The sequence below is a fragment of the Balaenoptera musculus genome, chromosome 7, assembly GCF_009873245.2.
Source record: "Balaenoptera musculus isolate JJ_BM4_2016_0621 chromosome 7, mBalMus1.pri.v3, whole genome shotgun sequence".
NCBI lineage: Eukaryota > Metazoa > Chordata > Mammalia > Artiodactyla > Balaenopteridae > Balaenoptera > Balaenoptera musculus.
This window is the reverse complement of record NC_045791.1, coordinates 52,613,963-52,902,320: the sequence shown is the minus strand read 5'-3', so window position 1 is coordinate 52,902,320 and position 288,358 is coordinate 52,613,963. Positions and strand designations below refer to the sequence as shown.

Here is a 288,358-nt window from a genome sequence, read left to right as displayed (position 1 = left end):
CAAATCCCATAACTGCTGGGTGGGTGATTCACAGACTGCAAAACACTTATACCACAGAAGTCCACCCACTGGAGTGAAGGTTCTGAGCCCCACGTCAGGCTTCCCAACCTGGGGGGCCGGCAATGGGAGGAGGAATTCCTAGAGAATCAGACTTTGAAGGCTAGTGGGATTTGATTGCAGGACTTCGACAGGACTGGGGGAAACAGAGACTCCGCTCTTGGAGGGCACACACAAAGTAGTGTGCGCATCGGGACCCAGGGGAAGGAGCAGTGACCCCAGGGGAGACTGAACCAGACCTACCTGCTAGTGTTGGAGGGTCTCCTGCAGAGGCGGGGGGTGGCTGTGGCTCACAGTGGGGATAAGGACACTGGCAACAGAAGTTCTGGGAAGTACTCCTTGGCGTGAGCCCTCCCAGAGTCTGTCATTAGCCCCACCAAAGAGCCCAGGTAGGCTCCAGTGTTGGGTTGCCTCAGGCCAAACAACTAACAGGGAGGGAACCCAGCCCCACCCATGAGCAGTCAAGCAGATTAAAGTTTTACACAGCTCTGCCCACCAGAGCAACATGCAGCTCTACCCACCACCAGTCCCTCCCATCAGGAAACTTGCAGAAGCCTCTTAGATAGCCTCATCCACCAGAGGGCAGACAGCAGAAGCAAGAAGAACTATAATCCTGCAGCCTGGGGAACAAAAACCACATTCACAGAAAGATAGGCAAGATGAAAAGGCAGAGGGCTATATACCAGATGAAAGAACAAGATAAAACCCCACAAAAACAACTAAATGAAGTGGAGATAGGCAACCTTCCAGAAAAAGAATTCAGAATAATGATAGTGAAGATGATCCAGGACCTCGGAAAAAGAATGGAGGCAAAGATCGAGAAGATGCAAGAAATGTTTAACAAAGACCTAGAAGAATTAAAGAATGAACAACTAGAAGAATTAAAGAACAAACGAACAGATGAACAATACAATAACTGAAATGAAAAATACACTAGAAGGAATCAATAGCAGAATAACTGAGGCAGAAGAACGGATAAGTGACCTGGAAGACAGAATGGTGGAATTCACTGCTGCGGAACAGACTAAAGAAAAAAGAATGAAAAGAAATGAAGACAGCCTAAGAGACCTCTGGGACAACATTAAACGCAACAACATTTGCATTATAGGGGTCCCAGAAGGAGAAGAGAGAGAGAAAGGACCAGAGAAAATATTTCAAGAGATTATAGTCGAAAACTTCCCTAACATGGGAAAGGAAATAGCCACCCAAGTCCAGGAAACGCAGCGAGTCCCATACAGGATAAACCCAAGGAGAAACACGCCAAGACACATATTAATCAAATTGGCAAAATTAAAGACAAAGAAAAATTATTGAAAGCAGCAAGGGAAAAATGACAAATAATATATAAGGGAACTCCCATAAGGTTAACAGCTGATTTCTCAGCAGAAATTCTACAAGCCAGAAGGGAGTGGCATGATATACTTAAAGTGATGAAAGGGAAGAACCTACAACCAAGATTACTCTACCCAGCAAGGATCTCATTCAGATTCAATGGAGAAATCAAAAGCTTTACAGACAAGCAAAAGCTAAGAGAATTCAGCACCACCAAACCAGCTCTACAACAAATGCTAAAGGAAATTCTCTAAGTGGGAAACACAGAGAAGAAAAGGACCTACAAAAACAAACCCAAAACAAGTAAGAAAATGGTCATAGGAACATACATATCGATAATTACCTTAAACGTGAATGGATTAAATGCTCCAACCAAAAGACACAGGCTTGCTGAATGGATACAAAAACAAGACCCATATATATGCTGTCTACAAGAGACCCACTTCAGACCTAGGGACACATACAGACTGAAAGTGAGGGGATGGAAAAGGATATTCCATGCAAATGGAAATCAAAAGAAAGCTGGAGTAGCTATACTCATATCAGATAAAATAGACTTTAAAATAAAAGACTGTTACAAGAGACAAGGAAGGACACTACATAATGATCAAGGGATCAATCCAAAAAGAAGATATAACAATTATAAATATATACGCACCCAACATAGGAGCACCCCAATACATAAGGCAACTGCTAACAGCTATAAAAGAGGAAATTGACAGTAACACAATAACAGTGGGGGACTTTAACACCTCACTTACACCAATGGACAGATCATCAAAAATGAAAATAAATAAGGAAACAGAAGCTTTAAATGACACAACAGACCAGACAGATTTAATTGATATTTATAGGACATTCCATCCAAAAATAGCAGATTACACGTTCTTCTCAAGTGCACATGGAACATTCTCCAGGATAGATCACATCTTGGGTCACAAATCAAGCCTCAGTAAATTCAAGAAAATTGAAATCATATTAAGCATCTTTTCTGACCACAACTCTATGAGATTAGAAATGAATTACAGGGGAAAAAACGTAAAAAACACAAACACATGGAGGCTAAACAATATGTTACTAAATAACCCAGAGATCACTGAAGAAATCAAAGAGGAAATCAAAAAGTACCTAGAGACAAAAGACAATGAAAACATGACAATCCAAAACCTATGAGATGCAGCAAAAGCAGTTCTAAGAGGGAAGTTTATAGCTGTACAAGCCTACCTCAAGAAACAAGAAAAATCTCAAATAAACAATCTAACCTTACACCTAAAGGAACTAGAGAAAGAAGAATAAACAAAACCCAAAGTTAGCAGAAGGAAAGAAATCATAAAGATCAGAGCAGAAATAAATGAAATAGAAACAAAGAAAACAATAGCAAAGATCAATAAAACTAAAAGCTGGTTCTTTGAGAAGGTAAACAAAATTGATAAACTATTAGCCAGACTCATCAAGAAAAAGAGGGAAAGGACGCAAATCAATAAAATTAGAAATGAAAAAGGAGAAGTTACAACAGACACCACAGAAACACAAAGCATCCTAAGAGACTACTACAAGCAAATATATGCCAATAAAATGGACAACCTGGAAGAAATGGACAAATTCTTAGAAAGGTATAACCTTCCAAGACTGAACCAGGAAGAAACAGAAAATATGAACAGACCAATCACAAGCAATGAAATTGAAACTGTGATTAAAAATCTTCCAACAAACAAAAGTCCAGGACCAGATGGCTTCACAGGTGAATTCTATCAAACATTTAGAGAAGAGCTAACACCCATCCTTCTCAAACTCTTCCAAAAAACTGCGGAGGAAGGAACACTCCCAAACTCATTCTATGAGGCCACTATCACCCTGATACCAAAACCAGAAAAAGATACTACAAAAAAAAGAAAATTACAGACCAATACCACTGATGAATATAGATGCAAAAATCCTCAACAAAATACTAGCAAACAGAATCCAACAACACATTAAAAGGATCATACACCATGATCAAGTGGGATTTATCCCAGGGATGCAAGGATTCTTCAATATATGCAAATCACAATCAATGTGATACACCATATTAACAAATTGAAGAAGACAAACCATATGATCATCTCAACAGATGCAGAAAAAGCTTTTGACAAAATTCAACACCCATTTATGATAAAAACTCTCCAGAAAGTGGGCATAGAGGGAACCTACCTCAACATAATAAAGGCCATATATAACAAACCCACAGCAAACATCATTCTCAATGGTGAAAAACTGAAAGCATTTCCTCTAAGATCAGGAACGAGACAAGGATGTCCACTCTCACCACTATTATTCAACATAGTTTTGGAAGTCCTAGCCACAGCAATCAGAGAAGAAAAAGAAATAAAAGGAATACAAATTGGAAAAGAAGAAGTAAAGCTGTCTCTGTTTGCAGATGACATGATACTATACATAGAGAATCCTAAAAATGCCACCAGAAAACTACTAGAGCTAATCAATGAATTTGGTAAAGTTGCAGGATACAAAACTGATGCAGAGAAATCTCTTGCATTCCTATACACTAATGATGAAAAATCTGAAAAAGAAATTAAGGAAACACTCCCGTTTACCATTGCAACAAAAAGAATAAAATACCTAGGAATAAACCTACTTAGGGAGACAAAAGACCTGTATGCAGAAAACTATAAGACACTGATGAAAGAAATTAAAGACGATACCAACAGATGGAGAGATATACCATGTTCTTGGATTGGAAGAATCAATATTGTGAAAATGACTCTACTACCCAAAGCAATCTACAGATTCAATGCAATCCCTATCAAATTACCAATGGCATTTTTTACGGAACTAGAACAAATCATCTCAGAATTTGTATGGAGACACAAAAGACCCCGAATAGCCAAAGCAGTATTGAGGGAAAAAAACGGAGCTGGAGGAATCAGACTCCCTGACTTCAGACTATACTACAAAGCTACAGTCATCAAGACAATATGGTACTGGCACAAAAACAGAAACATAGATCAATGGAACAATTTAGAAAGCCCAGAGATAAACCCACGCACCTATGCTCAACTAATCTATGACAAAGGAGGCAAGGATATACAATGGAGAAAAGACAGTGTCTTCAATACGTGGTGCTGGGAAAACTGGACAGCTACATGTAAAAGAATGAAATTAGAACACTCCCTAACACCATACACAAAAATAAACTCAAAATGGATTAGACCTAAATGCAAGACCGGACACTATAAAACTCTTAGAGGAAAACATAGGAAGAACACTCTTTGACATAAATCACAACAAGATCTTTTTTGATCCACCTCCTAGAGTAATGGAAATAAAAACAAAAATAAACAAATGGGACCTAATGAAACTTCAAAGCTTTTGCACAGCAAAGGAAACCATAAACAAGACGAAAAGACAACCCTCAGAATGGGAGAAAATATTTGCAAACGAATCAATGGACATAGGATTAACCTCCAAAATATATAAACAGCTCATGCAGCTCAATATTAAAGAAACAACCAACTCAATCAACAAAATGGGCAGAAGACCTAAATAGACATTTCTCCAAAGAAGACATACAGATGGCCAAGAAGCACATGAAAAGCTGCTCAACATCACTAATTATTAGAGAAATGCAAATCAAAACTACAATGAGGTATCACCTCACACCATTTAGAATGGGCATCATCAGAAAATCTACAAACAACAAATGCTGGAGAGGGTGTGGAGAAAAGGGAACCCTCTTGCACTGTTGGTGGGAATGTAAATTGATACAGCCACTATGGAGAACAGTATGGAGGTTCCTTAAAAAACTAAAAATAGAATTACCATATGATCCAGCAATCCCACTACTGGGCATATACCCAGAGAAAACCATAATTCAAAAAGACACATGCACCCCAATGTTCACTGCAGCACTATTTACAATAGCCAGGTCATGGAAGCAACTTAAATGCCCATCGACAGATGAATGGATAAAGAAGATGTGATACATATATACAGTGGAATATTACTCAGCCATAAAAAGGAATGAAATTGGGTCATTTGTAGAGACATGGATGGATCTAGAGTCTGTCATACAGAGTGAAGTAAGTCAGAAAGAGAAAAACAAATATCATATATTAACGCATGTATGTGGAACCTAGAAAAATGGTACAGATGAACCTGTTTGCAGGTCAGAAATTGAGACACAGAAGTAGAGAACAAACGTATGGACACCAAGGTGGGAAAGCAGCGGGGGTGGTGGTGGTGGTGTGATGAATTGGGAGATTGGGATTGACATGTATACATTGATGTGTATAAAATTGATGACTAATAAGAACCTGCTGTATAAAAAAAAATAAAATTAAATTTAAAAATTAAAAAAAATTAGAAATCAAAAAATTAAAAAAATAAAATAAAAAATAAAACAAACCTTATTTTAAAAACACAAAAACCCCACAAAAAACTAGATCCAGTAAATTTACGTAACTCTTAAATGCATTTGGTACGAATAAACATCTACCCAAAACCTATGTAGAATTCTGTGAGGTGCTTTTGTTTTGGTAATGTCCCATCCCACCCACTCACCCTGGAGGCAGAAAAAGTCTATTCCATTAGCAAAGGCCTGGGCTGCTCTTGAACATTTGATAAATAATCGCTGGAGTTATGGCAAAGTAAGGGTCAGTGATGTGGCCTCAGTCATGTTAGCCAACATTCTTTTCCTGTGGTCCTCGGCACACTGCAGTGTGGTCTCATCTCACTGCACAACAGCAGGAGTGAGTGGAGGGGAACAATGCACAAGCCCTGAAAAAGGCACAATTCACATACTGCAGCCGGGCCACCCAGAGGCTCTCAAACACGACAGTCCCTAATCCAGGTGAGTGCAACGCTACAATCTGTAATCCAAACACTTAAACGCTACAGTCTGCAATCTATGTGAGTATAACATGAAGGCCCTATAGATCCTGGTGCAAAAGGCCACTCCAGGCAAATACTGTTCAGCAAACCAACAAACAGAACCAGGAGTGAGAGACCACTCAGACCAGTGCGCTGTTTCCCATTTCTGCCCTTAGCACTTTTTCCAGCCTGAGAGACCTCACAGAACTGCCATTCTGCAGGGGAGTGGAGGTTTCTTCTTGGGTTCCCCGGTCTCATTCTGGTATGTCACATAGCACTCACTTTTGGTTCCAGGTCAACATTTTCTAACTTGACCTATACATCCAATCAGTGATTTATCCTGAGTTGCTGACCATTCACAATCACTGTTGTTATCTGCTTTGTATTATAAATCATCACCGTTTCTTCTCTCTTGCAAAGAATGTGGCTACATGTAAGAGAGCAACTATCATTAAAGCAACATATATTTTTAAATAACACTAAACTGGCGTTTAAAAAGAAGCTAAGGCACGTCTTGGCTGAGGCAAGAAGTCAGAATTTATCAGTGTCATTGATAAAGGCTCAGCCTTTGTACACATTCTCCCATCTCTCCCCACCACCCTCACAAAGGTTGTTATAAAAACACCTCTCAGATTGCTGGGGTTGGTTATAGTGCCCTCTTGTGTCTCTGCCTTGCAATGTCATTTTAAACCTTTCAGAGGACGTATTATTTTCATTCATATAAAATATAATTAGTAATGGCATTTTTAAACAGTAGAAGCAAGTCTAAAATTCTCAAAATGTACATACAAGGTTAGACAGCTTTGAAGAGCCATAAATGGCTCAGACTGGTCACCCCTGGTCTCATGGCAAATTTTAAATTTAACGACAGAAAATCAACAAAGATTTGACACCAAGGAATAATATATCTAAGGGGCAGATGATGAAAATATTACATCCTCCTTAAAAATAAACTTAAAGCCCCTTTAAACCTTGAATTTTTATGGTTTTGAAACCGAGTTGCCTTTATCATCTCTGTTCATATTTTGAAGAATTCTAATTGTACATTTTGTGAGAAAATGCACGTTTGATAGTAGCTTACTCTTCCACTCCCCAGCAAAAAGTCAGAACTACTTATTTCAGAAAGGTTAATTTCAAGTCAAGCTTCACTTTTTGTTTTACAATAGGTCTTAAGAGAGAATATTTAAGCATAGCCTCAATTTAATTGGTTTAGCACCCGGAAACTCATGTTAAAAATAAGGACATTTATAACAAAGAGAAACTGCCATGGCAGAGAAATTATTACATTCTCTGCTCCCTTCAGATTTTTAACTTATTGTTTTACAAGCCCACCTCAACTTAATTGCTTTTCTTTTTTTTTTTTCTTTTCTCCCCCATAAGCTTATAGAGTGGTCTCAGCCCAGGAAAACTGCTGCCATTTGCTGAAACTGGCAAGTAGGTCATCCTAGTCAATAATAGCAACCAAGAGCAGGTATCAAAAGACTCAATTTCAAAAACATAGCTTTTAAAAGAACATACATAACATTTTCCTCCTTGCTGAGAGAGCCAGTAAGTGTTAGAAACAACATTTAAGTTGAAATTCTCTGTGGACATCATCCCTGTTCTTCATCCCACAAATTTTGGAAGAGAGAATTAAGTCCCAGGTCATTTGACAGGGATCAATCTTGGGAAAAAGAAAGATTTATCTCTGACCTTACTTTTTAAAGGACAAGTTCTGAACGACATTACTGCTTCTCTAGGAAATCGCCCTTCTGGCTCTTGGTTTCAGGTTTTATTTCATTTCCTATGTTACTCTCCATATGACATGGGGATGAACCAAGATCAAACTCATTCACAGTCTGGAAAAAGGTTTAACCTGTGATCCGAGGAACAGAGACAAGAAGTAGAGACAAGGAGCAGCCTCAAAAGTTCATGAAGAGACTCTGACAGCTTAGCAAGAAGGTAATGAAAGCCGTACTCCAACAAAAGTCTGAAAGAACGCAGTCAGATATCAAGCAACAAATATGTGTTTCCAACCGTAGTGGGAAGCTTACAAAATTTTGCTGAATGGCATTGGACCTGTGAGAACTCCAGAAACTCTTGGCACAGTGACTTCATCCAAACCCTGACACTAAGAGACTTGACCAAACTCTACCACAGCTGCTAGCAGCGTAAGACCCAAGGAGACTTAGTGATAATTCAGAATCCAAAACCAGACAAACCAAAAACCAAAACAAACGAACCCCATAATGTTTAATTTAAACATTCCAGGAACTCACAGCTGAAATAAATTTCAAGGCTTTCCTTTTTGAAAGTCAAAGAAAAGCCTGGTAAATATACAATGAGACATGAGGAAGAGGGATAAATAACTTTTTGGCAAAACCACTGAAGTTCCTCAGACATTGTCGTTGTCAATTATATTCAAATGGTCATAGTGTTGGCTGGAATGAAAGGAATATTTGTTATCATGATGCTAAGAAAATTCAGTTTTAATAATATTGAGGTTCAAAGTTTGGATACAAAACAAGATAAAACCATCTAAAGAATTACAACATTTTTTTCTAATACTTTTTCCAGTGTTAACTTTACTACGAAACTTGTCTCAACACCCAAAACTAAAAGCTAATGTGAAGAAGATTTAGAACTGCCTATTGATGAAATGACCTGGAATTCAGTCTAAAGCATCGAATTCATTTGAGGTAGGGGTTGGTGGGGTGAGAATGTCATGTTTGAACACCACGAGGTTTAGAAGAGTATGCTTGGGTGTATACGTTGGTCTATATCCAATCCAGAAATCGATAGTCACATGAAATGGAATATAAACTGTCTTGGGTCTTGGCTCTCAAATGTCTAAGAAGCTCAGCTATGGAAGGTCTGCTGCTTGAACAAAGACTGCAGAATCTGCAGAAATATGAGTGCCTTGGAGAATTAAGAGAAAGGGAAAGGAAAGAGAAACACCAACTCAGCCCTTCAGATGGCTTTTCAGGCATGGGGCTAAATGTTTACACTTAGGTATGAATAAACAAATATGCTGAAATCACCCCTCTGTAAAGTTGAGGTTTTTGTCCTGAGAGAGAAATTTAATAAATTTTAAGCAAGGGGACTTTAGTTTCAGAAATATATTATCCAGGAATTTATTAGTTATTAGCATTTCTAAAGCTACACCAGAGGTCTACGTCTTAGTGTCTTATTCTGAGAAATTGGGACTAACTGGAGAAGAAAAATGGAAGTAGTTTGAAAAATACAGAATTCTTTAATCTGGCTACTTCTGTGTACAAGCTATCCCCAGAAAGTGGTACAGATATACAATTTGACTCCCGCTTTCCTTACTTTAGGTGTTTACATTTTTAAAATGATATATTTAATTTTTTTGTGCTCAGGCAAAGAAATTCAGATTTTCTTTAAAAAAAAAAAAAACACTGTATGGGTAAGGAAAATGTTTAAATGGTAACATGAAAGTAATAAGCTAAACCAAAGCTATGATTTATTTAATAAATATTTATTGAGCTTCTGCCATGTAAATGGCACTATGATGATTAGCCTAATGACCTGAATAAGAAAATGTGGAAGTGCTTATAATATCAGTGAGGACTCTCAGGGTTAAAAGGGATAGACATACCATTCAAGCCAGCTTTTTTTACCAAAAGTGATTAAGGGAATTTATTGGCCACTGTTACTGAAAGTTCAAGAGCTGCTTCAGGGACTGCTGGATCCCGGGTCTCAGTGTCTTATCTCTCTCTTTATCTCTTGGCTCTGCCCTCCTCTAAAAGGAGTTAGATGTTAAAAAAAGATTAAAATTAAAAAATTAAAAATGAAAAAAAAATACACTGTAAAAAAAAAAGGAGTTAGAAGAGCCAGAAAGGAAACCCACAATCTAAAGACTTTAAGGTCACGTTTACAATCACAATTAAGGAAAATCTCCGTTGAGACTCATATCTCTTGGTCCCACTTTCTTTTCCTTAAAATGAAAGATGTGAACTATCATTTCTAACGTTTCTTCCAGCTTCAACATTTAGATTTAGCAAATAAAAATACGCACATTTTAATTTCAGATCAACAAAGTAATTTTTTAGTCCAAGTATGAACTGAATATTGTGTGGGACATACTAATACTGAAAAGTTTTCTTTGTTTATTTGAAATTTCAAATTTAACTGGATTTTACCTGGCCACCCTAATCTAGACCTAAAGTTCCATCCATTCACCCATTCACTCATTTGTTCATTCATTCATTCATTTCATCCATCCATCCACAGATTTATTCAAATAGCTAGTAACTGAGCACCTGCTATGTGGCCAGATAGGTGCTAGGGATACAGTGAAGAACAAAAACAGACAAGATTTCTGTTCTCATGGAACTTTCAACCTCTCTAGCTGGGAAGAGTGACAATAATCATATAATTGACAAGGTGAATGGATAATTGCTAGCTGAGTTAAGTGTGCTGAAGGAAAGGCACTACAAAGGACCAGAGGTCAGAGAAAGCTTCCCTAAGAAAGTGGTATTTGAAATTAGAGCTGAAGGCTGGGGGAAGAGCATTCAAGACGGAGGAACTAGCCAATATTTCTTGTCTATGTTAGTGACCGCAGAGTTGGATTGAAAGATTGGTTGGCCTGTTATTGGGCAGAGTTGGAGAAAAACATGAGTAGAGGCACCCTCTCACCTCCTCAGTCATTCTGGTTCCTGTTACACCCCCAACCTTGCTTTGTGACCATAATAGGACACTTTCCATGAGTAGTACCACTGTTACCCTAGGTAACCCTTTTTCGGATGTCATTATAAGGAAACGTGGGCATTAGAAGATACAACTTATGATGCCAGTCCTGAGAACACATTACTGGTTCTATTTCACTTCTGCTTATTAATGATGAGTAACAACACACGGAATTGTTTTCTAAGTTAGGAGACCTGGATTCTGGCATTCGCTCTGCTGCTAGCTAGCTAGGTGAGTGTGGGCATGCCATTGAATCTCCCTGTGCCTCAACTTCCTCAGCTATCACATGGGATTCACAACATGAATTCAGCCTTGCTCACTGGATTGTTGTGAGGAGTAAAATAACATGGAACCTTATGTTTGAAAAATGAGTTTTATTGTTCCTATATTATTGGTTATACTGAAATAGTTACTACTATTGTGTCTGGTATGGAATAACTTCCATACGATATTCAACAAAATATGTCTCCAGATGTTATGCCAGGTATATTGAAACTCGGACACATAAATGTGACATGAATAAGTGCCTTTATAGGTTTTTCATCAGTTTAATGAGAATACTAGTATCGTATTTGCTAGGTTTTCACCAATGTGGGGTTGAGAGGGTTAATGTGCTTAGAACTTTTTGAAAGTAGGTTGCTTCCTGAACACAAATATAAATCTCACTTGTTATTATTACTATCATTATAGCTGATGTTTCTTTTTTTATAAATTTATTTATTTTATTTATTCATTTTTGACTGCGTTGGGTCTTCGTAACTGCACGTGGGCTTCCTCTAGTTGTGGCGAGCGGGGGCCACTCTCCGTTGCAGTGCGCAGGCTTCTCATAGTGGTGGCTTCTCTTGTTGCAGAGTACGGGCTCTAGGCGTGTGGGCTTCAGCAGTTGCGGTGCGCAGACTCAGTAGTTGTGGCTCACAGGCTCTAGAGTGCAGGCTCAGTAGTTGTGGCGCATGGGCTTAGTTGCTCTGCGGCATGTGGGATCTTTCCAAACCAGGGCTAGAACCCTTGTCCCCTGAATTGGCAGGCGGATTCTTAACCACTGTGCCACCAGGGAAGCCCTGATGTTTCTTTTTTTTAACACATTAACTTCCCTCCACTGAGCAAACCGCTCAATTGTTGGGAAGACTCATGTCATCATTCATCTCTTCTTGATGTGCCTCACTGCTGTTGAGCTAAACAATTCTTTAGCTCCCAGGGTGCCTATTTAATAAATGATGCTGTGAATTTCCCAAAGAACGACTTTCAATTTTCCTCTTGTGTGATGGCTGTGATCAAGCTCCAACACCCTGTGGTCTGGTTCAATGGGAATGTATACTTGGAACTCATTCACTAACTTGCTTGTTGTATTTAATCTGTTAAGTTCTATAAACTGTAGAAGTACCTAATGCTTTTCTTCTTCTCTTGACAATTTTCTCCTTTACTTTCCCCCAAACTTGGAAAAAAAAGGTTAATTGCTATATAGTTTTGAGCTAATTTTCTCTGACTTTTATAAGACATTGTGAAATAAGAAGGTTATCAGTATTTTATGTATCTCTTAAAATGCACACACACACACACACACACACACACACAATACATCCTGGCTAGAAGCTGAGTAGAAATAATAGCCGATGCACTGAAGTTGCAGAATCATGGAGTTATCAGAGATTTTGAGATCAAGTTCAACTTCTTCATTTCAAAGGTGAAGAAACTGAGGCTCAGAGTTTACATGTTGGTGCCAAGAGCACATGACAAAGGCAGCACTAAAGTGTGACCTGAGGACCAAATCCAGCCTGAGGACCAAATCCAGCCAAATCCAGCCATCATTGTATTGTCTATGGCTGCGTTTGCACTCCAATGAGATGAGTAGTTTCCTTTTCGTTGTTTTGTTTCTAATTTTATTTGATAATTGATTTTTTTTTTTACTGAGGTATAATTGACATACAGCATTATATTAATTTCAGATATACAACATAATGATTTGATATTTGTATATGTTGCAAAGTTGAGTTGAGTACTTTCAACAGAGACTATATGACTCAAAAAACTTAAAATATTTACTGTCTGGCCCTTAAGGTAAAAGATCGCCCACCTCTGTCTAGGCTTTTAGAGTCTTCTGCCTCCAGCTGGCAGGGGGTGGGGGCAAGCATGAAGCATACATGAAGTGGGGACTGGGAAGGCGGTGAGGGCAGCCAGGCCTGGAGGGGTGTACATCGTTTCTGCTCACATTCCACTGGTGAGCATTCGTCATACGGCCCCACTTAGGAGCAAGAAGGGTTGGGAAATGTAGTCCTGAGCAGCTGATTCCCAGTGCAAATTCTACTCTATGGAAGTGGGATCATGACTTTTGATGAATAGCTGGTTGTCCATGCCACAGGTGGTCAGAACCTGTTGGTCCCCCATAGTGTAGTAGATACAGTTTGTGGGTATCTGCTCAACACTTGGCCCCCATCCCTGAGAACTATAGCCTCCCAGAGGGTGGGCCTCTTTGGCCATGTCTTTACTATCTGACCCCATTGTTTGTCATAGCTAATTACTGAATTAAATGATGACACTTGGTCCAAAAGATAATTCCAGAGATTTGGATCAGATACTAAGAGACGATAGTCGGTCTCTGTGGTTTGGTTTTGTTTGTTTTTTTAATGTTCTTCATCTACTAAACTTTTAACTGGAATGATATATACAGACTCTCAGTAGAGGCCATGTTTTGCTTTAAATCTATTCCAAATGTTACATATTGCTGGACCTTTAAAAATAATACACATAGCTTATTCAGCTAAGACGGGAGTACAGCATCATAATTATAATTAGTAATACAAAATCTACAGAGGAAAGGCAAAAGATTAATATCTTTCAGTATTCAAGACAATAAAGCATAATAAATTATAAGTATTTTAATTAGACACAGAAGCTGTGGGGCAGCCACATTTAGCCCCCATAGAAAAGCAGAGAAAGCCACACTGCAGAGCAACTGAAGGATGAAGCAGATACACAGAGAAGAGACAAGAGACCATGTGGCTCCATGAAGAGCATAGATGCTTTAGCTCCTGATGGTTTTTGGATCCCTGGTTCTTGTTTTGCATGAGGCCCATCTGTACTTCCTAACTTTGAGACTTTTCAGATACCCATTGTAGTGGACATATATGGTTTTTGTCTACCCTGCACCTCTTCCTTTATTTAGGGGAACAACTCTTCATCCACCCCATACTTGTGACCCAACATGTGATCATATGACCTTGCTTTTTTATTCATGGTGATTAATACAGGGGAGAGACACATGACCCAAGTCAGGACAATCACAGTCTCCTTCTGGGATGTTTTTGAAATGGAAATGGGAGAAAGAAACACTTTTCTCCAAAGAAGGAGTCAGAAAGCTATGTTCCAGCCAAATTCAGCCTACTACATTCTTTGCTTTTGTTTTTTGAAATAATTATAGATTCACAGGAAATTGCAAAATTAATAGCGAGATTCCAGTAGCCATCACTCAGCTTCCCCCAATGACAACATCTTATATAACTATCATACATTATTAATACCATGAAATTGATGCTAGCCCAATGCAATTAACTAGACTAGAGACCTTACTCAGATTTCACCAGTTTTCACTTTTTAAAAATGTCTTTGTGTATAGTTCTATGGCATTTTATCGTATTTATAGAATCCTATAACCATCATCACTATCAAGGTACAGAACTGCTCCATCACCACAAAGGAGGGCCCTCTTGCTACCCCTTCATAGTCCCATACTCCCCACTTCTTCTCTAATGTCTGACAACTACTAGTCTCTTCTTCATCTCTATAATTTTGTCATTTCAAGAATGTTACATAAATGGGATCAACAGCACATAACCTTTTGAAATTGGCTTTTTTTCACTCAGCATAATACCCTTAGAGCCATTAGAGTTGTGTGTATCAACAGTCCATTCCTTTTCATTGCTGAGTCATATTCCATGGTACAGATGTGCCACAGTTTGTACCATCCACCTTTTGAAAGACATTTAGGTTGTTTCCAATTTGGGGCTATTACAAATAAACATTCATAGACAGGTTTTTTTGTGTGAAAGATTTCATTTTCTAGGGTAAATGCTCAGGAGTGCAATTGCTAGATCATATGTCAGGTGCGTGTTAAACTTTTTAAGAAATTGCCAGACTGATCTCCATTTCACATTCCCACAAGCAATGTGTGAGATCCAGTTTCTTTGCATCCTTGTGGGAGTTTAGTACTGTATTTTTATTTTAGTCATTTTAATAGGTTTATGATAATATCTCATTGTTGTTTTAATTTGCATTTCTCTAATGGCTAGCAATTTTGAACATCTTTTCATGTGCTTAGTTACCATCTGTATATCTTCTTTGGTAAAGTGTCAGTTCAAGTCTTTTGCCCATTTCCTAATTGGATTGTTTGTTTCCTTACAGTTGGGTTTAGAGAACTCTTTATATATTTTGGATATGAGTCCTTTGTAAGATAGGTGTTATGCAAATATTTTATTCCATTCCATCCACCACATGTTTTTGTAAACAGTTTTATTGGAACTCTGTTTCATTTTTGTAAATGAAGTTTTTATTGGAACGTAGATAAACTTACTCATTTATTGAAGTATTGTCTGTGGCTGCTTCTACACCACAACCGCAGAATTGAGTAGTTGCAACAGAGACCATACGAGAGACACCAGAGACCAGCAGAAGCCTGCACAACCCACAATATTTACTATCTGGATCTTCACAGAGTTTGCTGACCCCTTCTCTAAAGTGGGGAAGATGGAAAGATGAAAGCTCAGAACTGCTAGAAGTCACTCCTCACTTAGAGAAAGTCAGTGTAGAGTAAAAGGGAATAAGGTGGACTTGAAGAGAAACTAGAGAAAAGACCAGGACGTGAGAAACCAGGTTCCAGACCCTGGATTCAGTCCATTTACTCGACGCTCCAGCACTTGTACGAGAACTAACAAACTCCCCCTCTTGCGTAAGCTGGCTCAAGTGGTGTGAGGCAGGAAGGGAACTTGCCATATGGCACAGGCAGTATAAAGGAAAGTCAGGATGAAGACCACTGACCAGCCCCAAAGAGCCACTTCAGGATTTAAAAAAAAAATCTGTCCTTAAAACCCATCAAAGCAGATGACAGCTTCTGATTTCCCGTGTCTTCTCATTTAATAGGAGATCTACTTTTTTTTCATTTATCCCTTTATAATGAGTCTTTTTATAAGTGAGTGATAGTTATGTTTCCTCTGTGTTTATAGACCTGATAGTAAGTGTATCTATCAGTCAGCATTCTCCAGAGAAACAGATCCAATAGGAGATACCATATATATCCATATTTATAGATATGAACCTATACATAGGGATATATATATATATATATATATATATATATATATATATATATATATATATATATATGGAGAGATTTATCTTAAGAAATTGGTTCATCCCATTGTGAAGCTTGGCAAATCTGAAATCTAGGGTAGATCAGTAGACTGGAAACTAGGCATAAGTTGATGGTACAGTCTTGAGTCTAAAATGTATAGGGCAGGCCAGCAGCCTGGAAACTCAGGCAGAATTTCTGTTATAGTCTTGAGGCGGAATTGCTTCTTCTTTGGGAAACCCATTTTTGCTCTTAAGATGTTCAGCTAATTGGATGAGGCCCACCCACATTATCCAGGGTAATCTCCTTTTCTTAACATCAACTGATTGTAGATCTACAAAATACCTTTCCAGCAACATCTAGTGTTTGACCAAACAGCTGGGCACCATAGCCTAGCCAAGATGACACGTAAAATTTAACGATCACAGTAAGATATGACAAAATCACTGCTTAATTCATTTTCTTATTGAAAGCCAATATAGGGATTTTCAGTCACATTTATTTACTAAATATTTATTTAACACTAACTATCTTCCCAGCTGCATTAAGGTATCCACATAGCCACTTCCACCTCAAGTGCTGCTTACAAGTAGGTCCCAGGAGTACAACACTCACAGAAACTCCTATAACCCCAATTCCTCTCCTTTTCCAGTGTCAAGAAAGCTAACACTCTCCATTTTGCACCACCTCCTTTTTTTTAATTAATTTATTTATTTTTATTAATTTATTTTTGGCTGCATTGGGTCTTCGTTGCTGTGCGCGGGCTTTCTCTAGTTGTGGCGGTGAGTGAGGGCTCCTCTTTGTTGCAGTGCGTGAGCTTCTTATTGCGGTGGCTTCTCTTGTGGCAGAGCACGGGCTCTAGGCACACGGGCTTCAGTAGTTGTGGCCCGCGAGCTCAGGAGTTGTGCCTTGTGGGTTCTAGAGTGCAGGCTCAGTAGTTGTGGTGCACGGGCTTAGTTGCTCTGCGGCATGTGTGATCTTCCCAGACCAGGGCTCGAACCCGTGTCCCCTGCATTGGCAGGAGGATTCTTAACCACTGTGCCACCAGGGAAGTCCCTGCACCACCTTCTTTAACTCACATGTCAGCTACAACCCCTTGCGGGAAGCAGCTTTAGCTTAGCTCCTTCAAAGGCTAACATTTACAACCCTGAGCAGTCCCTAAAACACAGAGAAGCTCTTAATCACCTTCCCTGAAGTGGGGAGTGATGGAGCATGAGGTTGTGGGGTGTCAGGGCTGGACCAAAAGAGGCTGGACCCAAGAATTAGAGGGCTTGGCTCTTCTTGCAGGAGGCAGGAAGAAAGGAGAATGATCGTTTTATTCTTTTGAATCCACTACAACTCCAAGACAATGTAAAGTTAAATATCTCAATCGATTGCCCTACCCATGATTTTGATTCGTTTCTTGAGAGGAGCAGAGCTGAATCAAATGGTAGAAATAGAACGTGGCAGAGAGTTGGGCATTTGGGTTCTAATCCCAACTTTGCTGTTATCTATAAATATATGTTGAATGAATATTCAAGTCGCTTCAGTGATGTGGGGTTTATCACCACCTCTTACTCCTTCTTGCTTCATTTGTACCTCTCACTTCTCTCAGAGACTCTTTGTGAAGATTTTTAAAAGAAGGGAATGACAAAGGATTTTGAGTGAGAACAGACTGGTTCCTGTGGTGACAGAATAATGGCCTCCTGAAGATGTCCATGTCCTAATACCAGACCTGTGAATATGTTAGGTTACATCGTAAAGGGGAATTCAGATTGCAGATGGAATAAATGTTGCTAATTAGTTAACCTTAATTTAGGATTACCCTGGATTATCTGGATGGGTCCAATATAATCACAAGGGTCCTTGAATATGGAAGAGGGAGACATTAGTGTCAAGGTAATGGGATGTGAGAAAAATTCAACCAGCCAGTGCTGGCTTTAAAGACTGAAGGAGGCCCCAAACCAAGCAATGCGGGTGGCCTCTAGCTGGAAAAGGCAAGGAAATGGATTCTCCCCTAGAGCCTCCAGAAGGAACACAGCCCTGCCAGTGCTTTGATTTTAGCCCAGGGAGACCCATTTTGGATTTCTGACTTCTAGAATTGTAAGATAATAAATTTGTGTTGTTGTAAGTCTCTAAATTTGCAGTAATCTGTTACAGCAGCCATAGAAAACCAATACAGTTACTTATAAACCTTTTAGATGGCATTGGTCCCTAACACCCTAGAATGAAAATGGGTCTCTCTAGATTATTAACCATAGTCAGATGTTTGTCATGCAAACTAAGGTATCCATGGCTAAGGCTCTTGGTTCCCAATTAATCTGAACCATCAAGTACATTATATTGATATGCATTTTACTTGTTTGTGTTTGCAATGGATAGCAGTGTTCCTTAAAGTGAAGTGTGAGGGTTCATTAATCTCCTAGGTCATAACAAACTGGTGTCTTAAAACAACAGAAATTTATTCTCTCACAGTTCTGGAGGCTAGAAGCCTGAAATCAAAGTGTCAGCAGGGATAGACTCCCTTTGAAGACTTTAGGGAAGAATCTTTCCTTGCCTCTCTAGCTTCTGGTGGTTGCTGGCAGTCCTTGGTGTCCCTTGGCTTATGGCAAACTATGCCTCCATCTTCACATGGCCTCCTTCCTGTGTGTCTCTGTCTTCATCTTTTTCTCCTTCTAAGGACACTAGCCATTGGATCTAGAGCCCACTCTAATCCAAATGACCTCAGTTAACTTGATACTTACAAAGACCCTATTTCCAAATAAGGCCACATTCGCAGGTACCGGGGTTAGGACTTCAACATACCTTTTAGGGGGACACGGTTCAACCCACAACAGAGGGCTCCTTCCTCAGAATTCCCTGTTGTGCTCGTTAAAGATGCAAATTCTGGGGGCCCACCCCTGACTACCTGGTTCGGTTTCTCGGGTTCAGGCTTAAGAATCTGCTTATTTACCAAGCTCTTCCCATGGTAAATAAAGTTTAGGGTGACTAAACTTTATTTAGTCACCCTAAACTTTGAGAACCATTGATATGTTTAATGGTTTTATTTTTCATAGTCACCCTAAACTTTGAGAACCACTGATATGTTTAATGGTTTTATTTTTCATAGTTTAAAAATGGTAAGGGAAGACAATTTAGCTTAAAGCCTCTTTTTGTCTTCCAAATATTTATTTTACATATTTATTGAGGTGGAAAAAAATGCAGGGAAGCCCTCCACCTGTGTACAGTGGCATCCACAATTTCCACAAGATACTAAAGGAGCCCAAGAAAAACATCAGGTGTGCAAATGCTTCCATAAACACAAAACTGACCAGTTTTCAAGCTTTCCCCAAATGACCTCCAAAGTGGGCAATTTCTTGGCTTAAGAACATAAGAGGTGCCCAACAAAAACACTGATCTGAAGGAAAAGAGAAGGTGGCTTTCTAGAGCCCCTGAAACACAACATGGTCCCAAGAGAAGCCCTGCCATGCGCTCTGACAGTGAGTTGGGGGCCTATAGAGGAGGTGGCCGGGGAGAGGGGAACAAAGGAACGGGAGAAATTCTGGGGAATCTGGCAGAGGCAGTTCAAGTCCCCAGGGAAGTTCTGTGTTGTGCTGTCTCTCCTCTTAGACTGTTAGCTATAAGCCAACGCAAGTGGATGGATGTGTCCTAAATACGTAGCCACCCCCAACTCCCGCTTCTGTTTTCTCTAGCCAAGATTTATTCTAATGTTAAAGTATAAGAGGTATATATAGAAATATTGGGAAAGATGTTTGCCAAAATAGAAACAGTGGCTATATCTGGACAGTAAGATTTCAGGTGGTTCTTATCTTTATAATTTTTGTATTTGATATTTTTCTTCAATGAGCATGTATTATTCACAAAATCAAAAGCGATTTAAATCACTATAATTTTCAAATAGTGGTGCATATGAGTACTTTGAATGTACATGTGAGACGGTAAATAAAATAATAGCAAATGATTGAGTTGGTGTTGAATAGAAGTCCAGTCCATTAATTAAGATTCCTTTGTTCTTTGTAGCTGACCATTGTATTGTGAAGTCAGGAACAAAGAGAGGGAAAAAGAGGGGCCTGTAGCTCCCTAACAAATGGTTTTCTTTTCCCCCTCTTCCCCTCCTGCTTCTCAAATCTGAGGATGAGGAAGAAGGAAGGGAGAGAGGAGGAGGAAGAGAGGAAGTGCGAGGTAGCCTGCTGGGCCAGGGTGTAGCTGAGATGGAGGGCAGACAGTGGAGGAAGATGGATGGAGGGCCCCAACACTCCTTCGAGTCGCTAAAGGGGCTTGTTGAGGTTTTCATTTACTCATCAAGTGTGAACCAGACAAAGGGTATTATATTGAGAAACAAATGATTGAACTTACTGGTCTAGGTTTGGGGTCACCCTACTCTTTTTCTACACAGAACCCCATGCCTTATCAGATGTCTTTACTTAACATGGCCGTAAAGGTAATTTTTCTCCAGGTATTATCGCAGCTCTAAATCATGGCTTCTAGAACATTTCTAGCTAACGGGGAGTTTAGAGAGTTTAAAGTTTTAAAATATAAGCTTACAAAATTTAACATATTTTTATTTTCTATGTTTCCTTCTGACAGGAAAAAAATAACTTTGAAATCTTCACCACATAGCAATATATACCCATAGTCCACACTTCCAACCACAACATGATTTTCGCTGGGGTAGAGAGATGCCGGGACTGACTAGAGATTTTCTTCAAAACTCCTCTTTATCACAAAGACTCTGTGGAATTTAGAGCATGTGTGGAAGGGAAGGGAAAGAGTTGGGGAGAAGCCAAGATGAAGCGTGATGGAGCAACAGAAAGGAGCAGATTTTACTTAAAGATTTTTAAAAAGAGAAAGAAGCAAGCTGGTTAAAACTGGGGGTAAGGGCCTTCGTTGGTGGCGCAGTGGTTAAGAATCCACCTGCCAATGCAGGGGACACGGGTTCGAGCCCTGGTCCGGGCCTCAGATCCCACATGCCACAGAGCAACGAGGCCCGTGCGCCACAACTACTGAGCCTGCACTCAAGAGCCCGCGAGCCACAACTCCTGAGCCCACGTGCCACAACTACTGAAGCCTGCATGCCTGGAGCCCATGCTCTGCAACAAGAGAAGCCACTGCAATGAGAAGCCCGCACACCGCAAGGAAGAGGAGACCCCACTCGCCCCAACTAGAGAAAGCCCGCATGCAGCAACGAAGACCCAATGCAGCCAAAAATAAAAACAAACAAATAAATAAATAAATTTATTAAAAAAAAAAACTGGGGGTAAGCAAGCAGCAGAGCATTTGGAAGCATAATAGGGGCTGGAGGCAAAGAGGAGCCGTTCCAGAGCAACACGAAAATTCCAGTGAGGTGAGAAGGAGGAAGAGAGGCTTTGCCAACACAGGCCGGGGTCATCCTGGCATGTAGCTCTGAGCCTGAGCCTGGGGCCCATGTTTGGAACCCCGATTAATTTCATCCCTCCATTCCTCAGTGTCAGGAACTAAGAGGGCAGTGGCTGGGCCAGAATACGTCAGGGAAAGGGAGCCTGCAGGAACAGGCAAGAGAAAAATCAACACTTTCCACTCTGCTTATTCTAGCAGAGTGTGTGACTCATCCTAGAGCAAAGTTATTACTTGTCACCTAACAGCCGAATGTGACGCTGCTAAGTCTGATTGAGGGGATATGGGAAGGAAACTAACAGTTGGCAAGTTCCCACCATGTGCCAGGCACTTTGCTAAATGCTTTTCACCTTATTTTATTTAATCTTCAAAACCATACAGGGAGACAGCACTGTTGTGCATATTTTGCAGATGAGGAAACTGAGGCACAGTGAACTTACATAACTTGGCAAAATCACAAAATTAGCAAGTGGCAGAACTTGTAGGATCTATCTGGCTTGAAAAATCATTGCTCTTTTTGCTGAGTAGAAACACTATGGCACACCAGAGAGTTCAAATCTCTACTTCTGTTTTTGCTTCTGGTCGTCACTGCCACCCATTACAGAAGGATTTTTGGCCTTGAATTTTTAAATTCTTTCTTTAGGGTAGGGGCTGCCAGTGCATGGTGTGTTAGTCCAGGTCTTCCAAGAAGCAGACCTCAAGACAGGATTAGATGTGCAAAGGTTTTATTAGGGGAAATGCTGATGTGAGAGAATATGGGGCAAGAATGGGAGAAGGCTGGGAGCTGTCAGACTGCGATGCAAGTCTAATCCCGAAGAAGAAGAAAAGGAAGGAAGATTGGATGGAAGCATATGAGACCACAGAGCAATCTATGGAAGGTTTGGTAAAGCCTTCAGGGATCCTTGAGACAAAACCAGCTATGGGAATAATGACTCTTGAGCCAGAATCACCTTGCGCCAAAGTTGAGAAGTCCCACATCTCCTAGGAATGAGCCTGCCTCAATATCCTTTCCTGATTCAGCCATTGCTGGGAGCAGCTATGGGTATCGTGGTCTCTGTGCAACCATTATGATGGACAAAAAAGTTAAAGACAACCCATAGAATGGGGAAAATATTTGAAAATCATATATCTGATAAGGGACTTGAATCCAGAATATACAAAGAACACAATTCAGTAATAAAAAGATGAATAACCCAATTAAAAATGGACAAAGGATCTGAATAGAAATTTCTCCAGTGAAAATATACAAATAGCCAATAAGCATGAAAAGATGCTCAACATCATTAGTCATTAGGAAAATGTGAAGACCATCATGAGATATACTTCACACCCACTAGGATGGCTATGATTAAAAAGATGAACAATAACAGGTATTGGCTATAATGTGGTGAAACTGGAATTTCATACATTGCTGGTGGGAATTTAAAATGATGGTGTTCCTTTGGAAAACAGTCTGACAGTTCCTCAAAAAGTTAAACATAGTCTTGGCAATTCTACTCCTAGATATTTACTCAAGAAAATTGAAAACATATGTCCACATAAAAACTTATATACTAATGTTCATAGCAGCATTATTCATATTAACCAAAAAGAAGTGCTCATTAACTGGTGAATGGATAAACAAAATGTGGTATATCCACAAAAGTGAATATTATTTGGTCATAAAAAGAAATAAAGTATATGTGTGTATATATATATATATATATATATATATATACACACACACACATACATACATACATACATACATACATATACACATATATAGTTGACCGTTGAACAACACAGGTTTGAAATGTGTGAGACCACTTATATGTAGATTTTTCAATCAATATACAGTTAGTCTTCTGTATCTGTGGATTCAACGAACTTCAGATCATGTACTAAAGGAACTTGAGCATCCGTAGGGGGTGGGAGGGTGTCCTGGAACCAATGCCCCGTGGATATAGAGGGATAACTGTATATATATAATGGAATATTATTCAGCCTTAAAAAGGAAGGAAATTCTGCCATATGCTACAGATCAGGAACCTGGAGGACATTATGCTAAATGAAATAAGCCAGTCACGAAAAGACAAATACTGTCTGATTCTACTTATATGAGGTACCTAGAGTAGTCAAATTCATATAGACAGAAAGTAGAACAGTGGTTACCAGGGGCTGGGGCTGGGGGTGGGAGCTGTTGTTTAGTGGCTATGGAGCTTCAGTTTTACAAGATGAAAAGAGTTCTGGAGATTGGTGCACAACAACCTGAATATACTTTACATTACTGAACTGTATACTTGAAAATGGTTAAAATGGTATTCTATGTTATATGTATTTTAATACAATTTTTAAAAGAGGGGGGAAAACAAGGAATGAAGTAGTGACGCATATCATGACATGGATGAACCCTGAAAACATTATGGGAAGCCAAAGAAGCCAGACACATGTTGTATGATCCCATCTGTATGAAATGCTAAGACCAGGAAAATCCACGGAGACAAAGAGTAAGTTAGTGGTTGCCATAGCTGGAGGGAGTGAGGAATGAGGAGTGACTGCTGATGGGGACAGAACTTCCTTTTGGAGTAATTAAAATGTTATGGAATTAGACTGGGAGGGAGGCGCAAGAGGGAGGGGATATGGGGACATATGTATGCATATGGCTGATTCACTTTGGTGTACAGTAGAAACTAACACAGTATTGTGAAGCAATTATACTCCAATAAAGATCTATTCAAAAAATGTTATGCAAGTAGATAATGGTGATGGTTGTACACCTTTATGCATATAATAAAAACTACTGAATTGTATACTTTAAAAGGATGAGTTTTACAGTATGTAAATTCTATCTGAATGAAGATATTATTTTTTAAACACTGCAATAGATTTCAGAGCACATCAGTTGCTGGGGCCCCCCAGTCAATTACACTCCCTGTAGTTACAGATCTACAAGGTATATTTTCATGGCTACCACACATAAAGCTCTCCCACAAGTACATTTTTGGTGTTGATCATGATAATAGTTACCTAAGATGCGTTAAGTGCAGACCTGAGCAGAGTAATGGACTAAATTATTTCCCCAAAGGATTTCTTTTTCCAGGATTCAGCAAATGCATGGTCCTGAATTTCTCACTTAAGGTATATGAGTTCTGATGCTCCTATTTCACTGTCACAACCATTTTGATTCTCAGAGAACAAAGAGTATATCAGCAGAAAGTATGAAATGGTTTCAGATCTACTTTGTGACCCTAACAAACATAAAAAGAAGTTTGAAACAACTTGGCATTTTCGACTGCTGACCAGACCACGCTTACGCAAACTGTCACTAAGTTGTTACTGCCATCATCCTCACTTTGGGCAAATCAAATGCAAAAAAGGAAGAATGCGACAAGCCCTGCTGAAATAAGATGGGAATGCTCGTGACTCGAGGTACATGGTAATTTTTTTAAGTTCCAGATTTATTAGTTTAAGTGGAAGATAAACCAAAATCTAATTTTAAAAAATTTCCCAGAGAGATGGAAAGGACAAAAGGAGGGAATAGTGATAGGAGTCAGACATTTCTGAAATTACTTTACTTAGATATTTGACTTTGGAATTATGTAAATGTTTTACATGATTAAAATAAAATAACTATGAAAATCAAATATGAAATTAATAAATCCAATTGTGGATTGAGTGGGTGGCTTAACTACACAGAGAACTATTTCAAGGTATTTTAAAAATAATAATTTGACTGAGATGTATCCTAAGATAAAAAGAACTGCAAAAATGTACAAACTTGAATTTTTTCCAGTAGTCATATTGCTAATAATAATATTGATATAGTTATTCTAAACTATTACGTATGTAATAGGATAAAGCAAATAAGTAATTATGTTCATTAGATGCCAAGATTTTCAACATAAAAGAATTATAAATATAAAATAAGTATAAAACATGCAATCCTAAATTTGAATTAGAAGTATAAATGCACAATTCATTTTCCATTAAAAAATATTTCCTAGTTCTATCTACTGGAAAGGCCTAGGAACAATGATGAACCCACTCTCATTGATCTATTCTGGCACTCAGACTACAGTCTCTAAATACAACTTCCCACCAAAAGCAACCAAGGCCGCCTGGGGAAATAGCTAATTAACTGGGGCAGGAAATGATTATGACAAGTTTGGAATACCTTGTCATATTAGAAAATCAGGAAGCTATGAAAAACTACTGGAGTCATGACAAAAGGATTCAGAAGCCAATATGAAGAGTCTCCCACGGGCCAAAATTGGGACAATTCAAACATCAAGATGAATAACTGCAATGAAATGAAACACACTAAAACAAATGAGTTTCATCTTTGGAGAATGCTAGCAACCAAATCATTTTTCTGAAAAAAAAAGAAAAGAATCAAGCATTTATTCTGCCTTTCCTGTATAAATTATACCTCAGGACAATCAAATTGTTGATGAGAGGAAGTTTCTCTTGATAAGATTTAGGCTAGTAAATGAAGAAGGAATGATAGAAATAGAGTATGATCGTTTTGCGACCCTCTAATGAATTAGTGGATACAGGCAACGATCTCATTGTGCTGCTAACATTACAGAGACAACCAGACATTTTTCGCCCCCTAGTGGAAGCTCACCATTATGAAGTATTCTTGATAAACAGGCAAACCTGAATCCAATAAAGTAGCAATTAACAATTTCAATTAACCTAATTCAAACGTCAATTAACCTCTTTGTGCTATCTGATATGGTAGGCACTAGTTATTTGTGTCTAAGTAAATTTAAATTAATTAAAACAAAATAAAATAATTCAGTCCCTCAGTCACATCAGTGCAATAGCCACATGTGCAGATATAGAACATTTCCATCATCACAGAAAATTCTGTTGGGCAGGGCTGAAAATGTAACTACTAGTTTACAGGAAGTACAGGAAACAGAAGAACACTATTCACACAGTATGAGGATTCAATCACCAAATCCAGGATGCAGGAAACTCTATTGGACGAATGACCCAGGTCTTTCACCCAATAAATTACAAGGGGAAAAGCGGGGGTGGAGAGGAAGAGCCTATAGTTTAAAACAGACTTAAGAAAAACATCAACCAAATGTAAAGTATGGCCCTCATTTGAACAATGACTGGATATTTGATGATACTATAAAAGTAGTATTACCTTTTAGTGATAGTGATATTTCGGTTATATCTAATACATAATTATCTTTCAGAGATATATCCTGTAATGTTTACATAATTATCTTTCAGAGATATATCCTGTAATAGAAGGAATGATTTGATGTCTAGATTTAGCTCTAAAATCCAGTAGGGAGAGAAAGCAGACCGGGGCATAAATGGCATAAGATTTGCCATACGTTGATAACTCTTGAAGTTAGAGATTCCATTAAACTATTCTATTTTTTTGTATAGGTCTGAAGTCTTCCATAAGAAAAGTTTTAAAAATGACTGGTTTATCTTTTAGATTCATAAAGCAGGTCTGAAACCATTTGGTACTATCTGCTGTTGTATGTATTTTATTCTCCATGTCAGAATGCTTGCAGCACAGAAATGGTGGCATCACATCGTGCCACTTTGTTCTCTGATGAGCTCTCTCACCCTTTGACAAGTTACATGCTTTCCCATTATATTAGCTCTAAGACCACTTGGGTAGGTGTCCAGCAGCCATTTGACATTCAATGTACACTACGAAGTGATCATTGCATCCAAAGAAACATGTAAGCTGCTGGAATTACAAAGATGAATAAAATATAGTTCTTGACTTCAGGGAAATTACACTCTCACGAGGAGGTGGTTATATAATTCATAATACATAAATTACTACAATAAAGTAGTCACAAAGTTTAGAGAAGACTGAAGAAGGGATTGGTCTATTATATCTTGGGGTAGTGTTGAAGAAAGGCTGTATAAAGAAGGTGGACTTCGCACAAATTTTTTTTTTTAATAAATTTATTTATTTATTTTTGGCTGCATTGGGTCTTTGTTGCTGCGTGTGGGCTTTCTCTAGTTGCAGCGAGCGGGGGCTACTCTTCGTTGCGGTGCGCTGGCTTCTGATTGTCGTGGCTTCTCTCGTTGCAGAGCACGGGCTCTAGGCGCCGGGCTTCAGTAGTTGTTGCAAGAGGGCTTCAGTGTTTGTGGCTCATGGGCTCTAGAGCGCAGGCTCAGTAGTTGTGGCACACGGGCTTCAGTAGTTGTGGCTCACGGGCTCTAGAGTGCAGGCTCAGTAGTTGTGGCGCATGGGCTTAGTTGCTCCGCGGCATGTGGGATCTTCCCAAACCAGGGCTCGAACCCGTGTCGCCTGCATTGGCAGGTGGATTCTTAACCATTGCGCCACCAGAAAAGCCCTCACACAACATTTTGAAAGAGTGAAAATATACTTTAGAGATTGACAACAGGAGCAAAGAGAGGCATGGAAGGGGCTGGCATGTTTGAGAGACTGCACACAGCGTGCCTCACTGCTCTGGAGGTGTTCATTAGTAAAATTCAAGTAATTACTGTCTTACTAATGGTAAATTTCAATTCAGTTCAATAAATTCAATTCAATAAACTTTCAGTTCAATTTAATTAATACCTAGCAAAGCAAATGAATAACTGAAAATATTCGATCATTTAAGCAGTTTCTATGTACTTAACACTCCCCCAGAGTCTGTGGAGGGTCCAAAAGAAAAATAGGAAAAATTCCTAAAAGATTTTCTGGTCTTGATAGAGAAGTAGGATTTACACGTGTGGAATAATCACAGAGAATGATGAGAGAATTCCTGAGGAAGGCAAAAAAGCAGAGTTTCAAAGAGACAAAAAAAATAGGCCAGGGTTTTGTTCTAATTTGAGCTAATTTTGTTGGTAATGGCAGCCAACAATGAGGACTCCAGGACATGTCAGGTCTTGTGTGAAGCTCTCATACTACCTCATTTAAGCTCAGATTCATGAACAGAAAAATCGAGGTCCCAGTGACTTGTATAATGGATATTTTTATATCCATTATATTCAGAAAAATATAATGGATATTTTTCTCCCATGTTTTAACTGTAGGTTCTGGGAATGTCATCCCCCAAGTTTGCCTCACTCAACTTTAGTTGGTCTTCATGTATACATGGGGCTTGGGGAGTGCGGGGAGGATGGGGCTGTGTAGCATGGGATGAGACTGACACAGGGAAGTCTTTGGCCTGCCTGACTATGGTGAGACTTGCTATGAACAGATGAGCTGGGCCAATGTGATTCCTTCTCCAGGCAAACTGGTCTGCAAACGCAGAAAGAATCTGCTAGTTGGACGAGGAGGGAAGGGAGAAGGGAGCAAATACATGAAGAGCAAGAAGCTCAATCACATTAATGGCCAAACACCAGTGAGAAGCTCCTATAGCCCAACTTAACTGCCCTTCTGATTTTAGTCTAGATATTTGGATTTTTCCAAGGTCTCTTTGCACATTCATCCTTTTATAGGTGGTATGAACTTGAGGTCTTAGGACTCAGATGTGCAAAGATGTTTTTCTAACTCAACTATCGTTTCAACTTTGGTTTCAACTCAGTCTCTTTTGGGTAAATACACATCAAATATGGAATTCTCTCTCCCCCTCTTCTTCCTTTCTCCCTGGAGGGATATAAATTTCCACAATGGAGAGGAATGGGCCCTGGCAGAAAGCGGGAACTCTGGCCTGTGCAATGTTCACCCTCCCCGAGGCCCATGAGGTCCTGGGTGATCTCCTTCCTTTCTACGGCATCCCTGGCTGATGACCTAACCCTGATAGCTCTGAGGCTGGTCCTACACTGTGCCTCTTCCTCCTTCAGTGGTCAAAGTTGTCATCCCCACTTTTTCTTTGAGCATCAGAGACTCTTGGTTGTGTTCCCTGAACCATGCAGGAGTACACTGGACCTGAGAGGATGCCCTAATCTATGAGACTGACATGCTGCCTACTGCACTAAGGAGGCAGGTTGGGGATGCCCTAATCTAGTCCGAGACAATCTAGGATGTGCCTGGACCCCACCCCCAGCATCACAGTCTACTCAGGAACAGTGTTGGATGCAACACTTCTCTGTGAGGCTTGCATTCTCCCCAGCTACAACCCTGGGCCCAGGCACAGCCCCTTCTGTCCTTGGAGCTCCCCAAATGCTAGCTTTCATTTGACAATCTGCACTCTGCCACACATGATTTAGCCAGGCTGAATAAAACCCAAGTCCTGGATGAGTTCTTCTAGAATCTTCTTTCCCATTCCCTGCTCAAAATTCACTTTGGAAAGATAGGTACCCTGCTCTTGTATGTTCATGCATGCTTCTCCTCTCTGGGGGTTGTTGCTTCATGTTCTCAGTACTGAGCCCTTTCAGGGAACACAGACTTGCCTCTCTCAACTGGTCTGGCTCCTACATTAGAAAATTTACTTACAAGATCAGTTTCGTTTCTCTTCTTAGTTTTAAGAATCTAAATTTGAACTCAGAGGTGAACAATGATTTCTTTTTTCTTGCCTTCACACACTCTCTTTCAGTGAGCATGTAAAGTTGCCTGCTGTCTGACAGGGAGAGGGAGTGTAATGGTTACAAGAAAGCTTGAGGAGAAAACCTTAATGGTATTGCAAAGCGTTATCTACTATATAACAATACTTGAGTATCTTGGTGAAGTTTTTTACAACCTGTGCAACACACCACCGGAATCCCCTTTAAAATGCTGATATTTGTGCTCCAGGATAATTTACAGTACAGACTTCCTGAATTACAGTACAAGGTTTGCATGACATAATTCTGTCCACGGGAAAGTGTCCAACCCACAATACAACCAATTCTTTTTTTTTGTTTTTATAAATTTATTTATTTATTTATCTTTGGCTGCATTGGGTCTTTGTTGCTGTGTGCAGACTTTCTCTAGTTGCGGCGAGCGGGGGCTACTCTTTGTTGCGGTGCACAGGCTTCTATTGTGGTGGCTTCTCTTGTTGCAGAGCACAGGCTCTAGGCACGCGGGCTTCAGTAGTTGCAGCACACGGGCTCAGTAGTTGTGGTTCATGGGCTCTAGAGCGCAGGCTCAGTAGTTGTGGTGCACGGGCTTCGTTGCTCTGCGGCATGTGGGATCTTCCTGGACCAGGGCTCAAACCCGTGTCTCCTGCATTGGCAGGTGGATTCTTAACTGCTGCGCCACCAGGGAAGCCCAGATACAACCAATTCTTGAAATAGCTTCATTACTAGATTTTTCTACATAACTAGTTCTTTCAATTTTACATGTAAGATATGTGAAACCCACAGATAATCTACTAAATTCATTTTCACCATTATCTCCAACATCAATCTAAACATACTCTTTTTATGGGCATGAGCAATTACATCTAGTAAAATAATTAAAATACAAGTTTGGAATTTTTCCTTTTCCAATCCTTGAGGAAGATACTAAGGAAGAGGAAACAGAAAAAAAGGCAGGACATGATAAAATGGTAGAGATTTAAAAAACCCACTCCATTTGGAACAATTAATATTATTAAAATGGTCATACTACCCAAAGCAATCTACAGATTTAATGCAGTCCCTATCAAAATACCCAGGACATTTTTTACACAACTAGAACAAATAACCCTAAAATTTATATGGAACCACAGAAGACCCCAAATTGCCAAAGCAATCTTGAGAAAAAAGAACAAAGGTGGAGGTATAAGCCTCCTAGACTTCAGACTATACTACAAAGCTACAGTAATCAAAACAGCATGGTATTGGCATAAATCAGACACATAGATCAATGGGACAGAATAGAGAGTCCAGAAATAAATCCACACAGTTATGGTCAATTAATCTATGACAAAGGAGGCAAGAATATACAATGTATACAAGAATATACAAAGACAGTCTCTTCAACAAGTGGTGCTGGGAAAACTGGTTAGCTATATGTAAATCTATGAAATTAGAACACTCCCTCACACCATATACAAAAACAACTCAAAATGGTTTCAAGACCTAAATATAAGACCTGAAACCATAAAACTCCAAAAAGAGAACATAGGTGAAATACTCTTTGACATAAATTGTAGCACTATTTTCTTGGATCAGTCTCCTAAAGCAAAAGAAATAAGAGCAAAAATAAACAAATAGGACCTAATTAAACCGAAAAGCTTTTGCACAGCAAAGGAAACCATCAACAAAATGAAAAGACAACTTACAGAATAGGAAAAAATATTTGCAAATGATGTGACTGACCAAAGGTTAATATCCAAAATATACAAACAGCTCATATAACTCAATATCAAAAAACAAACAATCCAATCAAAAAATGGGCAGAAGACTTGAATAGACATTTTTCCATAGAAGACATACAGATGGCCAATGGGCACATGAAAAGATGCTCAGCATTGCTAAATATAAGCAAAATGCATATCAAAACTACAATGAGGTATCATCTCACACCAGTCAGAATGGCTATCATCAAAAAGTCTATAAGTAACAAATGTTGTAGAGGATGTGGAGAAAGGGGAACTCTTCTACATCGTTGGTGAGAATGTAAATTGGTGCAGTCACTATGGGAAACAGTACAGAGGTTCCTTTAAAAACTAAAAATAGCAATTCCACTCCTGGGTATATATCCCCAAAAACACTAATTTGAAAAAATGCATGCACCCCAATGTTCATAGCAGCATTATTTACAATTGCCAAGATATGGAAACAACCTAAGTGGCCATCAACAGATGAATGAATAAAGAAGATGTGGTATATATATACAATGGAATACTACTCGGCCATAAAAAAGAATGAAATTCTGCCATTTGCAACAACATAGATGGACTTGGAGGGGATTATGCTAAGTGAAACAAGTCAGACAGAAAGACAAATACTGTATGATATCACTTAACATGTGGAATATAAAAATAATATAAATGAATGTATATGCAAAACAGCAACAGACCCATGGATATAGAAAACAAACTTCTGTTTACCAAAGGTGAGAGGGAAGGGGGAGGGACAAATTAGGGGTATGGGATTAACAGATACAACTACTATGTATAAAAAAGATAAGCAACAATGATATACTATATAGCACAGGGAATTATACCTAGTATTTTATAATAACCTACAATGGAATATAATCTGCAAAAATACTGAATCACTATGCTCTATACCTGAAACTAACACAATTATTGTAAATCAACTATACTTCGATAAGAGAAACAAATTTTTAAAAACCCAATCCATGCTAGGATTATGACTATGTAAAATGAATGCATGCAAATTCAGAGCATAAAGGAAGCCTGGAAAATGGAAACCCAGCTGACTTTTTAGTGAGGTGGGATTGTGATTTTTTAAAGCTTTAAAATTTTTAGCTAACATTATTGTGTTAAATAGAGGAAACATTCTAAAGCACACAATAATTTGGATTTACAACAGAAAGATCATTGTTAAAGATTGAGAGGAAATAGGAGAGAGAGTAGAAAAATAAAGTCTAAATAATCTTAAAATCCTGGTGAATTCTAACTAATCAATTCTCCTCATCTGGGAAGAAATGACAAGAAATCTATGATATTTAGAAATCATGTTAAAACAAAGCTCCACCGTCTCTCACGTGTAGGCGTTGCGTAATTCATTTCATTAAATGGGTGTGCAGAATGGAGATAGTTTCCCTCCAACTGAACAATTTAGATGTCTAATTTGAGGTCGGATCCCTTTTAGCAGAAGATGGTTTTTTTTTGTTTGGCAAACACAGCAAACGCAGAGCCTCTCCTATTTGTCCTCTCTCTGGATTATTTGCTTACTCTGGGAAATGAAAGGATGGCATGGTTTGTGAATCAGGAGTTGTTATTCTTTGCCTGCATATCATGTTGGCTTTTTTTGGTAAGAAAAATCACAAGAGTATATAAAAATTTTTGATGAATAGAACCCTTTATTTTTAGGAGAAAATGGATGGAACGGTTTGGGGCTTTAGGGTCGCCAGTTGCTCTTGGGTGAGCGCCTCCCACCGCCTTGACTTTTTATTCTGCCGCGTACTTGGTGCCAAGATTTACATGGCCGCGGTGGGGAACAACAGGATTTAGCATAAGTAAGAATAATTGCTTTTCCCCTGGGGAGAGACAAAAAGGATAAGTGCACAAGGTGCAAAGACAATATTATCGGGAGTTATATTCCTGTTCGGCTCTTTTATTCACTCTGAATCCTGGATTCTGTTGCAAATAATAAAAGCAAGAAGCCAGTTGGCTTGGAGCCAAGGTCTGGGATTAGCAGAAGAGACTATTTTATTTGGGGCTAAAAATATGTTTGTCGGTGATTCTGTACATTACAAATATGGCCATTTGGATTAAAAATTGTTTCTTTTTTATGCAAATTGAGACATTGCCAGGAAAGCACAAATTAATAACGATTTGAATTAGGCAGGGAAAGACAGGTTTCTATGAGTACCTGGGAACCCACACGCTGTGCAGGCACACCTGTTACTTCTTGCCACACTTTCTCAGTTTGCACCCGTGTTCTCTGAATTTGGGTTGGATTGTCATTAGTCCCTTAATAACCTGCATCTTGTTCTCTCCGTTAATTCAAATTGTGAGATACTTTTTACTCTAGCACTCTGAAATCAAATGATGTCCATAAACAACAAGGTGCTGCTGTAGAGCCCAGGGAACTATAGTCAATATCCTGGGATAAACCAGAATGGAAAAGAATATGAAAAAAGAATGTCTATATGTGTATAACTGAGTCACTTTGCTGCACAGCAGAGACTGGCACAACACTGTAAATCAACTATACATCAATAAAAAAATTGTTTTAATTAAAAAAATAAAATGATGTCATTTTTTCCTTTTTACCCTCCTTTCAAATATCCCCCTGTTTTCCCCCATAAAATACATCGAGTTAATTGCAAGAACTCATTTTGAATTCAGGCCAACCTGGGTTGGAATCCTAGTTTCCCTGCATGCTACCTATCTTTGTGATCCTGGGGAAATTAATTTTTTTTCATTTTAATTTCCTCATTGATAAAATGAGGAATCATAATAATACACATCTCGTTGAGTTTTGTGAAGATCAATGAAATAATACATAAAGAGCGTTTTGCATTGCACCTATGCAATAGTAATGTTGCATAGTAATGGTAAATACTCAACAAGATTTTATCTCGATTGTTATTGTGGGGTAAAGTGGTATTCAGAGGGAAATTTATAGCTTAAAAATATAAAAAATATGAAAGCCTTAAAAATGAGATAAGCATTCAACTTTAAAAGTTAGGAAAAGACAAAGAAAATGCTTGTTACAAATATAATGACTTCCATTTCTGATTATATGGAAGACTAGATGTCCAGAGAAGTCTTCCAGTATGGAACTAAAAATTCTGGATAAAATATACTTTAAAATTTTTTAAAAAATACTTGGCTGGCCTATCAGGAAAAGGAGGAATATCCCTGCTATAGATAGTAAGAAAGTAAAAATTCAGAGAGGTAAGCCTATCCGATGCTGATGTTTGCCATGGAGGTGTCTGGCTATCTTGGGTGGCCACGTGCTGAGGAGGACAGACAAAAGCATGAGGCCTGTAAAAGCTGAGATGGGCTGGAAAACATCCGCATGAAGCCAGGATTCCAGAAAGGTTATACTAGGTACATTCAAGAGCACTGATCTGGGATGTGGTGGTGAGAGTGGGGTGCCCTAGAGAGAGAGAGATAGTGGAGGGAATTAACCTATCGCCCTTGCATCTAAATGAAACGTAAAAATGGGGAAAAATACTTGGAGAATATCTAACCACAAGTTTGTCATCACATGTGTTTGAGGCCAGAATTTATACCATCTGTGTTACCCACACCCCAATCAACCTGAGCCAAATATTTGGTTAAAAGTGCTCCCAAATATTTGGTTAACAGGAACAGAATAAGCCTTAAGAAGGCAGAAGGATGGAAATAATAAGAGAAAAAATTAATGAAATATAAAGTGAAGAAACAGTACAGTCTTTTGAAAATACTAATAGTAGTGATAAACCTTCAGAGAGTTGCCCAAGAGGAGAAAACACTAATAACATTAGCAGTGGAAAGAGGACATAATTTGCCAATAAATTTGAAAACAGGTGAAATGCACCAATTCCCACAACAGTGTTTCTCAGATTGCAGCATGTATGAGAATCACCTGAAAGCCTTTTAAGAACACTGATTGCTGAGACTCCTCCCTAGAGTACCTGATTTAGTAGGTCTGAGATGGAGTCTGAAAATTTGCAGTTTTAGCACGTTCACAGGTGATGAAACATTGAAAACACAGTCCTAGTAAATATAAATTACCAAACACATTCTGAAAGAAATAGAAATTATTTTCTAATCCAGGGCTTTCCTACCTTTTTCACATCATGTCACATACACACAAAACCCAGGAACACTGTATGGCATACTGGGGTAAACAGCTGAGGCTGCCCTTGGCTGGGGATAATATGCTCTTGAACTCGGCTTATCCCGGGCCCGCCTTGACCTACCTGTTCTCGGCAGCCCCAGTGATCGAAGGAGCAATATCTGGGCTTACCTGTAATCCATACTCCATATACCAGTGTGCCTTGCTGCACCTGCTGGGAAGCGCTGTGCTAGGATTTATACTCAGACGTACTAATTATCTATTGCAGCATTAAACATTTCCCCCGATTTAAACAGCTTGAAACAACATACATTTATTATCTCACAGTTGCTATGGGTCAGGAATCCAGACGTAGCTTAGCTGGATCCTCTGGCTCGGGGCTCTAACATGGCTGCTATCAAGACGTGGGCAGGCGCCGCAGTTATCCTCTGGGGAAGAATCCGTTTCCAAACGCACTCACTTCGTTGTTGGAGGGAATCAGTTCCCCCGGGCTGTTGTGCTGAAAGCTGCCTAGCTCCTCTCTGGTTGCTGGCTGCAGCCCTCAGTTCTTTGCCCTGTGGGTGTCTGCGTTGGTGCAGCTTGCTCCAACAACTTCTCGCGAGAAAGCAGGAAGCGCTAGAGAACGAGAGCTACGCAGAAGTCAGTTTTCTGAAACCTAATTTCAGGGTGGAATCCCACCACTTTTGATGTATTCTATTAGAAGCAAGTTACTAGGTGCAGGTAACCCTTCAGGGGAGGGAATTACACGTGGGCATGAAAACCGGGAGGTGGGGAGCCGTCTTAGAAGCCTGCTTACTACACCAGAAGAGAAATCACTGGGTGATAGGGTTAATGCACATGCTCAGCTTTACTGGATAGTTCCAGATTACTATTTAATACTGTGTGATGGTTGCCATTATTACAAATTCTCACCAACACTTGCTATTGTCAGACTTTTTAATTTTTGTCAACCTGGTGGGTATGAAACAAGAACTTGTGTTTCTCTAGTAACTAATGAGGTTGAACATAGTTTCGTATGTTTATTTATCACCCAGATGTGTTCTTCTGTGCAAGGCTATTCATATTTGTCGATTTCTATATTAGATTTTTATCTTTTTCTTATTGATTCAAAGGAGACCATATGTCTGGTTATTAACCCTGAGTGCACTCTATGTGTAATGAGTATCTTCCTCCAGTTTTTGGCTTCTGTTTTCACTCTCTTGATAACTTGATATTCTTTGAGGAACAGCAGTTTTATTATAATGTAATTGAATCTGTGCTTCCGGTTTTATGTTAAGAAATCCTTTGTTACCTCAAAGTGAGAAAGATACTGTTCTATATATTCTTCTGAAGTTTTAAAAATCCTGTCTTTAGGACTTCCCTGATGGTGCAGTGGTTAAGAATCTGCCTGCCAATGCAGGGGACACGGGTTCGAGCCCTGGTCCGGGAAGATCCCACATGCCATGGTGCAATTAAGCCCGTGAGCCACAACTACTGAGCCCATGTGCCACAACTACTGAAGCCCACGTGCCTGCAGCCTGTGCTCCACAACAAGAGAAGCCACAGCAATGAGAAGCCTGTGCACCACAATGAAGAATAGCCCCTGCTCGCCGCAACTAGAGAAAGCCCGCGTGCAGCAACAAAGACCCAACTCAGCCAAAAATAAATAAATAAGTAAATTTATAAAATAAAAAAAAAATCCTGTCTTTAAGGCCTTTGTCTATCAAGAATTGATTTCTGTGTACAGTTGTGAGATAGGAGTTCACTTAACTTTTCCCCTCACATGGTTAATCAATTAACACTTATCGAATAGTCCGTATCTCTCCTCCTAATCTGCAATGCCATAGATAAGTTTTCCTTATATTCATCTGTTCATGGGTATTATTCTGGACTCTGTTTTGGTCCATTGATCTATCTCAGAATTTATAACATGTTCTTAGTTTTTAATGACTTAATAACAAGTCTTAGTATCTGGTAGTAAGACCATTGCTTCTCCTGGTTCTTCTCCAGGATTGTTTTGGCTATTCTTGGCTCTTTGCTCTCCTGTATCTTAGAAGCAGCTTGTCAAGTTCCATGAATAGAATGTCATTAAACCTATAGGTCATTTTAGCAAAATATTGTTTACATCCTCTTTAATGTCCTTTACTGACATTTTATGATTTTTTTTCCATAAAGGACTTGTACATCTCTTGTTAGATCTATTCCAAGTTGCCTTATATAATATATTTTGTTGCCATTATGATTAGCATTTTTCTTTTAATTGTGTCTTCTATATATTTATTGCTAAAGGGTAGATTTGCAATTATATTTTGTCTGTTGATCTTACAGTAGCCTGAAAACCTCTTTTCCCAGTTCTTGTCTGGTTTTAGTGTCAAGGTTGTGCTAGCCTCAGTTAATGAGCTGGATGCTATTCCCTTTTTTTTTTCTGTTCTGCAAGATTTCATGTATGATTGGAACCATCTCCACTACTTGGCTGTTCTTGCCTTTAGAAATAGCTAGGCTTAGCGTTTTCTTTGTTGCAAAACTTGTTACTACTAATTAAATTTCTTTAATGGTAATAGCAGAGTTTTCTATCTGGTGTGCCATGTAAGCAAACTGATGTGTTCTGAATGGGCTTCAGGGTTTTTAAACCCTCAGCCCTGACGAGGCCAAGGCAGATAGGTGAGAAGTGGACATGGGCTGCGGGAGCCCCTGGACCAATTGCCTCTGGTCATGAGCATCCTCATCCCTTTACCCCACTGTACCTTTGATGTGTATCACTGAAGCTTTTTGATTTCTCCATAAAGATCTTGCACATGTTTTGTTGGATTTATTCCAAGGTGCCTTATCATTTGTTGCCATTACCATTAGCATCTTTCTTTTAATTGTGTTTTCTAATTATTTGTTGCTAAAATATAGATGTGCAATTTTATTTTGTCGACTGCTCTTATTTATGGCAACGTTACTAAACTTTCTTATGAATACTCACAATTTTTCTATATAATAGCTTTTGCGTGTATGCCACGATGGGAAAAAGGTTGGTAAGCATTGCCTCAGAGAAAGTTTAGCCTTGGTTTCTTCATCTATAAAATGGGATTGAAAAAGTGTCTGCTTTATAAGATTGTTACGAGGATTAAATGAGTTAATCCAAGTTAGGCAACAGAACAGTACCTGGTAAACAGTAAGTGTTTAATTATTCTTCCTTTACTTAAGACTACATGTTCCCCTCCTGCCAGGTTCATCCTGATACCTTAGGCTTTCAGCAGTAGTTTTGACCTTTTTTGCATCTTATACCCACTTTTAGAACCTGAGAGAAGCTTTGGATCCTTACCCCAGGAAAATGCAAAAATACATAATTTCGCATATAATTTGAGGAAGGTCAAGATCCCCTTATCTTTGTGCTTAGATCTTCCCCTGCCTCCAAAAGATTTAAAGAACCAGGGTGAGAATCCTGCTATAGAACAATCTTCCTGGATTCCTGGAGGAATTTAAACTGTTCTAGTGGGATACCCTGTGGATTTGGGATTAATTTACTTTGCTCCTAGTTCTGGTTGTGACATTGTGCCACCATCTGATAAATGGGATTCAGTCCTGCTCCTCTGACCTGCAGCCTAGCTTTGGTACTCAGGGCCAGGTCTTACTTTCCTTCTCGAGCCTGTGCCTTGGCAGACAGCTCAGAACCCCTGACACTCCTGAGATAGGGGCCATGCCCTGTAAATGTTAGTGTCTAGGGCAGGGTTTCTCCACATTGGTACTGTTGACATTTATGCTGGATGATTTTCTATTGTGTGTGTCTGTGTGTAGGGGCTGCTCTATGCACTGTAGAATGTTTAGCAGCATACCTGGCTTCTGCTCATTAGATGCCATTAGCATCTCCCAATTATAACAATTAAAAATGTCTCCAGACATTGCCACATATCCCTTGGAGAGACAAAACTGCCTCCAGTTGAGAATCACTATTCTAGGGCCTGAAGTCCTGTCCTTAAACTTCTGCCTGTTGCCTGGAGTCCTGCTATCTGCTGACAGACTTCCCAAATACCAACTACAAGCTGAGTTCTCCAAATACAGCTTGCTCCTGGATTTCCCAATGCCATGTTCTGCCTTCCTGTAAAGAGGCCACTGTAATTCTTGCAGCATCTTGCTGGTGCCAACAGCTTGCCTGGACTACCAATTGTTTTGTTTCAAGATACAGTTTTCTCTGGCTTGAGTGAATGGCTCTCCACCCATCACACCTGCTAGCTTTCCCTCAGGGATGCGGTGGGGCTGATTTCAGTCTTTGGATCCAGTTGAGATCCAGTTAGTTCTTCTAAGAGTGGCTGTGTCATGAGATATGGCAGTGAGAATGTGTTTGTTTTCCTTAGAAAAGTCATCTTCGCAGTGGTTTTATGTGAGAGAGCCTGTCCTTTTACTATGTAAGTGGTGGTAGGGTTTTCTGAAGGTGATAAATTGCCCCATTCTACTGTGCAACAAGTCAGCTGGGAATGAGCAGTAGAACAACAGAATTGCAGCCTTAATAGATGCCAGCAGCACAAAGGTGGTGAGCTTAATAACACAGCCTTAGAGTGAGAAAGATTGATTGATTGACTGAAAGCTTAGAGCAGAGAACAGAATGAGAGAAAGAACATTGTGTAATGCTTTTCAAAGAGAACTTATCTAAGAACCACAGGAGAGAGAGAGAGTAGAGAAAGAAAGTACAGAACAAATCATACCTTGCAGCACCCTAATCCTGCCTTAGTTCATTACAGTGGGGCAGGGGCCGCTGGGAGGGCCCAGAGCCTGAAAGGTGTACTCCATGGGCTGACACTGACATTGACATTGGGAGAAAATCTATTCAAGCAGGTAAGAAATGGTATCCAATGGCTTTAACAAGTTAGAAGTTTATTTCTCTCTCATGTGGAAGTATAGTGGCTTTCCTTTGCAAAGTAATCAAGGGCCCAGGTTTTTCCCTCTTGTTGCTCTATCATCTTTCGGATGTTGCCCTCATCTTTGCAACCAAGATGGTTCGTTCCCCCACCCATATTCCTGCTAGCAGAAAGAGGGAAAGAAGGGAAGACACACCCCTTCCTCTTAAAGGCTTAACCCAGAAGTTGCATACATTACTTTGGCTCACATCCCATTGGCCAGAACTTAGTCATATGGCCACACCATATGGCCACACCTAGCTGTGAAGGAAGCTAGAAATTCTGGAAGGCCATGTGTCCAGAATCAGGGCTTCTCCCTGAGAAATTTCTCTACCACCATTAGCCTGAGTGCTTCTTGGCCTCAGTCTTTCCTCCAAATTCAATTTTCCAAATGCCCGAAGAATCTGTCTGGCAGATCCACCCTTGGAAGACAAAAGATGGAAAGGAAAAAGATGGAGTCCTCTTGAACAAAAAGGGGTTGCTAAGCACTTAGATTTTGTTTAACTCCTAAAAGAATGGCGACTATAAGTGTAACGCCATCAGGCAGGTAAAGTGACCTCATCTTGTGCTAGGGCCCCACTTCTATCAGAAGAGTTGCTGGCTAGTAATTGTGGCGAAGTTCCAGAGAAGCCTGAGGCAATGACGTGGGCTCTTGGAAGGCGAGAGGCACCTGCTTGTTGAATTGGGATCTGAAATACACCCAGTGTTCTAAGGCAATCATCCCTAGTAATGCTCATCTTCCAAAGGAGTGAAATTTAATTTGTGGATGCCAGCACATTTCTGAGACTGAAAGAATTAGAAACCTAGAAGGGAAATGTGTCTTTGGCCACACTGGAAAAGACGCTTCATTATACTGGCAGCCTCTGGATTATGCGGAATGTGGTCTCTTGGCTGGAAAATCTCAGCAGTCTAGTCGTCAATGTCAAGAGGGCCAGAGGTCTGTGGTTACAGGACACCACAGGATTGTAAAGCAGTGAAGGCAGAAATGGAGATTAGGAAAGAACTATTTATATAAAAGATATTCTGATATGATGTATGTTATTTTATTAGATTATCTTTTCTTACATTTAAATAAACTTTTTTAGAACAGTTTTAGATTTACAGAAAAACTGAAAAGAGAGTTCCCATACATATCTTACATTTTAATTTTATTTTATTTTCAGAGATAAAGGAATTTATTACAGCACAGCAGGAAGCAAGAACATCTGCATATTTGTCTTGTATTTTTACATGAAGCCTTTTTTATTCTGCAACATTTTAATAAGGAAATTAAGGACAAGAATTGGTCAGTAGCAGAAAGTCAAAAAAGGTAACATTTTCTTTATTCTGCCACTCGCTGAACATGAGATTTTTTAGCAAATCACTTATCATCTTTGAGCCTCAGTTTTGTCACTTATAAAACAGAAATAAAACTAATGTTTCATAGAGTTGCTATGGTGACAACACAATAAAGTACATGTGAAATGTCTGTATATGGACCTATTGTAAACTCTGAAACACTGATCAAATCATAGTTCTAGTAATTATTCTGCAGCACCCTATGATATTTTAAGTTATTGAATACGGTATGTGAGCTGACACGCAGGGGTTAATGTAGTTAATTAGCTTGTCATAGTATGGGCAGCTGACTCAAGGAAGGGTTGCTAAACTGCTGTTGGAAAAAAGCTAAAATCATTAAACAATTGAATTTCCACTTGTAAGAACAAGTGGAAATTTTTCACTATGAAGATATGTATCATAAAATTTTAGATGACCTAATAATCATTTTCCCCAAATAAAACATTTAATATGATTGATGAAGGATGTGAAGAAGAAATAGTTCTTAAGTGTCTCGGATTTACTGTCCCTACCTCCTAGGATAAGGAGCAGAAAAAATGGACAGGATTTGTATCTGGAGGGGTTGTATGAAACCAGAGAGGAAATGAGGGTTTTCCTAACTTGCTGAGGTACTTGAGCATGTTTGTAATATCCATAGATTATTATCAACGGTTATCTCTGAGTGATGGGATTTAGGGGTAATTTTTTTTCTACTTTTTAACTTGTCCAAATTTCCTACAATGAACATGCATTGTTCTTTTGTAATAAAAGCTGTTTAAATGCTAAGTGTTGTCAATGTTCAAAGTAGATGTTGAGGACTTCCCTGGTGGCCCAGTGGTTAAGAATCCACCTGCCAATACAGGGAACACGGGTTCAATCCCTGGTCTGGGAAGATCCCACATGCCGTGGAGCAACTAAGCCTGCGCACTACAACTACTGAGCCTGCGCTCTAGAGCCTGCGAGCCACAACCACTGAGCCCACGCACCACAACTACTGAAGCCCACGCACCTAGAACGCATGCTCCACAACAAGAGAAGCCACCACCATGAGAAGCCTCTACACTGCAGCGAAGAGTAGCCCCCGCTCGCCACAACCAGAGAAAGCCTGCGTGCAGCAACGAAGACCCAACGCAGCCAAAAATAAATAAATAAATAAAAATAAATTAAAAGAAAAAAAAGTAGATGGTAGGTTAGCTCACCTTGTTAAAACAAAAACTGTGAAGCATTTGCTTAGTTTTCTCTGGTTAAAAAAAAAAAGTCATGCTTCCTGGAAAATCCCATCAACTACAAAGCATGTTCTTTACACTTCATGTTTCCAAGATAAGCCACCCATGAAGGTGGATGGATTCCTATAACGAGTGGACAAAAGGGTATGCTGCCTTAGTCACTCTTGGGATCCATTGTATGCCATCAGTCCCAGCTATAAAACCTTGAATTTTCTCTTTCATATAATGACTAACATTGAAAGAAAAGCTGCCTAATAGTCACCTGGAAATTAGAGCACTAAAAATCACAGACAAAAAATTTTTTCTTTCAAAAGCAAGGTCCAAGACCTGGCCTGAATCAACACATTACAGTATTGAAAGTAGATACTCACTTCAACCCTACCCTTTATTTGTGAAGTCATCACGTGTTAGGTAACTGGGAAAGAGGAGACACAGGGGTCCTCAGTAGTGGGGGATGTAACCTTGGTCTTTGCTCTTCACGTGTGGTCCACTGACCAGCCACAGCATCACCTGGGAGCCTGTTTGACACTCAGAATCTCGGCCTCCACTCCAGATCTGCATACTGACAGGCTCTGCATTTGCCAGGTGATTCGTAGGCACATTAAACCTTGAGAACCACTGATGTGTTGAATGTCAGGCTAATTTTGAGCTGCCCTGACAGTATTGGCTAAGAGATCCAGCTGTTCTGGAGGCACTTGTAGAATGTGGAGGTAGGTCACTGGTGTCAGCACTTCCAAGAAGCTCATCTTCGCTGATTCATCGAAAAGCCTGCCCAAACTGGTCAGGAGTAAAGATGAAAGGTGGGGTAATTATTCAAAGAAATTATCAGGGCACTGTGCAAAAAAAAATGTTACAGGAATTCGTTGCAATATTTTTTAATACAATAGAATAATTGAAAAGAATCTAAGGTTAAACAACAAGAGATTAAAGAAATTATGGCTGCAAAGTAGCCATTAAAAACCATGTCACAGAAGAAAGTTTACTGGCATGGGAAAATGTCCGTATTGTATTCCTGAGTGAACAGAGCTGGCTACAAAACATGGCCTGATTCCATTGTTATGTTTTAAATACACATATACACACAAGGAAAAAAAACTGCAAGGGCATGCTCCAATGTGTTAACAGTGGTTACAGATTTAGAGTGATTTTTTTTGTTTTATTTTCACTGTACTTTTCACATTTTCTGCATCAAAGCAATTTTTATTTTGTACAAAGAGCAAGAGTGTTATAACCAAAAAAAGTGATCAAGACACAACCCTGTATTTCTGGCCGTAAGTGGTAGAAATTTTTATCAAATAGAAACTAATTTCTACTATGAATCAATTATAGCCAATATTCAAAATGACACTGACTTTTGCACTAGAGCCATAGGTCTCAATCCTGGCTACATGTTATTATCACCTAGGGAGCTTCAACCAACCAGCCAACCAAACAACAATACAAAAACAAGGTCTGGTTCCCCCCCCCACCCCACCCCCCACAAAAAACCCTGGGCACTGGGAATTTTAAAAAGCTTCTCAGAGTTGAGAACCACTGCTAAGTACGGATGGAAGGATATTCATAGTCAGTTCATTCCTGAAAACGATTCCTACATTATCTGTTTCAGTTATAAAACCCTATGGTTATATATTTTGGGTTGTTTATGAAAGTAAAGTTTTTTTGTTTTTTGTTTTTATCAAACCCGTGTTCCCTGCGTTGGCAGGCAGATTCTTTTTTATTTATTTGTTTGTTTATTTATTTATTTATGGCTGTGTTAGGTCTTCGTTTCTGTGCGAGGGCTTTCTCTAGTTGCGGCAAGTGGGGGCCACTCTTCATCACAGTGCACGGGCCTCTCACTATCGCGGCCTCTCTTGTTGCGGAGCACAGGCTCCAGATGCGCAGGCTCAGTAATTGTGGCTCACGGGCCTAGTTGCTCCGCGGCGTGTGGGATCTTCCCAGACCAGGGCTCGAACCCGTGTCCCCTGCATTGGCAGGCAGATTCTCAACCACTGCGCCACGAGGGAAGCCCAAAAGTACAGTTCTTAAAGTCCTCCCACCATCATTTAGTTTTATTTATTTATTTGTTTGGCCATGCCACACGACTTGCAGGATCTTATTTCCCTGACCAGGGTTTGAACCCGGGCCCCGGCAGTGAGAGTGCTGAGTCCTAACCACTGGACTGCCGGGAATTTCCTCCACCATCATTTTATTTAACAATATTTAACAAACATTTATTGAGCATCTAGACTATTTGTTCCCTGTGAGTCTCACAATAACCCAGGAGGTCAGTAGGAGAGGTATTAAGATAATGGTATCCCCATTACACAGAGGGGATAGCTCAGATTCCACAGTTCCTTAGGGAAAGGGCTCAAATCTGTGTTCCCAGAAGCAAAGCCAGTGTTCTTCCTGTCACCACATTGCTCCTAGTGCTCCACATTTATGTTCAGTTTAGAGAAGGCACTTTTCTAGTTCATTCGTTCTTTTTCTTTATACATCTCAAGCATACTTAGAATGTTTACATCTGAGGGATGTGCAAGAGTCTTCCTTTACACTACTTTGAAAATTAGGCAGTGCCAGCTCAGAAATTGCTAAGGACCACTCTTATAATCATCATTTTGTTGACAGAGCTGGCACAGATCCTTGCTCAAAACTCACCAATCCCCACCTTTAACAGAAGTTAATATAAATCTTTAAATCACAGAGTCTGAAGATAAGAAAGGAAGCTATAGGAAGAGAAAAACAAAAACCAGATGGAACCAGCTGGAACCAAGATGGCAATGAATCTGACCTCCAACAGACCCTGAGTCTCATTATATGCCGATTTTACTACATTAGCATATTAAATGACACACTTACTGGTGGCCATAACTGGAAGTCAAGGACCAAAAAAGGATAAAAGGAGGGTGTCACCCCACTCCCTCAGAAAGCCCTGTCCCTTCCCTGGAAAACTAATGCATATGCCTCCCCATCATCAGCCTCACTTCTCCTCCCTCTCTCTTTACTCTTTAAAATCAAATCCCTCTCCCCAGGTGGGTGAGACTACTAAATTCCCACTTCTCCATTCTCTGGCCATTGAATAAAGCTTGTGCTGTTTTAATCTCGGCTTTGGTTTCATTTTTGGCTGCACCAACTCTAACAGAAAAAGAACCTTCCCCACCAAAACAGAGGGCCATGGCTGGACTAGGGTCTGAGCAGGGGTCCATAAGACTTAATTTGTTAACACTTTGGGGCTTAGGTGCTAAGGGGTTCAGAGCTTCCAGATCTGGCAATGTAAGACTGAGTAAGAAAGCTAGAGACTTGATGTGACATTTCCTAGCTGAATCTGGATTTTAGCAATAGTGTCCTACAGGAAGAGGCCACTGGAACCAGCTGTAATTTATCTGCTGTCAAATGATTCTGCCCTTTGTAAAATGCAAATTGTTTGAAAGACTCTTTCTTTGAATATTTTAGCTGTTGACTTCCACTGTACCTTCACAGTATAAATGTATGTCTTATTATGTGAAATTATTCACATGACTGGTACGCTTTGGGAAATAGGCGTGGTTTTAAAATAGTAAAGCATTTCACCAAGTATATTGAAAAAAAGAAAAAAAAGGAAAGAAAACAAGGTGAGGCTGTTTATACTAGATATCAAACTATTGTTTATGCTACTTGTGATTAAACCTGAATAATTTTTAATTGGAAATGGTCACAATGCTTTTCTAAATCCCAGCACTAAAAGAAACAACCAAATCTGACAAACTACAACCGCCCTGTTGGTGGTGAGGAAGTCAATGGCAGCCTTGGTTGCCCTTGGAGGCCGCTGGTTGACAGCTGTGCAGTTGCTGCCACCTCGTGGACAGTCCAGATAGCACAGCCAGGGAGGCGGCCTCAGCCACCCAAGGGAGCAAGGGCTCCACAGCCCAGCTAGTCAGTGACACTTTGATAATGCTTCAGCTGAGCTCACTTATTACCTTGGAAGACGAAGGGCCTGTGTGGTTTATTACGGATTTGTGGTGTTTATTAGTCCACAACACTATTGTTTTTGATAGACAACCTAAGATTAAGACCAATAAAGGACTCGGAATGTGGACTCAATAATTTTGTTGGCTTGAGAACAAAGAAGAAAGTCAGTAAATAGTACCTGGATCCTCCAATAATTACTCCATCTTATAAATTACTGTTTTCTCTTATTCCAGCCCACAGTCTGTCATTCTAGAAAGTATGATATATTAATTTTTAGCTAAACAATATCCACAGGGAGTAATCAGAGTCGACACTGTACAGGTGTTTTTCCAGTGAAAAAGGTTACTATTGGAATTATTTATAAACGACATCAGAACACTGAATATTAACGAAGTGATTTTCATCCATTTATTAAGTATCTGCAGATACATATGTACCAAATCATGTCCTGGCTGACATTTGAAAGGTCATGTGTTATCCAAGAAAGAAGCTCCCGCCTTCAAGGTGCCATCATCGACTTTCCTTCTTGTCGTTTTTCCACTTCCTTTTAAATTTTATTTAAAATTTAATTATTATTAAATAGTTAAGTCCTACACAACAACATAAAAATATGAAATTGATCATGCCTGACCGCAGTACTCAGCTTAAGAAACACAATGTTATCAGTACAGGTGAAGCCCTCTGTGAAACCCCATTGTGTCCCCTTCCTTCCCATCACTTCACACTTTCCACTCCCCTAAATTTGGTGTTTGTCATTCCCATTTGCTTCTTTATGGTTTTGTCAATATATATGTATCTGTAAGTATTATAAAGCATCAGTTTTCATGTTTTAAAAACTTCATTTAAATGGTTTTTTTCCTGTAACTTGAATCTTTTTTCCTTCAGTGTTATGATTTGTGAGATTCATCCATTGCATTACTTTCCTAGGGCTACCATAACAAATTACCACAAACTTGGTGTCTTAAAATAACAGAAATTTATTCTCCCACAGTTCTGAGAGCTACAAGCTGTAATCGAGGTGTCCTCAGGGTTGTCCTCCCTCTGGGGTCTAAGGGAGAATCCATTCCCTGCCTCTTCCAGCGTCTAGTGGCTCCAGACGTTTCTTGGTTTGTGGCTACATAACTCCAGCCTCTGTTTCCACCTTCACATGTCCTTGTGCTCTCTGCCTGTGTCATTGGATTTAGGGTGCACCCTTGTAATTCAGGATGATTTTCTCTCAGAATCATTACTTACATCTGCAAAGACCCCAGGTATTATATGGTGGAGGCAGGCAGACTCCACCATATGCATTTTTTTTTTTTTTACAAGTGTTTCCTACCCAATTAACTCATCTGGTTTTTGTTTTTTGTTTTTTGTTTTAAATTTAATTTATTTATTTTTGGCTGCGTTGGGTTTTCGTTGCGGTGCGCGGGCTTCTCACTGCGGTGGCTTCTCTTGTTGCAGAGCCCGGCCTCTAAGCCCACGGGCTTCAGTAGTTGTGGCTCGCGGGGTCTAGAGCGCAGGCTCAGTAGCTGTGGTACACGGGCTTAGTTGCCCCACGGCATGTGGGATCTTCCCGGACCAGGGATCGAACCCATGTCCCCTGCATTGGCAGGCGGATTCTTAACCACTGCGCCACCGGGGAAGCCCCCGGGAAGCCCCCGGGAAGCCCCCACCATATGCATTTTGACAGGCTCCCCTGATCATTGGATTACATGCCTCTAAGCTCAGATGGCTGGGACTGCCAGTTATTTAAATACAGGGCATCTCATGTGGCATTGGTTCTAATGCTTAGCCCACATAGATGAAAGTAGTACTGAGGTTACAGGTGGAAGAAATGGCACGCTAACTGGGGAGGTAAGAAATCTGGGTTCTGGAGTCAATCCTCTATTGACCCCCAAGCTCTAAGGGACGAGAAGCCATTTTGTCCCTGTTCCTCTTCCTAACCATTTACCTGATTTAACTGGCAGGGAGGTTGAGAAGAAATAACCACTGACTGACTCCCTGGGTTTGGGCTGGGAGTGCACAGTGGGATTTTTGAAAATACTTTTTTTAAAATTATTATTACTGAAGTAAATAATCTTATGGAAATTTGGAAAATGGAAGGAAAAATGACTTTTATGCCTACTAACCTAATCCATCTATTTCTCATCTGCACATTTTTACAGTTGCAATCATTTGAATCTGGTTTTATAACCTATAATAACATATCATCATTTTCTTTGTCGCTATATAATCTTCATAAATGATTTTTTTAAGACAAGTATTTTCATCTCCATTTTACAGTTGCAGAAACTGATGTTCAGGAGACTGACTTACTAAAGGTCTCACAATTAGTAGGTGATAAAGCTGAGGACCATAAAGAAATTGTAGTTTATAATGCCTAAAACCTTGTAACTGTTACAAGGTTGTATTTACATATGTGGATATTTCTAGTAACCATTTACACATCAACATCCCATTATCTCTTGCCACGTGACAAACCACCCCAAAACTTAATGCCTTAAAACAATGATTGCATTTATTTCTCTCACGAATTTGTAATTTGGGCAGGGCTTGGCAGGGACAGTTTGTCTTTGCTTCCCAGGGCATATCTGGGGTGGCTTGAGACTGGTGGCTGGGACCATCTGTAAACTCGCTTACTCACAGGTTGCCAGGTGATGCTGGCTGAGAGCCAGGACGGCAGCTGGGCTGTGGCCAGAACACCTCCACACGGCCCTTCCCTGTGGCTGCTTGGCCGCCTACCACAGTGGTGGCTGGATTCCAAAGGCAAACATGCCAAGAGAAAAGAAACAAATCAAAAGCTGCCTCTTCTTTTGTGATCATCTGAGAAGTCATACAGGATTGCTTCTGCCACATTCTATTTGTTAGAAGCAAGTCACTGAGGCCAGCCACTTCCAAGGGAAGGGGAATTAGGCTGCATCTTTTGTTGGCAAGAATATCAAAGAATTTGTGGACATGTTTTAAGACCTCACAATCTGCCCATTGAACATGAATTATTTACATTTCCTCCTACATGTAAGATATACTTACTCGCCTCTCTCTAGATCCCTAAAACATTGTACCTACAGTAGCATCAGGCTTGAGGTCCATGATCTGGACACGTAAATCAGGGCCAGGGGTGGCTGAGACTCCTTGGGTCCTGTCCCCTGTGTGCAGCTTCTCGCAATCTGAAGACCTGTGAATCAAGAGACAAGCCGTCTGCCCACCACACCCAATACACGATGGCATGTCAAGCTATAGACACTTCTGTTCAAAAAGGAGAAAAATGGGAAGCACACGGCAGTCCCCGTTTCACAGCTATTCTGAAATCCACCTGAGTGTGTGTTGCCAGTTCCCTGATTCGGACCTGGTCTTCCTTCCTGGAAGTTGTTCACCATAGCCGGACTCGATTCCACCCTTTGAGTCATTTTTCCTTTTCCACTAAAAGTAGTCCATCTTTGCAGCCAAGTAGTTCTCTTAGACTGCTTCGTGCCCTTTGGGAATTCAAAGGCCTGAATGTCCCTCTTGGTCTAAGCTGATTATAATTCTTAAAAAAAAAAAAAAATTTTTTTTGTAGGCTTCTTATGAATCAATTTATAACCAACTCTATTTGGCAAAAGCCACACCCACAAATCTCATTTAGCCCTTCTCTACCTCAGTGTCTCCAAAGCTGCTGAGGACATCTTTATGGTTTGCAGGTCTTTTGTATGCTTGAAAGGGTCAATGAAGCAACACCTTAAAACTTCCTGAGGTCTTAACAAAGAGTTTTACAGTCACACCTCTGACTTCACCTTTGGGCCGTGTTTCACGACAGGACTCTGGATTTGATCTTCACTTGGAAGCCATTTATTTTGCCATATGAAGAGATGAGGAAGGAGAAACTGTTACTTCAAACCTAGCAATTCTTGCCTGCTATATATTTAACAGTTCTTTCTTTAGTTTCTCTCTCTTCTTGCATTCTACTGTAGTCAGTAAGAATGACCAAGCAGCACATTCAATGCTCTTCCTGAAAATCTCCTTAGATAGGTCATTTGGGTAATTTGGTATATTTTTTATCTTCCATGTTACCATGGGTGACACTGTTGCTAACTTTCTACCACTATATGACAGCTCCCAATAACATTTCCTCACTTTCCTGTCACCCCTAACCAATAACATCTTCAAGAACCATGAGGTTTTCTTTAACAGTCTCTTGAAGACCCTCCCAAATTCTGCCTGCTGTCCAGTCCTGAAGTCGTTGCTGTATGTTTTCAATTCTCATCGTGATACCAAAATCTGTTCCAGTTATCTGTTGCTGCATAACAAACCACCACAAACCTTCATGGCTTAAAACAGTAATGACATTTATTTGCTCATTAATCTACAATTTTGGAAGAACTTAGAGAAGACAGTTTCTCTCTGCTGTACTCAGTGTCAGCCAGGCTGGCTACAGGACTGGGGGCTAGAATAACCTGAAAACTCACTCACTCATTCACATGTCTGGTGGCTAATGTTTGGCTGTCCGCTGGGAGCTCATCTCTGTTTTTGGAATACGGGCACTTGACCTACATGTGACCTACACGTGAACTTTCCCTGCAACAGCTTGGCTTTGTCACTAAATGGTGAAGTGATTAGGCTCCAAGAGCAAGCATTCCAAGAGAGAGAGCCAGGGGGAAATTTGTCTCCTCAGAAGTCACATAGTATTATTTCTGCCACATTCCATTCTTTAGACATGAGTCACTGAACCTGGCCCATGTATAAGGGGAGGGGAATTGGACTCCACCTTTTGATGGGAAGAGTGTCAAAGAATTTGAGGACTTGTTTTAAAACCACCAATAAAAAGGTATTCTTAGCTCCATTTTACAGATGTAGAAGCTATAATTCAGAGAGACTGACTTGCAGAGGGTCTTACAATTAGTAAGTGATAAAGTTTGGAACCACAGAGTGTACTTTCCATATCTAATTACATAATATGTAATGTACAATCTGTAAATCATTATAATGCTACAACATTTTACTTAGGAAAGCAGAGCTGTAGATGTCTGAAGGAGAGGGAGGCAAGGGTCAGAAGCTTTCTAGTAGGTCTTTGCACACATAAGATACTCCAATAATGTTAGAAAATACACAGAGCACTAGGCCATGCATGTAATATCTGCAAAAATCCTCAAATGGCACATTTCTGGATTCATATGATCTCAATTATTAATTGAGTGAACATTAAGATGATCTCAGTTGAGCTTTTTCTAGCTTCTTAACACAAGGATGAGAACCCATCAGCCATACGGGTTATTAATCAAGGAACTTGATTATTTCTTGTGTGTAATGAAACAGGAATTTATTTTGCTGTTAGTGTTCTTTTAATGAATCAAACTGTCATAATGGCCAGAAACATCTTCAGTCCTGACGTCAGAGCACCTAACTAGGTTCTACATTTCTATCAACCACCATCTAGTTTGACATACAGTACACTGACTCCATATTTAGCTAAGATAACTGAGCACAGGGGAGCCCTTTAACGTAACATGACATTGGGCTTTTGGGATTCTCATAAAGAGGGAATATGCTCACCAACTTTTGCCCAAAGTTATTTTTGGTCTCAAAGTGAAAGTCTGATTAGTGGTCAGTTTTCCTTGCTGAATGCCTCATATTTCTTTTTCTCGGATGGCCTTTATTCATGTCTGTGTGTGTTTGCGTTTGAACGTGAGTGCATGTCCTTATGTGAGTGTATTCCAACTAGTTTGTTTCTCAGTTGTTAATTACTGATAGGCCTTTGAATTTTCTTGGCAAGCACCTTATTGTGCGATGAGGAAAAACAATCAAATGATGATATATTAAAACCAAAATAAAGTGCTGTGTCTAGCAATGTAACTAAATATCTTCTGAGAAGTATAAAAACAACTTTCCATGACCTATTATGTCCTTTATGATCATGGTTAGTCTGTGTAGTTTTTCTGGAACAAAACACCAGTTCCTACTGATTTTGGCACATGTTCCCTATATTGGTCAAAATCTATGATCTTACCAATTAGGTACAGTATTTAATCTCCAAGGACAAAGATGTTTAGCTTAATCTCTCCCTCTCCTGCAGTAATTGCAAACACAATCAACATTGTTTGGTTCAGATTGTGGTTGCCTAAAAAGAATAATGTATTGTACTTCAAGGAAAATAAGGCATTTAGACAATCATGCTTAGGAACTTACCACCATGATCTGCAATTTTCCCCGTTGCTTTGGCTCAGGGTTTCTCCCTTTTGCTCCCTTCCCCCAGGCTGTTCTGAGCCACATGGGTTTGGTTCTGGTCCATCTCCAACTCTTTCCTCCATTTATCCCTTACCACAGTCTCGCCTTTTCATTACAAGGAGCCACTCACTTCCTCTCCTTTCTAGAGTCTTCCATATCTAGATTACAAAGTTCTACTCCACCCTTAAACCTTGAGAATTCTAGATAATTCTGTTGCAGAAAGATGGAAATGGTGGTGTAAATTAAATTGAGTGCAAGTCTGTAAAATAACATAGACTCACAGCATTCCAGCATGAGCCTAGGTCAGTGCCTGTGCACACAGGAGAGCTTCAGTAAATATTTTTTTTTAATAACTGTATTTATTTATTTATTTATTTATTTCTGGCTGCATTGGGTCTTCGTTGCTGTGCACGGGTTTTCTGTAGTTGCGGCGAGCGGGGGCTACTCTTCGTTGGGGTGCGTGGGCTTCTCATTGCGGTGGCTTCTCTTGTTGCAGAGCACGGGCTCTAGGCGTGCAGGCTTCAGTAGCTGTGGCACGCAGGCTCAGTAGTTGTGGCTCACTGGCTCTAGAGCGCAGACTCAGTAGTTGTGGCGCATGGGCTTAGTTGCTCCGCGGCATGTGGGATCTTCCTGGACCAGGGCTCAAACCCGTGTCTCCTGCATTGGCAGGCGGATTCTTAACCACTGTGCCACCAGGGAAGCCCCAATAAATAATGATTGAGTGAATAAGAAGGGCCTGTTTTTGGAGAGGATAGAGATCAAGGAATTTTTTCTTGGCTACACTCCTGGACGATGATAGCATTCTTACCGGAATCCAGATCTTCCTGTTTTGTCCAGTTCTCACGCTTCTACACTGCCCAGATTCCAGTAATTTGCATTACCTTCGGAAACTTTCAACATTTATGCCTCTGGGGATCTGGGGGATCAACAGTGCTGCAAAGCACAGGATCCTTGGGCCAGTCTGGTGTCTGACCAAGTTGGGCTTTTAGCGGATGCTTTGGTTCCTCTTTCCTGATGTTAACAAAGCATTTATTTTGATTTTAAAAATATTGTCTTTGATTTCTTGTTAAATTAGACTAAACCAAGATTTGGATGATGTCAACCAGGCAGATGAATTTCTAATAAAACATAATTTTAAGTACTTGTAAATGTTTATCTTAGTACAAAAGTAATGCATGTTAATTATAAGAAATACAGATAAAACAAAAAGAGGTAAATTTTAAATGCCCATTATCCTACTCTGACCCAAAGAGAACCATTATTAACTAATTAACTCTTTGGTATATTATGCTTTCAGTTATGTATATATGTATATATATACACACACACATATATATGCACATTCACATTTACAAATTGTTTCATATATTATTTTACTTAATAATATTTTTCCATATTATTAAGTATTCACCTACAACACAATTTTTGACATAATTTTTTTATAGCATAACATTGTCTTTGTCCATTCTATTGGACATTGTTTCCAAAGACAAGAAATCTTTAAAGATGATTTGCCATACAGATAGTCATGACAAGAATGATTCTCGGTCTCCACTTGCACCTGCTTCCAATCCAGTGCTCTGGAAATACGAGAGCGCAGCGGCCAAGCACTGGGCTGCCTCTGGGAGCAAGGATCTAGCAGATTGCCAGAGGAAAATGGCTCTCGACCACGGATGCTCTGGGCTCCTCTTCTCGTCCTCCTTGAAGGACCAGAGATTTTTCACAACCTGCAGATCTTGTGGGCTTCCTTCTTGAAATCAGTCAAGTATTTGTACTTGGGAAGGTCATGAACCCAAGAACTGAACAGGGAGTGAGGAGAACAACTTTATACATTTAATATAATTATGGAGGGTGGAAATAGAATTTTTAAAGTCTTTTTAATGAAGTAAAGAAACATATATGCAGGTTTTTGTTGTTGTTGTTGTTGTTTGTTTGTTTTTTATTTTTGGCTGTGTTGGGTCTTCATTGCTGCGTGCGGGCTTTCTCTAGTTGCGGTGAGCAGGGACTACTCTTCGTTGTGGTGCACGGGCTTCTCACTGCGGTGGCTTCTCTTGTTGCAGAGCACGGGCTCTAGGCACGCAGGTTTCAGTAGTTGTAGCACGCGGGCTTCAGTAGTTGTGGCTCACGGGCTCTAGAGCACAGGCTCAGTAGTTGTGGCGCACGGGCTTAGTTGCTCCGCGGCATGTGGGATCCTCCCTGGACCAGGGCTTGAATCCGTGTCCCCTGCATTGGCAGGCAGATTCTCAACCATTGCGCCACCAGGGAAGCCCACATGTATGCAGTTTTGCATGCTGATTTAAACTGACAAACTGCAAGTTAGGGAGACGTGTGTGTGTGTGTGTGTATGAGAGAGAGAGACAGAGAGAGACAGACAGACAGAGAGACAGAAAATGGGAGTGGAAGGCTAGGTAAGGAAGGAATGATTTTCTATCTCGTGGGAACTGAATCTTAATCACCATTCCACACTCTTGCACACACTCGAGGTGTGTTTGTACTTTTGCTCTCTCTGGGATGAATAAAGTCACACTTAAAAGTTGTCACTACTCCCCTTGCCTCAGCCCTCTTTTACTTTCCTTCCTCCGCCCTATCTTGCCACATGTTAGTGTGAATGGCTTTTGATGAGAGAAAAATAGAAGGGTTAGGGCACTGAGAAACTAGGGAGGGAAGACACTAAGAAAAAAGGTCAGTGAGGACTTCTCTGGTGGCACAGTGGTAAGAATCCGCCTGCCAATGCAGGGGACACAGGTTCGATCCCTGGTCCGGGAAGATTCCACATGCCACGGAGCAACTAAGCCCGTGCACCACAACTACTGAACCGGTGCTCTAGAGCCCGTGAGCCACAACTACTGAGCCTGTGTGCCACATCTACTAAAGCCCATGCGCCTAGAGCTCCTGCTCCGAAACAAGAGAAGCCACCGCAATGAGAAGCCCACGTACCGCAACGAAGAGAAGCCCTTGCTCACTGCAACTAGAGAAGGCCCGCGCGCAGCAACGGAGACCCAACAACGAAGACCCAACGCAGCCAAAAAAAAGGCCAGTGAGCCAGGAAAGGAAGTTTAATTCAGCCTAGGACCAGCCCCACAATCCCACTGTCCAGGCACAGAGGGAAGCAGCTCTCAGCAATTCTGCGGCCCCGCCCCAGCTTCTCTTTCCCACCACCAGCCATCTCTCTTGCTATGTGCTTATCTTGGTGATTAACCCTTCATAAACATTCAACATCTATCTATCTATCTGGCCCTACCATAAGCCTGGGGGTGCAAATTCAAACTCTCTACACTTACAGAAATCAGGAAGGGAGAGCCAAAGAGCAACAGGTACAGTCTGATAAGAAGGGCTCGTGGCAGGAGCAGGGTTCTTTGAATGCTCTGAGGAGAAATGCTCCACCCAGACCCAGGGGTGGTGGGAGCAGGCGCACAGGAGAGGAGCAGGAGCCAGAGAGGGGGTTTTCCTAGGTGATGCCTGATTCGAGTTTTAGAGGAGATGCTGAATTTAGCAAGGTGCAGAAGGTGGGGCAATGTTTGGTCTGTTTTACCAGCTCCCGACCATCTTGTAAGCTATTTCAGGGAGGTGCTTGGTCCTAAGCCTCGCAGGCAACCACTACTTAAAGCAGTTAATTTGCCATATCAATGTAGTATTGTAAACCAGAATAGAATTGCAGAGACTATTATGCTATACAATAGGACCTTAGCTACTGTGTGTACTTTACACACTAGTAACCAGTATTAGCTTCACAAGATCTTTTCTACCCTTTTTTCCCTCTGCTTTCCTCTTCTACTTCACAATCTTTTTTCTTCTGAAAAGAGATATGATTTCTATACTAAGGAGGGAAATTAACTTATCCCAAAGACATCACCTGGGACAAGATCTATATGCTTTTCTCAAATGGATATTAGATGATATTATGCAATTAATTTATTTTTAGGAGATGCAAGCTGAAGTATCTATGGGTGAAGTCTTATGTTTGCAACTTACCTTAAAAACTATGGTGGGGAAGGAGACTGGGAGAGACACACAGAGAAAGAGAGAGAAACCAAATGTGGGAAATGCAAAATGTAAATCATTATAGAGGATATATGTGTTTATTATACTATTTTTCAATTATTCTACAGTTTAAAATTAAAAAATAAAAAGTTGGGAAAATACAAATGGGTTGCTCACTTGGAACAAAGTACTGAATTGGTCAGTAGTAGATTCCTTTCAGAGTCCATGTAAAAAAATGCCTTTGCCTTCACATGGTGCATATCACCTCATGTACCTATCTCTGTACATATTTGTTTTGTCTGGATTCCCATCTCTAAGTGTCAAGCTGCCAGAATACAATCTCATATTCAGAATTTTTCTCTTGTCCAGTGGCACAAACCTAGATGCTCAGACATTTTTAAGTGGTGAACACAATCACTTAATATTACCTTACAATTCTTACCTTATAACGAAGGTCAAACTCATCTTAATTGCAAGGTGTTTAAAGCAGGTATGTTTTCTACAGCATTTAATTAAGTGAGCATTAAATCTAAGTGGATGATAAGCAAGGTCTGGATTTGGCAAGAAGTTGTAAGGGCACCTTGAATAAGGCTGTCCTCTGATCAGCTTTTCCCAAAGCACAGCAGTCATTCTGCAGCTGTTCCATTAAAACAAACAAACAAACAAACAAGATCTTTCTGGTCAAAATCAGTTAGTAAAATACTGCACATTATATTGTCTGTCTTGGAGATTCATATTATATATTAGCAATTAAAAGTGTTGCAAAGTTCTAGTTTCTAGTAATGGAGGAGTAGCTTCTATTGGATAAATGTTTCCACAGATAACAACTAAAAGTTCTGGAAAAAATATTTTTTTAAAACTACCTGAAGACACTGGAAAGCAATGAAAACCAGATAGAAATTGGAGTACAGCCTATGTTCGGAAAAAGGGAATGGCACTAGATAAGTTTCCATTTTTAGCTTTTTTGCTGAGGGAAGGCCCTGGTCTCTGTAAAGCAAGGAGGCTGAAACTCAACAGAAAACTCTGTTTTACTTGGTTGAAGAACCAGAGGACAAAATTCAGTGTGACCACAGGAGCTTGAAAGAAGGGGGAGGATCCTGGGAAGAATAGAGCCTATAAGGGAGAGCCTTAAATTCTGCACATAAACTCTACTCAAATCTTTGGCTGCCCTTGAACTATATATGCATGGGTAGATTCCAAGCAACTCATCTAAGCTAAAAGAATTGAGCAGAAACTTCAGCTGCTGCTTGCTGCAAGATAAATAGTGCATAGTATCAGTCTGACCAAGTTAACTGCCTATTAAAACAAAAGGTCAATACTCTTTAGAGGAATATAACAGAACCCAGAGTCTCTTCAACCATTCACAATGTCTAGGATACAATAAAAACTGGTAGACATACAAAGAAATACCTAAACGTGTCCACATTCAAGGGAAAAGGCAATCAATGGGAACTCATTTCAAAATGATCAAGACCTTGGTATTAGTAAACAAAGATTATAAAGTGGCTATTGTAGTTATGCTCAGGGATAGAAATGGAAACATGCTTGTGATAAATGGACAAAGAAATTCATGCCAATACACAACACAATCAAACTTCCAAAAACAAAAGACAAAGGAAAAATCTTGAAAGCAACAAGAGAGAAAACAACCTGACCTATAAGGGAAAAACAATTTAAATGACCACAGATTTCTCATCAGAAACCTTAGAGGCCAGAAAGGAATGGGGTAACATTTTCCAAGTGCTGAAAGAAAAAACTGTCAACCCAGAATTCAATATTCCCTGGGAATATCCTTCAAGAATGAAGAGAAAATAAAGTCATTCTCAGACAAAGGAAAACTAAGAGAATGTGTTGCCAGCAGACGTACCCTAAAAGAATGGTTAAAGAGTGTTTTCTAAAAAGAAAGGAATCTTGGAACATCAGGAAGGAAAGACTAACAATGGAGAGAGTAAATATATAGGGTAAATACAATAGATTTCCTCCTAATCTTGGGTCTTCTAAACTTTGTTTGATGGTTGAATCAAAAATTATAATACTGAGGGCTTCCCTGGTGGCACAGTGGTTAAGAATCCACCTGCGAATGCAGGGGACACGGGTTCGATCCCTGGTCCAGGAAGATCCCACATGCCACGGAGCAACTAAGCCTGTGCACCACAACTACTGAGCCTGCACTCTAGGGCCGGCGAGCCACAACTACTGAGCCTGCATGCCATGACTACTGAAGCCCATGCGCCTAGAGCCCGTGCTCTGCAACAAGAGAAGCCACTGCAATGAGAAGCCTGCGCGCCACAATGAAGAGTAGCCCCCGCTCACCACAACTAGAGAAAGACCGCGCACAGCGACGAAGACCCAATGCAGCTAAAAATAAAATAAATAAATAAATTTATTTATTTAAAAAAAAATTATAATACTGTCTGATGTGATTCTCAATAGGTAGAGGAAATATTTAAAACAACCATAATAAAAATGGGTGGGGAGGGAAGGTAGAGAATATAAATGGTGTGGGGGGAGAGGAAGTGGATGAGAATATAAAAGAGTACCATGAAAGATCTTTGTGGTGTTGTAATAGTTCTGGATCTTGATTGTGGTGGTGATATCATGAATCTACACATGATAAAGTGGCACAGAACTATATACTCACATTGTTCCAACGCCAATTTTATATTATACTATAATTATGTAAGATATAATCATTGGGGCAAACTGGGTCAAATACCTCTGTACTACATTTGAAACTTCCTGTGAGTATATAATTATTTCAAAATTAAAATTTGGGTTTTTTTTTTTTTTAGTAGAAGAGGGTATATAAAATATAGAAATGTAAAATGACTTAAACTCTTATTTACTAAAAATGTACATAATTTTAAAAAATGAACAGAGCCTCAGTGACCTGAGAGCAATATCAAAAGCTCAAACACATTGTAAATGGAGTTCTAGAATGAGAAGAGAGAATGGGGCAGAAAAATATTTTAAGACACAATGGCTAAAAATTTCCCAAATTTGATAAAAGATGTAAATTTATAGATTCAAGAGGCTCAGTAAACGCAAAGCATAATTAAAAAAAAAAAAAAAAAGGGGCTTCCCTGGTGGCGCAGTGGTTGAGAGTCTGCCTGCCAATGCAGGGGACATGGGTTCGAGCCCTGGTCTGGGAGGATCCCACGTGCCGCGGAGCAACTAGGCCCGTGGGCCACAACTGCTGAGCCTGCGCGTCTGGAGCCTGTGCTCCGCAACAAGAGAGGCCGCGATGGTGAGGGGCCCGTGCACCGCGATGAGGAGTGGCCCCCACTTGCCGCAACTAGAGAAAGCCCTCGCACAGAAACGAAGACCCAACACAGCCAAAAATAAATAAATTTATTAAAAAAAAAAAAAAAAGTACACCCAGGTATATCATAATTAAACTGCTGAAAAGCAAAGATAAAAAGAAAATCTTGAAGCACCGAACTGATCTCCCTGTGCTATGCGGCTGCTTCCCACTAGCTATCTATTTTACATTTGGTAGTATACATAAGTCCATGCCACTCTCTCAGTTTGTCCCAGCTTACCCTTCCCCCTCCCCATGTCCTCAAGTCCATTCTCTACATCTGTGTCTTTATTCCTGTCCTGCCCCTAGTTTTGTCAGAACCATTTTTTTTTTTTTTTTTTGATTCCATATATATGTGTTAGCATACAGTATTTGTTTTTCTCTTTCTGACTTACTTCACCCTGTATGACAGACTCTAAGTGGCCAGGAACAAAAGACACATTACCTACAAGAAAACAATAATACAACTGATTATTGTCTTCGTTTGTTTGTTTGTTTTTGGCCATGCCTCCTGGCTTGTGGGATCTTAGTTCCCCGACCAGGGATCAAACCCGGGCCCCAGCAGTGAGAGTGCCGAGTCCTGACCGCCAGGAAATTCCCCTGACTACTGTCTTAACATTATAAATTATTGAGGCCAAAACACAGTAGAATGACATCTTTAGGGTGCCAAAATGAAAAATCTGTCAACCCAAAATTCTATGTCTAGTGAATATATCCTTCAAAAATGAAAATTATATAGACTATTTTTAGAAAAATGAAACCAAAGAAGAATTTATCATCAACAGACCTGCACTAAAGAATTACCAAAGGAAGTTCTTCAGGATTAGGCTAAACGATGCCAGATGGAAACAGACTTCAGGAGGGGGTGAAGAACAGTGGAAAAGAAAATATGTGGGTAAGTTTTAAAAGGTTATTTTTTTACTTCTGCATTTCTTCTTTCTTTCTTTCTTTCTTTTTTATTTGTAAGAAGATTTTTAATTTGAAATATGGTCTGAGCAACATGAGTGTAGTATGTCTTCATTTCTTTAAAATACTTACGATTATATAAAGCAAAACTTTTAACACTATATTGTGGGTTTATAATATATCTAGTTGTAATACAGATGACAAGAGTGCAAAGTTGGTTCAATATTCATAAATTCATCAATGTATTTCACCATGTTAACAGAATTAAGGAGAAAAATAATATGATTATTTCAGTTGATGCAGAAAAATCATTTGACACAATTTAACAATTTCACTCATGACTTTCAAAAAAAATTCAGCAAATTAAAGTTCATCAACTGGATGAAGGTCATACATGATATATTTAATGACAAAATATTGAATACTTTCCCTTTATGATAGTGAACAAACTAAGAATGTCCCCCACACCAATTTACTGATGTTAGCAACATTTTGAAATGTATAAAAATTTAAGATCGAGTATTTGATGAATAAAGGGATGGATACATAGAAATATGATAAAGCTAATATAGCAATTGTTAATTATAGACTCTAGGTGGTAGGTATGTGAATGTTGTTCACTCTGTAATTCTTCAACTTCTCTGTATGTTAGAAAAGGTTGAACAACAAGGTCCTATTTTATAGCACATGGAACTATATTCAACATCCCGTGATATATATATGAATAACTGAATCACTTTGCTGTACACCAGATACTAACACAACATTGTAAATAAACTATACTTCAATTAAAAACAACAACAACAAAAAAACACAATAAATTTTGGCTTGCCTGCCCCCACAAAAAAATGTTCATAATAAATGTTGAGGGAAAGTCTGCAAAGTCTTACATTAGAGAAATATGTTTGTTCGTTTAACTCTGTTTCCCAAACTTCTTTTTTCAACAAAACAAAATAAACAAAACCCCTAAGGAGAATGTAATAAGCCCTGCAGAACATACTCTGGAAAACACTTCCTATTTAAATTTAGTTTACAGCCATTTAGATTTTTAAAATAAGAATGGTGTTTCACATCCACTGATCTGTAACAAACCACCCCAAAACATAGTGGCTTAAAATGAGGACAATTTGTTATTTCTCATGATTTTGTGGGTTGACTGGAGCTCACCTGGGTAGTTCTGTTGATCTCACCTGGAATCTCTCATGCATCTGAGCTCATCTGAAGCTTGAACATCCAAGGTGACTTCTCACCCTCCAAGGTCTCTCTTTGGGTAGCCTTCAGGTGGTCTAGTCTAACCTTCCTCAATAGCATAACGGCTCAACTCCGAGAAAAGAAAACAGAAGTTGTGAGCTCAGTAAGAGTTTGTGGATCTTCACTCTAGTACCTACCATTAATTTGAGTTGGCCACCCCCCTAAGACTCCTCCACTGTCCACTTGTATTTCTTGTCATCTACTATCAATTCTTCCTCTCTACCATCGGCATTGTCTCTTTACCACATTGTTCTTGATTTCTCATCATTTCAGCCTGCCATGAAATATCATGGCCCTACCTCATGATCTAGACCAGGGATTGGCAAACTTTGGGCCTATGGGTCCAATATGACCTGCAATGCTTTTGTAAATAAAGCTTTATTGGAACACAGTCATATTCATTTACTATTGTCTGTGGTCTCTACTGGCTACAATGGCACAGTTGAGTAGTTGCAACAGAAACTGTATTGTCCACAAAATCCATCTGGCTCTTTACACACTTTTTCCTGATCCCTTATGGCTCCTGTCTCTAGGCATTCATTTAGCTTCCATTCTCACTGCCTTATTCTTGAAATATTTCCCAGCTCAAGTTCCTAGAAGAGAGAAAACCAAAATCCTCTGAAATGCTTATTCCTCAATCTAGAATGAAATGAAAGAGAACATTCTCATTTCATGCCAGGCCACCCCATAGTGTGTTGGCCAGCTACGGAGAGGCTGCATGTGGGCAACGTGTTCTGTCCCCGCCTCATCCAATTAGCTGTGACTGAGGAAATGCAGGTAATATGTAGTCAGTAAAATGGAGCTGCCTGGAGGGGTCGGGGCATGGTGGGCACTATTGCATGTCTAGCACAACTGCAAATTGAACTGAATGAGCTGATATATGTAAAATTACGACAATGTGCTTGAGCCATACATTTAAAAAGTGTCAAAAGTACTTGCCAATTAAGATCAATCTGAAATGAAAGAGTACCCCTGAAATTAATAATATAAATCAGTGACAAAATATGATGTAACTTATACAAATTCAACTCACACAATATCATGGCTCTATTGCATAACAGGACATATACTATTATGGTGTGATTATACCTACCCATCATAAAATACCATTAACATTTCCCAGGTGGCAAAAAGTAGGTGAAAAATAGACTAAATGAGGGACATCCCTGGTGGTCCAATAGTTAAGAATCCGCCTTCTAATGCAGGGGATGCAGGTTCCATCCCTGGTCTGGGAACTAAGATCCCACTTGCAACAGGGCAACTAAGCCCACGTGCTGCAACTACTGAGCTCGCACGCTCTATGGCCTGCAAGCCACAACTAGAGAGACACCCGCACTGCAATGAAAGATCCCGCATGCCACAACTAAGACCCGATGCAGCCAAATTAATTAATTAATTAATTTTTTAAAAAAGACTAAATGAATAGTTAAATTAAGATTCGAGGAGTATTGGCACTACTTAGATGTTAATTATCCTTTTTTATTTGGAAAAAAAATCCAACAATTCATCCATTATGAATTATGTATTTTCTCAAGGATACGTTACTATGAACACAGAGTTCTGTAATAACCAGCACTTTTAATAGGTTTTTTCCCAACTTAAACTGCGTCTGCTTTGATTGCCTACATCTTGGCTCCCTTCCACACTACAGAGTATAGTTCCAGCTCAGATCCTATATGGAGAACACCATGACAGTTTTGAAAGAGTCCTCTGATCCTTTTAGCAATGTAAAAGGTATGGTACTCAGAGTACAATTTATAGAGAAATCTGACAGCATTTACAATAAGCAAACTTAAAAAAAATTTTCCCCATTGAAAAACAAACAAAAAAACCTGGGAAAGAGACTTTCAGAGCAACACCTACAGGGACTTCCCTGGCAGTCCAGTGGTTAAGACTCCGTGCTTCCAATGCAGGGGACATGGGTTCGATCCCTGGTCGGGGAACTAAGATCCCACATGCTGTTTGACGTGGACAAAAAAAAAAAAAGAACAATGCCTACAACTTCTTCAACTTCTTGTCTGGACAAATTGTAACATACACAAATAGCTTCCAAAATAACTTTTATTACTATATAAAAACAAGTCAAGAAAAAATAGATGCATTTTTTTCTACAAATTATAAAATATTCAGGCTATTTAATATTTTTCCATAAATGTGTTGAGATAAAAAGGCAAATTTAAACATAGAAATCTTTTCCACTTAAAGTTTTCAGGTACCTTGTAGGGGATAAAGAATAGTTTTTCTTCTATACTTTCCTATGTGTAGCTCTAAGACATAGCAGTTACAGCTTTCTGTCAGAGTTATCTAAAAAAGGACATACAAAGATAAAAATTCCATCATGTTGCAATAAAATTAGCAAAAAACTTTACTTTGGGCTTTCAGATTTGGCAGTTGTAGTCAACCGGTATTGCACTGGAATTTCCAACTCAGCAGGGAAAAGAGCCTAATTAAAAACAAGGCATCCTCTTAATTTTTGTCCTTTAGAAAAGCGGTCCCCAACCTTTTTGGCACCAGGGACCGATTTTGTGGAAGACAATTTTTACATGGAAGTGGGGGGGGGTGATGATTCAGGCGGTAATGCGAGAGATGGGGAGCAACGGGGCGCGGCAGATGACGCTTGCTCGCTCACTCGCCTGCCGCTCACCTCCTGCTGTGCAGCCTGGTTCCTAACAGGCTGTGGACTGGTACTGGCCCTCGGCCCAGGGGTTGGGGACCCCTGCTTTAGAAAACAGAAACCACTTGTCAGTATTCCTTAAAAAGTGCAATTACCTTCTTTGTCATTTGATCGTAAGCTCTGAGATGCTCTTTCCAACCCACACAGCTTAAATGAAACCACGAGAGGAAAGGGAAGAAGGTGCTTTGGAGGGCACCTTTGGATTCAGTTTGACACAAGGAGCACAGGAAGCTGTACACTTTTGATATCATTAATTCAAAAAGTATATTCATCTGAGTTTTTCAATAAACCCTTTGAGACAAAAGGCTTTAGTGTTGATTTAGATGAATGTTAAAATAAAGCGTTTTTTTTCTGAAATTAGATTATGAGGTAAGCCAAGCCATACTATCTCTGCAGGTGATATAAGCTATAATTATTTGGGAAGATTTCAATCACTGTTTTAGAACTGATACCTAAGGCTTCCTTCTCCTGTGTTCTTTTTGTGGGCTTTTTAATGAGATATTCTGGGGGGAGATGCTTTAGGCAGGACATACCAGCTTTTGAAAGATAAAGGTACAATTATCATTAGAATAAAAAGCCCATTAAAAGAAGAGTCTCAAACAGAAAGGTTTTCTAGATATATTTGACTATGCATTGTTTTCATAAAGGTTGAGAAAGAAAGAAAAGAAGTTCCTGTAATATCTGTAAGATTACCCTCACATTAGCCCACAAGAGGGATAAAATAAAGGGCTGAGATGAGGGGTGTTCAGATACTTCTCAATGGAGAATAGTCTAGTGCCAAATCCATAATTAACTTTTAACTAATAACCTCTTTATTGGCCTATATGAAATGGAATGGCAGCTTCAATCCTTGGGGCCGTCACTATTCCCTTCCCCCTAAAAAGCCCTGGAATTTTGTGCACCTCTACGTAATGAAATATCCATTCACCAAAATATGTTTGTGTGTGACAATGCAATTATTCCTTCCACTTAGCACCCTAATTGTAGCATGCTCTACTTATACTGAATTTATGTGTCTACTACGTGCCAGGCATCGGGCTGGGCACTAGGGATTCTTATGACACTATTGCCAATTTTGGAAATAGAATTAAGTAAGAAAACAGTGTTTGGGTGAGGGACTCTTGAATGGATATTGTGAAGCTTCAGGGATGTGACGGAGTACAGCTTGTACTCAGTCTATGGAAGTAATTACCAGTTACCCTAAAAGGAAATTCACTAAGCACCAAAAATGTTAAGTTTATTTGGTGTAAACTGTATGGTTTAAAATTGCAGGGAAACCAAAAATCAACCCCAAACGAAAAGCAACATTTCAGCATAGGCGCCACTCTAGGTTTTAATTTAAGTCAGCCCAGAGCCTAGACAGAGGTCTCATGCATGAAAATTGTCATCTCTGAGTCTTAATTCATTACTGAGAACCAAAGCACAAGATGTCCCCTAAAATTCCACCCAAATCAGGAGGGACCCTAGCTTTTGCCCCGGGGAAGGGCAGACCATGAAGTCCATATCTCCTATCTCCAAACCCAAAGCTGTTCAGCAGCGATGTTCTTGCCTAAACCTTTCTTTGTTACCAAGACAGTTTTAAGATCAAAGGGGCATCAAGGTAAGCCATGGCTTGTTGGCCATGGCAGGGTGCCCATGATGAATTTCCAGGTAAGGGTAGGCCTTTTTCCTTGGTTATTTGGGAAATCTGCCTTGGAAACAGAGCCAGAAGGTAAATTTTAACAACTCTACTGCATTCCACCAAATGAGGTTTATCCAGGGGTGGGTCAAAACAGGTATAAATTAGCATATAACAGAAAAAACAGCATAGTGAGGTGGTTAGGATCATGGACTGACCTGAGGTGCCAAACTGCCAGGTTTTGAATCTCAGTTTCACCACTTATGAGCTGTGTGACCTTGGGCAAGTTACTAACCTCTCCAAGCCTCAGATCTCTCATCTGTAAAATGGAGCTTTTAATGGTGCCTACCGCAAAAGTTTTGTCTGGGGATTGAATTAGCTAAGATTTATAAAGTGCTTAGAATAGTGTCTGACACTTAGTAAGTTCCATGTTTAAAAAAACCAGAAACTTGGGGAAAAGTGCTCTTTAAAGTTTGTGGAGTAGTTTATACTGCTTAAGCATTCAGGCGTATTCTCATCCTAATTAAGTTTAGAATCTGGATCATAAAGTATACCAAACCCAAGGAAGCCTTGGGATTAAGTCAGTTTCGGAAAAACTTCCAGGTCCGACCAGGCAAGATCTTCAGCTACCTACAGCTCCATCACTGCTCCAAAATGCCCTAATATAAACCTTGGTCTCCAGGGCCAATCTAAGGATAAAACAGCTGGGGAGGGAGCAAAGGGTAGGCACAGGGAAAAGGGAACCAGTTACTTTCCTAAATTTTTTTCTGTGCTCTAGTCATGACATCTGTGTAGCATTAACCTTGTCCCACATATTCATGATCTGATTCCAAAACTTTACAACTGGACTCCCAGAATTAACAGAAAATGACTGCATGACAAGAGGCCAGGGAAGCTGCCAGTTTATCAAATTTACCAACCGATAGATACATTTTGATCATTTGTTCTATGCAAGGCACTGTGCTAAATGCTTTGGTCCTCAACAAGAACAAGGTAATATAACCACAATTTACACCTGCTGTTATTTACATTGATCATCTCCCTTCCAATTCAGGTAAGTTCACAGGCCTCAATCAATACAAACGTTTTCAAGAAATCCTACTTTATGATTAGAATAAATATGGACTCTGTGGAGCTCAATCATCTTATGGCTAAATAAGAGAAGTTAAACTATAGAACTAATTGAAGTTATATGGTTACATCTCTACCCCATTTTACATGGTGGATCTCTGTCCAGCCTCATCAAGGGTGATGTTTCTTTTCCTTGCTGCTGCTTCACTGTTTAACTCTGAATCTGATTTGTCCATATTGCCAAAGTTCATTGCCACGGAACCTTCCATTCCCTCTGGAGCGCCTCCGTTTGGCTGAAGAAGGACAGAATTTGGTTCTTTAGGACGTTTCCATTGTGGTCTGGTGACTATCCAAAAAATGAGAGCCCCAAACACCAGAATCAGAAGGCCAAGGGTATTTGTGAAAACACCTTCTGGTGGGAATGTACTGTATGCAGGATTTTTCCTACAAAAAAGGAGAGAGTGTGTCCAATTACAAATAGGGTGATACACCAAGGGGGGAAAGCTGCGGGGGGGCGGGTGGGATGAATTGGGAGATTGGGATTGACATATATACACTAATATGTATAAAATAGGTAACTAATAAGAAACTGCTGTATAAAAAAATAAAGTTAAATTTTAAAAAATTAGGGTGATACAGCAACATGCCAAACAGTCTTGAATTTATCTGCTCAAAATGCACACTGGTACAGCTTCAATGTAAATTCCCTTAAAGCTTGACATTAAGAATAAATTTAAGATATGCTATAATTCACTCAATGGATTAGTATGAAATTGTTAAAAATCATAAGTATGAAAATAATATAGCATCTAAAACACCTGTATAACTTAAAATTTAAAAAGTGATACAAAAATGTAGGTGTATCATAATTACAGTTAATATAAAAACATACACATCAAAACGATTGAAAGGGCATGCATAACTTCAATAGCTGTTTTGTAATAGTACAATTTTTTGGACTGTTTGGTTTTTCTTCCAAGCATTATTAATGTTATATCACATGTATAATACATTTTTTAAAATAAATATTTAAATTTTTTATTTTCAACATTTAAAAAATTTTGTTACATTTATATTATATTTGTCCAATGAACAAGTATTTAACATTTTGTAGCTTAAGAATTGCAATTAGGAAAACTATGCAACTTACAGGGCAAAAATCAGTTTCTCCGTCACTCCCATAAGTACTGTTGCAATCACTGTTCCAAAGATGAGAAGTCCAGAATAAACATGTATGGGCATGAGAAGTGCTCGGAGAGAAAGTGGAGCCCAAGGAAGCAGAAAGACAAAAAAACCTAGGAGAAGCTAAACATCAAAAAGTACAAAAGTTATCAATTAATTGTAAGTTTTAACTAATTTTAAAATTATTATAGAAGCAACATGTACAAAATGAGAAAACATTTCATATAGAACCAAGAGCATAAAATGAAAAGTTTCCCCATTCCAGTTCCACTCACTCTCTCGAGTATCCTTCCAGAAAATTTCTATGACTAAACAAGCGTGTGCGTGTGTGCACATGTGTGTTTAAAGAGAAAGTCAGACGTAGAAAACAAACTTATGGTTACCAAAGGGATGAATTAGGAGGTTGGGATTAAAATATACACACTACTGTATAAACAGCACAGATAAACAACAAGGACCTACTATATAGCACAGGGAACTATACTCAATACCTTGTAATAACCTATAATGGAAAAGAATCTAAAAAAGAATATACATATGTGTGTGTATGTGTATATATATATAGTGTGTGTGTGTATATATACATACATATATATATATATAAAACTGAATCACCTTGCTGTACACCTGAAACTAACACATTGTAAATCAACTATATTTCAAAAAAATTTTTAAAAAAAGAGTGAGAGAGAGGGACAGTTTTTTAAAGTACAAGTGGGATTTTACTATACATATTTGTTCTGCATATTGCTTTTTTCCCTGAATAGTGTATCTTGGAGATCTTTTCATATCAATGCATGTATCTAGTTTATTCTTTTTAATGGCTGACATTCTAAGACTGTAACAAATTATTCAGTTCCCTATTAATGGACATTTCTGTTTCTAGTTTTTTGCTATCATTAACAAGGCTACAGTGAACATTCTGATACTTACTTATTTGTTTTTTTATCAATTTCCTTAAGGTTGCCAAGTAGGAAGGGAAGTAAAAGATTTTTAAGTCACTCAATCCAAATACAATAGAACACATTTATTCAGTTCAACCTAAAAAACTATGTGGAAAAAACCTGGCAATTTTGTTTTATGAGGAAGAAATGAGTTCTGCAGAAAATTCTATTTCCTTGATAATTAAATCCCTAGTGGGATACTTCTCTGCAGAGAAGACAACAAGATTATTACGTAAACTAAAGTCTGTTAATGCTTTCACAGTTTTGTTTTGTTGCCCCAGACCCCTGCCCATTAAGTAATCTCTTCTCCTCCAGAAAATAAAGATGACTCAGTGACCACTGAGTTACTGCGTTTAAAGGGACTTTTTTTTCCGGTGTCTCTTTGGTACCTACCACTCTAACAAAACAACTATGAGAATGAGGAGAAACACTAGCATCACTGTTCATTTTTCCTGATTGATAACAAAGGACTAACGGGGGACAGAGAGGAATGAAGGCAGAAGGGGTGTAATGCCCTAAAACACATTTAGAATCAGATTAAAGGCAACAGTAATGAATGGAAAGTAACTGAAAATGCATGCAATAGGCTGGTTTGCATATTTTATTGTCCATTAATACCACAAATGCCTGAGTATATTAGAAATGGTTCAGAGAGTCCCCCTTGGTGGTTCAGTGTTCCTAATTCTCCTTCAGTGATCTTTAGTGATTCTTTTAGTATCAAAGGGTAAGCATCCTGATGTACAGGTTGTGCTTTCTATACAAAAATGGGGCTCAGGTGAGTGACTGTCAAGGATTTAGCACAAATACATTTCTATGAGTAAGTCACCATATCTTTTCTGTGACTTACCCATGTAAATATATATTTTTTTCCATAGTCCTGTTATCCTGCCTCTTTTATTCCTAAGATTCTTATTGTTTTGAATGATTTTTACTGTTTTCTCTTATTTCTTTCAGGATTTATCATGTGTGTCTCTTGTAATCCCATAAAGCTTAATATCTAAGTAGATGGGACACCAGAAATTTGCGTACAGGACCCCAAGACGATTTAACTCTCCTAAATCTTACTTTCCCCATGAAAACATTTTTTTTTTCAACAACAGAAAATTACTTTTAAAAGGAAAGGAAAAAATTACAGAACACTTAACTTTGATTAAAAGTGTTCCAAATTATGCAAATGTATAATAACGTATAAAAAGTTAAAATTTATATTAATCATTCTTTATTTCCTTTTAACCATCTTAGCCTTACTATCTTACAAGTAATATGGCAACTTAAATCCTAGTGGACTGAATATTACAAAATCCTTAAGTCCCTTTAAGTCAGTGTTTCTTGAAATGTTGTTCATAGAAGACCTGTATCAGAAACTCTTAAGGTGTTTATTTACAGAGATCCCTGTGCCACATCCAAATCTGCTAAATCAGAATTTCTGGAAGTAGGGTTTAGGAATCTGCATTTTGATGGAATGCCAGGGTGATTCTTACTACATGTTGCAGTCTGAAGACCACTGCTTTTGATTCGCTCAAATTATTTCAGAGATATGGGTTAAGTGCCTTCTGGAAAATCCCTAAAAGTGAAGGCAGTAGACTGTTACCTTCAGTCTACAAACACTTACTAAGTGCAAACAAAGTGCTCCAGAGTTTAGGAACCATCACCTACAGAAAACTGTTCTTCACCACTATGGAGTTCTTAGGAGAGCTAAAGAAAAGTAAAATCTCATTTAAAAAGTTATTATTTAGATATGAAAGTGAAGATGTAGTATGATTCTAATTATGCTTAAAATTTTTTCTTAACTATATATTCATGGGCATAATAAGAGCCTAAAGGAAATAAACCAAAATATAATGATAGCTCTAGATTATGGCATTATCAGTGATTTGAGGATTTTTCTTTCCATTTTTCTGATTTTATAAAATTTTAAATAAATGTATATTACTTTTATAATTAGAAATAGACAATGAAAGTTTACTTTTAAAGTTCCTGTGTTAGGTATCTGGGCTTTTCTCAGTTAATTATTATTGTCCTTTAAAGATACAAATGTATTTTACTATGCCAGTTTTATCTCACTTTATGAAACGGATGAGTTTTTAAAAAAAAGATATGTGTAAACTTTTAGACATAATAAAAGCTTTTATTTGCAAAAGTCATTAATGAGACCAGGAAACATCTGCTTAGCTAGCTTTTGTATTAGGTATGATTTGCTTTTTTTTAAGGGTAGAGGTGGATTTAATGAGAATCAAGTGATTTACAGATTATTATATGGAGGCTCCTCCCAGCTCCTCTTCATTTTTCTGCTATTGTATACACAGCCAGCAGGGATTCAACCAACTGCTGATGGAAAATATTTTTTAAAATTTCCAGAGGGCTTCCCTGGTGGCGCAGTGGTTGAGAATCTGCCTGCCAATGCAGGGGACACGGGTTCGAGCCCTGGTCTGGGAAGATCCCACATGCCGCGGAGCAGCTGGGCCCGTGAGCCACAAGTACTGAGCCTGCGCGTCTGGAGCCTGTGCTCCACAACAGGAGAGGCCGCGATAGTGAGAGGCCCGCGCACTGCGATGAAGAGTGGCCCCCACTTGCCACAACTGGAGAAAGCCCTCGCACAGAAACGAAGACCCAACACAGCCATAAATAAATAAATAAATAAAAATTTAAAAGAGATAAGCAAAACATTCTCTCTATAAATTTGATCTTTAAAAAAAAAAAAACTTTCCAGAAAGTTCCAAAAAGCAAAATTTGAATTTGCCAGGCAATTTTTTACATAGCATTTACATTGTATTAGGTATTACAAGTAACCTAGAGATGATTTAAAGTATACAGGAGGATATGCATGGGTTATATGCAAATACTACACCATTTTATATAAGGGACTTGAGCATCCACAGATTTTGGTATCCATGGGGGTCCTGGAACAAATCCCTCGTGGATACTGAAGGATAACTATATTCACTCATTCCTTCATTTAAAGCACATATTTCTGGGCCACATCCCTAGAGTTTCTGACTCAGTAGGTCTGGAGTAGAGCCTAAGAATTTATTTCTAACTCCCCTGGTAATGCTAATGCTGCTGTCCTAGGGACCACTCTTTGAGAAGCTCTGTCTTAGGTTATTTGCAAGCTGTGTTTTTCAAACATAACGGCACGTTTCTTCCAGGGGTAAAAACATCTAATCAGAACCAACTAGAATATGTCCATAGTTTTTTGTAAAAAGAAATGACAGACATTCAAATTGAAGTCTCCTGTCAATATCCTACATTTTCTTGCTGCACTGTCTTTCATCATGTCCACCTGGCAATACCTCAACCTGGCTCAGACATCTTCAGGACTACCCCTGGTGTGCTAGGTCCCACTGGAGTAAATCACGCAGTCAAGGGGACTAGCATCGCTATAAATTCATGGTTATGATGCTCGTGGCTATAAGCACTTCAGTGCTGCTCAACAATCCTTCTACTGTCTGATTTATCAACTGGTCCTCCATGTTTCTCCCATGTGCAAACCTCTGGCTCTCTTGTGTGCCTCCCCACTATTGGCAGCTGATCCTACTACCACCTCATGGGAAAACAGAGGCAACTTCAGAGAAGAGCCTCATTTTTCTGCCACCAAACGAAACAAACCAAAAATCCATCCCAAGCGAACAATTCCTTTCCTTCTTCAATTGCAATGGAGTTGGTGTCCTCCAACTTTCCAGCAGTCTCCACAACCTACTTCTTGAAGACATAGCTACAAATTATTGCATCTCTCCAGTATTCACTACCTTTCCTTCTCTATGGTGCTATCCAGTGAGCATTTTAACATGCCCAAACTTCTCACAACAAAATGAAGTAAAAAAGAAAGCACCCAAGCACCTGATTTGACTCTTGTCTCTGACCAGTTACCACCCTCTCTCTCTTCCCCTTCTTACCCAAATCTCTTTATTGAGTTGTCTCTATTTTCTCACTGTAAACAAAGGAAGAAAAAAGAGAATTTTGCTCAATACCCAATTCTACAAGGATTAACCTGCTGCAGTCACTGACCAACAGACAGAGGAAAGGAAGACATAAACAGGATGCTCTGTTCTTTGGACAAATAGGCCCCTTAGATAGTTAGATGTACATCTCAAGAAGAATTCTAATGAGCTCAGACTCTTGCATCTTCCCATACACTAGAAAAACACTAAAGTCATAAACTTGAGATATCTGTTCTTTGGGACTAGCAGTAATCTTTTACCAAGATGTTACTTTACTGCATGTATTCCCAAGCCCCAAATCACATATATACTTACTGGCTTCTCTCCTACCTCTTTGGAGCAGTTTACTCAGAGCTACTGAGTGATTGTCTCCCACACTATCGTCCTCAGTAAGACCGTGAATAAAACTTAAATTCACAGCTCTTATGTTGTGCATTTTCTTTCAGTCAACATCACCTTCTATTTCCTGTTCAATTTACTGAAATTTGGCTTCTGCCCACCAAGAAAACTGCTCTCCAGGGTCATCAGTGACTTCCAGATCACTAAATCCAATGGATAGTTTTTAGACCTTACTTTCCTTGACTTCTCAGTAGCATTTGGCACTCCTAAAGCCCTCTCCTCCCCCTCTAATGTTCCCTTTCTCATCCCCCCTCACTTTTTCAAGCCTGAAAGTGACTCTCTCTCATCCCCTGTATCACTGACTTTCAAAATCTCATTAATTCTACCTCCTAAATATCTTCAGGAACTATACACTTTGCTAACTGCTATTGCAACTCCTCCAGGCCACCATCATTTCTCATCAGAACCTTTGTAAACATCTTCAACCTAGTCTTTCTAAATATACTCCTGTCCAGCCTCCAATTCATCTTCCATACCCACTCCAGGCAGCTCAAACTCCTTCCTGTTTCTCAAATAAAGCAAATTTTTACCCATATACTATTCCATTCATAGAATACTCTCTCCACTTTGACCACAGACCTCATGACTCCAGTTCTTGATCTGACTTCCTTTATTCTCTATACCATATGAGAGCTCTCCTAGAACACTCCATACCCATCCAATCTACCAAATACTCAATGACCTGTCTTCCCCTGTAAGCTTCATGAGGGCAGAGAGCATGTCTCTTTGGGCCCATGTGTGTCTTGTGGAACAATGTATCCCCCATAACCTAGACAGGTATCTGACGCATAACAGGTATTTAACTCTGTTGAATAAATGGATGGATTTAGGAATAAAATTTCAATGACATAAAATGCATATTCTCAACCATGAAAGTGTCTATGATCTAGAGTTGAAATGAAAAATGCCATCTTCAGGTCATAAAGGAGCCTACCACAAGACTTACACTTCTAATAATAACAGCTTACTTGTGTCATTCCAGTATGCTGAGCCTTTCCATGCATTATTTGTCTTTGGTTCTTATGATGTTGTGAAGGATGTATGAAAATCTTAATTTCTAGGTGAGCAAACTAAGTCCAAAAAAGTTCAATAACATGTCCAAGGTCACAAATTACAAATGAATGAAACTGATTCAAACTGAGGTCTTCCTGGGTCCAAGTCCTGTGTTCTTAAATACTACCAGCTCTCTGGATCTGAGCAAGGAAGAAGCCAGGGACCACATTTTCTCCTGCTAAACAAAAGTCAGAAAGTTGTGACATGACATTTCTGAGAAGCCTAGTTAGCACACAAATAAAACAACTGGAGATAAGAATCTGAATATTTCAGAGGGCAAAAGAGAATCTTGAAACAATCAAAAATGTTTTCAGGGCTTCCCTGGTGGCACAGTGGTTGAGAATCTGCCTGCCAATGCAGGGGACACGGGTTCGAGCCCTGGTCTGGGAAGATCCCACATGCCGCGGAGCAGCTGGGCCCGTGAGCCACAATTACTGAGCCTGTGCGTCTGGAGCCTGTGCTCCGCAACAAGAGAGGCCACGATAGTGAGAGGCCCGCGCACCGCGATGAAGAGTGGCCCCCGCTTGCCACAACTAGAGAAAGCCCTCACACAGAAACGAAGACCCAACACAGCCATAAATAAATAAATTAATTAATTAATTAAAAAAAAATGTTTTCAATTCACCCAAGTTTAATATTAGAAAATCTAATGATGTGATTGACTACATTAACAAATTAGAGAGGAAAAACCATATTCATCTCAACATACACAAAAAATATTCAATAAAATTCTACATCCGTTCATGATTTCGAAAGAAAAACAAAATGGTTTCACAAACTGGAATTAGAGGAAATGTGAAGCATCTGCACTGAATAGTGAAATATTAGAAGTATTCTCTTTAAAATAAGAACAATTCAAAGAGTCTTATCTCTACCTCTATTCTATACCTTGTAAATACTTCTATATACTTCAATACTTCTATACTCTTCAATTCCACTGGCTAGGATGCAGAGGAAAAGACATACGACAAAACTGGCAGTGCAGATAAGTGGCAAAGACAGGGACGATTCAATAAATGGTGCCAGGGAAAAAGTTTATCAATATGGAAAAAAATGAAGTTAGATAACAACATCACATCATGAACTAAGTTAATTCTAAATGAATTAAGTACTTAAATATCAAAGACAAAACTTCAATATTCTTAGAAAACATAAGAGAAATTAAAATTTCCAATAATATTACTGTAATGTAACCTCTGGGCTATTTGTAGGCTTTTCTCTTAGACCAATTGTTCTCAAATATCACTGTGCCTCTGAATCACCTGGAGGGCCTATGAAAGCACATACTGCTGGGCTCGCCCCCCGCCCCCAACCCAGAGTTTCTGATCCAGGAGGTCTGGAGTAGAACCTGAGAATCTCATTTGTTTTGACCTCAGGGTAGGGAAGGATTTCATATACAAGGCATCAAAACAAAAAATAATAACCTTAAAGGAAAAGATGATTAATTCGTTTCATTAAAATTGAGAATTCCTATTTGTCAAAAAGTACTAACAAAAGAGAAAATACAAGTTTCAAAAGCTTGAAGATATATGCAATACATATAAATGAAAAGGACTTTGACACAGAACACCTATAAATCTTTAAGAAAAAGGAAAACAAACTCATTTTTGAAATGGACAAAAGACATGAACAGGTATTTTTTTAGAGGTGAACCATAATTAATCAGTGAAATAAACAATAAAACCACAAGAAGACACCCTTTTATACCCACTAGTTTGGCAATATTTTAAAAGTTTGAAGAGGATGCATGTTGGCAAGGATGTGCCATATGGGAACACTTATTTGCTGCTGGCAGGAACATACTTGGGTCATCCACTTTGGCAAACAAGTTGATGTTACTCTTTTAGACTGAGTATATAACTGCACTCCTAAGTATACCGCCAGAGAAACCTTTGCATATGCGGACCAAGAGATGTGTATATAAATGTTCAGTGCAGCACTGTTTGTAACAGAAAACAATTGAAAATTGCCCAAATGTCTAATAGCAGGAGAATAGATAAGTAAATGTATGGCTTATTTATACAGTGGAATACAAAAGTAAAAATGAAGGGCTTCCCTGGTGGCACAGTGGTTAAGAATCCGCCTGCCAATGCAGGGGACACGGGTTCGAGCCCTGGTCCGGGAAGATCCCACATGCCACAGAGCAACTAAGCCCGTGTGCCACCACTACTGAGCCCAGGTGCCACAACTACTGAAGCCTGCACGCCTAGAGCCCGTGCTCCACAACAAGAGAAGCCACCGCAATGAGAAGCCTGTGCACTGTGACAAAGAGTAGCTCCCGCTCACCGCGCACAGCAACGAAGAACCAAAGCGGCCAACAATTAATTCATTAATTAAAAAAAAAAAATTTCTTTGAGGAAAAAAAAAAAAGTAAAAATGAGTAAACTACACCTAGAGGAATCAATATAGTTGAATCAGTAGAAAGAAAAAAAAAAGCTGTAATTGAATACATTTGATACTGCTTTTTAAAAAGTAAAAAAATAAAAACTAAACATATTGTTTGGGAATTTACAGTATGTGGTAAAATTATAAAGAAAAACAGGAATGAGAAAAAAACTTCTGGAGAATGGTTACCTCCAGGGGTTGGGATGGGTAGAAAGATGTGGGATCAAGTTGGGGGTGAGGAGATGTCCTATGTTTTCTAAATTAAGTTGGATGGTGGAATCATGAGAGTTAACTTTATTATGATTCATAACTTCTACATACACACAATGGTTTTGTTTTTTTTTTTAAATCCCCCAGAGGCTAGATCTCACAAGTAGAAAAAATACCTACAACTTAAAATGCTTTGCAATTCATAGACAAACACGAGGAAGGGTGAAGACTTTTCAGCTTGTATTGGTTGTATTGCTTTGTTGCTAGCCCCCTTTCTTTCCTCCTTTTTTTAAAAAAATTTATTTATCTATTTATTTTTGGCTGCGTTGGGTCTTTGTTGCTGCATGTGGGCTTTCTCTAGTCGTGGTGAGCAGGGGCTACTCTTCGTTGTGGTGAGTGAGCTTCTCATTGCAGTGGCTTCTCTTGTTGCGGAGCACAGGCTCTAGGCGTGTGGGCCTCAGTAATTGTGGCACATGGGCTCAGTAGTGTAGGCTCTAGAGCGCAGGCTCAGTAGTTGTGGCTCACGGGCTCTAGAGCACAGGCTCAGTAGTTGTGGCGCACGGGCTTAGTTGCTCCCCGGCATGTGAGATCTTCCTGGACCAGGGATCGAACCCATGTCCCCTGCATTGGCAGGCAGATTCTTAACCACTGCGCCACCAGGGAAGTCCCTGATTTCACTCTTGATGAGTAGATATAGTTACGTTCTTTGTAACAGCTGTATAATATTCAACATGGATTTACCACAAATTATTTAGCCATTCCCTTATTGATGGACATTTAGGTTGCTTCCCGTTTCCTGCAAACATTGCTGCACTAAAAATCCTTCTTATTCCTTTTGTGACAGTATTTTATTTCCACTCTCCCCAAATGTGGGATCACTAGGTTAAAGAGTAAGTATATATATATATATATATATATATATATATATATATATATATATATATATATATACTTTAAATTTTTACTGGAGTATAGTTGATTTACAATGTTGTGTAAGAGTAAGTATATTTTTTTAAAAAATAATAGATATTAACAAACTACTTCCCTAATTCGGTGGCAATTCACTTTCCCACCAGCAGGGCAGAAGTGCATCCTTACCTCACATCTATGACAGCAATGGATATCATTATTGTTGTTCTGTCAGTCTCATGAGAGAAAATGTTACTTTATTGTTGTTTTAACTTACATTTCCCTAGCTTCTTAGTGAGGTTGGACATTTTATCATATGCTCATTGGTGATTTAATTCTTCTTTGAACTGCCTGTTCAACTCTTTTGTTCATTGTTCTATTAGGTTGACTTTTTATTATTAATTTTTAGGAGTTGTTTTGTATATTAAACACATTAACCCTTAACACATGACATGATTATTCCCCATATCTCCTTGTGCAGTTCCTGCTGACTTGAATATCTTTTGTCACATATACAGTCAGCCCTCCATAGCCACGGGCTCAGCATACATAAATTCCACCAACCACAGATCAAAAATATTTAAAAAAAACAAATTCCAGAAAGTTCCAAAAAGCAAAATTTGAATTGGCCCTGGATCAGCAACTATTTATATAGGATTTACATTGTATTTACAGAACATTTACATTGTATTAGGTATTATAAGTAATCTAGAGATGATTTAAAGTATACGGGAGGATGTGTGCAGGTTACATGCAAATACTACACCATTTTATACAAGAAACTTGAGCATCCTCGGATTTTGGTGTCCAAGGGGGTCCTGGAAACAATCCCCCAAAGATACTGAGAGATGACTATAATTTAAAAAAAATTTTATGTAGTCATAAATGTCTTTCTTTTCCTTTATGGTTTCTAGATTTCTTGTCAACCTTATCGCCTCCCCTATCTCAATATTATACAGATTATATGCTTCTTAATTTTTTCTCTTTTCACTGATTTTGGATTTTTTATACTCATACCTTTAATCTACTGTATCTGGAATTTTTTTTTTCTTTTGTGTGATGTACAGAGTCTTTTTGTTTGTTTGGTTTCTTCCAAATGGATAGCCAATTATGATGGTAACATTGATTAAATAAGCATTCTTTCCCTGGTAAATTGAAACACCATAGTGTCATAGAAAAAGTTCTTATACACACTTGGGCTGTTTCTGTCCTCTCTGTTCTTGCCATGGATATATTTTGTTTATTCCTGTATGAATACCTTGTTTTGAATAAAGCAGGTCTCCCTTCACGTCTTCAAAATTTTCTTGGTTATCCTTGGATATTTGTTCTTCTGCATAAAGTTTAAAACTCCCATTGGGTTTAAAATTAGAATTATATTAACTATAAATATTAGTTGAAGAGGGCAGGATGTTTCTATATTAATTTTTCTCTTTCAGTAACATGGTATCCTTCTATTCATACCATGTTTTCTGTTTTTCAATAAGATTTTATAGTATTCTACTATAAGATTTACAGGATTCTACTTCTTATTCTAAATGGTTATTTCTAGTATGGGCAAAAGTTATTGGATTCTGCATGGCTATCTTATATCCAGATACCTTCCCAAATTCTCTCATTATTTTAGCCATCTCTTAGGTTTCTAGACATGTATTATTATATGATCTGCAAACAGGAAAAAAGTCACAAATTTTCTATTATTTATACAGATTTTTTTCATTATCTTATGCATTAGCTAAAACCTCTAAAACAAAGTTGAATGACGAAGGTACCAAGCATCAGTGTCTTATTTATTTAATGGAAATGTCTTCCGTATTTCACAGTTTAAGCTGATGTTTGCTGTTGGATATTGGTAAAGGTGTTTATCATCAGAACTGCCACCTTAGATGTGAAGTATGTAGTGCACAGTGGGGCAACATCTAAGAGGAGTTTGTTTTCTCTCAGTGTACTGGATCAGTTTAAAGTATCTGTTCCTTGTAGGTCAAAGGTATAAAACAATCTGAACCTGATGTCTTTTTTAGTGATAGATTTCAAATGACCTTACCAGTTGCTTATAATGTTATTGGTCTGTTTAGGTTTTCTAGTTCCTCTTGGGTCAAATTTGGTAGCTTACATTTGGCAAGAAAACAATCCTTTTTTCTCTCTTTAAGATTTTTAAGAATATTGCCATATATTAATAATTTAATAAATTTAATAAACTGTCCTAATTTTAAAATATTATTTATATCTATGACTATATTTCTTTCTTATTCTGAATGTTGCATATTGTGCTTTTTCTCAATCAGATTTGCAGTGGTTTATCTATTTTATTCTACTTGTTTTAAAGAACCAGCTTTTCACTTTATTTGTAATTTCTTCTATTTTTAATTTATGGTTGTGATAGGCTAAATCATGCCACCTCCCAAAGATGTCCACAACTTAATCCCTGCAAGCTATGAATATGTTATGTCACATGGCAAAAGATGCTTTGCTGATGTAATTAAGGTTATGGATTTTCCGATTGGGAGAAAACCCTGGATTATCTGGGTAGCCCAATCTAATTACATGAACCCTTTCAAAAACAGAGAACTTTGACTGGAGGAAGAAGAGATGAAGAGGAGAAAGAAGGAGAAGTCAGAGAGATTCCAAGCCAGTGAGACAGAGGGGGCCATGTGCAAGGAACAGAGAGAGGAGCTAAGGACAACCCTCAGCCGACAGCCAGTGAGAGTATGGGGACCTCAGTCTTACAACCACAAGGAACTAGATTTTGCCAACAACCTAAATTAGCTTGGGAGCTGATTCTACCCCAGAGTCTTTCCATAAGAGCCCAGGCCAGCTAACACCTTGATTTTGACCTTGTGAGACCCTGAGCAGAGAAACCAGCCAAGCCAATCTGGACTTCTGATGTAGAGAAACTGTGAGGTAATATATTTGGGTTGTTTTAAGCCACTACGTTTGTGGTAAATTGTTATGGCAACAATAGAGAACTAATACAACTGTTCATGGATTTTTTTTTCTTTTTTTGGTGTTTACTTTTCCTTGTATGTTTTGCTGTTCTCTTTTAGTTTCTTTTTTTTTCTCCTGCTTTTATCGAGATATAATTGACCTTCAGTTTCTTAAGTGAATACTCCATTTACATATTTTAAGTTTTTCTTTCAATAAATAAAGGCATTTAAGCCTATATTCCTCTGAGAACCATTTTATCTAAGACCCATAGATTTTCCAATAAATATTCTCTTTTTTGCTAATTCCTAGATATTTCTTAATCTTATATATTAAGATATAGAGCACAGTATAAATTGATTTTTAGAAATTCTAGATTAAAAGGTATATCTAGTATAGGAAACTTTTTTTTTTTAGCTTTAAAAGCTTTTATTGTTATACAGAAATGCATGTGTATTTAGAAGATACAAAAAGTGAAAAGAAAAATAATCAACTGGAATCCAGCCACCTAGAGATCATTTCTGTTAACATTCTGATGCACATCTTTCCAGATGTTCAGAGAATGCCTTGGCATATAACTAACGCACTAAAGGCATGTTATCTAATCCATTTTAACTACTGTACTCAGAACCATAGAACCCTCTCACAGGCAAGCTACATAAAGTTTTGGGTGGTCTCCATTCTGTTCCTCAGAAATATGGCCGTCCACTGAGGATGATCAAACACGGGCTGAGTGATGGTGGGGATGTTGTGGAAACAGTAGGACCATGTGGGGAGAGCTCAGGATTGGAAAGACCAGTGCCTGAGTCCCAGCTCTGCCACCTGCTGTGTAATCTGTGCATCCTCAGCATCTGTAAAGACTATCTCACTTGAAGGACTACGTGAGATAAGCAGAATGCTTCACACTTCGCTCTGGCTCTAATATCCTGCATTCTGGTGTGGCACAAAGGAGGTGAGGCAAAGTGAGGGGAACAAACCGCTGAAAGCAGAACAGAAAGCTGGGAAAGTCCCGAAGAGATGCTAGTAGACCAAGGGGGTCCCCAAAGCAACTGGCAGCATCTCAATGGCCCCTGCTCTTGCCATCCTACTCTCTGAAGGGAGAGGGTCCACCAGCTGGCAGCAGAGGAGGACGCTGTCTCCCAGATGAGAACACTGAGGGAAAATCAACTTTGAGGGCAGGAGATCTGGGCTAGGCTCAGCCACCCAATTTGAGATATTTTCCTTGTTCCTTCTTGATCAGTAAGATCATGTTTGATACAGGGTTCTCCCTATGCTCCCCTTCTGTCTGGCACCTTTCAATCCACCATCCCTACCTCCAGGCATGCTAATGCAAACTTAAATTATTAATAGTGTCCATATAGATATCAACTTTTACTTAGTTAAAATTCAAAAAGGCTTAAGGCTTTAAAAACCTTACTTTAAGAAGCAGAAAAATGACAAATAAATGTCTGCTAAGAGATCCTTTTTTAAAGAGGTCATACATTCATATATTCTAAAATATGCCTTGAGGTTTTATGAACTCACTCCAGTTTCTTCTCCTATATCCACAGAAAAGTAAGTTCACAATTATGTCCCAATCAAGAGTTGGATATATGTACTAAGGAAGGGAAGTGAATTGACATAGTTTGTCAAAAAAATTGACAAAGATTTTTCAACAAAATGGTTAACACCAAAAACATTAAAAATTAACCTTTACTTTTGTGATCTAGAACAGCCAAATTCCTATCTCACTCCATTAACTTACATTAAAATATAGTGCTCTTAAGAGTATGTGTTTTTTGGGGACATCTCTGGTGGTCCAGCGGTTAAGACTCGTGCTCCCAATGCAGGGGCCTGGGTTCGATCCCTGGTCAGGGAACTAGATCCCCCATGCCGCAACTAAGAGAACACATGCGGCAACAAAGACCTGGTACAGCCAAATAAATAAATACTTAAAAAAGAGTATGTGGGCGCTTCCCTGGTGGCACAGTGGTTGGGAGTCTGCCTGCCGATGCAGGGGACACGGGTTCGAGCCCTGGTCTGGGAAGATCCCACATGCCGCGGAGCGACTAAGCCCGTGAGCCACAACCACTGAGCCTGCGCGTCTGGAGCCTGTGCTCCGCAACAGGAGAGGCCACGACGGTGAGAGGCCCGCGCACCGCGATGAAGAGTGGCCTCCGCTCGCCGCAACTGGAGAAAGCCCTCGCGCAGAAACGAAGACCCAGCACAGCCAAAAATAAGTATAAATAAATAAATAAATTTATTAAAAAAACCATAAAGATAGCTGTTACATCTTTAAAAAAAAAGAGTATGTGTTTTTAGTAAATGAAGACATTTACTAAATGAAATGAAAATAATCACTGAGCCTTCAAAACCTAACAAAGACGTAAAAATTCACCTCTTTACTCATAAAGTTAAACCTAGAAAATAGAAGTGACAGAGAATGTGAGAAAGAAATCTATAGCTCTTGCCTGTGCTAGTTTATCCAGCACGTGGAATTTAAAGTCCAAACAATGGCAGCCTAGATATTATGAGATGGCAATTTCTCTACATACATATGCCCATATTTAAACCCTTACATTCAAGCTCATAACTGAATTCTGCAGTTCTGATGCCCCCTCAGGGGGAAATACTTATAATGGAAACAAATGGAACAGTGACTAGTGGGAATGAGATGATTTCCAAGAAACTATGAATGAACGGAAAACACCGAAAGTATCTGAATTGTTTTACTTTTTATATCTTGTTTAGAAATACACTGAGATACTGACCTGTAAGATGTAGAGAATGACAGCTGTCAGTCCAACCCAGCTGTGCAGACTATACATATTGGGGATGTTCCTGGCATTGTGGAAATCAAAAACAGCCACCAGAGAAATAATTGCAAGAATGGCAGCAACAGCGTTTAACCCTGCATGGATGGATTTCATCAGGAGCTTGCTGCATTTCCAGGTCCATGGCAGTCTGTATACGATGATGGCTAAAAAGAGACAAAAGGGGACAGAATGTAGTGGTGCTGTTTTTTTAATCAACACAAGATGAACAGTTCGACACAGTGAACGCTCCCTTTTGTGAAACCCTTTTCTCTTGGCTTCTGCTTCCCCCCTCTTCCCTGCCTCTCAGTGGTTCCTCTTGGGCTCTTTGCTGGAATCTTCTTTACTCCCAACTTACGAACGAACCTTGCTGCCTCTCAGGCTCCGTCCTAGGATTTTTTTCCTCTCTCTGCTCTCTCTCTGCGTGATCTCATTCACTCTTTCATTAAAATGCTACCTGCATGGTAGGGACTCCAAAATTCTCATCTCCAGCCCAGAACTTTCTTCTGAACTCCACACCCACATAATCCAATGGCTTCTTGACATCTCCACATAGATGCCTCTCAAATATCTTAAACTCAACATGTCCAAAATGAAATTCTTAATCTTATGATCTGGTTTCTTCATATAAGTGTCTTAATTTGACAAGAAAAAGACAGACTAAACAAGAGAAAAATATGCGCAAAGATTTAAATAGACAAAGTATATCCAAGTATTTCACAAAAGAGTATATCCAAGTGACTAATAAACATAATAAAGATATCAACTTCATTGGTCAACAGAGAAATGAGAATACCTCTACCACATATCTGAATGGCTAAATATGGAAAACACTGAGTATTGGAGAGGTTGTGAAACAATCAGAACGCTCATGTTCTGCTGATAAGAGTTTAAATGAGAACAAACACTTTGGAAAACTAGCAGCGTCTACTTAAGCAAAACATATTCATACCTTATGATCTAGTAATCCTACTCCTGAGTATATGCCCCAAAGAAGTATGTACATAAGTTCACCAAAAGACAAGTACTAGAATATTATTACAGCACTATTCACTGTAGCCAAAACCTGGGAACTTCCCAATGTCCATCATTAAGATATTGAATAAATAAATTGTGATATATTCACATCATGGAATAATATACAGCAAAGAAGATGAATGAACTAAAACTAGAACTTCACCCAATGATATGGACCAACCTATAATGTCAATGCCAAGAAACCAGACATAAACAAGTATATACTGTATGATTCAATTGATATGAAGTATAAAAACAGGCAACACATATCTCTGCAATAAGAAAAGTCAAGATATTGGTTGCCCTTGTGAGGAAGGGTTATAGCAACTGGAGAGGAATGCACGAGGGATTTCTGGGCTCCGGCTAATAATCTGATTTTCAAACTAGGTGTTGGTTATGTAGGTAATCACTGAGGGAAGATTCATTAAGCTATACATTTATATGTATACTTTTCTGCATGTAGATTAAACTTCAACAGAAAGATACTTAAAAAGCTTTTTTTTTTTTTTAGTGTCCTGGCTTAAGCAATAGGTTATATACCCACCTTACCCAGCATGCAATTAATTTTTGTTCTGAAGACAATATCCTGCCCCAACCCACCCTCATTCCACTCCTTCAGTCCATGTCAGGGAAAATTTAGATATCTGGAAATATATGGTGGATTGAAAATGTTTAAAGAATACTTCCTTGGAAAATGGATTCTATTATATCATATATTCTATTATATAGCAGTGAATCATGTATATTTCTTAATTCCAGAAAAGAAGAAGCAGACACTGATGCTGCCTTTTCCCTTCAAAGACATTTATAATTTGAATATATGAAACTTAATTGGATCATAAAAATGTAAGAGATTATCTTGTCCATTTTCAGGTAGAAACACAAAAAACCTACAAAGATAGATGTGAATTCAGCCTCTTTAGAGCTTTCAGCACAAGATGTCAATCTTCCTATTATTTGGTTCCATTCCAACACTTGACAGGCCTCACCATTAGGACAGTATTCCTTTTACGTAATCCAAATTCTGAAGGACTACCACTTACTAATTTTAGTGCATATATGGCTATCTTATAAATGTTGATTGATTATATTTCCTTGAGGATATGGAAACTTTGTAGACAATCATTTCTATATTCAACAAATTTTTTCAAACCATTTAACACAACACCTTAAAAGGTACACTTTGTTTTTTTTGGCCGTGCCGCACATCTTGTGGGACCCTAGTTCCTTGACCAGGGATCGAACCCTGGGCCCTGACAGTGAAAGTGCCTGAGTCCCAACCACTGGACCACCAGGGAAATCCCAAAAGGTACACTTTTAAAAGCTAGTTCAGGGAATTCCCTGGAGGTCCAGTGGTTAGGACTCAGCATTTCCACTGCCATGGCCTGGGTTCAATCACTGGTCCGGGAACTGAGATCCTGTAAGCCCTGCCGCATGGCCAAAATAATTAATTAATTAATTAATTAAAAATAAAAGCTAGTTCAAGGCCCCTTCTCATCCCTACTTCATCCTCTTTGAAGGCAAAAATGTGTCTTGCTGTTTCTCCTTGTATCCCCAGAGCCTAGGACAGCCCTGGGCTCAAAATATATATGCAGCTCCATTAGTATTTTTTTTTAAACTTATTTTGAGATACTGTAGATTTACATACAGTTGTAACAAATAATACAGAGAGATCCCATATACTCGTCACACAGTTTCCCCCAGTGGTAACATCTTACGTAACTACAGTATAGTATTACATCCAGGAAACTGACGTCAATATAATCCACTGACCTTTTTCGGATTTCAGTAGTTTTATTTGTGTGTGTGTGACCCTTAAGTATTTTTTAAATAAATAAATGTAAAGCACTTTCTGAAGACTGATCAAAGTCCAGAAATCAAATTGATGTCAACTCTAACACTACGGTTTCCCCTCCTCATGCTTTTTCTCCTCTGATGACTCAGCGGCACACCCTATATGATCTAGTGGGTTTTTTGGTTTTGGTTTGTTTTTTGCATTTTAACTTATTTTTATACTTAAAATTATATCATGAACATTTCACATCATTAAATTATCCTTGAAAACATGAATTTAAGGACTGTATAATATTCTCATACATATTGGATTTTCTAGATAATAATCAATTGTATGTTGACATACAATTGACATACAGATTATTTCCAATATTTACTAACTTCAACAAAAAGTTGAAGTAAAATAAATTTCATTGTCATAATTATATGACTCTTTAGTTTTTAAGGAAAGCAAATGCCTCTTTACCCAATGACTTAGTAACCTTTTATCTACACAATCGAGTTTTTTGCAATCAATCTGTGATCAGGCAGCAGTAAAATAAAAATCTACAAAATATTAAAACCTAATAACGTGGGGCTTCCCTGGTGGCGCAGTGGTTAAGAATCTGCCTACCAATGCAGGGGACATGGGTTTGAGCCCTGGTCCAGGAAGATCCCACATGCCGCAGAGCAACTAAGCCCGTGCACCACAACTACTGAGCCTGTGCTCTAGAGCCCGCGAGCCACAACTACTGAGCCTGCGTGCCGCAACTACTGAAGCCTGTGCACCTAGAGCCCATGCTCCACAACAATAGAAGCCACCGCAATGAGAAGCCCGCACACCGCAATGAGAAGCCCGCACACCGCAACGAAGAGTAGCCCCCGCTCGCCACAACTAGAGAAAGCCCACACGCAGCAACAAAGACCCAACACAGCGAAAAATAAACAAATAAAGTAAATAAATTTATTTTAAAAACCCAAAAACCTAGTAATGCATTTCCCTTTCTCCTGGTTTAGCCTCATTTATTACACACACACACACACACACACACACACAAACACCTGAGCCCTTGCAAGGTAGTAGGCACCATGCTAAGTGCTTTACATGTTTACATTATAATCCTCAACTCAACTGTGTGAGGAAGGTATGGTTATTATTACCATTACACAGAGCAGGAAGCAGAGGCACAGAGATGTGAAGTAGTTTGCTCAATATCATTTAGTGTTTTTAAATTAATATCACGTTGTTATCATCATCGTGGTCACCACCATTATATCCTCCAGGTACCACCCCAGGGGAAGGAATCTTAGATGAGGGAACTTGAACATCCACACGCAAAAAGGAAATACCCAGGATGTTTGCTCAAATAGCAATAAATCAAAACAGCTTTTCCTCCCCAATCTGGGTCATATTATATCAAAAACTTCCAAAATCAAAACTAACCTCGGATGTTAGAAATCAAGAATAGTTATCATGACTGAGGAGAGTTACAGGGGTTACCAAGGGGATTCTGGGGTGCCTGGAATGTTGTTTCATGATGGGTACATGAGTGTGTTCATGTGATGAAAACACATCACTTATGATTTAGGTACTTTTCTGCATGCATGTGGTTCTTCAATAAAAAGTACCTTAAAAAGGTTGCCCAAAATTCAGAGATAACTATGCTCCCAATGAAGAGTTTTCACTCTTCTCAATACTATGGGCACCACAGAGAAATGTGTCAAATTTTCCAAAAAACTGAAGTCTACCCTCTTTGAGTGTCAAAACTTCATTTTTAAACTTTTCACATTTACATTTCAAATGTTCTTCAAATTGGTTGCACACTAGCTTTCCTTCTCTAGCAGTAGCATGAGTGGAACACAATTTAACCTTTTATTGATGGTTTGGGGGTTATCAACAAAACACAGTCCTATTACTATAAGAGAAAGCCCCTAGGGACTTTTGAAGCAGGAGAGGTACTTGCCTCTGATCCAAACGGGCCCAGACAATTACGTTTCTCTTTTAGTCCCTGGGTCTAGTGTAGAATTTTTCTATCTCCTCTTTTAGTTTCTTGCTCAGGTTAGGGTGCCTGCCTCCAACCTCTCCCCTCCATCAGCCTGCATTATCTGTTATTCCTACCAGTATTAAGTTCTATTTAAGTTTATAAACTTTTATGATGGCAAAAATCTTAACATCTGTTAAATCTGGGCGATGAGTACATGGGGATCTGTTATATTATTTTCTGTATGGTTGAAAGAGTTCATAATAGTTTTAAAGTTAGAACAATATTTCTGTAAGCTTGCAAACCCAGTAGCCAATTAGTCTCAACTGCTAAGTAGGCAGCTTGTGGAAATCTCAGCAGCTCTCATAGGAGTGAGGCATGGAGTTTTCAGCACCTATCCTGGCAACAGAAAAGTTCTGCGGGGTAGCTGACTATGTTTCAAAAATGCTCTCTGGATAGATGGAAGATAACTGCAAAATGCTGCATTTGCATAAGGTGTTTACATGCTTTTTAAAATGCGTAAGTAACCAAAATACGGTGGACTTCAGGAGAAAGGGCAACCGTAGCAAATCAACCACATTTCTTAAACAAGTAGCTCTTCTCAACAGTAGTATAAACTGCCTGGAGAGTGGAATTTAAATATTTCTTGCTTCTTTGGCTTGGCACTTACCTAGACACCATTCCTGAGGTTCAGTGAGAAGGAAGAAAAAGGTCTCATAAGCCCATGAGGAGGGAAAATGCTATCAAACAGCTACTTGTGACTGAAACAAGGGTTTTTCTGTTAGAGGCCCTAGTTGGCAAAAGGGCCAGAAAATGAAGGGAAAACATGAACACATATAATGTGAAAAATACATTTTAAATCTTTCTAAAAGAAAAATTATTGGTGGTGGAACATGCTATTGTGATAAACTTAAAAAGGAAGGAAGGAAGGAAGGAAGGAAGGAAGGAAAGAAGGAAGGGAGGGAGGGAGGAAGGGAGGAAGGAAGGAAAGGGAAAAGAAATCAATACCTGTGTACAATTATTTTTTCAACAATGAAGGGAAAAATGAAGTAACTTGAATTTAATTATTAGAAATTTTCTCAGTTCCTAGCAGCATAATCAACTCAGGAATATGTGAAATATATATTCTTCAAGATGTAATCTCTGGTTTGACACCAGTTTTCCGTCCATATACCATTACAAAACAGCTTTCCATCCATATACCATTACAAAATCCACATATACAAATTTGTCTCACAGCAGGCAATGCAAATTTAGAATTTGTCAAAGTGAATGTGGGGAGAAGGGCACTTGGAAGGAGAGAAATGTCCCCAAACATAGAAAACAATTTGAATTCAGTTCTTCTGTGTTTAAATCTTGTGATTTACGAAGGTAGGAGTACATCAGTCTTGTTCACTGTCAGATCCCAGCATTTAGCACAGAGCCTAGCACATAGTAGGAGTTCAGTAAGTATGTGTTGAATATACAAATCTTGATAAAGTATAGTAATTTATTATTTCCCAGAAAATGAGCAGATCTTCTTTTAAAACGCACAAATCAAAACCTCAACTGCTGACCCAAGTGTTAGTTCATATAAAACCAAATGGTTGGGCTTCCCTGGTGGCGCAGTGGTTAAGATTCCTCCTGCCAATGCAGGGGACACGGGTTCAAGCCCTGGTCCGGGAAGATCCCACATGCCGTGGAGCAACTAAGCCCGCGTGCCACAATTACTGAGCCTGCACTCTAGAGCCTGTGAGCCACAACTACTGAGCCCGCGTGCCACAACTACTGAGCCCATGCACCGCAACAACTGAAGCCCACGCGCCTAGAGCCCGTGCTCCTCAACAAGAGAAGTCACCACAATAGAAGCCCGTGCACCATAACGAAGAGCAGCCCCCGCTCGTGGCAACTAGAGAAAGCCCGCGTGCAGCAACGAAGACCCAATGCAGCCAAAAATAAATAAATAAAAATAAATTTATATAAAAAAAAATGGTCCTTTCAAATAAGTAAAAAGTATTCTGCACTCGGCCCCACTTAATAGCTTTAGGTAAGCTTTAAGTGAACCCCAAAATAAAATAAGAGTAAGTTATTGAGACTGAAGTACACTGGAATTTTAAAACACTTATAAATTCTACTTAAATATGGTGTGCCCATTACACTTTTCTTAACACTTTGAATAATGTATTACTTTGACCTCCTTGGTAGAATGTTCCAAGCACGATTATCAAGATTTACAACTTATTTCCCTGTGCACCTAAGAATTCACCTGACTCAGTCCAAAGGACCTCAAGTTTAAATGTAAAAGCAGAGAACCCTCTTTAAATACACTTCTTGAAAAGATTCCTGCAGTGGCTACCAAAGAGAATCTGAGCTCTGAAGCATGCCTGTGCTCTCAGACTGTCTCACAGCATGAATATCATGAAACTGAAAACCTTTGGAGAATCCAAATGAAAGAAGTGATCTGGATGATTTGGAAGATTTGTTTTAGCAACTTGGCACTAGAAGCATCTCTTTGAAGTGACTAAAACCCTTACAAAGGCACTTACTTGGTATGAAATAGTGTATGAAAAGAGAAAAATTCAATTAATTGGCTAGACGTTTACAAATACCCAGAAACACCAGCTATATTTTCTTATGCCTCATACCAATATTATGACATTAGAACTAGTATTGGCTCTGATATCATTGGTGGTTTAACCCTGGTTAGGTATTTGATCTCTAAAATTAGGAGTTCAACTTCAAGTCCTAGACAGCTCTAAATATTTAGGGCTCGGGCTTCCCTGGTGGTGCAGTGGTTGGGAGTCTGCCTGCTAGTGCAGGGGACACGGGTTCGAGCCCTGGTCTGGGAGGATCCCGCGTGCCGCGGAGCAGCTGGGCCCGTGAGCCACAGTTGCTGAGCCTGCGCGTCTGGAGCCTGCGCTCCGCAACAAGAGAGGCTGCGATGGTGTGGGGCCCGCGCACCGCGATGAAGAGTGGCCCCTGCTTGCCACAACTGGAGAAAGCCCTGGCACAGAGGCGAAGACCCAACACAGACAAAAATAAATAAATAAAATTTTAAAAAAATTAAAAAAAAAAATTTAGGGCTCAGGTTTTCTAAAAGAAAACCATAACTCGCCTCTAACAAACTCAAATGAGAACAACTTGTAGATAGGGCTGCATCTTACTTATTTGTTTTACACTGTCTGGCATACAGTAAGTGCTTAATAAATGCATGCTAATTAAATAAATAGGATAATATATGAAGAAATCGAATGAATGAATTAATGAACAGACTTAGAAAAGTACAACTGGGACTTCCCTGGTGGCGCAGTGGTTAAGAATCCGCCTGCCAATGCAGGGGACATGGGTTCAAGCCCTGGTCCGGGAAGATCCCACATGCTGCAGAGCAACAAAGCCTGTGAGCCACAACTACTGAGCCTGTGCTCTAGAGCCTGTGAGCCACAACTACTGAGCCTGTTAGCCACAACTACTGAGCCTGCGTGCCACAACTACTGAAGCCCACGCACCTAGAGCCCATGCTCCACAACAAGAGAAGCCACCGCAATGAGAAGCCCATGCACCGCAACGAAGAGTAGCCCTTGCTCGCGGCAACTAGAGAAAGCCCGCGCCCAGCAACGAAGACCCAACACAGCCCAAAATAAATAAATAATTAATTAATTAAAAGAAAGAAAAGTACAGCTGAAGTCTGCAGTCATTTCAAAGCCTGTTTTGATCTTTTAAGAAAGTTTCTATAGGAAGAAAAACAGTTATAACAAAGATTTCTGCTTTATCTTTCTTAAAAGGGAAGATTGTTCTACTCTTTAAGGGAAAAGTTTAAAACCCCACCAAGTCAAGATAGAAAACTCTAGAAGTCACTGGAAGATATATACTGGATTTGGTCCACAGATGTGTTTTGTTTGATCAGCACGATTTAGGGGTTATATTTTGGTTTTGTGGCTTGTTTACTTTTAGACTGAACCAGTTTTTTAAAATCTAGATTCTCCTGGATAATGAGAAACTCTGGCCACTGTGGGCATCCCCACATAGCCACAATCTGCTGGAGCTAAGAGGTTCCTATTTTGCCAGGAGTAGGCAATCTCCGATTCCCTACCTATACCCTGCTGCACGAGGATCTGACCTTTGGTCAAATGAGCTAGTAAACAGAGAGGTTTCTCACCAATGTTATTAGGCAACACTGCTTATAATAAAATTGGCCTCTGATTGGTAAACTGTGTCCGGACTGGGAAGAACAACAAAAAGTCTGTAAAAACCTGATGGAAATACCATACTTTGGGCTTCCCAGAGTGCAGTGGTAACTGTTATATCCTGTATTGGTTTCCTAGGGCTACCATAACAAAGTACCCAAAACTGAGTGACTTAAAACAACAGAAATGTATTCTCTCACAGTTCTGGAGGCCAGAAGTCTAAAATCAAGGTATTGGCAAGACTGGTTCCTTCAGGAGGCTCTGAGCGAGAATCCATTCCATACCTCTCTCCTTGCTTCTGGTAGCTGCCGGCAATACTTGGTATTCCTTGACCTGTAGACAGATCACTCCAATCTCTGCCTCCATCTTCACATGGCCTCCCCTCTGTGTGTCTGTGCCTCAAATCTCCTTCTCTTTTCTCTTATAAGGACACCAGTTATTGGACTTAGGGCCCATCCTGAATCCAGGCTGATCTCATCTTGAGATCCTTAATTACATCTGCAAAGACGCTAAGGCCCTATTCACAGGTCATTGAGATTAGGACTTAAACATATCTTTTGGGAGCCACTGTTCAACTCACTATATATCTTTTTCAGGGATAAGAAAACCAGGTCCATAGAGTATTTGCAAGAGATACACAACTAAGCTTGTGCGCTACAACTACTGAGCCTGTGCTCTAGAGCCCGTTAGCCACAACTACTGAGCCCACATGCCACAACTACTGAAGCCCACACACCTAGAGCCCGTGCTCCACAACAAGAGAAGCCACCGCAATGAAAATCCCATGCACCGCAACGAGGAGTGGTCCCTGCTCACCACAACTAGAGAAAGCCCGCGTGCAGCAACGAAGACCCAACGCAGCCAAAAATAAATAAATAAATAAATATTTTTAAAAAGATGACAGAAATTATAACACATTGAAAATAATCCAATGGGGGAGAAACTTGATGCACAAGGAAAAGGGGAGAATTGATGGAGTGAGGAGGCACAGGTGGTAGTTAGGCAGTAACATTCTAATGAGCTTGAGGCCTTTAGAGTAGAGATGTGCTTCCAATATAACATGATGCCCATTCTCCCCTGAGGCTGACTAAAGCAGTGCTTCCAAACCGGCTGTAAACAGCAGAATCACTGAGGGGAAGGGAGGGCACTTTTTCTTTGGACGCTACTATTATCACCACAAATGAGTGGCTGTAAAATTGCATTTTGTTACTAATAATTGACGAAGGTACTGAAATAATCACTCATTTATTCAACAACTATTTATTGGCCTACTTTGTGCCAGTTCCAGGTGTTATTCTAGATGCTGGGGATACAACAGTGAGCAAAATAATCATGTCTAAAACATTTTTATTAGTTGTATTACAAAGAGATCTACATGTACTTATTTATAACAAAAAAAATGTGCTTGGGGTTGTCTTGAATTGTGTCTTTATGCTCTGTAAAAACCCTCATTTCTTTATGAATGATAGGTTTAATTATCTATGGTGTCCCAAAGGCTGGTTTTGGAGTAGGTATTTGGGGCACTTTCTCCATTCTATTCTTTGCCAGGTTTTACCCCAACAGCCTTTACAAGTATATTTAAGTGATCTTGGAATTTGGTCACTTTTAGATACATTAATAGGATATCCCATTTGCTTTTTAAGAACTACTCTTAATTTCTTTTTGTTATTCTTTTAAATGTGACTTAAATGAAGTTATATGCTCTCACAAAACCAACCTGAGATCATTATACTATTGAATTTCTCTTCCTTCAGTTTATACAGTCAAAAGAGTTCTACATGTGGAAAAGTAAGGAGTATAGAATTGCTGAGACTTCTTTTCTCTAAATTTATATACTTGAATTTTCTACCTTTTCCTAAAGAACACATTCCACCTTGCTGAACCTTTTAAAAGATCAACAGCCACTTTGAGAGCATTTATTTGTTTCAGTCTTTTCTGTGGCCTTTTCAAGTTTTGTTTCTCTGATTTCCTGGCGGTATACTTATTTCATGGGAAACAGTCCTTTCAGAGAAGCACAAAGCTCTTCTAAAGTTCTCTTTGAAACTTCCTCATTCATGTTTGCTGGATTTCCTACTAGTTTAAAATTTTATTTCAGTTTTAACTATCCTGTAGTCTCTTATAGTTTATTTTAGAACACAAATATTTTCCAAAAGACACACAGATATTTATTTTGTAACTTCTATGTTACCCTTGCTTTCTTCAGAGCTTACTTCTTAAAGGTGTTTCAAAGGACACATATTTGTTCTCACATAGTTTTAAATATTGTTTACTGTTTGCATTTGTAAAGCATTTTATGCTTAGAGTAATAACGGTACTTTGGCCTTCCCTTCTCATCTCTGAACATTTGTGTATCACAGAACTCAATTACATCACGTTCACTTTTAGAGATCTGAAATAACATAGCCTAAAAATTTGCTCCCTGAAGCAATTATACACAGTAAAAAAAAGCTTTTATAACATGGCTAGTCTGTAACATGTGTGTTTCCCCCGGCTTATAAAGTCAACTATTTACTCCTAGTCCGTCTCCTGGAGGCTTCCTACTGCTGGATGTGAGGACATGCAGGTAGGCCAAGACGTGCAAGAACTCATGAGTGCTATGCATGTGCCTATATGTACGAGAAAGCTTACGTTCATGTCAATTAAATGTGTCACCTACATAGAGAACAGACTTGTGGTTGCCAAGGGGGAGGGGAGGTCGGGGAGGGACGGATTGGGAGTTTGGGGTTAGCAGACGCAAACTATTACACATAGAATGGATAAACAACAAGGTCCTACTGTATATAGCACAGGGAACTATATTCGATATCCTGTGATAAACCATAATGGAAAAGAATATGCAAAAGAATGTATACATGTATTCCTGAATCACTTTGCTGTACAGCAGAAATTAACACAACACTGTAAATCAACTATACTTCCATAAAATAAATTTTAAAAATAAGTGTGTCTTCTGATTAAAGTGCTTTACATATCTGGAATCCAAATAGTAAACAGGATGGGTAATGTTGACAGGACAAACATTCCAAAACTAATACAAATACAGGAGTTAAGCTTAAATAAAAGCAGCAGATGAAAATTTCCAAAATATCCATGCACACATTTTTGCCCCAAAGTGAATATAAACAGATTAAGAAAAGTCCAAAGTTTAAACAAATTATAAATTCTTTTAGGAAAACTGTAATGGACTCTAACATGAACGAAGAGTTTCAAAGTGCATTTTACATGAAGCTTTTTGCTTCTCTAAAAAGAATATCTTACAGAAAATAAGCGTATTGCCATAAAAGCAGAGAAATGAACCTTGAAAATAAAGCCCCGAAACACACTACGTCTGTGTAGTAGTGCTACACAGAAGTAGCACCTGCTCTGTGCCTCAGTTTACTCTTACATATCTGTGAAATAGTGCACTTAGGGGGCACACAGAAGGCACTCAATAAGTGTTAGACCGCCTCCTCTTTAGAAGTCAAGAAACAAGTATTATCACCTGTGTTTCCCTTACCCTCCATGGTGAGGAGAAGATATTCTAGCCCCTCCGGAAAGTTTCTTAGTATTAGAAGCTGCTCTGAGGAGTTGGCTTGAAGAGACTGCTCCTACTGCTGTGAGCAAACAAAAGGTGTTGACAGCTCTGGCCAAACTTAAGGGCTCCACCACAGAGGAAAGAGTGCTTCTGCCAACAGCGACTTCGGAACTTGAGTATGTTTTTCTCATTTTAGTTTAGTGGCAAAACACGCAACGAATAACTTAGCCAGCCAGTGGTACTCACACCCGGGTGCCAATCTCACACCAGGGAAGCCTCGGAACCACAGCTGGGCCTTGGCAACAGCTTCCAGTGCCTCCCAGAGTGGGAGGATGCCAACCACGCCAGCCACACTGGCCAAGGCTGCTGCCCACGTTTTAAATGGAAACAAAAATCTTTTCTTTAGGAACGAGGTCGGCGCTATTTTGTTCTCTTGTTTGTTTGTGGAAAGTTAAATACTGGTGGAGAAAGGGCAGCTTGCTCAGAGGCAAGGCTAGAGGTTTCGGCTGGTGGGCACCTCTTTCCCAAGTCCTTTCCACTCCTCTCTATTACTTTCTACGACATAACTCCAGTCCACTACTTTCTGCCTTGTTCTAAATACTTTCTCTGCCAAGGCCTTGACTTCACTTTTTGGAGAGCGGTTACAAATAAATGGCGCTTGCAGCACTAGCTAGAGGTTCCTCCAGCTCAATAGCAGCTGAAGGAAAGGAAGCTGTCAGGACATTGTGAGCAGCACTAGACAAAGACAACAAAACCGGACACTGACGGAGAGAGGAGGTAAGGGGGGAAATGCGTGAAGGTGGTCAAAAGGTACAACCTTCCAGTTATAAGTCCTGGGGATGTAACGTACAGAATGATGGCGGCAGTTAATAATACTATACTGTAGATTTGAACATTGCTAAAGAGACTAGATCTTAAAAGTTCTCATCCCAAGGGGGGAAAAATTCTAACTATGTGAGGTGATGGATGTTAATTAGACATTTCCACATATAATCATGTCATACACCTGAAACTAATATGTCAATTATATCTCAAAAACAAGAACAAAATCTGCCATCCGCTGAGCGCTCCCTCCGTGCCAGCCTCATCCCAGAGGCTGCAGGCCGAGGCAGCAAACCCCAAAGATATTCCAAGCAGAAGCATCTCTCCCAGCCCAGCAGCCGCGGGCCTCCCTCGGGCATCTCTGGCCCCGCATTCCGGGCTAGCGCCCAACAGGAAGCCCCGCAGGGGAACTTTCTCTGGGCAGCAGCCACAAAAACAAGTCGGGCTCAAGACTGTCCAATAACCAGGCAGGGCAGCGAAACACCCTTCTGAGTCTTGGCAGCTTCTCGGCTCGACTGCGTTTAACGCTCTAGGAGTGAAACCAGAGCTGATGCTTCCTTCACTCACCCCGGCTACCCGCTGACGGGCCCCTTCGCTCAGGGCTGAGGATGAGACAAGAAGAGGCAAATTCTCGCCCCTCCATTCTCACCGCACCAACCCCCGCCCCCGCTGCCTTCCTCTCCTAACCCGCAGCCTTGAAGCAAGTTCAACGAAAGGGGTCGCCTAAAGAGGCCTCCGCGCCTGTGATGGCGCAGGCTCGGTCCACAGGGGGCGATTTTCGGGGTCTCGTGGGCTGCCGGGCCGCACCACGCTCCCGCATCTCTCCTCCGCTCCCGCGTTTGGTGTCGTCTGGTGTCGCATCGCAACCACTCGCAGCAAAGAGTTAATAACCAAGCCGGGCCGGCGCGCCCGGCCAGCCCTCCGCGCCGCGGCAGTGCCCAGCCGACCCCGCCACGCGTCTCACCGCAAACCCCGGCCCCGCGCGCTCCGCCCCAGCGCTGCAGCTCCCGCGCTCGCCCAAGTCGGCCCGGCCCGCGGCCCCCGGGCCTCGGAGCCCGCCCACCTCCCTCCAGCGCCGCGCCCCGCCGACTCCGCTCCCGGGCCGCCGCGCGCTTCTCCCTCACCCCCTCCCTCGCCCAACCCCACTCGGTTGGAACTCGGTCGGGAACTCCCGGCCCCTGCCTCCCCGCCTCCTCCCAGGAGGTGCCAGTACCGATGCCCTGGATGAAGACGAAGCCGGTGACCACGAGCACAGGGTGCCAGTTAAACTCGAGCGCGGTCCCGTCCCAGCCGAGCCCCTCCCGGTAGTGGAGGACCCAAATGAGGGTGAAGATCACAGACAGGAAGCCGACGAGCAGCGCCGACACCAGCAGCCCCAGGAAGCCCCTGTAGCCCTCCATGGCCATCAGCGCCCCATACTCCGCGCGGTGGTAGCCACAGGAACTCCGCGAGGGGTTAGCGGCGGCGGCCTCTGAATACTAGCACAGCAGCGGGACGCGGCGTCGACTTCTAGGAGCTGTCTCCGCCCGGAGGAGGGGCTTTCTCGAGTGCCTGTCTGGGAGGCGGGGCCTCCAGGGGGCGGGCAGCTGGCCCGTGCTCAGAGACTAGCCCCACCCTCGGACTCTAGTGGCAGCCCGGAGCTCTCCCTGCGGGGTGGCCGCCCCTGGCCCGGCGTGCGTGCTTGCAGAGAGCTCGAGTAACCGATCCGGTTACTTGCTGAGAGCGAGAGTCCTGAGGGTTCCATACCCACCACTTTCTTTTAACTCTTCCCGTGTCTCTTTCCTTATATGAGGGGAGGCAGTGGTGCGCACTCTCGGTGAACAGAAGAGAGGGGTCCGTTGGGTGGCTTTGTGTGTGTGATTTTGACTAACGAAGCCTCATGAGCTGCAGTTCTAGAGGACTGGCTGTCTTTGATAGCAAGGAGGAAACTTTGGGACTGTGTGGACCTGGCCTTACCTAGCAAGGAAACTACTGGCAGTGTGCGCTTAAGAGAGAGAAGGCAGGGCTTCCCTGGTGGCGCAGTGGTTGAGAATCTGCCTGCTAGTGCAGGGGACACGGGTTCGAGCCCTGGTCTGGGAAGATCCCACGTGCCACGGAGTGGCTGGGCCCGTGAGCCACAACTACTGAGCCTGCGCGTCTGGAGCCTGTGCCCCGCAACGGGAGGGGCCGCGATAGTGAAAGGCCCGCGCACCGCGATGAAGAGCGGTCCCCGCACCGCGATGAAGAGTGGCCCCCGCTTGCCGCAACTGGAGAAAGCCCTCGCACGAACCGAAGACCCAACACAGCCAAATATAAATAAATAAATAAATAAATAAAGTAGCTATAAAATGCAGCTTTAAAAAAAAAAAAAAAAAAAAAAAAAAAAAAAAGAGAGAGAAGGCAGATACCTCCTGGACCCTGGACTTGTCCATATGTGATAAAAATGGTTCTTCAAAGTGCCACCTGCTCAAACCTATTTGAACTAAAGCCCCACCTTGGTGGAGTGAAGCTCACTCACTCCCTGCCTTCTTTCCAACATTAAGTTCACCCTTCTCCATTGGACAAGAAAAGTGTCAGTGTTATCAACTGCTGTTAAAGAAAATGGGGCTCTGGCTGTTAGGGCTCCTAGAATGCACTTGGGAACGTTCACTTCTAGCTCTCTCCTGTAGCTCACCTCCAAGGACTAGTTTACCAAATTGTCATCTTGCCATTTTGAAAGGCCTTAGAATATGCAGGAGGTGTATGGGAGTGATTTTCAATGGAAAAGACAGGTTTTAGGCAAGGAAGTAGGAGTGTCAAGCACTGGTAGTGGGGCAAGGTTGAGGTCTAAGAGTAAGGGGCTGCAGACTTCACTGATGTCACTATTTTTCCCTTGTTGGTAAAAAGAAAGGGAGAAAAAGAAAGAGTAAACAAGTAGAAAAGAAGGACCCCTACCCACAGTATAAGGCTTTCTATGGTCTGGCCCTGATGTCTATGGCTTCTCTCCCATCTCCTCACCACTCCCTACCCATGTCCTGCCTCTAAAATTGTCCAACCCCATCTCCACCAAGAAACCTTCCCTGAGTCTGCCTATGCCCCTATTTTACACTTCCACCCACCTCCCCATCGAGTGTCTCTCTGCATCACTTATCAAGATGTGATATAACCATCTGTTCCTGTGGCTGTCTCCACTCCCCAGACAGCCTCCTTGAGAGTAGTAACTGTCTAATTTATCATTTTATTCTTCCTTGAAATATAGTAGCTACTCAGTAAATGTTGGGAGAAGAATGGGACTGAGTGTGTCAGTCAGGGTGCTGGCAGGAAACAGATGGCTCATTCCAGTTGGGCAATTTAATGACGAACAGGGCTACTTACAAAGTTGCAGGCAGGATGTGGGAAACCACAAGGGTTTTGCAGTGCCCAGGCCTGAATGGGAGAGGGTTACTGAAATCCAGAGAGAGAAAGAGAGACAGAGAGAGAGAGAGAGAACAGTGTAAAAAGGGCAGGCTGACTGAGGCTATGGCCTTGAGTTGAGGGATGCAGTCAGCCGGCAGGGACCCCACAGGGAGGAAGAACGGGAGGCAGCATGAATAGTCCAGCCTTACTCTCTTCCCCTCCAATCTCCTGCCTGGTCCCAAATGGCTGAAGCTAATCTGAAACCCAGAGGGAAGATGATGTAGCTCATATAGGTCAGCCTCCAGGACACAGCAGAGTGGAGAAGGGTGAGAATAGATCCATAGGAATAAACAGAAACTATCACTGAATCTTCCAGTTTTATTTTTTCAGACCTTTTGGGTTCCTGAGTGCTACAAAGATTCCCTGTTTAATTTTATGCTGTATCTCTTCCTCTTCGACCTTTAACTAGTAATTCTTTAACAACAATATCATTGTGTCCCTATTCTTCTCCCTAAAAGTATCTATTGCTTGTCCCCAGGTAACTTCTTCACCCCCTTAGCCCAACACCTTCACTCCACCCTCGAGTTGATTTTACTCTACAGCAGCAGCAAAGAAGAATCTGTGGGATTCCAGACTCCATTTAACAAAACACCTCAGGAGAATGAAAACATGGCCAAATAGTACAGATGATGTTGAATCATCTTGAAGTTACCAGCTAAACTGAGAAAAATTTCAACTTTTAAGTTGTCCTTTAAGGACCTAACTTTGATAAAACTTGTCACTTGAAAGAGGAAACTTTTTAATAAAGTTTGTTGTGGCTTGGTATTAACAACTTTTAGAAAACAGATTTGTCATATAAGTTTCCCTCAGGGGGTGGTAAACAATTTGCCACCAAAGTACTTACTCAGATACTTTGTGAAGTACTTTGTAAAGTTTACAAAGTTACTTTACTCAAGTACTTTTTACATCAATGCTATCAAAGGGCTGCCTGATGTGTGGGGATAGGGTGGGGCATTGAACAAGATAGCCTTCTGAAAAACCTATGATTCTAGAAACATGTATATATTAGCACAGATTTTTATTGTCCCTGACAGACACAAAATGCAGAGTGAGGAGAGTTGTGAAGGGCCAGGGAGAGAAAATCTAAACCCCACTCATCAAGAGATCAGGAACCAGGGGCCCTGTTTGCCATTTATCTGCTGATCTTCCACGGGGCAGTGTTTCATTTCTTTGGCGCGTACAGAAGTCCAGTATTCTAATGTAAAGTCTAATAAGTTGTACTTAGTGGTTTGCTGTCTGGAGTAAGTGGACCATTTTCTAAACATTCAAATGTTGACTGTGTGTTGGTTACTCTGTTTGCCCCTCCACTCTCCACCCTTCTTGGCCTTGCCCTGTGCCCTGACAGACTCCTAGTCCTCTGGCTTCCAATTGACTTTGGTCAGTGGGTGGTGCTGGAAGATAAGAGGTCAGGAAGAAAGAGGAGTCATCGACCTATTTATCCCACCATGCCCCCTTGCCAGACCATGGTTTTTACAGTGGTTGTGTTCCTCTTTGCATGGGGACTTTTGAGTGTCCCCTCTTCCCCAGCCACAGCTCTCCCTGGGACCAGTAACACCATGCCCCCTCCCTTCTACAGGCCTGCGCGTGGTATCGGCTGCCGGCTCGTGCTTGTCCATGGTCCTCACCATTCCTTGTGGGGTTCGTAACCCAAACAGACAGAAGAGTCTGTTTGCACCCCTGTAAATAGTCCCCTTATTAAACTCTCTTGAATGAAAGACCTTGTGCAAACCAGCTGTTTCCTGCAGGACCGTGACAGAGACAAGTGGAAAAATACCCTTGCCTAATACTACTGTTTCCCCAGCCTTGTCTGTGCCTTCTTAGGACGTACTATGAAAGGAGGAATATATGAAGCAAGAGAAAAATCACAAGCAGGAGAAGTGAGCTCACACATCTTCCTCTCTTCTCTTCTACTAGACCAGAGATTTGGGGATCAGAAAGCTGTCTCAGATGACTAAGATAAAGTGACTCACAGCTCACGTCGTGACTCATGCTGTAATCCAAGCCCAGGCAGTGCTCAAAGGCTCCTTAGGGAAAGAAAACAAGGGTTACAGTTTTGAAAAGAACACAAATCCACGTTAATGGGAGGAATATTCTTTCCTCCTGTGTTGTCTTCAGGGCACAAACCAAATGTCTGCTTTGCTGAGGTGTTTCTCCTCCGAGGGAACTGCTGAGGAGGTTGGCCCCCCGCTCTGACGGTGGAGCCCACCTCTACCACCTCCCTCACCTGAGGCTCCCAGAGTCCAGCCGCCCTAAGAGGGCAGCAAGGAAGGATTTCATCTGTATCTGGCACAGCCTGAGGAGCCCCAGTGTGGGAAGAGGCAGGAAGTAACTCTCTTCCAGACTTTACCAGACTAGGGACACCATCCCCTGCCCCATCACTACAGGGCCAGGTGCCAGCCAACTGAGGACACCCCTACAAGCAGAGCCCGCCGACATTATTCAAACTATCCAATGGTAAGTTTGTTCCACCTGCTTGTCTTGCTTCGCTCATTCTTTCCCTTGAAAACCACAACAAAAACTCCTGCCCGCAATTCCCTTCTCCGCCTGCTCATCTGTGGTGCTTCCCTGTGTGGCCCCGTGTGGCCCTGCATGGCGTGCTGTGCCTCTTGCTCCTAGGGCACTGTGAATACAAGAAAATAACTTCTTCCTTTGTGGCAATCATTTTTGTGTCTGTGTGTCCTACTACACCTGCTCAAAACAAATCCCAGCACATTTTTAGAACACAGACCTTGGAAGAACAGCAACAAATAAGACAAAATCCTCACCCTGAAGGAGTTTATGTTTTAACCTTGGCTTTATAAATTTGCATGGGGAGGAGGGCTCTAGAATAAACAGCACCTAGGTGGGATCAAGCCCCTTTCCTTTCTTCTTCACCTGGTTATTTCCTGCTAACCTATGGAATAAAGGTGGTAGATGAAAATTGGGGAACTGAGGAATTTATCCTATTTCTCTTCTGTCTGGATGAATGCCTCAGCTAAATGCCACTCCTAATGTCTGGGCTGAGGAGATAGGGCCATTGTAATTTTATCTTGCCAGATGATTAGGGAGATGCAAGATGATTAGAAAGAGATACCAATCTCTTTCCTAAGTGATTCCTGTTTCACCAAACTCTGACGGGATGATGATGGAAGCAATTTCAAAAACTAAGTTGGGGGGGCTTCCCTGGTGGTGCAGTGGTTGAGAATCTGCCTGCCAATGCAGGGGACCCGGGGTTCGAGCCCTGGTCTGGGAAGATGCCACATGCCGCGGAGCAACTAGGCCCGTGAGCCACAACTACTGAGCCTGCGCATCTGGAGCCTGTGCTCCTCAACAAGAGAGGCCGCGACAGTGAGAGGCCCACGCACCGTGATGAAGAGTGGCCCCCACTTGCCGCAACTAGAGAAAGCCCTCGCACAGAAACTAAGACTCAACACAGCCATAAATAAATAAATAAAAATTAAAAAAAAAAAATTAAGTGGAGACTTCCCTGGTGGCGCAGTAGTTAAGAATCCGCCTGCCAATGCGGGGGACACGGGTTCGATCCCTGGTCCAGGAAAATCTCACATGCCGCAGAGCAACAAAGCCCACGCGCCACAACTACTGAGCCCATGCGCTCTAGGGCCTGCGGTAACTCAACAACTGAGCCCATGTGCTGCAACTACTGAAGCCTGTGCACCTAGAGCCCAGGCTCCACAACAGGAGAAGCCACCACAATGAGAAGCCCGCTTACCGCAACAAAGAGTAGCCCCCGCTTGCCACAACTAGAGAAAGCCCGCACGCAGCAACAAAGACCCAATGCAGTCAAAAAGTAAATTAAATTAAAAAAATAATAATCAAAGGGTCAGGAAGATGTTACAAAGCAGTGTAGTGTGGAAGGAACAGAAGCAATGCCTTGGTCTAACCTACGCCCCCTCCCCTGACATGGGGAAGAAGCTCTATCAAGCTGGGCCTTTCCTCGGGCACCTCTCAAGGTGCTCTCCACACTCCCTCTGCTCTCCGCACACCTTCCTCTTCTCCTGGGTCTAATAAAAGGAGCCGAGTTGGGGGATAGACTCCAAAGTGGTCAGTCTGCACAAAAAGACGTGCTGGCAGGCAAATTATCTCCAGGAATTACTTAACCCTGGGAGGGGTGGTTTCCAGTCCACAAGGCCCCAAATGCCAGAGCACTAAGAATACAGAAAAGATGCTCAACATTGCTAATTATTAGAGAAATGCAACTCAAAACTACAGTGAGGTACCACCACACACTGATCAGAATGGCCATTATTAAAAACTCTACAAAGAACAAATGCTGGAGAGGGTGTGGAGAAAAGGGAACCCTCCTACACTGTTGGTGGAAATGTAAGTTGGTGCAGCCACTATGGAAAACAGTACGGAGGTTCCTCAGAAAACTAAAAATAGAAGTACCATATGATTCAGCAGTCCCACTCCTGGGCATATATCCAGACAAAACTATAATTCGAAAAGATACATGCATCACTACGTTCATAGAGGCACTATTCACAATAGCCAAGACATGGAAACAACCTAAATGTCCTTCAACAGATGAATGGATAAAGAAGATATGGTACATATATACAATGGAATACTACTCAGCCATAAAAAGGAATGAAATAATGCCATTTGCAGCAACATGGATGCAACTAGAGATTATCATACTAAGTGAAGTAACTCAGAAAGACAAATACCATATCACTTATATGTGAAATCTAAAATATGACACAAATGAACCTATTTATGAAACAGAAACAGATTCACAGACATAGAGAACAGACTTGTGGTTGCCAAGGGGGACGAGGAATGGACTGGGAGTTTAGGGTTAGTAGATGCAAAGTATTACATATAGAATGGATAAACAACAAGGTCCTACTGTATAGCACAGGGAACTATATTCAATATCCTGGGATAAACCATAATGGAAAAGAATATAAAAAAGAATGTATATATATGTATAACTGAGTCACTTTGCTGTACAGTAGAAATTAGCACAACATAGCACTTTGCTGTACAGTAGAAATTAGCACAACTATACTTCAATTAAAAATTTAATTAAATAAAAGAATACAGAAAAGAATACAAACTTCCAGTTACAAGATAAATAAGTACTAGGGCTGTAATGTACAACATGATAAATATAATTAACACCACTGTATGTTATATATGAAAGTTGAGAGCAAATCCTGAGTTCTCATCACAAGAAAAAAAATTTTTTTTCTATTTATTTAATTTTAGATCTATATGAGATGAGGTATGTTCACTAGGCTTGTGTTAATCATTTTATGATGCATGTAAGTCAAATCATTATGCTGTACACCTTAAACTTATACAGTGTTTATGTCAATTACATCTAAATAAAACTGGAAGGAAAAAAAGAATATGGAAAGGAAGAAAATATAGTTAATACAGTTTAGAACAGTCATTGACAGAGAAAAGGCATTTAAAAACACACTCCTGGACTGACTGACAGACTGACAAGGTTAGAATAGAGAGCCTAAAATCAAGTCAGAGAATTAGCAAAGGAAAGAATGCGCTGGAACACTTTTCTTGTGACCAAGCTTTCTTCCACATAAATCAAATTTTACAAGCACATTGGACTATATGGATGGGACTTTATAGTACGTGAAGAACTGGGTTATACTATTATTAACGAGTAGCCAAAAACATTGTTTACGTTTGGAGAACTTTTATGGAATGCTTCCTTGTTTGGCTATGTAATAATAGGAATAAGTGCTCTAATTACAGTCTTCTCTGTCACTGATGCATTTTTTTAAAGGGTGTTCACAGACGGAGTGTCTCAGAAATATATTTCCAGAATTTTGGCTCACAGATGTCAGGATTTTATTCAAGTATGAAGGGATCGTGTCCAAAAAAGAACTCTGAAAGCAGACCAGAGAGGCTTTCTTAATTGGCCAAATATTTCACTAAACAAATTTTATCTGCAAACAGCTTAGACAGACCTCACTGAATCTTGGGAAACCTTGATTATAATTTCTGGTAGCAGGTAAAGCTCTTTTTTAAAGAGAAAACCCAAATGGTATAAGTCCAAATTTTACTTTTGTACCAAAGTAAATTTAGCATGGCTTCTGTCATTTATATGTTGCTCCAAGCCTAGAGCCTTGAGATTCCAGTCAACATGAAGCAGTTTGGAATAAGTGAACATACATTGTTCCAGGATTTCAATCTGCTGTGTAATCAGACAATTTACACGGGCCCAAAACTGGGAGGCAGTTTGCTGATCTGTGACAGGACGGCTTCAGACTAGTCTGGGGTTCTTAACCTGATGTCTATGGATAAAACCTGAATGGGAGAAAAATTGCACCTTTATTTTCATTAACTTGTAACTGAAATTTAGCAATTTCTATAATTATGAATGCAGACAACAAGCTCCACTACTATTCGCAGTGGCTGTGACTTTGTCACCAATAGAAATCACTGATATTCTCATGTCCCATGGAGAGCTGTTGCGGGTATCTCAACTTTCCATCTGTGCTCAGCACCTCTTCAGAGTAACAACAGTTATTAAGCCTGCAGCTAGATCTTGTAATGCAACAAGAATGAAGCACATATACTATTGTATCACAAATTGTTCTTTTTTTAAATTTTGATAACTCCTCTTCAGTGTAGCTGGTTTCCTTTGTAATCCTATGTTTTAAAAAAGATTGAGAAGGCCAGTAGTGACTATGGATACTATAAGGAAGAATCTTCAAATTATTTAGTATAAACCTAATCCTTTTTTATTTGTCAGTACTTCCCCATTATTTTGAACACATAGAACTAGAACTCCTAATAAAGATAAAATGATGTGCAAATGACTTTTTAAAAATTGAAGTATAGTTGATTTACATTGTTGTATTAATTTCTGCTGTACAGCAAAGTGATTCAGTTATAAATACATATACATTCTGTTTCATATTCTTTTCCATTATGGTTTATCCCAGGATATTGAATATAGTTCTCTGTGCTATACAGTAGGACCTTGTTGTTTATCCATTCTATATATAATAGTTTGCATCTGCTAATCCCAAACTCCCAGTCAATCCCTCCCCCACCTCCCCTCCCCCTTGGCAACCACAGGTCTGTTCTCTATGTCTGTGAGTCTGTTTCTGTTTCATAGATAGATTCATTTGTGTCATATTTTAGATTCCACATATGTGATATCATATGGTATTGCAAATGACTTTTTTTTTCAGGTTTGTTATATTTATCCAGAGGGTGAATCAACTACAGAATAAAGCATTTTTAGCATTAAGAAATCCAATGTTTTAAAATCTTTTTTCCTTGTAATTCTGTTTATTACAATTTTGTAATCCTGAAGAGATTCTCTTATCTGAAGTTTTTCAGGAATTCAGGTATTTTGCATGACGTCTGATGTGATTGGTAATAAAGTAGTAGCTATGCAATGAAGCTACTTTGCAATGAAGTAGTAGCTATGATCATAACCCTCTTGCAATCTGAAAACAACAGGGATTTTCTTTTCTGTACCGGCAGCTATGAAGTTAGTTCAGATGGACAGGTAGTAACTGTCCATCTGAAAGGAACTGGTCATCTTTTCCTTGAACAATTAGTATATCCAGCTGATAACGTGGATAGGACTTCACAAGATGGGTAGCATCATTAGCCTTCCAGCAAATGACTTTTGAATCCCATTTTTTAACTTTTCTGTTCTATATTTTATTTATTTATTTATTTGTAATTTATTTTTTATTCATCTACTATTGATATGTAACATTGTATTAGTTTTAAGTGTATAATAGAATGATTTATGTATATAATTTAAAAATGATTACCACAAGTTTAGTTAATATCCATCACCACACATAGTTGCAAATTTCTGTTGTTTTTAGATGTGTCTTTTGTAAGCAGCATATAACTGGATTTTTTTAAAAAGTCAGTTTGTGGAGAGACAAGTGATGAATCAATTACAGAAAATATTAATTGCAGAATCTAGGTGGTGGGTATATGGGTGTATACTGTAAAAGTCTTCCAACTTTTCTGCACGTTTGAAAATTTTCATAATAAAATGTTAGGGAAAAAGTCACTCTGCTAGTCTTTATCTCTTAATAGGTGAGTTAATCTATTTATATTTATTGTGATTATTGATATATTAGACTGATTCCTACAGTTTCCTTTTGTGATTTCTGTTTACCACATAGGGTGGAGAAAAGTACCTTATGTGGATAAGCTATTGAGACATTTGGAAGGCTCATTTCCTCCTGAAGAAAAGGACTTTACCTGTAATATTACTTTTATCAAAAAAGTGATTAAACAGAGGCACAGAATGTTTAAATGGTTTACCACTTTCAAAAATTACTTTTTCTCCACTATCATGGGACAAAAGCACCTCCTGCATGTGGAAAGAAGAGAGGTCAGTGTTCTAGGTCCTTGCTACTCAAAATGTGGTCCTTGGATCAGCTTGTTAGAAATGCAGAACTTCAGGCTCTACTGCAGTCTTCCTGAATCATAATCTGCATATTAATAAGCTTCTCGGGTGGTTAGTAAGAAATTTAAGTTTGAGAAGCGCTATCCTAGGACAAAAGCACTACCTCAACACCTGACAATCACAACCTGACAATCACAACCTAACACCTGACAATCACAACCTAATGACCACAGACTGGCCAGCTGTGACTCTCCCAGATGCTTATCTAGTGCCAGGGACAGGGGTCTGTGTTTCTCCAAGGATCTGTATCTCAAATCAGTGAGATTTTAGGAAGGCTAGCAGCTATCCTGATAGGTTTCCTTTAAGAAGTCTGACTATACTTCTTGTATAAATGCTATGGCTTTTTTTTTTTTTTTTAATGCTATGGCTTTTTTAAAAAAATTGACTCATGTTGGAAAACAGGGTGAGATTTGGGGTTCTTAAATGGTTTTATCATCACTGGAGAACCTGGTAAAACTTTAAGGTTCTTAGTGAAAATGTATGCACAGGACAATGACCAGCACATAGAAGGTAAAATGGCATTTTACAATAAGCTGATTATGACCCAACACCTCAAAGTAGAAATCTGGTATGCTGAGCTAGAATCATGTGAAAGTCTCCTTTTTCCTAAAGTATGCTTTGAGCTCTTTCCACATTCATTCAATCAAAACAACCTCTCTCTATAGAAAGATTTAGAGATTCTCTCTCTGTATATCTGTCTATACCTACCTATCTACATCGATCTGTCTCTATCATCTATTTATTATCTATCTATCTATCTATCTATCTATCTATCTATCTATCTATCTATCTATCTATCTATCTATCTATCTATCTAAGAGAGAGATGCCAGACACTATGGTAGGTGCTGAGAATATAACTGAGCAAAAATTGACAAAGGTCTCTGTCCTCATGGAACTCACAGTCCTCTCCAAATACTAAACTTGAATTCTGGACCTGAAATCAGTTCAGATATGAGGAAAAGTAGATCCAGTGCCTGCTTCTAGCAGCAGGGGAATGGAGCCACAGGGTGAGAGAGAATGTGGAAGGGAGATACTTGGGCAAGGGTCATTCCTCAAGAACTGACCTTTTACTGAGCTTTAAACATATGAAACCTCTACCCCTAGAAAACTCAGCCCAGTCACTGTCCAGGTTTCTGACTAACCAATCAGCAACTTCTCCTAGGGGATGGGATAAAGATGGAGATTGAGGGAGAAAGCATAGGAGACATCCTTGTCTAGAATTTAAAAATAAGAGATTGCTGTGTTGTCTATAAAAGACTAAGCCATTTGCTATACAGAAAAAAATTAGTTCAATGTTCTAAGAGTCTATTATGTGCCAGGACCTTGGGACCACATCTGTGGACCAAAAAAAAAACAAAAACAAAACAAAACAAAAACCAGTCCAGTGCCCTTTTAAAGCTTACATCCTAGCTTACATCCTAGTGACGATGATTGAGGGAGTGCAGGTTTCCCCTAAAGAGTGAAATATGTTATGTTAATCTCCAGGTTCCTGCCAAATACCTGGAGAGAGGTCAGTCTCTCGGATGAAAGCCAGGGTTAGTGCTGTAAGGCATTCCCAAGCAGACAATGTCATATTCAAAGATATGGAGCCTTGAGTTTTATATTGGAGTCCAGCTCCCATCTGGCAGGTCACAAGAGAGCGCCCTCCATGTGGGTACAGAGTAGAGACCAGAGAGTGAGGAATCTGGGCCAGGTCCCTAGTAAGTTATAACCATTCTTTTAGGCTCAGGCCTTCTCACAGAATGTGATAGGGACAAGGCTTGTGAACTCAGAACGTAAGATAGGTAGGATCATTATTGTATAAACTCAGGTGATTTTTTTTTCTTGCTTTCTTTCCACAGTTTTAATTTTTTTAAAATTAATTAATTTATTTATTGGCTGCATAGGGTCTCCATTGCTGCGCACGGGCTTTCTCTAGTTGCGGTGTGCAGGCTTCTCATTGCGGTGGCTTCTCTTGTTGCAGAGCATGGGCTCTAGGTGCGCGGGCTTCAGTAGTTGTGGCACTCAGGCTCAGTAGTTGTGGCTCACAGGCTCTAGAGAGCAGGCTCAGTAGTTGTGGCGCACGGGCTTCGCTGCTCTGCGGCATGAGGGATCTTCCTGGACCAGGGCTCGAACCCGTGTCCCCTGCATTGGCAGGTGGATTCTTAACCACTGTGCCACCAGGGAAGCCCCTACCATAGTGTTTTAATCAAAACTTTGTATTTATATAACTGGTACATGATAATTGTGTTGTGAACATAGGTTTATGGACATAAATATTCTTTTACATCCTTTGTAATATATTCTAATGTGTGGATATACCATAAAATTTTAACCATTTCTGTACTGTTCGACAGGTCATATTCTATTCTTTATCGTTATAAATAACACTGCAGTGAAAATCTATGTAGTTAATTTTTGGCACACATTCTATGGTGATTTTGTACTGTGTCAAGTAATCTGGACTTACATTTCCCAGAACCCCCTGCCCTGCATGGTTCTGAGTTAGTGAGAGCCATAAATTTTTTTTGCATGAGATTTAGACGGTGGAAATGAAGCAGCAGTCATACTTATACCTGGAAGACTGGTGTAGGGTCAGGCACTGTCAGAGCTCATGCACACTGTCATGGGTCATCTTGTTAGAGGGGCCAGCAGCCAGGCCTGTGGCAACTCCAGCTAGTTCTTCATGGGATAGTACCTGCGCCTCACAGATCCAGCTCCCACCAGATCTCCTCTTTCAACTTCTCCAGATCTTGGCCCAGGCACATGTGCAGCCCTGTGGTGAAGTGCACTCGATCTTCTAGAAGTCTTCCACATCACTGAATTTGGATGTTTGGAAGCAGTGAGAGGCAGGTGCAAGTTCTGGTTCCATCCTTTTGGTTTTAGCTCATCCTGTGGGTTCCAGTTTGTCCCCACTCTCTCCTACTTCACATGCATCTTCCTGTCCTAATTGCTGCCCTGCCGACTTCAGGCTTGGCACCAGATGAAGAGCCGCAGTCTTGCACAGACTGCACAACCAGCTTCCACAACTGTATAAGGTCTAATCGCTATACAGATCTCACTATATCACTCATAAGTGGTTCTGCTTCTCTGATCAAACCCTAATTGACACTCATTCATGACTATTTCTTTTGGATAAATTCCTAGAAGTGCAAAAGCTGGGTGGAGATAGTTCTTTCTATGTTCCTTAAATATTTTTTTTGTTCATGTTTTTTATTTAGTGAAATCTTTTTGGAAAAATTCTAGCTTGTTTCTACTTTATTGGGAAGACTCAAAATAAGGTATTTTTGTCCACACTTGCACCAGAACTTTAATGGCAGAGCACTGGACCAGTGGGCTACAGTGCCCATGGCAGTAGCAAGAATCCAGAGGAGGTGAAATTCAAAAGGAGGTGGTCAGACCCACTTGCTGAATCACCTCCTGATGACACCCCAAGGTGACAAAACCTTTAAGATTCTCTTTTTCGTTAAAGACATGACAATTTCCTTTATGGTTTATCTTCTTAGGCTGGAGACCTGTCTCTGAATCCTTAACCATTGGTAGACTTTGCCTGTTCCACTATCTCCATATACCTATTTGGACAACCATTTATTTATTATTCCTGCATTCCCAATATCTATGTTTGGTCCACCTGCTGGGACATACCATCGATGCAAATGGTATCATCTAGGTTTGTGCAGTGCATGATCTGAACAGCTATATTCACGAGTTTTACGTTACCCCAGGTTGCATCTTCCTGTTGCTGACATAATCTTTCTGTAGTTTGTGGCCATAGCTTTTGGATAACATGTTCTGTCTGCTGGCTGGACATCCACCCATAGCCATCATCAGGTCAGTTCCCTCAGTGTTTCCCCCAGTGTTTCCCCAGCTAGGAAGGCAGATTAACTCTAGGAATCAGCAACTATAAAAATCAGTGCAACCCAGACCATCGTGGACCAGGCCACCCAGGTCCAGCTGTGTTCCAAGCTGCAACAAACTTAGCTTCTAGAAGCTCCTCCAAACCCATCTCTTAGGTAATAAATTTGCATTTGAGGTACATCAAGACGATTACTTAAGTCTAAAGTGCTAAAACAAGATTCTAGTAACTTCCTGGCTCCCCTCCTGTGACATCATAAAGGCTTTCCTTGCTTATGTACAGAGTCATAAAAGCCACTGGGTTTGAGGACCTTGATTTGGGCAATCTCCCCTATAACAGCAATTTCTGGCAAAGACAGTACCTGCCAACGATGAAGTGAGTATGGTATTTCTTTTTCATGTTTCTCATGTTTGCTCTGACTCAAATTGTGCCCATATCTGTCTGTGTGGGAACAGTCTTTATTGGGGGGGGGGCAATTAGGTACTAATAATTTTCTTTTAATTTGCATGATTCACCCAGGCTAAACTCATGGGAAGGTGTTTTATGGAAATATATAAGGATCTGGAAGTCCAGCCTTAGCTCTCTAGTTTGACATAGACATTAAAACTGAGAAGAATAACTCCATTTACTCTGTCCCTAAGTAGTTTTCCAAGATTAAACTTAGAACACTATACATTGATTCTAGAGTGGTATGGTTTGGGGGGCAAGGATATTTGGCATCAAACTTAAATTTTTGGTGGGAACCTTTTAAGTGATGCTTCTCTGTAAGCATTAGAATGACTATTTTAGTTATTCAGAATGTCCTCTTTATTACTAAAATTTAGCTCCAAAGAATGAGGGGCTAGTTTCTTTGGATGGTCTCCATCACTTGCATCTTTCATACATCAAAAGTGAAACTTAGAACAGAATGATAATTCTATTAATATCCTGGAAGCAGACTTAACCAGAAAGTTTTGTACATTTGAGCTGCTTTTATCTGTTGGGCAAGCCACAATCTTTCTGTGCCTCACTTTTTATCTAGGATGAAGTAGGGGAATAAACCAGTTATTCTTTGCAATTCCTCCAATCCTAAAATAACTTCATCTTTAAAAAATGGTATTTACCTGTGGCCCAAATGTTTAAAATGTCTGTTAGTGTTTTCCAAGGGCAAGTGCTAAGGAGTACATATATTGCAAAGTCAATAACTTTAGACTAACTGTCAGATTTTTTAAACATAGTGTTAAGGCTATATGCTTAGTTTGGATATATTCTATAGGAGAATTGTTAAATGCTTGTGCAGTTTAATTAAATATAATTTAATCAGTGGCTCAAAAATAGGAAGTATAAGAATATATTCTACTGGTCAAATACACATAAATTATCAAGTCCCCAAAGACACCAAAAGTCTTTGAAGTAATGTGAGAGTGTGAACTTGCTTTACTTTGAAGATATTCTGCATTAGATATGCTAGCGTCCTAAATCAGAAAAACTGGATGACATGAAAATCCTTTTCCCTTGTTTGCTTCCAAAGGAATTTACTACTATTATTCGAAAACAAGAACAGAGTTCAGTTTCAATTAACAGTGTACTAAGTTAATGATTAGTGTTTATATTCTTAAATTTCAGCTATATTAAAGTTTATGAATGCTGAAGAAGCTGGGCTAATAGTCTATCATAAAAACATCATTGAAAGTGCAATTAGCTTTAAGTGCAGAGGAAATAAGATAATGGAATCTGTTGCCCATTTTAGCTGTGGACCTTCAATTCCATGATGTCTAATCTATTAAAGGACTTCAGATTTGCATACTTATTTAAATTAATTTACAAATTCACAAATTAACTGAGTAGATTAAAATTTCAGCAGTAATAAATCTTTGTAAAGCTTGGTTCTTCATAGAGAAAGAAAAACAAGATAATCTTTCATAGGTAAAGAATAACACTTGGGACAGTTCAGACTTGCTTTATGGTACAGCACTGAACAGTTTTGCTTAATATTCCCCGTGTACTTACAAAGTTCTACTTTTTCTCCAAACCCCATAAAATCTTCTTTTTAATGAGTTCAGTAAAATATCTAAATTGCAACACTGCATTTATATACTTTGTCAAAGAACATTGTGGTATATTTCCTTAAAGTCGCATAAAGCAAATATTCTATGCACATTTCAGTACAAGACCTTGCAAACTTTTGGATTCCTAAAAACTACCTGGAAAACCCAACAGAATAAAAAAGGCAAAGACTAGGAACATTATAGTTCCAAGAAAAGGAAACACAAATTTCTCTTAGATGTATAAAAAGGCACTCAATCTCACCCATAGTAAAAGATACAAATTGAAATTATGAGATATTATTTTCAACTATCAGATGGATAAGTATAAAAGTTTTATAATGCATTTGGTGAGAATGTGGAAATACAGGCATGCTCCTACATTTCTGGAGTTTAAATTGATACAAACTCTATGCTGGGGGTTGGGGGAGGGTACAGGATCTAGTAGTTCTATCTCTAGGAATTTATAATACAGATATACTCAGGTGTGAAATGACACTGCAGTATTGTAAAAATAAATAATTGGATAGGATCTAAAGGTCCACCATTGGGGACTGGTTAAATAAATTTCATACAATAGATCATTATGCAGCCTTTTAAAAGAATGAAAATGCTCTATATGTACTGACCTGGAACAATATGCAAAATATATTGTTAAGGATTTCCAAATGGTGTGGTGACTGATTAGGTGCACAGAGGCGCCCTTCTGCTAAGGAACAACTAGACCTTGGATAGGACCTGTCTCTTTGAGGCATTGTTGGTCTCTCAAGAGATAGGGGAGGTCTCTGAAGGCCCTCTCACTCCAAAAATCAAAATAAAACCAGAGTTGTTCTGAGGTAAATGAAGATAGTGGTAATACTGCTATCAGGATACTGAGGCTTTGGCCAACACAAGGTTGGGAAGGATGAACTGAGCCAAGACCCTGAAGTGATCCCAGAATGATGGCTTCTTTGGCTACACAAAAATCAGTTCCAGATAGATTAAAGCCTAGATAAGAAAGGCAAAACTATAATGCTCTTAGAAAAGAATTGAGGAGAGTATCTTCATAGCCCCAGGACAGTAAAGAATTTATAAAAGAAGATGCAAACAGTAACAACTATAAAATAAAGATTGATAAATTTAACCACATTAAAATTAAGAACTTCCGTTCCTCAAAAGACTCCATTATTATTAGGTATTAGAGTAAAAAGAAAAAGAAAAAATAGGAGAAGGTATTTGCAATACATATAATCAGCAAAGCCTAGTAAGCATTACTATTACAAACTGACAGCACAAATCAAACAGAAAAATGGGTAAGACTTTAACAGGTACTATACAAAAGGTGATATCCAAATGATCAATAAACAGACAGCCTCCTTAGTAATTAGGGAAGTATACATTAAAACTACAATGGGATACACACCTATCAGATTGGGAAAAAAGTTAAAAGTCTGACAAATTTAAGTGTTGGAGAGAAAAATGGAACAACAGGAGCATCCAAACAATGCTGGTGAGATTGTAAACTGGTATACTCTTCCTGAAAATATCATGTGGCATCCAATAAAGTTGAACATATATGTACCTCCGACCCAACAATTTAAATCCAAGATCTATGCCTCAGAGAAATACATGCAGATGTGCATCTGGATGTATGTACAAGAATGTTCACAGTAGTATTGTTATTAATTGGCCTAAACTGGAAATCACCCCAAAGCCCATCAACAGTAGAACAGGTAAGTAAATTTTGACACACCTGAATGTTATACAGTAATAAAAATCAACTGAAATGCAACAAAAGGAACAAGCTGGAGATACATAAATGAATCTTATATACCTAATGTTGAGTAAAAAAGCAGAACACAGAAGAGTATATACAATGTGATTATATACTTAAAGTTCAACAAGAGGCAAAAGTAAGCCCTTTTGTTTTGAAATGCACACAGAGGTAGTACATTTATAAAGAAAAGCAAGGAAATTAATCAGGATAATGGTTACATCCTGGGGAGAGATACAATTGTGATCAGAAAGGCACACACATGTGGTTTCTTGAGTGCTAATAATATTCTATATCTTGACCTGGAGGATGGGTTTTGTTGTTTTGTGGTTATTTTTTGAATTATGTTTTTTTCCACGATGCACGTTATACTTCACAGTTTAATTTTTCAAAAAAGGAAGTAAAGGAAACCACTACTAAGATAAACAAGCCACAAGAGAGTGCCAGGAATGAACAGGCAAACTCCAGGGGAAAGTAGAACTTTTCAAGTATACATGGAAAATTAAGCAAAACTGACCAAATGCTGGACCACAAAGCAAGTCTCAACAAATTTCAAAGAACTGAAATGATACTGAGCATATTCTCTGACCACAGTGGAATTAAGCTAGAAATAAATAAAATTTTAAGTAGAAAATTCACACAATTGTAAATTAAGAAATACATTTCTACATAGTCCATTGTTCAAACAAGAAATCATTAAGGGTATTAGAAAATATTTTAAGCGGATTAACACTTGAAAGTACAACCTGTCACAAGTTGGGAGATGCAGTAAAAGCCATGCTGAGAGGGAAATTTACAGCATATAAAATGCACGTATTAGGAAAGAAGGAAGACAGAAAAACTTATGATCTAAAAATCCGTCTCATGAAATTAGAAAAACAGCAGAGCCAGGTGCGGAGCACCTGGTGGCAGGCACGCGGTTCCAGTGGGCCAATGGCGGCCAGGCGAGGCCAGGACGCGCCCGGGGTAGCCTTAGCGTAGGGTTGCACCGTGACAGTCTCGCTGATCGGTTCCTTGAGGAGACTTCGTCTTGTTTGAGACCTGATGGCCAAAAGAGAGAAAGAAAACTTCTCTCCTAAAAATGCCAAAAGACTGAGACAAGAGCTGGAGGATTTTGATAAAGTGAGGAAGATGAATGTACAGTTTCTTTCACTAATGATACTTCTACTTTGCAGGAGAAATTGGGATAATTGAGAGTATTCAGCTAAGAAACTTCATGTGTCATTCCATGCTTACACCCTTTAAATTTGGTTCTAATATCAACTTTGTTGCTGGCAACAATGGAACTCAGCAGCTATCTCAATAACATTAAGGAACAGTGGAGGTGATGCTATAAAACAAATGTGTATGGTCACTCTACAGCTGTGCGACGTCTCATCAGCATGGACGGAAGTTGATCTTATAAACTAAAAAGTGAAACGGAAACGTGGCTTCTACTAGGAAAGAAGAGCTAATTTCAGTTCTTGATCATTTTAACATGCAGGTGGATAATCCAGTTTCTGTTTTAACACAAGAGATGAGCAACCAGTTATAGCTGTCTAAAACTGAGGGAGACAAATACAAATTCTTCATGAAAGCAACCCCACTTGAACAGATGAAGGAAGATTATTTATACATTATGGAAACAAAGAACAAAGGAGTAGATAAATCAAGGAAGAGTAATTTACTGAACTAAAGTGCCAGTGTTTAGAGAAAGAAGACGTTTACAAATTATTGCTAGTTTAAGTACAATGAAGGCTAATTTAACATATTTGAAATGTGAAATGCCTTGGGCAGTGGTCAATTAAACTGAAAAACAACTGAATGCTATCAGAGATAATATAAAAATTGGAGAAGATCGTGCTGCTAGACTTGACAGGAAAATGGAAGAACAGCAGGTCAGACTTAATGAAGCAGAAAAAATACAAGGATATTCAAGATAAAATAGAAAAGATTAGTCAAGAGACAAATGCATGAACACCAAAACGTATGGTATTGAAAGGAGATGTTACTCCTAAGAAAAGGGCCTATAATGTAGCTGAAGTTTTATATAACCATTCCCTAAATGCATATTGAACATTAAAGAAAGATGATGAGTAGCTTTGCAAAAGAATTGAAGAATTAAAAAAAAAAAAATAGTACTAATCAATCTTTGGAACTTGAGCAGCTGAAAAGGCAAAAAAATTATCTTAGTTAAAAGAGAGTGTAACCTAGAGATTGTCATACTGAGTGTAGCAAGTCAGACAAAGACAAATATCATATGCTATCGCTTATATGTGGAATCTAAACAAATGGTACAAGTGAACTTATTTGCAAAACAGAAATAGTCACAGATGTAGAAAACAAACTTATGGTTACTGGGGGGAAGAGGGGGAGGGATAAATTGGGAGATTGGGATTGATATACAAAATAGATAACTAATAAGGACCTACTATATAGCACAGGGAACACTTCTCAATACTCTGTAATGACCTATATGGGAAAAGAATCTAAAAAAGAGTGGATATATGTATATGTATAACTGATTCACTTTGCTGTACAGCAGAAACACATTTTAAATCAACTATAATCAAATAAAAATTATATATATAAAAGGAGAGAGTGTAAAGGCCTTACAGGATCAAGAAAGTTCAATCAAGAGATTGAACAGTTTTAGCCATAGAAAAGAACAAAGAGGAACATACCAGAATTAAGAGAGAAGAATTAGATGTGAAGTATATGCTGAACTATAATCAGCAGCAACTGAAAGAACTGAAAGTAATACCGATCGACTAAAAGGATTTGGCCCTCATGTTCCAACTCTTCTTGAAGCCAGAGATGATGCTTATAGATGTGGACATTTTACCTATAAACCCATAGGCTCTTCAGGAGCTTGCATTCATCTTTGGGACCCTGAGCTTGCTCTGGCTATTGAATCTTGCTTAAAAGGACTTCTGCAAGCCTACTGTTGCCATAATCATGCTGATGAAAGAATGCTTCACGCACTGATGAAAAGGTTTTATTCACCAAGCCACAGATAATATTTTCTGAGTTTTGGAATAAGACGTATGATGTTAGACACAGAGCTGCTTATTATCCAGTTTCCAACAGTTCTGACAGATTTAGAAATAGAAAATGCAGTTGTTGCAAATAGCCTAATTGACATGAGAGGCATAGAGACAGTGCTACTAGTCAAAAATAATTGTGTAGCTTGTGCAGTAATGCAGTCCCAAAGCTAGCCAAGAACTCTAGCTTTTACTGCTGATGGTGATCAGGTTTTTCTGGGACATTATTATTTATCTGAGAATATAAGACCTAAGTTTCTAATCAGAGATGTGGATTTATTTCAAACTGACTTGGAGAAGGAGGATGAAAATAAGTAAGCCCAGATATTAAATCTTCAGCCCATTTGTCTACCCTTGAAAAGGATATTAAACACAATGAAAATTTTCTTAGAAGGTGCCAACTACATTATAAAGAGTTAAGATAAAAATAAGAAAAAGTATTTCTAAAATGTGGGAGCTTGAGATGCAGATGTTGCAGCTTTGGAAGATGAGGCTCAAGAAAAGAAAATAAAAATGAAAATAGTTGAGAAAAATATGGAACAACAAAAAGAAAACATGGAGCATCTTAAAAGTCTGAAAATAGAAGCAGAAAACAAGTAAGATGACGCAATTAAACTGAAAATTAATCAGCTAGCAGATCCACTTAAGGATGAATCAAACCCTGCTGATTCTGAAGTGGATAACCAAAAACAAGAGAAATGGCATTTTGAAGAAAAACAGAAAGAACACTTGGATACTTTAACTAAAAAGAAACAAGAGCTAGATATGAAAGAAAAAGAACTAGAAGAGAAAATGTCACAAAAAAGGAAGATAAATCTGCCCAGAGCAGATAGAAGAAAAAAACAGTGCAACAGACGATACCATTTACCCTTTCTTTACCTCTTACTTGAAAGCAGAATTGTAAAATGTTTAAATGGCTTTTCTCTACTAGTCTAAAGGTGGAGCTCATTTACCACGGAAGCCTTATCAGAAAGTCTATTTTGTCACAACCTCATAGATACTGTACCTAACAAAACATGATTTGTATTAGCTCTGTATGAAAGTATTTGTGGTTTAGGATTTTTTATACATATATCTTTTTATAACTTTCCCAGAACTGAGCACATTATCTGATACTGTTGTAAATTTTTTTTCTGTCAGTGCTTTAGTTCAGGATTGGCAATAAATTATTTCTACAGGAGGTCTGAAAGCGGAAAGAATGGTTTGATTTGATAAAATGAGTTGCTAGTCATCCAGGCTTTTTACTTCTGTACATATTTTGCAAAAATTTTGCCTCTTGCTATTAATATTTGCTTTGTAAAAATTACTGACGTTTAATAAACATTTATAAACTAAAAAAAAATCTGCATCAATTCTAGACAAAGAAATTAATAGATTAAGACAAAAGATATAGGCAGAACATGCTAGTCATGGAGATCAAGAGGAAATAATGAGGCAGTACTAAGAAGCAAGAGAAAGGTATCTTGATCTGGATAATAAAGTAAGGACTTTTGAAAGGTTTATTAAATTACTGGAAGAAATAAGAACCCATAGATACAAAACATATCAACAGTTTAGAAGGTCTTTGACTTTACAATGCAAATTGTACTTTGACAACTTATTATCTCAGCCAGCCTATTTGTGGAAAAATGAATTTTGACCACAAGAATGAACCTGTTACTATATCAGTTCAGCCTGGAGAGGGAAACAAAGCTCCTTTCAACAACATGAGGGCCTTCTCCAGAGGCGAATGTTGTTGTTGGTGGTGGTGTTTTGTTTTTTCCATGGCTTGCTTCATTCTTTCCCTGTGGTCCACTGCTGAATCTCCTTTCAGATGCCTGGATGAGTTTGATGTCTACATGATATGGTTAACCAAAGAAGTGCAATGAACATGAGACTCAAGACAGCAGACTCCCAATGTTTCAGTCAATTTATCTTGCTTAGCCCTCAAAGCACGAGCTCACTTCTGTCAAGTGAACTGATTAGAATTCTTTGAATGTCTGATCCTGAAAGAGGACAAATCACATTGCCTTTTTAACCTGTGACTCAATAGCAAGAAGACCAAAGTTGATTTGTAACTTAAATGCCATGTCCTCATGTTGAAAGATTTGCAAAGGGAAAAAAATTCAGGATTATTTGATGAAATAAAATGAAACCAAAGATATTCTAAAAAAAAAAAAAAAAGCTCCTTTATACATCTGACCACAATAAATTATGTAAATAAGCCTAGAAAACCAACTACAATCAGCAATTTAAAATTATTTTTACTTTACTTTGAGAAAATCAATTTCATAGTACTGGTTTTAAATCTTTTTGGTTTTTTTAACTGTCTACTTTTATAGATTTTTTTTCAGAAGTAAAATTTTGTACATACTTACATATCTGTTTAGTTTGGGTTCATTTCTATAATATTTTGTAAGAATTAAAAATTTGAGCACCTGGGGGGTAAAAAGAAAGAAAAATAGCAGAAATAAAACCCAAAGAAAGTGGAAGAAAGGAAAAAATAAAGATAAAAGTAGAAATTCATGCAATAAAAACATACATACGATGAAGAAAATCAACACAGCTAAAAGATAGTTCTTTGAAAAAAGCTAACGAACATAATAAACTTCTTATGAGACTGATCAGGAAAAAAGAGAAAATATCTTACCTTACCACAGCCTGGATCAGCTGTGAACTGAACTTTCTGGCATTTTACATGTGCTTACCATTATTACAAATCCTTTAGATATTAAAAGATCACAAAAGGATATTATAAACAAACTTTATAATTTTGAAAAATTAGATGAAAAAGATTTCTAGCAAGACCCAATTCTCCAAAATTGACACAAGAAGAAAGAGAATACCAGATAATCCAGTAACTCTTAATTAAATTGAATCTGTAATTTAAAGCCTTTTCAATGAAAGGAAGGGTTTGCTTCTATTATTAGTATTTTGTCTTTGTCATTGGTCACCTTTTTCTTCTTTACAGGTCTAATAATCTTTTATTATATGACAGACATTGTGTGTAAAAGAAGAAGGCTCCAGCTGATATCTTCCATTAGTGAAGGGTCCCCCTTTCCTCAGTTAGACAGATAGATTGAAGGACAGATCACCTCAATCCAATCAGTGATTGAGTTGGGTCAGGGCTTTTAATTGAGAGTTTATAAAGTCTCTGATTCTTCAGCCCTGTAGTTCTGTCCTTCAGAGGTTTGAGCTTAGCTCTTTCCATACAACCCCATTGTTATGGGCTAAATTGTGTCCCCCATCCCCTCTCACCTCCAAATTCACATGTTGAAGTCCTAACCCCCAGTAATCAGCATGTAACTGTATTTGGAGATAGGGTCTTTAAAGAGGTAATTCAGTTAAAATGAGTTCATTAGGGGGGGCCCTAATCCAATATGATGGATGTCCTTATAAGAAGAGGAATTAAGACACAGACACATATATAGAAGGAAGACCATGTGAAGACACAGGGAGACCACCATAACCCAAAAGCCAAGGAAATAGGCCTCAGAAAAAACCAACCCTGCTGACACTTTGATCTTGGACATTTAGCTTCAGGAATTGTGAGTAAATAAACTTTTCTAGGCTACCCAGTCTGTGGTACTCTGTTATGGCAGCCCTAGCAAGCTTATACACCCATGTACGTATACATAAGGGAGAGACTAGTTGTGAATTTGTGAAAGCCTCCTTTCCCTAGTAGGATTTTTTCCCCCAAGCACCGCAAGACAATGGGAGATCACAATCTGCCTTTCTGGCCAGCACCCAGCCTCACATCACCCTCAGGAAATGTCTCATGGGAAAACCAGCCTTGCATTTGGGCTCTTCCAGTTTCTAATAGGTCACACCAGCTCTGTGTGATTGTCAAAAATTCTGCTGGCTTCTTTTTCTTCTAGTACAGTCTCCCTGTTTAAGTCAAGCCCACCAGGGAAGACAACAATCATTAGCTCACCTAGGATGGGTTCTTACTGTTCTGGAATTTTAGTTCACCCATTCCTCTTTGTTCCACGACTCTCTGATATCTTTACAAATATAAATTTGCAATTTATCCATGTTATTTTCTAGTTGTTGCAACAAAAACATTGGAATACTGCAAATTAATATATCCTACCGAGAAGTTAAGGTTTTCATTAAACAAACAAATTGAATCCAGCAAAATATAAAAGGATACATCACAACCAAGTTGAGTTTATTTCAGGAATATGACTGTTTCAACATACAAAAATTAATCAGTGCAATTCACCACATTAACAGAAGAAATGAGGAAAAATCATGATTATCTTAATGATGTAAGCATTGATAAAATTCTACATGTAGTCATGAAAAAAAATCTCTTAGCAAACTATAGATAGAAGGAAACATCTTTAAATTGTTATAGGGTATCTACGGAAAACAAAACTACAGGAAACATAGTACTTAATGGTAAAATGTTAAAATTGTTCACTCTGAAATCAGGAACACACTGGAGATCCTAGCCAATACAATAAGGCAAGAAAAATAGATAACACTGTTAAAGATAGAGGAAATAAAATTGAATTCTTGGGACTTCTCTGGTGGCACAGTGGGTAAGAATCTGCCTGCCAACACAGGGGACACAGGTTCGAGCCCTGGTCCAGGAAGATACCACATGCCATGGAGCAACTAAGCCCGTGCGCCACAACTACTGAGCCTGCCTGCTGCAGACTACAGAGTCCACGTGCCTAGAGCCCGTGCTCTGCAACAAGAGAAGCCACCGTGATGAGAAGCCTGTGCACCGCAACAAAGAGCAGCCCCTGCTCGACACAACTAGAGAAAGCCCGCGTGCAGCAACGAAGACCCAATGTAGCCAAAATATAAATAAATAAATTATTTTAAAAAAGAAAAAAGCAGACAATTATGTTAAAAAAATTAAATTCTTTGCATTCTTAGAAAATAAAATCCACAGATATTAGAATTATTAGATGAGTTTAACAAGTTTACAGGATACAGATTAGTATGCAAAAATCAATGGAACTTCCCTTGTTGAGCATCAAACCATTAAAAAACGAAATTTAAAAAGATACCATTTACAATAGCATCAAAACATACCAAACAGCTAGTAATAAATCTAAAGAAAGATGTGCAATACCTCTATACAGAAAACCTAAAAACATTTCTAGAGAAATTGAAAATGATGTAAATAAATGGAGGGATATACTATGTCAATGTATTAGAGGACTCAAAATAGTAAAGATGTCATTCCTCTCTGGGTTTATCTATAGAGTCAATGTAATCCCAATCAAAATTGCAGTGAGTTAATTTTTGTGGAGGGCTTCCCTGGTGGTGCAGTGGTTGAGAATCCGCCTGCCAATGCAGGGGACATGGGTTCAAGCCCTGGTCTGGGAAGATCCCACATGCCGCGGAGCAACTGGGCCCGTGAGCCACAATTACTGAGCCTGCGCGTCTGGAGCCTGTGCCCCGCAACGGGAGGGGCCGCGATAGTGAGAGGCCCGCGCACCGCGATGAAGAGTGGCCCCCGCTTGCGGCAACTAGAAAAAGCCCTCTCACGAAACGAAGACCCAACACAGCTAAAAATAAATAAATAAAAATAAATAAATTAAAAAAAAAATTTTTGTGGAATTGACAGGTGGATTCTTTTATTTATTTATTTATTTTTGGCTGCGTTGGGTCTTCGTTGCTGTGCACGGGCTTTCTCTAGTTGCGGCAAGCAGGGGCTATTCTTCGTTGCGGTTTGTGGGCTTCTCACTGCAGTGGCTTATCATTGCAAAGCACGGGGCTCTAGGCGCACGGGCTTCAGTAGTTGTGGCACATGGGCTCAGTAGTTGTGGCTCGCCGCCTCTAAAGCGCAGGCTCAGTAGTTGAGGCGCACGGGTTTAGTTGCTCCACGGCATGTGGGATCTTCCCGGACTGGGGATCGAACCCGTGTCCCCTGCATTGGCAGGCAGATTCTTAACCACGGCGCCGCCAGGGAAGTCCCTGACAGATAGATTCTAAAGTGGAAGAGTAAAGAATATGTCAAGGGTCAAGAATAACCATGACACTCCTGAGAAAGAAAAATATGTGAGGACATACTCTACTAAATATTAAGATATAAATCTACAGTAATTAATACAGTATGATATTGGTGAAAATATTGACAAATAGACCAATGAAATGGAGTAGAGTCCTTATATAGACACCTGATCTATGACAAAGGTGTCATTACGAAAGTGGTGCTGGATTAATTAGATTTTTCTATGAAAAGGGAAAGAAAAGCGACACCCTGCCATCTCACCCTATAAGCAAAAATCAATTCCATGTGGATTTTAGCTCCAAACGTAAAAGATAAGGATTAGAGACAGCCCAGACACAGACTCAGAAAGTGCATGAGAGATTGATTTACTTCTCACTTTTGAACATTTTAAAATTCATACCTGCAATGGAACAGTGAGATGCCCTGTTACAAAATATCTGAGTGACACTGAGATATAGAGGCTGACAGTAACTGGTTCTTTGAAGAGATCTAGACCCCTTTCTTGAAATACAGACCCAGATTTAGGAGAGACACCATCAGAAACTACTTCAAACTGAGTTCCTTCCCTTGTGATAAGGACCTTGAGGCCAAGGAGCTTCAGTGAGCTGTGATTCCCAGGTTTCCTGTCCTCAGTCATATACTGACACAGACCAATCCCAAACGGGGCATTTCCAGCTGCTTCCAACACCTTGGATCCTACTTCACTAAGGACATTCCCTACTCCTCATAGTCTTTCGTGAGTCTGTACTATTTCGCTGCTAAAAAAAGAACTCGGCAAATTCCCCTCCCTCCTGATTAATCTGTTGATTTTCCTTGGAACACCAATATATTTTTCAAAACTTCAAAGATGAGTAAATGTTCTAGGTATTAACTCTAGTACTATACCCCAAATGATATTGTTTATTAGAATGACTGTCAGTGACTATGCACTTTTGAACTCACCTAAACATAGAATTTTCCATCATTAGAATTTTAGATTAACATCAGCAGACACAAAGTCTTATTTCATGAATCTGTATGCAATTTTAGTATTCATTGACACGGACATTTTATTATTACCTGCACTTCCTTGCCTAACATACGTTTCTTCTAGCAGGTATCAATAGCTGTTAAAATGCATCTTGTTTTATTCCTATGTCATTAAAAGCACAATTAACAATGCTGTTCTTTGAAGATAGAGCACCTAATGAGTTCAATGATCAAACTCATGAGATAGCCACAGAAACTGCTGTGTCTCAATGTTTTAGTCCTTATTAGCAGTCACGTCCCTGCGATGACTCAAACGCATTCTTAGATACTTCTGTGTAGTCTACTAAGTTTAAAATGGGTAACAGGGGGACTTCCCTGGTAGCACAGTGGTTAAGAATCCGCTTGCCAATGCAGGGGACACGGGTTCGAGCCCTGGCTGGGGAAGATCCCACATGCTGCGGAGCAACTAAGCCCGCATGCCACGACTACTGAGCCTGCGCTCTAGAGCCCGCGAGCCACAACTACTGAAGTCCATGTGCCTAGAGTCCGTGCTCCTCAACAAGAGAAGCCACTGCAATGAAAAGTCCGTGCACCACAGCAAAGAGTAGCCCCTGCTCACCGCCAACTAGAGAAAGCCTGCACACAGCAACAAAGACCCAACACAGCCAAAAATAAATTAATTAAAACAAACAAATAAATAAATAAATAAAATGGGTAACAGATATTTATCATAATACATTATCAAAATTCTAAGATTCTGAGACAGAAAAAGTTAATAATTGCTCAGAAAGTCATACAAGCTTATATCACAGACATGATTTTGTTGTCACCTATTAGAGTCAATATTTATAAAACAACAGATATTAATCTCACTGATCATAGAATGTGTATTCACTCACCGTAGGAGCATGTGAAAACCACAACCACCTCAACTTTGGGGAAGTAAAAATATTTAAGATAACCCACCAGTGGGCCTGAACTGATATGTTGGCAGTACCTCGTTTCCCCCGCACTTCCTTTTAGGAGTGGATGAAATCTTATTCCTCTAGCTCTAAGTGAGGCCAGTGGCTGGGGCCTGTTTCTCTCACCAACTCCTACTGGGAATGGACTCCCAGCAACATCCCTCCTAGCCCTCATGTTCACCCCTCCCAGGGCAGTCCCCCGCCTCGAGTTTGTGAATAAACTTAGAATCAAACTGCCATTTGTTTTCCAGGTAATAGATGGAGGGATAAAAAAGTAAGTAGTGTTGGGGTTTCCCTGGTGGCGTAGTGGTTGAGAATCTGCCTGCCAATGCAGGGGACATGGGTTCGAGCACTGGTCTGGGAAGATCCCACATGCCGCGGAGCAACTGGGCCCGTGAGCCACAACTACTGAGCCTGCGCGTCTGGAGCCTGTGCTCTGCAACAAGAGAGGCCGCGATAGTGAGAGGCCCACGCACCGCAATGAAGAGTGGCCCCTGCTCGCCGCAACTAGAGAAAGCCCTCACACAGAAACGAAGACCCAACACAGCTTAAAAATAAATAAATTAATTAAAAAAAAAATTTTAAAAACCAAAAAAAAAAAAAACTAGAGTATTATTTAAAAAAAAAAAAGTAATATTAAATTCCATTCATCCCAAGATTATAGATTAAACAGTCAATTTAAATGATGAAAAACTCTTGGAAAAAAAATAGGAGTAAATTTTCATGACCTTAGATTAGGCAATTGTTTCTTATGACATCAAGAGCAAAAGCAACAAAAGAAAAAACAGATAAATTGGACTTCTTCAAAATTAAAAACTTTTATGCTTCAAAGGACACCATCAAGAAAGAGCAAAAACCACCTACAGAATGAGAGAAAATATTTGCAAGTCACACATCTGATAAAGGACTTATATCCAGAATATATAAAGAACTCTTACAACTCAACTATAAAAAGATAATCCCATTAAAATGGGTAAAGGATTTGAGTAGATATGTCTCCAAAGAAGATATAAATGGCCAATAAGCACATGAAAATATGCTCAACATCATTAGTCATTAGGGAAATAAAAATCAAAGCCACAATGAAACACCACTTTACACTCACTAGTATTGCTATAATAAAAAATGGAAAATAACAATTGTTGGCAAGGAGGTGGAGGAATTGGACCTTTTGCATACTGCTGTTGAGAATGTAAAATGGTTCAGCTGCTGTGGAAAATAGTTTTGCAGTTCCTCAAAAAGTTAAACATAGAGCTACCATATGACCCAGTAATTCTACTCCTAGGTATGTATCAGGAGAATTGAAAACATGTAGCTGTAAAAAAACGTGTACATAAATGTGTATAGCAGCATTACTGAAAATAGCTAAAAATTGGAATCAACTCATCCATCAACAGATGAAATGATAAACCAAATATATTACATTTATACAGTGAAATGTTATTTGGCCAAAAACAGGGATGGAGTACTGATACATGTTACAACATGGATGAAATTTTGAAAACATTACGCTGAGTGAAAGAAGTCATATACAAAAGGCCACATTTTGCACGATTTCATTTATATAAAATGTCCAGAATAGGCAAATCCATAGCGACAGAAAGTAGAGTAGCAGTTGCCAGGGACTGGGGGAAAGGAAGAATGGGAATCACTGCAAATGTGTACAGGGTTTCTCTTTGGGGTGATGAAAATGTTCTAGAATTACATAGTGATGATGGTTGCACAACTTTGTAAATATACTAAAAATCACTGAATTGTACACTTTCAAAGAGTGAATTTTATGGTATGTGAATTATAGCACAATAAAGCTGTTATTAAAGATCAATATCTTACTGTACAGCACAGGGAACTATATTCAATATCTTGTAATAACTTATAATGGAAAAGGATCTGAAAAATAATATATATATTTGTAACTGAACCACTTTGCTATACACCTGAAACTAACACGTTAATCAACTATACTTCAATTTTTAAAAACTCAGCATTTCCCAACTATTAAAATCAAAGAACTATCCAAAAAATCAATAAGGCTTAATCTTTTAGAAAGAATAAACAAGTTCTATTATCTGACACTATTGAGGAAGTCTGGTCAGTTAACTTAAAAAGTTAATTAAAAAGGAAATCATTGTATAAAGATATATACAACTTGTAAACATTTTATTCCAACTTAAAATATAAAAGGGTACATTCATTTAACTATCTTAGATATAAGGCCAAGAAGTTTTCTTTAGGTTTGATTTTGCTGATTGGTGTTCTCCGCCATCTTTCTGGCATAAACCACACTCACTGGATATCATTTCCAGAACTGGTATTTTTAAAGCAGACCAGAACCCAGAGATACAAGTGAAGAAATCTGAGTCCAGAATCCTTCCATTTTTTTCAGTTCCCCCTTTTATCAGACACCTTGTACAAAATCAAATTCTCTTGGCCTCACCCCTCTCTTTTTTTTTTTCCTTTAATTTTTATTTATTTATTTATTTACTTATGGCTGTGTTGGGTCTTCGTTTCTGTGCGAGGGCTTTCTCCAGTTGCGGCAAGCGGGGGCCATTCTTCATCGCGGTGCGCGGGCCTCTCACTATCGTGGCCTCTCTTGTTGTGGAGCACAGGCTCCAGACGTGCAGGCTCAGTAGTTGTGGCTCACGGGCCTAGTTGCTCCGTGGCATGTGGGATCTTCCCAGACCAGGGCTCGAACCCATGTCCCCTGCATTGGCAGGCAGATTCTTAACCACCGCGCCAACAGGGAAGCCCTACCATGCTGTTTTGATTACTGTAGCTTTGTAGTATAGTCTGAAGTCTGGGAGAGTTATGCCTCCAGCTTTGTTCTTTTTGCTCAGGATTGCTTTGGCAAATCTGGGTCTTCTTTGTTTCCACATAAATTTTAGGATTATTGGTTCTATGTGAAAAATGTCCTGGGTATTTTGATAGGGATTGCATTAAATCTGTAGAGTGCTTTAGGTAGTATGGCCATTTTAACAATATTAATTCTCCCAAAGATCATGGGATATCCTTCCATTTCTTTGAATCATCTTAAATTTCTTTTATCAATGTTTTATAGTTTTCAGTGTATAGGTCTTTCACCTCCTTGGTTAAGTTTATTCCTAAGTATTTTTTTGATGCAATTTTAAACAGGATTTTTTTTTTAAACTTTCTCTGATATTTCATTGTTAGTATAAAGAAATGCAACAGACTTCTGTATATTAATCATGTATCCTGCTACCTTCCTGAATTAATTTATTAGTTCTAATAGTTTTTATGTGGAGTCTAATTTAGGGTTCTCTATATAGAGTATCACATCATGCAGATTAATTTTGTTTGGCCATTTTGGAAAAACAGTTTGGAAGCTTCTTAAAAAGTTAAGCATATACCTAAACATATGACTCAGTCATTCCCTCCTTGGTATTCACCAAACAGAAATAACGTATACGTCTGTCCATAAAAATCTGTACGCAACTGTTCATAGTAGCTTTAGTTGTAGTAGCCAAAAAAGGGAAATAACCCAAATGTACATTAACAGGTAAATGTATTAACAAATTGTGATTATATACATATAATAGAGTGCTACTCAGCAATAAGAAGAAACGAACTATTGATACATGCAACGCAGATGGATCTCAAAGTAACAACACTGAGTGAAGGAAGCCAAAAAAAAAAAGTACTTACTATGTGACTTCATGTATATAAAATTCTAGAACATTCAAACTAATCTAAAGTGACAATAACAGATTAGTGGTTGCCTTGGGAAGGGGGAGGGGAACAGAGAGGCAGGAGGGAGGGATTACAAGGAACAAGAGGAAACTTCTTGGGGTGATGGATGTATTCATTATCTTGATTGTGGCAATGGTTTCATGGATGCATACACATCAAAATTATCAAACTGTATTATTTAAATATGCATAGTTCATTGTATGTACATTATACCTCAATAAATTTGTTAAGAAAACTAAAAATTTACACATGGCAAGCAAACACATAATGTGCTTACTATCATTAGTTAATAAGGAAATATAAATTAAAACCACACAGAGATCTAATATAGTTACTGGGGAAAGGATAAAGGTTGTTTAATATGCTTTCCTATTAGCATCAAAAATTCACCTGATTTAGAAATAACATGAACTCATAATCATTATAGGGAAAGGTCATATTCTGTTTTATTACAATGTTTTGGGGCCATCCTGTCTAGCTCCAGCAGTCATGTGGAAACAGTCTGACATGTCCCTTTAGCAACCCAGGTTTTTCCTCGGATGTTGGTCTCCATTAAAGGCAAAAGGGTTTCTTGGTGAGCAATGTATTCCATGTTTGAGAAAGAATAACTCAACCTGAGTTTTAGGTTACCTTAACTATTATCACAAAGAAAGAATGTTTTCAGCAGTTCCTTGTGGGGGGTGGTGTTTAAAAAGATGAAGGGATATAGATCTGACAAGAGGGCTACTAGGCACAAGTATTATAGAAACAATCTAAGTATCAACTGGAAATGATTACACACCCACCAAAAATACTAAGATAAAAAAGACAAACACAAATGTTGGAGAAAATGTGGAGTAACGGTTAAGTCCCCATTGTTGAAGGCATGTAAAATGGTACAGTCCTTTGGAAAAAAGGTCTGGCAGTTTTTTTATGAAACTAAACATACACCTACCGTAGGACCCAATGATTCCATCCTTAGATGTTTCCTCAAGAGGAATAAAGACATGTGTTCACAAAAAAATTTGTATAAGAATGTTCATAGCAGCTTTATTCATAACAGCAAAAAAAGAAAAAAAAAAAAAAGAGAAAAGTGGAAACAGCCCAGGTGTCCATCAACAGGAAAATGGAAAAAACAAACTGACATATTCATACAAGAGAATACTCAGCAATAAAAAGGAATGAACCACTGATACAGGCAACATGAATTAATCTCAAAAACATGCTGAGTGAAAGAGGCATTATGCTTTGCATTATTTCATTTCTATGAAGTTTTAGAATAGAAAAATTTAATCTGTGAGGCAAAATAATCAGAACAGTAGTTACATCTGGGAGTTGGGGTAGGGAATGACTGGGAAGGGGCATGAGGAAACTTTCTGGCATGATTGCAATGTTCTAAATTTTGAAAAGGGTTTGGGTTACACAGGTGTATGGATTTGGGAAAAATCAGAAAATTTATACTTAACATTTGTGCATTACACTGCATGTGAATGTACCTTAAAAATTAAAAAAATGAAACCACACTAAACCCTACTTAATGATATGCCTTTTGAAGTATTAGGGGGATATATACTGATGTCTGCAATTTATTTTGAAAAGCATCATAAAAATAACATGGATGGATAAGTAATAAAACATGTAGAATAAAATGTAGAATCCATGTGGTTGGTATTTGGGTATTTACTGTAAAATTCTCTCAATTTTGCTGTAAATTTGAAAATTTTTATAATAAAACAATTAGGAAAAGCCAGTTGGTCTTATCTTTCTATTATCTATCCTTGGCCTGAAATAAATTATTCTTTCTATAGGATAGAGACTCTATAGAAACACAGGGACCGGAAATTAGCCCTGCATAATCCCTGGGATTCTAAAAGGTAAGTCATACATGCAAACATTGTAAGAAAGGTAAGAAAATATATTAATATTGAAAAAAAAGCCAAGTTACATTAAGAGTAATTACTAATACTGGTGTTTATTATCACCACAAACAAGAGGAGAGTACCATTTTTTTGTACCTTTTTAAAAACTGACTTTTTTCAGCCATTGCATGAAGAGCCATCTTTTATGTCAAGTTATATACATGAATAGGCCAATTGTGTCTCATCCAAACTTTGTCCAAAATTTGGATACCTAATCATTTTTTAAAAAGACTTTTAAGCATTTTCCTATATACCCAATGTTATCATTGTTAATATGCTACATATGGGATAAAATAACATCCTTTGCCTTTGAGAGCTTTAGAGGAAATTTGGCATAAGTTTGTGTCAAACAAATCTGAATGTGTTTTCCATCTCTGCACTTATTAGTTGTAGGCCCTTGGGCAAATTAACTTCTGTAAGCCTCACCTTCCTCATTTTACAAATGAGGAAGAAAAATGGTAGTTCATACCTCATATGGTTATTTTGAATGTTAAGTGAGACAATTCATTTTACATGTATCACAGTGATTGGCAGATAGAAAGCACTCAATAAATATAAGTTATCATTAAGAAAAAAGTATGTACAAGAAACAAAACATTCAATTGATGGAAAAATGTGGAACAAAACCTTAGTTTTTTAAAATAGAACAGTATCATCTCCTCACATGGTAGTTCAAATAGCAACTACGATAGGGTTTGTTTTGTTTTCTCTCTGAGTTGTGAGAAATGTTTTAGAAAGTCAAAGAACAATAATCTTGCTGCACTGATACTGTGAGAATTCAGACTCTTAGATCAAAGAGAGAAATGCAGAAATATACCTCTCATCAGCTTAATATCTGGACCTGCTAAAAGAAGCTACCCTGTTTCACCCAATCTTGCATTAAACATTCAGAAATGTCACCCATAATGTTTTATGCCTGTCACTAGCACCTGTTAAGTAGGCTGGCACATAGTTAAAGCCTCTAAAACAGTCAGGTAGAGAGGGGGGTTAAGGAGGGGCAGTAGGATATTAACTACCACTTCCATATACCCTCAGGAGAACAGCAGTCTCATGTCTGGCAGGCGGCGGAATGAGCAGCTGCATGTCACTGTGGGGAGCTGGGAAGCCAATAATTTTGGGGGAAGCATGCTCTATTGTTTCCTGCTATGTCTGTTACCTGTGCATTTCCCACATTCTTTGCTATCTTCTTTATCTTTTGGCACCCTTTTTATTAACTTTCCTGTTAACAATCATGCAGTCCACATTCCCACATGGTGTTACAACTGGCTGAAACTAAGCAGTAGCAGCTTAATTCATTAAGCAGTAGCAGCTTGTCCCTTTAGTTGGGGCATAGCTCTATTTGTTACACTGTCCACAACTTCCTATTGTCTTTCACACTAGGTGCATTTCCTGCCTGGCCCATATGGCATGTGGATCCAGGTCTAGTTTGATTTGGGCAGTGAGACAATAGGCGTTTCTTAGTGGTCAGTTCCTGTCTTGACTGGAAGTATTCCACCCAACCCTGCCCCCACCAAAAAAGCAGCCAGGAATCTCAGATAGTTCTCAGATGCCTTTCTGAACAGATGAGTTCCTTCATCAAAAGAAGGCAATGACTTAGAGAAAGGTAAACTCAACAAACCTGCTTTTTTAAAAAATCTGACAGGATTTAGTAAGTCTTAAGACATCCTTTTCTGAAACACTTTTGGAAATGGAGAGCAGGCTTTCTGCCTTTACATAGCACTGCATCTGCTTTGAAACCCACCATACTGGTTTCTTTTCTTTTCTCTGATATTTATCTATTTCCTCTTATCGAACTTGTGTTTCAAGATATAAATTCACTGGGCAGGACTATTTAGATATAGCTCATGTCTAGTTGGAAGTTTGGGGCAATATCTAGCACATCATAACTATTCAGCTATTCATAACTGTGCTTTGTAATCACAATCATGTCTCCAAAATACTCTGACTTCAAATATTATATTAAATAGTACTATTAAATATGCATGAAACGAGAATGGATTTTTCAACTAGTAGATATAAAAGTATTAGAATTTAATATACAAAGACAGTTTTATCATCTTGCTCATGAGGTAATCACTTTTACTTTCCCAAGTGGTTATTATACATAAGTGCAGATTCGGAAAGATTTATTTTTAGCCAACATATAAATATTTTCCCTTATTCTGAAATGTTAGCAATCTTCTTTTCTATTGCACAAAAGACAGTTTTAGGTTTGTTCCCTTTATTTTTTTTTAATTTATGGACTCTGCTACTAATTTCTAGACTTTTGGAATAGCTAACGCCTTTCTCTCACCAGCCCTGTTGATCATAATTAGCTTGAAATTTATCCGCAAACTTTAAGGGCAGAACAGGGCAGAATTCACATTGTTCTTAACATGGGATCAGGCCAAAACTGAAGGAAAAACTGGAGGATTTTGATGTAAATCATCCAAGCTAAAATCCCATATTTTAATTTTAAATTTGAATCAGCAATGATTTTTACTGCTGTCTCCTCCCCTTCTATTTTTACTAGTTATTCTTTTGAGCCTGAATCAGAGAAATGTGCTAAACATGTGTATTGCAAGCAACTGGATTTTTCAAACAGGAACCACAAAGAAACATTTTCCTCCCTTTACTTGGGTTGCTTTTATTTAACATTCTGAAGAATGATTATCTGAGTTCAAGGATCATATTTTGGTCATATCTAATAAAGAAGAAAAAATACTCATCTCACAGCTAAGATAGAGCCAAAACCTTTTCCTAGCTGCCAGTCAGTTTCCAAGCTAGTAAGAACTCCTGGGACTTTATCTACTCTTCTACAGGGAGCAGAGCTGGTACAACCCAGGATACCTTTATCTTATTGCCTACGTATGAAAATATTGCCTAAGCAGGATTGGAAGACTCACCAAATAAATAGAAGAGTGAAATGAACACAACACTCTTAGATGTATTAACAGCTAAACAGCCTACATATGAGAAAAAAAATTTCACTTACAGTTTGCTTGAAATCTTTTACATTAGCCTAACAGAAACACACACAAAAAAAACAATGGGAACATCAAACCAAGAGAATAAAACCATGGAAGAAAAGATAATTGGGGAACTATAGCCAATTCCTGATACTATATACAAATACAAAACATATATACATATATATATTTTTTAAACTGTGATGACACATTTTTGGCTCAAAGTATGCTTTCATATTATAGATCTCATTTTCCATCCTTAAAGTTTGGGTGAGAGGATACAGGATTTCTTGATTTCTTTCTGTATCTTTCTTTTTATCTCTCCCCCTTAGTTTTACCAATCAAAATCCCAGGCCATCCTTTAACAACCACGTTAAACACCTACTCATTAATGACCCTCTCCCAATAATTAGAATTAACCTCCTTCTCTGCTCTTCAATGTTTTATATTTGCATCACCACCCGCCTAAAAACTGCAAAATGCTAGACTTCTTGGGATGTCATTGTAAAAAATCTCTACATAAAATGAAGTCCTCACCACCCTGTATGGCAAGAGTTTAAAAAAGAAGTCACAGTGATCTGAAGTCAACACAAGACCTTTTCTGGAAAATACTGGAGAATATGCTATGCAGATAATAAAAAGGAGGACTGGACATGGCTGCTGGGGTGTTTGGCTAGAAGTCTCAGAAGTTACATCTCAAAATTTAAAACTATTGCAATCTTTTTTACAACTTCTGTTTGTGGTTTCTTCTTCTTCCCCAGGGTCACATACCATCTGGTAAACATAGCAGCTGAAGACCCTGCTGGGTTTTTGTTCTATGTGTAGTACCAAGTCTCTGTCAAAGTAAACTTCGTGGCTATATGTCTGTAACGAAAACACAGGCAAATGGAATATCCTCTTCACATAATCATATTCACTACTGGGTCATTAAAATGTCACAGCGTCTATGCTAGGGATGTTCAAATATACACTTGGAGGCAACATAGCTGCCAGAAATAGTTTATTTTTCATTATTTGTGGATATGCAGACGACTTATGAGAAAAGCATTACACAAAATGTTGAGACTGAAAAGAGCCCTGGACTTAGGAGTCTGAACACCCAGATTCTATTGCCAACATTGCCACTATTTCACTTGTGACCGTGGGCAAGTTGCTAAATCTTTCAGCTTCTCCATTGATAAAACAATGATTGGGTAAAGTAACATCTACTGTTCTTTATAACTTTTATATTCTATAACACTTAGAAGAGCAGACAAACACTTCCAAGAGTGCTTAAAAACCCTACATGCTTAGATTTGTCTCTATTAAATAACTGTGGGGATTCGATACAGTGTATTTTTATTTTTAAAAACATTACCAAACTTATAAAATGGGAGAAAACTAGACTATGGTAAGGAAATAGACAGCATGTCTCATGAAAAAAGCATAAAGCTTTATCTTTAAAGCCATTGGTAAGGAGGCATCCTCTACTCCCTAGAGGAGAAAGTCTAAAGAAGTACTCATTTTGTCCTGCATGTAGGATGATAACCTCTTCCATGTGGTCACTGGTATAGGTGAATCTGGACTGACATGAACACAGTAACATCTGTTCCAATAAATGTCACCTATAAAGGAAAGTCTCACAACTTTGTATTCCATGGACTCTACTCACCACATCCCATGACTCCACGAGTGGAATGCTTTTAAGTAAAGTTCCATATTCATTACAGTGGAAATCCAGGTGAGCTTTTCCTTCAGCATCTATTTGAGTAACAGCTACCACAGAAAGCAAATCCAACTCATCTTCATAGTCCACAATTTTGAAAGTCTTGGGGAATAGATGGTAAGGCAAAAGAAAAGAGGGGCAAAATCCAGTTAGGATTATTTCTACATTTGTGGCTTAACTATTATTTATAAAAATATGTAGAAAGAAAAATGAATGGGTGGGAGCATAGATAGAAATGTGTCTCCACTTATCTGCCTAGTAAAACATCAGTCTCAAGATTTTTAAGACTCAAGAAGTATCCTACAGATTTTGATGAACACAACCAAGTCTATGTAGGTCTCAGCCAAAGTATAACTGAAATTCTCTATTATGACAGCAAGCCAGAGTGTCTCCAAATGTGAAAGAGGTATTCAACTGCTGACACTGATAGGTGTGTTCACTGGTTTCCAGATAGGACTAAATATATGAAACTCAGTTCTGAAACCTCAAGACTGCCCACTGTGCTCAGAAGGTTCTCATACCAGAAAAACACAAGTCATTTCAAGAAGAACTGATAGCCCATCATATACTATTTATGACCCTATTTGCCATCCTTTTTTAAAAAAACCCTTTCTTAGGGAATTCCCTGGTGGTCCAGTGGTTAGGACTCCGTGCTTTCCATCCCTGGTCGGGGAACTAAGATCCTGCAAGCCATGTGGCGCAGGAAAAAAAAAACCTTTTTGGTTCCCTAAAGAAAGCAAAAATGGCTGCTTATACTTGAGGGAGAATATTAGGAACAGAAATCCAACCCACAGAACAGGACTGGGATAAGAGACGTTAGTTAGAAATGATTAAAGATGGTAAAGACATTAAGAGAGAAAAATCTAACCCCAGAACTCTGTCTCAAGGAAGAAAACCTGGGACTCCAACAGCCTCATGGGGAAGCAGATCTATGCTCACCCTTCCAGGGATGGCACATCTTGACAGGCACAGCAAGTTTCTCTTAATCACCAAATACTAACCCTTCACTCACACTTGGTCAAACTGCTTTTTAATCCATTTACATTTTCTGCCTTTACCACCTATGACATAAAAATTTACGTAGATTTATTACCAGTGATTCCTTTTAATTTACTTTTTGCCTTTATCTTACCTTGGTCAAACTTCAAAAGGTGACTTCTTGCCTGAGTGTCAGTAATTTTATAGATTTTAGTCACAACCCCTTTCAACTTTTCCTTTACAGGTGAAAAGTTTTTGTTTCCTAATCTCACAATGTAGAGTATCTTTCTCTTTGCTACTACCTTCTCCCTTCTTAATTATTCTTGCTACCTTTTGGTAATTTTGGTATGTTTTTCTTGAATACAGTTTTACATACAGGGTAGGAAGCCTTCTGCTTTGTTCTCAATGGTTCAAAAGAATAAATATATATTTGGTTCCAAAGAATATGTATTTTTTCTTTTTTGAGAGTAGCCACATACTGTGCCACCTCCAACCTATTTTAAAAGATTTTCAAAAACTATCCTTAGAGGGCTGGCTACTCAATATTTCTACCTAGAAATGGTCATATGAACTATATAGTTATATAGAGTCTAAAGGGATTCAGTATTTACGCAAAGGCTATATACTTGAAGTATGAACACTCTGAGTTGATTTCATAAGTAATTCCAGTGCTTTTTTTTTTAAAGAAAAGGATAAAAATGTATTACCTTAGTGACTGGCAATGTCAAGTTGAGACCAAAGGCTGAACTGATTTACCACACCCTTACACCCTCCTCCTCTGGCTCATGAACATTAACAAATACATCTATGTCTAGTAAGTGAAAAACAAGGCAAAAGCCATAGTTATCAAGATATAACTCAATAATTTTCTATTAAGAGATTGCCTGAGGAAGTGTGCACATCAACAAAACAACAAGCTAATAATAGTGTTTTCAAATTATTTCGGTCCTATGAAATCTTCTGCAAACAAAATCTTAAGAATAATTCCAATATGAAAAGAGAGGAGACAGAGACACATCGGTTCAAATAGCACACACAATCCTACAGACTAAGGTTGCATGGAGCTTCCCAACCTCTACCCCAGGGCAAGTTCATACAAGCTTGGTTTATTATTTCTGGCTAAAGTAATACCTCTTGTTCTGGGTCATCATCCAGAAGGTTAAAGCTTTTTTTTACCACCCGTCCAGAAGCTGTAACAGTGGGTAAGTTTTCATTCTATCATATGGAGAGAAATAAAAATATATGACAAGTCCTATTATGTAGTCAATGGCAAAACTGTATTAACGAATTTGTTAACTAACCAACCCTTCCCTAACATCCACAATTCTTTCCTCAACTGAGAAAATTCTGAACCAGATTTTGGATCCTCCAATTAATAAAAATACTTTATTATGGTAAAGTTTTTAATGGATAAAATACCAAAATAGAAATACAAAGGTTACAGATTTGCTACTTCACCTGCCCTTCTGATTTTTGCCTTAGTATAGTACAGCAAATAAACAGTCGATCTGCTTTTGGAAATTTCCCTCTGCATGATTTTCTTCAGGCTCTTAATTTGTATGCTAAAGGCAAAGAACCATTTGGAGTTAAAGAATGGTGTGTAATTTTTTAAAGTTTATATCTAACCTTTCTTACCCTAAGTTTGCACAATTAATTAAACCCAAAGGTTGATAATTCATCAATAAAAACTTAAAGAGAAATCCAGAAAGGAAACAGAAATAAGCAAAAGATAAAGTCAATATAATCAACTCTCTTCAAATCTCATAGATATTATACATGGGGCTAAGACTAGCTACCCATGTAGACAAAATGAACAGACTTTTATAGGACTGTGCTTTTCTTTTCTGCCACACTAAAAGATAAATACATTTGCATATTATATTCTTATATAGAAAGACAGTGATATACAAAGGATTTTAAAGTACTCCTGACTTACTTTGTTCTTCTCCCTGTTGGCCAAAATGACAAAATCTTCAGAGATCTGATGCTGGGCACTATTATTTTCTACTTCACTTAGCTTTAAAACTCTGAAAAGGTAAAAAGAATTCTAAGAACCTAAGACCTCAACACACCATCAAAGTGTCAAAGTTGAACTACTGAAAAGAAACTTAACAAATGAAAATTATAGTAACAACACCGAGTTAGTTCTCTTCTCCTCCTGATTAGTCCAAAATATTAATGTCTGATAACTTAAGTGTCCATAAATTTCTTCAAATTTAGAGATTATGTTAAACAGAAAAACAGGATATGTGACAACCGGTGCTATTGAAGTAGGTAATGCAGCAGCTTGCTGATAGTCCTTACACTATCTTCCAAACTGGCTTAATAAAAGTTACTCTAAAGAACCTCCTCTCTACCAGCCTGCAGCAGGTCTTCAACATGTCAGCTTTAACAATGGCATTATAGTAGATATTTACATTTTTATTTCTGAAGATAGAATGAGGTATCAATGAACAACACTCAGAGTTAAATATAATATAGACTGGATTAGCAACTAAGTTCTAAACCGAGAGTTTTCATGGTAGAGTAATATTTTAAAACTGCAAATGACTTAATACTTTTCTTTTTAAAGAATTTACATTTTAGGGCTTCCCTGGTGGCGCAGTGGTTGAGAATCTGCCTGCCAATGCAGGGGACACGGGTTCAAGCCCTGGTCTGGGAAGCTCCCACATGCCGCGGAGCAACTAAGCCCGTGAGCCACAACTACTGAGCCTGCGCGTCTGGAGCCTGTGCTCCGCAACAAGAGAGGCCGCGACAGTGAGAGGCCAGTGCACCGTGATGAAGAGTGGCTCCCGCTCGCCGCAACTAGAGAAAGCCTTCACGCAGAAACGAAGACCCAACACAGACAAAAAATAAATAAATAAATAGATAATTAAAAAAAAAAAAGAATTTACATTTTAAATTCCTTAATTAGTTATCTTAATTAGTGCCAATATTTAAGACTGCCTATCTTTTAAAACCTAGCAAAAGGGCACACACTCTTTGTGGACCTTATTTTCTTAAACTCAAACTAATATAAAAGATGTGTGGTAACAAACATTAAGAGTAAGGTTTATTAAAGCTGACCATAGGGGCTTCCCTGGTGGCGCAGGGGTTGAGAATCTGCCTGCCAGTGCAGGGGACACAGGTTCGAGCCCTGGTCTGGGAAGATCCCACATGCCGCGGAGCGACTAGGCCCGTGAGCCACAATTACTGAGCCTGTGCGTCTGGAGCCTGTGCTCCGCAACAAGAGAGGCCGCAATAGTGAGAGGCCCGCACACCGCGATGAAGAGTGGCCCCCACTTGCCACAACTAGAGAAAGCCCTGGCACAGAAACGAAGACCCAACACAGCCATAAATAAATAAATAAATAAATAATTAATTAAAAAAAAAAAAAAAGCTGACCATACTTTTTATGACTTTTTATAAAAGTTCATAATCTTTTTTCATTAAGTCCCTTCATCGTCCTTATAACTGATCCAGAGTAGACTAATTATCATGAAGCATACGAAATAAAGAATGCAGACACTACTCTTCTTATTCAACAAATACTTACTGAGCACCTACTCTGTACTAAGACCTGTGCTCACTGCCAGGGTTACAGGTGTCAACAAGACAGACTCTTTCCCTGTCATGGAGCTCATGATTCCCATCCTAGATATTTAAACAGCTAATCACACAAATAATTTAAATTGCTGTAAGTGCTACAGAAGATTACATAGTGGGTACAGTGAAAATATGATGGGGCAGCTAATCTAATGAAGGGTGCCAGGGAAGCACTCTTTGAAAAAGGGACATTTAAGGGGGCATAAAATATGAATAGAAATTAGGCAAAACAGGTAGGGGAAACAGACTTCAAATAGAGGGAACAGGTCCTCAGCTTTGTGAAAAGACAGCATGCCTAAAGTAAACTGAGTGGGAGGAATCTTTTAGACCAGCTAAGTATGTTGGTCTTTATCTTAAGTGCAATAGGAGGTCATAAAAAGGTTAAAGCAGAATTCACTTGGTTAGGTTTTTGTGTTTGTTAATGTTTCTAAAAATCACTCTAGCTGCTGGGAAGAAAACAGACTTAAAGAGTAAAAAGTAGATTCTTGGAGTCCTGTAAGAAGGCAACTATTATAGTCTAGGCTAGTGATGACAATGGTCTGACCAAGGTGGTGACAGTGGCCAAGGGCAGAAAGAGGCAGATTTAAGAAATGTTTAGTAGCAAAATAAACTGGATTGATGGGATATATGGTACGTGTGAGTGTGTGTGTGTGTGTGTGTGTGTGTGTGTGTGAGAGAGAGAGAAAATGCAAGTGAGTGTTTAAGTACACATATACTGATGAAAGACAAGAAGGTAAGAAAGTGTCAAGAATGATTCCAGACTTATGACATAAGCTTAGATGAGAGATTTGTGCTAAGAAAAATTTTGGAGTTTTGGTGTATACATGATCTTTAAAGCCAAGGGAATAAACAGGAGAATCAAGCAGACAGGGAATGAAGGGTGAGAAAAGAGTGTCAAAGTCCTGAGGACTTAGAGTCTGAGTAGAAGAGGAAGAACGTGAATGGATACTAAGAAAGACAGATCAGAGAGGGAAGAAAATATTCAGGAGCACTGTGGTGTCAGGGAAGCCAAATGAAGAGTGTTTCAAGGAAGGAGAGGTCAACTGTGTGGAAGATGTGGGTAAACCAAATACAACAAGATTTACTTCAAACAACCTGCTGCTTCTCCAGCAGTAAGGCTGTCTTTTAGAACAAAGGTAAATCATCTCTCTCATTAATCTTGGAGAATGAATTAAGACCTGATGAGGATGAACCAATATGTAATCTCCTTTTCCTCACACATCATCAATCATCCAACAAAGAACTTACTCAAATGTAATATTTACAAACAGTAATGATGAGGTTGAAAGAATAAAGTCAGGTTTTCTAGATGCCATTCTCTGAGGAAGCACCCTACAACAAGCTAATTATTTCCACAATTTGCTCAGTAGTTAGCTGGCAAAAATAAAGATGCCAATAAATACTACCAAAGGCTACTTTTATCTTTAAAGTAACTAAGGAAAATACTCACTTGACCTGATTTGGGCCAACATGTATTATTCTACCAGAAGTATCAGGATGGAAATAGATCCAGTCAGATTCTAGAGAACAACACTCCATTTCTTGGACCCCGTTTTTTGCCTGAAGTTGGAACAAAATATTGAAAATAAAAATTAAGGAAAAATAAAATAATTTTTCAAATCCAGCATCAGTGATAGATCAGTAAGTCAAAAGTAAAGGAAGAGAAAACATTAACCAGCTGAACTGGGATGTGTATTAGGGCTGAATTAGGACACTCAAACTTGAGAAATCCAGAACATTTAAATTCAGAAATTTCATAGATGCACCATGCACTATATATTATAGCTCACAAATAAGAAGTTACCATAACTCAAGCACCTAATGTATGTCTGGCACTGCATTAGATGTTTTATACTCAATATTTCTTTTGATCTCAGCAATACTTGAAGCATATATTGCTATCCCCATCTTATGGATGAGGAAACTGATGCACAAAGAGGATAAATCATTTGCTTAGTATTCTGCACCTACTAAACAGCAGATTAGACTCCAAAGTCCACGGATTTTCCATTACTTAACTCTGCCATAATTATGTACATGCAGTCCCCCACAACATCCTTCTCCCTTCCCTATCCTCAACAAACTGTCAATCAGAAGAGTAGATAGCACAAAAATAAACATGCAACCAAACAGGTCATATAATCTCCTTGCAAAAGTCAGATTTTAAACTCTAATGCTGAGGAAACGGTCTAATACTGCTTAGCACTTAAGGTAAGTAGAGAGATTGATTTCATAGTAGTATATTTAGACATTAAAATAAAGAAAAGATACCTCCATATGTGATCACATACGTAATAAATGTTTTACCTTACACACAGGAGCACTGGGGACTAATACCAGCATGGATACATTAACTTCACTGGCTTTATCCAAGTCATTTAAATTAATTTTTCCAATGTAAAATGAAATGATGTCATCTTCCCTATTAGATACTCATAAAAGTTTCTGACATATAAAATTATTAATTCCATTAGCATATACTGACAGGACACTATGTTTAAGGTATCACACTAGGCACTAAACATAATCCTTGTCATCAAGAAGCTCATATTCAAGAAGGGAGATATTGAAACAGAAATAGAATAAGGCAGTGTAGAAAACAAAGTGGTCAAGCTATGCACAGGATATTATCAAGCATCCAACCCAGGTAAGCAGAATTTCAGGAGCCTGAACTCTGCCTTGAAATGAGAATAAAGTGGCTAGAAAGAAGAGACAGCAAAATCAAAAGCACAGAAGTGTTGATCCATTTAGCATGTATATCCACAAACACGAGTAGCAGATAAAATTAAATTGAGAAGTAGAGTGTCCAGCCATGAGACTGGACAGGTAGGCTGGGGTTACATCACAAGTGCTTTGTATGCCATGCTTTTTTAAAAATTGGAATTTAACACATTTTAGGTATCAAATTAGCACATGCATTTTAATTTTTCAAGAATTTTTATAAGTATTCTAACGATTTCTAATAGAAATGGTGGTATTACTGCATTTTACATATAAGAAAATCAATACAATTAAACATCTTGGTTGCAACCACTAAAACTAATGTGTACATTTTGGCATTAGCTCCAAAGGCTCCTTTGTTTAATATAAAACTTTTTTATGCTGTGTGTGTATGTATGTATGTGTGTATATATATATATATATATATATACACACACACAAAAAAAAAACCCCATAGCTTTCTTTCTTTAGGAGACTATTCTCTTCATTATAATATCTAAATACAACATGCAAAAGAAACATTATCTCTCTTTGTGTTAAATACTAGGCAGCATTATTATCAGCTTCTGTAGTTTTTATTATTTGCTCAAATGCTAGTTTAAAGCTCAGTTTAATAGAAAGCTATGAATCATTTTCTGAATTCTTCAGTTTGCCTACATATATGTTTTTGGGTTATCTATTTTTCTGACAGGTGGGGAGGTAATGCACATATGCATCATTAAGGTAATATCACTTCAACAAAGTTGTCCAGCAAAAGGACTGAAAACTCCCCTGGATTTAGCAATTATTTATAAATATGTTGAAATAAGATCTGACTAAATGTTATAATCAGTAATCATACAAGGAGAATACCTGACAGGCATGCTTGATGTAGATGTTGAAGGCCATTTTGTACACACACATAAAGAATATGTATTATCAGTTCTTATATAAGAAGAATATCTACTAAATGTCTAGAATGTGAACTGTGCAGGGTTTGACTAGATAGAAAAGTTCAGCAAAAAAGAGATGTGACAGGTCCTGGTGGCTGAAGGATGTCCACTGCTGGGAGGTGAATAATCAAACCACAGACTTGCGGGAAACAGTCCCCATTTGTAAAAGAGGATGTCACTGGGCTGGGCCAAACAGGAGCTCCCACATGTGATAGGTTAATGAGAAAATGGAAGGGAAGAATGCTCCTGCAAAAAGACAAAAAAAAAAAAAAAACTAGAACACACTATACACCATGTTCCCTGGTGGCCATGACATCAAAGGAAATAGATAAATGGACCCAAGACTGTGTACGTCTTCAGTGTGGTGAAAGGTGACCTGTGACTCTCAAAGCCACTGGGTCCAACAGTGACTGATGGAGAAAGATTCTGGAAGAGAAGGGTATGGAATAAGCTGAGTCTGCCTCATAAAAAGTTCATTTGATGTATCAAGAGGCTCCAGAAATAAACTAAACTAAATCAGCAATATAAAACAAAGATAGAACCCCCCTCCTCTGTGCACTCACTCTTGCACTCATCTCAATCACTGTACTTAACGGACTGCATCTTATTTCCCTACACATTCTTTTGAGAGTGTAAGCAACTTGTGGGAAGGGAATGTGTCCCCAGCCAAGTCTGGCACACAGTAGGCCCTCAATAATGTTTATTAAATGATAAATCAATGCCTAAGTCATTTTAAAAAAGAAAAAAAAGAAAAATTAACTCAAGGGGTAATTTTTTGTCTATTGTCTTGCCATATACCCTTTCTTTCTATTCTGCCATATATAACTTTAAAATATCCTTGAAAACTCAAAGTGTTTCAGTGTTTATACTGTGACCAACAGAGTTCTATCTGGTTCTGCTCTGGAAAGCCAAGAGCAACAAACCATGAAGAAGCAGAACCAACTACACATTCCACCAGTAATTTCAGAGGCAGCCTGAATACATTCCATCAACGATTCCCATTATGCAGCTTCAGAGATGTTTAAATGGGATCAAGGAGATGGTAAGGAGAAAAAACCTAATAAATCTTTGGTGCCCTGAGAATTTTCAAATGTTAATGTTTCAAATTCTGGGTAGCACATACAAGTGTTTGCTATATTCTTTGTACTCTCCTGTACTTTACGTTGTTTACAAATTATTAATACAAACAAATAAAAAAGTAATTCTTAGGAATGTGGACCTATTAGAGAAGTAGAGAATAAAGAATTTCTGATATAAATTTACTACTGAAGTCTGACCACCTTGATTTACCAAGGAATTGTCCTTTAGGGCACAAATATGGAAAACTCCTTTTTGTTTCTTCTTATTAGGTGTGATGATGTAGTGCCAAGGATGGCCTCCAATCTGAAAAGCATTCTCCAGGGAGGACACCTCAAAGAGCAGTGGTGGTGTATCTGCAGAGATGGGCAAAAGGAATGTATTAGCTTCTTTATTCTGGTAGCCTTGGAACATTCATTAACCGAACTCAACCTTTCTTTGCACGCATCATCTATGAACTTCCACTAATGAAAAATTACTATGTTCAAGGCAAGAAAATACAATCAGGAAAGAGGCTTATTGCTTATTTCTATAGCCTTAAGAAAAGAAAAAGCTGGTAGGAAACAACTGTTAGGTTATGAGTCAACTTTCTAGACATCTGTTTTCAGGATATGTGTGACATGCAGCTGAACGGAGATAAAAAATGGGCTGAAGGTGCTTATGATGGCAGAAATGACAAAGTGTATCTAACAAAAGCAGCTGCCATTTAATAAGCACCTGCTATCTACAAGGCTTGGTTAGATACTATTTCCAACTCTCCTAACAATCCAACAAGGTATTAGGTCTAATACTTCCTTCAAATGTGAGGAAGAGAACCTTCATATTCTAGACTAACAGGTTATACTTAGCAAACTTTACAAAAGAAGTGTTGTTTAAGATTTCCACTTCAGAAATAATGAAAAGTAACCACTTAGGATGGGTCCTGTTACAGTGGAAGCTTTATCAAAGGATAGCCACTACTACTAGTATAATCACTAGACAAGTTAATTTTAAGGTAGTTTAGATACATCCAGTCAGTCACTGTCTGTTGGAGACTGACAACACAAAAGAACTATCTGTTAGTGCTTCCAAGTCTTCTTCTTTGATGACAATTAATTTTATATAGAGCATAACAGACTTACTTTTGGAGACATGTATAAACGGAAGGTAGTGCTGCTTATGAAGTCCAGAATTCCTTTGGGGCAGCCCTTCTGAAATACCACATGGTCTGTTTGTGAAGGTGACTAATCAGAGTCCTTTGTTTATGCCTCTAACTTGAGAGTTTAATCTTTGGCTTATGAGGCCACCACTGTCAGTAAACGGACTTGTCTTAGGGAGACCATTCACTCAAAAAATCACATGTTACATATAGAAGTGTGTGCCTTATTAGGTTTCTTCATAAGGGCAATTTACTACTTAAAGCTATAAAAGGAGAACAACAAATAATGAAAAGTGACTACACAAACTGACAATCTTGAGGAGAAAGAAGAGATAGGTATAAACATATCAAGTATATTTAAAGTACCTTTTTTGTAAAACCTTTTAAGAGAAGGGTAATATTCTTTTTTTTTTTTTTAGAGAAATCTTTTTTTTTTTTTTTTTTCAACAGCTAACATTATTTATTTATTTATTTATTTATTTATGGCTGTCTTGGGTCTTCGTTTCTGTGCGAGGGCTTTCTCTAGTTGTGGCAAGCGGGGGCCACTCTTCATTGCGGTGCGCGGGCCTCTCTTGCTGCAGAGCACAGGCTCCAGACGCGCAAGCTCGGCAATTGTGGCTCACGGGCCCAGCCGCTCTGCGGCATGTGGGATCTTCCCAGACCAGGGCTCGAACCCAGACCAGGGCTCGAACCCAGACCAGGGCTCGAACCCAGACCAGGGCTCGAACCCGTGTGCCCTGCATTGGCAGGCAGATTCTCAACCACTGCGCCACCAGGGAAGCCCGGTAATATTCTTAATATATAAAGAAATCTTTTTTAAGTAATAAGAAAATTATGGACACCCCAATAGAAAAATGGGCAAAGGACATCAGTCGGTAAATTGTGAAAGATACATAAACATCATGTGTGATACTATGGTGGCTACCAAATGATGGTGGATGAGGAAAAGAAGAATTATAAAGAGAAAAAAATACAATTAGAGTTTGAATTTGGGGTTAAAAATTTAAGTAGGTATGTTGTAGAGAATATAAAATAGGAATTCAAAATAGAAAAAAAAAATCAATGCAAAAAGATGTATTTAAAAAGAAATACTTTTCCCAGCAGTTGCTAAAAATCGCCCAAAAGCAGCAGCAGGACTCTGCTCACCACAACCCTGGTGGGTCCCCATTAGCCCCAAGAGCCCAAATTTTGATCTCTAATACTATTCTCAATTGAAAGGGCCTAGGAGTTCTCAGAGAATGGCTGATTCCATGTCTTGTGATGAGGAAATTTTAGGATCATTAATAATTACAAGAGCATTCTTATACTATTTATAATCACAGAAAATTAAAAACAACCTAAATGTCCATTGTAAACTGGTTAAATAAATTTACAGTTCATGCATATAATGGTACATAAGTCCAGATCTTAAAACCTTGAGGAGCTTAGCGTGTGCACACATATACACAGGACCACTCTTTGGCAAAGGTAATATAAGTACTGCATTCAAAAAGCATCAGAAGAAATATAATGAAAACTAAGTTTTCCTTCCATCTGTATCCCTCAAAGATAACTACTATTTATCAGTTTTCTGTGTGCCCTTCCAGATATTTCAATCAATCCTAAAGGCATATACTCATATATCTATACTTTTAATATATGCATATGAAAACTTAACACAAATGAGGTTTTTTATATACATGGTTTTGCACTCCTTTTTTTACTTACTAATATATATTGGAAACTTCTCTATACCAGTGCAAAAAGAATTCCTGTTTCTTTTTAACAATTAAGTTTATGACATAGGCAAACAATGAAAGAATACTAATGTCACCTATCAATGTATCAATATACATTGTTTCCAATCTTTTGCTGTTAGAAACAATGTTGTAACTGTACATTTGCCATTTTGTACACATGTGAATGTATCTGGGATAAATTCCTAAAAATGGAATTGCTCAAGGAATATATGCATTTAAAATTTTGAAACATACTGACAAATTGTCCTCCGCAAGGGACTCCAATAATAAATGAAAGTGCCTCTTCTATACTTTCACCAACCCTGTTACCTAACTTTTTGATATTTGAGAATCTGAAAAGAAGTATCTTATGATAGTGTTAACTTGCGCTTCTCTTATCAGTGACGTTGGTCTTTGTCCTCCCCAAATTAAAAGTCATTTATATTTCCTCTTCTTCTGAACAATATCCTTTGCTCATTTTGTTGTTGTTGTTGTTGTAGTCACTTCTTCTTACTGGTCCGTAGAACTCATATATAAGGAGGAAATTACCCCTTTACAGTGTATGTTGCAAATATTTCCCCTGTTTGTTGTTTGATTTTTGAGTTGGTATATGAGTGTGCTTTTGTTTTTTTTTTACGTTGCAGCACTTTATTTTTATGTAGCCAAATTTATCAATCCCTTCTTTAATGGCTCTGCGTTTGTGTCAGAAAGCTCTTCTCAACTCTGAGATAAAAAGATTCTCTAAGTTTTCTTACAGAACTTTAAATCTTTGATCCATCCATTATTTCTTTTGATGTAAAGAGTAAGACAGAACTCCAACTTTGTTTTCATAAGATCATCTATTAAATAATCTAGATGGAAATTAATATTTGTAATACATTAACATTTAAAAGTGGGTTAGGCTACAGATATATGCAATAATATGCAATGAATCTCAAAAATAATATGGTGAGTGAAAGAAGCCAGACAAAAATGTACATATCATATGCTTCCATTTATAAGAAACTCTAGAAAACTAGAGTGAAAGAAAGCAGGTTCATTGGTTGCCTAAGGCTGGGGATGGGGAGGGAATTGACTGGAAAGGGCACAGGGGAACATTTTGGAGTGATGAAAAGATTTTAAATCTTGATTGTAGTAGTGGTTTCATGGATATAAACATTTGGCAAAACTCAAATTGTACAGTTAAAATGAGGGCATTTAAGTGCATGTAAATTATACTTCGAGTTGTTTTTTTAAATTATTTTATTTATTTTTATATTATTTTATTATTTCTTTTCTTTTTTCTGTTTTTGGCTGCACCGTGTGGCTTGCGGGATTTTAGTTCCCTGACCAGGGATCAAACATGGGCCCCCAGCAGTGGAAGCACGGAGTCCTAACCACTGGACCACCAGGGAATTGCCATTATTTTATTTTATTTATTTATTTATTTATTTTTGATTTTTTTAAAAAAGCAAGTTATGAAGGAGTATTCACAGTATGATTCTTTTTTGGTTTCAGACATATATACAAGATTACCAAAAAAACACACTGAGGTGATAACAGTTAATTCCATGCAGGAGGACTATGAGTATTTTAAACTTTCGCTATTTTGTTTATCATTATTTCCTAATTCTTCTGTAATGAAAATGAACTGCTGCTGCATTTAAAAAAAACGTTATTTAAAGTTAAAAGGAATATTATTTTGTACAGACCTTAATGATCCTGAAAAACAAATCTGGAGAAATGAATAGGATTTCAGTCAATATAGTTTGAAAAAATACTCAAAGTTTCCAACATAGTATGCTACTTTTCTAAGCTAAATGTCCAACAATCGCTGTATTGTTTTACAATGGCATGTGATTTCACAGATATTTTCAAATGTTATTATTTTAAAGTTGATAAAAGTGAGGTCCAGAGAGGTTAAGTAATTTGCTATCATAACCACCAGTTAGTAGTGGAATTTCACTCTTACTAGTAGCAGACCAATATTGTGATCTCAAATCTAGTCTTCTCTCTACAAACAGGCACCAAAATCACAGCACAATCAAAGGCTCTATGAGGTTTCTTTATCACCCTGTTCTTTGTTTTACTTGCTTATTATCTGCATTTCAATGAGAACGATGTACCATTTGGGGAAACTCTCTTCAAAATAATACATTGTAGTTACCACTGGAGCCTGTAGTTTTAAAATTCTTAATAGATTTCCTGCTAGCGTATTTGTATCAAATATAGGAGGTATTGCTGAGGCTGAGTTATCACAGAACTGCCTAATTCAGCTTGTCCAAGACATCTAAAACCCCGAGTAATTTTTAGAATATTTATTTTGAGTTTCTTGGATAATGGCTATACTGGACTCTGTTTTTATAGTCTGTCATTTACTAATAAAAAGAACATCTCCTTTCTCACAATTAAATCTTTCATTTGTTTTTTGATTTGTTGATGATGTAATGTTAAATAGTAATAATAGAAAAAAATTACTGTCTTATTTTGACCCATGTTAGAAAAACCTTTGGAGTTTCACCTAAATACGTGATGTTTATTGGTTAGAAGTAAAAGGAAATGTCCTCAATATGATAAAGAATGATTCTTTTTTAAAAAAATATTTATTTATTTACATTTATTTGGCTGCCCCAGGTCTTAATTGTGGCAGGCGGGCTCCTTAGTTGTGGCATGTGGGCTCCTTAGTTGTGGCATGCAAACTCTTAGTTACAGCATGCATGTGGGATCTAGTTCCCTGACCAGGGATTAAACCTGGGCCCCCTGCATTGGGAGCTTGGAGTCTTAACCACTGTGCCACCAGGGAAGTCCCAAGAATGATTCTTAATGAACCAAGACTAAAGATAAACAAATATTAGGATAACAAAATATATTATCTTTTTAAATTTATTCATATGAGTTTTACATCTGTCTGCATTAAATAATTCTTGTATTGCTGAGATGAACTCTGGTCAGTCATGGTTTATCTAACACAGATTGCTCAATTTGAGTAGCAGTTCATTTCCTTTTAATAAACTGCTGAATTTGATAAGCTAATTACATATAGAACATTTTTATTATATTTATAAAATTATATATAATTTTTTTTGTGCTTTGTTGATCTTTAAGTTGGGTAAATTTCACAGAATTGTAAAATTTTAAGCTATAAAGGAACTAAGATGGTATCATTTGCTGCAACTTATTATTCTGCAGATAAGGAAATCAAGACCAGAAAGGTAAAGTAACTTGCCAAAGGTAACAGATCTCTGGCTGAGCAAGGTCCAGCATCCCCAGGCCTTTATCTAACTGAATAACAGATTTTTGTGAACGCCTATTCAAAAGCAAAGAATACTCTGCATAGGAATAAAATGAATTAATTTATAATTAAATTATGCATAAAACATTTGGATGATTACAATTAATAACTATTAATATGACCACTTAATTTTTAAGGTGAAGAAAGTACTATATAGTAGCCATACCTGTGATTTTAATATTACAAGGAATGCCAAAAGGAGCCTCTCCTACAGTTCCAGTAGTCCCACCCCATCTGCATGCACACCCTAAGTCAAGTTTCTGTTGCATGAACTAAAAATAAAACAAAACAAAACAAAAATGGTGGCTTTAGCACCTACTTATTTGCTGTCTGGAGAGAGAAAAAAATCAAATTCACATGTATATGACAGAGGAAATGTCTTTATTTATTCAAGGGCCTTTCTATTTACCTTCCCACCCCTCTTTTAAAGGTTACTTTGTCTTTCTCCATTTGTACAGTTTTGTAGAGTTGAAATCTACACAGTGCCTTACTTTAAAAACATCACATTAAAAAATTCATACCTAGTCCTACCAAGGGGGGGAAAGTGGCGGGGGGGTGGTGGTGTGATGAATTGGGAGATTGGGATTGACATGTATACACTAATATGTATTAAATGGATAACTAATAAGAACCTGCTGTATAAAAAAATAAATAAAATTCAAAAAAAAAAATTCATACCTCAGTCCAAATCTCAAGTTAATTTCAATATGGCAAATTTCAGTTTTCTCTACCTGTTCAGTGATGGCTTGGAAGCTATAAAGTCTGACCAGTCCCGAGCTGTACATCACAATCAGTATTCCATGAGACAAGGTGGCATCTGTTACGCTCCCGAAAATCTGAGGGGAAAGGTAGATATCACCTGAGAAAAGACCAGAAGGCCAATCATCTGAGTTTCACAGTGGTTTGTGCATCTGTTTAATATTCAGGCCACCACTACAACACTGCTGCCTAACATTATAACTTAATTATAATTCAGAAACTGGAAGCTAAGGTGTTATTAGGGGAGAGTGGTAAGCCACTGGGGTCTCAAACTGAAGCACTAATGGGAGTGTAACACATACCCCTCAAAATGATGCAGCAGCATACATTTGCTTCACAGTTTTGTCAATATCTTTTAATAACAAATCCTTTTCCTCATGGACATAGGTGTAAACTGAGTCCATTTAATTCTACCATGCAGGATATACATGGCAGAATAAATACAGGGACCTATTCTTCATAAAACGTTATTTATGAAGGGACATTTTTTAGCTGGAGGTGAAAAGATTGGGTCTAAGAAAGTAATTCTAATAAAAAATAGCCAACTCGAGAATTTTATCATTACCTTTTTCTTTAAATATCTAATACTGTTAAAACCGAACATGTTAAAAACCAAATACATACAGAAACATTTAGCCTAGCTGACCTTGAGAAGCTTTGGCTCATTGTTCCCTTTCTGTCTCTGTCTCTGTTCTATGCACTGGATCCTGTCATGATGCTCCACAGAGCTCTAAAAAGAACTTGATTCTGTGCCTATTTTAATATTTAACAAAAGCCAACTAACATAAACAAATATTCATAGCAATGAAAGAACAAGTACCCCCCGCTTGCAACTAGAGAAAGCCTGCGTGCAGCAACGAAGACCCAACGCAGCCAAAAACAAATAAATAAAAAAGAAAGAACAAGTAGAAATTAAGTGAAAATCTGTTTGTTTCTACTCAAGACAAATCATTTAGTAAAGATTTACTACCCCAACAAATAGCTTAAAGTACATTCTGAGCCTGGCCCCTAGGTAGTCTTATTATGCATGGTAAGTGAAAGATATACTTCAAATAACTGTAATCAAAATCAAATCCCTCAAATGATTATCTCGAACATGTAAGAATAAATAGAAACAATTTATGACTTTGCTAAGTGTTCATTCCTATTGTAGACTGTAATAAGTATACACAATTACTTAATCCACAAGCACAAAGAGAACAATTACATTTATGAGCTGTGTTTTTTGTCATCTCTTAAAAGGATAATCATGGTTTGCTTTGCTCTTGACTAGCCTATGACTTTTTATTCCCTGATCCTCATTCTCCACTTTGAAAGGAGGATTTGTTTAATTCAAATGTATTTTCAAATGATGAGTGCTATAATAAAGTAGCCACTCTTATTTTAAAATTTGGTTTAATCTCTGGAGTCAAATCTAAGTTCAAATTCCAGCTTCTCCATTTACTACCTTTAGGATTTTGGTAGCTGCTTAACCTCCTAGTTAAATACTTTATATATTACACTATTATTATATGTTGTAAAATATTCAAAGTGCCTGATACAAAATGAACAATTAATAAATAATTAATTCTTTAGTCTTTATGCAGTTTAGTATACTATGCTTATATAAAATTTTTAAAATACATTCATCTTGTTTGCTTATAAGTATTAGTGGACCCTCAAGACCTGGGCTCAATAATGCTTCAGGTGCTTAATTAAAGACTAGTAGAATAGACCAATAAATAACTAGTCACCCAAACTAAGTAACAATTTTTTTAAAGGAAACTAGCAAACTATTGATTCTTTTACTCAAAGGAAATATGTCCTTTCTTTCTTCCCAAATAACCACCCCACAAATCAAGAACAATGGCAACAACAATAAAACCCAACACTGAATGAGTTGAAGAACTTACATATTTAATTATAAGACTTGTTTATATACCATAAAACAAGTTTTAGATCTATACTTTGCAATTAAAATGAGGCACTTTGTTGCAGCTTTTTACCTTTCTTTATGATCATTTTTAACAAGCTTTGGAATATTCCCAATGAAAAAAATATTTTACTCATTTCATAATTTTATACAACAGTGGTTTGTTAATGATTGGTACTCAACACTATCCACTTGAGAAGCATAAAAACATGCAGAAAGGGACCTCCTTGGTGGCGCAGTGGTTAAGAATCCTCCTGCCAAGGCGGCGGATACAGGTTCGATCCTTGGTCCGGGAAGATCCCACATGCCATGAAGCAACTAAGCCCATGCACCACAGCTACTGAGTCTGTGCTCTAGAGCCCACACGCCACGACAACTGAGCCCACGTGCCACAACTACTGAAGCCCACGTGCCTAGACCCGTGCTCCACAACGAGAAGCCACCGCAATGAGAAGCCCACGCACTGCAATGAAGAGTAGCCCCCAACACAACTACAGAAAGCCCATGCACAGCAATGAAGACCCAAAGCAGCCAAGAATAACTAACTAACTAAATAAATAAATAAACATGTAGAAAGATGAAGAGACTATTAGACTCTCTTCCCACATCAAATGTTCTCATGTATTTTGATATAAAATAAACTAAATCACCAAGCTTTGTACAGTCAAGGGAACATTTCCAATCCAAACACCTAATAAACAAATAATTAAAAATGATATTACATCTTATTGTCAAAAAATTAACATTACAATTAAATCAGAAATGAGTTCCTACCTTTTTGTTGATCTCCAGAATCCCTATGAGTGAAAAAGGTAGCACATGGAACACTGCAAGGTACAGCAAAACAGGTTGCTGAATACCTGCCTAAAAGGAAAGACTAAAATCATAGGCAGCTCTCAAGAGTATTTTAAAACTGCTGTTTTGTGCTCGCTTCGGCAGCACATATACTAAAACTGCTGTTTTCCTAGTGGTTACCAGTGGGGAAAGGGAAGTGGGGGAGGGGCAATATGGGGTAGGGGATTACGAGGTACAAACTATTATGTATAAGACAAACTACAAGGATATATTGTACAACATGGGGAATAAAGCCAATATTTTATAAGAACTATAAATGGAGTATAACCTTTACAAATCATGAATCACTATATTGTACATCTATAACATATAATATATTTATATAAATGTAATATATACTTATATATATACTTATATATATAACACATAATATACTTATATATTATATTATAATATATAACATATAATATATATAACTATACTTCTATAAAAAGTTTTTTTAATTAAAAAAATAAAAACACTGTTTTCATGAATTAAAAACATTCCTCTATCTATATTGCAAAGTTACTTAAACAGGAAGGCCTGCATGTTCAAAATATGTCCACTAAACCTTTAGCCCTTCAGATACTACAAACCGCATATACACACAAAAATCTATAGAAGTAAGCATTAACAGTAAACGTTTCTTAACAACAAAATATATTTTACAAAAACATACTTTATATACTGTATAACAAAATATATTTATCTACTATATAATGGATTATAATATAAATTAATATATTGTATTGTATTATTATACAACATAATTTATATTGTGAATTGGAATTCTAATAATCAAGGGTCTAATCAAAAGACACAGAGTTATCATGGTCATATCATTCAGCATTACAAAACAGTATTACACTGACATGAGAAAATGGAAATAGAAAAAAGTATCAACAATTAAAACTCGAGTGATTTCTCTGCTTGAAGAAGATAGCTCCTTTACTTTGAAGAATAAGGTTCAGATTTCTTTCCGTTATGGAATATAAAATAATCTGTGGTACTTCCCCAGAGTGGCTTGAAGGGAATTGCCTAAATTTGTGGTAAACAACTTTTATAGCATGCTTCAGAAATCAAAGATCATTAGTTACTTCATAACAAATTTTCAGACAAATTCCTCTGGAAAAAATTCTTTATTTTATTGAACGTTTAAAGATGTCTACCTGCTGGGCCAATGCTGAGCCTTTGTTCTGAGCTGACTTGACTGCAATGACTTCTTGAGGAGTGTCCCAGCTCAAGTATCTTTTAAAAGAATAAAAAGAAATTTATTCATTTGGGTCAATTTCCTTCTACTTAAAATAAAAATATAATAGATATTTTATAAGTGAACAGTTTTTCAGTTACTTAAATTATAAAAGCAAAGCAGTTTATTTTAAAAACAAATAACTAAAAGAATTCCCTTAGATCCTTATAGGCATTTATTCCTATTTTTAAATATATATATAATTTTAATCCTTCTAGAGTCTCAGTGAATAAAAATTATGTTTGATCTGTCAGTATTCAAAACGTAGAAAACAAAAAACCATTCCTGATTTAAAATGGAAGTTACAAAAAGCATTGAAAATGTTACATTCACATTTTGCATGCACATATTCATTCCAAAAATTTATATCTAATTTATAAAATTACTAGTTAAAAATTAACAGTTCTTAGATTATATTACGTAGGTAATTAACTGCAACAGACCAGCCTTCAGAAAAATCTGCCATAAAATACATCCTACATATAAAATACTATTTGTAAAAAGTAAATTTTTTTAACAAAGGGTATCTGCTAACTACTAGAGGTTAGTTACTTATGAGGAATACAATGATAAATGATAAAGGGTCTCTATCCTCAGATCTTCAAAAGTAGTCATGAGGAGAGAAAAATAGAATAGGTTTTTAAACTGAGATCCATGTATACAATGGAAAACTTAAAAAAAAAAAAATCTTGAAATATCCTGGGCCACAAGTCTCAATTTTTCATAATAAAATTTTAAACAACAAAGTCACAGTTAATACCTGAATTTGCAATATGAAGCAAGATATATTTTCTCAAGGACTTTTCCTGTAGTTGCTGATATACGAAGTAGCCAATTATGAGCAGTCAGTGCTATGAGTGAGGATTTATAATCTGATGTATTGGGAAGCATTTCTCCCTTAAAAAAAAATGAGGTATAAAACTGAAACTGCATGGTCATAAACAATCTGCAGTAATCCATATCCAAAGAAAACAGCTAAACACTTAAAGAAATAGTCAAGTAAGTAAATTAAAAAAGAACTATTAATGCACAAATAAAGAATTAAGACAAGGAAAGATTAAAATCATGAATAATTATTTTCATCATTAATTTATTAAGTGAGTTTGGTCACATAGAGTGCTTCAACAGTACCTGAAATAACTGATTACTTATTAAGTATTAATCATTAAGTATTCAACAAATGTTAGCCAATCATTATCATAATAACAACAGTAATAGGAGTACTACTGATGCTGCTGTGATAACAATAGCAACAATAACAGTTCTTAAAACCATGTATAATAGCATAAGTAATTAAGAGTCACCTGCTAGAATAGATGTTTCTTTATTCCAAGACTTGTTTTCCTTTTGATAGAAGTTAAAATGGCAAAAGAGCAAATTATCCCATTAGTCACTGTGGCTCTACTCTAACCTCAAATGAAAAGCTAAAATCCAGAATCAAGGCAGCCAAAGAAGAAAAGAGTCAGACCTAATTTTAAAGAGAACCTATCTCCAATGAATTACCCCCAACAAAGGGAGAGGATAGCTGCTTCGGTGTACCTGCCACGGAGGAGTTGCCATAAGGTAGAAGACTAAAGCAGAAAGAGAAAGAGAAGCCAAGGGTTCTACTTTGATTTATAAAATAAAAAGGATGTTCTAAGAGGAAACTTAAGAATAAGGAAGTTGAAATTACTCTTACATTGCTTGGGCTCAAGAGTGAATAGAAAAGAATGTAAATGTAGTTATTTTATTTATACTCCTAAGATTTGTCTCCCCTTTCAAATGTTAGGGAAAGAAACAAGGTTTTTTTGTTTGTTTCTTGGGGGGGTGTGTGTGTGTGTTTAAGCTTATTAGCTACTGAAGTCTTACACTATAATCACAGGCAATGATGTAAATATTTTTATTCTTTGGTGTCTTACATAAGTATCACCTCATGGAGTTTTAAAAGTTTTTAAAATGTACCATTTATACCTTGCCTACTTAAAAAAAAAAAGGATTAAGTAGCATACTAATAGGTTCAAGCTATTTTCCTAAACTAAAAGTTGTATTTCACACATTATCTCAGAGAAGAAGGGTGCTAGTTTAAATGTAGTTTCACATCAGTATGTTAATACAATATGCTTTTTAGTTTTTCTTAGTGGAAAATCTTGCTCCACTTCAAATAAGAATAAAATGTTTAAAGAGAATTGAGATTAGGAATTCGGTTACTAGAAACTTTATTTTTGCAGGATTGCTCTAAATTTTTGGTGTTCTGCACTGGTGTCTTCAAAATTTTTCTCAGTTAGGAAATCTGTCATCCTCTTCCCCTCACCAATGAGACTGGATTAAAAGGCTTTAGATGTAGGGACACAATAGTTATTTTTAACTTTCAATAGGGAGTTGGGGAAGAGAACGTAGATTTAAAGCTTCCTGATTTTTAAAAAGGAGACTTCTATGAAAAGAAAGCAACTGTCCAGGGAAAAAGAAAGCAGCAGCTCTAGAAAACTACAATTTTATGTAAAAACAAGTGTTTAAAAAAAAAAAAGGAATTTTAATAATAAATGCAAAGCATAGTCTCTTAACCTTTAATCATTATTTTTGGTCACATATTCTATTTTTCCTAAAAAACAGCCAGATTCAGAGACCTGATTAGTTTGTTGTAGTACTTTTTTTCTTTTTTTTTTTGGCCACACCACGCATCATGCGGGATCTTAGTTCCCTGACCAGGGGTCGAACCTGTGCCCCCTGCAGTAGAAGCAAGGAGTCTTAACCACTGGACCACCAGGGAAGCCCCTGTGGCAGTACTTTTTTTTTTTTTTTAACGTCTTTATTGGAGTATAATTGCTGTACAATGGTGTGTTAGTTGCTGCTGTATAACCAAGTGAATCAGCTATACGTATACATATATCCCCATATCTCCTCCCTCTTGCTTCTCCCTCCCACCCTCCCTATCCCACCCCTATAGGTGGACACAAAGCACTGAGCTGATCTCCCTGTGCTATGCGGCTGCTTCCCACTAGCGATCTATTTTACATTTGGTAGTGTATATATGTCCATGCCACTCTCTCACTTCGTCCAGCTTACCCTTCCCCCTCCCCGTGTCCTCAAGTCCATTCTCTCTGTCTGTGTCTTTATTCCTGTCCTGCCCCTAGGTTCATGAGAACCACTTTTTTTTTTTTTTTTTTAAGATTCCATATATATGTGTTAGCATACGGTATTTGTTTTTCTCTTTCTGATTTACTTCACTCTGTATGACAGTCTCTAGGTCCATCTACCTCACTACAAATAACTCAATTTCGTTTCTTTTTATGGCTGAGTAATATTCCATTGTATATATGTGTTGCAGCACTTCTTAAGTGTTTCTTAGAACACTGATCCTATGGAAAATTAATATTTAAAAATATATCTCAATATAGGAAGTTCTATGATCAAGAAAGTTGGGAAAATGGTTTGACAATCACCATGAACAGTAGTATTATTATAAGTATTAATAGTATTAAAGGCTCTGAGAAGTAATTCTATAAATAAATTTGTTTAACCCTTTAAAAAACCTAATTCTCCCAACTCCTCTAGCAATTATAAGATGTTAACATCTTATGAAAATGGTGTTCTGAAAAAATACACACTGGGGCAATGCTGATCTGGTGGAATGAGCTTATCTATTATTTTATTTTTTAATTTTTATCTTATTATTTTCCTAAAAAGATTCATAGAGGAAACCCGTAAGAATCCACTTTCAAAGAGTCACGTAACGTAACTGTTGCCCTAAATAAATATTTTATTGTCTCAATATATTAAGTAGAATAATCTCTTAAACGCTAAGAATAACTATAAACTAGCTTATATTGCTTATAAAACTTTTAATCAGTTCATAACTTTTTCTAGTTTTCAAGATTCACAAGTGGTATTAAAAGTTAAAAATATATTCATAGTATTAATATATAATTTTTTAGGACAAGAATTACTTCGTGAGGAAAAATGATAATCAAAAGATATGCTCTCTTCTCGATTCCTTTCAAGGTTTAAGGATCACTATGATACTTAAGTTTTATTTCTTTATGCAGTATGTTAACAATAATCTGTTCTTCTAGGCTAAAAATGCTTTAGAAATAAGTGCTCTAAAAACAAATCTTACCACTGGGCATTCCCATAATAAAGCATCCTCTATTTTTTCTGATTTGGAACATTTTGGCATTTCATAAAGTTTTCTTGGCTCTGATGCAACACTGGGGAAAAAAAAAAGATTATTCTTCTTCATAAATGAGGTAGTGTTTGCTCAGATTTGAGGGATTTTTTTTTTTTTAATTCAGAGATTTGGAATACCAAAAATACAACTTGCTACTTTGCTTTCCTCTTCTCGATTAAATGTTAACATTTTTTTTTCTGATCACAAAATTCATAATACACATTCATCATAGAAAAAAATCTAAAATATATAATAAACTAAAATAAATTATAATAGTATAAAACTACCCAATATTAACATTTTGGCTCAGTATTAATATCTTGGTTCATTTCCCTCTAGCTTTTCTTTATATACACATACCCACCTGCTGATCACTTTCCAAAATTGGATCATATTGAGTTCTTTCTTTACCCTTTAACATTTATTATGAATATCTCTGTTGAATTCCACATTCATAAACTGTTATTCCAACATCGTAAAATGAAAATTAATTAGATAAAGAGTTCCTTTATTTGCGATGCAAATTAGTAGATAAAAAAGGAAATACCCTTTAAGGCTTTTTTTTTTACTCCCAAGTTGTGTTTCAGAAAGGTTGAATAAGTTTATACTTCTGCCAATACTGAACACTATAATTTTGATATGAAAAATAGTCTCTTACCTTTAATTTATACTTCCCTGATTACTGAGAGGTATACATAGATGTTTTCATTTTTTTAAACTCATGAACTTTAAAATTAAACTACTATTTAGAAACAATTTTTAGGGTGACAATTTTATTCAACTTTGATGTACTCTCACTGACTCAAAGCTTTAAACCAAACAGAATTTCACAGGAATGAAAGCAACCTCATATATGATTCTAACCTATGGGTAAAACACCCCTGAATGGCATATTAAAGAACTCCAGTGGTATTTACCATTGGATCACCAATCAATGCCACTTACTCTGATTTTTTAAAAATTTTCAATTAAAGCAGCTACCTCTAAATTGGAAAAGTTACAATATGGGCATTAAATGATACCAAAGAATTACTGTTAATTTTCCTGGGCATGATAATGACATTATGATGATATAAGAAGATGTCCAGATTTCCACTTCTAGCATGAGAGTATGAGGAGCTCTATGGACATGTTCCCCAGGAAAATGGTGAGAATTATAAAAGGACAACTAATTAAAGTCTCTGGAAGTGGTCCCAGAGGCATATAACAAATGAAAAAACATTTACTCAAAAAAATCTACTAGGGGCTTCCCTGGTGGCGCAGTGGTTGAGAATCTGCCTGCCAATGCAGGAGACACGGGTTCGGGCCCTGGTCTGGGAAGATCCCACATGCCACGGAGCAACTAAGCCCGTGAGCCACTATTACTGATAAATAAATTAAAAAAAAAAAAAAATCTACTAGAACTCAGTAAGAACAGTAAGAGTCTATGGTGTTTGAAATAATATGTGCTCCCTCCCCACCATTCTTAGCTCAGCAAGATGAAAACTCTACTCCAGATTGGTACAGCCAAGAGCACAGGGCTCCCTCAACCCCCGGCTCCCAGAGGGTTACCTTCCCTCAAAGGGTAGAATGACAGCATTTTCCATCCAGCATCCACCTCCTCATTGCTGGGCCTGGGTCCTAGGTTAGTGCAGTCAAGAGGTGGGACTCCCTTCTTCTGCCTAGCCCCTACTCATGGGATGGAGGCTCTACCTTGGGCCTGCCATGCCTAAGAATACTGGAGCTCTCAGTATTACCACCTCATAAAGCAGTGGTTCCACATTCAGAGTGGCAAGAAAATCCGAGGCTAATGTCTGCCCCAACCCCATGTGCTCAGCTAGAGTAGGGGAGTCATTCAGAGGCAAAAGTGCCACTGACCCTCTCCCCCTGCCAGCTTGAGAGCCTTGGCTTGAAGATTTTGCCTGGTGGAGAAGCAGGCCATAAAGCAGATAGCCCCAAGTCTCTTCCCAGAGAAACTGACTTCATTTGTAACAGAGTGAGAAGTTCTAGCCTAAGAGCACTCTCACAACCAGTGGAGGCTGTGGTGAAAGGCAAATGAGTAGAGATCTGTAGATTCACTGGCCATACAGGCTAAACTGTAGGCTGGCTAATTTGCTGGAGAGAATCAGAAAAAGACTGCTGGGAGGGGCCCTCCAGGGTCAGAACAAATCTCAAACACTACCTAAAACACCATTGTCTCTAACTTCTGGTTTCTGGTCCATCAGTCATGTCCTCACAACAAGAAAATAGCTAAGCAAACTGAAAATCAACAACTCTTATTAGTTACATCAGATAATTGAGGTCAGAGGGCAAATTGCTGCCCCCAAAACTGGAGAGAGAGGTGGATACCAAGAATCACAGCTTACTAGAAGCAAAAACCCAGGAGCAAGCCGCTGGAGTCAGTACTGGGGAGACAAAAACAAGAACACCGGAGAAAATTTTAGGTGCTGACACCTACAGCGACAGCAAGCAACAAACACAGCCTAACTCCTAGCCAGAATAACATTAATCTCACTCTAAAGACCTATTTACTGCAATTCCTTTTACCCAATACATCATGTACGACTTTCAACAAAAAATTACAAGGCACGTTAAAATGCAAAATACGAAGTTTAAAGAGACAAAGCAAGTGTGAGGACCAGACTTAAGTTATGGTGGAGATTTTGGAATTATCAGATTGGGAACTTAAAATAAATATGATTAATATGCTAAGGACTCTAATGGAAAAAGTGGACACATGGAGGAACAGATGGGTAATTAAGCAGAGAGACAAAAATCCTAAGAAAAATCAAAAGGAAATGCTAGAAATCAAAAACACCATAATACAAATGAAGAATGTCTTTGATGGGCTTATCAGGAGACCGGACACAGCCGAGGAAAGAATCAGTGATCTTGAACATACGTCAACAGAAACTTCCCAAACTAGAAAGAAAAAAGAATGAATAAAGCAGAACAGAACATCTAAGAACTGTGGGAAATTGGAAAATGTGTAATGAACACATAATGGGAATACCAGAAGGAGAAGAAAGAGAACAAAACAGAAGAAATACTGAAATAATAATGGCTGAAAATTTTCCAAAATTAATGACAGACACCAAACCACATATATAGGAAGCTTACAGAACACCAAGCATGATAAATACCAAAAAATCTATACCTAGGCATACCATATTCCAACTGTAGAAAATCAAAAACAAAGAGAACATCTTGAAAGACGGGAGAGGGAAAAAAATCACCTTACCTACAGATGAACAGGTTAAGAATTACACTGGACTTCTCTTCAGAAACCATGCAAGCAAGTAGAGAGTGGAGTGAAATATTTAAAGTGATGAAACAAAACAAACTCCCACCAACCTAGAATTCTGTATCCTGAGAGGTTATCCTTCAAAAGGTGAGGAGAAATAAGACTTTTTCAGACAAACAAAATTGAGGGAATGTGTTGTCAGTGAACCTGCCTTATAAGAAAGTTCTGCCTTAAGAACTCAAAGAAGTTCTCCAGAGAGAAGAAAAATGATATAGGTCAGAAACTCAGATCTACATAAAGAAAAGAAGAATGTTAAAGAAGGAATAAATAAAGATAAAATAAAATCCATCATTTTTCTTATACTTAATTGATTTAACAGATAAAAATGTGTTTATAATAATGTATTCAGCAACAAGGTATTCAATGATTACAGCTTATGGATAAGTAAAATGAATGACAGCAATATTATAAAACACAGGAGGGAGGAATTAGAAACACTCTGTTATAAGGTAGCTGCACTACTCATGAAGAGAGTAGGAGAGAGTGACTTGAAAGTGACTTAGATTAGTTGTAAATGTATACTGCAAGTTCCAAGGCAACCAATAAAAAGTTTAAAAAAGAAATATAATTGATATGTTAAAGTGGAGAGAAAATGTAATGATATAGGATGCTCAGTTAAAACCAGAGAAGGCAGAAAAAGAATAAAAGACAAAGAAACAAAGAACAAACACAATGAATAGAAAATAGTTACAAATATGGGAGGTATCAAAACAACTACATCAATAATCACTTTAAATGTGAGTGGTCTGAATACACCTATCAAAAGACAGAGTGTCAGAGTAGATTAAAAACAAGACCCAAATATATGTTATAACATGTAAGTATACCATGCAAATATTATCCACAAGAAAGCTGGAGTAGCCATATTAATTTCAGACACAGGAGACTTTGACAAGGAAAATTATCAGGGATAAAGAGTGGCATTACTTAATGTGTATGCATCTAACAACAGAATGTCAAAATATGTGAGACAAAAACTTATAGAACACAAGGAGAAATAGACAAATCCACTAATACAGAGACTTCAAAACAACCTCTATCAGTAACTGACAGATCCAACAAGCAGAGTCCATAAGGATACAGTTGAACTGAACAGTACCATCAATCAGCTGGGTGCAACTGACACCTTTAGAGTACTTCATCCAACAACAAGGGAATACACATTCTTCTCAAGCCCATGTGAAACATTCACCAAGATAGACCACACTCTGGGCCATAAAGTATACTTCAACAAATTTTAAAAACTAGAAATAATACAAAATATGCTCTCAGAACACAGTGGAATTAGATTAGAAATCAATAACAGAAAGATAGCTGGAAAATCTCAAAATATTTGGAGATTAAATGATACATTTCTAATTAACACAAGGGTCAAAGAAACTCTCAAAAGAAATTTTAAAATGAATATACAATGTATCAACATTTGTGGGATGCAGCAAAAACAGTCCTTAGAGGGAAATGTATGGCATTAAATATATATATTAGAAAAGGAGAGGTGTTTCTGGGTTGGTGAACACATGGAGATTCAGGAAGAGTGGCGGGCTCAAAGAGCATAGAAGCTCTGTGCTCCTTCCCATATACATTGCCCTATGCATCTCTTCCATCTGGCTGTTCCTGAGTTATAAACTTTTACAATAAACTGGTAATCTACTAAGAAGCCAGTCACACACAAAAATCACATATTATGTGATTCAATTTTTTGAAATGTCCAAAACAGATGAATCTATAGAGACAGAAAGTAGACTAGCAGTTGCATAGGGCTGAGGGTGATGAAGGTATCCTGGTGATAGCTAAAGGGTACAGTGTTTCTTTTTGAGGTAATGAAAATGTTCTAAAATTAACTCTAGTGATGGCTGCCTATATGAACCATCAGTGGTTCATCAAATTCATTTTCATTGAATTTCAAGGAAGTAAAAATCATTGAATTGTACACTTTAAAAGGGTGAATTACAAAGCCGTTAAAAAAGAAAAAGGAAATAACCATATTTTTTAAGAGCAGCAAACAAGTACGGCAAGATGTTTGGAATATGCTTTAAAATATTTAGCAAAGGAATAAAGGAAAAGGGGGTGGGAAAAGATAAGCAAATGTGGCAAAATCTTGATCCTTTTTGAATCTAGGTAATGAATATATGGGGTTCACTATGCTATTCTCTACTTGAGCAAGTTTGAAAATTTTCTTCTAAAACAAAGGCAAGTAGTTTCAAAACAAAACACAGAAAGTCTTCTCTAAAACAGCATCTAATTAGTAGGTACCTGGATCTCTTGACTCTGGTTTCTTATAAGCAGAATAAAATACTACATTGTACTCAGCAATCTGTCATTTTGCCTGCAATATAAATTTGCTTCAAATTGGTGTTTACAAGGATAAAACCTCAAACTTTAGATTTAACAAGATTTTAAAATTACATGCATTTTACCCCCTACCCTTATTTTGGACCGATTTCTCCATTCTTCTATTTCACTAAGCACTAATGTAGGCAAGCGTTTCTATAAAAATTAGAGTTAAGATCAACAGTCAAATGAATTACAGCAAAAACTTTCACCAAAAAGATACCTGCTGACACAGCACCGATAGTTGTCAAAATATATTCTTCCTCTCTCATAGGCTATTGGTGACTTGGAATGAGTTGTCCAAACATTCTTAAACTTAGTACTTTCCTAAAAGACACAAGGAATTTCGATTTAGCAAATAACTCCTAAGTTTCTACTGTGCACCAATTTTAAGTTGGATAGTTACATTTACAGCTTTCAAAGTAATTTCATGTACGTTCTTAAAAAAACATTATGTTCAATTCTTCCTCACTCCGCCTTCACGTTTTGGCTTAAGTGGGGTGACCAATTTTTAGAAAAAAACTGTCTGCAAGACATAAGAAAGTTAAAACTAAAAGCATGTGGCGGTTCTATTAAAGGCTATTTACTAATCCTCCAGGTTCAAGGCCTGGATCACCCTGCCCATCACGGGTGATCTTCTTAAAACGGGGCTGTATTGAGTGAAAACTGCACCCCGGCCGGAAGCTTGACTCCCACCCCTAGCCCCACCCCCCGCCAGTCGCCCCGCTGCCCCTGGTTCGGCTCCCGGCCGGCGGGCGGTCACCTGGCACACCAGCGCCCGCAGGATACCCAGGTTCGTCCTCTGCACCACGCCCGCATCCCGAGAGAAGAAGCCCAGCGCCCGGCGACTCAGCCTGCGGCACACGTTGGGCTTCTGGCTTGGGCCCATGGAGGTGCGGGCCGGTGGCGGAGTTGGCAGGGCTCAAGAGGGGTGCGCCTCTCACTCCGGCGCCGAGCAACGGCCGCTACCTTCGAACCTCCAGGCCCCAACTCCCCGAGGGGGCCAGGAAAAGCTGACACCCGGAGCCGGGCCGGGGGAGCACGGCAGTGGGACGAAGGAAGGCAGAGCCGGCGTCGCCCGAGAGCGGGCAATTGGGAAGGAAAAGAAACTCCCTTCCTGGCTGGCCCCTCAAACACTCTCCGGCTGCGGACCCGGCGGCAGACACTGCGACGCCCGTAACGCGCGATCCGCCGGAGCCGTTCCCTCACTGGGAAATGTAGTTCCCAGTGTCCTCGGAGGGATCTTGACTTGTTCCCAGAACTACAACCCCCACAAGGCAGCGGGGAGCGAGCGCTTGTCCTGGCCCCGCCTCTAACCGGCCGTGGCCCCGCCCTGCCCCGCCTCCTCTGGCCCCGGCGGAGGCTGCGCCGTAGGGCTGGCGCGCCTTTCCGGCTCTGCACGCGGCGCCGCGGGAGAACCGTGGGGGCGCTGTGCTGCAGCCTCTTGGTTCCCGTTACCTGTTCGAGCCCTGCATTCAGGGGTCCGTCCCTTGCCGCCCCGGTACCCTTACGTCTCTCAGACCCCGACTTTTGCTCTGAGAGGCCCTGACAGGGCGCCGAGAGGGGGGTAGTGTCGTGTGCTACCGCCGCTCTCCCCCGAGGGCAGCGTCCTGTGCTAAAGAAAGGTACGCCCTCGGCTTTCCCTTCAGTCACGCGTTGGACGTTGTGGATGAGGTGGACGGTTAAACCTTTTGGGTCCGTAAACACTATGCTTTTGTTATTATGAGTTAGTGGTGAAGGTGCTGGCATTCCCACCAAACTAGAGTTGAATTACTTTCGCGGAGGCCCGCCCTTTTGTGGTCCGCGGAGACGCAGGCTGGTTTTGCGATAATTGCTGCATTGTCCTTACTCTCGCCTTTTTTCCCCCCTCCTTATCGGGAGTGAAATATGAAATATTTACATTGTTATTGAACTGCCTAGGGTACTCCACGTTGATTCCTCTAAGTAAAAAATAACTTTGTGACTAGCCCTGCCTGTAGGGTCAAGGTTCCTGTCATATCCTCAAGGGCTGGGTCATTGAGGATATGACATTCCTACCACACTAAGGTTTCAGTAATCTTGCACCAGACGAGGCCCATTGCTTTGCTTTTAAGTGCCTTGAGGGTGGTGTCTTTGCATCTCCCACGTGGCCTCTTGTTCAGACGTGGGCTAGGGAGTGATTGCATTTGACTGACAGAGCAAAAAGTACAATACTGGGTGAGTGCATTGGTTTTAAGTGTTTAGGAAAAATTTGTCATATCTCTTTTTAACTCTGCTGAATTTCCTTTAGGGCCTGGGCTTTTGCTGATTTTTTCATGACTTATTTACAGCATACTGTGGAGTGCTTTGTATATTTTTAGAGAGCGCTATAATAGTTAATTTGGTAATTCATGAATGCAGCTGTCACTGAGAAAACGGACCCAGAAAAGATAACTGGGTTTTCTTTGGCTGAAATGAAATTCAAATCATTGCTGAATTGAATTGATCACCTCTTTTTTTCTCCTTCCCCTTCACCCCAACTTGTTTGTCTCCCAGTGGTCTGTATCTCACCACCAAGTCACCCAAGGGACAGTCATCCTAGATGCCCTCTTTTCTGTCACCCTCAACCAAGTGCTTTTGGTTCTGTTATCCATCTCCTCTTCATATCCCCCCGGAGTAATTTAGGGCCTCACCATTTTATCACATTATTATGTTAAGTAGCCTCCTTTCTGCCTTACTTAAATACTTTCAATTCCAACCCTCCACACTGCTTGCTGCCAGAGTGATTTTTCTAAAGCACAAATCTGTCATTTCCCTATTTAATCTTTCAGTGGCTCCCAGTCACCCAGAGCAGAATTTCTCAAACCTAAGTAGATACCTAGGATTCTCTGTGGTGAACTTAAAATATGTTCAGTATAAACGGTTGTACATTACATGAAGCAAAACTGTAAAACAAATAAATTCTGATGAATGCTTATTCATTGTTACCAATGAGACTGTTTTTGCTGGACCTATCATGCTCTAAAAAGTAAACCTTCACTGTCCTCCAGGGCATAAATTCCTTACAGAAAGGCCTGTCCGCATTGTCCTTGTGTTGAGAGATTACTGAGTGACTTCACCTCTTTTCTTTATTTAAACCAATGTAAAAATCTTCCTTTGTTCATTGCGTCATGATTTCATTTGACCTTCACTTGACAAACATCATTTATGTAAAAGTCTCCATGTCTCTCATTAACCTGTGCCAATGATGAACCACTTGTTTGCCAGTGCAGTCCTGAACACAAGCGTGTGAACTGAAATCTTGTGACAGTACTGTAATCAATTAAAAGGTAGTCATCCAGATGATCCAGAGTATCCTTTTGTTCAAAAAATTTTTTTTATTTAGATTTTTAGCAAATTAAAAATAAAACATTTCTCTAGAGAAATCTCATAACCTCAAGGCTACGTATACGAATTCCTCGAGGTTTGTATAGGTGCCTTATAGGACAAAATCTGAATGCCTTAGTGTAGTATACAGGGCAATTTACTATCTGCATCTTGCCTACATTTTCAGCTTCATCTTTGCCCATTCTTCACATTTGCTCCTTTTTTTTTTTTTTAAAGAGTCTCTGCTTTTTTAAAAAATTTAATTAATTAATTAATTTATTTATTATTTTTGGCTGCTTTGGGTCTTCGTTACTGCGCGCGGGCTTTCTCTAGTTGCGGTGAGCGGGGGCTTCTCTTCGTTGTGGTGTGCGGAATTCTCATTGCGGTGTCTTCTCTTGTTGCGGAGCATGAGCTCTAGGCGTGTGGGCTTCATTAGTTGCGGCATGCGGGCTCAGTAGTTGTGACTCACAGGCTCTAGAGCACAGGCTCAGTAGTTGTGGCACACGGGCTTAGTTGCTCTGTGGCATGTGGGATCTTCCCAGACCAGGGCTCCAGCCTGTGTCCCCTGCAATGGCAGACGGATTCTTAACCACTGCGCCACCAGGGAAGCCCCACGTTTGCTCTTGTGCTTCTGACATGTTGCCTACTTGCTCAAACCAGGGTGCCTTTACATTTAAAATTTTCTTTGTCTGGAGCTCCCTTCCTCTCCTCTTACCTGTTTATCTCAAGACTCATCCCAGGTATCACAGCTCCACTCACACACTTTTCCTGACCCCTCCATCTTCTAACATGTTAGAAGAGACAAGGCAAGTTATAGCCTTGCCTCTTCTAACATGTTACTCTGCATACACTGGTTGTGGCACTATATTAGAATTGTTGTTTGCCTGTCTTCCCAACGTTTGTGCTTAGAGAGGTCCATTCATTCATTCAACATACATATGCAGTAACCACATTTTAGGCAGTGTGCTAAGGATGCATATGTATGTTGAATGAATGGGCTATTCTAAAAACAATGTTGTACAGATTCTATTGTCAGCAACTAAGTACTTTTAACATAGAATCAGATTTAGTCTTCATTCTTTAAATAAGTAGGAAACCACAATATTAATAAAAAGAAATAACTTTGTAAAAACTTTAATCCCTTGTTATAAAGCAGAAACTAACACACCATTGTAAAGCAATTATACTCCAATAAAGATGTTAAAATAAATAAATAAAAAATAAACCTATGGGAATCAATCAATAAATAAAGATTCTTTTCTTCACAAACAAAAAAAAAAAAACTTTAATCCCTAACAGTTCTACCTATAAAGTAGATATTTTCTTGTTGAAGGTAAAATGTCATGAACAGATACCCCTAGGTTAAGATTTGGAAATTACTTCTCTTAATTTGGGGCATAAAACAAACATTAGTTCTTTTTTTTTTTTTTTTTCATTCCGTGTCTGTGTGATGTTTAGAGAATACTTAACCATCCTTGCCATGATATTTTAAAGACAGAAAAGAGGACATATGAGTTCAGAAGTTAATAAAATGCTTTTTGTTCACATACGTCGTTTAAAGAGGCATAACAGAATAAATGTATAAAACACTCCGGTTATTAAACCTGAACATTTGTTCAGAGACAAAGAAATTTGAGCCAAGGCCACAAGAGGTCATTCATTCAACATGTAATTATTTTCATCTACAATGTGCTGGCAGCTATTTTGGCATAGGGTATAACAATGAACAGGGAACAAGGTCCTCACGTGTTGGGAGAGATAGACAATACATAGAATTTAAAAATAAGATTTTCAGGTAGTGATAAAGTGCTGGGAAGAAGAGAAAACAGAGTGATGTGCTCGACAGTGAGTGGTTGAGAGCCCTGCTGTACCCAGAATGGTCAGGAAAGGCCTCTCTGAAGAGTGGAGTTTGAACTGAGCCCAGAATGATGAGGATGAGCCAATCTGCATGAACTGAGGTTAGAGTAGTCCAGGCAGAGGGATGCTCCAATTCAGGGTCCCCAAGGCAGTCACAACGTTGGATTATTCTACAACTATGAGAAGGCTAGTGTGATTCTTTAGTGTGCGTGAGGGAAGTGAACTTGCCGAGGTAGGCTGGGACCAAGTCACATCGGGTATAAGGAATTTTGGACTTTATTCTGTTGTGATGGGAAGCCATAGGACACTTTGAAGAAGGAGTGTAACATGATCTAATTTGTTATAGTAAGATCATTGTGGCTATAGTGTACTGCAGTGGCGCAAGAATGGAAACAAGGAGATGGTGGCTGTTGCATTGGTCCAGGTAAGAGATGATAGATGGACTAGAGTGGTAGCAGGAGAGATGGAAAGAAGGACACAGATTCAGGATATATTTATTTTGAAAGTAGAACTGACAGGACTTCTGATGTAGTGGATATTAAAGATGAAGGAAAGAGTCAAGTAAAATCATGATAAAGCAGAACCACAAATCAACATCCCCAAATTCCCCAGAACAAATGGAAAGCAGGGAAATACTCACGATGTGCTGTCAATGAAAAGATGCCAAGATTTCATTAAATGTACACATTAGCATTATAGACATTAATGCTGGAGAATGTTAGGATCTGTTCTGTGGCTGGGGCATGTGGGAAGAGAGGAATAAAATCAGGTCCCAGAAGTAGGCAGGGGTCAGAGCATGTGAGCCCATGGCAATGTGATGGGAAAAATCTCTGGAGTGATATTACATTCCCTTAAAGAGATAGTTGGGTACAGCATCAGGACAAGAGGGAAGTAGAGAGACCAGTTAGCAGGTAATTGTAGTAGTTCAGGTGAGAGTGAGTCACTTTTGGAAATTTATTTTGAAATTATTGAGGCTTTTAACCATAAATTTGGTTCTTTTATTTTTTCTCTGTATATTTTGATGATATATGTCTGAACATGTAGTAGATTCATTCATATACAAAATCCAGAAAGATTTAGGTTTAAAGGATTGATAGTAAAGTTTACAAACTATTCCCTTATTTAAAAAAATATTTTATTTATTCAAAAGAATATGTATAGGTAACATAGCATAATATATAAGTAATAATTATAAAATGAATACCCAGATAGCTATCATCAACTTTAAAAAAACAGAACATTACCTAAAACTTTGACGTCTCCTATGTGCCCATCGTTGTTCCTGGATCCCTCTTTCCTCTTTATATAAATAAAACATTAAGTTTTGAATGTTTTTGAACATCATATAAATTGAATCATACTGCATATATGTACTCTTCTACAAGTTGTCTATTTTTGCTTCAACATTACACTTGACAAAGTACCTGTAGTTCATTTCATTTATTTTTACCAATATATAGTATTTCATTGTGTGAATTTACTAAAATTTATTTATCCATTTTCTACTGGCTGGGCTTTTGTTTCTTTTGGGCTTTTTATTCCTAGAAAAGTGCTTCTATAGACCTTAAACCTGTGTTTTGGTACACACATTAAAGAAGGTGTTCTTTTTCTATTGCTGTGTAACACATTACCCCAAACTAAGCACCTTAAACTAACACCCGTTTATTGTCCCTCTTTTTTTTGTACACCGATGACTACTTGTCCCAGAGCCATTTATTGGAGGGGCCCTCATTTCTCCACAGATCTGTAGTGCTAACTCTGTTATATATCAAGTTTACATTCATAGTGTATTTCTAGGCTCTATTTTCTGGTCTATTCTATTTTTCTCTCCCTGGGTTAATGAATACCTGACCACTTTTATAATAAGACTTTCCAGCTGGTAGAGCAAGTCCTCTACCTTATTCCTTTTCTTCAGGAGGGTCTTATTTCTTTTTTGCAATTGCACTTTCATATACATTTTTAAATCTGCTTAAGTTCTACAAAAACCTTACTGGAATTTTGATTGGGATGACATTAAATCTACCTATCAATTTGAAGAGAACTGACATCTTTACCATATCAAATTATCCTATCTCTGAAGACAGTATGTCTCTCCATTTATTTAGATCTTTTTTAGTGTCTTTTAATGAAATTTTATAATCTTTTTCTTAATGGATTGCATATTTTGCAACTTTCTAAGTACATTATATTTTTGGTCAGTGTTGTAAATGGTATATGTATTTTTTCAATTAATTTTTTTTTGGCTACGTTGGGTCTTCATTGTGTGAATGGTATATTTTTAAATTAGGTCTTCTCACTATATTTTTGCTAGTATGTAAACATGCAGTTGTCTTTTTGTATATTGATCTTACGTTTAGCAACGTTGTTTTTGTATATTGATCTTTTGTTTGCCAACATTTATCTTTAATAACAATAATTGTCATTTGTAAGGTTTGGGGGATTTTTCTACATAGATAATCATGTCCTCTGGAAACTGTGACAGTTTTGTTACTTCCCTCTCAATTTTTTTTACTTTTTTTCCTCTTTCTTTTCTTACTATGTTGGCCAGGACCTCCAGTGCAGTGTTGAATAGAACCAGTGATAATGGACATCCTTGTCTTATTCATGTTTATAAATGGAATACTTCTAATATTTCACCATTAAGGATGACATTGTAGGTTTTTGGTAGCTACCTTTTATCAGATTAATGAAATTCTCATCCATTCCATATTTGCTAAAAGTCTTGTTCATTTTATTTTTAGTCATGAATGGGTGTTGAATTTTATCAAAGACTTTCTCTGTAACTGCTGAGGTGATAAAATAATTTTTTCCCTGTAATCTGATAATGTGGTAATTACATAAATATATTTTCTAATGTTAAACCAAACTTGAGTTTAGATAAGTGATGTGTTTTGTTTTTTAAACACTGTGGAATTTGGGCAACTGCTGGCTTCATTGCTCTCTCAGCTCTTTGGATCTTTGCTAGCTTTTGGTCTCTGAGAGTTTCTCTTTCTTTTTTGCTGGCTCACTGATGTATCGATATTTAACAAGATATATTTTTTAATGTATTTGTCCAGGCTTTTGGGAATATTTTATAGCAGAAAGGTTTTTGGGGTATGAGGTTCACCAAATTACCAGAACAAGAGTTCCACTTTCTCATATTTTTAGTGTAAAAGCTTCCATTAATGTAAGATACGATCACTTAGCACCATTTCTGTCTTCTCTTCTTCTTGTCTGTGTGCACAACCATGCCTCTCCCTGCTGAAATCAAGGAAATGGAGTTGTGTGGTAGAAAGAGCATCACATCAGGAGTCACAAGGCACAAGTTGTAGCACCATCAGCATCACATAGTGAAATTTTGACCAAAACACTTACTCTGTTTCCTTCAATCATCTGCTAAGTGGAAACAGGATTGAAGTGAATCACATGAATTTATAAACATGAACACACTGTTGTAGAGAGTTTGGGGAGGAGAGAGGGTTGATTAAGTAGCACAGAGCATTGTTTCTTTTTAGGGTGGAGAAATTTCGTATGATAGTGTAATGGTGGATACATAACACTGCATTTCTTTTTTTTTTTTTTTTTTTTTTTCCTGTTGTGCCATGCACGGCATGCAAGATCTTAGTTCCCCAACCAGGGATCGAACCCGTGCCCCCTGCATTGGAAGCGTAGAGTCTTAACCATTGGAGTGCCAGGAAAGTCCCAGACTGTGCATTTATTAAAACCCATATAGCTTTACAGCACAAAGAGTAAAACTTAATGTATGCAAAATTTAAAAAAGAAGGGGAAGAGGGGGTTCCAGGATATAATGCAGACGGTGACAAAAGAATCTAACTGTATTACAAATGTATGCGGTGACCTCACTGAAAGGAGCAAGAGAAAAGGTGCTGACCTAAGTAACTTTGAAAATGAGACTGTAAGACTAAAAGCAGTAGGAACTATACATAAGCGCTGTCCTCTAGTTGATAAAAGTTTCCCACAGAGGTATGGGTTAATAATTCTGAAACTACTACACATGAGTACTGGAATTAAACAATTAATAGCTGCATGGTGGATGATGGCAACCAGGTTTCTTACTGTTGGAGTGAGAGGTTATAGACAACCAAGTGGGGAAGCTAGAATGATCCATGTGGTAATGGATTAGAGTTGGAGACGTTAGTATAAACTCTAGTTAGCTTACTATAGATACAGATGGATACATATGAAACATTTATAGATAAAGATATGTGTATATACATGGTCTAGTATACACACATATGTTTCCTTGCTTTGTCAGTTGAGAGGGCCTAGAAGCAAGGACAGCGTAGTAGCAAAGAGCACACCCAGCGCCCAGACCATTCTCCAATAAAAGGAACAAACACTCTATTTATTTATTTAATAAATTATTTTATTTTATTTTATTTATTTTTGGCTGCGTTGGGTCTTCATTGCTGCACACGGGCTGTCTCTAGTTGCAGCGAGTGGGGGCTACTCTTCGTTGTGGTGCACGGGCTTCTCATTGCGGTGGCTTCTCTTTGTTGCAGAGCATGGGCTCTAGGTGTGCGGGCTTCCGTAGTTGTAGCACGCAGGCTCAGTGGTTGTGGCTCGCGGGCTCTAGAGCGCAGGCTCAGTAGTTGTGGCGCACAGGTTTAGTTGCCCCGCGGCATGTGGGATCTTCCCAGACCAGGGATTGAACCCATGTCCACTGCATTGGCAGGCAGATTCTTAACCACTGCGCCACCAGGGAAGTCCCAACACTCTTTAGAGGAAATGGTTGATTCTAGGACTGGGTCAAGGAATATACAAGAGTCTGCAACATCTTGTAGTGCCAGAAAGTAAAGAAGTGCTCAAAAACACAATGATGGGAATGTGTCAAAAGGATATAGGAGCCAACAGAAAGAGCTCTTAATGGGCAAAGCAGGAATAGTTTGAACAACAAAATAAAGTAGTATTGGGTTATAACCCAAAGTTTAAAATAAATATCAATGAGTCTGTACTGATATAAGCAAGTGATTGAACAAATAAATGGGGAAGAAGAAACAAATCTCCCTTGCAAAAACATTCCAAATAATTTATGTAGACACTTCACCCTCAGAAAGGTGGAGTATAACTCCCCCCTCCTTAAGTGTTGGCTGTGCATAGTGACTTCCTGCCAAAGCATATGGTATGGAAAAGAAGGGGGTTGGTAACTTTACAGTAGAAACCTGTCAGTCACTACCTCAGCCAATTTATCAAGGTTAACATCAACAGTGGTGAGTCATGTTCATATCATGTACCCTTGATATGATGTGATAAGAATGGCACTTTACCTCTGTGGTTTTCCTCCCTAAAGCCCATAACCCCAGTCTAATCATGAGAAAAACATCTGATGAATATTAACTGAGAGGCATTCTAAAGATCAGTACTCCTCAAAACTGTCAGGGTCTTCAAAAACAAAGAAAGTTTGAGAAACTGTTAGAGCCAAAGAGAAGCCTAAGGAGACTTGATGGCGAAATGTAATGTGGTGTCCTAGATGGAATCCTGGAAGAGAGAAAGGACATTAGGGAAAAACGAAGGAAATCTGAATAAAGTATGGACTTAAGTTTATAATAATGTGTTAATACTGGCTTATGAATTGTAACAAATACACTATACTAATGTAAGATTTTAATAATGAGGAAACTATGTCAGATATATGGGAATTCTTTGTACTATCTGCAACTTTTCTGTAAACTTAAAACTGTTCTAAAATTAAAAGTTTACTTTAAAAATGCTATAGGAATATGGTAGATACTACTGAATAGAGGAAACATAGCTTTAGTGGTTAAGAAGATGAACTCAGGTACCAGCCTGCCTGGGTTCAGATCTCAGCCTCATTACTTATTAGTGTGTGAACCTGGTTACCCTAAGTAACTAGAATTACTTAACCTCTATGTGCCTCAATTTACTTATCTGTTAAATGGGTTCTTGGGAGGACTAAATGACTTAATATATGTAAAGCACTTAGAGTAATGCCTGGCACATAGTCAGCACTATATAATTGTTTGAGTCTATTATTACCACTTTGCTTTGCTCTTTAGCTTTGGGGATCTCTGTGATTATAGCTGAATTTCAGTGACTCTCCTTCAGCATACTGAGTTTTAGCTTGGCACTCTGACAAAACAGTATTTATAATGTTTTGCTTATAAGGGAAAAATCATCAAGATGGTAAACATTCAAGAGAAAGTAGGACCAGAACTTGAGGATTCCCAACCCCAGTTTCCTGCTACATATATATAGTATTGACTGAGTGAATGCAGAAGCCATGAAACCTGACAGGATACTTTTTATGGGCCTAGACATTCCAACATAGAGATTCTGAAGTTAACTTTGGTTTTCAGTAGATTCCTTATTAAAATATCCACTTCCCTTGTTAAACTGATGTTCTTTTAGGACAAAGCACTGCCTGCAGTGCAAACCCCTCAGATTTAGGGTTCAGCACCTAAAATTTTGGTGATATTTTAAACAAAATGGAATGAATGTATTATAGAAACATATGTTTTAGGCCTTTTACTTCTGTGCCTAGAATACATACCAACTCTTCAGAAAACCCCTTATAGATCAGCAGCTCAGGTAGAATAGAGCTCTGAGAAGAACGTAGAATTTAGAGTCAGGAGACCTGCTTGGAGTGTGGGTTCTTGTAGCTGTGTGATCAAGGCCACTCATTAACCCCTTTGAGCTTCAGCTCCCATCTGTAAAATGGTGATAACAGAAATGCTTGTCCTGCCTTCCTCCCTGGCTTATAGAATTGTTGTAAGGATTAGGTGTGAAAATGAATGTGAGAGCTCTTTGTAAGTTGTAAAACCTATACAAGTATTATTTGTTATGATAATCTCAGGTTTTCAACCAGAGTAAAATTCTAATGGAGCTTTATAGTCATAGTAAGTGTTGCAGTCATCTGCACACCTTTACTTACTTATTATGTAATAAACTGAAATCATTTGAATTTAAGATGCTTTAGATGGTATATTTTCTCATAGGACTTTAGTTTTTATGATGTTTTTCTTTGGTGTAACAAAGGAAGGCATTGTTTTAATCTGGAATTGTCTCTTTGAGGTGGCAGTTTCAGGAAATGTTTTCCAAACTCTTCATTGAAATTGGCTGTATAGAGAACACAAAAGTGTATTCCTGTCATTTAGAAGTTGTCTCCTACAGACACAGACCTTCTTGTCCTGGTGTGGAGCTGACCAGCAGAGGGTGCACAAGCTTTCCCAGCAGCTAGGCTGGGCAGACCTGACTGGTGCCATCTGTGTGTGCTGCCTGATGATTAACAAGTACTATAAATGAAAAGGTTCTAGCACATCGGAATCACAGTTACCAAATGAAAGAGACAGCAGCCATAATGTCACACAGCAGTGTAGGAAGTACCTCCCTAGTTGGTGAATAGGAAGTTTCTGGATAACTGGAATTTGATATTCTAACGTGGGTTTATTTGTCTGTTTTCCACCTTCTCCTGCTACTCTTTGCTTTTTCCAATTTCTTTCTCTTTCCGGGTTTTTTACCCCACCTTCTCAGCATCTGCAATTGTCTGCCTCACCTGGTCTAACAAATTGGGGTCTTTTAAAAGTAGCCTGTCCCTGGACTTCTTTGACCTTAAGGTATTTGGGTCCTGAATCCAGCCAACTACAGCATTCTGTCTGGGTCCCACCAACCAAACTCTTACAAACTCCATGGCATCTTTTCCTCCATAGAAATGAGTGACCATCAGAAAATTTTGTAACCTTTTAGTGTTACTGTCACTACTGCCCGTATCATCTTTTTTTCCCCCTTCCTTCCCAAGCGTGGATAGTATATAGAATGTATATAGTTACTGGTTTTTAAAATATTTTTATATTTTCTGATTATAAAAGTAATTTGAGTTTTCTCGAAAAGAACATTTTGAGACACATTAAGAAGAAAATATAAGGATCTCCTTGAGCCTTTCAGTCAAAGGGAACTACCATAAACTCTTCCAGACTTTCTCTATGCATACACATAGGTGTTGGTATGTGTATTAATTTTTTAAAATGAGATCATACCATAGGTACTCTTTTGTACCTTTTTTACTCTACCTAATAAATCATGGACTTCTTTCCATATCAACAACTTTAGGTTTTTAGCAACATTTTAAGTAACTACATAATTTTCCTTTATATAGGTGTACAGTAATTTAGTCAGTTCTCTAAAGATGAATATTTGGATTGTTTGCAGTTTTTCAGTGTAATGCTGTGACAAATCCTTAATATATTCTTCTGATTATATTCTTAGGATATATTTCTAGAAATGGAATTTTCCATCAGATTTCTTCTTTAAAAATGTTCATGTGTATTGCCAAAGTCCCCTCAGGAAAGGTTCCTTGGTACAATCTCCCTGGCAATGTGTGAGGATGCTTGTTCTTGCACACCACTGATCACATTTCACCTTTGCCAAAATGATGGTGAGTAACCCATTGCACCAATTTTTTTTTAATTGGTGGACTTTCCACTCTCCATGTCACCCCAGAAAATTAATCTATGGCAGCAGTTCTCAAGTTTTCTGGTCTCAGGACCACTTGACACTCTGAAAAATTATAGAGGCCTCCCAAGAGCTTTTGTTTATGTGGATCATAGTTATCATTGTTTGCTGTGTTAGAAATTAAACCTAAGAAAAAATTTAAATATTTATTTAAGTCCTTTTAAAACAATAATAAACCTATTGCATATTAGTATGAATACCCTTTTTATTAAAAGTATTTTCCAAAAGAAAAAAGTTAGAAGAGTAGCATGGTTTTACATTTTTGCAGATCTCCTTAATGTATGGCCTAAAAGAAGATGGCTAGATTCTTATATTTGCTTTTGCACTGTCTATTATGATATGTTGTTCCGGTTGATATATATGAAGAAAATCTGATCTCACACAGATATATAAGTAGTTAGAAAGGGGCGGAGTACTTTAAAAGTCTATTCAGGTGAGTGTGAAGAATCTCCTTTAATACTACACTAAATCCCAGTAAGTGGTAGCTTCTTTTTTTAATTAATTAATTTATTTATTTATTTATTTTTGGTTGTGTTGGGTCTTCGTTGCTGTGTGTGAGCTTCCTCTAGTTGCAGCGAGCTGGGGCTTCTCATTGTGGTGGCTTCTCCTGGCGTGGCTCGCGGGCTCTAGGCGCACGGGCTTCAGTAGTTGTGGCACACAGGCTTAGTTGCTCCGCATCATGTGGGATCTTCCCGGACCAGGGCTCGAACCCGTGTCCGCCTGCATGGGCAGGCGGATTCTTAACCACTGCACCACCAGGGAAGTCCATGTGGTAGTTTCTTAAAGGTTAATTGCAATATAATATTTGAAATCATACCTGTGAACTTTTTCTACTCTGTTACATTAAAATCCATTGGTCTGTCTTGTACTTTGAGTGGATCTTTTACCCATGCATGATTTTGTGATATCATATGTTGGCCATCTGGAAAATATTGGTTCACTGAGTTATGCAGGTCTTCCAAATGTTGACATATTTCATTTTACAATATCAAAAATACTTTATTCTCATCAGAACAGTGTTTAAGTGTCAGCAAGCTGTTAAGCTCACAGTGGTGGACACAGGGTTTCCAAAATTCTAATTTTTTTTTTTTTTAAAGATCAAATTTATAGAGAGAATGTTTTGCTTATCTCTTTTAAATTTTATTTATTTATTTATTTATGGCTGTGTTCGGTCTTTGTTTCTGTGCGAGGGCTTTCTCCAGTTGTGGCAAGTGGGGGCCCCTCTTCACCGCAGTGCGCGGGCCTCTCACTATCGCGGCCTCTCTTGTTGCTGAGCACAAGCTCCAGACGTGCAGGCTCAGTAATTGTGGCTCACAGGCCCAGCTGCTCCGCGGCATGTGGGATCTTCCGGGACCAGGGCTCGAACCCGTGTCCCCTGCATTGGCAGGCGGATTCTTAACCACTGCACCACCAGGGAAGTCCCCAAAATTCTAATTTTTGCTTGAAACCTTGAATTTTATCAATGGCAACAAATGCTGTCAGTTGTTTTCTTGACAGGCTTACTTTGTTTTTGAGAAAATGCCAAAGTAAAAATGGGGTTCCATGAAAACAATCTTCATTGCTTCATCAAGGATATGCTTAAGTGAAACTGGTTTTTTTCTTTTTTTTTCCTCAAATGCATGGTTGGTAAAGAAGGCATGACCTCTAGTATAGTTTGGTGCAACTGCCTTGTTTCAGACCAAGGTCCCAGCAATTTTATCCACCATTGCCTGTACACCATCAGTGCAAATGTCACCACAGTAAAAAAGGCAAATAACATGTGGATGGTATTATGAAAATAATTCTGACCTTTTGCAGACCCACTTAAAGTGTCTTGGGGGCCCCTAGGGATCTGTAGACCACACTTTGAGAACCTCAAAAGGTCTAAGGTAATCACAGGAACTCATTCTCTTACCAGAGACTGGTTTAGGAATAGTTTGTGACCCTATTCTGGCCAGTGACATCTGAGAGCAAGTCTGTTGAGGAACTTGTGAAAAAGTTTCCTCATCACTAAAAAGAGACATAAGAAGGAGATGGTCCTTTTCCTGCTCTGGATATTGTCATGCCAGTGTGATGCCTGGAACTGCTGCAGCTGTTTGTAATTAACAAAGCGAACCAGCCTTAGAATGAAGGTGATGCTATTTAGAGCAAGATGGAGAAATGGCATGAACCTGGGTCCTTGATGACATTATAGAACTGAAACCATACCTGGAACTTGCCCAACCTCTGGAATTAGTTCTGAGAGATAACATGCTCTATTTATCTGAGCCAGTTTGAATAGTGTCTTCTGCTACTTGCAGTCAGAAGCATCCCCAAAAGTTATTTATTATTAGTGTGATGAACATTTTTAAGTGTTTAGTGGCCATTTGCATTTCTTTCATGAATGCTTATTGATGGTATTAGCACATTTTCTACTGAGGTCATTTCTAATTATTTTCTAAACATTCCTTATATATTAATCATATTAACACATTGTAATATTTTGCATTTATTTCCATGAGTGTCTTTTATAGTATATCATCCTGTACATTCCTATAGCAATCAATTAGTCTTTTTCTTTTTTCTTTTATATTTTATGGCTTTGGTATCATGTTTAAAAGAGTCTTTTCTACCCCACTTTTTAGTAAGTATTCGCCTATATTTTTTCTAAGCCTATAAAAAGTATTTTTACATTAAAAACTTTAATTCATCTGGAATTTATTTGGTGTTAGATAGAGTAGGGATATAACTTTATTTTTTCTAAATAGATAACCCCAGTACCATACTGTCTTGATTACTGTAGCTTTGTAGTATAGTCTGAAGTCAGGGAGCCTGATTCCTCCAGCTCCATTTTTCGTTCTCAAGATTGCTTTGGCTATTCGGGGTCTTTTGTGTTTCCATACAAATTGTGAAATTTTTTGTTCTAGTTCTGTGAAAAATACCAGTGATAGTTTGATAGGGATTGCATTGAATCTGTAGATTGCTTTGGGTAGTAGAGTCATTTTCACAATGTTGATTCTTCCAATCCAAGAACATGGTATATCTCTCCATCTATTTGTATCATCTTTAATTTCTTTCATCAGTGTCTTATAATTTTCTGCATACAGGTCTTTTGTCTCCTTAGGTAGGTTTATTCCTAGATATTTTATTCTTTTTGTTGCAATGGTAAATGGAAGTGTTTTCTTAATTTCACTTTCAGAGTTTTCATCATTAGTGTATAGGAATGCAAGAGATTTCTGTGCATTAATTTTGTATCCTGCTACTTTACCAAATTCATAAAGAAGATGTGGCACATATATATAATGGAATATTACTCAGCCATAAAAAGAAACGAAATAGAGTTATTTGTAGTGAGGTGGATGGACCTCGAGTCTGTCATACAGAGTGAAGTAAGTCAGAAAGAGAAAAACAAATACACTATGCTAACACATATATATGGAATCTAAGAGAAAAAAAAAAAAAAAAAGTCATGAAGAACCTAGTGGTAAGACGGGAATAAAGACACAGACCTACTAGAGAATGGACTTGAGGATATGGGGAGGGGGAAGGGTAAGCTGTGACAAAGTGAGAGAGTGGCATGGACATGTATACACTACCAAACATAAAATAGATAGCTAGTGGGAAGCAACTGCATAGCACAGGGAGATCAGCTCAGTGCTTTGTGACCACCTAGAGGGGTGGGATAGGGAGGGTGGGAGGGAGGGAGATGCAAGAGGGAAGAGATACGGGAACATATGTATATGTATAACTGATTCACTTTGTTATAAAGCAGAAACTAACACACCATTGTAAAGCAATTATACTCCAATAAAGATGTTTAAAAATTTTTTTTTAAATTTAAAAAAAATAAATAAATAGGTAACCCCTTTTCTTAATACGCTTCTTTGAATAGGCCAGTCTTAACCTACTGATTTGAAATACTAGCTTTATTACAAATGGAATTCTTATATATAATTTGACTAGTTTCTGGACTTTCTATTCTGTTCTAGTGCTTTGACTGTATATCCTGGCACTATAGACATGGCCAGGATATATTTGCTTTCTAGAGTATTGTAATGTATGGAAGGGCAAGGACTATCCCAACCCTCCTTAACCCTACCCCACCACAATCAACAGCACTCATTTCCCCTGCAGTATTTTCTTGGTACTTCCTGCATATTTATTCTTCCAGGTGAACTTTAAAATTATTTGTTCAAGTTCTCCGAAAACATTTTTGGAACTTTGATTGGAATTACTTTAATTTTGGCGAGAATTTACATTTTCTTTACAATATTGAATCTTCAGCTCCAGAAACCCATGTACTGTCTTCCTATTTATTAAATTATCTTCCATGCTCCTCTGTAAAGTTGTATAGCTTTCTTAATATCAGTCCTGTACATTCCTGGCTAAATTTATTCCTAGGTATTTCATATAATTTTTTTGTTGTAATTGTAAGAGGGCTCTTTCCCCCTGTATATTTTCTATTTTTGTTATCAGTATTAAAAAAAAAAAACTTTAAAAAATCTAGCTCATATTTCCAGATAGTTTTGGCTTCTCAAAACAGAATAAGCACAAAGGATACTATCATTTGTGGCAGTACAGTGTGTACTATGTGGACTTGATTTATGAGGTATGACTGTTTGAGACTGTTTAAGGAAACAGAACATACCAGAAGCTATATCTTAATGAATATGATCCTTCCAAGCTGGTTATGTTGAGAATCTGTACATTTATGGCAACAAGAACAACTTACTCTAAAAACAACAAAAGGTATATATCCTAAAGCAAAAAAATTGCCACCACTGAGGATATGAAAAAGAATCAATTAGCTTGCTATGAGGAAATTATCTGAAAATAATGTTTTCAAAGATGTTTTACTGTTATTGGAATAAATAGTAATCTCTTAAGGTGATTTATTTGAAAGGACAACACTTATTTTGATGTAAAGTTGTAATTTTTAGTTAAACAACATAACTTTATAGGCACACCTTATGTTATCAGGTGGCAAAGAGATGGCCGACATGTTTTTTGTGTTTGCTATTGTTGTTTTAAAAGAATCATTTAATCAGATTGTTTTTTGTATTAAATAAGATTCCAGTTGCCCCAGGCATTATGGATTGGCGGTGTTTCAGCTGTTTGGGAAAATGGAATTTGCCAGTTTTCTAAGATCATCTAAAATAAACAAATTTCTTTTCATCCACATTATGGATTTTGAAAGCATGTGTAGTCTAGCCTGGTATCTTAATCACCAATTAAAATGCTCCTGTGGAAAATGTGGTTCTGAGCTCTTAATAGCTGACTTACAAATGGTCTTAGAAATAAGACCTTTTATAGATTGAAGATTACTATGGTTTCTCTACATATTGTGGTCCTTGGAAGTTAAGACTATAATTAACATTCTCAATTATTCTCAAGCACCTTGCTGTGGCATTATTATTCACGGGCTATTTGTTTTAATCATTCTTAAATGTATTGATATTTTAGTTTATGTAATTTCTGAATAAGTTTATTATATGTTAAGTAAAGAGTGCTTGTGCTTTTTTTCTTTGGGTGAGGAGTCTGACTCTAGGTCAGAATCGTATGTGTGATCTTTCAGGCCTGGCAGTTAGCAATTAAGACTTTTCCTGCAAGGCCTCATCGGGAGAAGCTGCCATCCGCACACCAGAATTGGTGTACAGCCAGTGCACTGCAGTTTTCTGTAGGGATTCCAGTCAAGCCTTCCCCCACCCACCCCCCGCCCTGCCTCGCCCCACTCTGTGTGGCCATGCTTTTATGTATATCTGCATTCTGATAAAGTGAATGCATATGTGGGGACCCACAAAATGGATGTCACGCCAGTGGCCTGGTCAAGGTCACATTTCTAAACCTTTGTCAGCCTGCCCTTATGGGAAACACCTGTCAAGGAAACCTAACATACTACAATCACAATCCTCCAACCTAATTTTAGCTAGCTCACCTTACCCTAGGAAACAGGACCTGCTAGCCTTATAAGGAAATCCCTGACCTCCTAGGCAATCATGCTGTGTTTCCACATTGCCTCTTCTAATGTACTATAAAACTTGCTCTTGCCCAGAATCCCCTGGGAAGAGTGTTCCACTGCTAGTTTTTTCATTTGACAATTCCTAGACCAGATGCCTGCATTCAGAGGACTCCTTATTGGGGGCCTCTGCGGAGACCCTTTCTCCACTTTGGCTCAGTACCATTCCTCTCTTAGCTCTTCCCTTCTTCCTAAACCCCCAACGCTGCGCCGGTCCGTGCGCCCACAAAAAGGCATTAGCCTCTTTTTCAGGGGTCTGGGGCAGTGAGACAGTTTCCCCCATCTTTGTTGCATCCACTTGATCCTTGCCTGGTGTCATTCCACAGGGGAAAATGGAACACTGGGGAGCTGGTGCCTCTTTTTGCCTCTTGTTTACACTGTTACGGTAAGTAAAAGGCTTGATTGTTACTTTCAGTTTGCCTTTTTGTCCTAATGGGCCACCTCAATACCTGATTGCTCAATAGAGGGAAGTGGGAATGGGGTTCCTAATTATTTGTGATTTTTTTTTTTCCTTTTCAAGCTTTAAGGGGTGTCTTTTAGAAATGTTTCTGGAATTCACTGAATAATAGTTTGACTTTACATTTGTGAAACACTATGTCGTTTATAATGTTCTTTGTAAAAACTTTGTGACTTCGGAATTATCTCCATTTAAGAAATGAGCCTTAGGCAAAGTAAGTGACTTTCCCAAAAATCATGATTAATGGATTGGCTGTACCATGACTTAAACTTGAGGCTTATTCTGTTCTCAGTTCAGCACTTTCTACTATACCACCCCACTTCATTGGTAAATTACTCTTTCACTTTCTTGGGAAGTTGGGACTACTTTAGGGCTGAATAATAAGCATAGCAGATCAAGTAGGAAGCTTGATCCTGTGGTATTCATGAAGCCCTATGGAAATTGTAAGGAGAGCCAGACCAACGGTAACAACAGTAATATCAACTAAAGTTTATTGAGCACTTATCATGCACCTAGCACTATGCTACATTGTGCTAGATAGATCACCTTCTGTAACCCTCCCATGTTTTGCAATAATCTTATTAGTCACATTTTATTGAGGAAATTGAGGTTAACAAAGTTAAGTATCATGTTAGAGGTTATATGGTAGTAAGTGGCAGATCCTGGATTCAACTTAATCCAAACCCTTTGCCTGTTCACCTGAAATTGTTTTCCAAGGAGAATTGAGGTGATTCTAACCTACTTGGAGTATTTCTGCTGTTAAGGAAGAGTGGGAGAAGAATCCTCTGGAACAGAATCTTCTAATACTGTATTTCTCAATGTTGAAAAATATATAAACCTTCATTTAAAGGAAAAAATTCTCAGACCCCTGAGTTGATATTTTACTATATTATTAACACAAATCTGGTTATAAGCTCCTTGTACATAGAGCTATTATTCAACTATAAAATCAAAATAAGAACAAATACAACCACAAAGCCAATAAAATTCAAATTAACAACATTATAACGTGACTGCTGATGTTTTACCAAAACTAAATTGCAGCTCTCATTATAAACAAGGTACTGACCACCACCACACAGATTCTTTGGACTTCATCCCATCTGAACTGTGTATGCTATGTGTCTTCTCAATTCCCTCACCACTTTTCTCAACTCAAAATACTGCAGAATCTTTTTACAGTGTGCTGTATACTCAGATGCATCATTTCTATCTTATATCTGTGCTGCTTGTTGCAACAAGATCATAAATGCACATATAGGCACTGAAATCAAGTAGAAGTTATACATTTGCTCCTACTGATTTTATTTTTTAGATTATCATAATAAATATACAATTTAAAAAGTTGTCATAGGATCTTAGATGTGTCCAGTGGGGGATTGTTCCTGAGGAGCAAAGGATGGAGATTTATTATAATGACCTGCTGAAGATTAAAATGAGGTGGTAGTTGGGGGTCCATATTTCAGCTTTTTGTCCATGCTATAAAGTTTCTTTTTCCTAGGTGTTCATGGCCTTGTGGTTCGCCCACACTGTAAGCATCTCTCATTCAAATAGGATTTCCTTCTCCTTGTTACAGCATTACTGTTTTTGTTACTAGGTGACATGGGTTAAACTCAGAAGGCCTAATTACTAACCAGTACCTTCTGTCTGTCTTTCCTTCCCCTTGTTTTTGTTAAACCCAGACTTCAACCACATCAAGTCCATCAACCTTCCCCAATCCCTCCTTCTCCTCTCTCCTCTTTATTTTTAAATTTCTAGTCATTTTGGGCTTTTATGGTCATTTGTTATATTCTCCCTCAATTCCACATCCTAAATCACCATTACTTTCTGTACTACAAGCCTAGACAGGCCTAATCTAGGTAAAACCACATATTTTCCCTCAGACTGCCTGGTGGTAGAGGAAATCACATAACTGCTATATTATTTAGGTTACTTTTGGTTGGAGATAACAGAAAACTCAGACTGGCTTAAACAATTAAGGGAATATATTGGCTCAATAACTGAAAAAGCCAGATGTGGGACTGGCTTCAAACGAAACTTAATCTAATTAACAGTGGGACCTAACTTCTTTTTATTTTCCCAGTTTTCCTTCTTCAGAGTTGGCTTCATCCTAAATGTGTACCGTGCCATCATCCTTAGGCCAGGTAGCTTCAAGATAGCTTTTGTCATGGACTGAATTGTGTCCCCTTCCCCCAAATTCATATGTTGAAGCCCCCCCCCCCCATGTGACTATATTTGGATAAGGCCGTTATGGAGGAAATAAAAGTTAAGTGAGGTGATAAGGGTGGAGCCCTAATCCAATAGAACTGTGTCCTCATAAGAAGAGAAAGAGATACCCGAGATCTCTCTCTCTCCACAAGCATGCAAGATGGAAGGCCATGTGAGGACACAGCAAGAAAGCAGCAAGAAGAACCTCACCAGAAACCAACCCTGATGCCACCTTGATCTCGGACTTCTAGCTTCCAGAACTGTGAGAAAATAAATTTCTACTGTTTAAGCCACCCAGGCTGTGGTATTTTGTTAAGGCAGCCTGAGCTGACTAATACAGCTTTCAGTAGCTCCAGGGCTTCATGCTTCCTCTTTCATGTGTAACAGGTATGAGAAATCATCTTTGTCCCAAAATCTCTAGCACTAGACCTAAGAAATGCACTCTGTTGGCCAGATTTAGTCTGATGCTCACCTCTCAACCAGTCACAATGCCCACAGATTTGGAATGTACTGATTGGCTCAGTGTAGGTTATGCAGTCCATCTCTGGCTTCAGCCAGGTCCACTGTGGCTTCTCTGCAAACTCATAGATCCCAAGTCCATGAGCTATTGGAAGTGGGGAGTGAGTACTCAGGAGGCAGCTAATAAATGATCACCAATTTGAGTTGCAACTTCATGTGGGCCAATTATGTTGTTGACATTACTTTACTCAAATGTTGTTAGTTTCCTTTCTCTTTTTTTTTTTTTCCTGTTCCTTCTTTTCTCAAGTTCCCTACCTTGCAGCCTCTTACTTCACAAAGAAGAGAGCATTGGGAAAGGGCTCTCTTAACAATCTTCCCTTCCACTACAGACACACCTGTTCTCACTCATCAGAGGATGAGATTGTTCTTGATGCCTTACACGAATAACATGTTTTCCATGTACTTATTCCCCCTCCCTACCTCCCACTACTCGAAACTTGTTTGTCAACAATCCATCTCTTTCCAGTATCTTCAGTCTATTTTGTTTCTGACACTGGGTTTTCTCTCATCCTACAAAGATACTTAGGATTCTTTGCATCTAAACAAATACTTCTTTGACCTAGGGAATCCCTTAAGATAAGGCCCAAGTTCTCTCTTTTCTTCGCTGCCTATCAGAGTCGTCTACATTTACTACCGCCCCTACCCCAGTGACCTACTTATTCCTGAAGTCTGCATTCTGCCAGCACAGCCAGGATTCAAATCACTTTGATAAAGGTCATCATTGATCTGTGCCTTCAAAACCAATTATTTATTTTTAGCTTCTCCTTTTTTAATGTTCTTTAGTATTTGATCACATAAACTGGTTCCTCTTCCTCTACCTGCCTCTTAAGTATTGTATTCCCTTGAGTTCTATCTATCTCCTTTTTTTCTTGATCAATTCATCATGACTTCACCCACCAACCTGTAGACCAGTGACTTGTCTCTGAAATCTATATCTCTAATGCCTACTAATTACCTGAACTCATTTCCAACTATCTTTTGGGGATATTCATTTGAATGTATTGTGGGATCCTTAAAATTTGTCATGTGCAAACTGACCTTATTCTCTTCCCTTCCCTACCCACATCCCACCATTATCCACCTTTTTTGAACTCTGTCGTGAATAGTGTCATGATCTACCCAGTTACCCAGGCCAGAAATCTTGGCTCATATTTGACTTCATCCTGCTTTCACAGCTAGTCATTTCAGAAAATCTATTGGTTCAGCTTCTAAAGTGTGTCTTGACTTTGCCCCTTCTTTGATTCTCATGCCACTGTCTTTGGCTCTCATGATCTGTGACAAATTCTTCTTGAGTGTAGCCCTCATCTAATCAATTCTGTATAGGAGTGGTTCTCAGTCATTGATGTGCACCAGGATCATATGTGAAGATTTAAGAAGCTGTAGATGCCCCAGTCCCAGAGCTTTGGTTTTTACTGCTCTCGTTTAGGGCGCAGTGATTGGCAGGATAAGACCATCATAACAATCTCTATAAAATACAATCTGATCATGTTGTTTACCTGTTTAGAACTCATCAGTTGTTGACAGTGTCTATAAGAAAATATTCAAACTGCTTAATTTGGTATACATAAAGATTACTCATTATCTGGCCCCTGCCTAATTTTCTGGCCTTATAATCATTTCTCCACTCCAACCTCCATCTGTCCCTCACATCATAGGCTCTAAGCATATAAAATTACTTTTAAAAAAATAAACGTTTAATTTTAGAATAGTTTTAGATTTACGGAGAAATTGTGAGACTAGTATAGTTACCATATACTCCATACCAGATTCCCCTATTATTAATATCTTACATTAGTATCTATATTTGTCACAATTAATGAACCAATATTGATACGTTATTGTTAACTAAAGTCCATAGTTTATTCAGATTAAAAAATTTTTTTTCACCTAATATCCTTTTTCTGTTACAGGATCCCATCCAAGATACACTACATTTAGTTGTCGTGTCTCTTTAGGCTCGTCTTGGCTCTGACAGTTTCTCGGATTTAACTTGTTTTCGAAGACCTTGACAGTTTGGGGGAATACTGGTCAGGTATTTTGAAGAATGTTTCTCAGTTGGGGTTTGTCTGTTGTTCTTCTCATGATTAGACTGGAGTTATGGGTTTGGGGGAGGAAGAAGAATACAGAGGCAAAGTGCCATTCTCATCATATCATATAAAGAATATATCCTGTCAACCTGACTTATCATTGTTGATGTTGACCTTGATCACTTGACTGAAGTAGTGTTTGTCAAATTTCTCCACTGCAGAGTCAGTCCCCCACATCCCATACTGTACTCTTTAGAAGGAAGTAACTCTGCACAGCCCACATTTAAGGAATGAGGAGTTATGTTCCACCTCCTTGAGGGTGGAGTGTCTACATAAATTATTTGGAAGTCTTCTGCATGAGAGATTTGTCCCTTCTCCCCCATTTATTTATTTATTTATTTATTCAATCAACCATTTCTATCAATATGAACACATGGATATTTATTTTATATTTTGGGTTATAAGCCAAAATTATTTTGTGGTTCAGAGTATCAGTATTTCAGCTTTGGCCATTGGGAGTGCTTTCAGTTGGCTTATGTGTCCCTCTGACGTATCCTTATCATTGTGGGTTGTTTTTTTGTCTTTGTTTGAGCAGTTTCTTACTTTCTGGCACCATGCTACAGGCTCATTTTATATATTCCCTGCCCCAATCCTAGCATCAGCTATTTTTCCAAGGAGCCCTGATTCCTTTTATTAGAGAATGGTATTAGAAACCAGGATGGTCCCTGGTGTGCTTGTTGCTACAGGGGTATGTTTGCCTCTCAACTAACAGAATAAGGAAATATATGTGTGTATGCTAACCCATGTATATACACACATCTATAATTAGTTCTGTATGTAACATCTGTATTTATATTAAGCTAAATATGAGTTCATACTGATGACTCCAATTCTAATTCATTACCATATGAATTATTCTAGCCTTCTCCCCTCACTTATCTATAACCTTCCACTCCTGGTGAGAAACCTGATTCCCACCATCTGCTTCTTAATTGTTAAATTCCAGTGTATTTGTATAGTGACTTCAGAATTGTTAACCCTTTATCAACTAAAGCGCAGTGCTTATTACAATTCTTACTGCCCTTAGTCTTACAGACTCTACTCATTTCCAAAGTTACTTAGCATCTTCCTTCAAATTACTTTTGCTTCCCTGAACATACCATATGTTTTCATACTTCTTTGTCTTTATTTGTGCTAGTCCCTCTGTCTGGGGTGCCCTGGCTTTTACCCTTATCTCCTTGGGATATTACCATTCACTCTTCTAGACCCAGCACAGATGTTGCCTTCACCAGGAAGCTTTCCCTAGCCACAACCAAGAGACTTAATCACTCATGCCTCTGTACTTTAATAGCACTTTATGCCCACCTCTATTACACATTTATCAGGACTCTGTTTGCATCTCATTCTTCTTCACTTGGTGGTAAGGTTCTTTTTTTTTTTTTTAATTTATTTATTTCTTTTTGGCTGCATTGGGTCTTTGTTGCTGCATGTGGGCTTTCTCTAGTTGCGGTGAGCGGGGGCTACTCTTTGTTGCAGTGCGTCGGCTTCTCGTTGCGGTGGCTTCTCTTACTGCAGAGCACGGGCTGTAGGTGCGCGGGCTTCAGTAGTTGTGGCACACGGGCTCAGTAGTTGTGGCTCGCAGGCTCTAGAGTGCAGGCTCAGTAGTTGTGGCTCACAGGCTTAGTTGCTCCGCAGTATGTGGGATCTTCGTGGACCAGCGCTTGAACGAGTGTCCCCTGCATTGGCAGGCGGATTCTTAACCATTGCGTCACCAGGGAAGCCCTGGCGATAAGGTTCTTGAGGGCAGGAACCAAATAGATTTGTCCCTGTATTCCTAGGACTCAATAGTAATGGATGTTATGTTAGAATCCTCTTGGGTGAAAATTACAGAAAACCTAAGAGTGGCTAAAATATATAAGGATTTATTTTTCTCATCTAGCAGGAAATCCAGAGGAAAGTGATAACTATCATTGGTTTACCTGTTCAATGATACCGTCAAGAACCAGGCCCTTTCCCTCCCCTGTACACAGCCTCACTTTCCTTTATTCAGGAAAGAGGCAGAGTGAGGGTGTCAGCAAGCCATCCTCCAGCCCCTTTCCTTTCTGTATGGAGGCAAAGACTTTTGCCCTTTAACAGACTTCTGTCCTCTAGAACATGGTCACATGGCTCCTCCAACTGCAAGAGAAGATGGGAAGGTGTATTTTTAGGAAGGCTAATCTTTTCAGTAAGACCAAGATGTTGGAATTAAGCTCCAAGTAATCACAAGGCCACAAGGAGGTCAGGGATCTGTTTCCTATTGGATAAAAGGCCTGAGGGTAGACAGAAGACCAGGCCAAGAAGACTCTTTAAGACAAGAGGAGAAAAGGCTTGATCCCAGTGGGAGCAACATCTGTTATTGGTAGAAAGCACAAGTGTACCTAATGAGGAATCTAACATACTCTGACCACCCACTCTATATTCCTAGCATTCTGTATTGCTCCCTGGAAACTTTCAACTTGTCTGTTTTCATGTGGAAATTGTATCATTCTTGTGAATTTTACTTTCCATTCTCTGGCGCCTTTTCTGACTGTGTCATGCCTCCTGTGATGTGACAGTCAAAATTTTACCTGATAGACCATGGTGCAGTTTGCCTTGATTTTTTGCAAGTTATAACTAATTGTAGTTCTTTAAAATAGAATTTACACAGTTCTATAATTTCTGCCTACCTAAATCCCACATTCTTTTGAAATTATGGAAATACATTCATTTGGATGCTTTTATTCATTAATGTTATATTTCGAGTTTTTGTTTTAAAAATTATTTATTTATTTTTATTTTTGGCTGCATTGGGTCTTCGTTGCTGCGTGCGGGCTTTCTCTAGTTGCGGCGAGCAGGGGCTACTCTTCACTGCGGTGCACGGACTTCTCATTGCGATGGCTTCTCTTGTTGCAGAGCACAGGCTCTAGGTTCACAGGCTTCAGTAGTTGTGGCATGCGGGCCCAGTAGTGGCTCGCAGGCTCTAGAGCACAGGCTCAGTAGTTGTGGTGCACGGGCTTAGTTGCTCCACGGCTTGTGGGATCTTCCCGGACCAGGACTCAAACCCGTGTCCCCTGCATTGGCAGGCGGATTCCTTTTTTTTTTTTTTTTTTATAAATTTATTTATTTATTTATGGCTGTGTTGGGTCTTCGTTGCTGCTCACGGGCTTTCTCTAGTTGCAGAGAGCGGGGGCTACTCTTCATTGCAGTGTGCGGGCTTCTCATTGCAGTGGCTTTTCTTGTTGCGGAGCATGGGCTCTAGGCACGCAGGCTTCAGTATCTACGACATGCAGGCTCAGTAGCTGTGGCACACGGGCTCTAGAGCACAGGCTCAGTAGTTGTGGCGCGTGGGCTTAGTTGCTCCGTGGTGTGTGGGATCTTCCTGGACCAGGGATCGAACCCGTGTCCCCTGCATTGGCAGGCGTATTCTTAACCACTGTGCCACCAGGGAAGTCCCCAAGGTTTTTGGGGTTTTTTTTTAAGATTTTTTTTAAAATTTATTTATTTTATTTATTTATTTTTGGCTGTGTTGGGTCTTCATTGCTGCGCGTGGGCTTTCTCTAGTTGTGGCGAGTGGGGGCTACTCTTCGTTGAGGTGCGCAGGCTTCTCATTGCAGTAGCTTCTCTTGTTGCGGAGCACGAACTCTAGGCGCGTGCACGCTTCAGTAGTTGTGGCACACGGGCTCAGTAGTTGTGGCTCGCGGGCTCTAGAGTGCAGGCTCAGTAGTTGTGGCGCACGGGCTTAGTTGCTCCACGGCATGTGGGATCTTCCCAGACCAGGGCCCGAACCTGTGTCCCCTGCATTGGCAGGCGGATTCTTAACCACTGCGCCACCAGGGAAGCCCCCCCAAGGTTTTTATATATAACATTCATTTATGACTTGAATTCTTTATAATATGCCATTTTGTGCCAGGGTAGCCTTATTGATACATTAGTCCAAACATGACTGGGTAAATCCTGCATACAAGTGCAAGCATCTCCTGCCATCTAGGGTACCTAGGGTTAGAGCCATTTGCAATGAATCAGAAAGCAGAAGTCTCATTAAGTGTAGAACTCCATTAACTTCATTCATGTGAGTTTTTTACTAGAATTTGTAAGGACTGGTAACACATAAAGTATGCATGTAACTTAATACCTTTTCTCAGCCCACCAAATCTGACTACTACTTCCAGAAGTTACTGTAGTGCGCACAAATGTGAAATGGCAGGTGAATGAGTTAAAACAGATTTCATTCTGGTCCAGCATGTTTTTGGAGACAACTTCCAGAGCAATTAGAATAGAATACCCTTCAGATATTCAGGTTTAAGACAGCTTTGAGATGGGTTTACATGAAATCCTTCATATAACATGTGAGTCCCAGTAACCTCTTGTGTGTGTGAGTGCATGGTGACACCTTTAAGGATGGTCTTAGAGAGCAAACACAGCATGAGATTCCCATTTTGAAGCTGCAGAGTGATTGACGTCATAGTGTGATAAAAGTGCTCTGCAAATACTTACTGTAATTATTGTTGTTGTTCTGCTCTTGCTAATAACCTTATTTATTCCCTGAAATTATAATCATCCAAAGAGAGATGAAAACAAGATGTACGAGTTGCCTGAGCTCTTTGCCTCACAGATGGTCACCCTCAGATTTCTCTGAAATTGACAGGGTTAATTGAAGCTTCAGTTTTCACACCTGTAGTTGATACTGAAGTGTTTCTTACCTGTCGCTTTCACTATCCACAACAGTACAACAATAGCACTTTAATTTGCTCTCATTAATTGTAGCCTCTCAGGTAATGTTAGTGCAGCTTTATCTAGATGTTGTTTGTTCCTCTGAATGAAACCTTTGTACCAGCTTCCCAGCCTAGAAGGAAAGCTAAACAGTTACAAAGGTAAAAACATGAATGTCTCACTAATTTACTCATTTAAAGGATGCTCAGAACCCAGGAAACATCCAAGGGAAGTTAACTTTTAAACAAAGGGAAGGCATTTAGTGTATGATTAACGGCAGTTTCTTTCTCTGAGATTTCAGTGAGCTGAGACAACTGGAAATCATTCTTAGGGAGGCAGCTCAGAGCCAGCGAAGTGCTCCAAGGATAATCATTACAGATTCACACAAACAACAGTACTATTTGCTCTAGTTCTTTGGTGCCCTTCCAATAGTATTGAGATGTGAGGAAGCAATCTTAGGCTCAAGCTTAAATAGTAAGGGAAAGAAGTCCTTCTTTGCCTCTACTCCTCAACTGAGTAAAAGTAAAAGACCAGTGAAAAGAACAGGGTGTTAAAATGTTATGTTATTTAGGTTATGCAAGAGCACTTTGCCCGTATCTTGAGATTTGAGTACTGAAAAAGAGAATGACTGTGCTGCCCTACATCTGGGGACTGGTGTCTCCCAGTGGCATTGCTTGCTATTTGATTAAGGCCCAAGAGAAAAAACAGAATTGAGAAAGATGAAGGGAGGGAAGAAATTCTGGGCTTCCTTAAATCAAATACAACAAATTAGCAACCCCAGTAAAGACTGGGGAATCAATACTGTGATCCTTCTTGTATGTGTGGTGTACAAAGGTAGGACACAAATTGTACATGTGTGCATAACAAAGATGTTTAAAAAAAAGGTAGAGCATAGGCTCTCCCGTTCAACTGTTTGGGGTCAAGTTGAAGCCCCATTAGCTATTGGTTAGGTAACTTTAAGCGTGTTACTTTACTTCATTCTGTGTGAGGTTTTCCTTTGTAATATGGGTATAAAAATAAGACCCCTTGATAGGGAAATAGAGGTTAAATAAGATAATACATGTAAAGTGCTTAGAACAGGGCCTCAAACATGGTAAATACTTAACTTTTTTAAAATTAATATTTATATGAAAAATAAATTGGGATTGGTGATTTACTTCCTCAAAGATTTTTTCAAATTGCAATGTATAGTATGCAGTATTTCCTTTTACTAAAATTATCCCTTTTATTTAAGAAGTACTTAAAACAATTACTCTACAAAAATAACATTTGCAGTTACTTAAAACATGAAATATCCTATATACATCTTACCTATTCCAGAAGAATATGATATAGTTTGTTAGTATGGTAAGGGCTGTGAGTCATTGTGAAAAGGGCCACATTTTAGTGGAAAGCAAAGCATTTAGCCAAAATTTGGAGGTAGGGCAGAGATCTCTTCCCTACAAGTCATCCTTCTACACCAAGGCTGCTGCTTTTGCTGCAAGCATAATGTGGTGTTAGTGGTAAGCTCAGAAAACTCGTGAGTATTAAAACCACCTTCTCCTTGGCTTGTCATACGATATATATGTGGAACCCAAGTCATTTTATACATTTGTTCGTTTCCTTGTATTCTAAAATGGGCGCACACTTACCTACATCTGAGAGCTGGCAGGAAGTCTGTCAGCTCTTCATGGCATACCAGTGTAGTTATAGCATAATAAATGCTATTGATAATGAAATTCTCTCACTCTGATACCCATATGAGCTTCAGTTCCTTTCTGGGTCTGTTCCTTAGAGATTGCTTTAGCCAACTGACTATTCATGACTGAGTCTTGGTGTTGAGATCTCAGAGGGCCATGGCCCTAAAGCCATGCTCCTTCTTCATTCTGCTTCATTTTGACCTTGATAGGACTTGAGAGGAAGAACCACCGTAGGATGGTGAGCTGAGAGTGAGAACCTATAGGCAAAGTAAGTAAAAGAAATACCACTTGATTATATGGACTAGAATTTGATATGGCAGAATCAGTTTGAGCTAAGTTAAGTGAAGCATCAGGACCACAAACCTTTTAAGGTGCTTCCAACAGTAAATTAAAACTCAAACACCTAACAAGAATTTGTGGAGATTTCTTGTTGCCTTCGTATTTCTCTGCTCTGGACTGTTGTAACTCAAACTGCCTTAGCAATTAAAGCACACCAAGACATGCCTAGAAAACTCTTACCAGGCTTCCCTCCTTTGGATATCTGCAAGTTTTATTCCTGACAAACACCTGATAACTAGGAACTATAATGAGAAGCCCTAAGTCTGTGGGAAAACTGCATTGTAATAATGTGGCCAATATTCAGACCTTTATTTCATACAAGTGTACTACTTTTCCACGTTATGCTGGCCTCATAAAACAAATTGAGAAGTGTTCTCTCCCCTATTTTCTGAAAGAGTCTGTGTAAGATTGGTGTTATTTCTTCCTTAAACATTTAATAGTCACTAGTGAAGTCATCAGGGCCTCCAGTTTTCTTTGTAGGAAGGTTTTTTGGTTTGTTTTTTTATTGTGGTAAAATATACATAAAATTTACCATTTTAACCGTTTTTAGGTGTAGAGTTCAGTGGTATTAAGTTTATTCACACTGTTGTGCAAACATCACAACCAGCCATCTGCAGAACTTTTTCATCTTCTCCCAACTAAAGCTCCATACCCATTAAACACTTAACTCCCCTTTTTCTCCTCTCCCCAGCCCCTGACAACACCATTCTACTTTCTGTCTCTATGAACTTTATTGATCACTCTAGGACTTGATTTAAGAGGAATGATATAACATTTGTCTTTTTGCAATTGGCTTATTTCACTTGGCATAATGCCTTCAAGGCTTATCCATGTTGTAGCATGTTCCAAAATTCCCCTATTTTTAAAGTCTGAATAATTTTCTATTTTATATGTATATCACATTTTGTTTACCCATTCATCTTTGATGGACATTTGGATTGTTTCCACCTTTTGTATATTGTGAATAATGCTGCTATAAACATGGTATGCAAATATCTCTTTGAGCCCCCACTTTCACTTCGTTTGGGTATATATCCAGAAGTAAAATTGCTAGACTGTATGGTAATTCCATGCTTAATATTTTGAGGAATTGCCATACTATTTTTCACAGCAGCTGTACCATTTTACATTCCCACCAGCAATGCACAAAGACTCCAATTTCTCCATATCCTTACCAACACTTGTTATTTTCTTTTTTGTTTGTTTAATTATACCCATCCTAATGGATGTGATGTTTGTTTGCTTTTAATTATAAATTTTATTTACTTAATAAATTTAGAGCTCTTTAGATTTTTTTCTTGTGCTGTTTTAGTAAGTTATTATTGGTAAACTGTATTTTTAAGGCATTTATCCCACCTAATAAATGGAATAAAATTGTTCATAATAGCTCCCTATTAGCATTTACAAGGTCTGTAGGGTCTATGGTGATGTCTCCTCTTTCATTCCTATTATTAGAAATTTGTATTTTCTGAAACACAAATGTTTGGTATCAGTCTTGTCAGAGGTTTATCAGTTTTATTAATATTTTCAAAGAACAAACTTTTGACCTTGATATTCCCTGTTTTGTCCATATTCTATTTCATTGATTTATGCTTTTATTTTTTATTATTTCCTTCTTTCTACTTACTTTGCATCAAACTTACTATTTTTCTAGTTTCTTGAGATTGAAACTGAGATCATTGATTTGAGATCTTTTTTCCTTTCTAATAGAAGCATTTAAAACTATAAATTTGTTCTAAACATTGCTTTAGCTACATCCCATAAAATTTGATATTTTAAGATTTGATTATTATTCAGTTCAACATATTTTCTAATTTACCTTAAGATTTACTAACTCATGTAAATCTTAGACCCACAAGTTATTTAGAAATACATTGCTTAATTTCAAAATATTTGGGAATTTTTCTAGATATCTTATTATTATTTTATGTTTGGATAAAAAAGCAAGAATAAGCAATACGCTCCTTCTTTAAAATGTAAACACAGAAATATATTTTTTAAAAGATATATCATACACAACACTGCATAAGACAGCTGGTGAGGTTATATTAATATTAGACAAAGCAGACTTCAAGAAAATGACTATTACTAGAAATAAGGAGGGGTATTTATTAATGAGTCAATTCATCAAAAATATTAACATTTAATATTGCTATTGTGGTCAGAAAACATACTCTGTATGATCTGAATACTTTGGAATTTATTAAGACTTGTCTTATAGCTCAGTATATGTGGTCTGCCTTGGCAGATGTTTCATGATCACTTGAAAAAATGTGTATTCTGCTGTTATTAGGTATATTGCTCTTTCTATAAATGTCATTCAGGTCAAGTTGATAATGTTCAAAACGTCTGTGTCCTTATTGATTTTTTGATAGTTCATCTCTGAGTGTTGTTCTGTTTATTACTGAGAGAGGGCTATTAAAATCTCCAAGTATTGCCGTGAATTTGTTAATTTTTCCTTTTAAAAAATTCTATTTTTGCTTCATGTATTTTAAAGCTCTGGTATTAGGTACAGGTACATTTAGGATTTTTATGTCTTGATGAATTGGCTCATCATTATTAAACGTAATAGTCTTTTTAAAAGTCTATTTTGTCTATTATTATACCTCCACTAGATTTTTTCATGCAGTGTTTGCATGGTATCTCTTTTTTTTTTCTTTTTTTTCAATGTACTGCAGAGCCCAAGAAGACCCAGAAGATATAAAGTAGGATCGCCATTTATATAAGGTTCAAAAATAGGCAGAATTAAACAGTGTTGTTTAGGAATGCATCAGTAGATGGCAAAACTGGGTACACACAAGGAAGGAAATGAGCACCAGGCAGGGTGGGGGCTTTTGTCTGAGGTGGGAGCAAGGGCTGCTGAGCACAAGTATGCTGAAGGGCTGCTTCTTTTATGACTATTTATTAAACATCCATGTTTTATGCACTTGTCTGTATGTATGTCAGATTTCACAACTGAATATGTGAATTATGAAAGACAAAAAAGTGGAGCTACTAAGTTGCTTCATTAAATAAGTGTAATTTTGATTCCTAACCCTTTAACTCACTCCTATACCCTCAAATGCCAGCAGGTGTAAAGGGCAGCTTCCCAAGTTTATTGCTCCCTTGTATCTCCAGAGCAATTAAAACACTGGAGGTGAACTGGAAAGATCTGGAAAGACCTAGATCCCACCACCTCAGATCAGAAGAAATGTCAGCAGCAACCCCTGCTCACCAGAAGGAATCAAGAAAGACTGCTCTCCTGCTCAAATATTTGTCCTGCTCTTTTACCATCCCAGTCATCATTGCACAGAGTTTATGTTTAACACCAAATGCTTGTAGGGCTACCAGGTCCCATCTCTTTTTTAATTGTAATCTATTTGTATCTTTAAAGTGCTTCTCTTATAGACAATACAGGTATGCCCTGCTTTTTGAAAGTTTGCTTTACCTCCTTCACTTTGATGAAAGACCTACATTGGTACCTGTTGTCGCTAAATGAAAGAAATCTGAAGAGGATTTTCACTTTACTTAACCGAAAATAGCTTTCAGTGTTTGTTTTGCAGTGAGCTGTTACAGAGGCGGTGCAAACCCTGAGCATCAAGAGTGGCACCTCCAAGCTCCTTCCCTGGGAACTACACTCAGCATCCCAGCATTAAGCCGCCATAGCTTTGAGCATCTGTGCTTTATCTTGATTTATTTTGTGCATCTATTAACAAGATGTGTCCTAAGGTAATTGCTTTTTTGCTTTACGCCATTTTGGCTTACAAAAGGTTTCACAGGAATCCTCTACTTTTGGATAGTGGGGGAGACCTGTATATGGTTGAGTATTGCTTTTTCATACAAATTAACAACCTGTGTCTTTTAACTGGAATCCATTTACACTTAATGTAATTACTGATACGGTTGGATTTAAATATGTCATCTTGGTATTTGTTTTCTAATTGTTCCATCTGATCTTTAGTTTCTCCTTCTTCCTTTCCTGCCTTCTTTTGGGTGAATAGAATATTTTTAGCTATGCTTCTTTGTGTTATTTCAAATGAAAGTACTACTTAACCGTACAATTTCATTATGCAAATAATATCTTAGTTAAACTTATATTCAAATTGGGGTATGCCAAAGACCTAGACATTTCTCCAAAGAAGATATACAGATTGCCAACAAACACATGAAAGGATGCTCAACATCACTAATCATTAGAGAAATGCAAATCAAAACTACGGTGAGGTATCACCTCACACCGGTCAGAATGGCCATCATCAAAAAATCTACAAACAATAAATGCTGGAGAGGGTGTGGAGAAAAGGGAACCCTCTTGCACTGTTGGTGGGAATGTAAACTGATACAGCCACTATGGAGAATAGTATGGAGGTTCCTTAAAAAACTAAAAATAGAATTACCATATGACCCAGCAATCCCACTACTGGGCATATACCCTGAGAAAACCATAATTCAAAAAGAGTCATGTACCACAATGTTCATTGCAGCTATACTTACAATAGCCAGGACATGGAAGCAACCTAAGTGTCCATCGACAGATGAATGGATAAAGAAGATGTGGCACATATATACAATGGAATATTACTCAGCAATAAAAAGAAATGAAATTGAGTTATTTGCAGTGAGGTGGATGGGCCTAGAGTCTGTCATACAGAGTGAAGTAAGTCAGAAAGAGAGAAACAAATACCGTATGCTAACACATATATATGGCATCTAAAAAAAAAAAAAAAAAAGGTTCTGAAGAACCTAGCGGCGGCAGGACCGGAATAAAGACGCAGATGTAGAGAATGGACTTGAGGACACGGGGAGAGTGAAGGGTAAGCTGGGGTGAAGTGAGAGAGTGGCATGGACTTATATATACTACCAAATGTAAAACAGATAGCTAGTGGGAAGCAGCCGCATAGCACAGGGAGATCAGCTTGGGGCTTTGTGACCACCTAGAGGGGTGGGATAGGGAGGGTGGGAGGGAGACGCAAGAGGGAGGGGATATGGGGATATATGTATATGCATAGCTGATTCACTTGGTTATGAAACAGAAATCAACACACCATTGTAAAGCAATTATACTCCAGTAAAGATGTTTTAAATAAATAAATAAACTTTGCACTCCAGGAAAAAAAAAAAAAGCAAATTAGGGTATGCCAAAAGAGAGTTAATAGAGGGTACATAAAGAGAGTGGGACTCTCTAGTGGCAGAAACCAATTTTCTCTACCAGAATTCTTTCGGGAGCTGACCCTGCCCTTCTCTTTTTTTCTCATCACAAAATGGAACCATGACCTAGTAAACATTAAGCTAACATGATAGTCATAACAAAGCACATATGTATTAATCGTTGCAGTGACTATAACTGGATAGCTGCCTGTATAGCGTCAACTCTTCAGTCACTTCCTTCTTCCACACTGCAAGGATCTAAGGAGCCACCTTGGGAAATATGAAGTAACTTCCTTCCAATTAAATTTATGTCAGACAAGTACCATTTTTGTGTAGTCAGTCAAACAATTAATTCACAAGCAGCTTGGTGCTGCCCTTAGAAGTTTGCGATTTAGTTCAGAAAGCGTTTATGTAGTTTTATTATGTATCTATGTTTATTATACAGTTTACTATATATTTATATAATAAAAAAGATAAAGAGCATTGCAAGGCTGTTGTAGATAATACATAAATGAAATAAAGATGTTTGTGTGGTTAATTAGAAGAACAGCTGCCTAAGCTGGACAAATTGCCACATGTTTAGGCCCTGGCTACACCGTGTTTTTCTATGGGCTAGCAGTCTGCAAGGCACACACTTCCCTGACATTTTCCTGAATTGCCTAATATCCAATCTGGTTATGCCTTTTTGTCTCCAGCTGTCTATAGATGTTCTTGGTCATTTATAGTGAAAGAAACATTATCTTTTTTTCCCTTCTCTTCCTCTTCTATATATAGATAGATATAGATAAGTATCACGTGATTATTTGAAGGATTGAAATTTCATTTTGATTTGGCTTTCCTGGGTGGAAAACATTTGCATCATTTCATACTTTTGAGCATGAATTGCCTCTTTTTCTAGGTGTAATCCATTTCTACTCTTAAGCATACGGAAGATTTTATGAATAATGTTCAGTGCAGAAAGAGAGCTCTAAAAATAATTGTGCTGGTAGGGTTTTGTTAGTCTTATGTGGAACAGTGATAGGAGAAAAGAACAAAGGCACATCAGAGGAAAGGTAGTGGTAGGCAGAGCATTTGATTTCATTTGCCTCCACCAAAGAGCTTGCATTTAGTGGAGAAGGAAAAACAAATAAGAAACAGGAGATCTGCACTAGCTATTGAATGTTTCATTTCTCATCACTGTCAGTCACATTTGAATGGAATCATTGCAGCCTTTTTGGTGTGTATAACTAAGCCTTTTTTTCCCAAAAGGAAAATCTTGAATTTTATGTTTAAAAGCACAATGAGATGTTTTTGACATTCTGCAGTTTGTTTTGGAATTCATAGTCTTAAAACCCATTGACTTTCAGTAAGGTGGTAAAGGGTGTACAATACATGTCACTTTTTATGCCTGATAGCACCTGGGATAGTCTCTAATGCATATTATATATACACACCTTTTAGCATCTGTTTCTACCTGACAGCTTACAGCGTTAGGCTGAATGTTGCGATTAACAACTGAATGGGGGTGAAATGCCAAGCGATATTACAATGGATTCTTATTGGAAAAAATAAGCTCTTTAGAGCTTATTTTTGATACTTTTCCATGAAGGTTTTAAGCCGACATATACGCCAGTACATAATTAAAATAACATACTCTTTAAATGTTTAAGTTATTCTCCAGAAATGGAGATAGATTTGGCTAATCAAATGATGATTCTCCTCTTGAGCTGAGACTTAAGCATGCGTTTTGTACAGGGAAATCTATTTTGCAAATGCATTACTGATTATTCTTTAAAATGTATGTATACAGGGTTGTTAGAATTAAGAATTGTTGGGATCATATCTTAATATAGTATTTACTTATTTATTTTACCAATATTCATATTATTCAGCCCAGCCCAGGGAATGAGATTTTAAAAATTTGTTTTCTTATTCTGCTCCTATACTTGGGTTTTTGGTCTAGCGGTCATCAAATATTCCCTAGAAATACATTTGCGTAGAATTCCCAAAACAAAATAATAAAATCACTTAAAAAAACTTCTTAGAATACAAAATCCAGATTCTGGGCTTACATGCTTTGGTCATGTGCTAAAAATTATAGAAGCAAATACCAAACAAAGCAAAGTTAATCAAGGCTGTGACTTATAAAGAACGCCAGGCAATGTTGCACACTCCAAATATTCTTTTCCCTTCTCGTGGCCTGAAAAATACTTCAGGAAAGAAGCTACCATGCCCATCTTTCATTTCAAATTTTTTAGTTTTCATGTCCTTTCTCAGCTTGTAAACCTTTTAGACCAGTTTTTGGCTCTTAGATAAATAATATATTGTTTAATCCATATTGACTAATTAACTGTTTGTAACTTTCCAGGTACTGATTAGGATGAATGTGATTTGGAGAAATTATTTTTCTTGTCTAAGGATAAGAAAGGTGCCTCACGGATGCCAAAGTAGTTATCACCCAGTGACCCCTCTGGGATCAAGGATTTTAACTGATCCAGCCAAAGTTTTTGAACACAACATGTGGTAAGTTATCTTTTTAGGTGTGATATAATGTATGTACATTAAGCGTCACCAGTGTTATTATTTTCATTTAGTGCCAGAAAAGGATTTTTTAAATTGAGCACTTACGTTGTTGAAGTTAAAAGCAAGGGTAACTGATCCTAACTTAAATGTTGTCAATTCTGAATTTCTTTGCAAAGAGAATTAGAAAAGTGAAGTTTCCCAAGTGCTTTCCTCAGCTTTGGGTTCTTGCAGGCCCTCCCTGCTCACCTCTGATCCTGATTTGGCAGCATATCACAGAGGGGGGCTTCTTTTCTAGGTAGAACCCTCCACTTGCCTCTTTTACAAGTACTTATCAATCAGCAAATGTGTACTCAGTACCTGCTGCTTACTGAGCACCAGGGAAAACACATTGGTTTGACCTTAATTCATGCTTTTAGGAAATCCACCCTCTATTTGTGAAGATAGATGGGTATTTATAGGAAAAACTGATAATTAGGAATACAAGGCAGCAAATTGTAGGGGCCCAGAGTGTTCTTATAAGGCATAGGTCTATATAAGAACAACTCAACCATGTAGAATCACTTCTATTTTGGCATAGTCAGGAAGATTTTTTTTTTCAGCTTTATTGAGTTATAATTGGCATATAAAGGAAGGTTTAAGTGGGGAAACTGAGATATTTATTCTTTCTCCAGTACCCAGTATGGTGCCTGACACATAAATATTTGTGGAATAATAGATAAGTAAAGCTGGAGTAAGGGCATTCTAGGTGGGTAGACAGTCATATCCACCTAGATGAGGAAGTATAAGGCATATTCAGGAGAACAGGATAGTTTGTCTAAAATAAAGGCTCTTCTAGGAGATTGGTAAATGATAAGGTTGGAATGGTAATAGGCCAGGTGTGGGGTAGGAGCAAGATTGTGTGTGGTCTTAAATTCACACCTGAAGTGAAAGGTATTACAGAGCCACTAAAGAGAAATGGCATTCATTATACATAGTATATTAAGTATAAGTATTTGGATAACAGTATAAGGATAGATAAGCAGGTAGAACTAGAAGCAGAAAAGAGCCAATAAGAGAGAGATTGTAAGGGAAGAAAAAATAGAACTTGACTCTGAAGGTTTTTTTTTTTTTTTTTTTTTAAACTCATTTATTTTTGGCTGTGTTGGGTCTTCGTTTCTGTACGAGGGCTTTCTCTAGTTGTGGCAAGCGGGCGCCACGCTTCATCGCGGTGCGCGGGCCTCTCACTATCGCGGCCTCTCTTGTTGCGGAGTGCAGGCTCAGCAATTGTGGCTCACGGGCCTAGTTGCTCCGCGGCATGTGGGATCTTCCCGGACCAGGGCTCGAACCCGTGTCCCCTGCATTAGCAGGCAGATTCTCAACCACTGCGCCACCAGGGAAGCCCCAACTCTGAAGGTTTGATCCTAGGTGACTAATAGAAGTAGGAAAATCAAGAGGTAAATTGATTTTTTTAAAAAATATAATAGAAGAAAAACAGGTGGTTTATCTTCTTTTTTTTTTTTTTTTTTTTATTTGTTTTTATTTTTGGCTGTGTTGGGTCTTTGTTGCTGTGCGTGGGCTTTCTCTAGTTGCAGTGAGCGGGGGCTACTCTTCGTTGCAGTGCGCGGGCTTCTCATTGTTATGGCTTCTTTTGTTGCAGAGCACGGGTTCTAGGCACCCCGGCTTCAGTAGTTGTGGTGCATGGACTTAGTTGCTCCGCAGCATATGGGATCTTCCTGGGCCAGGGCTCGAACCCATGCCCCGTGCATTGGCAGGCGGTTTCTTAACCACTGCGCCACCAGGGAAGCCCTATCTTCTTTTTTTAAATTGAAGTGTAGTTGATGTACAATATTATATAAGTTACAGGTATAAAATATAGTGATTCACAATTTTTAAAGGTTATACTCCATTTATAGTTATAAAATATTGGCTGTATTCTCATCCTTGTAGCTTATTTTATACATAATAGTTTGTACCTCTTAATTCCCTATCCCTATATTGCCCCTCCCTCTTCTCTCTCCCCCCGGTAACCACTAGTTTGTTCTCTATGTCAAACAGGTGGTTTCTTATAAAGTTAAATATACACTTACCATATGACACAGCAATTCCACCCACTCCTAGGTATTTACCAGAATAAATGAAAACATATGTCCACATAAAGACTTGTATATGAGTGCTCATAACAGATATAGGAATTTGACAAAATAAGAGGTAAATTGATTTTTTATTTTGGAATAAAGATGGTGCATTTAATTTTAGATATTTTGAATAGGTTTTGAGAGAGGGACATCCTGAGAAAAATGTCCAGAACATAGACTCCACTGCTAGGAAGCAGTCAGGGCTGAAGATGTGAGGTGGGGTATAATATCTGCAGACAAGATTGTTATCTGACTAGCGTTGGGAGCAGGACCTCTAGGGCTGGGAAAGTAATTCATGGACTTTCTGTGTTTATATTGCAACAGAATATCAATTTTAAAAGGAAATAGATTGACTTTTTATTAATTAGTCCTGCACTATACAATATGGTGGCCACTACCCACATACGGTTTTTGAGCACTTGAAACCTGGTTAGTCTGAAGTGTGAGATGTGCTGTAACATTTTGAAGACTTAATACAAGTAAAAGGTAAAGTATATCATTAATAATTTTTGTACTTAATTATTCAATAAATGTTAAAATGATATTATTTTGGATATATTGAATTACAGTATATTATTAAAATTAATTTCCTTTCTTTTCACTTTTTTTATCATGGCTACGAGAAAATTTTAAATTACACGTGTGGCCGACATTATACTTTCTTGGACAGTTGCTAAGTTAAACCATTTTGACTATCACCAGCAATTTGGACAGTTATAATAGGCTGTGAGATAATTGTCAGTTAAACCTCCAGAGGAACTTCTGGTCCTAGGCAAGCTCCTCATTTGCCAGGTTTTTTGTTTTGTTTTGTTTTGTTTTGTTTTTTGTCAGTAGACTCTAGTGATTTAGTTGTCTACATCTCTTTTTCCATTTGCTATCACTAGCCTTTTTGCCCAAGATTCCTGCCTGCCCATTTAAGTTCTGTTTTGTCGTAGGCTCTCAGGGAAGCAAGGGTCATCTGGTTCAGTGCCTCTCAGACACTGTGGGCTAGCTTAGAGCTGCTGCACAAGAATCCCTTGAGGTATGGCCCAGGAATTTCTAATTTGAAAAAGTTCTTTTAGTGATTCTGTTGAGCTACCAGGTTTAGGAACCCTTGATGCAGTCCAGCGGTTTCAAACTTCAGCAGAATTTTTTTTCCAAGTGAAGGCTTAACATAGAATCCCAATATTTAAAAGGTAAAAACCAACCTACTCTGAGTGAAGTGAAGTGGTCATAGAGGCTTGGGGCATCGACAGCTCCACTTCCCTTTTCCTCTCCCACCCCTCCCTCCCTCCCTCTAGCGGCCTAGAGGACCTTTAGGGTTCAGCTGACCAGAGTTTGAAAAACCTTGATGTGGTCTCTACAGCCATCCTCCTCCACAGCATACCCCCAAAGAAGTTACCCTGCCTGTGCAGGATACCTCCAGTGAACTCTCTCCAAAGGCAGATACATACTGTAAAAATAAAAAAATAATAATTTTCTCCAAGGGAAGAGGAAAGTAGTTGCTTCACATCACCTCCCCACGTCCTCCACCCCAGTTCCCCCCATTTTTTTGCTTGAAGAGAAGATAAGTAAATTAAACTGAAAACCAGAAGACTGGTTTACTTTCTCCTTACTTCAAGTCCAAAGTTTTGTCTAAAAGTTCTCACTTCCTTCCTTATTTCCTCCTTTATATTTAAGAATAATGTCTCCTCATGCTGAATTTTGATTTTTTAAGAAGTTTCTTAACAAGTACATGTCAGTTTTCTCTCAGAGATGTTGATCAGAATTGTGTACAGTTCATTTTTCCCTTTAGCCTCTAGTTTAGTTAATAAGAACTATTTACTCTATATATGAACCTCTTGTTAAAAATCTTTTGAGAAAAAATAAAAATACCCTTTTTCTTCAGTTTCTACATCCTGAGTAATATTTGCCCTCCAGATTCTGGATATTACTAGTATTTACATCTGCCTATAGGCTCTTAATTCTTAATAGTTTAGTTAAGTGAATTTCACATAACATAAAATTAACCATTTTAGGTGAACAGTTCAGTGGCATTAATTACATTCACGATTTTGTGAAACCAGCATCTCTATCTAGTTCCAAAACATTTCCATCACTCTAAAGTAAAATCCCTTATCCATTAGGCCTCTTATACTCATGCTACAGTTCCCAGCCCCTGGCAACCACCAATCTGTGTTTCGTCTCTAGAGAATTACCTCTTCTGCATATTTCGTATAAATGAGATTATACAATATGTGATCGTCTGTGTCTGGCTTCTTTCCCTTAGCATAAAGTCTTGGAGATCCATCCATATTGTAGCATGTATCGGTACTTGATTCCTTTTTATGACAGACTAGTATTCCATTGTGTGTATATACCACAGTTGGTTTATCCACTCATTCACTGATGGACATTTAAGCTATTTCCACCTTCTGGCTCTTGTGAACAGAGCTGCTGTGAACATGTGTGTACATGTAGTTGTTTGAGTCACCTAGGAATGGAACTGTGGGGTCATGTGGTAATTCTATATTTAACTTTTTGCGGAACCGCCAAACTTTTCCACAGTGACTAAATCATTTTGTATTCCACTTATAGTCTTTTAGTTATACTTAGTGCATTTATCAATTTGGGGGGCACTGACATGAAACTATATTCAGAGTGCTTGTGAGACATGGCCCAGACATCTGTCTGTATTGAGCAAATTACACAGTTACTTGGAAAAATCATTCCTTATTCCACGCTGTTCCTGGTTTAAGTGTATAGGAACTTTTCAGGGGATCCCTGAAATTTGTAAGGAAGCAGTAAGCACCTGTATTATCATACAACTAAATCAGCTAGGCCAGCAGCTTTCAAGCTTTTTGGCATGACCCACAGTAAGGAGAACAGTTTACATCATGGAACAGTACCTGTTTGTATAACACATGCACATATATGAAACAGGAACAGAAGTTTCCTATGCAGTTTTACCATGTAAGACATGCACTCATAGTTTCCATTTGTTCTTTTCTGCTCCATTTTTGTTTATTTCTCTTTTTAAATGTAGATAGGCTAACTAAATTGATTTCATGACTCACTAAAAGTGTCATGACCTTTAGTTTAAAAGCACTGAGCTAAGTGATTCTCTGTAGATCCAAGGTAAGACCTATATCCTGTAACATGACTTTCTATTACATAACCCATTTAAATAATTGACTGTTTCCAGCATGCCAATAGAGTTCCGGTATCAAGAATTCTTTCTTACTATATAGTCTGAATTTTCTTTGTACAATAATTTGTCATGAGAGTCAATCTAGATGTTAAAAGAGGCAGTCTACATGTCTAACTTTAGGAAGTTACTTAATCTCTCTGTGCCTCAGTTTCCTCATCTCTAAAATGGGATAATAATAGTAATATTAACCTCACAGAGTTGTTGTAAGGATTGAATTAATATATATATATTATAATATAAATTGTATATACATGATAAATAAGCAACACATAAGAATTAACTGTATTATTATTATTATTACCATTTCCTAACATGTACTTTAGTTACTTATGTATCTGTTTTATCTTCGTTATTAGATTGTATGACTCTTCAGAGAAGAGCTTAGCTTATATCTGTTTCATTGCTATATTCTCTATATTTTAGGCACCCAATAAGTTTGTTTGAATAAGTGAATCAATGTAGAGAAATAGGAGATCCAGTTCATGTCTACTCGAAATTTACAGCTGGACTGAGAGTTAATATCGTAGCTATTAAAAATAAAATTAAATAAATAAAAAATAAATTTTAAAAATATCATAGCTAAACATGGGCTTCAGAACCCAAAAAATCTGAATTTAAGCCCTGACTCTACCCCTTTCCAGCTGTAGGAATTTGAGCAAGTTTTTTTCATGAGGTGTTGTGAGTATTAAAGGAAATAAATATGTAAAACATTTAGTAGTAGTAAGCTCCCTAAAAGGCATCATTCTTGTTATTATTATAAGATGGAGAGTTGAGATATATACCAATGAATAAATAAACAGTATAGAGGACTGTGCAGGGTCATACAGTGAAGACAGTGAAGACCATAGGAATAGTCTTCAGAATAGGAAGAGATTTTTGAGATGGGGATGTAAGAAAGTCAATAAGATTTCATAGAGTAGGTAGGATTTAACCTGGGCTCTGAAGGATGAGGAGGATTTAAATAGTGAAAACCCTTTTGTTCTAGACATGAGCATGAGCAAAGATCTGCATTGTACATGAGGTAGATTTCGTGTACAAAAGCAAGCAAATAGACCAGCCCACTGGGAAGAGAGGTTTCACATTTTGAAACCGGGTAAATGGTGTGACAAAAGAAGTATTTTAGGAGAATTAATCAGGCTCTGTTGTTCAGGACACCTAGAGTTAACCATTATAGAACATGAAATGATACCTTTTTTCCTCAGCACTTTTGTTTTATTGACATGTACCCATCACTGGGCTAGGTTCAGAGCAGTACTCAGGAGACGAACAGCAGATGATCGCTGCTCTAAAGGAGCTCTAGTCTGTTTCACTAAGAAGCCTGAGTCCTCCAGGTAAAGAAGATGGGATGAATCTGAAAAACAAAGTATTCCTCCTCCAACAAAATGAATAAGAAGTAGTAAAAGCAAGCAAAAACTATGCCAACAGCAACTACAAGAGTTCATACTGTTCGTACATAGGCAGTTAGTGACCAAGGAAAGAAACTGTAGATTCGTGTGTGGCTCAGAGTGGCTCCTAACCCTATCTTTATCCCTCAGAAGCAGTACTAGGGAAAGGTCAGCTGACAAGTCATTACTCATACTCACTAGGCAGCCCTAGCAAAGGTTGAGAAAGAGCCCTTGAAAATAAATGTTCTTACCTATCACAGAAGAATTTGAGGTCTTAGTAGAGCAGGGAAAATCATGGGGCTCACCATTTCCCAGAGTTCCATGCTGAACCAAGGAAACTATCCAAAGCCCAAAGGAAACCCCCTTAGGAATAGGACACATCCTAACTAGGTAAGTGAAACCTAGCATAGATAGGACTTAATAAATCTCAAAAAAAAAAAAAAAAAAAAAAAAGCAGACCCAGACCCTCATAAAGTAAAGGCTGCCAACTACCCAGTGGAGTTCCCCCTTCTCCCCCACCTCTGACACCCTCAGATTACAGAAAAGTGCAGAGGATACATAATACCCAGCCTTCAAACTAAGCTTACAGAGAAAGATAAACCTGAGTAAGGTTTGGTGTCAAGAGAATTTATCTGCCAACAAACCAGAGAGGAAAGAAGGAAGGAGGGGACAAAGAACATAGCATGCACTATGGATTAGTTTGCATTTTCCAATATTTTATGTAAAGGGAATCACAATATATATTCTCTTTTTTTTCTGGCCACTTTTACTAAGGATCATTATTTTTAGATTTATGCATGTTGTTGCATATATCAATAGTTTGTTTATTTTTATGACTAATAAAAGACAGAATAAAATCAGACTATATAAAAAGCTCTCAAAATTCAATAAACAAACAATAAAAATGGGCAAAATTTTGAACAGACACTTCACCTAAGAAGATACACAGATAACAAGCATAATGAAAAGATGCTCAAACATCAGTAGTCATTAGGGAAGTGCAAATTAAAGTCACAATGAAATACTACTACACATTTATTAGAACAGCTAAAATTCAAAATACTGTACCAATACTGTTGGTGAAGATGTAGAGGAACTGGAATTTTCATACACTGCTGGTGGGAATATAAATGGTGTAACCACTTTGGAAAACAGCTTGGCAGTTTCTTAAAAAATTAAACATACAACCTCAACCTCTATATGATTCAGCCATTCCATTCCTAGATATTTATCCAAGAGAAAAGAAAGCATACAAATACTTTTACATGATTGTTCATAGCAGCTTTATTTGTAATAGCCAAATTTGGAAACAACCCAAATGTCCATCAACAAGTAAATGGATAAACAAATTGTGGTATATCTATATAATGAATACTACTAATAAAAAAGGAATGAAACTATTGATACACACAACAACATGAATGAATTTCAAAATAATTATGCTGAGTGAAAGAAGCTAGAAATAAAGAGTATGTACTTTACTTTTACTGTACTAGAAAATGCAAACTAATCTATAGAGGCCGACAACAGATCAGTGGTTGTTAGTGAAGCAGGAGCGGGGTGTGGCGAGAAGGGGAGGGGGGGAAGGGAGGGATCACAAAGGTGCACAAGAAAACTTGAGAGTGATGGATATATTCATTAACTTGGTTGTGGTGACGTTTTCATGCATATTACATTTGTCAAAATGTATCGAATCATATACTTTCAATATATGCTGTATGTCAGTTATACCTCAATAAAGCCATTAAAAAATATGGTTACATCCATACATTGGAAAACAAAGTAGCAGTTAATAAAAATAAGAGAGATCCATGTGTATTGATATCAAGAGATGGCTATGGTATGTCATTAAACAAAAAGAGCAAGTTGCAGAAAAGTATCTCTAGTATGGCCTCGTTTTTATTAAGGAATTTCTATACGTGTGCTACAGTATATACATATCTTTGTTTTTATAAACACAGAGAAATGTCTGGAAAGGTCCACATCATACTGATAACAGTGTTTCTCTCAGGGATGGACATGGGGATAAGAAGTAGGGTAGAGATGAAACTTCGTATTTTATAAGCATTAGTATTATTTGAATTTTGATTTTTTTAAAAGAATGCCCCCCATGTACATATTCCCATCTTACTGTCTATCTGATAAAGTCTTTGTTCTTTAATAATCAACTACAACTCCTCATCTTCCTAACAGTTTTGAGTTCTACCAAATCTTCTTCATTTTCGTGTCCCCAGTTCACAGCCCAGTGCCTAATAGATATAGGTTGTCAATAAATGTCTAATGAGAGAAGTAAATATTGTTTTTTTTCCAGCAGCTGTGACCTCTATTCCCTTGTATGCAGAAGTGGGAAGGCATTGGTTCTTTCTGTGTGTCTTTTGTAAGTCATTCATTCCTAAGTAAGAAACTGATTTACTAATAAAAATAATCAACTGAAATATTTATTACGGCCAAAAAAGATAAGTGGAAAGCCAGGACTCAGAAATATAAATTAGTGTCAATAGTAGAAAAGATTTAATTGAAGTTAGTTCAATTATTCTCTGATTTACCTATAACAACTATATTTTATCCATCTGAGACATTTTTTTACCAATTAACATCTCTGTGAAGTCATGGCATTTCTTAAAATTGATGGCATCTTACAATTGTAATTGGAAGTGTTTTTTTCTTTCTTACTGGTACAGAAAATAATGGTGTCTTAGATTTGATGAAATAGGATAATTATAATTTCAAAGTATGTAGTCTTAATTGTACACTGTTTTGAGAACTATTACATTTATTTTACTAATACAAAAACTAAGAGACATAGATAATATAAATTACTTTCCACTGCCATACATCAAGGTTAACATTTGAATATTTGTTATATTGTTAGAGAAGCATGAAAACCTTTTGTTATATGGATAAATAGGCAACAGACATAAAAGATTGACCCAGAAGGAAGTACCTGTGAACATATGGGAAAATATACAACAGTAAAAGAAATACAAATCAAAACAATTTGGTACCTTTTTAGAGCTACTTAAAATAACACCAGAAAAGAAAGAAAAAGAGAGAGAGAGAAATTTAAGATAACACCCTATCCTGGTAGCATTGTAAGTTAATACAATCTGGTTATATTTCTGTTTATTTTTTGTCTCGTCTGTTCTTTTTTTTTTTTTTTGACATTTATTTATTTATTTATTTATTTATTTATTTTTATTTTTATTTTTTTTTTAATAGGGAGCATTTTCTTTTTTCAAATTTTATTTATTTATTTTATTTATGGCTGTGTTGGGTCTTCGCTTCCGTGCGAGGGCCTTCTCCAGCTGTGGCAAGCGGGGGCCACTCTTCATCGCAGTGCACGGGCCTCTCACTATCGCGGCCTCTCTTGTTGCGGAGCACAGGCTCCAGACGTGCAGGCTCAGTAATTGTGGCTCACGGGCCCAGTTGCTCCGTGGCATGTGGGATCTTCCCGGACCAGGACTCGAACCCGTGTCCCCTGCATTGGCAGGCAGATTCTCAACCACTGCGCCACCAGGGAAGCCCTCATCTGTTCTTTTATTTTTCCCTACTGGCTTTTTGGCTATACATCTTTCGATTATTTTTTGTATGTTATTTTAGAGCAATAGTTTCAAACATTTTGGTCTTAGGACCCCTGTACACTGTTAAATCATTGGGGACCCCAAAGACCTTTTGTTTATGTGGATTATATCAATTGATATGTTCCATATTAGAGATTGAAACTGAACATTAAAATATTAATTCATTTTAAAACAACAATAATAAACTCATTACATGTTAACATAAATTACATATTTTCATGAAAATATCTATTTGCTCCCAAAAAATATCGTGCAAGGAGTGCATTGTTTTAAATGTTTGTAAGTCTCTTTAATGTCTGGCTTAATGGAAAAAGCTGGATTCTCATATGTGCTTCTTCATTTAATCTTTTGTGTAATGTTGTTTAGGTTGAATTATATGAAGGAAATTTGGCCTCACACAGATATGTACTTGTAAAAGAGAGGAGTTTTATAATAGCATCTTAAGATAATTTTAGATATTTTTCATTTTTTTTTTTGGCTGTGCCCCACATCTTGTGGGATCTTAGTTCCCTGACCCGGGGTTGAACCCTGGCCCTCGGCAGTGAAAGCGCAGGAGTCCTAACCACTGGACCTGGACCACTGGGGAATTCCCCATATTTTTCTTTCCTTTTTTAAAAATATTTATTTATTTATTTATTTATGGCTGTGTTGGGTCTTTGTTGCTGCACGCGGGTTTTCTCTAATTGCGGCAAGCAGGGGCTGCTCTTCATTGTGGTGCACGGGGGTCTAATTGTGGTGGCTTCTCTTGTTGCAGAGCACAGGCTCTAGGCGCGCGGGCTTGCTTCACTAGTTGTGGCTCACAGGCTCTAGAGCACAGGCTCAGTAGTTGTGGCGCACGGACTTAGTTGCTCCGCGGCATGTGGGATCTTCCCAGACCAGGGCCCGAACCTGTGTCTCCTGCATTGGCAGGTGGATTCTTAACCACTGTGCCACCAGGGAAGCCCCCCCATATTTTTCTTGATACTACATTAAATCTCAGCAGCAGCAGTTTCTTAGTTGCAATATGGAATATGAAACCATATCAATGAACTTTTGGTATTGTGCTATATTATAATCCATTGTTACACCTTATACTTTTTTTTTAAAATAAATTTATTTATTTTATTTATTTATTTTTGGCTGCGTTGGGTCTTCGTTGCTGTGCGCCGGCTTTCTCTAGTTGCGGTGAGTGGGGACTACTCTCTGTTGCGGTGTGCGGGCTTCTCATTGCGGTGGCTTCTCTTGTTGCGGAGCATGGGCTCTAGGCGTGCGGGCTGCAGTAGTTGTAGCTCATGGGCTCTAGGGCGCAGGCTCAGTAGTTGTGGTGCACGGACTTAGTTGCTCCGCGGCATGTGGGATCTTCCCGGACCAGGGCTCGAACCCGTGCCCCCTGAACTGGCAGGCAGATTCTTAACCACTTTGCCACCAGGGAAGCCCACACCTTATATTTTGAATTTTTTTTTTTTTACCTATGCATCATTTTATGACATCATGTATGGATAATTTGGAAAGTTTAGTTCCCTGTTTTATGTAGATTCAGATGACACATTTCATTATACAATATTCAAAAATCACATTTGTTAATACACCATTATTCCCATCAGGAAAAATCTCTTAAGTATTGGGAGCTATCAAACTCATGGTGGTGGACACAACCTTTCCAAAATCCTAATTTTTGCTTGAAAGCACAAAATTTATCTTTGACAGCAAATACTTTTTCTTTTCTTAAAGTGATAGGCTCATTTTGTTTACTTTTAAGATGCCGAATACTCAAGTCTGAATAGTTATAGTTTGTCTACAGTTGCTCTTTCAAGTAAAAATAGCATTCCATGAAAAAAGCATATAATTTAGTTCACAATGCAAACAATCATACAAGTACTTTTCTACAAGTCAGTCATCAGACTTCAGTGTGCAGCTTTTTGCATGCCTCCCATTTTATCACATAGAATATTAAAAATATATTTACTGAAGGGTAATATGTTATCCTCCTCCTTCACATGCTAAAAGTTTTGATTATATGGTGGACATTATGGGTGATATCTTATGTGAAATCTGGATTATGTTGTCTTCCTTTAAAGGTGTTGAGTTTTTTTTCCTGGCAAGTGGTTAAATTATTGCCAAATCTTCTTGGTCAAGTCAGATTTAATTTTAGGTGCTGTTCAGGTGAAATTATTTTGATATTTTCTGAATCTAGCATGGTTCTTATTCCTATAGCATGGCATTTCTGGGGTCTTAACTGAATACCTGAAGTGTTCAGAGAGGTCTCTCCACTCTGGCTTAGCCAGAACTCCAGTATCTCCAAGCACTGCACTGCACTGCACTGCACTGCACTGCACTGCACTGCCTATGCAGACTTCAGGGGCCCTCCCCTTTGTCCAACCCCCTCTTGTTCAGTATTCTGCTGCACAAAGTCTCACCATCTCAGCAGCTCTGAATCTTGATTTCTGCCTTCTCAACTCACAAAACTGCCACTCAGTGAGTCAGCCAGGCTCTGCTTGGGCTCTACCTCTGCACCACAGTCTAGAACATGTCCCAGACAGAAAGCCAGGGTAAATGTGGGAGCTGACCTTTTGTGTTTCTCTTCTTTTAAGGATCACAGTCCTGTGCTGTCTGAAGTGTAGTGCAGTGCCTAAAAGCAATTGCTTTATATACTATTTTATCCAGTTTTATTATTGTTTATAGCAGAAGGATAAGCCTATTTCTAGGTACTCTGTCATGGCGCAAATCACAAGTCCTATACAGCAGTTTTAAGCCATAATTATGAAGATTTTGTAGCTATGTAGAAGAGTGTTTTTGTGTGTGTGTGTGTATCCATAAATACAGGAAGAGAACTTGAAAAATTAAGAACTGTTAATTGATTAGGATATTTAAACGAAAGGTAAGACTTTTTCTTTTTAAATTTTTCTATTAATATAATTGTAACTATGTAATAAAATGACTTTGTTATGGAATTAAAGATTACTGAAATAGTTTTAAGGTGAAACTAATAAACTTTATTTCTTCCTTTTACCTAACAATATTTTATTTTTAATTCACTAGGCACCTAATACATTTGTTAAATTTGTCTTTAAATTTTGTTCTATAATGACACTTTTTCATACACAATAAATGACCAAGACAGAAAAACATTTTATCTGCATAGCTTACACTGGGTACTTTGGTTTATATCTGATTGTTAAAAATTATAATAGGAAGTGACACCACATTCAGCAGTTTTCTATAAGTAGGAACCTCAAAAACATTAGTACCCAAGCTAAATGATTGGGGAGAGAGTGTGTGTGTTTTAACTTTTCAAAACCAAACCAAATGCATGATTATTTAGACTGTTATTGCCATCAACTTAAAGCTAAAGTAAGGAATCATCATTCAGTTGCGCTATACATGTAGAAGGAATATGAAATCACACACACACATGCACACATATGAACTGAAGTCATAGGACTCATGGCCACTCCAAAATTACGACTTAATTCTACTAGCCTTGGTGTGAAAATTTCTTACTAAAAATCCTATCTTTTATTTTTAAGATTTCTTTTTCTCAAATTCAAGTTTTCAGGAAAAATATTCAGCATATTTTATATTTTCTTCTCAATTCTCTTTTTTTAAGAAAACATATATTCTTTTTTATTATAAAGACTGCTGGGTTTTCCCCCAAGAAGGATAACATAAAGTTTTAATGCCCATTGTTATATGTCTTAAACATGCAGTATAGTTTTTTTATAAATATGGTTTTTAAAAAGATTATCTCTAGTTGAAGCAGCTTTACAATATTAAGGAAATTTTAAGGCAGTTACTCTTAATTCCACTATTCTACTATAATTGTTTTTATTTCACCCAGTGCTGTATATTACTTTATATAGTTATGATTATAATACATATACAGTTTGGGGATCTGTTGTTTTAACCTCATGCTATTTCATATATACTTTTCCATGTTGTTGCATAAACTTCATATCTATCATTTTAAATGTCTGTATAATATTCCTTTGAGTTACCATACTTTTTCCATTATCCTATCACTGAGGTTGTTTCCAGTTTTTTGCTATTATATTTGGTATTCCAGTAAATACTGTTGTACAGATACTTCTCTGTACAGAACTTCTCTGGGTTTTTTTTAGTGGCTTCGTTACAATAAATTCCCAGAGTATAATTTGCAAGTCAAACAGTATGAACCATTTTCTTCCTTCAGTAGTGGTGGTGGTGGTAGTGGTGGTGGTTGTTAAATACCTGATTACTTTCAGTTTGTTTGTTAGTTGTCTCTATGCTTAAATTCTATTGTAATTGTATTTGTTACTTATAAACCTGAATGATTCTTATTGCTGTCTGTTGGGTTTGGGTATACATGAATCAGACTCTTCTAATATAAGAACCTCCATAAAGCAGCTGGTCTGGAGGAAGTCCCCATAAATATAGTAGAAACATTTTATAGGTTTCTATGGGGATTCTGTAACTATATAGTGGAAAATCTGTTCTCTTGGGGCTAAGGGTATAATATCCCCCTCACCTAGCAGTTAAGAAAATGAAGCAACATAAAAAACAGTGTAAGGAAGTTAGAGCAATTTAAGAAATAACTAAATCTATTAAATACTCAGAAAGAAGCAAGTTAAACTAACAGTTTAAAACAAATGCGTAAGGCTGAAAACCATATACGCTCTCTTTGTCTCAGAGCTTGATTTTTTTACAGGGAAATGGACTGTTCTATTTTCCTTCTTATATTTTTTAGAAATTCATAGATGAGAAACTTGTGCCCAGCCTTAGTAATACTATTTTTTCAATAAGTGATTTATTGCCTTTAATATCATAACTGTCATATAATAATATTCTCTATATATTTATAGGTACAGAATATAAAATGTAGTTATCAGCTCCAAGTTATGTATGTGATTGCTCACATATATTAAGTCAAAGCAAAAATTTGTTCTAATCTCATTCATTAAAGCAAGTGATAAAGCTGTTTAGTGATTATTTGGGTTGTAAATGATTGGGTTTTATTTGAAATAACAGTGGTTAAATTTTCATCTGTGAAACTCTGATTTTTACATTATCATATACTTTTCCTGGGAACTTCACTATACCAGTTTTGATCCTTCTTAAATGTAATTTCTCACCTTTCAGTGGTGTATTTATAGCCAGGTCACTGGAATATACCCTCTCATATCTGATTGCATAAACATGACTTAAAATAGTACCGAGCTTATCATCATTCCACCCAAAGCAACTCCTTATTCTGTCAGTGTTGCCCCCACTTTCATCAGTACTCAGTTTTAATACCTTGGAATCATTCCTGACTCTCATTCTTCTCCCTTCAATATCTAGTTAATCTCCAGGTTATAACTATAGTTTTCTTTCAGTGTCTCTCCCTCTACTCTGCCTTTCTGTTTCCCATTGCCACCACCTTAGTGCTGGGACTCATTACTCCTAGACTACTGCAACAGACTTGAATTTTGGGTATGTGATTTCTTTATTGTTAAGAAAAATGGTTTATTCCAGGAAACTACATCACCTACTTATAGTCTTACCTATTGCAAAAAAAGAAACATAGACTTTATAAAAACAAAACAAAACAAAAATCACCTTTTTTCTATAAAGATGTTGCTTCTATTCCAAGAAAGACATTTTGGTGGCAGGAAATAATATTCTTTCATATAGAGTAAATTCTGAAACTGAAAATACTTATAGAAAGTGCCAGATCTTAGAAAGATGACCTTCTTATATGCTATATCAAGTAGTCTATCATTTAAACATAAATGAATCCATATACAGAAATTAAGGCAGCTAATAAGAATAGTACAAAAGGAGTATGAAAAAACTATTAAAGAATTCCCTGTTCATAAATTAACAGAAAAGCAAATAAATTTAGCCTTAGAATGAAACACAGCAAACCATACCAGCACCCAGATAAACATGCACCATGGTGCTCCTGGGACACCACTTAAGCAGTTATCTCCAGAAGGTGGCTGGGGCTTGCAACACACCCAGAGTTAGAAGAACTGTAGGCGCTCCAGGGTTGCACCGGCACTGTCACAAGGAACATCTGACACAGAACGTATTCATTGGCCTTGGAATTTGTTTGTGTCATTTGCCTTTGACTAAGCTAGAATGAAAGAGTTATCCCTTGTCACTCTTTTTCTGCCTTCTTCAGTTATAAAGCATGTTTTATAATCTTCATTTTTTGAAAGGGATCACATGCAGTGGTCAAAAGAAGAAGAAGAAGCAGCCAGAAAAAAAGTAGAGGAAAACTCAGCTGTGCGAGTCCTTCTGGAAGAACAAGGTAAAGCAACTACATGTTGTATCTCCTGGAGCCTGGCTTTCCTGTTTGCCCTTCCACTGATTCAGTTCACACCTCAGTCTCTTTTCCTCCTAATCGTGCCACTACTTTAGAGAGTTCTTAGCTTCTACCTTTGCTAATCTACTTGTTCCTTTGGGAGAATTCCCAGTTATTCCAGTGTAGTGGAACCAAAGTTGAAGAAATAAATTATGTATTCACCCTATAAGTATAATCTCTTTCGATAGTCATATTATTGCTTTCTCTGGGAGATACATAAGGGTGGCATTTCAAACAAGATATGAAAACATAATTTAAAAATTTTCCTTTGGTTATGTATCTTTTAGTATGCTGTTGTGCACTTGACCTGCTAGGAATATTCAACAGATTCAAAAACTTTGAGCAAAGAAGGTAAAGTCATATCAAAATGTTTCTGGTCTTTTATTGAACATAAAGTTTCAATAAGGATTTGAGGTACTTTTCTTGGAGGCCTTTGATATTTAGAGTTTAATTTAGGTAAGGCCTTGCCAACCTTCAAAAATGGCTTCTAAAGTATTGGCCTATGCTACAATTACAAAACCAGAAAATAACAAGTGTGGGTGAAGATGTGTAGAAATGAAACCCTTATATGCACTGTTAGAGTAATTACAAAATGGTACAACCTCTACTGAAAACAGTATGGACGTTCCTCCAAAAATTAAAAATCGAACTACCATATCATCTAGCAGTCCCACCTCTGGATATATAGCCAAAAGAATTGAAAGGGTCTTGAAGAAATATTTGCACACCCATTTTCATAGCAACACAATTCACCATAGCACAAGGTAGAAGCAACCCAAATGTCCAACAGATAAATTGATAAACAAAACGTGGTCTCTTCATATGGAATATTATTCAGCCATAAAAAGAAATGGAATCCCTGTCACATGCTATCATCTGGATGAACCTTGAGGACATTATGTTAAATGAAATAAGCCAGTCACAAAAAGACAAATACTATATGATTCCACTTATATGAGGTACCTAAAGTAGTCAGATTCATAGAAACAGAAATTAGAATGGTGGTTAGCAAGGGCTGAGGGGAGCGGGGGGAAACACAGAGTTGTTTTTTAATGGGTATAGGGTTTCAGATTTGCAGGATGAAAAAGTTCTGGACATCTGTTTCACAACAATGTAAATATACTTAACACTACTGGGCTCTTCACTTAAAAATGGTTAAGATGGTAAATGTTATGTGTTTTTTACCACAAATTTTTTTTTAAAAAGCACACTAAAAAAAAATTTGGCCTCTGTCCTTCTCAATGCATAGCTGGGAACCGACAGGCAGTTGGCCCAACACTTACACTCTCTAGAGAGGATTTTCCCACCTTTTTTTTCTTAAATGATTTCTCCTTTAAAACAGGTTGATTTTTTTTTCTTTAAAAAAAACAAAAACAGCTTATTGAAGTACCAGATACCCATAGATATTAACACAATTCATAAATAAGTTTTCATAAAACTCAGTGAATTTTCCCAACACCCACTTTAAGAAACAGAATATTACCAGTAACCCAGAAACTTCCTCATGCTCTGTCCCAATTACTTTCCCAAACCCCTAAGGCTCTACAAACAGCAACCACTATTCTGGCTTCTAATACCATAGGTTAGTTTTGCCAGAACAACTTGGTTCTGGTCATCATCATTTCTCAATCACTCATGTAGCACTGTCAGTGTACCTGTTAGATAGAATGAAAGGCAGTAAACTATGGCCAGGGGCCAAATCCAGCCCACTGCCTATTTTTATAAATAAAGATTTATTGGAACACATACTCATTTGTTAACATTGTCCATGGCTGCTTTTGAGCTATATCTACAGAGTTGAGTAGTTGCAACAGGGACCTTATGTAGCCCACACAGACTACTTACTGTCTGGCCCTTTACAGAAAAAGTTTGCCAACCCCTGAGATAGAATTTTGTTTCCAGATTGATCAGCTGTCCTGAAACTCCCCAGAGAAAGATGTTTGCATTCCTCTGTGCAAGCCAAGCATAGTGAAAAGCACTAATCCCACTGGTAGTTAACTATTGTTCTGGTGACTTTAGTCCACACTTGAGGCTAAGGTTTGAAGCAAAGGTAGCTGTTGAAACTTGAGCTAATGAGACAGCCCTCATGAGCTGCCCTTTGCCAGTGAAGGGGGCAGTGTGGCCCTGTCTTATGCTCTGGCATCATTTGTTATCCCTCAGAGCTAGTTTTCCTTCCTTACTGTAAGCATGAATATGTCCTGGAGGATAGACGAGAAAGAAGAGCACCTGGTCCACAGGAGAACCATTCTATTTTTATGAGCTCCAGCCATGCAGTCCCAGAGTGGGATGTGGCCAGGGAGCGCTGGGGCTGGATTTGAGAGTGCATACCGGTGGCAGTTCTGCTCCCAGATCAGCCCGCACTGCATTCCTTTGCAGGAACTCCGTCACACTGTTTCTGAGGAAGTATAATTCTGCTTCTTTGCCAGCAGCTGCACAGACATATTTTCCACATTACTCAAGCTTCTGCTAGCGGCCACCTGGATGTGACAGAGAGAGTCAAGCCTGAACAGAATTAAAAGATATCAGTCATCTTAATTCTTTTCCAGGAAGTTAAAAATGATCCACAGTATATTTCCTGAGAATATGAAAAACCAAGGATTTTTTTTTTAATTCATGCTCTTTTGAGTGTTTCTGTTTAGAACATAAATAGATGAGCAGTGCTGATAATGTTCCCTTAAAGGGCTCTGTATGTGGCTGCCTATTTTGGCCTATTTATGTTAACAATGAACTTGAGTGAAGCTAATGAGAAGGTTATTTTCAGGCCTTGGAAACCACAGTAAAGGAAAATGACAGTTCCCACAGAACCGTAATGTGACTGAAATAGAAAGGTGGTGACTGGCCTCTCTATAGAAGCGGGAAAAGCAGGCTGGAGAGGGCTGATGGTACTGCTTTGAAGCATTTGGTTTGCTTATTAGCATGTGCAGTCTGTTTCTGAGCAAGTTTTCTGGCTGCCGTGGAGACACAAAAGGAAAGAGTTCATTTTAAAATGACTCAAAGTGATCAAGGCTTCCGCTGGGTCCCCTCTGCGTCCTCCCTTCCTACCTCCCCCCACCCCCCCACTCAGTGCAGTGGACTTCACGCATGTCAGAGAACTGCTACAAGGAGAGGAACACACCCAGTGAGGGTGACCCTTACATCACACTTAAGCAAGGTTGCACAGAGCAGCAGTTGAGCATGGCAAAGGAAGAAAACTTCTGTCCTGAGGAACTGTGTTGAGTGACGGGACATTACAGTGAGAGTAAATACCTACCCAGACACCCAGTCCAGTCTCCACCAGGGATCATCGACCTGCCAGTCTGCAGAAGCCTAGGTGAGGCTTCTAATTGGATATCTAATGTTTCTGATGAATATGGGTCAAGGTGAATAGATCCGTTTAAAAGCCCTATTCCCAAACGTTGTGAAAACCCAAAGGAAGCTGTGACCCGGTTCTTCTCCCACTGCCCCTGTTAATCACCATCTCTTCTTATCCAGAAGGGTCCTAAGTCTTTGAAAGAGCCAGTTTTCTCCCATCATAAAGTATTCCATTTGCAGAATAGTATATGGCATGAGCACTGTCTACTGATTTTATCTTACTTATTTTAATGCCACTGGGAGGAAATACTGGTTGTTCTCCCATGCTGGCCAACTCTCTGGCAAGTTTCTTTTGGTCTCTGTGTGTCAGTCTCTCCTGTCACTCCCATTTCCCATTTGTCACCTATTGTCTCAATCTTTGGTGAGAACTGAAGTCCGGAAACACCCTCACAATTCTGAAAATAAGAACTTATCCATCACAAATAAGACAGTCTTTTGCTGTACAATGGTTGACATATTCATTCCTGTGATTAACATGTAAAGCATCCGGGCTCTCATTAGCAATAGTTCTTTCAATTAGATGCCCAGATTAATGAGTTTTAATTCCACATTTCCTTTTGGTAATTTATTTTAAATTTTATAATAGCTCAGATTTCTTTTTAAAGCAGGTTAATTCAGAGAAATGAGAAAGATACATTTGGCAGTTTTTGAGTTAACATGATTATAATTTCCTAAAAACATCTCCAGTGTGTTATATCTCAGCTGGTAATTTAGCAAATGTAATGGGTTTTTTAAAGTTAATAACAAATGCAGCTGCTGTTTTTACTTTAAAATACCCTTGTAAATAACTATCTACCTAGGATGAGTTATCTATGGCAAGGAAAATAGTAAGAGAATTCCACTATACCTTCCTTTGTGAATACCTTACCACTTGAGAGTGTCCTATGTGGGAAAAAAAAATAGAGTAGCTAAAAGTTTTGTGTGCTGATAAATTTAGGGTACTTGTTTGTAGGTCAGCTTTGGTTGTTAATTTCATACACTGCTCTTAGAAGTATACTTTAAATTTCATAACTTTAAGAGTTTTCTTTTATTAGACAATTAACTTTATCAGTGAAATTTCAACTGGAAATTTCCAACTTTGAGAGCTCAGGTGTTTGTGTAATTGCTGTGCAAAAATAGCTTTAAATTGCCTTTTGTTACATTGCAACTTAGAATAAATTTTCATAATTCATATTAATCACATAATATATGTCAGATACATATACATGGTTTAATTCAATTTCTTAGTTATATTCAGTGTGATTCAGGGTGAATTCTGACTATTTAAGTATGGTTAGTGTGTCATAGTCCTTCTTCCCCTCAGCAGTATTGAATTTAATAAATGAATAATTGAAAAGTTGCTTCATCTGGCTGTGGTTAAACAGATCACTACATCCCTTTTACAGCCGTTGGCAGAGAGCAATTAACTCTGAATTGGCAACCTTGGAGAGTAAAGGGAAAATTTTCTCCTCCAAGAAAAATTGATCATTAATATACCTGTTTAGAAAATCAGTTGGACAAGATGAAGACAGGGCAGATTTCTCTACACTATATTCTTTTATCATTATTGGCCTGAACTTGAGTTGAGTGAACAGCAAGATTAAACTAAATTTTTCACTCATGGTCAGAAAAGTTGCTCTATCAATTCCCCTGTTATCACAGATACTCTTGCAGTTCAGGAAATTAAATTATATGCTGGAGGTGTTTACCTTGTCTCATAGCCATAATTATGAGTTTGATTGAGCTTCCGTGGGGTCTCAGAAGCTGTTATACATTACTGGGAACTGTGGAGTTGCCAGCATTGATTGAAGGTACTGCTAAAAGCACAACTTTAAAAAGCAAAAAAAAAAAAGTTCCAGCTCATTAGCCTTTATCCCAGCCTATCCTGTTTTGTTTCTGTTTTGTTGCTGTCCCACAAACCCATCCATTCTCATAGAGCATTTTATGTTCCTGTTGCTCATCATAATTTCATCATACAATCTTGCATAGTTTATTTTTTATATAATTCAAATGGGGTTTAATTAAGTCTGTTTTTCTGATCTGTCTTTATGTAGGTTCACTCCAATCAGCATTATTTTTACTATTTGGTTGTACTGATTATAAGTCATACTGAGGTTTTAATTTCAGCTTGATGCTTCATAATGAGAGGAAAGTACAAAATCAGATAAACATTATTTTCAGAGATATTTTGGAGGGGGTTAATCTTGATTTTGTGTTAGGAAGGCAGTATAGTATAATGGTTAAGAGCATAAAGTCTGATAGAATTGGTTCAGGTCCTGGCTCTGCTGGGTGACCTTGGGCAAATTTTTTTATCCCCTCTGACCTTGAACTTCTTTGTCTGTAAATCGGAAGAACATGTCTATCTGAGAGGTATTATTAGGATTAAATGGGAAAAAAATCCAAGTAACATTTGACATAGTGCCTGGCACAAACACTTAGTATGTACTATTGTGCTGCTGTTATTGGTACAATGATTTATGTGATGTTTGGTTTTTTCCTCCTAATTCCTGAGTGGGAAATACTTGAAAAAGGCTTGAAAGCGTATATATTAGCAGACCTTGACCATCATCTTTTAATAGTACTCAGATCCTTTTTAAAGATGGGATAAGCTAGGGTTGAATTTAGGTGCTTGGTATATTTGGTACCTGAACCAGATTCTAGTCACCTCACTGCAGATTCATTTTCTTTATAAACCGTAGAAATTAAACAGTAGTACAGGCTCATATTTATGACAGCAATCTGATCCAAGATTTTGCAGTTTTTAAAACTGAATGTTTAATGTTCTTCATAAATTCATGGGATTTAATAGGAAAGTACATAGACTTTTTAGAGCTTAAACATAGAGATACTCTAATTCGGGGGTCCGGCCCGTGGCCTGTTAGGAACCAGGCCGCACAGCAGGAGGTGAGCATCAGGTGAGTGAGCGAAGCTTCATCTGTTGCTCCCCATCACTCCCCATCGCTCGCATTACCTCCTGAACCATCCCTCCCCCCACCCCCCGACCTCCGTGGAAAAATTGTCTTCCACGAAACTGGTCCCTGGTGCCAAAAAGGTTGGGGGCCGCTGCTCTAATTCAACCCCTCATCAAATGAGGAAACTCTTTGGGCAAGTAGAATGAAGAATTCAACCAAGATTCTTTATCTTCATGTAAGATGTAGATAAAACTTTGCAAAAGAAAGAACTACCTAATAATCGTTAAATTGTTACCATCACTCCAAATTTCCATCTGATGGTTATAAATGAATATAAAATAAATTTTAGAGTTGCAGTCAGTGTATAGACCATTCTGTGTGAATATTTTCTCTCAATATTTTTATCCTTTAAATTTTAATTGCTTCATAAGATTACTCTGTTTTGACATGCATGGTTTGCTTGGTCATTCCTATGTTGCTGGCTGTTTGAGTTATTTCTACTTTGTCTTATTATAAATAGCACTGCTATGAACATCTTTTCTTTCAAGTTACTCCCCTGCTGTCTATCTCTTCCCCTGCCAGTTAATTCCGAGGGGGATATTCCCACAAATTAATCACTTATATTACATTCTAGTTACTTATAGTTAGGTTCAAACTCACTTCACAAGTAACTTGGTATTGGAAACTCAAATGCTAGAGATTTGACTAAATATAGATCTTCTTAGGTGGGTCACTTTTTATTAAGCAGAAAAATCTTTTACCAACATAGAGTGAGTTACAAAGAGAGTTCTTAAGATAAAAGGAAGAAGAGAAGGTGCGAGAAGACCCTGGGGAAATTTGGCGGTTTCCTAATTCCTCCTGAGTCTGATTTTTGGAATGTTGTTTTGTTTTCTTACACAGTATATCAGGTACACTCCAATTTTTAAAGGTAGAGATAGAACTATTTTAAAGATATACAGCATTTTTAGATTAGTGATAAATAGGCTTCCTCCCATTAGTGCAGATGAGAGCATGTTTTGGACTTCAACATCACATAATTCTTTTGTTACAGAGATCTACTTTCATTTCTCAGACCTTAAATACAGATGGGAGTTTCTGTCTTTCTAGCAGTCCTGCTGCCAGATACAATTCAGCCCTGCTGGGAAGGAAGTCTTGTGGCCAGATGGGTGGAGATCCATGGTACAAGGCCATAAAGATAAAAGTGGAAAGAAAAGAAAAAATATAAGGGCTTCAGGACAGGGTTCTGTAACAGAGACAAACCTGACTATAGGCAACTGCTTGTTCTGAGGGTAAGGGCTTCTTTAAAATTCTCAAAGAAATGAGTCTGTTGTTTTTAGTTTTAGTTTATTTTTGGAATAGATTGTAATTTCGCATGGATCAAAATTCAAATGAGAATTCTTCCTCAAACTCTGGTCCCCAGCCACTCAGTTCCACTCTTCAGAGGCAACCAGTACTACTAATTATGTGATTATCCTTCCAGAAGTATTCTGCCCATATAGCAGTTAATATGTGTATATACATACATGACTGTTTTTTTGTGTATGTACACACATGAATTTTTTTCTTCTTTTGTTTCTAATAAATAGTTGCATCATATACTTACTGTTCTACATTTTGCTTTCTCACCTAACATTAAGTCTTGAAAATTATTCTATATTAATGGAAGGTTTTTAAATTTTTTTGAAGGCACTTTAGAAATGTCACATGTCTACACTGGGTGAAAGTAATTCCTAACCCAGGGATTAGGTCTGGTATGTAATAGTATCCAAGAAATGTTTCTTGTGTGAGTGAGTGAGAAAGTGAGTGAATTAATGATTATACTAATTTAAGCTGCAGATAGAAAGAGGCAGAAAGCTAAGAATTGCCTGAAGATCTGAGACTGTTGACCTAACCCTGATGCTGGGACCCAGGGTAATCAAAGGGATGACATCACAAAATGCATATCTCTTTTTAAATTGCATCAGAAATTCTCTTTAAGGCTTCATATTAGGAGATGTCAATAAGAAGAGGTGCCTCTGGAGGTGGGTGAAGAATGGAGTTACGGGATGGCCCCTAGACCCCAGGAGTCAGAACATACGGTCCTGCTTCTGCTGTGACAGGGCTCCAGGACCCGGACAAGTGGGTTCATTTCTCTGTGTGTCCTTTCTTCAAACGTGAAACAAGGGGGTTGGAGTAGATTATTTCAATGGACCGTTCTAGCTCTAAGATTATGTCATTTATTATTCCACAATTTCCTGTTTGATTACCAGTTTGCACAGACATTTGTCGTGTTGAAACTGCATTTACAGAGACATAAAAAATGAGGTATCATTTCTCTAAGATAATAAAGAGCCTTACAGGTTATTGGTAAAAATGTGATCATTAAGATTTCAAGATTAGACTGTAGAAAGCAGTGTGCAATGATTATATTCCTCACAAAAATTTATTGGCTAAACTATTGAGACAGAAGCAGACTTACCAGGGTAAGCCCAAATACCCCACACATTGACACATTTTGTGAGGATTAATACTCTAGTTTTAACCTTTAAAAGGTAAAAAAAAGTCAGATAAATAAAAATTATTATAATATTAAAGTTATTCAATAGTAAATATAATTGTTATAAATGAATAGTATATGTAATATATTTAACAGTATTTAATTATTAAATATATTTTGTTATTAAAATAGTAACTAATGATAAATATAATTCATAGTAAAATAAATCTGTTTTCTTCTCTTTATTTTAGTGAAGTATGAGAGTGAAGCTAGTAAATATTGGGACACATTTTATAAGATTCATAAGAATAAGTTTTTCAAAGATCGTAATTGGCTGTTGAGGGAATTTCCTGAAATTCTTCCAGTTGGTCAAAAAACTGAAGAGAAGGTAAAAGAATTATCATGGAATCATGTAAAAGTTCATGCTGCAAATTGTTTCTCAAGAATGCACTGCCCTACTGTGCCTGAAGAAAAAAATCATTATAGAGAAAGTTCTGGCTCATCAGATGGTCAAAACAAAGCAGGATCTGATTTTTCCAACCTAGACTCCAAAGAACACAGAAAAGGACCTCTGAAGACTGAATTGTTTCCTGGTAGCAACGCCACTTTCAGAATCCTAGAGGTATGGTACTGCAGGGGCAAAAATTTTTTAATGTACATTCCATACTACTTTAATAATGATCCAGATTTTTTAGGGGGGAAAATGATCAAACCTAACTATTAAATAAGTGTTCATATACTTTTGTGCATAAAAATTATTTAAGGGACTCATATCTTTAATTAGTCAGGTTTTAAGTTTGTGATTTAAATTTTTTTTAATTTGTCTACTTTAATTTCTAACTTGAAGGAAGTTTTAAATACCAATAAAGTTTTGGCCTTAATTTCTATCTCTTTCTGTTATTACCCACTTTTAGGTGAAATAGAAATAAGTGAAGTATGTAATTTGCTATAATCTGGTGTAGACCTTGATTTTCTATTTTAAAAAATAAACCTTTTCCTTCTGATTGTAAAGATAATATATACTGATTACAGAGAATTTGCTGAAGAGAAAGAATAAAATAATCTACAGTCCCATAAACAAGGGATTTAATTTAACCACTGTTAACATTTAACTGACTTTTTTCTCCTTTTGTTTATACTGTTTTGTATAGTTGAGCTATACTCTACCTGCATTTTGGGGTTTTGCTTTGTTTGTATTGAACATTATAACATAAACGGTTTTCTGTACCTTTAAAAATTCTCTATAAACATTTTCATGGCTGCAAAATACTTTACTATGTGGAATACTATGATTCTACTTACCTGTTTTCACTTGACTGGGCATTTAAATTGTTTTCAGGTTTTCAACAGCAAACATCTTTGGGTATAGACTTTTCTGCATTTTCTTTTATTATTTGGGTTCAATTTACTAGTTCATAATTTATAAAAAAATTTTAATACTGTTAAAATATATTGCCAAATTGCTTTCTAAGAAGTTGTACTAATACCAATTCACAGCAGTGTAGGTCTGTTTCATCACACCCTTACTGATTGGAATATTCTTATTTTAGTGCTTTCTGCTTTGTTAGACAAAAATTATACCTTATTTTAATTTGCATTCCTTTGATTGTTAAATAGGTCATGTAGTCCTTCAAACGTTTAGAAGTCATTTGTACTTCTTTTGTGTTCTGTTTATTTCCTTTATTTATCAGATGCTTTTTAAAAAATGAGCTCTGCCCTTTATCATATTTAATGCAAATGTTTTTTTCACAGTATGTTTGTCACCTTTTAATTTGGTTTATTTTGGGGTTTGGTATGTAAAAATTTTAAATGTTTCCATAGTCAAATTTCTCAGTGCATATTATTCTTGTGATTTATTTCATTGCTTTTGAGTTTAGAAAACTCTCCTATACCCAGAGATCCAGTAAATTTCTTTTAGTTTTTTTTTTTAATAAAAAAAATATGACATTGGTGAGGAAAATTTAACTTTATTTTCATGATATTTGTTTACTCTTTGATTTTAGGTTGGCTGTGGTGCTGGGAATAGTGTTTTTCCAATTCTGAACACTTTGCAGTGAGTTTTAGAGTTTTCTCCTACAAAATTCTACATACGTATGGGAGGTTGAGAAATTCTGGGAAAAAGTTGTCATGTATATGCCAGTAGTGTTCTTGTTCCCATATAAACAATGACTAAATGAAATTTCAAAAGAAGTGTCTTGGTCTGAGTGTCTAATTTCATGTGAACTGAGAATTACTCTGAAAATAATGTTTCACAGGCATGGGTTGTCCACCATGAGTTGAAGTAATTTTTTAAGCTTGTGTTTATGTGGATGAGGGAATAAGAAGAGAGTAAGAGGTTTGATCCTTCCGCTAAGCTGGGAGTTGCTGAACTTTAGAGATTTATTTACCCCTCCAGGTTACTTAGGTGTCATTTTACACATAGAGAACTGAGTTTAAAGCTTACACAAAATAAAGTGTAAGCTTTAAACTCATTTTATTTTGTCATCACTTCTGGAGCCACACCCAGCATAAAACCTTCCTATGTCAAATGACTGTATCTAGACTTGAAATTGTTTGGAGTTATAGCACCTAACCCTAAGATTCAAAAAGGCAGAAGTAGGTGATAGGAACAAAGATGTTCTCCTGACCTGCCCTTCCCGTTCACCACCTCACCTATGCGTTTTAGTAGGTGAGGAAGAAGATACACCTTACAAAACTTTAACACCTTTTACCTATGGCTGGTCTGTCAAGTCCCTATTTTTTAAGTTTACGTGATAGCTTTCCCGTTATTTTTCCATTATAAAATCAACATAAGCACATTGTAGAACGTTCCCATTAGAGGCAAATGGGTTGGGGGGAATCACCCATTATTCCCACCACCATAGCATAGCTGCTGACAGAATTTTTGTTATAATTCCTTTCAGTCTTTTCACTATGCCTATTTTTAAATTTAAGAAAGTTTTTTTTTTAACTTTCCATTGTGAAAATGTAAAAGCATTCAGAAAAACTGAGTAATACAGTGAATTCTCATACACCCACCACCTTGTTTCAACAGTTACTAACATAAGGCCAACATCATGACACTTTAAGTACTTATGATGGATCTCCAAAAAGCAGGACATACTTCATTACTATTATAAACCTAACATAATAAAAATTAAGTAATTCCCTAATATCATCAAATTACCAGTTAAAGTGTCCAGCCAGAAGTGATGCTGGCCAATTTGCAGTTCTGAATGGTGTTTCTCTTTCGGGACTTATTTTCTTTGTTTTCCCTTTTCCAATTTCTGGGCCAAAATTTCCTGTTCTTTTATACCACATAGCCAGATTCCTTCACCCCAGTGATCTCTGAACTTGTAATACACATAAATCTACTACACGGGCAGTTGATTGTGTGTTACTTTATGACTCATCTCAAGTTATTATTTTGCATATCATTTCTTTATGTCTTATTTCTTCAACTACTATTCATATATTCCTTGAGGTAAAGAGCATATTTTACTCTAATCTGATTTTTCAGGTAGCCTAACAATACAATATAGATAGAGCTTGGTACATACTGACTGATTAATATCTCTGGTTCCCCACTTGTTAGTTGTATTTTTCCCTCTTCTACTTCTCCCTCCAACTAATAATTGCAAGCCCTTGCCTCCTCACCCCCTGACTCTTTCTTTGTGGATGTGTCTTTTTTTTTTTTTTTGCCTCATATTCATATTTTAGAAATCACTGTAGCTCAATAACCTGAGATAATTAATTCATCTTTAAAAGGCAACCAGTGATTAGCCTTCCAAAGGGAGGATTAGACTTTTTTTTCCCACCACAGAAATTGTGTTTTATTACTTTTGGAGAGGATAGGATTAATGTTTTACATTTTTAGAATATTTTACCATAATTAGACCTCTGGAATTGAGAGGTCATATCATTCTCCAAGGATCATTTAATTCTTAAACCCCTTGCCAAGAGAGTGCTTGGTGGTGTGGTGGTAGTGGTGATATTTACACCTGTTTGCTGGGAGAAGGGCCAAGGCAGTCAGCCGTTTTTACTGAAAAGCTCTGGAAAGTCATTGGGTGATCACAAGACCAACTTGGGTTGCTGATGCAGTGGGAATTCAGTTTCAGAGGTCAAGCTGCCGTCTGGTAGGACACATGGCAAATGGCACATGCCTTCCTTTAGCTTACTAGACCGTTCTGTATCTTGTGAGTGTTTAGTAACTACTGCCCAAAGATAGACTGCATACCTTTCATAATAGCTAGATGTGCCAGTGTCCAGAGAAGCATTTTGAGCTATATGGAAGTATTTATAGAACCATGTTAATTTCTTAAGTTTTTAAGTTCCTGGAAGGCAGAGGCAGATCTTCCTTTAATGATGATAACAATGATGATAATGATGATGGTGATGATGATAGCAACAATAATAAGAATGACTAACATTTATTAGGTGCTCACTCTGAGTCAGGCACCTTTCTAGAAACTTTACATATATGAGTCCATTCAATCCTTACAACCAACTTAGATGCCATATTTATCTCTATTAGGAGTTTGGGATTGACATATACACACTACTACTATATTTAAAATAGATGACTAACAAGGACCTACTGTATAGCACAAGGAACTCTGCTCAATATTCTGTAACAACCTAAATGGGAAAAGAATTTGAAAAAGAATAGATGCATGTATATGTGTAACTGAATCACCTTGCTGTACACCTGAAACTAACACAACATTGTTAATCAACTATACTACAGTATAAAAGAATTAATTTTAAAAAATAAAGATGAGAAAACCAATTACAGAGAGATTAGATGACTCTTCCATGGTCACCCAGCTAAGTGGTAGAGCCAGGATTCAACCCTGGGTAGTCTGGTTTCAGAGCCCTTGCCCTTAGCCATCATACCACATAGTACTATATGTATCTGAGTGTTTTTTGAGACACTTCAAACATGTGTGACCAACCAACAATTACAAGTCACAAATATATGGATTTCATAGGAAACAATAAGGGTATATATGCTGCAATAAAGCACAATTTTTATATGGGATGGATGAGAAAAGACAAGCAGCACAAGTTTTAACTTTGATTCAGTACTGGTTAACTTTTCATAACCAAATCCCATTCATGATACATTAATTTATTTGGACAGATATTAATTTGAATGCAAACCCCTAGTGCCACAGAATGGCACTATATATGAATACTATACTATATATGAATATTATACATGAATGTAGTATTCATCAATGAGTAGCATTTAAGAGAGTAATGTGAGCCTGGGTGAGATTTTGCTAAATGCATATTTGTGCTTATATTCCGTATTTATTTAGAAGTCCTCCTTGCTTGAAATGCCTCCCTGAATCAGATTAGAAGTTCTAATTATGTGCTTCAAAGCCCATATAGCCTGTCACACACTGGGCTCTCAGGATCAACTCTGCTTCTCATCCCTAGCATGTGACTCCCACTTCTAAACCCTTTCCCCTTCTCCCCACTTAGCAATGCCATCCCCCTCCTTCAAAATTCTTAAGACTTTCACCTGAGAGTGCCTGCCTTATGCACACTTCTATAGAAATTGTATATGTCCCCAACGAGGCTATAAAATCCACAAGAGCCAGGACCATACCTTTAATTACTGTTTAGGACATACTGATCTCTTTCTGTGATTCAGACACACTACTAAGCAAGATGATGCAAGGATCCTTTGCTAATAGCATACAAGGTATGATTAGGAAGGGTACTGACCCACAAAATTCAAAGTACAGTTGACCCTTGAACAATGTGGGGGGTTAGTCCACGAATAATTTATAGTCGACCCTTCGTATTTGTGGTTCCTTCTTTATCTGCAGATTCCATCAACCACGGACCATATAGTACTTAGTATTTACTATTGAAAAATATCCATGTGTAAGTGGACCTGCGAAGTTCACACCTGTATTGTTCAAGGGACAGCTGTATGTGCCTGCCCATTAGTAACCATGGCTCAGCCACTGTTACTGAATTTCAGGTAAAGACCAAATAGAACTTGTCTAAGTTCAGTGGAGGCCAATTAAAATTAGTCAGGATTTTCATATGGGTAAACATCCCCCCCCCAAAAAAACCCCTGAATTTGCTTACTTTATTTACATATTGTAGGTAAAGCAACTGAGTCTCGGAGAAGTTAAGTCAAATTCAGTGTTAATAAGTGGCAAATCCAGGATTTAAACACAGGTGTAATTGGCTCCCAAATCCCATACTCTTACTAGACAGTTTTTATTAGACAGTTTCATTTACTACTTTGTATTCTAATGCTTGGTCCATATATAAGGCTCAATAAAAGTTTGAAAATCACTTGAAAAGATAAGACTATATTAGTGTTTTATTATTTTTTAGAAGTTGTATTTACATGCTGTTAATATAAACATATTAATATTATATTTAACAGCACATAAATGCAACTTCTAAAATATATATATATATACATCATCATCCGTGCATCAGAGCCTCTGTGAGAGGTCCAGGAGCAAATGAGGAACGTACACACGGGAAGAGAAACGAAGCACCAAAGGACACAGGGGGTTGAGGGTCCTTGGAGAGGATAGAACTTGGCTAAGCTAAGAGGAGTTACAGGCCATGCTGGCTGGAGGCAGACAAGAAAGAGTGCCTGTGAGGGGTAGGAGGAAGATTGAGCAATGCTGATGGATGGCTTTGGAGGTTTCCCATGGGAGAGTATGATGGGATATAGAGCAAGTAGGCCCACATAATGGAGGGCCTTAAAATCAGGGCAGGAATTTGAAAGTCACCCTGTAATTGATAAGTGTTTGAGATAATGTTGGTTCAGAAACAACATGAAGGCATCCACACACCACTGCAGAGAACAGTGTCTAAAAAGAAGAAACAACAAGCCAAGTGTCATCCAAAATTCTGTTAAAGAAATATAAGTTCAAACCTACACTTTCCTTTCTTCTGTAGCTTCAGCATATCTGGACTCTAGATTTAAATATTTCTTTCATTTTCATAGGAATGCTCCAGAGTTCTTTCTTTATTGTTGTGATTTTGCTTCTGGAGCTGTGGAGCTGGTAAAGGTATGCCTTATATTTTCTTTAAAGAGAGCTATATTAAAAAATCTAATTTTTTGCTGTTGAAGTGATTATTTTTTAATGTAACTGCATCAAATGTAATCTGTGACCATTTTTAACTGAGCTTTTACAATTTTGCGAATCATATCAACTGATGCCTAAGATGTTACCCTAAAACGATAGAAGTTGTTTGGGATTTAATATAGAGTTCAAGGGAGTGGTTCCTACAAGGTGGTATTTATATTTATGTCCCTAGAGCTTTACACACAGTTTGGCACATAGTAGGCACTCATTAAATTAAAACTTTTGAAAAAAAATAAAAAAGGTCTGAAAAGGCATATATTACAAATCTAAAATATCCTCAACTGTAAGGAAAACAGTGGTGGGAACCGGGCCTTATTTGACCAATTCCCAAATGCTAGTAAGCATTATCATAGCAAAAAGAGGTAATTTTAGGAAATGGAAAAGGAATGGAAATTCTAACAAAAATGTATAGTAAACACATGGAACATAATTTCTGATAATAAGAGTTAATAGTTTTTCGTTGTAGACATTTTCTAAAATACTGAAAAGCCTAAAGGGGAAGATAAAATTTACCTATAATATGCTTTTTTAGAGTCCTAGAGGGAATCACTGTTAGTATTTTGGTATATATCCTTCTAGTGTTGTTTTTATAGGCAAATTGTGTGTGTGTGTACTCTAACGTGGTTTTTTAAAATAGCATCTTTATTGAGGGATAGTTCACATACCATAAATTTCACCATTTTAAAGTATACAATCCTGTGATTCTTAGTATATTTAGAGTTGTACAGCCATCACCATTACCTAATGTTGATTATGTGCTATAGGATATTTATATATTAATGCCAAAGGAGGCATGGAATAAGCAGTGAGAGAGCCGAGGACCATCTCATTGCCTCTGAAGTAACACAGGGTGGGCTTCCAACAACGCTGCCTACTGACTCAGAAAGACTGCCCTACTCCACTTTTCAAGCTAAAGAGGGATTGCAAAAGAATGTTTGTTATCAAGTCCAAGCGCTAGACTTAAATTTTTATGACAGCTTGAAATAACCTAACAGAATACCTAATCCAAAAATCAAATTTATAGAAGAAAGGCACTGGAGAGAAGTTAAATTGACCTTTTTAATTTGAGAAAAATACTAGAAGTCTGCTAACAACTTTTTTTGTCTTTTCATTCCTTTATCATGACAGTCGCACGCGTCATACAGAGCAGCCCAGTGCTGTGCCTTTGTTCATGACGTTTGTGACGATGGCCTACCCTACCCTTTTCCAGATGGGATCCTGGATGTCATTCTCCTCGTCTTTGTGCTCTCTTCCATTCATCCTGACAGGTAAATGAAGACGAAAGGGCAGAGCAAATGTGTACAGCCCCTTTATCAGGAGTGGCTTTCAGAACTATCAAAGCAAAAATGACAATTCTTGAATTTATTATTTAATGAACTACATTATGTATAATATGCAGCCTTTTAAATGCAGTTTTTCCTTTCTTCAGACTTTCAGAAAGAAACTGGTGACACTACTTCTTTAGTGAGCTTTCTGTCACTGTCAGAATGAAGTAAGCATCTTCTGGCAAGACACATACCTATTAAAAGTGACAGAGCTTCAAGGAAATTACAAATTCAGAACAGCCTAATAGACTCCCAAGAGGGAAATTGTACATGGTGATCAGAAACAAACATCTTTGATTTAGCATCTTGCTGAATGTTCATGAAGAGGTGGGCTGTAAATCTGTTTGGCTTCACACTGGTCTGTCGATGGGCTTTAAAATATTTGTTTTAAAGAAGCCCACTAGGGAATTAGGGGTTATCAAGATTTGCCAGATTAACCTCGGACCTTTATAATCTAAGATTGGCCTAGTGCCCTCATTTAAATATTCATGACTTAAATATTTTTGTTCACATAAGGTTTTGAAAAAATAAATACAGCTTTTCTCCAAAGAGGAAGCACAAAGAGATATTACCAGCAATTAAAATGATCACTTTTCTTAAAATTTTGCCACCTTGTATGTATTAAGATACATGTGTGGTAAGTGTCAGGGGTTGTGCCTTCATAACGTTTCTTAAAATTGGGTTTTCGTGATCTTCTGGTAATAGATACAGACTTGGCATCAACCGCTTTTTGTTTGGTGAGTGTGACTCTTTCCCAAAGAAATCGAGTATTGTGTCCTTTCTTTGCTGTTATAACGTCACTAGAACCCTTTACAGTCCTTTCACTTCTCATTCAGAGATGTGCACTTTGATTACTTATGGAAAAGCAAGTTAGATTTCCAAATAACGAATGAAATATATAATTGCACCTGGTGAGATATATCAAGTTCCATGAAGTTACTTCCTCCCAGTTTCTATAACCTATTTCTTTCTGCTAATCTGTTTATACTGTTGGCATTATTCAGGTACTGGTAGAAGGATGTCATCTATGTATTTTGTTTCACAGTTAAAAGGATGAATAGTAAAAAGGATAGAGTAGGTGGATAGTGAACAAGATTTTCTATCTGACATCTATAACAGGAAATGTTTAAATTCAAAATAAGACCTCAAAAAGACTATTTGAATTAGTTTAGATAATGTATTTTTGTCATGATTTGAATTGAATGTTAAAGAGAAGGGGAAGCAGATATCTTGGAAAGATTGTTTTTATAGTACATATATTCATTCTATTTATTTATTATAAAATAAGTTCAGATGTATCATGTCAGTAGCTACTTTCTTACCTACGTGGAAATGATCTAAAAGTGAGGTGAATGAGTAGAAGTTGGGTAATAGTAAGTGAAAAGTAAGGCAGTATCTTTAGGGTCATCTAGCACCGTGGTAGTAGATTCAGCCCCAGGAAAATTCTAGAAAAATGGCTTATTGCCAGCTTGGAAAAGCAATTCAGCTAGACCTTGAGTCTTGGGGTCCCAGCTCAAATGGGAATAAACCATAGAAGGCTACCAAAAAAGAGGTAGCTGTCCTTCTTGTTATTGAAATAAAAGTATAATATGTTTTCTAAAGATCTAAGTATAGAATAGTCAATAAACACTCATTTTTTTTTTAATCTCTTCTTTTCCTTCTCCTCTCCCTCCATCCAGCAATAGGTGAGGATAGCAGAGTTGGCCCAAGTCAGATAAAAAAAGAAAAGGAGCTTTCCCCCATTCTTGTCCATGTCACCTGCTGGCCACTCCCACCTGCATTTCTCAGGAACTGGCTCTGGAATTGAATTATGAGCCAAGATGGGCTGATAAGAGAAGCAGCTCCCCACCTCTTGCCTTCACCTGCAACGCAGACTTTAAAGGATAGTTGGGAGGAGAGGATTTGCAGAAGGAGGCTACATTTTGAAGTGTTTGGCTGTTTGTTTTTTGTGTTTTCGTTTCATGCTTGTTTTGCTAATAATTGCAGAAAGAGATTTTTTTTCTCTGTACGTAAAACATTTATCCGGAAAGTGAATATTTTAAGGTTTAGATATGGTTTTCTTTAATTGCCAAATTCTAAGGATATAAGCGCAGTGTGAAAATAACCTGTAATAAAATAAACAAGGAAAAATACTTTTCTTTTTCTCTTTCATGTACTTATGTTCCAGTTTTTTTAAAGAGCTTTTTTTCTAATCATGGCACCTTTTTCTGTCATTTCTCTCTTGTTTTCATGGTTACTTTCATTTTCTCACTACCTACTTCTTTCATAACCTGACATACTGTTTCACCCTGTTATTCCACTTAACAGTGTTTTAAATTTTTATTTTTTTTTAATTTTTAAAAATTTTGGCTGTATTGGGTCTTCGTTGCTGCGTGCCAGCTTTCTCTAGTTGCGGAGAGCGGGGGCTACTCTTCGTTGCGGTGCGTGGACTTCTCATTGCGGTGGCTTCTCTTGTTTCGGAGCACAGGCTGTAGGCACGCGGGCTTCAGTAGTTGTGGCACATGGGCTCAGTAGTTGTGCCACATGGGCTTAGTTACTCTACGGCTTGTGGGATCTTCCCGGACCAGGGCGCTAACCTGTGTCCCCTGCATTGGCAGGCGGATTCTTAACCACTGCGCCACCAGCGAAGTCCCTGAACAGTGTTTTAATTGGAAGGAATTTACAGATTATCTGATCAAAACTCCTCATTTTTAAAATAAGGAATGCTCAGAAGCTTTAAGAAGCTTCGATAAAGCAGAGACAGCAAAGACTTAGTACACAGGCTGCCATTTACCATTCGCTGCCCAGGGCAGACATTGATAATTGATTTTGTAGATTGTCATTCCCTGTGAGTCTTAAGAGTCCTTTTCAGTAGAGCTTCGTTGGCAGCCAATGTCATTCACTTGGTTGATATGAGATCTGAAATCTTTGTCATCTCTGTACCATAATCACATATAAGGCCTTGAACACTTAACCAAAAACATTAAATCAAAAGCAGTCACAGGCTTCCCTGGTGGCACAGTGGTTGAGAATCCGCCTGCCAATGCTGGGGACACGGGTTCGATCCCTGGTTTAGGAAGCTCCCACATGCCTCGCAGCAGCTAAGCCTGTGAGCCACAACTACTGAGCCTGCATGCCACAACTACTGAAGCCCGTGCGCCTAGAGCCTGTGCTCCGCAATGAGAAGCCACCGCAGTGAGAAGCCCGCACACTGCAACAAAAAATGGCCCCCGCTCGCCGCAACTAGGGAAAGCCCGCACGCAGCAGCGAAGACCCAACACAGGCAAAAATAAATTAAAAAAAAAAAAAAAAAAACAGTCACAAGGGGTGGGGGGGGGTCATGTTTGGGAGCCAGGTGGGTAGAATAAGCAGTAAAAGAAAGAAAGTAAAAAAGTAAAAGCTTCCCAGTATTGAACTGGGGCTTAGAGTGTGAATAGAATTTAAACAGGCAAATAGTAAGGAGGAGAGAATTCTTTGAGGGGAAACCACGTGAGCAAAGGCATGGACTGCTCAGAATCAAGCATGTAACAGTTTGGCTAAAGATGCTTCAGATTAGGGAGTAGTGGGAAAGATGTTGGAAAGATTGAGGTCAGTTGTAGGTGATCTTAAGGGCTCAAATAAGAAACTAAGATTTTATCCTATGGATTAAAATCATGAAAATTTGAGCAAAGGGATGATTTGACAAAACCATCATTTTAAGCATACTAATTCATCAATAATATGCAGGAAGGATTGGCAGGGAGAATAATAACACCTGTTAGGAAGCAATTCTGTTTCCAGCCTGAGGATGTTGGAGTTTGTATACTAAGGGAGTACCAATGGGAAACGAGAGAGAGAAACTATCAAATATGTAGTTTTTAAAAAAAGACATAACAATTTGATGACCAAATGGTTGTGCTGAGGATAGTGGAAGAAGAGAAAGATAAAAGGAGTCAAAGATTTCTCTGAGGTGTTACACTTTGGTGAATTTAGTACCTTTGAACTAAATAAAGAAGTCAGGAGGAAAAGCAGCTAGTTTTGGAGGAAACGTGATCCCCGTTTAGTAGGTATGTCTGATTGGGACAGTTCTGGCATATTTTTTATCTTGCAAGGAAAATGAAACGACTTCATTTTTTTCTGCCTTGGAACTACCTTAATTTGCTGTAAATATCAGGAATGTCTATGTGGTTTTGCAGTTCAGCTTTGACATCACACATCAAGCTCTGTGAAGTTACCGCTCTGGTCATTTGGGTGATTTCTTGATAGTCTAGGCTTTTTGAATCTGATTATTTAGCAAGTTGGTGTCCTTTTTTCTTTCTATACACAATATTTTTGGTTTTGTTCCCCTTATATTTGTGGCTTACATTTCTTTGGCCTTATTGAGCTGTGCTTATTTTATCATTAAGGAGGTTAAATGTGACGTATAAAACAAGACTTCCACAGAGTCTCTTGCTTTGTTTTCAAAGGATGCAAGGTGTTGTAAACCGACTGTCCAAGTTACTGAAACCTGGGGGGATGCTGTTATTTCGGGACTATGGAAGATATGATAAGACTCAGCTTCGTTTTAAAAGGGGTAATGGTATATTCAGTTTGGAGTTATTTTCTTGTGTTTCAAAGAATGCTGTGTTAACATTTCATGTCAATTTTGTTGTTGGTGGTGGTGGTGGTTTTCTTAAGGAATACTAAGTTTCTCTTGTCACACTTTTTTTTTTTTTTAGGGCATTGTTTATCTGAAAACTTTTATGTTCGAGGAGATGGTACCAGAGCATATTTCTTTACAAAAGGTATGCTTATCTATAAGAGGAAATAATTAGCCGTAAAAACTTTCCTTGGGTATTATTTGCAGGGAGAAACTCAAAAGCTCTAAAAATGAGGCTTCAAGAATTGAATAAACATTAGATGTCTTTACACTTTAGTGATTATAACTGTTCTATGTAAAAGCTTGAAAATGGCCTTTTTGCCTTTTAATCTTTTTCCAATTTAAAGAATCACTTGTTTCATCCTCATACCCTAACGAAGTTTCCATTTCGGAGGTACTGTTAGCCCAGATATGAAAAAATTGATGACATGCCACAGCCAAAAGAGGGAATGTGATTTTAAGAGTCCATAGAAAATTACTTATCTCTTGTCAATTTCTCATTTTAAAAAAGCATTTAAAATGAATCCTGCATTGAAGGACTTTCCCCAAACTTATGTGAGTACTTTTACAATGTGCCATTTGGGGTCTCTGCAAACCAACAAAAACTCAGATCTGGGCACCTTTCAAAATATTGAAAGCTGCAACCGATAGTGTTGTAATCTGTTACACCTGCTGTGTTCAACCGTTTATACTTGGTGTGTTTGTGTGAAATAGAAGAAACCCACTTGGTGTCACGGGTTTCCTTCACCAATTTGTACTAGAGAATGTTTCTTGGTATAAATGAAAATTCAGATTGTCATTCATTCCATTAATGTTCCATTGTTCCTGACTGCCCCTCCCCCCAAGTCACATATCATACATTTGACTGCCATTCTTGTCTCACAGGGGAAGTCCACGATATGTTCTGCAAGGCTGGGTTAAATGAGAAGCAAAATCTGGTCGATCGTCGCTTACAAGTTAATAGGAAAAAACAAGTGAAAATGCACCGAGTGTGGGTTCAAGGAAAATTCCAGAAACCATTACCCTTCACTTAAAAAAGCTCCAAATTGGTATTTTTACTCTTTTCTCATGGCTGAACTATGTATCATGTTAAGGTACAAACCAGAGGATTACACTATTCAAAGTCTTCTGTAAATCTTTCATTTTTGAAAAGACAGTCAGAAGAAGAGAATTTGTATACCCTGCTGTTTACCGTGGGTGGGCTCTTTTGTGCATTTTAAGCACATGTAAGTGATTTGGAAGAGAGCACAATATTCTGTGTTTTCAAAACTTAATATGCTAAAGCTTGTTTGGATTTATTACATCTTAACCATTTTGTTTGTTCTTTGAGTTTTATAAGCATTCAGTTAAATTACCGATATAAGTCAGATGATTCTGAGAAGCAGAAACCTGCCATTTTTTAGAAGTGAAAAAAACCCATCTACTTTATTTATACATTAGTTGAACACAGTTGAACTCTCCTCCATTGTTAACTGATAGCAGAGAGGCAGCTCACCTTGTTTCCAAGGAAAGTCACAAGACCAAGACAAAAGTATATATTTTTTTGTTTTGTCGTTGTTCGTCCCAAAACTTTTTTTTTCTTTAATTCACAGACTAATGTCTGAAACAGAATTTTAGTTTCTCTTTCCTTTCCTAAAATTGGGGAAGTATGACCAATGCTAATATTATTTTCAGGCTATTCTTAGGTGTACAAGTTGGAAGCCTTCTTTAAGACAACTGTCATACCCAAGAAAATTCTTAAATCGTAGCAGTTAAAAATTTATTTACCACCTTGCCTCAGAAAAGACATAAATTGGCTTGCAAATTGCACTTGGTAAAAATGGAGTTTCTAAAACTGGTCTGTCATTCATTATACAACATATACTGAGTACTTATGTTGTGCTGAATTATATGGAATAATACAATAAATAAAGACCCAGCTTTGTCGTCTGAGAGCATAAATAGGCTCTAGCTGGCAAAGCAAACTGTGTGCATCCCAAGCCTCTAAATCATGATCTAAGATAATATGTGAGCAAGTACTCAAATAGGGAGCTTATCAGCTAGCTGATATGCTTGATTGATTATGAGCCACAGAAATCTGGAAGACATGGACAATCTCTTGAAAGGACCACCATCAGAATGATCAGTTCCAACTATTTTTCCTTTTTGAACTCACTTAAAATTCAACTTCCTGGAAGAATATGATTGGTCCGATTTGGATCATGGATTCATCTTTTGACAGACTGGGGCAGGACAGGTTATTTGTTGGCACCACCAGACTATATGGAATGGAGGCAAGTTCCTCAAAGGAAAATCAAGACACTGTTATCAAAAAAGAGGGGAGGATTGCTGCCCAGTCACAGACATCGTGTGGTGGTAGCAGTAGTAATAATGGTTCTGAAGAGAGAGAAAGATCAGCTATGGGATGGAAGGGGAAGAATCAGGGTTCTGGGAGGAGGTAGGTCTCAGGCTAGTCCTAGAACATATGCTCTCAGAAGATGGTGAGAAGACAGGTATGTTTGGTGGGGATATTCATGATTCGGAATAGTGGAGAAAAGATGGGGAGGGCGTCAGCTTATAGACAGCCTTGAATAGAGGGTGCATTGGGTTCTAGTCTCTGGACTAGAGCCATCTGAGGTTGGTTTGTTTCTGTTTTATCCTAGCCATGGCGTATTATAAATATATTTAGAGAGATTGATTGAGGAGTCGTCAACAGAATGGAATGCAGTGAGGTCAGAGATCGGGGCAAGGAAAACCACGGAAGGTTTTTACATACATTTGCCTTGATAACAAGTCCTCAGAAGTACAATATCAAGGTTTCTGTTTAAACATGCAGTAAATGTAAAAGTCAAAATTTGCCTGAGACTCTTAACTCAGTTGTTTTCCTAATTAAAGTGTATATTTAAAAGCCAAACTAGTAACGAAAGTATTACGTACAGCAAGGGCAGTTAGATAAGTTAATGTTGCTATGGGAACCCCGGCAGATCTTCTTGTGTCTCAATTTAAAAATCATGGCCCAAGGTGGTTTTAAAAACAACAGAAGGTAAAATTATTCCCACATTCTCATACATGTAAATTGTACTGTCTCTCTCTGTCCTAAATAGCAGATTCAAGCCAGCTTCTTGACTGGCACAGTAAAATTCTGCTCCGTGTCTTTCTATAATGTATTACAGCATGTAGTTAACCTTTAGAAACTTCAAAAATACATCAACCAAATTTGGACTGTGAGACACAAACTGGGCTCTTTTGGGCTCTGTCTAGCATAGACCTCCTATTCCACATGGCTGCTCAATGGGCCATTTCTATCAGTGTCTTCTGCTTGTCTGGTCAGTCTTTCTCTCCCTTAGCCTACCTGAATCAACCCCCTACCTAGAGTCTGCTGCCAGACAAAATGTAGATTTTTTTGGCAGAGGAAAAAAAAAGAGAAAGACCTGATTTGGAATATTGCCTATAGATATTAAGAAATCACGAAATGTTGCAAATGTATCTGCTTGGGTATTAGTTTAAAATATTTGATAACTGCATGAAATTCTCATTTTTTCCCTCACATCCATGGAACTAGGACTAGTTAGGCAGAGTTTGATATTTAAAAATTCATCTGCTGAGGGAGCTGAATTTCAAAAGGACTATTTTCTTTCTAACAGAAAAAGATGTGTTCCTTCATTTTATAATACAGAAACAATGAAATATGCTATATTAAAAATGCACCCTCCGTTTTCCTCCATTTATAAAAATTCACTTTTGAACATTTTCCAAATGTAAAAATTCTCACACACATGAAGTACTGTTTCATAAGGTTGTGAGAAAGCCAAGGTAACGGTTTCTATTATTAAAAGTTTTGCATTTCGGTATGACACATTTGTCGTATTGAAACACCCAGTTAATGTTGACTTCTGAGAACTTATTTGCTTTGCTCGTCTCAGTTCCATATGCGTTGTCTCTAAATTATGAACACATCGAGGTTTCCACCATCATGCAGTCTAAATCGTTGCTATACTCATTTGTACGTGAAAATTATTCACCCATATGCGAAGAGCTGCCCTCCGGGGCATCAGGACCATATAAACCGTTCAACATCAGGTAACTTAAATTCTTGCCCCCAGACTCCTATGCTGTATTCCTCTGGTTTTCCAACTCATCAAAGCCAATTTCTGAAGCCAGAATATATCACGCATTATTACTTCTAATTGGTTTTAATGTTTGTTATGCTCCTCACAAGTGCAGATAACTTCACATTTGCATCATTAATAGGCCTTTTTCTGAGCCTCTGCTCCTTCTGCTTTCTGCCTCTGTTAGTCATCAGTAGACATGTTGGTGTGGGTATTCACCTCCCCTCCTTGTGAAAAGTGCATTGTAAAATCTAAAGCACTGAATATATGTGAGGTATTGTTATTAATAACAGCATTTACAGTCTACAAGGCAGCATATAGAGTACTCCAGCAACAGAAACTTTTTCAGTGGTTTTATGAGACCTCGTGAGAAAGACAGTAAAATGCATGGAAAAATATTGCCTGCAAGTCAGACAGGAAGCATGGGTCCTAGTTCCTTTTGAACTGCTTAGCTGCTCTTAATTTACCTCTGAGTGCTAAGTCTTTTATATACTACACTTTTATATACCACATCATTCCTTCATTTAATCCTCAAACTCCTATGAATTAGTTTTTATTGTAACCATTTAACAGATAAGACTGGAGCTCCGAGGTATTGGGTAATTTGCCTAGGATATCACCGCGAGTCAGTGGCAGAAACACAGTTTGGGCCCAGAAGTGTCTGATTCCAAAACCTCTAGTCTCATCAGTACACTTTTAATTGACAGACTCAAATGCTGTTCGGGAAAGCTGCTGGAGAAGAAAAAGAGCTCCTGAATCAAGCGGAGAATTATAGCAATGGGTGGGAGTTTGGATCAGACGATCTTCAAGGAGACAGCTCATTCTAGATCCAGTGATTCTATGAAAAAAGTAGGTATACTTATCCACAGTTACAAACTGGGAAGGAAGAGAAGGAAAGGAACGGAGAGGAATGACAAAGCAAAAGCTTGCAGTCAGCTCTTTTCAGCATTCTGCATATGTTTACTTCTGCTCTCGCCCCACCCCCCTCGGGCTTCAGCCTTCCACTTGGCTCCCCTGCGAGCACACACAGCACCCATCACTTGCATACTCCTCACTTAAAGAAAATAAATCAGTCTGTACTTCAAGGGGGTAGGGGGAACCCTCAAAGGGATCAGCTCCAGCATAATCTAAAATATGTGATCAGGGAGTGTCAATAATAAAATGAGTGAAAACATCTTTGTTTAAAACACTGTATGTACAGTCATGCCAATTCAAGCATGACATGTTGAGCATTTCTTGGAATATGGCTTGGGATTTGAGAGGCACAAAGTTACCTGCAGGTTGGCTTTGGTGTAGTTATAAATATAAATAGAAGTAAAATAACAGTTGCATCTTCATTTATAATGAATATATACTGTGGCCTCAAAGCTGCAGAGGAGAGTGGATGCCAAAATCTGTCTTTCATTAACATATGCCTTAAATGACAGGGAAGAGGTGTTAAGACAAAATTACTTTTTCCTCTGCGTATGAGTCAGCAACATGCAGTAACAAGCAAGTAATAATAGTTCTGCGTGTGAGTCCCTACAGAGGGTAAGAAAAACAGCATTAAATTGAAAATGCGAGTTCACCTGCCGGAGGGGCCCAGGTGGCGGTAGAGCACAGCTCCCTTGAGCACCATCCTGAAGTGTCTCAGGGCACAATGACCCCAGCTCTGGCAAGCCAGGTTGGCATGATCTGCATGGAGCACATTAAAACCTCCAGATGGTCAAAGACAGCTCACGCTCAGCTGCTCCCGGAGCTCATCAAAAGCAAGCTACAAGGCACCACCACTGTCCAAGAGTTTAAAACAGCTGCTTTGGATTCTACGGTGCATGTGGTTTCACAGCCACTTAACCTTTAGTCAGGAACGGCTAGAGGCAGGTGAATGGATAAATACATGTTAACATTACATAAGGAGAAAAAAATAATATTTAGGAGCACATGGACTTTCAAGTAGTCACAAATGGCGTTTAGTTAGCTGTGTCCTTGGCATCCCAGTGATTTATGTCTTTATCTTTGATTTTCTCCAGCAGGGAGGCACTAAGTAGAGCCTGGACTCCAGAAAATATATGCTTTTCTATCAGGTGTTAACTACTAAATTAGGTGAGCTGTTCATTGCCTCCTAAAAAGCCCCGAACATCTCTCCTACTTGGGCTGGTGGGGTTTAGTCCAGGAAAACTATGAGTTTTGTTATGCTTACACAAATTCTTTGGCAGTGTTTTCAACCCATTGCTCCTTTATGTGACACTTCCTAGTTCATTGCAGAAAAAGAAATTCGTTTTTCTCTTACTTAATCTTTATATATCAATTGTTGGTTGTTTCAGAAAACTTCGGGGAAGGGCACTCACCCTTCAAGTCTTTAAGCCTTTCTCATTGAGAAAAAGCTCTAAAACTGTGTAACTTCCTAAAGTTAATGATGAGATGCTGTTGAGTCTCTTGCATTAGTTTGTTGTTGGTTTTGGTTTTTTTTTCAAATGCTGTGTACTTAACACAAGGAACACTATGCAGTTGCTGCCTCATTTCTCTCACCTCCTGCCTTTTGAGAGTAACGTCTTTCTCCTGAGGCTGTCCTGCTGAACAGACGTTATAGCTCTCCATACATTTTTAGTTACGCCGCACTCCCTCAGGTGAGCTGGAATGGCGTCCCCTTAAGCAGCATTGGGAACTTGCACTGAAAGAGAATGGCTGAAATTGCCAGTGTCACATGACGCATTGAAGCAAGGAAATTTCTGCCTCTAAAGATAATAGCTTTTCTCCTTGCTCATACGTCTTCCTTCACAGCCCTCATTTATTTTAATGTATATATTCCACTTTGACTCTCTGGAAGATATTTTTCAAGGTTTTTTTAAAAATCCAAATGAAAGATGCAATTCAGGATCCAGAAAAGCATTTACTCTGTTTATCCCCTCCATGAATGTATTCTTAATCAACCAGTCTTTCTGAGCATTTCTTCATTTGCTGCTTTGTTTCGTAATAGAATACTTGGGCTCTGGAGATTAGTGAGACAAAGACAAAGCTTCATTATAACCATCCTTGTTTTATTCCCTTGTCTTATAGGCTTTCTCTTCCTAACTTACTCTCCAGGTGCTTCTTTCTCTTGCCAAATAGTGCAAGGAAATACTTTTGCAGATCTTTTGTTTACTTTAGAAAAAACACGGATCCAGCCTTTCCCATTCGGGAGTGCTGCTCATTTCCTGACTGGCCTTTAAAATTTGGCTCGGTAGCAACTTGGGGATTTGTTTTCTACCCAGAGTGAAAGAAGCTGGGTGCCTAGCAGCCCCATGCTGGAATGAGAATTAAATTCTGCTCATTCCCTGGATAAGCAAGCTGACGCTTTCCTTGTAGGTTTCTTCCCCCCATTCCTCAAAGCTTTAATGTTTAGTCATTTAGCTTTAGCTTTTTAAAAGACATTTTAATAGGGTTGTCTCTCCTCCAAGTGCATGCAGAAGCTGATCATGGGCACAGGGAAACTCTCAAGAATAAAGAATTCCCTGTTTGCTGGGTTTTACCTACAATGAAAACGATGTACAACACATGCAGTGCTTACCCCTACTGCAGTTCCATTGCCAGTTGCCTGGCCTGGGACAGCAGGCACTGTAACACCCAAGGAATTTGGCTTGAGCCACCTCACTTTCTAAGTCCCCAAGACTGCCAAGTTAATGAAGCTTTGCTTATTACTCAGGTGAACATTTTCTGACTTCATGTAAGCTTTATAAATCTCATGCTTTCTTCTCTTTGGCACGTTTACATTAAATTTTATTCTCGTTATGCAACTTTATCTATACTATAGTTATGTTTATATATGAATGTAAGTTACTCTTGATTCATCCTGCCTTGGGGTATTTATTAATAGTTTGTTATGAAGTGTCAGTAACTTTCCAAATAGAGTGGCTTTCTAAACCTGGGAGCCTATATTTTATATATTAATGCATTCTTTACATTAAAAGATGTTTAATGTAAAAGGATAGTTTGAATGATAAAAATAGAAAACCTTGACTGACAAAGGTCTTAAACTACATCGGGGTGGGCATTATCTTTAAAGACTTAATCTATAATATAAAATAATATGGCAAATAAAATACCGTATGGGGGGGAGTTACAGACAAAGTTATTGGCATAGACAAGGTCCATTTGAGGAAGCGTACCATGTCAATATGATGACAATGGAATCTAGGGTCAGTCATTCCTCTAAAGCTCAGCCAGACACATACAAACAGTCACCATTAGGAAAGGCTACCAGCAGAAGCGTCTGGCACACTGGCCTAGAGAAAGTAGGCAGTGTTCACAGGCAGAATAGCCAAACACTGTTCCAGTGACCCAAAGAAAAATGCGAGGTCAGAGAAGTTTGTAGCAAGAGTGACTTGAAACTGAACCTCAGAGAACTAGACTGTAAGCTTAAATGCCTCCTAGCCTGGCTCACGAAGAACCAAAGAAAGAGACTTCACTGAGCCTTGGGAATAGGAAGGCTGCAGAGGCCATGAGCTCTTTTTCTGTTTACCTGAATTATATCACAGAAATAGCCATTAAGACATTTTGTTCTTGATACTTTTTTTTTGGTACTTTTTATTTTTATTTTATTTTATTTTTTTATCTTTGGCTGTGTTGGGTCTTCATTGCTGCACATGGGCTTTCTCTGGTTGCGGAGAGCGGGAGCTACTCTTCGTTGCGGACACGGGCTTCTCATTGCGGTGGCTTCTCTTGTTGTGGAGCACGGGCTCTAGGCATGCGGGCTTCAGTAGTTGTGGCACGCAAGCTCAGTAGCTGTGGCTCGCGGGCTCTAGAGCACAGGCTCAGTAGTTATGGCATACGGGCTTAGTTGCTCTGCGGCATGTGGGATCTTCCCAGACCAGGGCTCGAACCCGTGTCCCCCATTGGCAGGCGGATTCTTAACCACTGCGCCACCAGGGAAGCCCCTTTGATACTTTTTAGAAGAGCAAAGACTTGCCTTTATCTGATTCTTACTTTTGATTCCAGAGCCCTTGTGTTTGTTTTCCATCATGACATGTCACAAAGTATGAGTTTATTGATGTTCATAAACCTGGAAAGATGGGGTGCAGCTTTAGGATAAACACGCCCAGAGAGGTGCAGGCAGAAGGGGATACTGGCCAAGCCAGAAGATCGTCCTCATTCCCCAGTGTGACAGAGGAAGGTTTAGCTCCTACTTTGCACAAGAGAACAGATTAGGTATCAATATAATAGAGTTACCAAGTGATTAAGATCTGCTGACCCTCTGCAAGGAAATAAATGGAGGGCAAGTAAAGAATACAGGCCAGAATAGCCTATGAGACAATACCATGATATGCAGTCACCACCATCTGGTGAGGTTTGAGAAGCCCCCCAAAGTATTATTCCTGTGTTCCCTGCCCACATTTTAAACCAACTGAGAGATTGAGTTGCCAACAGATGAAGATTAAAACATGAGCTTAATTACTGATGAAGCTGGTACAGGAGACGATGGCTCAGGCTGCATGGAAACAGTTGCCCCCCAGTACTGAACCCCAGAATCAAGACCCACAGTGGACAGCCACGAGACTCTACCCATGGGGGTCTGCCCCTGTAGAGCCTTTTACAGAGTAGGCTGGCTTCCAAGAGAGAGAGTGAAAAAGGACTAGGTTAAACATGCCTAATTCATTTCCCAAATTCACTTTTTAGCTAAGTCACGTCACCTCTCCCAGGAATGAGGAAGACAGGACTGAAGAGACCAGTTGCTGTCCCTCCACATGGCGAGAAACAACAGGAGTGGGAATTACCTGAACGTTTTGTAAGTGCTGGGTAAAGCATACCCCACATCTACCGAGACTAGAGCAATGTGGAGTGGACTCGATTTTGTCCTTTTGTCACTTGCTGAGTCATCTGCTCAGCATTTACCTGTAAGCCTGTGGCAGCTTACCTGTAAGCATCTGCCTTAGTGATGGGTGGAATCCGCAGGGGATGCACTGACACTTGTATGTGGTTAGAATACCGGGGACTGCAAACAGAATGAATTTCCAAAGTTACAACCAGTGACTTATTCTAGGAACCCTACTACACTTAAACCTTTACTAGATTACAAAATAAATGGCCAGGAGGTCTAGCAACTTTGCCAAGCACCGCTTCTACATTGACGCACTGTACACCAGCACTTCTCAAACTATCCGAGGTGAAGGACAGTAGTTGCTTTTTGTTTTGTTTTGCCCGTTTCCAACCTGTCACAGACCAGTACTTTTGTAAAACACAATAAAGATGAATTAGTAGGAAAAAAAAAAAGATGTACTCTAGTTTCTGGCATTGTTTCCTGGTCTCTGCCCTCGCCCCCACAATCTCTCTTGTACTTACTGCCCTGTCAGCCTGTGCTTACCAGCTACATGTCAGGCATTGGTCTAGGTTTTGGGAATGAAGGGTGTTGACAGGAAAAAGGAAAGGCAGACAAGCCCAAGATTTTTACTAGATCATCGTTATAAACTTACTCGGTCTCTCTGCTCACCCTGTCACAGACTGGGAATGAAACAGTTCCCAGACCAGCACCCAGTCTCAACCCACCCCTTGAGCTGCACTGCTCTAAACCACAGGGAGACTTAAAAGCCATGTCACGGTATTTCTCCAGCTTTGCCTCCTGAACCCTGTTGTCTCTCTTCACCTCAGAGTGTACAATGCCAGGGCCTGGGCTCTTGCACCTAGAAATGCTTGGTCCAGGTTCTCAGTGCTTTTGGCTGCTATCCTTTTCATACAATTGTCTGTGTTAAGTACACAAAACCACATCTCACCACCCAGCTGTCACCAGGATTCCTGGTGGTTATTGTTCCTTTTATTTGTTCACTTTTTAAAATGTTGACTTTTTGTGAATATGTGAATCAGTGCAAAATAGTTTCTATGCCAATGTAAAATGGAAAGGGAGATGATTCAGTTCTTTTGTTGAAGTCAAAACTTGTAATTTTTTCCCCCACTCAATAGTGTTTAAATGCTGGATTGATGCCAAACTCAAAGAACGTGGAGAACTTGGGGAAAGGCCAGAGACAGATAAACGATTAGTAATGGTTTGTTATAAGGGCCATGATTAGAGGCTGAAGAAAATGTGTTTATTAACCCTAGAAGAAGAGCATGCTAGAAGATGAGAATGATAGCTCCCAGGTAGAAACAGGTAAAAAGGGTTCTCAGAGAAGAAACATGGGGCCCATTTGGATATAAATCCTAGCTTCGCTCCTGCTGGTTGTGTAACCTGAAACAAGACACGTAACATCTCTGAGCCTCAGTAATTGGAGATGATATTGCTTACCTGAAGATTGTTGTAAGGACTAAATGTAATGCACATCAAGTGCAAGACATGATGCCTGGAGATAACTGGTGCTTAATAAGTGGCAATTAATAGTTTTTTTTTAAGAAAGGATGGTGATCAAGTCTATCTTTTTTTAAGGGAGGAGAAATGCACTCTTCCTATAATATACATATTTTAAATTAGCCATAAGAAATTTTCCTAACTATGAAGAGTTAAGTTTTCTTATTTCAAATTATTGCTGTTTTCTTGACTTACGTTCAATTCAGTTCAAACATACATTAAGCCTCCGTCCACTGTGTGCCAGAAATTGCCAGGCACAAGGCTGGAATGAAATAAGACTCAGCCTTGCTCTTTAGATGCCCACAACTTAGGATGGATGCCCATTTGTCTCAGATGTGGTATCTCCTACTTAAATCTCTTGGCTTCTTAGGACTTCCCTGGTGGCGCAGTGGTTAAGAATCCGCCTGCTGATGCAGGCGACACAGGTTCGTGCCCTGGTCCGGGAAGATCCTACATGCCGTGGAGCGACTAAGCCCGTGCGCCACAGCTACTGAGCCTGCTCTATAGAGCCCGCAAGCCATAACTACTGAGCCCGTGCTCTGCAACAAGAGAAGCCACCACAGTGAGAGGAGCCCCCGCTCACCACAACTAGAGAAAGCCTGTGCGCAGCAACGAAGACCCAACGCAGCCAAAAGTAAATAAATAAATAAATAAAAATTTAAAAAAAAAAAAAAAAAAATCTCTTGGCTTCAGCTGGCCACTGCCATTCGACCACCATAGTCTACCCAACCCCAGCATATAAATTTGCATCCTAGTTTTTGAGACCCTTTTCAAAGCCCTCCGTGAATAAATCTAGTCACGTACTACCCAGCAAAAGCCAAACAAATCATGTGAAACAAGGTGTAGCCCCTGTGTCACAGACCCTCTTGTGTGTAAGTTCCCTTTTAATAATTCTGCCCATACCTCTACATAGATCACCTCCTGCCACAGCATTTAGGGCTTCCACTTGTAATACCTCTCAGCACCACTCTGCATTACCACAACCCATCCAACCTGTCACAATTGAGATGAGGTCTGAGCTGCCTTCAAGAGAGCTGCAAACTCCCGCTATCAGTGCTACAAAGCCCCACCCGACACACCGTTCACCTGAGCTGGTCATCCAAGCAAGAAACCTGGCTCATCTGGCTCATCTCTTGCCACAGTCATCACCTGATCACATAAATTCAAAAACTAGCCCCTGTGGAGCCCAGAAATAAACCTCTGCATACATCCTCAAATGATTTTTGCAAAGGGTGCCAAGACCATCCAATGAGGCAAGGACAGTCTTTCCAACAAATTATGTTGGGAAGACTGAATTTCCACATGCAAAAGAGTTAAGTTGAGGACTTCCCTGGTGGTGCAGTGGTTGAGAATCCGCCTGCCAATGCAGGGGACACGGGCTCGAGCCCTGGTCCAGGAAGATCCCATGTGCCGCGGAGCAACTAAGCTCATGAGCCACAACTACTGAGCCTGTGCCCTAGAGCCCGTGCTCCGCAGCAAGAGAAGCCACCACAATGAGAAGCTGGCACAGCACAACGAAGAGTAGCCCCTGCTCACCGCAACCAGAGAAAGCCAGCACGCAGCAACGAAGACCCAACGCAGCCAAAAATATATATATAAATTAATTAATTTTTGAAAAGAATTAAGTTGGACCCTAACTTTATACCACATAGAAAAATTAATTCAAAATGGATAAAAACCCAAATGTAAGACCTAAAACTGTAAAATTCTTAGAGGAAAACATAAGGGAAAAAGCTTCATGACATTGGATTTAGCAATGATTTCTTGGAATATGACACCAAAAGCACAGGCAGCAACAACAAAAAGATAAATTGGAATACATTAAAATGTAAAACTTTTGTACATCAAAAGACAATCAGCAGAGTGAAAAGGCAACCCACAGGAGAAAATATATGCAAATCATATATTTGATAAGAGGTTAATGGCCAGAATATATGAAGAACTACAGCTCAACAACAAAAACATCGATTAAAAAATGAGCCAAGGGGACTTCCCTAGTGGCGCAGTGGTTAAGAACCCGCCTGCCAATGCAGGGGACACGGGTTTGAGCCCTGGTCCAGGAAGATCCCACATGCCGCAGAGCAACTAAGCCCGTGCACCACAACTACTGAGCCTGCGCGCCACAACTACTGAGCCCATGTGCTACAACTACTGAAGGCCGTGCGCCTAGAGCCCGTGCTCCACAACAAGAGAAGCCACTGCAATGAGAAGCCCGCGCACCACAATGAAGAGTAGCCCCCGCTCGCCGCAACTAGAGAAAGACCGCGAGCAGCAACGAAGACCCAATGCAGCCAAAAATAAATAAATTTATTAAAAAAAAATGAGCCAAGGACTTAAATAGATGTTTCTCTAAAGAAGATATTACAAATGGCCAGTAAGCACATGAAAAGATGTTCAACATCACTAATCAAAACCACAGTTGCAAAGCACCTCACACCTATTAGGATGGCACTATCAAAAAACAGAAAATAATTGTTGGCAAGAATGTGGAGAAATTGGAACCCTTGTGCCCTGTTGGTAGGAATGTAAAATGGTGCAGCGCCTATGGGAAACAGTATGGTGGTTCCGCAAAAAATTAAAAGTAGAATTACCGTGTAACCCAACAATCCCACTTCTATGTATATATCCAAAAGAGTTAAAAGCGGGGACCCAAAGAGGTATTTGTACATATACACTTATAGCAGCATTATTCATAATAACCAAAAGGTGGAAGCAACCCAAGTGTTCATCAGCACATGAATGGGTAAGCAAAACATGGTGTATACATACAAAGTGATATTATTCAGTCTTTAAAAGGGAGGAAATTCTGACACATGCTATAACAACATAGATGAACCATGAGGACATTATGGTAGTTGAAATAAGCCAGTCACAAAAGGACAAGGTATGATTCCACTTACAGGTACACGTAATTCACAGAGACAGAAAAGCTTCATGACATTGAATTTAGCAATGATTTCTTGGAATATGACACCGTATTCAAATTCATAGAGACAGAAAGTAGACTGGGGTTTCCAGGGTTTTAGTTTTGCAAGATGAAAAGAGTTGTGTGGATGGATGGTGGTGATGGTAACACAGTGTGAATGTACTTAGTGCCACTGAGCTGTACACTAAAAATGGTTAAGATGGTAAGTTTTGTGTTATGTGTATTTTTACCACAGTTAAAAACAAACAAAAACTAGCCCTGGTGTTCAGCCTGGCCTTCCCAAATCGTGAACTTGCTGCCTTCTGTCTCTAGCTCTCTGCCCTTCCCGTCCACTTTCCATACACACCACCGTGCCTTCCACCAGTCTTAACTATGCCCAGCCCACTTGGCCTCAGCCTGGCATTTTGCATACACTCTCATTGCCCACTCCCAGGAGAGAGGGCTTAAGTACAAGAGATCCTGGGCTCCCACCACCACAGTACCTTCTCATAACACCCACCACTAAGAATGTACCATCAAATCCTTCACCAAGCAGACCTGGAAAAGTTTCAGACCTGCCACCAATGGGTAGGTTGGAGATGGCCTAAAGCAATGTGTTACATTTGACTCTCCCCACACAGTGTGCTGGCGCAACAGAAAAAAACCACCCCCGCATTTGTTGAGGGTCTTAGTTGGAATTCTAGGCACTGCATTTACTCCAGCTCTCTCCCTCCTGCCTTCGGACAAAAATGTTCATTTCCCTTTTTCTGATTCTTACATCTCCCTTCAGAGTTCATGCTCATCTTCTTACCTATTACCTTGGCTCCCCTGATATTTCAATCCAAACATCCCAACTGTGCTCCCTAAGGCTTGGTCTTAAGGGGTGTCACAAATATGACACACATGGCAAACCTGGGAGGTAAGAGGCAATATAGAAAGGTCTGTGCTACCAATTTCAGTATTTCCTTGAGTTTAAAGAATATCTAGATTCTTTAGAATCTGTGACCAAGTTAAAAGTTTTGGTCATATAAAATGAGGCTATACACACTTTCTGTTTTGCCCTTTTTTATTTAAAAAGTTTATTATTTTGTTAGTTGCTTATCTCTGCCCACTCTATTCTGGACCTAATTATCCTAGATCCTTTCTGTACTCAAAGGTGGTTTGCAGCATCAGCATCACCAGGGAGGTTGTTAGAAATTCAGCTCAGTCCCCATCCCAGACGTTTTAAATCAAGATCTGCATTTTAACAAGATCCCCAGGTAATTCATATGCATATTGAAACTAGAATTGTTCTAGAAAGCTTCTAACTACTCCTGTTGGAGCAAGGGATCTCATGACCTTGGCTGTTCATTAGAAGCACCTGGGAAGCTCTTAACACGTTTTGATGCTTCGGTCCCACCACCTGATTCTGATTTTATCCGTCCACGGGGGCCCTGGGAATTGGTGTTTGTTTGTGATTCAGAGATTTTGATACTTAGCCAGGGTGGAGGACCATTGAGGGTATGACTTAAAGAAAACTATCGCATAGAATTCCATGGATTTTGAACTGATTTGGAGTTGTAAAAAAGTAGAGTCAGATTGTTAAATCTGAATAGGTTTTGAACCTACGTATTTGAATATTAACTTGAAACTACAGATTATATACTCAGGAAAGGTTTTCTTAGTATATCAAATCTCTTAACTTCCTGGGGCAAAAAAAGAAATATAGTGAGGGGAGAGGGAGACAAAGAGGAGGGGGGAGAGAGGCAAAGAGGAGAGAGAGAGAAAGAACAAGAGAGATTCATAAAATCCTACATATCAGAAAACAAAAAAAAACCCTACCCATTGTATGCATAAGCAATTTCTACTTAAAAGTTTTCCTCTCTTATTCCTTATCTGTCTCTTATTGTCTTTTTCCTCAGTCCTTAGAGTGTCTCAACAGCTCTCTTCTATTAAATGGCGTCCAGGGCTTTCCATCCAGCCCATGCTCCTGTCCCAGCGCCCAAAGCTGGTGCTGCTTCCTGCTGCTGCCGAGGGCTCAGGTACAGGGTACTGGTGGGAGCAGCCGTTACTATCACTTTGGCTGCTGGTGCTATTTGGTTGATGCCCCCAGAAACTCACTGTACTAGTGCACTCTGCCCAGGCATGCTAGAATGCCAGCAGTGAGGACCTCATGACCTCAAGTTGTCCTTAAACACACCTTTTGCAAATCAGCCATGGGGGCATGATGTAACGGCCCCAACACACATGCACTAGAACAGCTTTAGTATCACCACACCAATCTGTAACTTCCAAAATTTCTTTAGCCTCTTCCCATGTTTTTTGTTTTTCATTTGTCCTTTCAGAGGAGCCCAGCCAGAATTGATCATAATCTAAATGGGTTTATGAGTAGAGAACTTCACCTGCCAGGTGGGTCTTACTTTTCCTGAAGACATGTTTTTCTTTTGTGATCATGCGTGAGTAGATGGGAGCCTTTTTACAAGGCCTGTGTAAACATTTATATATTCACCTATATTCTTCATTTTTATCCCAGAACTTTGTTCTTTTTGTTTTTTTGTTTTCTGGCTACGTTGGGTGTTCATTGCTGCGTGTGGGCTTTCTCTAGTTGCGGCGAGCGGGGGCTACTCTTCATTGCGGTGCGCGGGCTTCTCATTGCGGTGGCTTCTCTTGTTGCGGAGCACGGGCTCTAGGCGCGCGGGTTTCAGTAGTTGTGGCTCGCGGGCTCTAGAGCACAGCCTCGGTAGTTGTGGTGCACGGGCTTAGTTGCTCTGCGGCATGTGGGATCTTCCAAGACCAGGGCTCGAACCCGTGTCCCCTGCATTGGCAGGCGGATTCTTAACCACTGCGCCACCAGGGAGCCCCTATCCCAGAAATTAGTTTTTAAGAGGTTTAAGTAGATTTTTAGTCAGTGTTAGAAAACACTTTTTTAAATGCTTTAAAGTGGAATTCAATTTAATTGATTTATCAAATCTTAATTGAATTCCTGCTGTTACCATCAGAGGAAAATGACTAGCAGCTTCCCTATTGTTATTGAAATACTCATCTTCTTGATAAATATTTTGACATTTTTTGAAATGCCAAAAATATGCATGATGTGTACCATACAGTCAAGAATTAGAGCTCTTGCTTTGGCATAAAGCTTATTTCAGGTGGGGAAAGGAGACAGTTGATAATGCAGATAAGAAAGTAGAATTAGTAAAATAGTCATTTTTATGGATATGATATATTTCAAGATAGGGTCCTAATAACTTAATTTCTCTGCAACAGATGTACCCTAAATGATTGTGAGTCATTTTGGGTTTGTAATTTCTAGCTCCTAATTAAATATGAGCAATTGAGCAAGTCAATCTTTTTCTGCCTCCGAGTATTTATTTGTAAAATCAGGGAGTTGAACCAAGAATCCGATAAGGTCCCTTTCAGCTCTAAAAGTCAATGATTCTATAAATTCTTAGCTAAATTATATATTATCAAAAGGCAAAGACAGCATCTTCTATTCTGTCCCAACTCCTGGTTTTGCCATCATATGGGAAATAACAGAAATAAAGGCAATTAAAAATAGGAAAAAAAATTTTGCCATCCTAACATTTGCAAGTGTTTTCATTTTATGTTCCATTCTGGTCCTTGAGCATATGTATACATAATTTTATATAATTACAAATAGGTAAAATTTTATATTTGACTTACCTTACTTAACATTATCTAACGTTTTTATATTATCATTATCACTCATAATTATAGTTTAAATGGCTACATAATATTCCATTTCATTGATGTACCATAGCTTACTTAAGTATTTCTATATTTGTAAATTTAGATTGCTTTTAATATTTGATAATATAAAAATGCTGCAGCAAACTTTATTCATATGAGTCTTCTTTTGAATAACTTTCTAAGAATAAATTCTAGGGATGTGATTACTGAGTTCAAGAGAGTCTCTTTACAGTTGTTCATAAGTACTGACAAATGGATTTCCTAAAAACTTACAATGATTTACATTGTTTTCACTATATCTGAGAGTGACAGTTTAACCACAGACTCATCAAAGGTGTAGTATGAAAGGATACTTACTGTCAATGTACATTTCTTTGATTACTGGCAATCTTGAACATATTTCCGTTTGTGATTGCATTTTATCTTCTGTGAATTTTCTCATTGTCCCTTTTTCCATTTATCTGGCTGTGCAACCGTGAATGAGTCACCTAACCTCTCTGTGACTGTTTTCTCATTTGTAAACAGACTAATAATAGTACCTATCTATAGAGTTGTTGTTGGATTAAATGGATTTCTAAATGTAAAGCATATAGAAGAGTACCTGACACATGGAGGGCCTTCAAAAAAAAGTTAGAATTAGAGCTAGTAGTAGCACTGCTATTAGTTATCTAATAAGATATTAGTGATTTTCTGTATAATTTATATGATTTTTTCTAGTCCTTGTATAAATGCATACCTATCTTTGATTAACTTATAGAAGACCTCTTTGTATAATATAGATGTAAGTCCTTCGGTCTACTGGGTTTGGTAAGATAGTTTCCCGTTTCTTGTTTTAATTTCTGTATTTTGCATGTGTATGTGTACACACACACGAGCATATGAGTACATACTTTCTCACAAATCCAGAAACACAGTGTCTGTGCAAAAGGGGCAGCTCATAAAAATGTTTATTGCAGACAGTGCCTAGAATGGCACACCCAGCTCACTTGAAGAACTGTTCAACCAAGTCATTTAGAAAAATAACAAATAAACAAAACCAGAAGCAAAATCAAACCACATACATACACTCACTTATAAAACCAAAACCAAAAACAAACCATGTAAATACATGCACATTACAAATAAACAAAACTGTGGAGGTTTTAAGCCAGAGAGATGAAAGATAGCCAGATGTAAGCCATGGAAATTTCTCTTTAAGAGTAATTGACTCTTTATGTGCAATCATTGCCTGATTTCTGGCACACTGAGATCTGACTTAGACCACTCAGGAAAAACAAAAAGGTGGCATCAATAAATAAATTGCCTTTGGGAGTAAGAGAACTCAGAGTCCACATCAGCATGGACGGAAGAAATCCTTAGGGGGGGAATTCAGAAGGGATATAGGGAGCTCAGAAGAGCAAAGTTAGCCATGTTCAAGACCCAAGTTAATCGTCTATACAATGAATGAATTGAAAGAAAAGGATAAAGAGAAATTTAAAAATAGTAATATGAGTAGTGGGAGGAACTGAAAAAGCCCGCTGCCCAGATGAGGATTGGAAACTATTTAAACTGGATAATACAGTATGTGTTTTGGCTCTGAGAAAACAGAAGTTGAACTTTTGAATAGTAATCAGGACTTGGTCTCAAAGTATTTGCAAATAGTGCTGATATGAAGAACAGATGCTGACATTATTGCCAGTGGAAATCGCAACGTGATAGTTGGAGTGTGAGACCGACAGAAACCACAGGGAATTTTTGTGGAAAGCTCGGCATCGAAAATGATTTATGGTTGACTTAAGAAGGAGACAAGGAAAATAAGGCTGCAGTGTATATACCATCTGACTGCTGCAGACAAAGGATGTAAACAGCCATAGCTCTCCAACCTCTTGGAAATCAGAGCTCTGCTCATACAGAAAGGCTCCAGAATGTTTGTCTGAGTTAAGCACATACTTCTTTTTTAGTATCTAAGAATAGTTATCCTCCTTTCCTCTCTCATTACTGTTTGGGTATCCTTAGAAATCCTCACCAGCCATTAAGCACTGTGAAATTACCCAAAGAGATCTGCAGCGTACTTTATTACCTTTTAAACAGGATCAGAGGAACCTCGAACAAGGCCCTAGGCTTGGAAGGTGAGCAGCTCTATTTTGTTATTGTTATATGTGTGAAGTACTTCTATGCTAGAAAACAAGTTGGGGGATTCAGGAGAGTCAGGTGAGTCTTCCAGAAATATCTGATGAAGTATGCTGCGAAGGTAAATTGAGGCAGAAAAGATGTGACCATTCCTTACTGTCACTTAAGTTATATCCTCTCTTCAAAGGGCAGAGAACCAGCAGTGCCTGTCAGATAGGAAATAGGAACTTTTTGAGCTGCCCTAAAGGGAGTCTGCATTTGAAATGGGAAAAGACAGATATATTTGGCTAAAGGCAGTAGGGTTTTCATATGAGACACAGACTTCAGGGATGTTGATGTTGAGCCTTAAGTCCTCAGAACCGCTGAAGAAATGAGGGTCATATAAGGAGAATAAATGAACAACCAACAACAACAACAGCAAAGAAGCATCTCCAAAAGATAGGAACAGTGAGTTTTAATATCTGTCCAGTGACAACACTTATAGAATAGCAAGGGAAACAGATAAGGAAAATAAAACTGGGCTCTGTGCCCAGGAACCTGAACCAACTAAGCCAATCAGTGGCCAGATTTTCATTACCTTTGGAAAATGGATCAGGTTCTCTCAATTGTCTGTTTATAGGCATTCTCCTCGCACACATATCTCACCAGCACCCTCCCCATTATTGCCTAGTTGAGTTTCCTTTGAAAACTTTTCATCCCAAAGCCTAAGACTACAGAGATCTATCCAAATCTGTACCAGAATAACTAGGGAGATTCAAGTGTACTCTAAGTGGTCAGGATGTCCATTTCAGATGTAGTCCAAAAGGCCTGACGTAGCTAGGGCAGATGGAAAGGTGAGGACTCTCTATCCGCTTGCATTGCTCTCTCCACTCTCCTTTCCTTGGCGGAATCCTAATCAGTGTTCAGGACCCACTCAAGTGTTCCCTATTATCTTCTCTCCCTAAACCCCACAGGTAGACAGAACTCTGCTTCCATAGCATCTTATGCATAGCACTGATTATGCATTTACTACGTTATTTTGTAATGGTCTGCTTGTCCATATTTTTTACTGGAGCATCCACTCCATGATGGGAGGGATAAGATCTTTCCTCTCTGTATCTCCAGCCCCAACACAGTATCTAGAACTGCACTGTCCTGTAAGGTAGCCACCAGCCACATGTGGCTATTGAGCATTTGAAATGTGGCTAGTTCAAATTGAGAGATGTAAAATACACATCGGGTTTTGACATATGAATAAGAGAATGTAAAATTACTCCTAAGTTTTTATATTGATTATACATTAAAATGATAATGTTTTGAATATGAGTTAAAATGTATTATTAAAATTAATTGTATCTGTTTCTTTTTACTATTAAAAAGTTTAAAATTATATTTCAATTGGACAGGACTGGTCTAGAACATAGCAGAGGCTTGTTCAAGTCAGAGTCTTAGCAGGCAAAAGAAGATATACTCAAGTTTAGATTTTGAAGAGATGTTAATGAAGGGAAAATTCACAGAAGTGTGGTTAAAGAAATCCACAAAGGAGGCTGAAGCACCAAGAGACTAGCAACAGAGGGGAGCAGTTAACAGTCTAAAAAAGAAGGGGAGGAAATGGTGTTACTAGAGTTGATGAGCACTGGAGGTTCCGTAGAGGATCACCTAGCAGCAGTTCTAGTTACAGAGGGACCCAGTCACTGCCAGAACCAGGAACCAAGCAGGGAAAGAACTCACCTTTGATCTCCTGCTCTGCTCCCACCAGCTGTAGGGAACCAAAAGCCTAAGGGCAAGGGACCCTGAGTGATGCGCCTCCCAGGGCCCTAAGCAGTGCAGAGAAAAGTGGAGAATAAATAGATTAGAGCAGGAGGGGGCAGAGGTTGAAGAATAACTAGCACAGAGCTCAATAAATATGTTAAATGAATGAATGAAATAAAAGTAGCCAATGGGGAGAGAATGGAGGACAGTGATAAATTAATTTTTTCCCACCTGGGATATTTTTGCAACAGTACTTTTCAAACTGTCTGTGACACTGAGTTTAGTGAAATCAGGGGTTCCATAGACATTTCTTCCTTTGTTTTAAATATATATATTTCCTAACTATTTAAAAGACTCTGCTAAAACACAACATGCGCACACACACACACACACACACACACACACACGCACACGTGTTACATATCAAAATTGTGACCACACTGGAAACAAGTCATCATCAGCTTGTGCTGCCAGGTAAATTTGTTTTTGTGCAAGCCTAAAAATAAGAATCCTCCTGCCTCTTCTGTACTTCTATTTGAATGTCTTAAATGATCATGAATTAGGAAGGCTTAGGTCTGCATTAGTCTTTTATAAAAATTCAGATCTACACATGTTCTCATATAAAATGGTGCACTTTAGTAGACCACTGTAACACACGTGCATAGCTCAAGGAAGTGCCCAGCAAGGTTCAGGCATGTGAATTTGGCACATGTCCTCACATCTCATCATGTTACATCATTTTACATCATGCTTCTGATATAAACAAGATACATAGACATGATATGTTAAGGAATGTGACGATTGCAGATATTGTTAGGAATTCAATTTGAAATACACTTCTGGCCATTGCTTCTTCTGTTCCCTATGCCTAAGAGGCTTTTCCTTCAGTTCTCGGCAAGGTTGAGATTGGAATGTTCCTCAATCCTTTCCTCCTTTAACTGTCAGCTCAAATGTTTACTCCTCAGGAAGGGCTTCCCTGACCATCTGATAGCTTAATTAGGTGTCCCTCCCCATTCTTTATTTCAGCCTTATTTTATTGCCTTCATAGCACTTACACAATTTGTAACTTTTGTTTAATTGTCTCTTTATGGGTTTTTGTCTGTTGCCTTAATAAAAATTTAAGTCTCATCATTGCAGGGACTGGCTACTTAGCATGGGAAGGGCACTATTGTAAGAGCTTTGCCTATATTAATTCATCTACTCGGAATAACCTTGTGCGGATCTTTTTGACGGTGCTTTTAGAAATGAGAACACTGAGGCACAGAAAGGTTAAGTAATCTGATAAAGGTCAAATAGCTATTATGTGGGAGAGCAGGGATTCAAACTCAGGAAGGATGGCTACAGTTCCTTTATTCAGGGGGGCATACATACAGCAGCATATTTGATATTGAAAACTTCAGACTCCAGGCTCCAAAGTGCTAACAACAATACCTGCTAACATTTATTGAAAGCTTCCTATGGTGCTGTGTTTTATGTGATTATTATTATTACCACAATAACCTTATGGGATAGGTACTATTATTATCCCCATTTTACAAAGGAGGAAATTGAAACCTAGAGAAATTAACACCTTTCCCAAGATCATACAGCCAAAAACATGGCAGAATAGGAATTTGAACCTAAGCTCCTAACCATGATGCTCTATGGCCTGCCTGGAATCCTGATTCTGCTATGTGCCACGCCTTTCCGTGTCTGGGATCATGTGTGATTGGACATATATTTCATCTATATTTTGGAAGAATATTCACTTGCTGAACACATGTGTGTTCTCTGGGTGGAGAGCTGAAGGGCAGGTTTATATCCATAAGTTCATCCTGAGCAGAGGTTACCAGGAAATCTTGTGCTTTTTCTAATCTGTACACTCATGTCCTCTCCAAATGGTGTTCTTCTTGGGCCTCCCGGACTAGGGCAGTTTACAGTATCATTTTCCTATGGAAAATCTGGGAAACTCACATGTATGTGGAAATTAAACAGTATGCACCTACATAATCAGTGGGTCAAAGAAGAAATCAGAAACTACTTTGAGATGGATGAAAATGAAGATACAACTTACCAAAACTTATGGGACGCAGCTAAAGCCTCCGGTGCACAGAATACATATGCATGTTGAACTTATTTCTGTCCTCTCCTTCACTTGATTCATTTTCTTATCTATTTAACCAGCACTTACTGAAGGCCAACTCTGGGCCAGGCACCCTGCTGAGGTTTAGCGATACGGATGACCAGAACGTAGTCACAGCCCCCTAGGGATTCGCTAGGCAGATGGAGCACCTAAACTGATTACTTGGTTAAGTGCTTACACCAGGATTCTAGTCAGCAAGGCTGGAAGAAGAGTGCTGTTCTTTTGGTCTGTTACTATCTGACTTTGTCTTTTATTTTACTCTCCTCCAGCTTGCCTTTTCTCCTGAGGACTTCCTTTCCTGGCTACCTCATGTCCCCTTTCTTTCCCTACCATCCCCAATTCCAGATGATCTCTTTTGTGGGTTTTGTACAGTTAAAGTTTGAAACCCGGCTACTGGAATCTGGATTTAATCTTCGCCACCAACCTCCCATCCCCATCCTGTCCCCAGCTGATGAATGCTCAGGGAACAGGAATTAGTGATAACATTAGCCTAAGGAAAATTGAATTAGACACTCATTAGTTCTTCACCACTCCCTATTTCCCTGCTTTCCACAAAAGTTAGGATCTCTTCCAAAGCCACATAGGAATGATTTTTTTTTTTTTAATTTTCTGAATTCTCTTCTCCACCTCCACTGGCACAATATTACAAATAGATGTCTTCTGACTTCTCGTCTGCTGTCCCTAGAATTGTGGAATGTTGTTTTGAAATTCTTCTTTTGATTTTTGTATCCAAATTTATATCCCCAATTCCTAGCACACTGCCTGCCACATAATAGATGTCCAATAAATACATGTGAAAATAAATCCAAAGTGAAAAGAGAGGAAAAAATCAGTAGATCATTTTTGCATGAACAATGTTGCTATATTTAAATTTAGGAGGTTATGTGGCAGTTTCATCCCTGAATTATGTGGTCCTCAAGGCCAGGAACTAGTCTTCATTCTTCTTTGTATCCTCCCCTACCCTGTGCCTAACACAATACCTGGTGCAGAACAGAATATTAATCCATATTTGTTGAATAAAGAATGAATAAATATCATTAAATAAATATCAGTAAATATCTGTGTTTGATGTGGATGAAGATTTATATCAATAACGTTACCTTAAATATTTTCTGGAATAAGGTATAAATAACTTAGGTACATAAACTATAAATAGTATTAGAAGAATGTCCATGGAGAAGAAGGGACTACACTGGTGTTAAGTCCTGCTCTGGGAACCCATCCCTTAAAATGGGTGTGTCTACTTCTGTCTTATTCTCCTCCAGAAAAACTGGAGCCAAACTTTGGCGATGGCTTTGCACATGAAATGGGAGTACAAGAGTGTGAACATGTGGCTGTGAGATTTTTGTTAATGTAGTCATTTCTTTCCAAACACTTGAAAAATATTTTTCTTTTATATTTTCCATTCTATTGCCATTGCCTCTCTGCTTTCTCCTCATTTCACATTTAAATTCTATAAATCGTCCAGTTAGTGTGGACATGCATAATAAGTGGGCCCAGATCTTATTCTAAATGGAAGCCAGAGCCAGTGTCCAGACACTAGGAAAGCATAATTACCCCGAGAACAGAGTTGTGTTTTCTGCAAGGGCTTTTATCAGCATCTGTGAAGCCCCAGACGTATGTTTCGGCATTAGACAAGGAAAAAGATTTATGAAACACATATCTCCTCTTTCCTGGGGAAAAAAGAAAATCTTTTCTTTTGCAAAAAGACTTGGTGTGTGAGTACATCCCAGCCCTTAAGGGAAGGAAAAAAAATTATATCTGAAATCTATGCATACTAAAATAATATTCGCTCAAAATGGGGAATGATTGATTCTTTCCATATGTTCTTATCCTATTTCAATTTAAATTAATTTTGCAGGAGTCATTAGCCATCTCCACAAAATTTGCTGGGTTTGCTCCTAATGCTGGCTTTGGCACACCTGCAGCCAATGCATGTCTTTATGCTTAATCTGTAGGAACCAAAATTAATTTCAGTAAAACAGCCAAATGGTCCTCAGGAGCCCTTACTCATATGTCTGGTTAGCATTCACCAGGGGCAGAAAACAACCTGACAAGGGTGATAGAAACATTTCAAAGGATCTTTTCTAAGTTCTCTCACTTATCTTTTTTTTTTTTTTAATTTGTAGGTACAAAAATTCCATTTGTAATTCTTTAATTCCAAGGGCAATGGGTGTCTTGGGGTCTCAGAATTCAGGACAGGTGGCCAGCAGGGACGTGGTATCATGCTTGCAAGTCATGGCAGGTGCAGAAGGAGGGCAAGCAGTTAGAAGTTTGGCCCGCTCTCCTTTTCTCTCTTTTTGTGCTTCCTTTTGCTCTTCTAGATGAGTATACAGTTACACGAGCTGAATTCGTTATCTCCCAAAGCTGCGTGGTTGTACATCCAGGAAAAAGACTTGATTACTCAACCCATGTTTCCAGGAGCCTTATTTGGGTTCTTTTGTGCAGCAGAAGCAAAAGTGCTGAGTGTACCCTCTATTTGTTTTGCGATTTGCCGGCACATTACTTGCTATCACTCTGGTTTCAATAGACGATCTTTCCACTGAGGTTTTAGCAAGTCTATATTTAGAAAACAATAAAAGATGTATACGATGGAAAAATTAGGGGAGAGCAAAAGTGCACTGAGGCGGAGAGAGAAGGGCAAGAGACAGTCATGAATCCCTTCCAGTGACAGCAGCTGTCCCTGGCTTCCAGGCTTGATTTCTTTCTTACCTTGCCAAGGATTTCACTGTACAATGTGGAGTTATTAAATGTGGAGATGAGGGAAGGAACAATAGCCAAGGAAAACATGGCTCCAATTCTCCACGGTGTCCTCAGAGTGAGCTTTGCCAGGGCATACAGCAGACACAGTGTGAGAATCCAGGGACTGATGTGTCAGCTGCAAAAGGCATATCCATGTGGCTATTATGACCATGTATAATCTCCTTTGTTGGGGCTTTGTCAGCACATGAGCTGCTAGTAGGTCGATGACTTCTTTCCCCACCAGGAGTAGTTTGTATGGCTCTTCTGCAAGCTGTTGCCAGATACTTAGGTTTGGGGATTCCTGAGGTGGATGTAACCAGAATAGGCTCTGGTTTGTCTCCACTGATTTTGATGCTTTGAAAAGAAAAACAGACAAAATACTCTGAAGTTTTTTTGCTGTTGTTTTTTAATAAAAAAGAAGGAGGAAGGATAGCCTGAAAGTAAAAAAGGAATGGCAGTTGAGATGGGCTAGTCCCTTGACCTATATAGCTATAAATATTTCATTGTCCATTATATCAGATAATAATAGGTTTATTTGATTGTCTGTGGGTTTGGTATAAGTTTATCTGCTTTTACATGGCCTCTTTAATGCTGTATGGAATGTTGTAAACTTTTAACTTATGTATGTATATATTTACTTACTTGTCTTACACTATACCTAGCATAGGGACACTATGTTAAGTTGGGTACTTAACAAATCGATATAGGAGTTGCCATAGCTACTAACTTATAATAACTGTAGGATATACATAGACATTTTCTTTGGTATTAAAAATAAAATGAAAAAAGAGAAGAAAAAAGTCTTTGGCAAAAAATATATATATATATGATGTCTGTATAACCTTAAGATGTTTAATTGAATACATATCTCTTCCTTGAAAAATTAAAGGCCCATGACCATTTGAAGTAATATGATTAGGAGAAAAAAACAATTGTGTGATGAAGTAGCTTCTGTCAGGTTGCCGCTGCCTGGTTAGACATCACCACATGACTAGCCCTATCTCAAAACATCAAATTCTGGTGTAATAAGAAGGTAACCCTAAATGTCCACTCATCTATTGGGGGTCATAATTTTCTTCCAGCATCAGGTTGCCTTTCGCTTTCTAGGCAGAAAGTCTTGGATGTAACTCTTTTTTTTTAAATTGAAGTATAGTGTTATACAAGATTGTGTTAGTTTCAGGTGTACAGCAAAGTGATTCAGTTTTATATATTTTTTCCAATTCTTTTCCACTATAGATTGTTACAAGACATTGAATATAGTTCCCTGTGCTATACAGTAAATCCTTGTTGTTTATCTATTTTATATATGTTAGTGTGTATCTGTTAATCCCATACTCCTAATTTATCCCTCCCTCACCCGAACTCTTTGTTAACTGTTTCTCTTCAGGCCAGACTCCGTGGATTTTCTTGGAGAAAGACAGTGGGCTATAGCTTGTGTCTGCCTTGTGGCCTCCATGCAGACTAGCCAGCAAAAAATGCTGCTAGGAGTCTGGAACCTTGAGTTCCAGTCCTGGCCCAGCTATCCTTGTTAGCTCTAGGCAAATTAACTTCATCTCCTAGAACCTCAGTTTCTCATGGGTGTAAAGAGGGTACTACTTCTGGATGCTTCAAAAGACCATTTAACAGAGTAGCAGGTGACATTACAGAAAGAGCTAAGGCTCTGGAGTCAGCCAACAAGGTTAATTCTTCAGCAAATATTTATTTAGCATCTGCTATATGCCAGGCACTGTTCTAGGTGCTAGAGATGCTGCCCTCATGAACCTCACATTTTAATGGTGGGGAAGGTAATCAATATTGGTCTGTGACCTTGGGCAAATCATCTAGCCTGTCTAAGCTTGTTTTTTCCAATTGTAAAATGAGCACTGTCATAATGTTTCAAGATTTGTTGTCAGGATTAGACACAATGGTATTTAAATCACCTATTATACAGTAAGGGTTCAATTAATGCTATGTAACTAATACTATATAACATGTGGGGGAAATGCTTTTACAATTGTGTAATGCTATCCAGATATGTGAATTATTATTTTTTCATCTCTCCTCTGTACTGTTTGCCTTTAAAGCCACAGACTGTCACAAAATTACACTGTAGAGTTCATCACTTTCCTTCTCTTTATCTCCTTAAAAGGGACTTTATTTATTAAAGAAACACTTTTTTGAGTACCTATGAGGCTGGCATGGGGCTATGGAAATAAATGAGATTTTAGGCTCAAAACAGTTAACACTTGGATTTCATCAGGGTTCTCACTTTGGAGGGCTTATCCTTCTTTAGTTTATGTTCGTTCTTAACTGTTTAGAAAGAAAGAAAGGAAAACAGCCCTCTCCTTGGCAAGTGGGTTAAATTGAGTTTTACTAGCAAGATTGAAAGCTTTGTCTATAAGACCCCAGGCAATCTCACTTACTCAAGATGAAACAGATGATAGAAAATATATTTCCTGTAGCTGTCCTAGAGGTAAATGTTCAATCTATCAATACCCTTTGCAAGAAGAGAAAGTCCGTCATGTACTGTGCCCAGTCATGTGATCACTATTGTTACAGATGTTTCAGAGGATATACATAAAAGGAAGAAGATATTCCAGGAGATATAGATCAGTATAAGATGTGACGCCTGCCCTGGGGGCAGGAGGTGGAATGCACTTGTTAATTTACTCATTCATTTATTCAAGAAAAATGTGTTTAGTAACCGTGGCCTTGAAGGAATTGCTCTGAGTACTGGGTCTACAAGTGACAGAACCAACAAAGTGGGAGAACATTTACTGAATACCTATTGTGTACCAGGCACTGTCTATCACTTTACGTACATCATCTCAACTTATTCTCCCATCAACCTTAAAAAAAAAGTTGTAGTCTTTGACCTCAGAGAGTTAATTGGGGTTGTGACAGGACGGAGAACAACAATACACAGTGGGAGAAGCACTGCAGTGAAGGAACAGGCCCAGAGCTGGTGAGCTCAGTAGGGAGGAAATAATTAGCTGCCCCCAGAGAGTAGGGGCAGGCTTCACAGAGGTGGTGGTATTCTAGTTTTTAAGCAGGAATGAGACATGTGAAAGAGATCACTACTAGTTAGGCAGAGATACAGACAACAGACAGGGATTGATGGCACAGACTGTAAGTGCTGCAGGAGCCAGGGAAACTCTAGGCTCTCAGAGCACCAAGCTGCCCCTCCCTTCCTAAGCAGTCACCTAGAGTTGTTGCCTCAACTGAGATTGATTTCCCTGAGATGACACTGGGACACAGATTTCTAGCCCAATTCATGGTGCACATGGGGCCTCTTTTATAACTCTTTCTCTGTTTTATGAAGAAAGTAGGTCCCTTCTGCCCTATGCTCTATGTTAGAGTCAGGAGCTGATCTTTGTATGAATGCCATGCTAGATCTTGATTTGTTTTATGTTGATGACATTTAGGAATGAGAAGTGGGAAACAAATTGATCCTCTCTATGTCCCACTGTTGGGTCTTGGATGAAGTGGCCTTCTTGAAGCTTTTCGTCTTGCAGTTGGAAGGTATTATATAAATTAAACACTAACCCGTGGAGCCAGATAGACATGAGTTCAAGTTCCACATCTGCCCCTTATTAGCTGGGTAATCTTGGGCAGGGAATCTCTTCACCCAAATTTGGTTCATGGGATTGAACCAAACTCTGAGAGGTGGAGATACAGCTCTAAATTTAGAGCCCACCAAAGAAAAATTCTTTAACCTTCTACTCTTTGAATAAACAGGTATAATGCAGTGATCCCACCTGGAGCATTAAAGCCATAGAGAAAGAGGAAAAGCAGCCACAGCTGCTCTCTAGCTAGTTTGCTCTCCATTGCCTAATTCAACAGCTAAATATACCCAATCCTCAAGGAAATCATTACAGTTTTTTGCAATAAATATTGTATGCAGTCCCCTTGGTTTTGGAGGTCTGTGATTATATTCAGAAAATAGCCTTTATTTGAAATAGCTAAACTTGTAATTGGTAAGACGCTGGAACTTTCAATCTACAATAATATTAGTAGTAATAATAGATTAATTGGGGGGTGCTTACTGCCAGGCATTATGTTAAGTACTTTATCATGAATTAACTCATTTAATCTTACAGTCACCCTATTATGTAGGTGCTATCATTATGTCTGTTTTAAGATAAGGAAATTAAGACACAGAAAGGGACAGTGGCTTGCTGGACTGGCCGAACTGGAATTGACACCCAGACTGTCTGCTTCAGTGCCACAAACCACTCTCCAGTTCTACAAGCCAACTTCTTTAAAAATAATTGTAATAATAATACTGTGTGTGTTCTAATTATAAAAGTAAGTCATGGTAGGAATTTTTGAAAATAGCAAAAGGGGTAAGGAAGCCCAAATTATTCATATTTTTATTACCCAAGGATAATGTTTATTAATATTTGGGTCTATTTCCTTTGGGAAATTAAACTACACATATAATTCTCTTTTGAAATAGCATAACACTGCATGTAACTTTTTAGACTTAATGTTAAAATTTGAACATTTTCCCGTGTTATTAAATATTCTTATAAACAGATTTTAATGGCTGCAAATATTCCAGTTACCAGGAGGTACCATAATTTACCTTTATTTATTTATTTATTTTTACATTTTTATTTATTTACTTTTGGCTGTGTTGGGTCTTCGTTGCTGCGCCTGGGCTTTCTCTAGTTGTGGTGAGCGGGGGCTACTCTTCGTTGCGCTGCGCAGGCTTCTCATTGCGGTGGCTTCTCTTATTGCAGAGCATGGGGTCTAGGCGTGTGGTCTTCAGTAGCTGTGGCACGCGGGCTCAGTAGTTGTGGCTCACGGGCTCTAGAGCTCAGGCATAGTAGTTGTGGCGCACGGGCTTAGTTGCCCCGCGGCATGTGGGATCTTCCCGGACCAGGGCTCGAACCCATGTCCCCTGCATTGGCAGGTGGATTCTTAACCACTGTGCCACCAGGGAAGTCCCATAGTTTACTTTTTAAATCCCATAATGTTGGACCATTAGGTTGTTTCCAATATCCCTGAGGATTCTGTGTCAATTTCTTGAGCCTTGTTCTTTTAAGACCTGCCCGGGCTGTTTGAAGAGCGGCTTATCTTCCATCGAAGGAAATGTGCCCACATCCCTCTCTCCAGGTAAGAACACCTCTGAGCCACTGAAGACCGGTGAGAATTTTGAAAAGTCTCCCGAGTGTCCAAATTCTTAATGAGAATCCAGAATTTCATTCAATTTAAAACATACTTGTGTAATTTTTTCCTACTTAAAAAAAAATATGCCCCTTGTAAAGAAAGTAGAACATACAAATGAGCAAACAAGAAAAAAAGAAGTAAGATCACACCACTCAGCTTGATAAATATCTATCTTGCCACACACTATACACTATCTTATTACCTACTTGTTTTACTCAATGTCTTTCACAATGCACACATATTTCAAATCATCACAATGTACATTTTAAATATCTTACCATTTTATTTGTCAATTATAACTGAACAAAGCTGAAAAAAGTCCAAACAGGTACCAAACGGTAACTTATTTCTTCTCAACCCCTCTCCAACCTGCAGGCATGATCCCTACAATTTTTTTTTTTTTTTTGGCCACGCCTCACAGCTTGCAGAATCTTAGTTCCCCAACCAGGGATCGACCCCAAGTCCCAGAAGTGAAAACGGCAAGTCCTAACCACTGGACCACCAGGGAATTCCCTACAATCACTCTTTAACTCACTTGTGTTTACATAAATGTAAAGCATTTTTCCTCCTTATTAATTTTGCCACACCTACCATGGACTAGTTGCTGTACTTTCAGAGAGGCCAAAGTGCGGTCCCTACCATCAAGCATTCTGCTCTCTATGTGGGGAAGCAAGACCCATATTCTTGGGAAAAATGACAAATAACATAAGGCTATAAAACAGTGACCCAACATGGTACTTCCAATAAGGGCATATGTGAGAATAAGGAAATATCCAGACTATTTTACTAACCCAAATCCTCTATTCCATCTTTAGCCCAGCCTATTGTGTCAATTTTTTTCCTCTGTTTGGTTGAGAAAGGGCACAGAGTTAGCTATGCCATGTATGATCTCCTTCATCAAATGTCTGCCTCTAACTTTTAAGCAGATACTTCTGCCTCACCAAAAGGAGCGTCCCATCAAGTTGTAGCAGAAGCTAAGCCTAAGTTTATTTTAAAGGATTACGTTTGAAATCAGTAAAGACAGGACTCTGAGCCCCTCATTCCTCCAGCCAGACTTTATTAAAAAATGGAGTCTTACTCCCAGAGGAATGGTGAACCTAGGTATCACTATACTAAGGTTACAACAGGTGGTAAGAAGATTGGATGAAGCATAATCATCTTTTTTTTTTTTAATTTTCATTTGTTTATTTTTTGGCTGCATTGGGTCCTCGTTGCTGCATGCGGGCTTTCTCTAGTTGCGGCAAGTGGGGGCTACTCTTTGTTGCGGTGCATGAGCTTCTTGTTGCGGTGGCTTCTCTTGTTGTGTAGCCCGGGCTCTAGAAACGCGGGCTTCAGTAGTTGTGGCGAGTGGGCTCAGTAGTTGTGGCTCATGGGTTCTAGAGCACAGGCTCAGTAGTTGTGGCGCACAGGCTTAGTTGCTCCGTGGCATGTGGGATCTTCCCAGACCAGGGATCGAACCCGTGTCCCCTGCATCGGCAGGCGGATTCTTAACCACTGCGCCACCGGGGAAGTCCCATAATCATCTTGCTTTATGATCAAACTAATGCTAAAGGAGTGAAACAAAAATGGTTTATTTTGTAAGCTCTCTGAGGAAATAGGCAGTTTTAGTTAAAACTCTTGCAGCTCTCCCTATTTTATAGCTGCAGGTTATTCCCATAACATCACTCTAAACTTACTTTTATTATAATTACTTACTATAACCCCATAATATATTATTATTTTTACTTTAAAACATCAATTATATTTTTTTATTGAAGTATAGTTGATTTACAATATATATTAGTTTCAGGTATAGAACATAAAGATTCAGTATTTTTATAGATTATACTCCATTTAAAGTTATTACAAAACAATGGCTGTATTTCCCTGTGCTGTACAATGTATCCTTGTTGCTTATCTATTTTATGCATAGCAGTTTGTATCTCTTAGTCCCAACAATCACTTATATTTTAAAGAGATGTTTAAAAATAACAATGGAAAAAAAGTCTTTTATCTACCCTCAGTTACCATTTCTGGTGCTCTTCTTTCCTTTGTGTAATCCAGATTTCCATCTGGTATAATTTTCCTGTGCCTGAAGGATTTTTTAAAACATTTCTTGTAGTGCAGATCTGTTGGTGAAAAGCTTTTCAATGTTTCTGTGTCTGAAGAAGTCTTTATTTGGCCTTTCACTTTTAAAGATGCTTTTGCTGGGTATAAAATTCTAGGATGACAGGGTTTTTTGTTTTTGTTTTTGTGTCAGCACATTAAAGATGTTCCTTCACGGGCATCTGGCTTGCATTTTTTCTGACAAGAGTTTGCTGGTTTACTGTCATTCTTATTTTTGTTTACTCTGTACATATCTCTTTTGTGTGTGACTGCTTCTAAGATTTTTCTCTTTTCACTGGTTTAGAACAATTTGATTATGATGTGTTTTGGTGTAGTTCTCTTCTTGTTTCCTGTGCTTGGGTTTGTTAAGCTTCTTGGATCTGTAGGTTTAGAGTTTTCATCAAGTTTGGAAACTTTTCAGCCATTATTTCTACAAAAAAATTTTTTTGGTCCTCCCATCTCTTTCTTCTCTGTTGTGGGCTGAATTGTGTCTCCCTTCTCCCCCAAAATTTATATGTTGAAGCTCTAACCCCCTAAGTGACTGTATTTGGAGGTAGGGTCTTTAGGATGGTAATTAAGGTTAAATGAGGTCATATGGGTGGGGCTCTATATGGTGTCCTTTTAAGAAGAGCAAGAGACACCAGAGATCAATCTCTTTCCACACATGTGCACAGAGGAAAGACTAAGTGAGGACACAGAGAGAAGGCAGCTGTCTACAAGCCAGGAAGAGAGATCTCACCAGAAACCAGCCCTGGGGGCACCTTGATCTTGGACTTCTCACCTCCAGAACTGTGAGAAAATTAATTTCCATGGTTTAAGCCACCAGATCTGTGGTGATTTTGTTAGGGCAGCTGTAGAAGAGTAATACAGTAGTACAGAGAGTTTCCTTATTACCCACCCCACGCACCCACTACCCCACATCCAGTTTCCCCTACTATAAACATCTTACATTAATGTGGTATATTTATTACAATTAATGAACCAATATTAGTATGTTATTATTAGCTAAAATTTTTCATTTATTCAGATTTCTTTAGTTTTTCCCTAGTATCACTTTTCTGTTTCAGTATCCCATCCAGTAGACGTCACCCTCCTCTTGGCTATGACAGTCTCTCAGATTTTCCTTATTTTTGATGATCTTGAAAGTTTTCAGGAGTATTGATTAGGTATATTGTAGGATGCCACTCTATTGGATGGTATCTGATACTTTTACATGATTAGACGAGGGTTATGGGTTTGGCCATACCAAAACAATACGTTTCTGAGCACTCTTCCCTTAGATTTTTTTTTTGATGTGGACCAGTTTTAAAGCCTTTATTAAACTTGTTACAATATGTCTTCTGTTTTATGTTTTGGTTTTTTTGGCTGTGAGGCATGTGGGATCCTAGCTGTCCGACCAGGGATCGAACCCACACCGCCTGCACTGGAAGGCAAAGTTTTAACCACTGGACCACCAGGAAAGTCCCATGGGCACTCTTCCTGATGATCAGTGTAGCACAGAATTTTTCCACTCTGGCTGCTGAGAACATGAATTATTCCTGGCCCTGTGTAAAGTCTGAAGATTGTATGTCTGCTTCTTTCCAGTGGGTCTTTCCCCCTAGTTGGATGGGTTCCTCACTCACATATCTGGTTAGTTCCTAACTGAAGACTCAGAAAGAGCCCTCACTTTGTCTCTGTGCAGCTCTCTCCTCTCTGACACTCTGCCCTGTGAATTCTCTCCACCTTATATCCTCCAGATTCTCAACTCTGGCTACGTAACTCAGGAAGACTGCTAGGCTCTGATTGGGTTTTTCCTCCCTGGGCTGCAGCCTGGAACTCTCTAGGCAATAAACTAGGGCAGTCATAAGGCTCACCTCATTTATTTATTTTCTCTGAGGGGTTACTGTCCTAGGTGTTGTGTTTCCAATGTTTGAAAACCATTACTTCATATTTTGTCTTGTTTTTCAATTTAAAATTGGCAGGGGAGGGGGGTAATAACACTTTCTCAGTATCATAGCTGCATACTGAAGCCAAAATTACTTTTTTGTTTTATTGTGATAAAATAAGGATAACATAAAACTTACTTTTAATCATTTTAAGTGTACAGTTCAGTGACATTAAGTACATTCACATTGTTGTGCGACCATCACCACCATCTATCTCCACAACTTTTTCATCATCTCAAACTGAAACCCTTAACCCATTAAATAATAACGTTTCTCCTTCCTCCCAGCCTCTGAAAACCACTATTGTACTTTCTGTCTCCATGAATTTGACTACTCTAGATACCTTAAATGAGGGGAATTGTATACAATCTGCCCTTCTGTATCTGGCTCATTTCATTTTGTTTAGCATAATATCCTCAAAGCTCAATTATGTTGTAGCATGGTTCACAATTTCTTTTTAAGGCTAATATTCCATTGTAGGTATATACCACATTTTGATTTTCCATTCATCTGTTGATGGACATTAAGGTTGTTTCCATCTTTTGGCTATTGTGACTAATGCAGCTATGAACATTGGTGTATGTTATGGACTGAATTGTGTCCCCCTCAAATTCACATGTTAAAGTCCTAGCCCCCAGGACTTCCCTGGCAGTCCAGTGGTTAAGACTCCCGTGCTTCCACTGCAGGGGGCATGGGTTCAATCCCGCATGCTGCGCAGTGCAGCCAAAAAAAAAAAAAAAAATCCTAGCCCCCAATGTGACTATATTTGGAGATAGGGCCTTTAGGGAGATAATTAAGATTAAATGAAGTCATAGGATGGGACCCTAATCCAGTAAGACTGGTGTCATTAAAAGAAGAGGAAGAGACACGAGAGATTTCTCTGCACACACAGAAAAGAGTCCATCTGAGGACATAGCAAGAAGGGTATATTGTAGGATGCCCCTCTATTAGATTTTATCTGATGTTTTTTCATGATTAGACTATGGTTATGGGTTTGGCCATACCAGAACAATACCTCTCTGAATACTCTTCCTGATGATCAATGTACAAGTCAGGAAGAGAGATCTCACTAACCCAAATGGCGCCTTGATCTTGGACTTCTCACCTCTAGAACTGTGAGAAAAAAAAATTTCTGTTTAAGCCATCCAGTCTGTGGCATTTTGTTATGGTAGCCCAAGCTGACAAATACAGTGTACAAGTATCTGTTCAAGTTCCTGCTTCCAATCCCAGAAATGGAATTGCTGGTGGTTCTATGTTAATTTTTTTGAGGAACCACAATACTATTATCCACCATGCATAATTACTTTTTAATCATCTATTTATCTGCTAGAAAGTAAGCTTTGGGGGAGAAATTAAGTCTCTTGTACACCTGGTGCATAGTGCATCATAAATGTGCAATAAATATATGTTAACTCCATGAAAAAATACATGAACTTTTACAACTGAGAATTAATTATTAGTAGTAATAAAATTTGAGGCAGCAGTGTATTGTAGGAAAAAAGCATGAAACTAGAATTTTAGTCATACCTTTGCTACCAACTCACTGTGTGACCTTGGACAAAATATTATATCTCTTGGGGCTTCAATGTTCTCATCTGAAGATGAAAGAGTTGTACTGAATGATCTCAAGGTCCTTTCAGCACTAATATGTCTTGGTTCTCTGATTGTAGGTGTTGGGATACCGGGTATCACTAGCTATGCAGACTTGAAAATACTACTGCTTGTCAAGTTGCCTGCTGATAAAACTGAGGCAAAGCAGGGTACCAAGTTCAGGTCCCTTACCTTGTTTCCCAGAATGACCAAAGGTAGAGGACACATCAAAGATCAGGATAATAAGAGCGATATCAGTTATCAAAACAAAGAGTCAGGTGCAAGCACTTTAGATATGAGCCAAGGATACCAGGAGGAGGTAAGGAAATGGACTGTAAAGCAAGACTACAAAGCTGAATGGTGATTGGCTTCTTTATGGTGGCTACAGGCAGTACTGGCTCCCCAGAGTCCTGCGATAGGATTCTCTGTGTGTCAAGTCTCCCAGGCTGTAAAATGGGAGTGTTGATTGCTACTTTTTCTGCCACTTAGGCTGGAGATAAGTGGGAATAAAAACTTCAAAAAGAAGCAGGCCTTAGTTTTTTTTCCTGAAACAAAAAAAATTAAATGTAAAATTTATTTAAGTTGGGGCAAAATGAAAAATTGGTGAGCTTGGGTAAGGGCATATGGGAATTCCTTGCGTTATTCTTGCAACTTTTCTTTGTAAGTTTGAAATTATATCAGGATAAAAAGTTACCAAAAAGAGGAAAAACTTATTTTAGGGAGAGTAAGACAGAAACCAGTAGAGGACACAAAGGACCTTGCCTACCTAAATGTCCCTTATCTACTCCTCTTCCTAGAGAACACTCTACTCCTCTAAGCCTTAGAATTGCCATAATTTAAATTCATCCCCATTGTGGGGGAGAGGGATATTTACTTCACTCTGGAAACAGTTTATATGAGAAATTTACCCACAGCTCCTTTAGAATAGATTTTGTATGCATAGATGAACTGCTCCTAGGGCAAAACATCCAAATCATCTTATTATAGAGGTCTTTTGACATTGTCCTTGAGGCTGCATCACAGCATCAATGTATTAATAGCAATAACTCTAATTTGACATTAGAAATTCAAGCAACCACACTTTTGGATTTGTCAGCTCATCAGAAGTCCTCCGATTTTTAGCTAAATTAAGTCATTGTTTTGAAAGAAAATATTTTCAAAACACATATCTGATAAAGGGCTTATATTCAGAATAAAGAACTCTTAAGCCTCAGTAATAAGAAGATAACCTAATTTTTTTTCAGTCTAACGCTTTCCCAACTGAGCTATTTCCATAGCCTATAACCTGATTTTTAAAAATAGGCAAGAGATTTGAATAGACATCTCACCAAAGAAGAGTATAGTAAATAAGTGCAGGAAAAAATGTTCAATACCATTAGTCATTAGGGAAATGCAAATTAAAATGACAATGAAATACCACTACACCAGCACTACAATGGCTAAAATAAAAAAGACAGACAATACCAAGTGTTGATATGGATGTGGAACAACCACAATGTTTGTACACTGCTGGTGGGAATGCAAAATGGTACATCTACTTTGGAAACCTGGCCATCCTTTATGAAATTAAACATACACTTAACCATCAGACCCAGCAATCCCACTCCTAGATATTCACCCAAGAGAAATGAAAATATATTTCACCCAAAGACTTGTACTTGAATATTCCTAACAACTTTATTCATAATCAAAAACTGGAAACACCCAAACGTTCATCAACTCGTGAATGGGTTGACAATGTATGATGTATCTAAATGATGGAATACTACTCAGCAATAAAAAACAACGTACTGCTGATACACACAACAACATGGATGAGTCCCAAAAGCATTATGCTAAGCAAAAGAAGGCAGGCATGAAAGACCACACACTGTGTGTGATTCCGTTTATGTAATATTCTAGAAAAGTCCAAACTAGAGTCACTGAAAGCAGATCAGTGGTTGCCAAAGATAGGAAAAGAATTACAAAGAGACAAGAGGTAACCTTTTGGGTTGATGGAAATGTTCTATGCCATAATTGTGAGGGCAGTTAAACAAATATACGCACTTAAGAGAATTCATTGATTGTACGCTTAAATTTTGTGAATTTTATTGATGTCAATTACACCTCAGTAATATCATTTTTTTAACTTTAAAATTAAGTCATTCTTTTTTATTGCCTCAATATGTTTCTCCCAGTGGAGAAAAATCTGGTGTTAGAACCACAGTAACTGCTATTGGAAATTAATAATAAATAGCATCAATTGATAAATGTTTAACATGGGGCACTTAGAATGACCTAAACTGCCAACTTCACTTTTTTCAGCATAAATTAAAAATAAGAGAGGGGGTGGTTGACATAATGGATTTTGCTTCGAGAGAAGGCTGCTTTGGTGTTTCATTTGATCTGAAATGGAAAGGTAACAAATATGGGGATCATTTTAGTTCAGATGTATCAAATCTCCTTATTATTCTAGAGCAAATATTAGTGGGTTGAAAGAATCTCAAGCTGTAGACATTTCTCAGGTCTATTTTTAAACTCAAACTGGCTCTTTCCCAGAAAGAAGAGGAACAAAAATTTACTGGCAGTAAAGCCTTTACCTTTTTTTCATTGAATTTTCTGAGGAGATTAAAAAAAAAAAGCCTCTGAAAAATCAGAACAGATGGGACATTATGAAAAGCATTGCAGAACAGAATACTTTTCCCAGTACTTAGAAGAAAATAAAGTGCTCAAAGAGACCTTGTCTTTTTAAAACATCAGTTGACTAGAGACAAAGTATCCGATGTAGTAAATATTTGCTTTTCTTTGAAGGAACTGAAAACAATAAAAGACCAGTCACATTAAATTGTTCTCAAGGTTGGTCTGTAAGGCACCAGTCCAAAGGATTTCCATCTTAAAAGAGTTTGTAGAATCCTCCTTAGCAATAAGATAGTTGAGGGGTTTGGGTAAAGCTTGAGAGAATTAAAATGTTGCTCATTAACATTCACTCTTTCTTTTTCCTAACCAGAAAACTATCCTTTAGATATCAGAATAGTTAAATTTTAAACAGTGCAAACTCTCCACTGGGAAATGGGTAGCTGAGAAAATCCCAGATTTGTACTCCCTAAAGTTTCACAGTCTCTCAGTGAGGTCTCTACAATCTCATCTTGTGGACCGATGAATTCGTATTAGAGTAAATTACCTGGCTCTTTGCAACAGGGAAAGGATGTGAGGTGGCCTCTACAGGGTTGAGGGAGAGTGTGGAGGCCTCCAAGTGTTAACTCTGGTTTCCAGTTCGCCATGACTCATACATCATACAGACTTGCTACCAAACCATTGGGGATGAGACAGTGTAAGGGAACACATTACAGCAGCTAGTGAAATAGACCAAAAAACTGTCAGTCCCAGGAAAAGTACTGGAGAAAAGCGTCACAAATGCAGCAGTGAATCTTTGCCAAACCGATACAGTTGGTTTGTTGGTGTTTTTTTTTTTTAAAAAACATCACACTTGACAAATCCTTCCTGAATTTCAAAGAGAAGAGACAAATAAGCTTCCATTTTGTTATCAATAAAGGTAGCAGGTATCAAGGGCTTAAATATCATCTCAAGAATAAAATATTGAGAGAATATGGCAAGTTACCATAAGAAAAAAAATAAAGAAAAATAAGTGCAGTAAAAACAATAAAAGCAAAATCTTCCTGAAAGGGAAGCTGGGAGTACATTTTCTTGGCTGAAGCTCTAGTGTGAATAAAAGGGAAAAAAATAACATCTTGAAAAGGCCAAATGAAATGGTAAACCAACCTTCAGTACTAATGACATTGTCAAGAGGCCTTTAGATGGGTGATTTGGAGTGCTGGTCTTCTGACACCTGAGGCTGTTTACCAAGCTTAAAGAAATTGGCAAAAGTTTCAAAAATGCTTTCAAAATCACTTCATTGTAATTCTTTTTAGTTCAAGAAAATCAAATAGATGCCTATAGCTCTTAGGTGAGTGGGGACTAAAAAGCATAAATGTAGTGCTGTAACAAATCCAGAGTGTTTGGAAACCATTGTGTCTGTGTCTTTGAATGTTTGTAATTGCACAATATTTACAGAGATGATCTAAAAGTGGATGGTCAGGCCTAGCTGCAGATGGTTGCCTGGATAAAAATGGGGATCCTAGGAAACCCAACACAGACCTCTCCGAGCTCCAGAAACAAGTGTGGTTTAATGAGGTCACCTCCTATAAGAGATATAAGTGATATATTGCTTTGATCATTTGACAAGCATGACTTCTCCAGGGACAGAGCGTGATCCAAGAAGCCAGGTCCATTCCAGGACCTGGATCTAATGTCTGGAATCTCAAGAAGTCTGGACCTGGGCTCTCACGTGCGAGGACTTCTTAAGGGAATTATTTTTTCTTCCTGGCTAAAGAGGCACTGAGGAAGAAATATCTCTTCTTTTGCTGCCATTGGATGAATACAGCTAGCTAGCTAGCTAGCTATCATGTATCAAATTCCTGACCTATTAAGATTTGAAGTGAGCCATAGAAAAGAATGAAATAATGCCATTTGCAGCAACATGATGGACCTAGAGATTATCATACCAAGTAAAGTAAGTCAGACAAAGACAAATATGATATCACTTATATGTGGAATCTAAAAAAAAATGATACAAATGAGCTTATTTACAAAACAGAAATAGACTCACAGACATTGAAAACAAACTTATGGTTAC

At 38.5% G+C, this 288,358-nt stretch overlaps 3 protein-coding genes and 1 pseudogene across 5 annotated transcripts; 2 read left to right on the top strand and 2 right to left on the bottom strand.

The window, feature by feature from the left end:
* Nucleotides 1-64,873: 64,873 nt before the first annotated feature.
* LOC118898322 (cytochrome b reductase 1) lies at nt 64,874-99,869 on the bottom strand. Of its 2 annotated transcripts, XM_036858567.1 has the most exons (4): nt 99,408-99,869; nt 84,882-85,090; nt 69,343-69,497; nt 64,874-68,636 (listed from the first exon to the last, which is right to left on the bottom strand). In XM_036858567.1, exons 1-4 carry the CDS (start codon nt 99,598-99,600, stop codon nt 68,336-68,338), a joined length of 858 nt encoding a protein of 285 aa, XP_036714462.1. In that variant the 5' UTR covers nt 99,601-99,869; the 3' UTR covers nt 64,874-68,335. The 2 variants fall into 2 exon arrangements, with proteins under 2 accessions (XP_036714462.1, XP_036714463.1); XM_036858568.1 differs by lacking the exon at nt 84,882-85,090 and having other exon boundaries at nt 68,379-68,636; nt 99,408-99,712.
* Nucleotides 99,870-118,685: 18,816 nt separating this feature from the next.
* LOC118897949 lies at nt 118,686-122,714 on the top strand (annotated as a pseudogene).
* Nucleotides 122,715-133,346: 10,632 nt separating this feature from the next.
* On the bottom strand, nt 133,347-169,916 carry DCAF17 (DDB1 and CUL4 associated factor 17). Of its 2 annotated transcripts, XM_036858781.1 has the most exons (15): nt 169,503-169,916; nt 168,963-169,066; nt 165,471-165,509; nt 163,075-163,165; nt 159,742-159,878; nt 158,902-158,980; nt 157,673-157,762; nt 154,959-155,063; nt 154,394-154,499; nt 148,314-148,456; nt 144,821-144,930; nt 141,722-141,812; nt 140,917-141,000; nt 138,754-138,909; nt 133,347-137,966 (listed from the first exon to the last, which is right to left on the bottom strand). In XM_036858781.1, exons 1-15 carry the CDS (start codon nt 169,626-169,628, stop codon nt 137,799-137,801), a joined length of 1,629 nt encoding a protein of 542 aa, XP_036714676.1. In that variant the 5' UTR covers nt 169,629-169,916; the 3' UTR covers nt 133,347-137,798. The 2 variants fall into 2 exon arrangements, with proteins under 2 accessions (XP_036714676.1, XP_036714677.1); XM_036858782.1 differs by lacking the exon at nt 165,471-165,509.
* A 250-nt stretch (nt 169,917-170,166) lies between these two features.
* METTL8 (methyltransferase like 8) lies at nt 170,167-250,076 on the top strand. The gene is made up of 12 exons (XM_036856980.1): nt 170,167-170,364; nt 188,690-188,748; nt 203,863-204,028; nt 207,795-207,949; nt 224,357-224,448; nt 233,472-233,842; nt 235,224-235,273; nt 240,191-240,254; nt 241,461-241,600; nt 246,082-246,188; nt 246,334-246,399; nt 247,140-250,076. Exons 3-12 carry the CDS (start codon nt 204,017-204,019, stop codon nt 247,286-247,288), a joined length of 1,206 nt encoding a protein of 401 aa, XP_036712875.1. The 5' UTR covers nt 170,167-170,364; nt 188,690-188,748; nt 203,863-204,016; the 3' UTR covers nt 247,289-250,076.
* The last annotated feature ends 38,282 nt before the right edge of the window (nt 250,077-288,358 follow it).

Excerpts from the sequence above, each read along its gene's own strand:
- LOC118898322 (XM_036858567.1), bottom strand. The coding sequence starts at position 99,600 with ATGGCCATGGAGGGCTACAGGGGCTTCCTGGGGCTGCTGGTGTCGGCG. Across the intron at positions 85,091-99,407 it reads CGTCTTCATCCAGGGCATCG|CCATCATCGTATACAGACTG; the intron begins GTACTGGCACCT and ends GTCTCTTTTTAG. Across the intron at positions 68,637-69,342 it reads GAGAAACTGATTTTTGCCCT|GAAAAATCCTGCATACAGTA; the intron begins GTAAGTTGCATA and ends CCTTTTTTGTAG.
- DCAF17 (XM_036858781.1), bottom strand. The coding sequence starts at position 169,628 with ATGGGCCCAAGCCAGAAGCCCAACGTGTGCCGCAGGCTGAGTCGCCGG. Across the intron at positions 158,981-159,741 it reads GCTTCATATTGCAAATTCAG|ATACTTGAGCTGGGACACTC; the intron begins GTATTAACTGTG and ends TTCTTTTAAAAG. Across the intron at positions 154,500-154,958 it reads TCCAAGCCATCACTGAACAG|TTCATGCAACAGAAACTTGA; the intron begins GTAGAGAAAACT and ends TTTTATTTTTAG.
- METTL8 (XM_036856980.1), top strand. Across the intron at positions 235,274-240,190 it reads CCAATTCTGAACACTTTGCA|GAATGCTCCAGAGTTCTTTC; the intron begins GTGAGTTTTAGA and ends TCATTTTCATAG. Across the intron at positions 246,400-247,139 it reads AGCATATTTCTTTACAAAAG|GGGAAGTCCACGATATGTTC; the intron begins GTATGCTTATCT and ends CTTGTCTCACAG.